The sequence below is a fragment of the Amphiura filiformis genome, chromosome 5 (genome assembly GCF_039555335.1).
Source record: "Amphiura filiformis chromosome 5, Afil_fr2py, whole genome shotgun sequence".
Classification (NCBI taxonomy): Eukaryota; Metazoa; Echinodermata; class Ophiuroidea; order Amphilepidida; family Amphiuridae; genus Amphiura; species Amphiura filiformis.
The window spans coordinates 12,575,279-12,853,816 of record NC_092632.1 but is presented as its reverse complement, the minus strand read 5'-3'; the positions used below and the strand labels follow the sequence as shown (position 1 = coordinate 12,853,816).

Below are 278,538 nucleotides of genomic sequence, written 5' to 3'. Positions count from 1 at the left end.
ACAAAAGTTATGTATATTATTGGGGCAAGAATCCAATTCCTACACTGAAATTTCAGTGACTCAAGACAAGCGGTTCAGCATATATGATAGGCAATGAGGTACATCCTAACGGTACCTTATTTCTTATCATAAATAGCGAACCGCTTGTCTTGGGTCACTGAAATTCCAGTGTAGTAATTGGATTCCTTGCCCCTATAATATACATAACTTTTGTTACCAGTGCAGTATTAGTTTTTGAGAAAATGCAAAAATAGACACACATTTATCGAAGGGTGTAGTACCCTTTAAAAAGTGTATGTAGGTGGGTTGAAAAGCCGACGATCAATTGAAAATTTTGACCTTTCGTATTGAAGATATGGATTTTTTTCCCAAAACACCAAAAAAAATTAGGTCTTTTTTGGGAAAAAATCCATATCTTCAATATGAAAGGTCAAAATTTTCAATTGACCGTCGGCTTTTCCTCCCTGCTACATACACTTTAAGAATATATCATTAGATTTATATAATTTACTTCGAGGACTGTTATATATCAAAAATTCGAAAAATATCAAATTTTATAATTTGTCATAAAATTTGTATTATATTGTGATTTTCAAAAATGAAAATTATTTGATATCAGAAAGACATGCTTCGTATTCAGAATACAATTCGATAGGTCTGAGGTGCTCTCATGTGCCACAAAAAATACTATCGAAACGCAATAAACGCTCATTTTAGATCCCGTAAGTTATTTTGTTGATCTTTTAAATCAATAATCTCCTCTTGTGATTGTTCTTCAGTGCCATGAATGTAGACTGGCCCCCAGTCTCGGTTCGGTTCTATCTCTGGATAATGTAACAATAAATAATTACATAATGCCCTATGAAATAAAAAATGCCAAAGTCCTCTACCCCCCCCCCTTATTTTGTTCAATGCCAAAAACCCATTCCTCTTCATCCACAAATCGACGCCACTAATTACACCCACCACAGTCAACCATGCAGCAATATAGAAATATACTCGTATTATAAGTGAACGCGAAAGTCCATTGAGCGCTGATTCTTCATCCACAAATCGACGCCACTAATTACACCCACCACAGTCAACCATGCAGCAATATAGAAATATACTCGTATTATAAGTGAACGCGAAAGTCCATTGAGCGCTGATTCCGAGACTGGTCCAATCTGTTAGAGATCTCACTTCCAAATATTCGTTCAACGAAGCACGGTGATTCCGATGTCAATTACGAAAGCCCCGCCCCAGTTTCAATTCAAATATGGTAGCACAAAGCTATGCCGCGGGATGTGACGCAAGATCGGATGGGACACTTGTCAACAACTGAGAGGTATTGAGCTCAAGTGGCACGCGTCTGATAGACCCATGGTACGCGCAATAATAAAAGGCAACCACTCGTCTCGGACTTAGGCCTATTGTCCATATTGCGTATATTATCGCGTGCGGTTTGCAAATGTTTGCACGTTATTTAGCTAGGGAAGCCTTTTCAAATATCCCCGCGCTGCCAAGCTGCGTTGATTGGTCGGATACAATATCGTTGTTTAGTCGCTTACACAAACGTTTATGTAGTGAAAACATGGACGTGGTATATAGAAAGATTGCGTGACTCCAAATCCGTAAAAGTGAACTCCCAGCATTTTGTGGGAACTGGAAGTCAAATTGCTTACAGACTGGGAGGGTCCATGTATTGGGTTGATTTTTAATGCTATGTAATCTACATTACCAGTCGTTCTCCATGGACCCGAGGGAGGGTCTACCATGAATGCTGTTTTTATAGTCTGGTGCAGCTGTTATATTATTTGTAAAATTGTTTATAATTGTTATGAAATTTAGTATATTAATTTTTAATGTTTTTCAATACCAGTGCAATATTTAGGCAATATTTTATGTGCAATGAGTTTTTGATGTCTTTTAAATTTCTTAATGTTTTCAATCTTTCTAATGTTTTAATATGTATATATGATCAAATTGTAATTTTACATGTAATTTGGCCATTTGGCCACGATATGTGATTAACAATACCGATAATAACACGGTAATAAGCATGGTAAGTGAACACCATTCCGGCAAAGGGTTGTAGACACAAAACAACATATCATAAGAAATCAATGCCCACATTATCATGAAAGCTGTCAATATTGTAGCTAGTTTCATATCAGGACCGCTCCTTACGTTACTTGGTTGGTTTTGATGCTATCACTGGTTTCTGAACGATACTTCAGCACTCGTTGCCTTGATTTCTTGATAAAGAGATAGGTACGAATGTAACATAACCCAGGTCACATGGGGGAAAATGGTAAATCACACATATTTAGCAGCATTTCTCCTCATTTTTCACAATTTTGCAGAATTCAGCAGGCTGTTTTAACAGATTTTGACGTTATTTTAGAAAATCTGGCCGTTTTTGTGTGATCTCGCATTTTCCCCCATGCGACATGGGGCCTCATAATGGTATGATGACCATCGGACCAGGCAATGGATTCGAAATCGGGACGGTATCCATAACTTGTCTAAGTAAAGAGGTCAAATTAAGATAGAGCAACGGCAGCTCCAATCATATTGCAAAGTACAATGAACGTTACTGGCGATGAATATAATGTTTCGGGTACGAGAAAAAGTAACATATCTTTCAAGTGATATTGAAGCAATTGACCATAGGGAACAAGGGCAAGTGATGTTCGCCAGAGCTCCAAGAACATCACTCAAATTCGAGAAACTGATGAAGAATGCGACATTGTTGAAAAGTCCAACTGCAACGAAAGGAATAGCGACAGCGGCTACAATCAGCAATGGCTAGGTTGACGGCAAACACATTGCTGATGACTTGAAGTTCTTTATTTAGAGCCACTGATGATAATGTTACCAAAATAATGTACCCATCAACGCCCCCAGAACGAGAAAAACGAAGTAAGAATTAGATGGCTTGGTAGGAAAAGTTGGTCCAAATCGGCTGATGTATCCGATTCATTCCCGCGTGTAGCGGGAGAAACTACCGCAGTTGAGGCTGTTTGTTAGATATCCATTTCTATAGAAGTGGATGATAATTATGATATGATTTTATTAACCTGTACTACATCGCGACCAAACGGCCGAATTGCATTATGCAACTGTACAAGAAACACAACAAATATTATGAAAGAAAACTATTACACATATAAAGCAAAAAAATTAAAAAAGGCAACTTGGCATGGGGACAGCAGAGAGATGCAAAAGGGCACAAAGGGAAGTCACCAGCACACAAGCTACTACTGCTTATTCAGCAGATTAATGTAGTAGGGAATGGAGCTTTCGGCAAATCTGCTTGTGCGCGCACGCAATTTGGAGATATGGGCTGCATTTCTCAGCTGTCTTTCATGGACTTCACTTCTACTAGGAGGGAGCAACATGTTGGTTCTGTCTGATTTAGCAAGCGATTGTGTGAACTTAAGTGAGTGTTGTTCCCTCCTGGCAGAGAGAGAGAGAGAGAGTCTAGCTTACATGCACTAACTGCATTATCATACGAAATATATAATTAGCACCCAAAATGATTCTGCAGGCCCTTTTTGGACATGCTCAAGTGCACTGGATTGTTTAACAGTGAGCGATGAATGCCAAATGGCATCAGAGTATTCCAAAATGGGACATATGTGACCAACGTAAACTGTGGTCAGCTCCGAAACGTTATAACCAAAACGTTTCAAAGAACGGAGCATGGAGAGGCGTTTGTTAACACACTTGCACATGTGATCCACCTGGGCATCCCATTTAAGATCTTGCTGTATGTAGATGTCCAGGACTTTGGCAGATGAAACAAAAGAAAGCAATGAATGGCCTATCTTCAGAATGGGATAAGAAGGTGGGTTTCTCATGAAACAGATTTGAATGGCTTGACATTTGTCAGGGTTGAGTTTTAGGTGGTTACTTACAAACCAGTCCAGAAAGTCATCAAGATATGACTGAAGGTTGCCTTTCTTACTACACGCACGGTTGTCAACGAATGTGGGATCGTCGACATATTTCCAGTAGTGAGAACTGCAACCTTGAGCAGCGTCGTTGATGACAGCCTGGAAAATGATGGGACCAGTTTGGACCTTGCCGGACACCAGCACACAAGGCGGCATAATCAGACATGGTTTGGTTATATCTCACACACTGAGTGTGATTATTGAGGAAACTGCAAACCCAAGGAGTGGTAGCCCCCAGACCCCCAAGTCTGTGAGGACTACCGTTCCTACATTGTTGTGTTTGTCTGAACCTTGGAAAAGTGTGTGCACAAGATTGATTAGGTAATGAGATGTTGATATACCACTGACATTCCCAAATTGATTAATATCTATATATGGTTCAATATCATACACAATCCATTTTGCCACAAACCCTTCAGCAACCTTTGCAAAAATATCAGTAAGTGATATAGGCCTCATTTTATCAATGCTGGGTGGATGTTGCTTTGGAATGGGGATTATTTCCACTGGTGTGGCACAATTCCCTCCTCAAAAGAACAATTCAACAGATCTGTTAAAGGGCACTCAGTTCATAAGCAAACTCCTTTATGATTTTGGGAGGAATTCCATCAGGGCCACTTGATTTTGAAGTTTTAACCTTCTTTTAAGAGCTTAAAAGCTCTCTATACACATCTCATGGACAAAGATAAAGGTTGGAAGCTCAGACTGATCCAAGGGATTAACATGGGAGGATACGCTCACAAACTTGGAATTAATGGCATTAGCCATTGCCTTGTGGTTAGCCCTATCCACTGACTTCTGGGAATGTGGAGTGATCACGGTTTTATCACTCTGATGGATTTTGAGTAGTTAAGTAGGAAAGTAAAGTTCCATACCCTTGTTTAACACAGAATACAGAGCATCCGTTTTATTTTTACTACCATTGCATTCGTGGGCCTCACTCCAACTCTGATCCTGAATCCATCTACCAAATGCTATGATATTATCATCACGAAGGCCGGGTAATCCTGGACTTAACTGTGTTCTTTACAGTGGTGTATGGATGTATCTACGATGCTGATGATCACCAAGTTATTAGTCCGATGTTGACTTCTGAAAAGCAAACGATTGGAACAAATATTGAAGATGAAACGCATAAAATGTGACACATCACGTAAATCTGCCGAACATGAATACCCACGATGTGGCGACTAAGCAGTTTTTTGCTGAAGCAATCGAATAGAGTGGTCTTGGAGGTCTGTTCATTTATACCATGCGAAGTCTAATTGAACGTTATTGCAAAGCCTTGTCAACTCAAATTTGAAAATAATCAATCATATCAATAATTCCACCAATATCGGTTGTTTTGGAGCATGTTTCTGTCGGGTTTAAGGGGGTTCGAAACGATGTTTCTGGAAAACAGAAACTGAATTTAGAACCATTTGAATAGATTGAATAAGTTAAGCTAAATACACTGAGCAAAATAGTTTTTGTTTGAAGGAAATCGGACATACGGTAGTCAAGATATACATGTTTTTAGTTTCTTTGTATTCTATTGTTTTTGCCAATATATTGATGAAGTTAATGAGGAAAATTGGCATAATGTGCTCATGAATATTCATGTTTGCCAATATTATACCATCAGCTTTGTAGCTCATGGTAGCTACTTATTTCACTTTCCATATTCTTAGGTCAAAGGTCAAGTCGTGATGGGCAAGTCCCAAAGCAAGCGATTCGAGTCCGATTCCAGTCAAATGACTCGATTCTACAACTCAGCTGATTATGTATGCCAATAAAAGGTATTTGAAATTTTCATTGAGTACGTATTTGGGTTCTTAACTGAAGACACCTGTCTATCTGTGAAGTTGCCTTTCTTGTCAACCACCAGAGCCACTCCCATGGAATATCTTGTGAAATATTATACTATAACTACGACGGAATTTTGTATTCATAACGCCATAGATGATGAAGTTGATTGAGCTGTTAGATAAACACAGTGCGACTGCAGTAAGTGAACACCATTCAGGCAAAGGCGTGTAGACAAAAAACAGACTATCGTAAGAAATCGGTGTCCACATTATCATGAAAGCTGTCAATATTGTAGCTACTGTCTTCAGGAATTTAACATCAGGACCGCTCCTTATTTGGTTAGTTTTTATGCTATCACTGGCTTTAGAACGATACTTCAGCACTCGTTGCCTTGATTTCTTGATAAAGAGATAGATACGAATGTAACATAATGGTATGATGATCATCGGGCCAGGCAATGATAAACAAAGTGCATAATAGCTGAAGAAGTGGTTTTCCTTGTTGACAATTGGGAAGCATCCACGAAATCGATAGAAGTATCCATAACTTATCCACGAAAAAAAGTACGGTAGAACAACAGCGGCTCCAATCAACCAATTACAAAGCACCATAAACGGTACTGAGCGATGATTATAAATTTTCGGGTACGAGAAAAAGTGACAAATATGGAAATATCTTTCAAGTGATATTGAAGCAATTGACCATAAGGAACAAGAGCATGTGATGGTCACCAAAGCTCCAAGAACATCACACAAATTCGGGAAATTGATGAAGAATGCGGCGTCGTTAAAAAGTCCAACTGCAACGAAAGGAATAATGACAGCGGTGACAATTAAATCAGCAATGGCTAGGTTGACGGCAAACACATTGCTGATGACTTGAAGTTCTTTATTTAGAGCCACTGACAACATGATGAGAATGTTACCAAAAGTACCCATTAACGCCACCAGAACGAGAAAAACGAAGTAAGGAATGAACTGGTTGGGTAGGAAAAGATGACGCCAATTGGCAGGTGTATCCGATTCATTCCCGTGTGTACTTAGAGGAACTACGGTTGTTGTGGCTGTCTGTAAAGCATCCATTCCTAGATACTAGATTATTAAAGACGAAAAGCATAAACTGGACAGTACATAAAACAGATGCATCTGCCGAAAATGAACAGATTCAATGCGGTGACTAGGCAGTTTTCTGATGAAGCAAATAAATAGAGTAGTCTTGGCGGTTTGTTAATTGGTCACATGCGACGTCTAATTATTGAAGCTGAATGAAAAGCTTTTAAAGCTTTTAAAAAAGCACCCAGCTTTCACGCTAATCAATCTGAAATATAATATCAATAATCCCGCCATCATCAATTTATAGCACGTTTCTTACGGTGACCTCCGCCAATTAGAATTGCAATAATTATGTAAATCGACTAAGATATTAGCCTACATATAACTCTGGGTGATTAGGATGCGCATCTAAATTATTAGTCCGAGGTTAGATTGGTGTGTATCGCGTTCCATTATGGATTTCATCCGGAAAAGTTGTTTTTATTAACCCTAGAATAAGGGAGAGGCGGGGCCTATTCACCTAATAAATCTCTGGCCAACTCATCACGCCCTCTACGGCGGTTCAAAAGGAAACAATTAGATGTGATGGTTGCTAGTCTGATGAAACCACTAGTGCAGTGTTGAAACGTCACTAAAATGTGAGTGTAACATTTTATTTTTTCTTGGAATTGTACAAAAAGAACTAGATTCACAGATACTAACGTTATGTCATCAATCAACACCAATAACATGCAACACAAGAGACTATAGCCTTTTGCAAAGATCCTTCGCAGTTTTTATCCCACCTCGTACGCTCGCGTAAATTCACACCTGCGTCACGCGATGGATCGGCGAATGATGTGTTGATGACGTACGTGTTCCAACTAGCCAATCAGAACCCGACTTCATGTTTATGCCATTTATTGTTTTTTTAATTTCCCACATTTTTCAAGCACTGCCCTCTTTTACAGAGCTAATAATAACCCTTGTTTCATATAAACTAGTAGTTTAATCTTAATGCAAGTGACCTTAGATTTTATACCAGAGACTTGAATGAGGACAGTTGTTTTATGTTATACTTCCATATACTTCATTATAAAGTAATAAACAGAAGATATGTTCCACATGTTCAATATGGGTCAAAAGCACTTTCAATTTTAATGTCATGGCAACAACTGAAGGAAAGCCCCTTACGACGACATGTAAATCGAAATCCTTAGATAAACCATCATGGGTAAACACACACCTGTACTATTGTTACACATAAACATTTAATAACAAGTCATTTTCTATAGTCATAAGTCAACTTACAAGTCGCAATTTGACGAGTCCCAAAACAAGTCACAAATTGCAATTCGAGTCAAATTCAAATTATTTGAATCTAGAACATGTAAACCGTGTAAACTCTAAAAAGTATATGATCAATTTTAGACATTAAAATCAAATATTGGCGTGGGTAGACAGATTCTTTAAGCAAGTGTCAGGGCTCACAACTGAAGAAACATATCTAACCCCACTGTTGCCACTTTCCGTGCCAGCCTCGCTTACATGTTTGCCCAAAAAGCACTTCCTACGGATTGTTTTGTGAAATATCATACTGTAGCTACGACGGATTTTTTGATTCCTGATACCATAAATGATGAAGTTAATTGAGCTGTTCGAAAAAAACAGCGCAGTTCCAGCAAGTGAACACCATTCCGGCATAGGGGCATAGTCTAAAAACAACAGATCATAAGAATGCGGCGCCGACATGATCATGAAAGCTATCAATATTGTAGCTACTGACTTAAGAAGTTTCATATCAAGACCTCTGCTTGTTTCTATGGTTTTGCGGCTACCACTGGTTTCCGAACGATACTTCAATACTCGTTGCCTTGATTTCTTGACAAAGAAATATATACGAATATAACTGAATTGTATAATAAACATCGGACCTAGCAGTGATAAACAAGCCCCATAAAACGTGTACGAGTAGTATCTGTCATTCAAAACTGGAAAGCATGCTCGAAATCGGTAGAAATATTCATACCAAAGTACCCAAGTAAAGAAGGCATAAGGCAAAGCAACAGCAGCTCCTATCAACCAGTTGCAAAGCACGATCAACGGTACTGAGCGATGATTGTAAATTTTCTGGTACAAGAAAAAGTGACAAATATGGAAATATCTTTCAAATGATATTGAAGCAATTGACCATAAGGAACAACAGAAAGCGATGGTCCCCAGAGTTCCAAGAACATCGCACAAATTCGGGAAACTAATGAAGATTGCTCCGTTGTTGAAAAGTCCAACTGCAACGAAAGGAATAATGACAGCGGCAACAATGAAATCAGCAATGGCTAGGTTGACCACAAACACATTGCTGATGACTTGAAGTTCTCTAGTTAGTGCCACTGACAAGATAATGAGAATATTACCAAATGTGCCCATTACCGACATCAGAACAAGAAAAATGAAGTAAGGAATTAAATGATTTGGTAGAAAAATGTGATCCAAATTGGCAGGTGTGTCATATTCATTCGCGTGTTCGCTTGAGGAGACTACTGATGCGGTGGCTGTTTGTAAGATATCCATTTTATATATACTTAATGAATTTATGATGTTGATGATAAAAGACACAATGAAGTATCTCTGAAGCTTCAGTCGTCGTTCAAAATTACTGGTGAAGCAAATGAATAATAAACTCAAATGCGGGGTTAGCAATCACACGTGAGTCCCATTGCTTGTAGATTAGCGCCAAGCCTCGTCAACCTCAAATTCAAAAATCATCATTCTCACTTTGTACTTCACCATTAGTATTATTTCATTACCATTGAACGAGGATGATAGAAGTACTCATCCTAGCAAAATATAACGGAAACGGAAGGCATTATGAAAAATTGTAATTTTGTAGAACCGTAATTAGCCTATGTAATTTCTGCCTTAATACATATGCAAGGAAATTGACAGTGGCATTGAAAGGGTGTAAGGGGATACTATGGACTTTCAGTATGTTCACTTCGCACCTCGGAGAAAAAGATGAGCAAAAATTAAGAAAGAGCCTTCCCATTCTTAATCTTCGTCGTCTTTCTTCTTCATTTGATGGTAAGAGTATATTATTGCACTTTGAATATCAATATGAGGCAAACAAAAGTGCTAACGACAATGGTGCAGAAAACCACGTATAGACTTAATATAATAAAGGTGATGAAGGATGACCAGATATATCAAATATTCTTGTCCGATCATATAAAGGTACCAGGTGATCAAGGTTGACCAAATTCGTAAAATCCTCGTTTTTGACCATGACGTTACGTGGACAGAGCTGTGAAAAAAAATTAAAATCACAGGTCATATATATTCGCCATCCAAGCCACGGTATCCACGGTACTTCGGATGGAGATCGCGTGCACGCTAAGATCTGTTAAACCGCCGAAATCCAACATAACTAGGAAGGAAAGGAATGCATTTTAATGAAAGGGCGAGTTCAAAGGGTGAACTCATTTAGAAATGAGTTCCAAATCCTACCCGCGGACACAGGAAAGGTAACTGTTATAATGGATACTCAAGAATATGAGGATAGAGTGAAGGATATGTTGAATGATGGCAAAACGTATGAAGTGTTGAAAAATAACCCCACCACTAAATACAAGAAAGAACTTATGTCTATTCTCACTAACCTACCAGATAAATCTAAGTGATTCCCAGATTGCCGTACGTCACGCCTAAGATCCACAAGCCCAATAATCCTCTAAGACCTATTGTAGACTTCACGGGAACCATATCTTTATGGTGTGGGCAAGAGCAACAAGCCATCCTCAATGCTCCTCTACAAACCCAGGCTATGGAAACGCTATGTGGATGACATTCTTGAAATTGTCAAAAAGACACGGCCGAAACGTTGACGGAACACTTAAATCAAGTCGATACCACCTCCAACATCAAATTCACTTAAGATGAAGAACAATACCACCAAATTCCATTTCTGGACACTCTTATAGTCCGTAAACCTGACAACTCCACCAAGCTCTTCTTTTCTGTTCATATGCAGGTGATCAAGGATGGCAAGATTCTTAAAAACTCTTGTTGACCATAAACAGATGATAAAGGATGCCCAGATTCATAGAAGCCCCTTTCCTGCCTAGCTGATCCTTGACCTACCTTGACCTATGGCGTTCACTCCAACTTGGGGTTGAGTGGTGCCATCTGCTTCATGATGTCCTGCCACTTCCTTCTGTCTTGAGCTACCCTGCTAGCTTCGACTAGCAGATGTTTACTTTGCTACAATCGGCTTTCAGGCAGTCACCCCATCTTTTTGGTGGTCTCCCTCTTGGGCGTTTGCCATGGATATGTGCCTCAAATGCTAATTTGGGAAAACGTGATGGTGGCATTCTCTGGATATGGCCGAAGTATCGGAGTCTTTTTGTTGATATTCTGTCCAGGATGGTAAACTCCATGTCAAGGGTTTTGCGAATGGTGGTGTTTCTGATCCTGTCGAGACGTGACACTCCCATTATTTTACGAAGGCACATCATTTCAAATGTTGAAAGTCTGTTGTCATCTTCTTTCTTGAGTCCACGTTTCCGCTCCATACAGCAGTATCGAGAGGATAAGTCCTTTGTATATCTCGATCTTAGTGCTTCTCTGTATGTCTTTGGCGCTCCATATCTTGTGGAGTTTCTGAACAGTCCCTATGGCTTTCCCAATGCGTAATTTTACGTCTTCGGTGCAGGATCCCGTTTGACACAGCTTCCCTCCTAAGTATGTGAACTCCTCAACCTGGACTAGTGGTGTTCCATTGATTTTTATATCTATCTTCGTGTACTTTTTGCGGAACTTTTTGGTGATTGCCTGTACTTCAGTTTTTCCTATGTTGATTTTCAGTCCCAGTGATGTGCTGCTTTTATGGAGGTCGTTTTCACTCCCAGAAACATTAGTGCAATGTCATCCGCGAAGCGTAGATTATTGATAAGCTGTCCCTGAATGTTTACTCCTATGTTTGTGTCGTTTAGGGCATATAACATGACCAGCTCAATAAGGATATTAAATAGCTGAGGTGAGATCACGCACCCTTGTCGCACTCCAACTATAGTAGTAAACCATTCTGTTAACTCTCCGTTCACTCTTACAGCGCTTTCAGATTTCCGGTAGAGTGCTTCAAGCAGCTTTATAATTTTGTTGGGGAAACCGAAGAATCCAAGTGCCTTCCACAGGCCCTCCTGCAACACAGAATCAAAGGCCTTTTCGAAGTCATTGTAGCAGCAGAAGAGTCCTTTGTCCTTTTCGCGGTGTTTTCCATAATTTGTCTCAGGGTGAACAGTTGATCAATTGTTGACCGGCCTGGTCTGAACCCCGCTTGCGCTTCTGAAAGGATTTCTTCAGCTCTTTTCATGATGCGTCTTTGAAGAATTAGGGTGAGAACATAAGTGACTAAGTAGGCTGATTCCTCTTTTTTTTTTATAAATGGGGGTGATAATTGCCTTTCCCCAGTCGCTGGGAAACTCCTCTTCGTCCCAAATTTTCTTGCACAATTTGTGTATAATATCAACTCCTATGTCTCCTGCTGCTTTGAGTTCTTCACCAGTAATGCTGTCATAGCCCGGGGCTTTTCCATCGGAAAGTGTCTTTATTGAGCTGACGATCTCATCACGTAGGATATCCGGTTCCTCAGCAGAGGTTGGCATTTGGGGATACTATTTGCGAGTTCTTTGTTAACTGGGTTCTGTTTGTTGTACAGATCTTGAAAGTTCTCTTTCCATCTTTCTTTGACTTCATTGGATTCAGAGAGCATTTCTCCCTTCTTGCTTTTCACTTTTTGCATTTGTGACACGATCTGGTCCATGGGGGCCAAAGGAGGCATTTTTGAAAATTGAGCTACTGCAATTATTACATTATACATACAATAGTCTATCATTTACTGAAAACACCAAAGGTCTAGCATACTTGGTTCTAAAGTTATGAAGCTTTTTTTTTATGTCTATATCCTTATATATTTTATTGTTTTTTACTCTATATTTTACCTTTATCTCATTTTCAAATTTGCCGCCTTTGGCCCCCACGGACCAGATCGTGTCACATTTTGGTGGTTGCTTTCTTTGTAATTTTCTTAATTGTGGAGTAGACTTCTTTGGATTTTGCAGCTTGATGTCCTTGATCTACCTTGATACAATAAGTCTTTAAGCCACTTGTCACGGCATCCCTTGGTTTTTCTCTTGATTTCATGATTTAAGAATTTATATCTGCTTCGTTTGGTTGGAGCGATAAGTTCTCTTGTTCGACTTCGCTCCTTTCCTTGGCAAGCTGTATAACTTCTTCACTGATCCAGGGTTTTTCCTTTTGGCTCTTTTTGTAACCAAGTATTTTCTTTGATGTTTCACTAAAAGCGTTTTTAATTTCTGTCCACATGCTCTCTGTGTCTTGATCATCTAGCTCCATTAGTGTAGCAAAGCGTCCTCCAATATCAATTGTCAAGTCTGAAGAGTGAAGATATCGTACTGTTTAGGATATCTGGCTTTCTTGATTGTGTGGAATTTCATGCGGATATTAGCTATTACAAGCTGATGGTCGGATCCGATGTCAGCGCTTGGGTAGCTTCTGGCATTTTGCACACAGTTTTTCCACTTGTTGCTTATCATGATATAGTCGAATATGTGCAGCATTGTGCAGCAGTTGTAGCATTGACCAGAGTACACTGACCAAGTGGGTGTTTGTTCCAGGTTTTCAAGTTGGCAGGTGAGGGTAGTGTGTCTTGGATTGAGTTGAGGTAAAATGTCAGCATCTCAGGTGACCAGGAGTAGAGGAGACTATTCCACCTTGTGTCCATGTGCATGGCTGTTTCCCATCCGAGGAAACGACCTTGTTTTGCCATTCCATATAAGGAGACAAGTAGGTGCTCTTCTGAGACATCTTTGGTAATAGATGATAGCGTGCTCCTATGCTCTTGCTTAGACATCTGCTCTTGCCGTTTCTGACCCTTGATAAAGCCCAGGCCCTGGCGACCATGTTGCCCTCTGCATAACTCGTTGATAAAAAGACGTCTTTCTCTTTCATGCAGCTCTTTTACACCATTCCACTGTTTCTTTCCTCGCTGTCTCTGCTCTATGTGACCATAGATTAATTGTGTCTGCTCGTTAATAGAGTATTTCATGATGTGGTACTTCACCAACTGCATATATTTGAAATGCGTTGTTAAATCTTTCAGTTGGAGGCCCTTGTTATCTCTCTTTCTGTAGAGAATAGAGGGGTTGGCGCATTTCGGCAGGCCTGCCCATCTCTTGAGGTAGCGTGTAGCCACAGCTTGAAGATTTTGGGCGAATGACACTGGGAAGCAGTAGATGATGAATTCCCAAGATATCCTGCTCACAATGTGGTTTTCATATATCCACATCTTAGCGATACTGTTGACTTGGTCATTGTTTACTCTCTCTAGGAGAATCTTCAGTTTGGACTCAACACCATATCGGACTTCTTTGTCGTTCAGATCCTTGAATATCTCTTGACCGAGAAATCGCATGGATGATTGGTGGATAAACGGGATGTCCTTCCCACTGATGTGAAGTTGTGGGTCATATGGTGCACAGGTTGTTGATGTCCTTCCATGTGTCCTGACAATGTTTGACTTCTTCATGGCCAGACTTCTGCATTTAGTAGGTTTAGCTTCCATCATTCTGGTCCACTTCAGGAAAGTTTCGACCAGGGTGAGAAGTTCTCTACATCCATCGACACTTCCTGCTATAATCGTCAGGTCATCTGGGTATGATTTCTGGGACTGTTTGAAGTCTGTGTTCTTCATCTGGTATATCCTTGATCTTGCTTGGTCTCCAATAGGAGGTTGAATACCATCAGGAAGAGCACCACGGAGAGTGGACATCCTTGGAATAATCCAATTTGGTACATAAACCAATCTGAGGTCCATTTCTGGGTTCTCACTCTTACAAACAGCTCGTCATAGTAGTTAAAGATTAGGTCACGAGTGCGGTAGATGGGACGTTATACCATTCCAGTACAAATTGGATCAGGTTATGAGCAACCGACCCATATGCATTAGCCAGGTCCACCCATGCTACAACAATCTCACGAGCATTCTGTTTAGCATCAAGGAGGGTCTCCATCAGGGCTTGAGTGTGTTCAACGAAACCTGCTATACCTGGTAGAAATCACTTCTAGATGGCTTGGTCTATATAGCCATTTTTTGTCATATAGGATAACGGGCGATTTGCAAGCACTTGGAAGAACATCTTCCCGCTAACATTTGTCAAGTCAAAGTTATGTTTCTAAACAGTTCTGGCCTTGATGTATCATCCTCTTTTGGTATCAGAACTGCTTCTCCAATTCTCCATGACAGGAGGATTTTGCCCTTCTTCCAAACTCTGAGGATACCATGCAATACTGAAAGAACTTTTGGACATTTCTTATACACCAGGTATGGGATGGCATTGGTTCCTGGAGCAGATTTATTCCTCTTTCTCAGTATTGCTTCCTCAAGTTCTGCCATGGATGACGGATCTTCCGACAGTTGGAGCTATAGGTTTTGGAATGCATCTCAAGGGATTGTATCGGTAATCTCGCTTTTTGTCTTGATAAGTTGTGCTGAAATACTTATTCGCTACATCTCTGGAGAAGCCTGGTGCTCCTTGCGCTGCTTTGGGGTCAAAGAGCTTCTTAGCGCTAGCGTTTATTAAACGCCTCCTGTGCATGTCGCTGACTTCTCTTTCCTTTCTCTTTGAGCTCCATTTTCCTGATCTTGTTATGAAGTCTCATTGCTTCACTTTCAGTATTTCATGGTCTGATTTGTTGTCTTTCATTGCTTTCCTGAGTTTCTTCTTAAGATCTTGTTTCATTTTGCGAAGTCTTTTCTGTTGGCGAGACTTTTGCACTTTCTTTTGGTCTTTTGCTTTGGGTGGTTGTTTGACACCGTATTTTTCTTCTAGGAAGTTAAATCCTCGTTTCTGGTCATATGGTGATTTAGAATTGTCGAGATACGTCAAATCCTCTTTCCTGAACATATACACACACACCCCGATAGAAACTGAACGAAGCTTGGATTGATATCAAAACATACTTTATACTGTAAGAATAGGTTAGACATAATTTGGAGGTCATAGTATTTACAGTACACATAAATATAATAAGATCTACACTTAATAAGGATAAGGTTGAATAAAACTGAAATGTTAATAACAATCGAAAGACAATTATGCACCAGTTGCTGTGTACGAGCTGGCATCAATCAATTCTGATTTCCTGCTTGATCACAATGTGCATGATAATTTCGTTTGCAAAAAAGTATATTACAAATTTAATAATTGTTTAACATTATGGCAGTTGATTTACAAATGAAATAATCGAACAAATAATGTGATTTATAAGCCAAAGATTACTCGGCAGTAAAACACATTAGACGGTGGAAGAATAACATTTTTTTTTAAAGCAATTCTTTCTTTTGTACATGAAATGACACCCCCACCCCTCACCTTACGGCAAAATGGCTCATTTTTTTGTTCTTTTCAGCCATTTTTGGACAATTCAGACCGATTGTGCCCCAAAACCCGAATTGACGCGAATGTGAAATGATATGCAAGTATTCTTCTAAATATCATTTTTGCAGTACTACCTTGGTACATGGTGCACAAGTATTGGGCCAAAAACAATTGTTTGGTTGTTCTCGACAACCCTGTTGAAGACAGGGTTAGTCGTAATATGAATGTCTCCTGTGCGTTATCTTGAATATTATGAGACGAATTTATTACGTTTATTATTACTAGTTAACGTACAGACAACCTCTATCACTATGTATAGAATGTAAAAACGCCTTAATCTTTGGTATAAGCATCACTATTTAATTCCATATAAAATATTCATCGCTAATTCTATCATACTTTGTGCATGGGCACGGTGGCGCAGCAGTACGGGCTCCACCTCGCAATCGGAGGGTTGCGAGTTCGAGCCCCGGCGGTGCCATCGTGTGTTTTGCACTTGGGTAGAGCGCTTTACATCACTTGCCTCTCTCTACCCAGGGGTGAAATGGTGAGCTGTTAGGAATATTGTCCATGGAGCGCCGCCCAAAGGTATGAGCATGCCTTGGGCATTATATGTCAGCTGACATATTCTAACGACAGCGGAATAAATGTAAAGCGCTTTGATATATGTGAAAGGCGCTGTTTTTTTAAATATAAATTGTTGTTGTTTTTAGAATTAAAAACATAAGAAAAATAAAATTCGATAAAATCATAAATAATAATTTTCGTTCGGTGAATTCTCTACTTCCTATTTCAAAGATCTAAATCAACATAAAAAATGTATTTAAAATCATCTGCAAGATTATTTTTCACATGTAAAAAATTAAAAAAAATGTAAGGTTAGGCCTATACTAAAATCCATGGTATCATGTACTGTTGGTGAACAAATTGTGCCTTATTCTATGATAAAGATTCCTCAGAATCTGTTTGTGGAATCAGTAGATTTCCTATTCACATCATGATATTAATGTTTTCTATTATGACTCTTTGGCACCATAATATTTCAATATTCTGTTAAAAGCTTTTCATATTAACTATTATTTTATAAGCAGTGTTTTTCAGCTGCTTGTCTATGAAGGGCTTCAAATTCAGCACGCGGTCAGTCCATTCTCACTTGATATCTCACCAGATGAGTTTGTGACCCGGTTTGTGATAATCAATTTTGATTCACGCAATTGAACCATTGGAATCGATGCCTATTACTTTCGTTTAGTTTGTACTGCCCTTATAACTTGCTTCATGCAGATTAGGTTAAATAATGAGTCACAACAGGGTTATGGTCAAATTTTCCAAGGCGTGAAAATTGGCAAACTTGCAAACTCATCTCACTGACCAGCTACCGGGACAAGTGCGGCTTCGATATTTTGCAATTGTAATATAAACAGGATCTTTGTATAACCAGTCCATCTGTATATTGTACATTAATAAATAATAAATTTCAAGTTTAAAACTTTTGATCCAAACACAAAGTTATTCCTACCTCTCAGATTTTTAAGATGATTACTCCATCAGGTGATTACCCCATTTGTCATAGCGTGACTGAGACTGCGATGATCATCACCACAGTCTCGCTGATGAAAGATGGAGTAACTAACAAGGAGTTACAAATTACAAAAATTGTTGTCATGCAATACGACTGATTTGAACCGAGATCATGTATTATATCATTACTCCAGATAATGTACTTATACCATTTCTAGTTTTACCATTGGATACAGTTCTCTTCAACATTCCACCGCAGAGAGATAAACATCTACCAAAAAGAAATAATGGCCATTGTTATTAAACGGTTAACTGTATGTCAAATATGGAATATGCAGTCCTAAGCAGAATTTATTTATGCGCATTATGACACCTCATTTGTTGCAATACAGTATAACCATTATTTAAAGGGGGTATAATTACTTTTTGGTACATGTTTAAATATGAGATATGTGGGAGGGAGACGGACATACAAGACAGCAGGGCGTACCGGGGCCACCGAGGCAAGGGGGGAATTTCCAAATTGTCCTGCTGATCCATAACTAAAATATGATTTTACTAGGCACGCGCAATTTTTGCTTGCAATTTTAACGCTAAAAATTGTCAAAATTAGGGACACTTGTGGCCTAAACCCAGGCCAAAGTAAGATGCCCATTACAAATTTGGTTAATATTGTCCCGGTATCAAGTCAGTGTGTAACTTGCCCCCTCCCCGTACGCCTCTGAAAGACAGGCAAAGAGGTATAAAGACTGAAAGGTATGGGTAAAAAGATTAGCACACAAATTCCAAAACCACAAGAAGAATGATATAGTTCTACAGGTACATTTCTGATAATTCGATCACAAAATTGATCGGAAATACATTTAAAAAAGTCATAGTAATCTTTAATATACCTGTATTAAAATGTTCATGACGTGATGTAATATATAAAAGAAAGGTATAATAACATCGCAGTGTTTTTCAAACTGACGGATTTTTAGCAATTTGGCGAACTATAATGCAAGGAAATAAACCATCGCTGAAGCCCTACAAAAATAACTGGTTTCTTTCTCTCTCTTAATCTGTATTATGAACATGATGAATGCGAATTAAATCGGAAGGGTTAACGGTTGAAAATAACAACGATGCTTTTTAAGAGTAGGGGAGACCGGGGCAAGTCCGCCCTCGGGGCAAGTCCGCCCACCCCATGTTTCTGATCTCGTGAGTGCTGGAAAAGTACAATGATGGTATAATAAGCTGGCACACGTCATAACTAATTACCCAAGAAAACAAGACAGTCCGACACATTTCGCCAGAGTAATTATCGTCAAAAAACGTTTTTGAGTCAAGGAAGTTTACATTTTAAAAATTAGTAATATTGTAATAATCTCAAGACCTTGCAGAGAGGGCTTTGGTCCTTATATTCATTTGGAAGATGAACGTTTTGCCCAACATATTATGCAATTAAAAGATCGACATAGTGTGTTTAGTAGGCATAACACAAGGTAAAGAAAAAAAGTACCGTTGGGGCAAGTCCGCCCTGTATGTGAAGGGGCAAGTCCGCCCTATGTTTTCCCCAGGCGGACTCCCGGGGGGATTCGCCCCATCGGCGTATTATGCAAAATATTGATAATAATACCTTTAAGAAGGGTAAAACTACATGCAAGCATATTTTTTAAAGTTAAGTGGTATCAGTATTACTCATACCACCGTTTATGCTCTAAAACCATAAATGTCGAAGTTGTAAATAAAGGTTTGCTCATTTTGGACCCCTACATTTATTCGCTTACATTATACCTCTCCATTAAATTTAGTAGACTCTTTGGAAGAGAGTGAGTGCCTAATATACCCTTTACTAAACGTTTGCATTAAATTTATATAATTGTTTTGCAATATTATAACCTTTTCTTTTTATCAGGGCGAACTTACCCCACCATAGGGGCGGACTTGCCCCAGCACGGGGCAAGTCCGCCCTGTCATCGTGATTTTTATTTTCCCTTCTCCTGCCGTTACTGAAAGCTCAATGTTCTTACAAATGTGGTAGTATTTAGCTATAGTATACAGCTTAAAAATGTAAAAACTATAGCCTTCTAACATGAGAATTGCCCTCTCTAGGCGAGATTGAAGAAAATAGGGCGGACACGCCCCGGTCTCCCCTATACACCTATCCGACTTCGCCATTACTGCGGTGTCCCCGATGTAAAACTGCGGTGTCCCGAGGTCGGGGGTTCCATCCATTATTTATTGTGTGCTATACAGAATTGTACCCGGGAATTGTACACAACAGTGATATTCAATACACAATCATGAGTATTGAATTACGAATTAAATCTCCCGCTCTGGTACATCTGTGTTGCCGTCAATAGAGGGCCAAATACAGTAAACGCTTCTCGGATTGGTGTATAAAACGAATTGTAAACCACTACGAAACTACTTATACGTCAACAGGGCTTCGTCGATTTTTGTTATCGTTGGTCCAAGGTTTTTATAATCAATATTATATTGGACCAAATTAAACTCATTCGTCAGACTGCTAAAAATATAACCCGATTGGTCAGTTTGACAAACACGCAATTGAATACTGTGTTAGTAACTATATATAAAACTATTAATTAAACATTATTTATTATCAAAATGTTTCTTTTGCCATAGTAGTCTCCTCCCAGTGCCATATGCATCAGAGGGAAAGTCCATACTATACCCTAATATTCTTGGGTTTGCGTTTTCGTAGAAGTCCACCACGGATTGATTGCGATTCTTCATAGATGATCTATTGAGATCAGACACGGAAGCACTGTTATTTAGCGGATTTGCTCTAGCAAAGTCTACGGTATACTCATCTCCCCGGTCAGAGTTCAGGTCACCTTGAGATGACGCTACTTGCGCAGATACTGTGAAAGGTGTAGGTTGACTCATTCGTATAGGAGAACTAGGCGGACTACTCCATGTGGTCATATCAAGTATTTGAATTTGACCGCTTTCATTGTTGGAGTCTTTACTATTGTCGTTATTTGTTTCGTCCACTGTTTCTGCCATACCGGAATCAACATCTTCCTCTGCTGCTATTCCTCCTTTGTAATCTTTGTCAAATCCTTCCAGGTTCTGAAACAAACAAACAAACAAACAAACAAACAAACATGAAGTGCGCATGGTTAGATGTGGCGTCGTCTATACGAAAACACCTATAGTTTTCTTGAATGACAACTTACGAACAGAACCCTCGACGTAAAATGTATACAGGTGTTTCGTATTGCAACGTATATCTTGTATGTTCCTCACATTGGAACAAGTATACTTTCCCGATCGCTCTGTATCTATATATGTAGTTACAATATCGAATTCGTACAAAAGTTTGGAAAGGTAGGCCCCTATAGTCGACTAATTGATTTGAGTTTCAATTTAACAAAGATGAATTTTGAATTAATACTATCAACCAAACATATGCTCCTCTAAAATACTCATCTAAATTGCATTATACTTTTGGTAACAACATGTTACCATAAAATATTCATCTACATTAAATAATAACTGTCTTCTCCAAATGTGGGTGGTTTTAGTATAGACAGTCGTCATGGTTGTCAAGTTACTTCAAGACTGTCATATGTCTTGTTGCAATCTTCTGTACTATGCTTCTTTGATCAAGCTAATACTTTTTATGTACGAATTGCCCTACCAACATTGATCACTCCATGTAGTGAAAATTCACTCTTTTGCAAGAGAGTGAGTTGCACTCATTGTTCACTCTTTCCAGAGTGAATTTCAGTCAATTGTTGACTTTGTCATTTCATTCCATTAGAGTGATCACTGTTATGCAAATGGAGGTGACATGATCTCTTTTTCACTCTTTTAAATTTAGAGAGTACGGAACAGCCTTTTTTAGAAACCGTTCGTCATCTTACCACGTCAATAGGGTTGAAATCGTCGTCTTTGCCAAAAGCTGCCAGAGGGTTGTGAGTTACTGTGCCTTGATCAGGTTTGGATTGCTTCCATAGCTCACGGTCAAGATCTTCATATGTGTCCGAAAATCCTTTATTTGTACTTCCCCTGCAAAGAAACAACAAATACCAGATAAAATACCACATTCCTTGCGTCGTACTGACATGTGCTCCTTGTACTGCACCTTGCCAATTCAAGAAACTGTACCTCGCGGAACTGGATCTGGGTCGCCAGTCGCATGAATACTGAAGAAGAGCAACAATAGGTTTTACCTTTCGTCAAATGTTTGACAATAATGGACAACTTGAAACAAAGAACGCGGTGTATACGAAGGCAATCCTGCGGTATCAGAATTATCAAATTGTAATGTGATTCAAAGTGAAAGTGAATGTAATAGTTGTAACATTACACAATATATTTTGCATATATCCGCATTAGAGCGCAATTAATGATTTCAGGATGTGTTCTGTACCCGTCCGTGTAGTAATCTCTAACTTCATATACCGATGCATTACAATTCATATCATAGTAACATTACATTTGATATTCTTTCTTAGGACATGAAAAATTCGGTTGCTGTGTAATATTAATGCGAGGGGTCTATTCCATTGACATTATAATTGTATTCAATAACACATTTCAAAACAAAACAATGCATACTTAAAACAATACATATTAAAACAAAACAAATACCAATTCTATAAGTTAACTCTACGAAGCAACGCAGCAGTTGAAAACTATAAAAAAAGGCATAACTGAAGAGGTATTTAATTAGCTATAAAAAAGGCAATTGTAAACATTAGTACTCAATAGAAAGACATTGCTTGCGATATGAAGTCGTTCATAATATGGTCACTGGTATTGATGCAGTACCAGTAAATTCAAACCAATACATTTTTACGCAATTTTAAATAATTAGCGTACTTCAGAATACTGAAAATGTTTAGAGAAGCAAGAACGCATAAAGCAATATTATTATATTAAGAGCCCGCTGTTGATTCAAGTATAGGTATTTTAGTTAGCATCTATAAGCGGGATCTACAGGAACAGCAAAAATATATCCGGGGAAAATAAAGCATTTCTGAAGATGAAACTAAAACTAAAAGCTTTTATCCTGCGAATCCTGAAAGACATCCAAATACATCTTCGATATTCTAGAATGTACAGGAATAACAACCCATCCATCCTTTCTCTCTCAAGATCAAGCACCTGGTAAGTCAGTACTAAACTATTCAAAACTAAAAGACGCTCGTCCTGAGAATCGGATTTAATAATGGAAATCATAAAGATGCAATCTAAGTAAAAAGCAATTTCTATATACGTTGAAATACAAATTATAAACATGACAAATAGCATAGACAACATGTAACAAACTGCTGCATTATAGAAAAGCCAACTCATATATATCAACACATGTACTACGCAGATTTCTTTCACCGCAATATATACCAGCACTAGTATTGTTCCCGGGGTACTGTTAGCACTAGTTGAATACAATTTATAGTTTGTTACCTTGGTGGATCTGGTAGAGGCTGGTCAATAAATGATCCGGTTAAAATCAATTCTGACATAGGATCTGATTTTGTTGCCATTCTATATTACAAAAAATATGATATAATTAATATATGTAAAAGCAATATGCATGTATGCTTAAAATAATGTTTATTTTACACAGACAACCCGGAGAGGATAAAAATTACACAAGTTGTGAACTCCTGTCAAAAGTGATGCCCATTTTATAAACAATTTTCCATCTTTTCTGATTTTTTGTACATTTTTTGCATGATTTGGCACAATGTGATATAACATTAATGTTACCTATTCATGTGTATACCATGTATACGGTCAAGAGATCCGGTCACATCAGCCTTCGATGTCATATCAGTTGATTTTGATTGCACCCTAGAACACATAAATGGCAAGTTTAAAGACTAATTCACTAGAATATTTTTAGTGGTAAAGTTTACTAAGAGCGTAGAATGAACCACATGGTCAGGATGGCACTGCCTCTGTTCTGCCAATTTTGGAGTTGGACGCGTCTCGGCAGAACACCTCGGGTAACGTCTATTGTCGGCATTTTGTCACTGGAATTTTCAATGCTCACTTCGGCATGCCTCTTGCTCCAATGACTCAGCGTCACTTGTCAGAAGCAGATGATATGTTCCCTGTACATTTCATTATACTATGGTATACTCTATGTTGACGCTGTTAAAACTAATAAATTGTTATTGTTTATTATTCGAATGCGATTGGTTAGTTATAAGCAATCTGAAAACAAAAGACAAGCAAATTAATTTATTCTTTATAAGAACGTGAAATATTGAGAGCATCTGCACAAATCTAAGAATTTCGTATGTTTGCGCTGCACAGATGTGATTATCCAATGCTGACGTGGTTGAGGCTAAATAACAACAGGCAATATATTTTTTGCTTTGAAAATATTCATGCACAAAATGTTATACGGCCGAAGTCAAATCATCGCCATTCCTTTACTTATACACTGTACGTCAATACGTGAATATAAACTCCTCAACAAAAGTTTGGAAAGTTTTTTCAAGCATCTAGGCCTATATCTCAGATTATTTGTGATATGTTCATGTCGTGTTGCATATCAAATTATGGATAGCTCCTTTATTCTTCTTTACAATGACACCACATTTGAAACAATCACCATTTTCACGCCAGAGTACAAGTCTTGTGAATGTAGTGGGGTGGCAAACTGAATGTGCCAAATTGGCCATTATTCAGTGCAGCAAGCTACAATCCCATATTTTCACAATCTTGGACATAATGCAATCCTCCAAGATGGCAACGCTCTCCCCCACAAAGCCAGGGTAGTCAACGACTACCTACAGAATATGGGAGTAGAGAGAATGGACTGGTCTGCCATCAGCACAGACCTCATCCCGATTGATCACTTGTGAGACCAGCTTGGTCGTGTTGTAGGTGCGAGTAACCAATGCAACCACATTGAATTACCTGCGACGATTCCTGGTTGAAGAATGGAATGGCATTCTACAGCAACGTGTGACCAGGTTGGTGAGCAGCATGCATGGTAGGTGCCTGGCTGTTGTGGCTGTGTATGGTTTTCCACTCGCAATTGAGGTTAGTGACTAGTGTTGTTTGAGCACAGCATAATGGTCAATTTGGCACATTCTGTTTGAGACTCCACTACATTCACAAGACGTGTACCCAACCGTGAAAAACGTGATTGTTTCAAATGTGGTGTCATTGTAAAGGGAAATATTGTAGCTACCTATTGATATGAAACACGATATTAACATGTTACAAATAATCTGAGATACAGATGTTTGAAAAAACTTTCCAAACTTTTGTTGAGGAGTTTATATATAGGCCTATATAATGTAGTACAGAAACATATTACCATATAGCAGTACAGGATCAAAGAAGTTCACTACCAGATTTCTATTGCTGCCGACCTCGGGAGGTATATTGTTGCCCAGATACTTTGTGGGTACTCTATACTCTAAATTTCAAGGATTTAAAATAAATCCTAAAGGATTGTGATAGAGACCAATGAAGTATTAGACACCGTATCTAATGGTGCGTGTGTGCTATTTGCGCATAGAAGATATTTAATGAACTAATGCAAAAATGTTTTACTGTTAATTTTGCCTGTTAACCCATAATTGCATAGGCTTATTCTACAAGAAAATTAGAACTCTATAATATATACCTAATAACAATCAAGTACAGCCTACAATGGACCACCTGTACAAAAATTAGCCGTTATATAGGTGCGCTTATAGCAGCCGCAACTAGAACTAACATTCTGTCTATATCTCAGAGATTGAAAACTACCTCCTTTGTGGCCTTGGCGATCTTGCCATTCTAACAGAACCTGAACGCTTCAGAAGTGTGCGTAGTTTTGGATCTTCCATTAGCTTCTTCCGTAATTCCTTCCTACAAATAACGAAATTATTATGAGTACACAAACGGGGAACATTAAAAATTGGCTATGAGTTTTTGATTATTAAAATTATTAAAAATAAAGGTCTTTATTCCAACGTTACTGACAATACAATCAGGGATAAATATACATTAAAACATTAATTATGTAATCGAAATAATTATTTTTCATTGTAACAAAACGTAAATTTGTTCTGCAAACTACATTTACCTCCGAAGTTGGTCAAGTGATCGCACTGAATGATGTGTGTAAGTTAATACTGAAGGCCTTTTCTTCTCCCTATATTATAAAAATTGCGAGGAAAATAGCATTACGTTTGAGCAACTGTTTCCACTTCATGTTAATATCCAATTAGTTTCCTGTTCCATACCATACCATAAAAATCGTTTATAAGCACATGTCCCTATTAACGAGTTGATCGGACAAGAACGAATTTTTACGGTAGTTTGCTAAACGTTTTTTCTTTTAATTTACAAATATCTGTAACACAGATTAAATTAAAAGAAACAAAAATGAAAAAGTTTAACAATTTCCCTCGTTCTTGTCCGAGCAACTCGTTAATAGGCACATATGCTTATTAACGAATTTTTACGGTACTTCCATAACTCATTATTAAAACTTCAATAATGACCCAAATTAATTTTGATACAAAACAAATCTTGAATAAATGGCATTCAGCTACAATTATTCGCAAACCTAGAATCTACACTACAAAAAATCTACACTCTACTCAAAACCATGCATCTTTTAGGCTACTCTTTGGTTTTTGTACATGCTAAATGCCTATAAGCCAATTATGAAAAACTAATGCAAACTATGTTATGCATATGTTCTGTACCTATAAGTTTATGATTATAACCTTTGAAACATATAACAAACATATATAGGCCTACACACGTATCTACAATGATTAACAAGATTGTATAAAATGACATCTGAAGCCAATCAAAATGTAAACAAAAGTATATGCTCTATACGTTTTGTTTTATAAAACAACATCAACAAGGAAAGTCATTCCCAAATGGAAGGTTTCAAACACGCACAGTTGACCATAGATTTTAAATCTATGAGTTGACACATATGAAACATTGCATTAAATGCATTATATTATATCCATATGACACAGAAGTTCAAGTAAGACAAAGACAATAAGTTAAAATACATTAGCTGCTGAAACTACTTTTGGTCTAAGTGCCCCATTCTGAATCCAATGGTTAATTTCGCCTATGTTATTATTACAGCTGGAATTATGAAACAACTGACATTAAACAACATTGAGTTTTTGTGGTTTTCTCATACTGACAAACACCAGATATCTATAAACCGTCCATTTCTATTATTATGCCAACTATATATGGCGCATTTGTCGATTTTTAACAGTACAAAGCCGTTTTTACCATGTAGTAATCTGTTTCCCAGTCTGTAATAAACTTGTTCAAGGCCTTCTAAGATTTCCTCCCTACTCAGAACTATTTTTGGGCTCGCGAAGTCAGTGAGGGCCACAGATTACGACTATTAATGACCGTGCGTATGCTGAAAAATCGAACTTGGGCTTAGCTTACGAACCGCCAATATCGCCCTATACGGGCTCGCAGGCTCAACCCGAGTTCGATATTCAACTTACGCATGATTATAAGAATCCGCAGTCTGTGGCCCTCATTATCATGGACTTGGCGAGCCCAAAAGTAGTGATAGGATTCAAGTGCTGGTCATGAGGGAGGAAACTTAGAAGGCCTTGAACAAGGCTAAGTCTGTAACAGAGACTAATGGGGACTGTTTATGGTAATATGGTGTTGGACGGTATGCGTAAATCACTGCGATTGTGCTGAAAGTACCTCCTTGGTTGGTTAAGTGAACCTGGCAATGACGTTGATTTGGTCATTGAAAAATTTGACCTGGACATCTGGGTATAAGCAGCTCTTAACTGCCTTTCATTTAGACTCGACCTAGAATAATCAGAATACTGCATATCATCTTTTATATATTTTATAAATCAACCACTCTATGGTAATTATGGTTATGGAGGTTTTCGTGGGTTAACCAACTTTAAAGCCTTGATCTCGAAAAACACAATTAAGGTATTACCTAAATGCCAATTGCAATCATCGGGCACTATTATAGTGAGCGCCCGATAGTTACACTTGGCATTGCTTTCATTTTGATTTGAACAGCCTTCATAATAAATGTACTTCTCTCCCATTTATTTGCCTAAATGTCACTTGCGCTTTTAAACTTATTTACTTTTCCTGCTATTCTGCAATGTTCTATACTTCTTTCCCAATATTTATCAATATATTAAAAAAAACACATCCATGAGTTGTTGTTGTGTGATATTATGTTTCAGTTACTGTTTACTGGTACATTTTGTCACTTTTATCCCTTGATAAGAAAAAACAAACAAATAAAAATACACACGCTGTATACGATGTTTGGTCCTACACGAATGTAGGAATTCGTTATACTCATTTACTTCACAAAAGTTCAGTACGTTTCGGTATAAAGCACTGCTGGCTTCCAGCTTCAGACAGTAATACTTTTGCGCCCGAATGACGTTATATGTCTACAATTTGATTTTTAAACCTGTTCACCTTTATAATATCGTATATAAAATTACCTGTGAAGTTTGTCAAATGATCCATATGGAAAATGCTCTGGAAATCCGGGTCTATGACCGTTCGATGCACTGGACACACTATAAATGGCGCACAGAATGAAAGCATAACATACGTTGGTTACTTTACTGCCTTCAACAAATTCGATTAAATGTTAAGCATTCCAGCATCCATCACCTGCTATACACATCCACAAAGTACCACAACCATGGTAAACCATAGATCCATGAATGATACAACTAAAAATGAATTGTCTCCCGAAATTGATATTTTTTGGGAGGTTAGATATGGACCCGGGGATATGGATTACGTAATACAGCCACATCAAAATGTTGGATTATTTGAACATAACAATTTACAACAGATACGTCGTTGTAACATATCACAATAAGAGTGACCATGCCCATGAAGTTGAACTAACTACAAAACTCTGGTTTACAAGACCTGTGCCATAAGAGAGCTTCTGCCAGCCCAGGAGAGTGCCAAATCAGTGCCAACATTGAGTATAAGTAAACCCTCTTATGACAAATAGCTGCATTGTGGGCTTACTGGGTTAATCTCATTATCTCCCCACGTGCTCAGTTACGCTGGTTTAGGAAATCAAAATGGTCAGCCAAATTCTGTACATTATTCAGTACATGCGTAAGTAGGCCCCTATCCTTTACTGTGGGAGCTAAATTTCCGGTTGCTGTAATTTCAAATGGAACCGGTCAATAATTTAAAGCTTTATCGAAATCCAAGAGTATGACCAAATTAGTAGTTTTAATATGGCGATCAAAAATATTGATAGAAATATGATTTCTTGATAGTTTCCCTTATTAAAGTACATACTATGTATACAGCCAAGGTCAAGAGTCTGTCTATATGTGGCGTTGTTCAGTATGACTGCGAAGGCATACTAAAAATTCGGCACTATAGCGGTTATTCAACTTGTTAGCTCTTGTTCATAAGTAAATATTTATTAAATGCGTTAATTTTCCTATTGCTATAAAGCGTTAATAATGTTATCCTCTAATATTCTGTGCTGTAACATATACCTGTTATAGGCCTATATAGAAGCTTATAGAAATGCCTGAATAATACGACTACGAGGTGTAAAAGTTACTTTCCCAAACGAAGTAACTGGAATTTCGAGAACAGTTGGTCGTCACCTTATATGTATTCCCCAGCCAAAAGTGTTCTCACCTTTCATAGATCATGACTGAATGCTTAATTTCAAGGTAGTACCCACGTTCCCTATAGCACAAAATGAATAGTCCGACTCATTTGACTTAAGAAGAACAATGAATGACCATGACGCACAATTATCTAGAACTATTTTTTGATAGCTGACTGACTAACTTTAATTGTTTTGCTCAATGACCCACGGTTGTTGCCAAATACTAGTCTACTGCTGCTCTATATAACTAAATGTGACCATCGGGCACATTGCTCACATCTGAGGCCATAAAATATATATATATAAAGTTTGATGATTATAAATGGGTCTAAGCATTCTATCAACAACATTAAACCAAAAGCAAAAGCATTTAAGCAAAGCAAAAGCATTTAAGCAAATCAAAAGCAATAATAATACTGTAGAGATACCTCCTCTTTAAACTAGGAAAAACCGGTTCAGGTCCTTTTTTCTTAACGGATCCATTGGATATGCTATCACTGAAACTTCTATAAATAAAGAAATTGGATCCCAAAGTTGTGTTAGTAGGTATGGAATACATGCCACGGTTAAATTCTTATGTTTTCCAAAGCAATTCAATATATAGGTCTGTATTGGTATGATAGATTTATGGATCCACCATCTTTCTATTTATCATTGTCTCCAATTAAAATTAACAGATATTCTCATTTGAAAAATCGTAAAAATCATCAAAATTATTTTTTGCACCTTTGTTAGTGTCATAGATGTGCTAACATAGCCTGCTAGTGCATGGTTAAGCCAAAAGCTGTGTATTCAAGATAAAATGGGACATTTTACGTGAAAATGAGCTACACGTATTTGACTTTGTCAATACTGCTATTTGCCTCATTATTTTGCAAAATTATTAATTTCAAAAATTCCTAATTGCATTGCCAACGAAATTCGTTCTATGATTATTTATGCTCATAACGGACATAACCCTACTAAACGAAGTGTTATATTTTTATATTAAAATACTTTTCAACAATTGTTTTACCTTCGTAGGTTGTCGAGTGATCCACGAACAAATTGATGGGTCATCAATGAAGATCTGTCTTTGACCCTATCCAGTAATGATAAACATGATCAGCAATAGTAGAACAAAATACACGTTGATGTTCGATGTAAGCAAGTGTATTCTCTGGCCTATGGTAATGTAATGCTTGATATGCTTTTAGCGTGATTGGCTCTGTTTTACCAATGACTATAGCATCTAGCAACGAGTGTCTCTGTACATTTGGTTACATCGAACAACTACTGTCAACATGGCGCTTAAATGTATAATTATAAAACATATTTACGATAGCTATACAACTATTTCAAGTTGATCTATTAACTATTCCCGTCTATGTCACTTTACGTACTACTGCATTTTCAACAACTATTAATTTCCTCAAATAAAACCAAACACACTATCTATATCCATGGCATACACCTATACTAAGTTAAGGCGCAGCAATGACAATACTATTAAAACATATGAAATAAAACATTGAAATATTCGTGTGTTTCTGGCGTTAAGACAAACATGCTGATAACTTGAAAGACGTTTTGAGTTTGTTAATAACTTAAAGTGATATAAAACACCCCACAACTACTCAGCAATGCACATTACATCAAAATAGCAATCATTTACAAAGATGCAAAACAATAAATTCAAAACAATCGTTAGAACACTTTGATAAAACATTTTGCAGTAATATCTGAGCGTACTGAGAAAAACAACAACAACAGGAACAACAACAACAACAACAACAGCAGCAGCAGCAGCAGCAGCAAAACAACAACAAATAATAAATGACAGCAAACTTTCATCAATAGGCCTAAGAACATAACATGATTTAAAACTTGAAACGAAAATAGGTTTAATAAACAAAATAAAAGGTTTGTTAATATTGACGAGCAAGCAATGGTTATGTCCCCCTAATGAGTAATAAGCATATCATTATTTACACCAACACCTGCAATTGAAAACAAAACCCATGTTTCCCATGCAGCCAAATTAATGATGTGATACATGCTAGTGATGCGTGATGGAATGCTAGTGCTACCTCGGCAAGTCCAATGATCCCGAATGCCTCCGTGACTTGTGACTTTTTTTCGTAGACTTAGCCGTAGGAGTCAGCGGTTTATTCCTAAAATGTAAAGATAGTTCTTACTTTGATCAATATTTAAATACTTGCTTAGTAATGTTTTATCTTAAAGCGCACAAACTTAGACTCAAACAAATGTATACCTACATTTTGCTACCAACCAACCACCTGCCGGCCCCACTCAACCATAATGAACACAAAATACACATCCACACCCCACCACCACCATCACACCCCATCCCGGGCACACACCAACCCTCACACCAACCTACCCATGAAAACATGCAGCAGTAATACATTTACACACACAAGCCATTAACATTTGAAAGAAATCACTGATATATAGAGTGACGTTGATTTGTAGAGATACAATTTCGATACAAGAGTAGTTTTTCCATGACACGGATGCACTCGCAAAACGTCTATTTTATACACATGATAAGCGTTCACCAAATTAGTTTATGCATCTTCGCAAAAGTAGGTAGGTATGACCTACACCCCACACATTTTAAGTCCGCATACTACACCCCCCCCCACCCCCTTAATCACACCCATGCATGTATTTTAAATCAAAATTTCCTTACAATGTTATTCAATATAAATTAAATATAGTAAATGTGTAAAAAAAACCCACAAAACTCACCATCCATTATTGGGTAGGAATACTCTGTCTGAATGGAAACTATTTCGCAGTGATGTAGATCTTATAATGGATCCTCTTCGTGATAATGATCCAGCCAATGATCCTGCTCTTGATCCTCTCCTAGATCCCGCCCTGGATCCGGCTCGAGAAGTTGCTCTACTACTATGGTAGATTTCTTCATCTGCATTTAAGTTAGGATCCCTGGTAGAGAAACAAATATTTTAAAACAAATAATAAATTTAGATTTGAATTCAAACTTTGTTAGGAATAAAATGCACAATAAGGTCAAAGGGACAGCGTCAAACCACGGATCACAAAAATAAAGTAGGCTACATTGCAACTTGTCCGGTATTCATATATCCCCTCCTTCCTTCCCCCAGTCATGCCAGTCGGTACAGCCTCTATACTTAGACTGTGAATGCAGAACCAGGTGCACAGATGCAAAATAAACTATAGTATTTGTACGATTTTGGATGTTAGAATAAACTATTTGTACGTTGTGTCATCATGATTATGATTTTTATCACATTTTGCAAAAATGACCCGATTGTCTGTAAATTCTCATGTTAAATCTATGTTTTTGCGATGGCTATGAAAAAATAACAAACAAACAATAAAAAGGACGAGTTTAATAACTTACCCCTTTTTATAATAATACAGCACAAATAACACGAATAGAATTAAAACCAATAAAAATAAAGCACCAATGGCAGCGGCTACGCCAATAATCAAAGTTGTATCATCACTATTATCCGAAGCATTCGGGTTTTCTGCATTGAAGAAAGAAAGAAATCAGCTGTTAAAGAGAATACTTATTTCGTAACGCTTGTGGGTGGATGTGGGGTAAGGGGTTGGGGTGAGTTGGGGTGTGTGTGGGGTTTGTAGGGGTGGGTGGTGTGTGTGATCAATGTGTGATAAGTTGCCTGTTATTTACTTTTATAATTATAACGATCATTCTGGGTTTTTTTGTCAAATATTTGATGTTTCTTTTCCTATGTAAACTTACCATTTCCAGATGGACCTGTTGGAATGACACCATCACCCGTCCCGGACATGATTTATCTGATGACACTTGTCCGCACCAACCAACCAATTAACGATATTACAATGTTATCTTATCTGCAAAATATACAACAATAAACAAATCCTTGAAAATAATTCATCAGGATTTTTATTTATTTTTTATTCAATAATATAAAATCCAAACTTACAATTGTTTTTATAACAATAACCTTCAGTGGTCTAATGGTCTTGAGCTTGACTGCATAATGCGTTTCACTACGTTCACTCACATATATTTTCCATAATTTCACAAATTTGGCTTCAGTGTCTGGTAAAATTTTCAGGATACTTATATGGAACAGGTATGATTTACTGTTTGAAATATGTTTTCTCTTTGGTCATAAACTGGCCATATATGTCACTTTGGTCCGTATGCACAAAAGAGTTAGACCGAGTCTAAAGTTAGACCTGGTTTAAGTGGAATTCGATTATATCAGGAATGGTGCTTTACTCTTATTTCCTTCCTAGCTAGCAAATTCTAAAGATTTAAATGCAAAGATCAAAAATAATACAAAATAACTTAAGCAATTGTAAAGGAAAATGTCCTTTGTCCTGGGACTAAATTCCACTTAAACCAGGTCTAACTTTTAGACCCAGTCTAACTCTTTTGTGCATACGGACCCAAAGGTCTAAATTGGACTTTTTTTGTCAATTTAGGCAAATTGTTGGTATTTTGCCGTTTGAAACTTGAAGCTTTTTGTAAAAGAAAACTTTCGGGGAAGATATAAATTGTATCTTATCTCATCTTACGACCTGGAACCCGTTTTTGTCTTTTAGTTTGCAAAAGTTATGGTCAGTTAATTACATATTGTTTTTACAAAACCAATATATTGTGGTGAATAGATGGTAATAACTGAGCTGGTGAGTTATTATACCATCTATTCACCACAATATATTGGTTTTGTAAAAACAATCTGTAATTATTTGAACAATAACAAACCTGATGAATCTCTACAGTTGTGGTCAGTGCTAACCGTTTTCTTTGTAGCTATAATGTAGTTTGTCTGTTTTTGGCGAACCAACCCTTTGGACATACAGGGTGATTCAAAAAGAAGTAAACTCATGTTTGTGGCGCTTTTGTGCCAAATTTTGAAGGACTCAGCTGTAAATTAGTGTTTAAAGAGGGAAATAAATATGAAATAAATCAAACTAGTCCTGCCATGCACATATCATACAAATGCACAGAATTAAAAAAAATATTTCAATATCATTGAAAACTCTACTTGCAATTCAAGGACACAATTTTAATACATAATACAGGCAAATATCTTTTTATTACAACTTTTTAATGATCTAGTTCGAGGCAGAATGAATAGCACGTCTGTCAAACTTTTTATATGCAAACCCGACCGGGCATGCAATCCGACTTTTATCCTATATGCAGTTGTTGTGAATAAATGTGTAGGCCTACTGACGTTATGACACATAGGAGTAAAATCAAACGCTTGACTTACATGTAGTTGACACCCCAGGTTTGACATTAAAATAAAGAATGGCACGATATAGTAATGGGAATTAAAACTAATGGGAATATAAAAATGAAATGCTATGATAACATAACTTAGCCTATAGTAGTTGGAGCTTATACATTGTTTATTTTGTATATGCTTGAATTGGATGTAGGATAAAGGTCTGTAATGTTTGGTCTATTCGAATGTAAACATTACTTATGTACAGACTAAAAGCACCCATTTATGACCCGTGCTCTGGTCAGTCATAAAGAACTTGTTGCATGTAAAGGCCTATATTTTAACTTAAGGCAACCTAATAGTCTATCTGAAGTGGCTCGGTACTATTTTGATGCATGTATGTAAACCTACTCTAACGCGATTGTGTTCTGTTACGTAACAAAAGTAGAAATCTAAAAAATCTGTACATTTCCAATGATATTTCAAATATCTATTTGACCTTGTATAAAATATATATTTGCGTTATCATAGCTATGACTGAATAATGGTTTAAGAGATTTTTGACGTTCATGGGTGTGGTTCCATTATTATAGGTCGTTCAGATTAATGTTGAGTAACATTACAAACATTTACCCATGGTAATACCAACGGTGATGACATACATTCTGAAGTTTCCTCTTATCACCATGGTTACACAACAGAAATGATGGAATAAACCATGGACTGTAGAAATTTTCTACAGTCCATGATTAAACCTCCTTGTAAACCGAATAATATTGTAATTATATATAGGCCTACATCTTACCCAAATTTCATTATATACTGCGTCAATAAAGTATCCTTACACTTGGAAAAATAATCAAAATTTCAAAACTGAACAATATCGGGGTAAATTTGTTTTTAAATAGATGCACTATCTAATCCTGCACATTATGACACCACATTGAATCCAATGTGACCTCAAGAAGTATAAGCAATTAAATAGACGAAGGTCCAGTTTTAAAAGTGACAAACTGGCCTATATACAACTTGGCGCAAAAAGATTCCAACAAGCGAAACAAAGAGACAACACGGTTTCTTAATTGAAGCGTTATTTAAAGCAGTTTTTATTTCAGTTTTTGCTTCTCTGTACTTTTTATAACTTTCACTTTATTTGTTAGTTCTTTTGTTTCAGTTTTCTTTCGTTCCTTTTGTTTTAAATTAAGGGATCTGGAATGAGCGTTTTGAGCGTTTCGAAAGTATTTTTGTGGGACATGAAAGCACATCAGACATATCGAATTGCATTCTGAATACGAAGAATGTCTTTCTGATATCAAATAATTTTCATTTTTGAAATTCACGATATAATACAAATTTTATGACAAATTATTAAAATTTGATATTTTTCACATTTTGATATATAACAGTCCTCGAAGTAAATTTCATAAATCTAATGATATATTCTTAAAGTGTATGTAGCTGGGAGGAAAAGCCGACGATCAATTGAAAATTTTGACCTTTCATATTGAAGATATGGATTTTTTTCCCCAAAAGACCTATTTTTTTTTAGTGTTTTGGGAAAAAAATCCATATCTTCAATACGAAAGGTCAAAATTTTCAATTGCTCATCGGCTTTTCATCCCACCTACATAAAGTATAAATCATCAGATTTATAAAGTTTACTGCGAGTACTGTTAAATATCAAAAATATCAATTTTTAATCATTTGCCATAAAATGTGTATTACATTGCGAATTTCAAAAAAATCAAAATTATTTGATATCAGAAGGACATTCTAATGTCCCACAATAAAATACTGTCCAAACGTTCATTATTATCATGTGCAATATTATGAACAATTTTAATGCAAATGTGTTCTCATCAATTTGTGGTACTTGTTTCAAATTTATGGAGTAATGGTCTAAGTGTGGGTGTGGGGGTGTGTGATCGGGTGAGTTTGGTGGGTGTGCGTTTAGTGTCGCGGGTGTATGTGGATTGGGGTGTTGGTGGGTGTGGGGGGGTGTAAAGGTTGTGTTTTGGGTGTGTGTGAAGATGAGCGTTGTGAATGTGTTAGGAGTCTGAGTCGTAGTAGTGGGGAGAGTTTACTGTTCGAAGCGTGAGTACACGAGTGTTGATAAAATGCTCTATTTTATGTCAATTTTAATGAATAATGTGTTAATAATATGTTTATTATATTTTGTAAATATGTGGCAATTCAGTTTTTACTGCGAGTGAATATTAATAAACCATTTATCTATCATCTATCTATCTATCTAATGTGTTACAATCTTACATCTGTCCTGTCTGTTATAAAAGTACCTCTCAGTGACTATATATTGATTGACAATATTGAAGTAACAAAATCAATGTTAATGGCAGCCTTAATGGTTTGTTAATACAGGGCATGCATGTATTAAGAAACAATAGCAGAAAATATGTCAATCTTCACGCGTTTATAAAAGATTTAAACAAGGAAAACTAACAAGATTGATACAAAGTGCCATGCATTAGGCGATTAGAATAGAGAAACAATGTGACGTTTTCTGTCCATCATTTCTTTATGCTAAGCAGTTTCGTTTGAACAATGCTTAGGCCTACAACATATTTCTAATGATATATTGGCCTATGTATATGAAAGAATAAGTTTGCATCAAATTATAACAATTAGAAGCAATGATTTATATTTTTGAATTCCCAAGATTAACTTTTTTGATTCTGGTTCATTTTATTATGTTAAAAACAATTAAATGGATTGGGTTACCAGAAAATATCAAGTCAATTACTTAGTGTAGTTAGAAAAAAAAGACCTTTTGTGTGTGTAAGGGGGAAAAGCTAAGTTTTTGTCCGCATTGTGTAAATTGACTGTCAATAATTAGTAATTTTAATGAGACTTTATACTTTGATTTGCTCTATACATGTGGGCTTAATAAGTGCATCAATTGTTTTCATTCGTTGTAATAATACCAGTATTAATATGTTTTTTTTCTATTTTAATTACAATTACAATGTGTCAGCTGGTGAATTTTCGGGCTTTCTCAAAATGGAGATAAAGTAACCAGCATAGATAGCCATAATAATACTGTGTCTTTTAATTCATGCATGACAATTGACTGAATATTTCGACGTACAAGTTATTGACTGCATGCATGCATAGAAAAGTATAACAATCCATACCTTGATCAGTAGCTGCATAGCACCTTTTAACTCGGTATCCAACTTGCTGACGGAGGTAATGTCACTTTGTCACTTGTTATTCCCCATTATTGTCCAAGAACGATTTTGATCAGTGAAATGTAATCAAAAGTCAAGTCGACGGTAAATCATATGCGTTAAACAAACTTGAAAGTGATTTCAATGTATGAGCATGAGGTGACGGGCAATGACGTGAAAAAAAAAAATAGGACAAATTATGTTATTGTCAATGGGCGTTGACTACAGCGAAACAGACTTTCAATGGATCCCACCGAATCTTTATTGAAACAACCTTGCTCTTTTGTTATGTATATTAGATTATTGTTGTTTGCTGGTTGCGTGTTGCCACATTTTTAAACATAGAGACTAGTGTTGCCTGTTTTAGCAATTAAATTAAAGAAAATTGAATATTTAATAGGCCAATGACGTAAGCAACTGAAATGGACATGAATGACTGAGAAGATTTTTCTTCTTTTATAAGTTTGAAATCTAAAAAAATGAACAGATGGATTTGTGAACTGATTGAAATGAAAGAAAGAAAAGAAAAAGAAAAAAAAGGAAGAAAGAAAGAAAGAAAGAAAGAAAGAAAGAAAGCAAGAAAGAAAGAAAGAAAGAAAGAAAGAAAGAAAGAAAGAAAGAAAGAAAGAAAGAAAGAAAGAAAGAAAGAAAGAAAGAAAGAAAGAAAGAAAGAAAGAAAGAAAGAAAGAAAGAAAGAAAGAAAGAAAGCCTAAAGAAAGAGACTAATTTTCAAAAAATTTCAAAATAAGTTAGAAATTCATTTGAACTTAATGGACACATGTGAATAAACTGAAAGATAGAAAGAAAGTAAAAAAAGAAACTGAAAAGAAAGACTGAGAAAGAAACTAAGAAAGAAACAATTAAACATAGAAGAACTTAGAAAGAAAGAAAGATACACGAAAGGAAGGAAGGCCAATGTAACAATGTAAAAGAAAGGAAGAATTATTTTGTGTCCAAGCATTTTCACCAATTATTTGATTAAAATGTACTTTGTGAGAGATATTTTTATAAAAAGTAGGGAGGCTATTGATGAACACAAATGGCCGTTTTGTTTTCTAAACTCTACCATAATTTAAAAAAAACCCAAGTAATTATAATATAATAAAGAACCGATCTGATCTCCAATTGAAAGCTATTGAAGTGATGAAGTCCAAAACAAAATGCGCCGATGACGCAAATATAATTTGCTATCTTACGTAGACGAACAAAATTTAACAGGTGTTTTACCAAAACACAACATGAACACTTGAACAGCGACACCGGAAACAATCAGTTGGTGTTTTTAATGCGGAAGTTGCTAATTGTCTGAGCATTTTATCCAGTGTTATCAACTTATCATCCAAAATAGACGTATCACTATGTCTGTGATATACTATTTGTAAAGAAAATACTATTTTGAAGTTAAGAAAATATATTTTGCTATGAAATTAAGTTTTTAGTAATAAACTTGATCGTCAGAAACTAGAAACAATATTTGCATCAATCGGCCTGACGGCCTCACACAGCTGATTTTTGATTGCAAGCTGGCTCGGCGAGTGCGGTGAATTCCTGGAAAAGAGGACAATTTGGACGTTTTCTTTAGTGAATGAGGTATTTTATCATGTCTTTTTAATTATTTTGAAGTAGTAATGAATCCATTAGTCGTAAATGTTAAGTATAGGTCGAGTAAAATGGAGCAAAATCATCATTTGTTTAGGGGAGTAGTACATGTACTATGTAGTATGCATTGTAAAAACAGATAAGCTTACAATAATTTGATAAAATACATTATATTATGTTGCTTGCGAAGTCTAGCCAAAAATTTGCTCACCGATAGCTTCAAATTTTAGGCTAGAGACTATTGCATTCAAAATCTAGTCGGATGCGCTGAAGCATGACACCGTGTAAAGCAATTATACCTGGTCTCCATGTACCCATACTGAGTGTATGGGTACATGGTATAACCATGCATTCAAACAGGCACGGATAGAGCTGTCAAAGAGTGTATGTTTCAAAACATGATAACTGCACCAGTTATAAAAATTCCCACTTTGAAAATGCACTCAAACTCAAAGTCCTTATTCCATATCTGAAAAATATGATCCCCAATTTGTACTTACTTTATTGATAAAGTCTAAATATCCACATGACAAATTCAGCTGTACATGTCCATTGTATATGTTCACAACATGACCCAAAATCATAACCTTTCAGACCTTAGACACATGCACAAGGCCTTGATAGCACTGCCATGTGCAGTCAATAGCCCAATTCATGTTGAACAAGAGACTGATTGAGAGTCCACATGTTCATTCACCTGCACATGTCAGCACATGCTTCAACTGCTGATGTGTCATTTAGCAATGTCATGATATCAACCTCATAGTCACAGTCTCTGTTCTGTGGGGTATTGGTAGAATAACACATGTCTTTATGAAAGGTAAAAAGTTAGGGATTGTTTTGTCAGACATTTTGAGAGCCAGATTTGATCAACACCATTTGAAGCATGGTGTACATGTAGCTTACAAGCAGGACACATAATTTCAGGATATTGAATACAAATTTGGACCAATAAATTTCCAGAGACATACAACCAAGGAAGCTTACTTCAAAGATGGTTAGGGCAACAGTGACATGGTAAGTGAAATAGTTAGGGAAGAATACCTTGGTGTACATTTGAAATGTAATTTCTGGTCTTTGTACATGGACTTCATGTCTCCCTATTCCACACATATATAAAGCAATGGAAGTTCAGACGTTAACATTAAACATAGCCAGAGGTACTCACTTCTCCGTACGAAGGTCTGAGACTCCTGAGCCTATCTGGTCCAGGGTACACATAAAATACCACTTTTTCTCATAAATACCACTTCCTACCATTCCTCACGTGAAGATGAGACTTAAGGCTAATGAAAGTCGATTCCCAGTTTCCCGTTACCCTACTCCGCTCAAAACCAATTGCTGGCCAAATATTTCATTATTTTGAATAAAATGTTGATTTCTAACAACTTTAAAGGGGGTAACCATATTTGTTTTGGATATGGATTGTCTTTAAAATTACATAATAATATCAAATATCGCCTCCTTTATGCTGCTTTGTGAAAAAACGAGAGCATTTTCAGCGTAAATGTGAATAAATAGCCAAATTTGCAATCCAATACCTTGGTATATGTGAATTGCATTCTGGGCAGGCAATGACGAATGCTGACATGCTGTACAATGCCGGCCCGTATTGAACGGAAAATGTTTTTTTTCGTGCCGTTTCAGAAAAAAAGGAAACAAAATATATTTCCCCTTGCAATATGTACATTTCAAATGAATATAAAAAAGTTTGGGTAAAATGGAGAGGAAAAAAAACCTTCCGAGACCGGGTTTTGAACCGGGTACCTCTCGGGTAAAAAACAAACGCGCTAGTCAATTGAGCTATTTAGCACACCACGCTCACTGTTGCCGTTTTCATAACTATATACGGCGCACCGTCTCCTCAGCAGTTAGTGTGGTTCGCTTTTTCACAGAATGTGTATGACGCGCAACCAAAGTAGCTGTTGCGGTGACTGATTTTCGTTCATAATTCCCTCCCAGAAATCCAAAGTATTTACCATTGTTTACAAACTGGTATACCTGTAAAACCGCTGTGATTCATGATTTCTCCGGAAATACATCGACTTGGGCGTCAAATTTCAGGATAGTAATGAGAAAAATAGTATCTATTATGTGATACCAAAACCTCATCAACAATGAAAAAAATCGGGGATGATGCTGTCGATCGGGTTACGGACCTTTAACATACAAATAAATAATTGTGGTTTTAAATATATCATAAATCTCTTTCTGTTGATTTTCAGGGATTTTCTTTACAGTAGGAGCATGGTATACATGTATGGTTAATAATGAATTAATAATGAATACCTACTCAATTCTCTGTCCTGCACTTTTTGATCTGCTCTGATCTCATTCCATAAAATATATTGTGAAACTTTTGATAATAGTTGTACAATGACCTTCATGTGGTTGTACTACATCTGTAAACTACAAACTGTGATTTATCACATGTGTATACATGGGTAGTTGACTTTCATTAGCCTAAAAGGGCATTTAAGTGATCCACAGCCTCATCCCCCACTTTTCTCTCAAAAAAAAGTTGAGATTTTTATATCACTGGAATACTCTGGCTACATAATGTTTATGTACAAAATATTTCTTGCAGATTAATTCGTTTAGCAAAGATATCATGAAATTTGAATTTCGTTCTGGTGCACCAGAATGAAATTACAACGTATTGTCTATGGAGCAGTGTAATACACATAATCATGCATAACTCGCAAACGCAAAATCGGAATCAACTGAAATTTTGGGAATACATGTATGCTTTTTTTCGTGGATATGTAGGGCCTACTGAAAAATGTCATAAAAAGAGGATGATAGGATCACGAAATACTCCTTTAAAAGCAAAACATATTTGGTGCATGTTCTTAAATTTTGAGCACATTTGAGGATGTAAACGACCAGACTTGCAATGACTTGTGACTGTTATCGTCGCTGTGTTTTGAATTTTTATAATGGTGCCCACTGTTTTGTTGGCAAAATAATTTACTGTGTGGGCTACTGGGTATTTTTGGGCAATGGGCAAGTTGTATTTACTGGGTGGGCAAACCGGATGGTGAATTCTCAAAATGGTCTGCCAAAAATTGCTTGCTCCCGCTTTGGGTGTGCCAAAATATTTACCCCCCCCCTTTCATCATGCCAAAAATCTTTGCCCCCCCCCCCCCCATTACACATTAGATTTTTGGGAAACCCAAATTTAGAACCTATATTGCCTAAGAAATCCTGAAATGTGAGCACCGCTAGCAGGAAAATTTGCATACTTGAATGTTTCCTGATATGTTTTTTACACCTTTTAATATTGAAATGGTGCCCAACCTATGTACCAAAAATTGTTTGCCTCACTCCCTTATCTCACCAGCCAAAAAGGGCTAGCTGCTCCCTTTTGGCCTGTCAAAACATCTTTTCCCTCCTATAATCCATCACCGGGGGTACACATAATTATTGCACCACCCCTAAGACAGGTAGAACACACTAAAATTCATGGCATATAACTACCGCAACCACCCGGATATATATAAGCCTACCTTTGGCTATAAGCCCACCCCCTATTTTTTAAACATTCTGGGAACAAGGGTGCACTCAGGTATAAGCCCAGTGCTAAATTTTGCAAATTTTAAAATCAAATCAGTGCTTTGCTCTCATAACAAAGAGCAAAAATAAAAAAATATCAGTTGATAATTAACATTCCACACTTATAATTTAAGAAATTGACATAGATGATAGAAATTACTGGTACATTGGGCATATACAAATGGGGGTGATTGTTCTAATTTTTAAATCCAAGCACTAGCCCTTCCCCAGTTATAAGCCCACCCCCATTTTTGAAGTGAAATCTGCCATCTAGGGGGTGGGCTTATATCCGAGTGGTTACGGTACATTTAATTCCAATACTCTGGGAGGGATTTTATTTGAGGAGTATTTGTGAAATAAGGTAATGATTAATTAATACATTTGATACTATTTTCTGCAGGTAGTGACAGATAGAAGAGCAACGTCATGTGGGACAACGGCCCTGTGTCTGTGTACTTTCGTTTCTACATTTATGCCATCCATGGCTACTTCACGGAAGTTATGTTTACTGCTGCCTGGGAATTTGTGGTCAATTTCAATTTGAAGTTTCCAGGGGTTACAAGTGTATGGTCACTTTTCATCTATGGAACATCATCATTGGTAATAGAAAAGCTGTATAGTCGACTGAAAGATAAATGTTCACTTCCATTTCGTGTAGCAATTTATATAGTGTGGATATACACCTGGGAATTCCTGACAGGGCTTATTTTACGTCAATTTGATGCCTGTCCGTGGGACTATTCCCCATTCGAATGGAACTTTTTGGACTGATAACATTGGAATATGCACCTGCATGGGCTATAGGGCACTTTTGACAGAAAAAGTTCTCATCAAGCATACACAAAGGCTACATTTCTATGACATTACACCACCACCTAAAAATCAAGTCGCCAATGGGCCATCAAAGAAGAAAAAGAAATGAACATTCTTCAAGCAGAGTTTTAGGATATATAATGATTTCTTGGTATTGTGAAATAATTATGGTAGCTTACATACCTTTAATTTAACCAGTTCAGGTTAGATTATTTTAACTTTGTGTGATGGAAATTTGACACTTTTTATACAATTGCTTTTTGGTGAGTTCTTCATACATTGTAATACCATCAATACAGTGATACCACCTTAATGTTAGAATTAGATCATTCATAGGTGTACAGGATGCATTGTAAATACTGTAAAATACAGGTATGCATGTGAAAATACTCCTGCCATGTATTGATAAGTGATGGTAACAAACATTTGAAATGAGTCTCTTTAGTGCAGATATTTAGATCAAGTAAAGTAGCTTTTATTTCAAATTTTCAAAAACATGGCAAGTAACTTCTCCTGCCTTCAGTCAGCTTGTTCAGTTTGTGATGAGTTATTAATGTAAATTATCTAGTTCTGAATATTATGGGATGGTAATCATCAAAGGCATAGAAAATGTGAAGTTTCCACCCCTTATTGCTTGCTGATCAATGGGGCAACCATCTTGTTGTCATAATAATTGGTTGATCAGACAATCAGCATGATTGTTTATCACTTCTGCATTTACGCTCTTATATGCTTTAAAATGCAAATTAAAAAGAATGGCAGGTGATTTCCAAATCAATCTTGTGAGGCTGTATTGAATAGCATATTCATATAAAGTGATTGCCCTTGCCCACCTTAACAGAACACTTTAACTTTAAAACCAAAATATACAATTTCAGTCAAGTTTTAATTTTGTTATTCTTTGCCATAAATTCTGAAACAATAGTAGTAAAAATTACTATACAGTCCAACCTCTTTTATCTGGCCATGTTGGGACCAAGCATTGTCCGGATAAGTGAAAAATCCGGATAAGTGAATTACATGTAATTCTGCATTGACTCTCCCAAACTTGAAATTGTGACAACAAAAGATTGTTTTAACATGGGGTAATAACACTAAAAATGGTTTTATGCAACATAGATATGTCATTCTAAGCATTCAGAGCATGGACTTAAGGTGCTAAATCATCAAAAACACGTTTTCCTGTGAAGAATTCACAGCCAGATAACAGAGAGATCCATATAAAAGAGGTCCGGATAAAAGAGGTTGGACTGTACTTACGGCTTGACTGTGGTGTTGTTTTATAGGAGATTTAATGTTGTAATTAAGACATTAATTCAAAACTGCTCTTTTGTCCTACATGGCAACAAGCACAACAAATTTGAGCCAGTCCAAGTAGGTGTAATTTGGGGCATGTGTAAACAGTGCAAATATACCGTATATTATGGCTTTACAAAGCCTGCTATTCAATCAAATACAATACAATTTACAAAGTTATTTGCCAAAACTTGATGTTTTTTTATTGGAATGTTCCTATGAACTCTTTCTATATCCAGTATACATTTTATACATGTAATGTATAAATTTGTACGTAATGTGATAAAAGGAAAGAGAACAAAGTTAATGTTAATGTTTAATAAAAATAATTCTTTTAACCAACTATCAACTTAAATATTAACTTGCCAGTAGTAGTACAGTCATACATACATGTACATTATTTGAAACCCTAGAACAATTGTGTGTGGGGTCAATGATTTGCTGTGACTCAGTTCATTGCTCACATCACTTCAAGCTGGGAAATAAGCAGGCTATTTAAAAGGGTCACATTTGGAGCCTATTGGTATAGGAATGAAGCTTCTTCAGGTCTGGCCAGTTAAATTTGTAAGGTGTGACAAAAAAACACCCAACTTTGCCAGCCCATACCAACAAATTAGTATCTGCTTGGATGATTTCATGTAAAATACCAAAACATATTGCTAATATTTTTGCTGAATTTTGATCAGCACTACTATAGAAAAAATATTTAATTTGTGTACCGGTACATCGTGGAACATACTCTTTGCGTGGCTGTGCGTAGTACGCTGTTGTACGCAGATAACCTCGCATATATGGACGCGCAGAGTAGCGTTGTACGCTCGTGTATTAGCATGATTAGTCGCGGAGTAACAAGCGTAGTCGAATGTTCCACGATGTACACAAATTTGTTAATTTTTCTATAGTACTTGTGCTAAAGTTTCCTTAAAATTGCTATTCTATTGTCTTTAATTGGGAAACATGTGAACTTGAGGATACATGTTCAAAGAATGTCTGGTACCGATCTACTTATTTCCCAGCATTCATCAGTGAAGTTGACAGTATTTGTGTACTTTGCCAGAACAATTTACTTTTTTACAATGCAATATTTGGTGTCAGTACTTCTATAGTGTGGTCCATCTAAAGAGATTCGACTTAAAGAGTCCGAACTCAGCCCAGTGTGTAATGCTATGGTAAATCCACCATGTTGGTTTGTTATGATTGACACCAAAATAGTGTACATCCCACACTGATTGATATTACAAAAAGGTTTGCGCATGTATTGCTTAGTGCACGACGCATGCTATCAGCACAACACATATCTAACAACATGCAGAATGCTAACAAGCATTCATGCACTCGGTCTCTCAAGCAAAGTTTGCCGGATGCATGGCAAAATAATCCAGAGACACTATTTTGCCCTGCATGAGTGACACACAAATTATAGCGGATCGGGACTCTTTAAGTCAATTAAATCTCTTTGGGCCCATCTCATAAACTCAGACAAATTGGTTTGTGCAATATTCACATTAGTTTTTTTTTTATCATGTTTTGTGTATTTTTTCTGCCATTGTTTTATTTTTCTGAAGTTTCTCCATAATACACAGTAACAGTATTTGCTTATGAACTTCTTATGGAAGCACATAGTATGTATTATACATTGGAGCAAGAATTGATGATCAATGAGAGGTTGAATTATTATGGTCATCATGGTCATGTTGGTATCCTGGAATTAAAGGGAATGTTATACAGTTACAATGTACAAAGAAATTTACAAAGTATTTGATAATCAAGAATTTTAAAGCATATTCTTAGTCAGTGGCTGTGGCTTTAGCGCTGAATTTCATTGGTTTCTGCTAGTGCCGTCGTCGGCACCGTTTTTTAATGTCGACATGTCGATATAATTCGTATACCGACGTCGACAGTGTGTCGACATAAAAAAAATCTTTAAAAAAATATTTTTTTATTTTTTTTTTAATTTTCAAAAAATATTTTTGGCCAGAAAAGCAAGTTATTGTGGATCCTAGTGATGATCCAGAGAAATACTGCTACTCAAAAAAAAAAATGCCAATTTTTTTTTACAAAGTTGGATACATTTTGTATATTTTAATTACTTTTGCTTCTATTGAACAGCTAGCAAAGCATACTAATTCAATGTGTCCCTGATTGTTCAATAGAAGCAAAGGTAATGAAAATAAACAAATTTATCCAACTTTGTAAAAAAAAATTGGCATTTTTTTTTTTAGTAGCAGTATTTCTCTGGTTTTCCAACCTTGAATAACAAGTAATTTTGGGCCTATAACTTGCTTTTCTGGCCAAAAATACTTTTTGAAAATTAAAAAAAAAAAAAAAAAATATATATATATATATATTTTTATATTTCGACGACGGCACTAGTTTCTGCATACCGTCTATCACATGGTACATGTAGAAGGCAGCAACCGCATAGTTGCGGAAGACATTTGTCGACGCTTGGTAAACAAGTTACGTTCATTTCAGAAAAAGGGTACGGTAGTTTTCATGACTGTAACTTAATTTTTGCAAAATAAAACTGCAGTGTTTAGTTATTAAAATAATATTTAACTAACTAAGAATGAGAATAAACGATAGGAATTTTTGTTTTTACTATCCCCTACCGTGTGATAGATGACAGGCAGGTCCAATATATTTATCGTAGTGGAAAACGGCTGCGCCGGCATCTGCTACTCAAAATATTATATCTAGGCAGTGTAACACCAACATTTTCAACCACAAACATTGTAAACATTCCAACATATATACTGGTCCAAGCAAATTGCAATGCATTTTTGTAAATATGGTTTGCAGCTTTTGTTTATTTTTGTTGTAATTTGTTTTGTTTTTGTCTCTGCAGAAAATACCTGTAACCCTAAATACCAAGCTTAATTGCTGTGTTACGTTAAGCTTACTTTTCAAATGGACTATTCCAGTTGAAATTCATACATCTCTTAGGCTGAGTTCACATAGGAGTATACTGTATATGGTATTTGCTATACGCTATTCGATCAGGCATGTATAGGTCATTTTGCCAATTTCAAAACTGAACCTTTGTCTAATTAAATGCTTGTAACTTTACTTCTTGAGGTCACATTGCATTCAATGAGGTGTCATAATGTGCAGTGCATCTATTAAAAAAATAGATTTACCTACTTATGGTTTAGTTTAAAAATTAGGATGGTACACGCTGCACTAAAATCGAACATGCACAATTCCCACTATACTATACTATACTATACTATGCGCAGGTATACGGCCTATTCGAATAATGACACAGTATTATAAAATTACCTTGTTCGACAGAGGTGTATGGATTTCAACTGGAATATTCCAATTCCAGTGTCTACCAACAAATGTTTTTTGTCTATTTCGTCCTCATGCCATATGGTCCACTGACTCCACTGCATGTTATTATTAGGGATATAGTGCAATATAGGTGGTTAAGGAAATGGATAATAATGATTAGCTTTAGGGTCTAAGGTACCATACATGTAGGGGTTAACATTAGGGTTAGTGTTCTGTTGTAGAGTACTGTAACTTGGTTTATAAAAGTACAAAAGATGGGTGGAGACAAGGTGCTTACTAGCAAACCAAACTGTGTTTGTAATACTTAAATTGAATGCTCATTTTTACGATGAAGTCATACATGAATCAATAAGGTAGAGGGTTTGACCAGATTGCTGGTGCCCCCACCCCGACTTACCTCATGGTTGATGAGATTTTGGTACTTATCATATGATAGATCCTATTTTCTCATTAGAATCCTGAAATTTCCAAAGAAATTGTGTACATCCATATCAAAACGATGCACTTGTCGGCTGCTACATGAGTCTCATTTCACATGATAGCTAGGAAAAAATATCAGACTCATCTCAAGTGGAGGTCACTTCCACTCATTCCTAAGTCACATGGTTAAGGAATGTTCTCTGTAGCAGCCGACAAGTGCATCGTTTTGATATGGATGTACACAATTGTGAAAAAACATAGTTTTGTGTTAACCACAATATCAATGTTTTCCACAAGCTTCCTGAAGTTACCCACACATGAAATTGGTATGCAAAAAAGTCTGTATCTATATTAAGTTATCTAGTATCAGCATTTTTTTAAATCGGCATCATTTAGTTACTGGCTGTCAACAGCCAGAAATTACAACATTAGCCTGTGAGCCACTGAAATATGTGCAATTGTGTATTTATTCGTAACTCGCAAATTTAATGACTGAATCGACTGACATTTTGCTGTGGATATCTATTGAACTATACCCTAAAAAGAGGATGCTGAAATCAGGAAATGTCCCTTTAAAGACCTTAGAACACTATGACTGTCCATACTGATATATTTTGGTGCATTTAGTGTGTTCAGTTTTCTGTAGCAAAATTGGTTGTTTAAATAATTATTAAGTTTACAAATTGGTAATAATTTCTTTCAAAATGTTGTATAGAAAGTCATTTCACAAAATGACAACCATGGGAAACTTGTTTATATTTGTTTATGTGTGTGAAAAGGGTATTTCACTTCAAATACATACATGTGTAGATTAAACATAGAAAATGTGAGTTATTGAATGCCAAGGTAATTGAAACAACCCAAATTTTGTATATTGTGCCATCTATGATTGTGCCATAACAACAGGGTTCGCAGGTTTTTGCCGCAGGTGGAAAAAACCGCGGTTTTAACCGCGGTTTTAACCACTTGGCAAAAACAGTTTTTGCCGGCAAAAATGGCAAAAACTAAAACAGTGATTTATAGTTCAGTTTTTTCATCTCAAAACAAATTATTAAGTTACAAAAATAAGTTCCCGAGTGTAACAAGGCCAGATTTTGTAACTATAAGCAATATATTAAGAAATTAAAGGCATGCGTTTTCATTGCTCAAGTGCATTTAACCGAAATGTGGCATGTATAAAATCCAAAACTTTTCCATTTCAATGACTTGATGAGACAAAAAAATATGTCGAATGATTCATTAAATGTTGTGTGTTACTGTTTATGAGCTTTCTGTGCCAGTTTTTAATATTTGAGTGAATATATGTGAGTTTTTGCCAGTTTTTGCCATTTTTGCCGGTTTAAACCAGGCAAAAACAGTTTTTGCCAGGTTTTTGACACTGCCGGCAAAAACCGAACCCTGGCCATAAACCTAAGAATCACAAAGAACTGTACTAGGTTTTATGAAAGTGAGGGATATAAAGAGGAATAGTTTGTGATTGGAACTATAATGAATAGATTTGAAGTGCGGTATTTTGAACATTTGTATATTAGTTGGCCGCAGTAAGAAATGGAGAAAAAAGGCAATTTTTTTCTTTTGTGTGGTTTGAGACCAATCTTTTTGCCAATATCGGTTATAAACCAGCCATTACCTGTATGTCTTGTTCGGTCTGTTTCAATATTGATTATCTGCTAATAATCCCTATATAAATTATAATAATAATATCACTTTAAAAATGTCATTTAATAGCTCAAAAATTAACCCATCATCAGTCAAGTATGTGTCGTAAGTAAACAATGAACATTGATTTTTAATTTGTTATTAATATACTTATTAGCTAGGTAAGTTATCAGCTTAAGGTAAAAAGATGATAGCATTACCATTATCAAAGTAATGTAAGTAAAGAATGCAATATTGTATGGTTTCATTGGTATGATATGAAATATTGGATTCAAAACATAATAATGATAAAATTGGAGGCTTTAAGCCCAATATTTATTAGTCTCGCTATGAGTTTTAAAATAAGTCCAATAAGACTCGTAGCTCGACCTATAAATATGAGCTCAATTGATCCAGTTTTATATCAATATGGGTTTCCACTGATGCCAAAATCTCCATTTGATGAAGGAAAAAGTGTGGACAATGTAGTAGGGATGAATGAAGTTGTTGATCAAACCATCCTCCTAAATAGTATGACTGAGACGATTAAAAGCAAGAATAAATTACTTTTGCCTGACTCTGTTACACTTTGTTTGATTGCATCACATACACAAAATGTACTTTTAATCAGTGAAATAGATGTGGGCATATCACTTCCCATTTCCTGTTGATTGCAGCTTGTTAAGTAGCTTCCAGTTAATTAATTCTTTCCTAGATTTTACTTCCAGTTATTGTTCTTGTTTCTCTGTATTTATATGCTATTTCAACCATAATATATGTAATTCTTACAATAATTTGAAATAATTATATTTACAAATGTATGTATATAGTTGGTTATTTCCATGTATGTAGTATTAATATATCTTCCATTGTTGTGCTAAGTGTGTTCATATCGGTATTACAAATGCTTTAAAAGCAGCTGAGAGTAAGGGGCCACAATGCTTTTTATAACATGTGAATATTATTGAATTGATTATTGATCAAGTGCATGTTTGATGATATGCAATTTAATTATTTGCATAGTTATTATTTATAATGAAATAATATGGATCTGTTAGTGACCACAGCAAACAATCATGACGTCCCATGGTGCATTAATCATACATAGAACCTTGCTATATCAAGCCCTTTTTTGGATGAAAAGTGGGCTTGTACAGACTTTTTGTTAAAAGTGGGCTTGCACAGACTTTTTGCTAAAAGTGGACCTGAACCCCCTACTGCTGCACCCCTTGCGTGCGGGCCTGCTGGGCTTCCTATACTTTGCTGAACAGGATGTTGCTATACTTTGCTAAATAGGGTGTTGCTATACTTTGCTAAACAGGGTGTTGCTATACTTTGCTAAACAGGGTGTTGCTATACTTTGCTAAACAGGGTGTTGCTATACTTTGCTAAACAGGGTGTTGCTATACTTTGCTAAATAGGGTGTTGCTATACTTTGCTAAATAGGGTGTTGCTATACTTTGCTAAACAAGGTGTTGTTATTACTTTGCTAAAGAGGATGTTGCTATACTTTGCTAAAGAGGGTGTTGCTATACTTTGCTAAACAGGGTGTTGCTATACTTTGCTAAATAGGGTGTTGCTATACTTTGCTAAATAGGGTGTTGCTATACTTTGCTAAACAAGGTGTTGTTATTACTTTGCTAAAGAGGATGTTGCTATACTTTGCTAAACAGGGTGTTGCTATACTTTGCTAAACAGGGTATTGCTATACTTTGCTAAACAGGGTGTTGCTATACTTTGCTAAACAGGGTGTTGCTATACTTTGCTAAACAGGGTGTTGCTATACTTTGCTTAAGTAGGATGTTGCTATACCTTGCTAAATAGGATGGTTATTGTTCATGGAAAGTCAAAGTCAATCATGCATATTGCAACCATTTATCTCAAACCCTGTGAAAGCAATAATATTGTATTAATTTAATTTTCTACATTTAAATGTTATGCGCTGGTGTAAAGCGGCATTGGAGTAAGGGGCTGTACAATAATTAGCTGCCCCAAGTGGACACATTTTAAAATGACCTGCTAAAAGTGCTTGCCTCCCCCTTTCATCATGCCAAAAAACCTGCCCCCCCCTGCCATGATCTGCATCTTTAGCTGCCAAAATTGCTTCCCCTACCCCCTTAATTTGCCTGGGGTAAGTTTTGCGCAGCTCCTAAGGCATGATGGGAAGTTATGATGGTCTGCGGTTAGTGACCACACATTGCTTATTGGAATAACTGAATGCTGTGAAAGCTGTGAATTAATTGTATGCTGTAAAGGTAGTGAATTGTGTGTGCTATTACACATACAATCTATGTGTTCAATTAAATATTGGACAAAAAGTTACTGTGTATGGTATATAATTGATTTTTGACAACATGGTTGTGTTTTTCAAATATCATGAAAGAAATGTCTTTATATATTGCTGGACTTGGCATGTTTTCCAGCTCAATAAGGCCAAAAAAAAATATTGTTGTGTTGCCCTCAAGTGGAAAAATGGGAAATTTGGGTAGGACGGTCGGATTTCTTTTTTTTTTTTTTTTTTAAACCTTCAGTTTTTTAAAATCCCCTCAAATATTAAATAATGCTTGTTCAATTAGGGACATTTGTCAATTTTGACTTCTGGATACCTGTTAGACAACAATTAAAGACTAGTCTTACAATAAAATATTAATTTTAAGTGAAAAACATTGAGTTTTTGAACAAATCTGTAAAAATCATCATTAAAAAAAAATAAAAAAATAAAAAATTGCGACCCTGATTTTTCAGGATTTAGGGTAGGACGGTTGAGGGCAACACAACAATATTTTTTTTTTTGGCCTAATTCTAAATTTGACTGTATGATCTATTCAGTTTTGTTCAATTTTTAATATAAGGTCTCTGAACCGCATACTCAAGTAGTTTGGGTAGGGATGTACTGCAGAGAATTTGAAAGTGGACCCATCACCCGGGGGGCACTCGACTTTGGAAGTGACGGGGATGTACCAAAAAACATTTGCCTCTCCTCTTGATGTGCCAAAAAACCTTTGCCCCCCTTTAAACATGCAAAATTTTGGGAACCCGAATTTAAAACCTTAAATTGTCTTATATCGTCTTATATCATATAATGTGAGTACAGTGAGCAGCAAATTTTGCATATTTGAATGTGTTTTCTTACACCTTTTTAGGGTGTAATATAGAATCGGTGCCCAAAATATCTGTGCCATAAATCTCTTTCCCCCCCTTTTGACCTGCCAAAATCACTTGGACCCCCCCTTTCAACCTGCCAAAAATGCTTGCTCCCCCTTTTGGCCTGCCAAAAATCTTTGACCCCCATAATTCATCACCCGGGTTACACATAATTATTGCACCACCCCTTAGGTTCGACACTGTAAATTCTATACTATACAAGTTGTTATTTTCACCTACAGTATTTTTCACAATTTCCTGCTAAGGGAACCTTTGTGCTTTGATAGTATTGATAGTTTCACAAAAGTCATGCCTTAACAATGTTATTAATACTAGGCTTACATGACAAACTTCGCATATTCCTGTGTGGTTATATTTATGACCTATTAACTTCTATTATTCACAAAATTTTCAAAAATAAAACCATCACACAAATTACCACTTCTAAAAACATGCACTAACTGCAGCAGCATTTATAGCTTCACAGATAGTTTTACTATTGGCGATGTATTAACAGTTCATTCATCCAGTGTGGCAATTTGACAGACACCTCACATCAATATTAAATGACTTGAGCATGTAAAGTGGAAATGGAGACTGATAAATGGGCTTCCTCTAAAAACATGCAAATTGATTGTTTGTGTTTGCACTCGCAGCCCGGTCACAAACATTGTTAAAATGGACATTTTCATTACATGGACCATTAATTTTTGTGCTTTTCATGCTCAACACAGCATACACAGTAGAGAGAACTACTGCCTTAGCTCTTGATCAGAGCCCTCGCAGTACCTTAGAAGATCCAGAGATCCCCAAGTAAAATAAACCCAAGCAAGTGACTAGTATTACTTTAGTAAAGAAAATGTATATAGGCCAATCCATTCTGTAAAAAATTAATACCACTCCCATGCATCACCCAGCAGTACATGTATTTGTACAGAGCTTGCCGAAGGCAAGCTTCACTATAGGCAAGTCACCAACATCAACAAGTAAAGTAGGACCACTATGCAGTAAAGATCACTGTCTACCTGAGATATTGGTCTACCCCACACACCAACCGCGAAAGTCCACTGACCGACGCGCACCTACAGCCGGTCTTTACTATAGTGTCAGAGGGCATATGGCATGGTTTTTTCATTTTTTCTTTCAATTGGATGGAAAATAGGTTGGCTTTGGAGCAAAGCTACTACTGCCTATGAACACGGCTACCTTGAATATAAAAATGTGTGAATTATGTTCTGTGTAGGTATGTACAAAAACTCCAAAATTGTGGATTTAAGAACAAGCGTAGCAGTTCAAATTGGCAAATCACAAATATTACACATGCAAAAATGATCACCTTTGCAGTACGTCTCTATAATAGTGGTGGTTTTGATTTTTAGATGTGGTTTGGGAGGCTAATGCGATTATGACAATCCTTCAAAATTAGTTGTTTGATGCTAAATGAGTTTGAGATATTAATGTTCAATATCCATTGTTTTATTGTTTTCTGCAATATTAATATTTCTTGAAATGCAAGTCCAATTTTGGTGAAATAATTTGGAATATTTGTGGTGTGTTTGATGGAGAATATATTTAATGATAAGACGAAAATTGACTTCTCAACATAATTTTGCGGATTTTCTATTTTTTCAAATCCCTAATTTAAAGGTCTCACATGTTATCAATTTTCACATATATGGGCATTAAACTATTAGTAGTGTTGTAGCAAGTTGACATCGAGTCACAAATCAAGTCAATGGGTCATCAAGTCACAACTCACAAGTGGCTTGTTTTGACTTGAGTCTATTACTGTCATATTGATTGAGTCCAGTCATAAAGGCCAATTCCAACTCAAGTCATTTTCAATCCTGACTCGAGAGTCAAGACAAGTCAAGTTGCCAGAAAATGTGACTCGAGATGACTTGAGTCAATGACATCACTGATTAATTTGATGTATCTTTATATTAGGAGAATAGGAGCTCTTTGTATCATTGTCAAAATGCAGTTTTCTTGAAAAGTAGAAGTTGATGTTTTTGTAATCAGTATTTTCTCATCTCCTTCCATCATGCTGTGCATGTCTTGTTGGATGCTATGGGAAAGTTTATGTAACTACATGTATATATACAGAATTTAAATGTATTTTAGAAATTACAACCTTAAGGGGGTACTACACCCCTGCCCAATTTTGTGCCTATTTTTGTATTTTTCTCAAAAATTATAGCGCATTGATGACAAGTAAGATATGTATATTATAGGGGCAAGGACTACAACTACTGCACTGAAAATTTTATTCCAGCACAGGCAACAGTTGTGGAGTTACAGTCAAAAATGATGGAAAACCACTATTTGATCAGTAAATCAATAACTACTTGCCTTGTGTTGCTGAATTTTCAGTGCAGTAGTTGTAGTCCTTGCCCCTATAATATACATATTTTACTTGTCACCAATGCGCTTTACTTTTTGAGAAAAATGCAAAAAATAGGCACAAAATTGGCCAGGGGTGTTGTACCCCCTTAAATATGTTTTTCATTCTTATACACTATACACTATGTGTAAGTGTTTTACTTCATCAAAAGTTGAAGACTGCCATTAATTATTTCATTTTTTCCTGCTTAGCTATTTAATATATAAAACCTCTGTCAGTATTGATTATGACGATTTCAAGGTTAAACATTCATAATTATTGGATATTATAGATTAATTAAAATGCAGTATTAACAAGCAAATGACAATTTGGTAACTTCCATTTGAAATACACACTCCAGTTGTGGAATTTGGGGGAGTATGGGCACCATACTAATTAGTCATCCCCAATTCCATTTTATAAACATACTCCCTCTGTGGAAGACTTCTAAAAATCTTCCATGTGGGTATGGCTGATTTTAAATGGAATGGGCCAATAGGTTGTGCATGTTTGTTTGTTTGTTTTTTGGTATACATTTATGTCAAAAATGGAAAGAAATTGACATGCCTACTACTAGGAAATGTGACTAAACTTGAACCATGCCTGGAGCATGCTGGATGGTCAACTCTTGTGTGAACTCATCCAAAGATTTCTTGTTAACTTTATCAAAATAAGATATTTTAAACACTTTCTTTGTAAAAAGCTTATTTATTAATATTATTGCATTATTCTTGTCAATGTTTTGTAAGTTAAAGTTAATGGTAGAATAAATTATAAACTTTCTATAAAATGAATACACAATGTTGATATGATTGTATTGTGTTTATGTGATTACAATTACATGTAGTTTTTCATATGACAGATGTAGAGATTTTTATACCACTGGAAACCTCTGGCTACAAAACATTTCTTGCAGATAAATTTATTTCGCAAAAATATCACCGCAATTGTGTACCAGAACGTAATTCAACACAGTGGCCTATGGAGTAGTATAATACACCTAATCATGCTTAACTCACAAATACAAAATCAGAATCAGCTGAAATTTTAGGAATATGCTTTTTTCGTGGATATCTATTGAAAAATGTCATAAAAAGAGGATGCTAGGATCACAAAATACTCCTTTAAAGGTTTTATCAGTATTTGATGTAAATTTACAGATATATTTCTGTTAAGTGTTTTATTCAACAAATGGGAGCAACCTCCACACTCCAGCCAACACATATATTTAATAGCATTTTATTTAGAAGGTCACACCGAAATGAGAAATCTGAGGAATTAATGGATGAACCAAAATATAATACACATACAGGTCATGGGACATAAAAACAGAAAATAACCTAACATTATTCAGATGATATATATGAAATTTATGATTTATAATTACAAAATTATTAATTTTATTGATCGGATTTTGCATACATATACAAGGCAACAGAGAGTTTGGACCAAAGAGATTAGACCCATAGAGTACCAACTCAAAATTGCTCCATGTGTAATGTAATGGCAAATCCATCATTTTGGTTTGTGTTCAGGGAGGGCAAATAGTGTATCTTTGGCGTTTATAGACAAGAGCCAGAAATCAAATGATAATTAGATTTGCGTCTAAGCGTAACAACAGTTTGCACATGCATGCATTTTTTGCATAACATGTTGCAAGCAAAATGCAATTAAGCACACACTTTGAATAAAAGATTACCAGGCACATAGCGAAATAATCTGAAGACAATATTTGACTACGAGTGACACACAAATATAGAGTCGGTACTCTTTGGTTTTACCTCATTGATAGGGACACATTGATGGAAAATAGCATTATTTATTAGGTGCCCCTTCATCCATGGTAATATAGTGGACCAATCGCAAATTTATGATTCATAATTAACAAATGATTAATATAATTGATGTAATTTTTTTATCACATCTTCAATTATTTATATAAAATAATTATTTATAGATTATAGTAAAATGTATGTTGATAAACTAGGTCCATATGCTGCCTGTGTTATTTTTACCAATCCAATGATTTTTGTAAAGATTTTTTCTTACAAATATTTTTACAAGCAATATGAAATCACTAAATATCCTATGAAAATCTATAATTTCCTTAAAACTATGAATGTTTACATCTAACCTACTCTGCAGTGATTTGACAATAACTATGAATTGAGCCATATGTTACCATACATCCTACTTGAAAAAAAAACCCCACAATTTGCATTTTTGGGTGTTTGGGCTACCTTCTTGAAGCAAACTTGTTTTTTTGTGCCTAAATACGGTAGTTTTATTCTATATTTTATTGTATCCACATTTCTTTTTTGATGGGATATCAATCAGCTTTCAATATATACCATATTTATACTACAAAGTAAAAAGAGCCGATTCTATATGAGAAACGACACTCTCATGCACACCCTGCTATATACAAGATATACAGCTGTATTTATGTAAAGCACAAGTTTGAGAGTGACAAATTTGTCTTCAGTTTATTAAATTTTACAAAAATAAATCAATGTTAAACAGGTGGCAACGTAGCATTTCCATTACCTAGAGTCACAACACATTTCTCTGGCACCGACCACTATCTATCAATATTTATGTAAAGCATGACAAATTACAATGTTAAATCTACACACGATCAAATATCACTTGTATACCACAAATTGCTTCACTTTTTCTGGCTCTAACTGGGTCAACTTAAATCCACATTAGATAACACTCTACCTGGGGAAAAGTGGGTTAATTCCCCAGGGTGTTTCAGATTGGTTGGATTCCAAAAATATACTCCCAACATATAATAAGTTTGACCACAAAAAAGAGACCCCAAAATATACAATTCTTGATTATCATTGTTTTGAATTTGCCTAATTCTGGGTTTTCCCCAAATTTTTTGAGGAAATAAAGCAAACTGAAAATTGAGACCCAAAGTTATACCAGAAAGCTTAAAAATGTACTGCAAATTTGCTGCACATCCTTGCCCACCTTTCTGCAAAGACCCCCACCCCACCGGGTTAATTCCCCATTTTTAGCATCACAAACTTTCTTGACTAAATCCAAGAACCACTAGACTGCATTTTTGCAATCATTTGATAATCTGCTCCCATCTGCCCCTGATGAATTTGATACCCATCATGACAAATTCAATGCAAAGAATCTTGTATTCAAATATCAGAATAAGTTGTATCCTGACAAATGTTTTCGAAACAATTTGCAATAGGTTAGATAAGATTACCAGAAAATTTGTTAATAACATAAAAATATGAGAAGTTGCTGCAAAATATTCTAACATATTAGTTTCTTGTTACTGAAGTGTTCACAAAACCTCCTGCAAAACTTGTTTGCAAAAAATATTTTACAATAACATTTTGTTGCAGTGTTTGTACCTATAAAACATTCAAACATTATCATGACCTTTATATAACCAAATCATTTAATGTCATTATACCATTTTTGACCAAAACCATATAAAAACATTGTTTAATGTTTTTTTGGTTAAAAAAGTTAAAAACCAAACGTTTTTGTGTTTGCTGGGATAGCAGTGTTTACTGTAATCTAAATGTGTGCGACTTGTGTGGTACAATTATCCAGAGGGAAATCACATAGCTGGTAATCTTTTCCTTGCTTTCATTTATCCATCCCTGTGAATATTTGGTACCTGTACAATGCAGATGATATTTACATTGAACAGATATGATACAACATGAAACATAAGTAGGTTAAAGAGGATTTTAATTTAATAAGAGGAAAAGAAAACATGGCGTCTATATAAGGAAACAAAATGGTTGTGTTGCCCTCCCGAGAAGTGCACATTTTGAAAATTGGCAAAGAATATTTTGGATTTTCAGGTTTTTTTTTTTACTTGTCAATGTGTAAATACAAATATTTAAATTGACAATTCTAAACAATTTGGAACATGAATGTCTGTCAAAATACCCATACCTACCTCTTTTTGTCCAGATTTTCACATAGATTGATGTGCATGGAAAAAGATCTGCAAGCCAACCTCTCCCATTGTACCCTTGATACCAAGCCAAATGTCTTAATAACTTGTACTATTGTGCTGAAGAGCTGTTTTTTGTTTGCTTGTAATATCAAATTTGTCACGATAATCTGAAATAATTTAAATGCTTTTAAGTTTAATAATTAGAATGTAAATATCTGCTATCTACTGAAGATAGCATATTAATTACAGTGGCTATGCATGTAAGGCTATGTACAAGACACGGTGAAGCCATACATTTATCTCACAGTCATTAGCTTATCCAGGGCAAAGAAGGCATAAATAAATAAATAAGTAAGCCCTAAGCAGTTAAGTGGTTAAGGATATGCAGCTGGCTGCTAGTGAAATTTTCATGGTGGTGCAAAGCTGTCAAGTTGCAAACAAATTTTTGAGTTAAATGTTTTTAGATAACTTGACATTATTAATTTATTAATTAATTGTCATTTCATCTTGCTTTAAAGTTCAACTGTGTCTATTTTATTCAGTTCGATAAAGTGCATATTCAAAAAAAGGTTCCACAATTGATGGTCATTATCGCAAGAAATTGTGAAATTACAGTAGCATCAGAGTGGTTTCTATCTGGCATATAAGGGGATTATATGCCAACCATCATGTGATGTAATTACAAATTAGGGGATATTGATTGGCGTAATTGTAATTGATTCATTCTGACTTGGTGCAGTCAGCTAGGGCAAGGCAAACACCAACCATGTGAACAGCTGTGCAATAACCCTCAGAGTGTTATTGACATATGTGGCAAAATTAACGAAAATTAGCTATATTATTTCACGCAAGCTCAATTCTTATTTTTGCAGGTCATTAACCTGACATTTTAAAAACTCAATTTTGCTGCTGAGGGAGCCCAATCTTTAGAATGCAGCCAATGCCGGGGGTTGAAAAGTTACCCTCAACCCGAGGGGTCACTTAACACAAGAGATCATACAGATAATACTACCCAGAATGACCTATTTTTGGAATGCACAGCTCTGAAAGACCCCTGAATTTTGCCAAACAGAATACTGAAAGGTGTTGATTTTTATAATTTCAGCTCCAAAACGACCCTTAATTTCTCATTCCTCTCATTTCTGGTTTTATTTCAAGGTGAAAGCCAAGTAAGAACCAAGTAAGAACCTTGATTTTGACAGTTGGCAACTCTAACCCCTTTTACCAATATGCCATCTGCTCCCAGGCCCACCATTTTTGCAGGGGGCATATACCCACCATAAGGCCCTTCGCACTTGATTATTAGTTTCCTGTTAAAGATTTTGAAAAAGGGACGAGGTGACTTTTAATTATTAATTATCTTTTATTTTCTTTATTTAGTTTGAACCATTACAAGCAACTATTGACTCGTTTTGACCAGGGCGGGCATTTAATTATTTCACAACAATATTTGATTTTATAAATAAGTGAAGGTGGAGTTGTACTCTTTGTTCATTCATCATTATTGTTGATATTATTAAAGTCAGAAAATGGCAAGTAGAAGTAGTTGAAAGTTATTTTAAAGGAGAAAATTAGAAATAAAAATAAAATAATTAATTATTTTGAGATTTTCAATTTTGGACGCGGGCGGTAAACAGGAAACTAATAATCAAGTGCGAAGGGCCTAAAATTATGATAATGATGTGATCTCAAGCCCTAAACAAGACATAAAAAATTGTGGAAATGAAGAATGGTCCATTTGTTGTCTGTTGTGAACCCCAAAGATGATAAAAGTGGTCAATTTTTTACCTTTTGTACAAAGAATCTGGATTTTTTTAAAGACTTTTCCAGTTTTATCCTAGTTTTTGCCATGTTATAGATCAAAATACTTTTTCCTATACACTTTTCATTTCAAGTTGTGATTTTGATACCCTATGATGTAGTCCCGGGTCTTTTTCATGTTTTTACTGCTATAAGTATGAGCATGAAAGGGCAATGAATCCTGGGTTGCATGCAATTATTTTAATATTGCTAAAAACAAAACAAAAATGTGAAGGAAATATTTCACTAATTTGGTTAATATTTTAAAATCAACTTTAACAACAGAAAATTATGCTAGGAAAATAAAACCCAGGTGTGAGAATTTGCTATCTTCATCTATGACAGTGACTGTCTGTTCAGTTACATAATTATCAATGCAATTCTGAGGGCATCGGTTATATTGGGCACATTATTGATAGAATGCAAGAATAGTGTAAGTGTCTTTGTATTTCATTGTCCCTTACATTGTTTTGAATGATATCCTGATGATTTACAAGTAATCAGAAATTGTCCAATCCTTTTTGGATCCAAAAATCTTTCAATACATCTATTGAAGGCTTAAAATATTTTTACCTTTAGGCCACGGTACATTTCTTCTTTTCTAATTTTTTTTAAAGAAATCTGGAAAGAAAATTCATGCTCAAAATGCAGCAGAAATGTATTTTTAACATATTTTGATTACACACAAAGCATTAAATCAATAACTTTGAAATCTACAGTTTCCTACAATGTGTATTTTCTCTCTAATCTGCTTTACAATATTTAACCATACATATTTTGGATTTTTCCTGACAAAGCAAAGGAAAACAACAACAACGACAACAAAAACAAAACTTGCCTCTTGCATCTTAGTTGAAGTATTTAGGACACCTACAGAAAACAAATATTTTTGTAGCATAACAAGTTCCCCCTAATACTTTTTTAACTAAGTCTAAAAATATTTTACAAAATGTAAAATGTAAAAAGGTATGTATAGCCCTATTTGTTTTACACATGTGGACCAATTTATATCGTCACACATCATTGCGTTCAGTCACAATGGTTAATTGTGTAACAAAAGAGGCCATTTTAAAAGTTGCACCTGAGTCCATAGCAGTCAAGTTTTCTTTTTATTACAAACACATGAATAGACCTGACCTACACATGTACTGTATTGTTTGAGAGTTGACTCCTACGGACGCAACTTTCAGCACTTTTAAAAATGGTCACTTTATTTTACATAATGAATCATTGTAACTGAGTGCAATGAAGTGTGATGCTATAATTTGGTCCATATGTGTAAAACAAATAAGGCTACCCATACCTTTTTACACATTTCCACTTCGTCAAATATTTTTTGATTTATTTTAGAAAGTATTTAGGGTGGCACTTTTAAGTTGTGGACCCTATAGTAGTAGTATGCAAAGTTATATGTGACCGTCCAGCACAAACGGAGTGTAAAGTCGGCCCTGGTCAAATTTTTTTTATTTCATATTTATAAAGTATATATTATAAGCTTTAAAATGATGCATCATTTGACTTCTTATGATATTCGGAAGCGGAGTTATGGTCAGTCGAACTTCACACATGCTGGGTCACAATTTTTCAAAATCTTGAAATGGGTAGGCCTAATATGCATGTTAAAAGTCACCCCCCTTTGCGCTTTAAGTGATGATTTTCTTGGAGATCAATTGCAAATAAAAGTTACAAAACGCCGTTACATGGCAGACACTGTCTGGCGAGTTCTTGCCGAAGCACTGAACTGCTGAAGTAAAGATTCCAGCGGTCTAAACTTGTGGGGGCACTGAACAGTAACCTTCCGCGACCGGAAGTGTAACGTCTGTATAGTACCTTAAAAACACAAAATTTAGGCCAAATATGCATATTTCCACCAAAATGTACGTATGACATCATTGTAGGGTGTTATGTTAAAGCTGACATGTTCTTGTTGCCCATGGATGCAAAAAAAAAATCACTTGAATTTTGTTTCGTGATGTGTAAGATATCCCACAATGCAATGCGTCGAGAACCCGATTTTGAGAGGTGAAACGCTTCAAAAATACGGGTTGAGTTAAAAAGTGAAATTAAATGAAAAACTGACACTGCAGTACCATGATTTGTAGCTAAAATAAGGATCACTTTTGTTCATCATACAGGTAATCCACAGGTGAGAGTTATCGAGTTGATATTGAGTAGTTTGAAAGCCGATTTTTGACAGGTTTCTGCTTGAACTCGTCACAGTGAGAAGTTCCATAGTGCCAAATTCGCAGCTTTGTCGTGGAGTTATGTACATGATAGCGTAAGCTTGAACTGCGTTGTGTCATACTAGGCAGTTGTAAACTATATGCACGATTGATAAAGCTGGTTTAGCTGAGTGGCATAGCTCTATACTCAGTTGTACTGAAAATGACAATTACTTGATGATCCTTACTACCTTAGCTTCCGACGAAGCATCATACCCCCACCCCTTACCCCCCAAAAAAAAAAAGAAGTGAAAATTTCATTAAAATTAATAGTTCGGACTCGAACTAAATCTTTATAAAAATAAGAACCAACATGAGTAAATGAGGCGAATTGCAATAAACACCATTTTGGTAATTCTGACCTGAAAAAAGGAAATGAGGCGCTTTGCGGCAAACGCCATTTTGATATATGTGACCGTCCACCACAAACGGAGTGTAAAGTCGGTCCTGATCAATTTTTTAAATTTCATATTTAGAAAGTAGGCCTATATGTCATAAGCTTTAAAATGATGTATCATTTGACTTCTTACGATATCCGGAAGCGGAGTTATGGTTAGTTGAACTTGACACACTTTAACATTTAAAAATGACTTTCATGAACATTTTGATTTGTAGGCCTAACTCAAAATCACATTTGCCGACTTTACGAGCGTTTCGAGAAGGACGGTCACATATATACACAAAGATACATGTATATTAAATCAGTTCTCAATTTAATTTTCTAAAAAGATTAAAACAATTTTATTATTCTTACATTTTTCTAAAGTGATTTTTTTAAAGATGCAATCAATTGTGGCAGGTATATCCGGAGTATTCGTCTTTTAGCAATAATGTGTGATTTGCTCACAGCAATGCCTTCAATTAAAAAAAAAATCTGCTTAAAAAAATTCAACTCAAGATAGGGGGGTCATAAAAAATTAACTCTGGTCACCCACATACAATTTATTACAGAAAACATTTGTTCAAGTCAAATGCAAACACATGTACCAGAAATACAATGTCATTCCTTTAAAAATTTTCAGTGTGGGAACAAACCAATTATATTATACCAAGTTAAATAGACCGTGACCACAGTGGACACTGACATTATATTAGACCAGTCAATATCACTTGCAAATTGTTACAATACACCAGACTGCTTCTCACATAATGTCAATAACAAAGTGATAAACAAAAACATAGACATTTTATTGTTTTCTATTTATAATTTTTCTTTGTGTAATCAAGTGAATTAGGTTGCAGAAATTGACTGTTAAAGAAAAGGGGCTGCATTGGATTTCATCAGTGGCATAGAGCGAATCTTCCAATTGAGGGCACAGGGACTGATTGAGGGGGTACTGGGTCTGATTGAGGGGGCACTGGGATTGCCGGGAGGGGCACTGCATTGGGTCTAATTGAATTACCATTTGTTGGTATTTTTTCCATGGAATTTGTCCAATTTTGACTCTGCGGATGGGGTGGGGGAATGTGTCCCTCATCCTGTATCAATACCAAGACCAAAAAAACAACAACTTTTGAATCGCATAACATAAAAAACAATTAGGATAGGCAGGTCAGGATTTGTCCTTTTTAAATAATTTTTTGGGTCAAAGAGTTCTACATCTAACATTTTTTCAAATACTAAAAGACAGTGATATGCGCAGGATATCATGAGATGGTTAGAAATTAAAATGCACATTTTCTTTATTCCTATTAAATTTCAACTTCAAATGGTCACAAACTACTTTGTTCCATTTTACATTTACTATTCATAATATTGATCAAATTTAAATGACATTCTTTTTCTTTTCCTTCTCAAATGAATATAAATATTCAGGATTAACAAGCTGGCAGTATATTTAGGGTATTTTGGTTACACATATCAATTTTTTAAGCCTTTTTTTGTGGAATTTGTCAAAATTTGACTACTGATTGTGTGATGTGCTCCATGATGATAAGCCACTTTGTTTCATCAAACTGTTTTCTACTGGCCCTCCAGGCCAGTGAGATTGTAAAGCTTTTTGCTCAGCAACAAATTTACAGGCCCAGCTTTCTCAATATTTTGTAAAGCAAATCAAGCTGATAATCGAGTAAATTCCATCTTCCATTTCAGGACAAATCCTTGCGATCTAGCATTTTAATGCTCAGTTATCATGCATGCTGTTGTTTTTACTTTTAGTCAATATAAGATTGGGGCCTACCTAAGAGAATATTTTTAATATTATTTATGTTGGGTTGCTCGGTGTAGTCAACACCTTAGAATAGGAAATTGGTCAACACAGATGATTTACTATTCCATAGGAGCAGCACAGCCATGAAATGGCCAGCGTGGCATGTTTGTAAATCCCATTTTCATGTGAATCGGCACTTTACAGGAAATACACATGGCCATCCAGCTGCACATGAAAGAGCTGGAAGTAAATTTGTTGTATACAACTTGCAATGTAAGAATAAGAATAGATTGACAAAAATGTCCAAATGGCCTTCACTAAAGATATAGTCTCGTCTCATCTAAAAAATCTACTGACTCACCGTGTCAGCATTGTTGAATATTTTAATACAGACCTGACACAAAATCTACTGGCATGGGGCCACCGCTTAAATCCGACCCTGGTAATAAACCCCTCTAATTAACACCCCATATTTTTTAAAGCAAAAGTGATCGAAATACAGAAATTGCTAAGCCATAAAACTGGCATTTGTTGGGTGTCATTATCCTGGGTCATTATTGCCAGTGGCGGACCCGGAAGTAATTGTGATAAAAATAGAACTTTCCCCTTAATAATAAAGAAAGTTATTGTGCTTGCCTGAGAGCTTTCATAATATATCACTATTCCTTGTTCATTCTGTTGATGGACAGGTGAATGATGCTTGTTACAGGTCAGACACCATAGGACTGTGATGAGAATCATATGTCTAGCACTAATGTAGTATGGAGTCCCTTTAATGCTTTACACTCAGTGGTCCGACTTGAAGAAATTGGGCGGCATGGCGCAAGCAGCAGTGGCGTAGCGTCATAGGGGCATGGGCATATACCCCCAATCGATGTGAACATTTTGACAAAATCCATTAAAAATTGTCGTAAAATGGCCAGTGCCCCTTCATTCAGATTCGGTGCCCTCCCAATCAGGCCCAGTGGTCCTAATCAGTTGATTCGAACTATGCCACTGACAGGAAGTTAGAAACCCCTGATCTCAGTTTTCACAATTGTAGACAAACTTCATTTTTAGTATATGCATGGGTTTTATGTACCGTACATATAACATACATTGTAGAAAAAAGTACACAGGACACAAAAAAGTTGTTCTTAAATTCATTTTATATTATTTTAGAAAATCTTTTCTTACATACATTCATTATAACTACATTAAACTTTTTAAATAATACTTGTTGGCAAAATAAACAAAATAACAGAAACAAAAAGTATACAAACTGATAACACGCCAACTCCAATATAAACAATGAACACATATATATCTCTACAACAATGAAAACAGAAATAAATACCTCAGAACTGGTATGTGAATTAAATCAAGGACCAAAAGCAACTTATCACCTGTTATGATTGCCAATACCTAAGCGCAAGTCTCTGAATACCTGACATATGAGATTCCTTTCATGTCGTTGTCTCACATGGGAATTCCCATGATAAAGTTGCTTTTGCTTTGTCAACATTTCTTATCCCATTTAGATAAATTACTGAACTAATCTTTCCAAATGTGTTTTTTTACCAACAGTTAATGTATCATGGTATATACAATTTTTCAGGAATAGTTAACTTGTTGAGGTCTAAGAGGTGGTGTTTCCCTAATCATTTTAAAACACACAAGCAGACTATGTTTTTGTGACCATGTATATGAAATCTTAACTTTTAATTTCATTCTCAGTTAGGTCCAGAAAGTTTGACTTTGACAAGGATTCTGCTATGACCAGAAGTTCAGACCATTAAAAACATGCTTTTGTTGTGTATAAGCAGTATAAACAGCTTGCTTTGTAACTTTAAAAAACAAATTAGTTTGGAAAATTACCTCTAGAATTAGCTCTATTAATTATCTAGAATTGGGAGTAGCACACTTCACAGAAGAAAGCTGTATTGCAGAGACTTGTTGTATGTAAACAATCTTTTACATTATGATTATAGGATACTGATATCATGTTTTATGATATCAAGGTCTCAGTGCAACAAAGCCTCATTTCCATTAGCTCCCTTGGGTAATGTTAATCATAACATGATTGCATGTATATGCCACATTACCCAGGGGAGCTAATGGAGTTAAGGCTTTGTTGCACTGAGCCCTCAACATGGGAACATTAATAAACTGGTGTCTACAGGAGGAGCAGACACATCAATGATGGTTAGGTTCCATGATGCACCAGGAGGTAGAGATAACACACATGGCTTGAGTGATGACTCGGATACAGATTCGGAGGAAGAAGGTGGGTGGAGTAAACATCTCGGGATCAGTGCAACAAAGCCTTATCTCCATTAGCTCCACAGGTAAAGTTATTCATAAGAAATATTGCATTTATACACAACATTACCCAGGAAAGCTAATGGAGATAAGGCTTTGTTGCACTAAGCCCTTGATATAGGCTAGATTCTTCACTGAGCAAAGTGCATTAGCCAAAATAACTGCACACACCTACAGGATTGTGCACTTCAATTGAACCATCAGCAATTTGCTGGGAATCTTAGAGATGTTCGACTAGGGAGTCCCGACTCCAAATAATTGTGTGTGATGTTAAATTGACCATATTGGATTGTCATGCACAGGGACAAAAATAGTGTATCTCTTGATATTGATTGGCAAATGCCTGAAATCAAATGATAATTGGCATCAATAAGCTTGAGCATTACAAAGGTTTGAACATGTAATGCTTAGTGGGTTTGTAGCACAAGATGCACCAACTTAAAAGCAAAGTTTGGCAGGTGCATGTCAAAACTACACTATTTTGCCCTCCGTGAGCAACACACAAACATGTTGGAGTCGGGAAACAAAACCTTTACAATAACAATAATTATTATTTTCCAAGCAAGTAAGGTAATAAAAATAAGATTCTGTCACCAGAACTGAAACAATTGGTACTCGCAACAAAAACTTACTTGTTTTTCTTAACAAAATTCTATACCATGGATATCTAGTTTGTCCAATATTTATTTATCTTCCTAATAAATAAAACACTATACATAGGCTATAGATTTTTGTAACCAGAACTGAAATAATTGGTACTCACAAACAGTTTTGAAAATAGTTTTGTCTGAAAAAATTTCCATACCATGGATTATATAATTAATACAACCGATGACAAAATCTTGTCACCTTTTGGGTTGCTAATTAATTTTTTATTATAGTTCATATATTAGAAAACATTTTGTATGAAATAGCAAAATAGAAATTTCAAGTTATGAAAACAGCTGCTACTGCCCAGCCTATCTTAATTAAAGATTTATTGTTTTGGCAGTATACACAACACATACAAAAATATCTCAAACTTTTTCTCTCTCGCAAAAACATTTTAAATATTATCTATATACACATTGACATCGCCTTTGTTAGTCGCACACAAAATAGAAACACCTTTAGTTCATACATACAAGAAAAAACATACAAAAAGTACAAAAAACAATTTATGAAGTGTAAGAAAATGGCAAATTTCTGCCATATTATATACATATTAGCACCTTTTCAATTTTGGAATGTGAGCTATATGGTCCACAAGTTATAAGTTCCCCCCTAATACTTTTTAGAATAAATCAAAAAATATTTTATGAAATGTAAAAATGTAAAAAGATACGTATATCCCTATTTATTTTGTATTTTCTCAAATATTTGTCGATTTATTTTAAAAAGTATTTTTGGGGAACTTATAAGTTGTGGACCCTATACATTTAAATACAGGGTATTCTATTTACAAATACTTCAGCATTTTATATCAATACAAGGGGTTTTACAAATTGGCCTGAGATAATTCTTAATTTCAATTCATTTCATTTTAACATTCAAGAATGGACATTCTATGACATAATGTCATAATAAATTTCATTATCAGTGCCATTTTTAGCCTGTGAGGTATACGTTACATATTTTAACTACAATATTTGAAGAGAGTGCCTATATGAGTCACCCTGGCAAGGTCATACATATAGGCACTCCTCTAAAGGGCCTATAGGCGATTCTCTTAATTGGCTAACTTCAGTCATAGATTGGGGTAAATAGCCTTGACATCAAGATTATAAAACCTAAATCTAAAGGATATCTTGTGACAAAGCATGCCAATTAGAAGAATTGTCTATATGCATCAACTAAAGACATTTTAAGACATCTTACAGTAATTGAAACAGGGAACTTTCAAACTAAGTTTTCAGCATATCCTGTGGTGTTTGAGTCAAGATAAAATTAGAACTGAAATTCATGGTTATAATTTTTTACTTATGACTCAAGAACCACAGGGCCAGCTAAATTGAAAGGTATATATAAATCATGTAAAGCCTGTACTTTCATCAGAATCTTAAACGGTGTTAAGAAAATTGCAATAAAGCTTGTAAGACATGGATAAAATGGTGGGCATTACTCCGAGGTATGACACTAGCACATCTTGTTAGTTAACCAAGAAAATACTATTGTTTTTAAATTATGCAAGATAAACTTACACGACCAGGCTCTCTATGGATACTACTCTACCAAAAGATTTCTTTACCTTATGTACATACTGTGTGAAAATGACCGGTACCCATCAGTTTCCAGAGATTATGGACAAGTTGACCAAATCAAAATGCAACATGAGATCCACCTGATTTGTAAATGGTCATACAACTACAACTGGTCATTTCAAGAGGATCCAATGTTGCATCCTGATGGGTACCAATTATTTTGATACAGTCTGCTTTCCCTTTTCAAATCTTCTTTCTATAACTTGGTAAAGAATAAACAGTTTCCTGTAGGCTAGCTGCATACATTTCATGTTTGGAGCAATTGTACTGCATTTGTTTTTTAATTTGAAAAATCCAGTAAAATCATTATTTTCAAGCAAGAAAAAATGGATCAACAAATATAAAATGAAACATGTAATGTTTGTAAAAATGAACCTATTTAATAATTGGGACTGGACCATTAATATGCGCATTTCACATTTTGGTTTTTATGCCACCTACAAGAAGCAATCTTCTTTTTTGGCTTATCCAATTTTTTTTTTTTGCACAAACCAGTAGCATACCTCTTCCCCTACTCAGGTCTACAAAATGCTTAAAGCTCCTTACAGAATAAATCAAGCTTCATAACATTACTTTCTCAAACACTTGGCATTGTCATTCATCTTTGGATTTGCATAGTATAATATAGTTTTTAAGTACATATTTCTTTATCTTTATGTATGGTAACAAATATTCAGTATTGTACCTTAGTCTTAGTTTTGGAAGATACCGCCTTCTGTCATTAATCATTTCTTTCACCAAATAGAAAGAAATGTTTCATAACAAGCTTAATGTTGAAATGCAATGTTCTGCTACTTCACCATCTTAATATATGGTACCACAACATTATATAGGGCTTTTTCTGTTGAAATCCATACACCCTCTATGGAAGACATGGCCCACACAGATGGTGTATTTCCTACACAGGGGGTGTAGGTTTCAAATAGAGTCATACATTCAGGTAACCCCATTTGAAATTCATACTCCCTGTGTGGACGATTAAGGTCATATCTTCCATAGGGCATGGATTTCAACTGGAATACCTCATTTCATTTTGTATGGTCCACGGTAAAAAACAACCACATAATGCTGCTATATTTGTTTAAAGAATACACATTCATGGAAGACCTTTGTTTTGTCTCATCAGAAATAAAACTATCAACATTTTTTGACTACCTCCAACAAAATCAGGAACATGTCTTCCTTGACTTGGACGTGTATTATAATCATGTAATAATCACACCATCACATGGGCTAGCATGTGACTAAACTTTGTTTGACTTACAATTGGCGAAAAAACGGAGACTCATAAAGCTGATGGGCGCAGCGCCTACACTATTTTGCACCAATGTTAATTTATGCGAAATTAAATTGGAACTTAACAGATAATTTTCGCCAATTATAAGCCAAGCAAATTATAATTATCCCTTGCGAATGTAGAAAAATATTTAATAGCATACCAATTGTCACACAAGATGTGAATGAAAATATCCTGAAATTTCATCAGACCTTTTATTCTTGATTTTGAAGCAGTGACATATTTGAGAACAACTCTGCATTGTATGAAACATTTTGTTATTCCATTTCATACAGATACACGAGTCAAACAAGTGTTCCACACTTTTTGTGTGAAAAAAAGTATCGGGAAAATCTCTCCAGTTTGAGACAATTAATAGCAAAAGGAAATACATGTGTGCAGCCATATCAAAATAATACTGTTGTTGGAAAAGACACTTTCGAAATATTTAAAGTAAGTCCTAAGAAAAATAAATAAATAAATTAGACTGTTTTTGTGATAAAACATGAATGCCTGATCCAATTACTACAATTTGGTATCATTTTTTAGAGTTAACAATATTATCAGAGACAAAATATCTTGTGTGTGGGGGTGGGGTGGGTAAGAGCACAACTGCATCATTTTGATGTGGCCGGACACATAATGTGAAACATTTAATTGTGCCGTCATACTTCCTTTGATTTGGCTTATGTCATCAAGAACTAAATTTTGCATACACTTGCAACCTGTTGAAAGTACCCAAACCTATCACAAGTCCTCAAATCCCAATTCAAGTTATGGCAGGTTCATGGACTTGTTTTATGATACAGTTGGATGCTTGCAAAAGGTCTTGTGTGAAAACTAGCATAATTGAATAAAGATTGTATGGAAGATTTTCTATCCATTGCAATGGAGAAATCACAACCAGAATGCGGTCAATAGATAGGCATCATGATTTCATCTCAAGATGTTTTCAGAAAATTATCAGTTTTGACCACATTCGACATCTTCTTGATATTTCCAATGCACAATGGTTGTTTCATCATGATGAAATTAGTAAGTTTTGGCTGTAGCTCTCCTCCGAGATCTATTTGTGATTTATAGATCACACAACAATGGTTTCTGTTAGCGTGTTGATTGGTTACAAGCCAATACCACATCATTTTTGACAACTTTCGACAATCTTCTTGATATTCTCAATACACAATGGTTGTTTCTTCATGATGACATTGGTCAGTTTTGGCTGTAGCTCTCCTTTGAGATCTACTTGTGATCTATATATCACTTTACAATGTTCTCCTGTTGGCGTGTTGATTGCTTCCAAGCCGATACCGCAGCACATTACCCTAGCTCTGACAACACCCTCTACATCTGGGCAGTTCCGGTGCTGCACTGAAGTGGTTGCTATGACATACTTGTTGAGCTGTTAAACCAAAACAAAACAAAATTGGCAAAGATTTAAAAACATATAATGTAATGCAATGACATAATAACGGTTGAGAGAAAATTATGTACATTTCCCATTAACCTGAAGAATTGAACTGAAGAATAGCTTGTACCAATTACCTTTTATCTACATATTATTGCAGTTTTGACAAATCATCCATATTCACGCATACCTTGACATCTCCCAAATTGCCATCACTACATTTCAGTAATAGCCAAATAAGTGAGTACAGTCTCACAACAGGGACACACCTGCATGATGAGAGATGCTTAATCAGCCAATGAGAGATGTCAATAACCTCACTTTCCATTGATTCACTCATACGGATGCAAACACAAATAACCTAGAATTTTAGAGCTGAAATTTAGAAATCAATCAAGCATGTCATTTTCACAGCAATGCTGATGGTTTCCTACCTGTTTGGCATCTTTGTATAAAACACATGCATCTCTCGATTTTTGCAAGTAGCATTTGTCTGTTGTGTACACAAGATGCAGGATCTTGAATCGGTTTGGTAAGTCTTCAAGAACTTGCACATCCTGAGAAAGGAGAGTAGAAAGTAAATGTAATAATCAGTTTCAGGTAAACTACCGTAAACGTTCGCCTAATGGCGCTATGGACTCCCTTGAAACAACTGGAATTTTAGACACAAACTAAAAGTGCCCTCCTATAAAAATCCCACTAGACAATCAGGGGACATACCCTTAATTCTTGTTGGGATTTTTAAAGGAGGGGGCAATTTATTTGTACATGAAATTTACCCCAAGGCAAAGGAGCCCAGGTGCGCCATTAGGCGAACGTTTACGGTATATGTTTCACTTTGCCTACATTCAAACATGGAGTCTTTTCTTTTTCCTTATAAGTGAATTGAGATTAGTTGAAACAAGAAACTTATTATAACTTCAGTTTGGATTCATATTATTTTGTACAGCAGAAAAAACTTGTTTGATACCAAACATTGATATATTGAAAGACCTTGATGCCTATACCCCACAAAGACTAATTCTAATGGATACTGCCCAGTGATATTCTCATATTCTCAAGTGGAAAACTTCATTTGCCGCTTTCAAATTGTGCGTGGATATGAGAGTATATGGTACCGTGGAATATTGCGTAATGAGATGTACGGAAACATAACTGCCATATCATGAAATCTTATTTCTAACAGTAAGCAATGATTGTTGTTCAGTTTTGGAATTGGAGATACTATTGTTATCAAAATTAGTTCAGATTTATGATACTAAAAAGAATCTTCAATGGCCAGAATGTTCACTGTATACTAGACGGCAACACCGGGGCAACAACAATTTTCACAGGCCTTACCTACATGTTCATATAGATCCACCATTGTAAGTTGTGATATGCATTTTGCCAGGTTTCAAGCCTCAATTTTCTTCATTTTGAGTCATGTTAGCATTAAAACTGCACATTTATGTGCGCTTTGCATACATGTGTCCCATGTTTCTTGTCCCATGTTACTTGTTTCTTAGTCATGTTAGTCAGATCATTTATGTAGCTGAATTATCTTTCTTACTTACTTGCAGATTTGAGTCAAATGACTTTAGATTGTTAACATCCCTGATCATACCAAATACAGTCCTGGCCGGTGCCTTGATTACACCAATTCCCATGAAACTGGAAGATAAAAACAATCACATTTTCTTATATTATTATATTGGATCCACTGATTGGTTAAACAATTTAATTAGGGCAATGCATTATCTAGCAGTAAAATAAACATTGAAAATGATAGCCAAAATGGTTGCAATGCTGATAGCAATTTATCATCACAAATGCTATCTACTGCTGATAGCAATTTATAATTACAAATGCTATCTACTGCTGATAGCAATTTATAATTACAAATGCTATCTACTGCTGATAGCAATTTATCATCTCAAATGCTATCTACTGCTGATAGCAATTTATAATTACAAATGCTATCTACTGCTGATAGCAATTTATAATTACAAATGCTATCTACTGCTTATAGCAATTTATAATTACAAATGGTATCTACTGCTGATAGCAATTTAAAATCACAAATGCTATCTACTACTGATAGCAATGAATAATTACAAATGCTATCTACTGCTGATAGCAATTTATAATTACAAATGCTACCTACTGCTGATAGCAATTTATAATAATTACAAATGCTATCTACTGCTAATAGCAATTTATAATTATAAATGCTATCTACTGCTGACAGCAATTTACAATAATTACAAATGCTATCTACTGCTGATAGCAATTTATAATTACAAATGCTATCTACTGCTGATAGCAATTTATAATTACAAATGCTATATACTGCTGATAGCAATTTAAAATCACAAATGCTATCTACTTCTGATAGCAATTTATAATTACAAATGCTATCTATTGCCGATAGCAATTTATAATCACAAATGCTATCTTCTGCTGATAGCAATTTACAATTGCAAATGCTATCTACTGCTGATAGCAATTTAAAATCACAAATGCTATCTACTACTGATAGCAATTCATAATTACAAATGCTATCTACTACTGATAGCAATTTATCATCACAAATGGTATCTACTGCTGATAGCAATTTATAATTACAAATGCTATCTACTGCTTATAGCAATTTATAATTACAAATGGTATCTACTGCTGATAGCAATTTAAAATCACAAATGCTATCTACTACTGATAGCAATGAATAATTACAAATGCTATCTACTGCTGATAGCAATTTATATAATTACAAATGCTACCTACTGCTGATAGCAATTTATAATAATTACAAATGCTATCTACTGCTAATAGCAATTTATAATTATAAATGCTATCTACTGCTGACAGCAATTTACAATAATTACAAATGCTATCTACTGCTGATAGCAATTTATAATTACAAATGCTATCTACTGCTGATAGCAATTTATAATTACAAATGCTATATACTGCTGATAGCAATTTAAAATCACAAATGCTATCTACTTCTGATAGCAATTTATAATTACAAATGCTATCTATTGCCGATAGCAATTTATAATCACAAATGCTATCTTCTGCTGATAGCAATTTACAATTGCAAATGCTATCTACTGCTGATAGCAATTTAAAATCACAAATGCTATCTACTACTGATAGCAATTCATAATTACAAATGCTATCTACTGATAGCAATTTATCATCACAAATGGTATCAACTGTTGATAGCAATTTATAATTACAAATGCTATCTTCTGCTGATAGTAATTAATAATTACAAATGCTAGCTACTGCTGACAGCAATTAATAATTACAAATGCTATCTACTGCTGATAGCAATTTATAATTACAAATGCTATCTACTGCTGATAGCAATTTATAATCAAAAATGCTATCTACTGTTGATAACAATTAATAATTACAAATGCTATCTACTGCTGATAGCAATTTATAATTACAAATGCGATCTACTGTTGATAGCAATTAATAATTACAAATGATATATACTGCTGATAGCAATTTATATTTACAAATGCTATCTACTGCTGATAGCAAGTAATAATTACAAATGCTATCTACTTCTGATAGCATATTTATAATTACAAATGCTATCTACTGCTGATAGCAAATTATAATTACAAATGCTATCTACTGCTGATAGCAATTTATAATTACAAATGCTATCTACTGCTGATAGCAATTAATAATCACAAATGCTATCTACTGCTGATAGCAATTTATAATTACAAATGCTATCAACTGCTGATATCAATTTATAATTACAAATGCTATCTACTGCTGATAGCAATTTATAATTACAAATGCTATCTACTGTAGATAGCATTACAAATACTATCTACTGCTGATAGCAATTTATAATCACAAATGCTATCTACAGCTGATAGCAATTTATACTTTACAAATGCTATCAACTGCTGATAGCAATTTATAATTACAAATGCTATCTACTGCTGATAGCAATTTATAATCACAAATGCTATCTACTGCTGATAGCAATTTATAATTACAAATGCTATCTACTGCTGATAGCAATTTATAATTACAAATGCTATTTACTGCTGATAGCAAAATGCTATCTACTACTGATTTACCGATTATTGTATTGCCTACTGTTGATACAAATTTAGCATTAATGCTTTCTACTGCTGTATAGTGCATTAATAAAATACTATCATCCATACCTTTTCATTGTTTTTTAAATCAAAACGTATATGTGACACGATCTGGTCCATGGGGCCAAAGGAGGCATTTTTGAAAATTGAGTTACTATAATTATTACATTATACATACAATAGGCTATCATTTATTGAAAACACCAAAGGCCTAGCATACTTGGTTCTACAGTTATGAAGTTTTTTTGATCTCTATTTTCTTATGTATTTTATTGTTTTTTTTACTCCATATTTTTACCTTTATCTCACTTTCAAATTTGCCACCTTTGGCCCCCATGGACCAAATCATGTCATATATGATATTTTTTGTGATGATGCCACACCCTACCTGTCTATATCTGTGTTTTCTTTGGTCCTCTGTAAAAGTAAAATACCATTTTCTTGGCCTTGTAACCTGAAATGAAACAAATAAGATGCATACAATTCACATTTATTTTCCTTCTACCAAATAATGTATATGCAAAGACTGGATTAAGTCAGAAAATAGCAGAAAAGATGTACAGGATTTCACATAATTTATGTATTGGGCACTTTTAATGCAAGGAGGTGCTAACTGCTAATCCTGACTGTGCAATGAAAATCAAATGGACATTTCCCATAACATAACAGTGGTCCAATTATGATACTAGAACTAAAAAAATCTATAAAGATCATGGTCACTGAAATTAACGCTTCATATAGTTTTTCTGTAATCTTATTTTTTGATGTTCTGTCAATTTACAAGAACTGAATATGTGTTAAATAATGTATTAGTTATAATGGTACTTTGTATTGTGTGTGTCAATAAAGCAATGGGCTTATTCTTTATTCTTTAGGCAACTCATCTATCACTTGATAGAATAATAATCTAGTCAAATATAGAAGTCCATTTTATTTGATTCTACTCTGCTGACTCCTCAACTCACCTCCATCCCCCGTATTCCTTTGGATGTTGAGTGTTGGTAGGGTTAAAACCACCAACCTGAATCATCTGCAACAGAATAAAATAATAAAATCTTGTTAACAATTCAAACTTTGATAGATGCTCTACCAGATTGATGAATAGTCTCAACTATGATAAAGGTTAGATGTAATTTTAGGTTACAGTTCTCAGAATAGTGAAATACCGTAGAAACCCGTCTATAAGGAATAGAAGCGACTGTGATGATAGCATATTTCACGCTAGCGCCCTCCACAATATTATATCATTATGGAATTTGAGCAAATCATTTACCGACACAAGCAGGTATATACAATGTATTATTTTATCTTTATTTAGCATCTCACGAGCATAGCTCACTTGGCAAGGCATAAGACTTTGGTTCTTTAGATCGGAAGATGGTGAGTTCGAGCCTCATCACGGTCACACAAACTTTTATAAACAAAATATTGTTCAAACTTTTCATTTATATTTTCTTGCATTTTCTAAAGACTCCTTTCGTGATCATTTTTTTTTTTCATATTTAGTTTAATTTATTCTATTGTTTTTCTTTTATTGTTTCTTTTCTTTGTCTTTTTTCTTGTTTAATTTTATTTTTTCTTTATTTTTCTTTGATTCATATAATATTGGCAGGATAAGGAGAGGAGGGAACTAAAGACCCATTCAGTGATTTGCTCATCCGGACGATCGTAAAAATCATCAAAATTCACCTTTGTCATTGTCATAGATGTGGTAACATAGCCTGCTAGTGGTTCAGCAGAAAACCGTGTGACACATAATATACATTTGGCTACATTTATTATTATACGATAAATACTGAATTTATTAAACATGGTAACAAATATTCTCTGGCAGATCGGTTATACGATGGAACTGGTAGGCATAGGCCTATTATAAATTCGGGATATTAAATATCTTCCTGACGAGACAGATCTGCGCATGTGGTCAAAGCGATTCCTTACTAGCCACAGACCGTCCGCTGGAATTAGTTGAACATGAACCATTCGCTATGGCTGTTGGTCGGACCTCTCATCTCTCCACATCGATTGTGGCCTATAATCCCGACATTGCCCTTATGAACTCACATCCTCCTGTTTTATTTCAATACGCTGGCGAGTTACGTAATAATCGGATTAACTACCATAGCAATAGGTGAAAACAATTTTTTTTTATTTTTCGTTATACACTGATACATTCAGGCGGTACCTCTTCATTGAACCATATCATGCTGCCCCTGGAAGATCTTTGAAAAGACCAGTCAGTATTGTATTCAATCTATGATTGCAGACATACACAGTACAGGTGATGAGTGTAACCTGCTTGTAGCGCGCAGCGATATGTTCAAAATTGTTTTCACCTATTGCTATGGTAATTAATCCGATTAATTCACATAACTTCACCAGCGTATAATGGCGAATAAATTCTGACCATCACTTGGCTTGTTGGATTCGTTTATACTACAATTACGCTGTTGAAGTGACGTAATAATCGCAATAACTACCATCAAGCAGATTGCACTAATCACCCGCGTATGTCACCAAACATAGATTGAATACCACTCTTTTCATAAATACTAATCTTACATCATGGCGAGTGATTAGCATTTCTTTGACAACTATGGTTTAATGCATAGGTGCCACGTGAACGATGAAGTGCAGGGCTATATATTCGAAATTGTATTCATCAATTGCTATGGTAGTTAATCCGATTAATTACGTCACATCGACAGCGAATAGCCTATAGTATGGGTTCAAGTGGAACAAAAAATAGTGTATGTCCATTGCTAGCTATGGTAATTAATCATGTTAGTGTTTACATCACTACTTCGGTGAAGACAAGAGAAGTGTGCCTTCTCTACCAACGCCTGTGATATAACAGGTGCAAGCGAAACAAAATTGAATGACCAGAATAGTTTCCTTTGTCAGATGAATTGATTGAAGTTTTTGAAGACACTCTATTCTTGATGGGACAATAGATTCAAATATGGAACAATTATTATTCCTCATCTATTTTTTTATTGAAAAACTGCAATTGTGGCAACAGAACAATATTTATTTTGATTTCATTTCAAGTAGAAACAAAATCGTGCTTAAGCCAAAAACGCACCCTACCTACCATTCCTCAAGAATTGGGATGGCACAAAGGTGCAACATAGGTTTTTATTGCAAAGACGAGGACAGACAAGTAGTTACAACACATCTGTCTAACCGTGGGTTTCGCTATTATTTAGAATAAATGCTTTTACTAGTTTCTATAAAACCACAAAATTACTAAAAAAACAATAAAAAAACTAAAAAACAAAAAAAACAAACACAAAAAACACACCTAAAATTAAAAGAAGAAAGGTAGATTAGAAGAAAGATAAAAAGAACATGTCAAAAAGTTAAAATTAAACGAGAATGAAAAAACGGAACGGTGCCCGGACCATGCTCTCTTCAGCATGTCTTCAGTTCCAAAGTCTGACGCTCTATCAATTGAGCTATACGCTCCTGATATACTGAAACAGTCGTTATTATGTCAATACAATTGATTGGTGTTACAACATACTTAGATGGAATGCATAGCCACCCAGTGCCAGTATATATTTGCTCAAACTCCAAATACAACAAGCAACCAATTTTATTGAGGGCGTTTCTTAGGTATATCCTTGTAGACGGGGTTTTACGGTATTTGTCCAAACAGTTCTCAGAATTTTGAAATACTTGTCCAAACTTGTTCGACTGAGAACCAGCTAAAAACATAACTGTAGTGAAATACTCTGGAATCTGATCATTCATTTTGACTTATGGGCTGTTTACTAGAATCAAATGTAATAACATAAATAAGATATATATGAGGCTTGTGGACCAGACTTAAATACTGGGCTAAAGGGATTTTTACATTAAAAAAAAGTAATACACTAGTGCTTTTTGTCAATTGCAACTTGGTGAACATGGCGGACAACAATGATTTGATTGAACACTTGTAATTTCAAGCTGTGCCTAATGATATTCACCCTCATGTCACTGTACTTGCCAAAAAGCACTGTTGTATTTAGAGTCTTAATGAAACTATTCATCAGAAAATGTGACTAATCTACAGAGTGCTTAAGGTATTATATGGTTCTATATCTACGCAATGATTAAGATCTGGGTTAGAGAGGGGGCCTGGTCATTGATCACGGGTATTACCATCATGTTAACAGATTCAACATTTCATTCATGGTTGACCAGCGCATTACAGGCTTATAAAACATGAATATTATAGAGAATTCAATGTGAACTTTGGGCTTGTATTTTCTGGGCATTTTTAAATTTTTGGAAAGTGCAATGTATAGTGTATAATTGCTGTTGGACTCTTTACAGACAAAAAATGTTCAATTAATTTTTTATTGACAGAATATATAACTGCTATTCCACATGATCCAATCAAGTCAAACCATTCAAACTGCATTGACTTTACTATTTCCCTGAAGCTCAAACAAATACTATCTTGCAATCCCTGTGTGTATCATGCTTTTCTTTGATGTTCAGCTCTGAATCTAAAGACATGATATTTAAATGTTGATATAATTTTCTCCAAATCAATGCATAATTTGATGCAGAAACATTATTATATTACATTACAGAGATGTTTAAAAATGTTGGCGGTCATCAATTGCACATGAAACATCCACTGGCTAATTGTATCCTTGGACAGTGCGATGTCAATCAGTTTTTTAATTCATACCAGTTTGAAGAGAATGACCATAATGACTTGATTAGATCATATTGATAACTAATCATTAAAAATACACAAGATGTTACACAACACATAATTATACAATACATATACAAAAGGTCAAGTAAAAATTATACCAGTTGATTGTCCCTGCCTGCTTCCATTTACAGGGATTCAAATTTTTTTCCTTAATTTTAGGCATAAATTTTTTGTAGAGATGTTTCATAAGTTAACATATTGGCAATAGATTAAGTTCTGTCCGATGAGCATTTTAAATCGGGTTTTAATTTAATCAAACCTTCAGAACCATTTCATAAAAAAAAGAGCCTCCTCCTCTTCAAGTTAATCTGATATCGTTAAAATGGTTGATTTTGCATTGAAAAATTAAAAATTAAAAACACCCTTGTCCTGCTCTTTTTGAAAAAAAAAACAGACAATGAACTGGTATTATTTAGTTGGCCTAATAATAAATATTTATACAGATCCAAGCTGATACAAACATGGTAATTACAAATGGGTAATTGTGCAAAATCCTCTGTACCATACATGCATACCATGAACTCTACTGTGATCTAATAATTATATTGTATTCATTGCACAATCAGTTCAAATGACATATATAGATTACACATAAGGTTTATATTAAAGGAACGCTCCTGCAATCACAACATTATGCCTTATATGTTAGAAAAACAATTACCAAGCACGAATCACATGGTTTTATTTAAAACAAACTCATATTGACCATCAAAACGAATAAAAACAGCCGGCTCTCAACATATGATATTCAAAATTCCTGCACCAAAATTGCCTGTCGCAATGACGTCATGGTTATTTGTGCTCAATTGTCATCAGCCTTCATTGTGTTACTGGGAATTCATTGTCACAAGCAATTTCGGTGCCCGGTAAATTTGAATATTGTGTGGTGAGAGCCGGCTGTTTTTATTAGTTTTTAAGGTCAATATAAAAATAAAAATAAAATAAAATAAAATAAAACCACATGATTTGTGTGTGATAATTGAAACCATGTGATAATGCTGATTGCCTTGTTTTGCCATGAAACATCTAAATCATAATCCTTTAAAAATAATATTTTTTTATACCAAAAAAATTGATGCTGTATTTTTCTGGAATAGGGAGTAAATATGATGACAGGCTTTGGTAATTTGTAAAAGTGTTCCACCAACATCATTCTATATTTAACAACTATGTGCAAAGTTTCATTACTGCTTTAGTGTTTCATACAAGTAACGATTAAAAAATGCAAAACAATTAGCCAAAAATTAAACAACGTGCAACCTTGTTTGGTTCCAGTGCTACTGAATTTGGTCTATCCGAGGAAAGTTAAAAGACAAATACAACAAAATACAAGAAATGTTAATTCATTCTCCATATTGGATTAATTTATAGCTCAATCGTAATTTACAGGCTTCTGCATTGCCCTTATTAAGTCTTTGGTTGAGCTGATTAGTATCTTACCAAGAAATATACAGCACCACAACATTAAATTAAATTGTTCACAGCTAATGACTGAATCACAAATTCAGATTTACACTGACAATTTGAAACAAAATGATTTTGAAAATGTGGCTATAAGATTTAAAAGAAATATGCACATGCTGCAGACATCCATTCTGTTTAACTTGAAACAAAAAACATCTTACTACTGTCAAAACATGGCATAATGCAACAGTGATATATCTGCTTTTACATTATAGTATGGGTGTTTAAAGGAAGCATACCCAACAGTCATAATGGGCTAATTCAGTTGAAATCCATATACCCTCTATGGACGACATGATCTTAATCTTCCACACAGGGAGTGCAAATTATAAATGTGGTTACCTGATTGGGTGACTCCATTGAAATCTACACTGTGTGAGAGATTAAGGCAATGTATTCCGTACTGGGAGGTGTATGAAGTTCAACTGGATTAGCCTTATATTGCAGACATGTTCAATTCATCGGTGGAATGCCAACATTATCAACTCCTTCAACTGTACACCTATGTTTCAGATGGACATTTTATTTTTGAAAAGACCATACATACAATACATCATAAAATATTTCGTATAGCTCGCTCTCTAAAACTAGTGCATTGCATACGTACTTGCTCAATTAGCATTTTGTGCAAATTTTATTACATAATTTGTTGCCGTTCTTTTTTTATGAACCTTTTCATTTTACATGTAAAGCCTATGGAGATTAATATTAGAGAAGGCAGGAAAATTTGCACAAAATGCTACTTCAGCAAGTACAAATATAATTTTACTTCTGGAGAGGGGGCTATAGCTAAAACAAAAAAGGTCCTATACCTAAGTGGTTATGAAACAAAGCTGTGTATTAAAGCTTACCTCCTTCTCTTTATGGTGTTTTATGTGTCAATACTGATTAAAGTTCCTAAGTTTTTTTCTCTATGGCCACAATAATCTTCAAGAACCAGGTTTCTAATATCACTGTTTAGCCATAGTTCTTATAGTATAAGCACTTTGTTATCAGTCTTACCCTAGCCTTGAATCTCACAAAACCCTAAGTAAGTAGACCTTAGCTAATGACAGCTATTGATTTTTGAGTCAAAAGAGATTCTCAAATGATTAATGTTGGCATTCCAAACACTACCATGTAGCATCCAACTTCCTTTGTATCAATGACAGCAACGCATTCATGCAGCTGTCCTCCTCATCTACGATATACACTACCTTTGTATGCATGTACAATCAGTTTGAAATCACATACTTGACTGAATCTTACAATGCCGATGACTTTAGGAAGGAACAGGCACTCTACATAGTACAATAATGGCAAAACTCACACAGAGCAGACACACAACAAAAGGATAGAGTGAAATTTACCTCTGTGAATAGTGTAGCAACAGCCTGTTCACCAGTATAGTCAATGTCACTATAAGAAGTATTGGCTACAGAAAGAAGATGATATCAAGGTTACATGCAAAGAAATCAAATGATATAGTCAGTTTAATATCAACACTTGAATGCAAGGAGGATGCTTACAATCCTTTGCCATTCAACTGAGGAGTATGTTGATTGATCAGCTTGAAGTATAAAATTATGCTGTTGTGTGGATTGTGGATACAAATGCTTTGATTGCATATTAAGCATGAACACAATAATTTGGTTGCACCTTAATGCAAAGATGCACACATTTGCAACATTTTCTGTAATTATACTTCAAGCTGAACAAAATGTGGTTGAAAATAGGCTGTCTTTATGGTACTAATTTTGTCACAACTACGTAAATGAGATTTGATCATAGTCTAGTTCTGACAGTGACATGTCAGTTACCACCCAATCTATACATGCATCCCATTTGTATCCTTGTGACATTCCAGGACAATCAACTTCCCATCATGCACTACCCCCTATTAGCATAGCTCATCTTTTTGTAATTATCCCTGGAATAGTGCATTATGGGAGCATGGAATATGGTCTATGATTTACAGGATTATCATTGTGACAGAAGGGACGGTGTTCATTATAAAAATACTAATTACAGCCCCGTTTTCTAAATTTAATCTCATTTTGTTTCGTTCTCTTATTCAAAATAAGAGAAAATAATAAATGAAATAAATATAAATGGCTATAACATTTAAAGGAATCATGCATGTTGCCATCAACTTTGGTCAATTATATTGGAATCAATGTCGGCATCATATTATCAGATTATGAAGTGGTCAATAACATAGAAACAAAATTAAATTGTTTAAATCATGTTTTTTAAGTAAACAAATTTCTTGTTTAACACTATGGCCATGAATACAGATGAACAGGCAACATATAGTGGGCACCGGAGGAGGAATATCCCCCATCAAAATGAGCAATTGAAAAGTTCCATTGACAATTTAAAAAAAGGCCAGTACCCCTCATTTCTCAATTGATATCAGTACCCCCCCATTAAGAAAATTGTGGTTTTGGTGTGGAAAGAATCAAGATTATTTAAGAGCATGAATTAAGTGATATGAAAGAAGTATATTTTATGATGGGAAATGAAAAAGATACATTTTGGCTCTTGAGTCACAACCATCTAACACAATTTGATGGTCTTTTACACTTCTTGCCATCACATTGTATTCTTACCTAGGGTCTCTTGAAGTGGTGCCAATTCTGGAGTCAATCTCTCAATACTCCTTGCCCTGCTTCTCCTCCTCCTCATCTGTGGACTGACTACAGGTGAGGAGTGGTTCTTATCAATTGAGCTTCTTCTTTCACTCAATGGTGAGGATGATGATGATGAATACCTCTTTGGAGATTCTTGACAATTTGGTGTAGATCTTCTGGAAGAGGCATTCTTCCTGCCTACATTAACTGGACTCATTCTGTTTGATGATGCTGATGAGTGCTTTCCTGGTGACTCTGGTAAAGGTACTGTTCTTGTGTTGTTGTTGAGCTGTTTATCATCATCAGGTTCTTGAGAATTTTGTGAGGGTATAGATCTGTTATTTGAGTCCTGCTTCCTGCCTACTGGACTGGTTTCTCTACTTGAGGATGCTGATGAACATATTCTTGATGATTCTAATGAAGGATTAGTTCTTGGGGTAATGGCTGGTTCTTTATCGCCATCAGTTCTTTGTGTGGTGGTTCTTGAGTGGGTTGGTGATGATGACACTGAAGATCCAGATGAGGAGCGTGGCTTTGTGGAACTATTCCTGAATTTGTTGTATGGGTACCTGTTATAAGCCCATTGAAGGGATATAGGTAGGGGTGTCGTGGCTGGTTCTGGCTGAGAAGAATCATGTGGAGGTTTGTGTCTTGGAGATGATTGTTGTGATGAGGCCTTTCCTTCTGTTGTTGATGTACTCTGAGATGGAACTGCTCCTTGTTTTGATCTGAAAGTATAAAACAAAACTTAGAGATTAAATTAGAAAAATCTTTATTATTGTGTCACATATAAAATTAACTCACATGACAAAGTTGTCAACTTTTGCAAAGCCAAAATCAATTGAGAAAAAGTATAACATAGTATTAGTAACAACTGTCAAGGAGGTTTTCTGATCATTTTAAACCAAAATAGTGAGTAAAATTAAGAAAACCACTTAGTCCCATAACTGTTGCGCTCTATGGGGGAAATTGGCGAATAAAACGGGGGGGGGGGGGGCCCCTGGTTTTTATTATAGAAACTCTAAATTTTACTGTAATTAAAGCACTTCAGGCTCAGTCTCTCCCATGATATTTTAGTGCACCATTGGGCATTACAATCATGCAAAAAAGTAGAAATTTAAGAAAAATTGAGGGTGTTGCTGTGGAGCAAACCACTTACCTTTCATAATTGGAGCCAGCAGACATAGGCAATCTCCTATTATTCTTGTCATTATCTCTTGACCTCCAGGCAACAGCATCTGCAGACTTTGATCTCTGAGTAGGTTCTTCCTCATAGCTGTTGTCAGCCAGGGAGCTTGATGATGAGCTCAGTGCTGCTGATGCAGCTCTCAGGCACTCTATCTCCCAATCTACAGCTTCCTAAAAATATTAAAACAAATGATAAAATGGAAAAACATTAAAGATCAACAACTATTATATGCAAAAATAACTATTTATACTAATGAAAAGGGCATTTCGTGATCCACAGCCTCATCCCCCCACTTTTCTCAAAAAAAGTTGAGATTTTTATATCACTGGAAACCTCTGGCTACATAATGTTTCTGTACCAAAAAGTTCTTACAGATTAATTTGTTTAACAAAAATATTGTCAAATTTGAATTTTGTTCTGGTATAATTACAACAGTGGCATATGGAGCGGTACCTTAAAGGCCAGACTCTTTCAAAAAGAGTAGGCAGTTATCCCCACAACCCATCCCAATTACAGGGTGCAGGATATTAAATGTGTTGTTAACTAAAATATCTGTGCATGTAACGTCTGTACAAAAATACTCATTAATATGAGGTACTGCACATATATAGGAAGAAGTAGTAGTTGAACAGTCTGTTGTACTAGATAGGCGGCTTGAGATGTGAACAAAAAATTACACAAATTGATCCTTTTTTGTATGAAATTTTTATTAAAATTATAAAGCCAACAAATTCTGGCATAACATAACATAAAAAAACTAACCTCTGTTTCATCATTCAGTCTCCTGGTCCCATTACTACAGTTGGCTGGTCTTGTATTCCCACTTTCAGCTGGAGCAGATTGTGACCTCACAGAGGAAGCCTCTTCCTTCTCATCACCACCACCCATTTCTCCAATACCATTATGTGATGCATGGTAGTTCAAATCCATCTTTGCTCTTGCAATTTCTGCTCTAGAATTTGCCCTCATCACCTGAGACTCTTCTAGTAGATTCTGAAGATCACTGTGACCTCCTGGTGGCTCTGGTGTTCCTGTAGCTACAATGATACCTTGGCGAAGGTTCTGTAAAAACTTACGATACTGACTTGGTGTGGGACGACTGGATGATGCAGCGGCCGGTTGAGTAGATGGAAGAACAGGTGCTAAGTCGAGGTCTGCTGATGTTTTGAAGACTCTTGGACTGACACTATGGCTATGTGTAGTCTCAGGTAATGTCATCTGCATGATCTGTTGGTTGCTTCTTGATTCCAATCTCTTCTGATGTGAAATATTTACTTTTCTGCTAACATGTGTTGTAACAACTTCTTGTTTCTTAACAACATTTGTCACAACAATACTCTTCTGTTGTTCTTGTATTGCACGTCTTGATTTGTACCATTCTTCCACAGGAAGATCGCTATCAAGGAATTTTAAAAGGCATCTGTTTCCCCCATTCCGTGCATCATCTGTGCTTCCATTAACTCAACGGACACATCTCGTCTGTCCATGGAATTACCAATCTTACTGTACACAAACTCTTTGTCATCACGCAGTGATTCCAACTCTGGACTTGTCCAAGACATTTCGGTTTCAATGCTCATATCATGTGTTGTTACACTGATAGGCTGTGATGCGACTGACTCCGTTTCTGCAACATCTGTCTGAGTATATACATTGCTTGGAGATAGGTGGGATACTCTACCATCAAGGCGTGAATCAGGAGCTTCTAGGATATATTTATAAGCATTATGGATATCGTTAAGGTCTTCATCATAGCTGCCACCTGTTGAGCCCAATGGATGTGAGTCTGTAAAGATTCCACTGCTGAGTGATAAAATTGGTTGATTATCATTTTGTTTCGTAACCTTTGACCTTTGCCTTTGTGGCCCATCATCATCATCATCATCAGATTCACCCATGAGCCATTTTGCTTTCACCGGTGACAAAGGTGACAGTTGAAGACGTAAATCATTCATATCTTCATCCTTGGAGTTATCTGGCTGGAATTTTTCTGATTGTGTTCCAATTGCCTTATACTTTGACAATGATATCTCAGCAGGTGCTGATATTGGTACATATCTTGGTGTAGGGGTTATATTACCCTTGCTATCATCACCATCATCATCAACTAATGCAAGAAGTTCAGGCTCAGTAGTATCAGGATAGTCGTCATCTTCCTCAAAGCTTGGAAACTCTTGCATCAATTTATCTATTCTTTCTCCAGATGCTTTCAGAGCTTGGAAATCCTCATCCTCTGCATAATCTGAATCAAAGCTACTAATATCTGAAAATGTCGGAAGACACTGTCTCTGTTTTGGTGATCCTTCACTGATAACTGGGAGTAACTTTGCATCGGTCTCTGGCATGGTTCTTGAGGTCTTTGCATTCAAAGAATTCACTGGCAAGGATGTCACATTGGAGGGATTCATTATGACAGGTTTATTAAGCTTTCGTTCAATCACAGTTACATCTGATATATCTGAAGTAGTTGGTGATACGTCCACATTACCAAAACTTGGTTTAGCCAGTTTCTTATGCATCAGATTGTCACTTAGAGATTCAACCCTACTTTCAAGTTTGGCTAATTTGTTAGTCAACTCTACAGTGCATTCTTCAGTTACTTTGAGTTCTTTATATACAATTTCTGTCACTGTTGGATGAAAAGGCTGTTCCTCATCACTACGAGACACCACTTCATTGGTATATTCACTGTCACTTTCATCAATATCACCTTCATTGACATCATCATTGTCACCAATGGAGCTATCAAGATTGCTTTCATCAGATGAAGATATACTCTCACTTTGGTTTCTTTCTCTAAACTGATTTGCATAATCTAGAGCCCTCCTTGCCGCCTCTTCAGTTGCTTGTTTCCTCTGTTGAAGCTTCTCCAGAAGGACTTGGTCATCTGCATCTAATTGAATGATCTCAGTCCTATCATCATCCTCGGTACTACACGTAGATGAATCACCATAATATCCTGGTTTCTTGATGTTTTGTACAAACACTGATGGATTACGCGTTGGTGATCTTGGTTTGGGACTGAAATCGGCTGGATGCATGTGTTCTAATTTGATTGGGGATGTACTCCTATCAACCATCAATTTCTCTTCAATAAAATCTGTGGTATCTTGATTTGAATCAACCTCATCATCATCCTCACTATCTTCCAGGATCAGACTACCATTAGTCTGAAACAAGATAGGTTCCATGACATCAAGCTCTTCCAATTCTGTTGTAGGAGTTACTTGAGTACTTGTACTTCTCATAGTCAAAGCTGAGTCCTCTTCAAAGACAAAATCATTATCACTGTGTAGATCAGATGGAATGGTCATGACTGCTGCATCATGCTTGAACTGACCTGTACTATGGAGAGGCGACAAAGTTTGAGGAGTTACTTTAGTACCGGTACTTTTCATCACCAAAGCTGAATCCTCTTCCAGGATAAAATCATTATCACTGTGTAGATCAGATGGTATGGTCATGACTGCTGCATCATGCTTGAACTGACCTGTGCTAAGGAGTGGCAACAAAGTTTGAGGGATTACTTGAGTACCAGTACTTTTCATCACCAAAGCTGAATCCTCTTCCATGATAAAATTATTATCACGATGTAGATCAGGTGGCATGGTCATGACAGCAGCATCACACTGAAACTGACCTGTCTGATGTAGTGGGGACAGATTTTGAGGAATCACTTGAGTACTAGTACTTCTCATTATCAAAGCTGAATCCTCTTCAAAGACAAAATTATTATCACTAAGTAGATCAGATGGTATGGTCATGACTGCTGCATCATGTTTGAACTGGCCTGTCTGATGTAGTGGGGACAGATTTTGGGGAATCACTTGAGTACTAGTACTTCTCATTATCAAAGCTGAATTCTCTTCCACAATAAAATCATTATCACCATGTAGATCAGATGGTATGGTCATGACAGCAGCATCGCACTTGAACTGACCTGTCTGATGCAGTGGTGACAAGATAGGTTCCATGGCATCAAGCTCTTCCAATTCTGCTGTAGGAGTTACTTGAGTACTAATACTTCTCATCATCAAAGCTGAATCCTTTTCAAAGACAAAATTATTATCACTGTGTTGATAAGATGGCATGGTCATGACAGCAGCATCGCGCTTAAACTGACCTGTTTGATGTAGCGGTGACAGAGTCTGTGGAGAGGTGTTGGTTCCAATATTCACCATGGTACCAATATGCTTCTCACTTGATAGAATATCTGTAATTTCATCATCTGTCTGTACATTTGCATCTTCATCTCCTGATGGCTCAGCATCCACAGTATCATCTCCTCCCCAATCTGGCCACTTGATCAGTGTTTCCTCCAACATCACTGCCGATCTATTAATAGGTGGCTCTATAGCAGGCCGGTCACTTAACCAAGTCTCAAATAACCCATCTGGTATGTTGGATGATTCAAGACTGCAATTTGGTTCATCTGGTAATGGTACAATTATTTCTTTGATTTTATGATTCAGAGTTGATGTCATGGTAACTAAGTCAATCTCAGGTTCTCCTGGATCTGGAAGTTCTGGCCATTTAATCAGAGTTTCTTCCAGCATCACAGCCTGCTTGGAGATCAATGGTTCATCTATATATGATGAAAGATGAATTGGTAATGAAACACAAAGTTCATTGACTACAAAGTCCTCAGAATCTGATGATAGTACTACCTCAGGACTTGTATCTCTTTTTGATGGTGTAGACTGCAATGGAGGTGACTCACCCTCAGATGAGGTATCATCTCCAGGTCTACCGGTGATGACTTGCAGCAACAGATTCATCTTAGCTTTGGTTGCTACAAAGTTTGTTCCCAAGAATGGTTTCAGTTCTTCTTTGACAACTACTGATTCAGCTTGCCACTGTTGGAAATCTGGTTGCTTTTCTGCTCTTGACTGTGGCATGGGTGCTCTAGGAATAAACAAGGAATTCTCATCATCTTCATAACTACCTTCATAATGTGCAAATTGATGTCTAGGTTTGGTCTGTTCTTCGTGATCATCATCAGATTCAGATCGACTGCCAGAGTCAATTACAATTGATATTCTTCCGGTAGAGTCAAGTGACTTCAACTTAGCTGAATCTGGTGATGTGATAGTAGCATGGGTATAGAATTCCTCAGGTATGGGTGATAGTTGAGCTGCTGCAACAGAGTGTGGGGAACCAAAGGTTAATTGCCCAGCCTGGTTACTGGTTTCAGATGGTGATATAGTGGTGGTGTTTGGTGATCCAGATTTAGTGGTTGGTAAGACATACTTGTGAATCATTGAAGACATCTGGTTGACATTAACTTGGAGTTGTTTCAATTCTGATGTTATTCTCTCATTTTCATCAATGAATTCTGGTTTCCTTTCAGGTAATTCCTCTTTTCCAGGATGTTCATCTTCTCCTACCTCAACCTCCGCATCTTCATCAATCTTCACATCTTCCGTAATAGAGTTGAATACATTTTTCAGATCTGGTAAATCCATTACAACTGTTTGACATTCAACTGGCATTTCTAAATTACTGTTTAACTTTGGTATTATTTCAATTTCATCACCATCATCTGAAACATCATCAGAATACTTTGGTAAATAGTTCACCATTTTATCTACTAGTTCAGGCTTTGATTCATCAAGAGATTTTACTGGAGTACTGTGAGCCTGAGCTTCAAATTCCAACTTCATCAAAGATACTGGGTATGATGAAACATTCATGGACTTGTCCTCATATGCAGTTTCATATAGAGTGACATCCTCTTCTGCACTATGGTAATCTAAAGATTCTTCAGACGATGTCATCTGAAGCTGGCTTGGAGGTGAAAGACTGTATGGTTGCACATCGTGTTCTTCAAAATTTGGACCCTGAAAACCTTTTTCATTCTCTAAATCATTATTTTTTGGTGAGATTATATCTATAGGTGCATCTTTGATAATACGAGTGGGAGATTCTGCAATGGAGTCGTCTAATTTCTTGTACAGTTGACGGAGATCATCTATAATTGTGTTTTCTTTATTGATTTCCTCCATATCTGAAGTTGCAATATCATTTTGAACAGTCATAGGATAAACTTGGAAATTTGGTCTTGGTTCAGATACTATGGCTCCATTGTCAGACCCATCTGGTATCATATTGCGTCTCAGTTCAGCTGCAAGTTTTTCAGGAGATTTAGGAACATCAGAATTGTCATCACTGAATTCACTAGGAAGAAAAGTTTCCTCTTCAAGGACCTCAAGAGGTTCTGGAAGTCCATCAATTCTTCTTACAGTGTAATCACCACAGCTATCACCAGAACCATCTGAACTTTCTGTATCAGACCATTCCTCTCCGCTTGAGGTCAACACTACGCCACTCTCACGGTTGGCATCTGGAGTAGACTTCGTGTGTCTCCTCAAAGGTACTTCAGCTTCATCAACTTGCTCATTCTTTGCTTCAAGACTTAAGTTTTCTTTAGGGTTTTCATCTGTAAGAGGTGGTAGCTCCAGAAGCTCATCCGATGAACTTTGACTGAATGTACCATCATCAACAGAACATTGGTCTTTACTTTCTGGGGGTTTAGAAATGCCTTTTCCTACATTTTCTGTTAATTCAGGCGAAGCTTCTTCAGGTCTTGACTTGATTTCTTTCACTTTTGTTATTGTCCATGAATCTGGAGATTCAATCTGTACTGTCAGCTGCATTTGGACACCTTCATCCACAGGTTTTGTATCTGTGTCTTCCTTTGGTCTTGATTTAATCTCTTGCACCTCAGATATAGTATATGAATCTGGAGATTCAATAGTTGCAGATAGAATCATTGTAGTCTGCTCTGGTTCAAGAATTGGACTTGCTTCAGCCTCTTTATTTGGAGTTAAGTCTGGCACAATAAGAGGATCTTTCTCCAATTCTGAATCTTGCATTGGTTTAGTTATGTTGCTACAGGGTACAGGATGGATAACAAGAGTTTCACACGGTTCAACAGAATGGTGTTCCAAGTACTGATCAATGATAGTTTGGTCAGGACCATCTGCGACTGGCTTTTCATCGACAGGATGGTGTTCTATGTACTGATCAATGATAGTTTGGTCAGGACCATCAACGACTGGTTTTTCATCGACAGGATGGTGTTCTATGCACTGGTCAATAATGGTTTGATCTGGGCCATCAATGCCTGGTTTTTCATCAACAGGATGGTGTTCCAAGTTATGATCAACGACAGTTAGGTCATGACCATCAACGACTGGTTTTTCATTGACAGGATGGTTTTCTAGGCACTGATCAACGACTGTTTGGTCAGGGCCATCAATGCCTGGTTTATCAACAGGATGGTGTTCCAAGTACTGATCAACGATGGTTTGGTCAGGACCATCAACGACTGGTTTTTCATCGAAAGGATGATGTTTTAGGTATTGATCAACAATGATTTGGTCAGGGTCATCAATGCCTGGTTTTTCATCAACAGGGTGGTGTTCCAAGTACTGATCAACAATGGTTTGGTCAGGACCATCAACAACTGGTTTTTCATTTACAGGATGATGTTCTAGGTACTGATCAATAACAGTTTGGTCAGGGTCATCAATAACTGGTTTTTCAACAACAGGATGGTGTTCTAAGTACTGATTGACAATGAATTGGTCTGGGCCATCTAATACTGGCTTTTCATCAACAGCAATAGGATGGTGTTCCAAGTACTGATCAACAATGCATTGGTCGGGGCCATCGATGATTGATTTTTGATCAGGAATACCATCATCATGGATCAAGTTGGTCTCTTTAGGTGATTCAAAAGTTGTATCAATATCAACATTGATTGATTCCAGCTCCAACGGAGCTTTCTCTAAAAATGTATTTTTTATGATTTGAATGGAATCTTGGTCTTTGTCGGTATCCGGCTCTTTTGGTGGTGAATCCTGATCTACAGTTTTGGTCTCAGGTTGAGCATCTGTTTTATTATCAGTATCCTCAGCAGGCAAATCGACATTCTCTGCATGGGCTTCTTCTGGTGCAGAACCACTTCCTTGTTCCAACTGCTGCTCTTCTGGTTCCTGGGGTTGCACTGGTTTATTTTCATCTTCCATAGCTTTTGGAAGGCTCTCTTCCAACTCAGATTGCACATAAGAGGGCATTAAATCAATTGTTCCCTCTACAGGGTCATTCATTTTAAATAAAGGATCGATTGCATCTGATGGGGGTGCACTTTGAATGGACGGATTAGGGGAATACACTACAGGTATTGCACTTTGTGTCTCTTTTGGACGTTTTGTAACTGGCTCTTCGTCTAAGCTATCAAGTTCAATATCGGAGCCAACAGAGCCATCTAAAGAATCTTCGTACACACCAGAAGACTCTGGAGATATTGAAGCATTCAATGTCTTTGCATTGGCCATGTCTTCCATTGATTTAGAACATCCTACAGCTGGTGGTCTTTCATCTGGAGGAACATTATCATCAGACCCTAAAGAATGTGTATTAGTTCTTGGTTTTGGTTTCTGATCATCAAAATCAGTCTCCTCGGTACCTTTTGACGGAAGTGTTCTGCTTCTTGGTCTAGAATCTACTGTAGGTAAAGCAGACTCCTCTGGATTTAAACCAACAAAGAAAGCTTCAGCATTATCAGTTTTCCTAGCAAAAAATAAGATATCCACTTTGGCAAAATCTGGCACTTTGGTTGGTCGTTCCCATTTCCTTCTAGTACTGGGAGAATTAGGGGCACTTGATGCTCTTGGCTTTGGGTCTTTTGATTTCTTTGATGGTTTTGTGGATATAGAAGGATCACTACTTTCCCTTTTTCCTCTTGGTCTACTCTTTCTTCCATCACCTCCTGGATTTGAATGTTTCCCAGGGTTACCACGTAAATGTGGTGGTGGGGATGAAATTGGCTCTCTTGGTTTGACTTTAGCAGAGTCCATATTGGCTTTGCCTGGGACGGAATGATTTGGTATCTCTGGTGTACGCTTTGGTGGCCCCCTTGGACTTCTACTCCTAGGCCTATGCTTTAAATCTGCCCTTGGGTACGCTGCTGTACCAGACACAGGTGGTTGAGGACTCCTACTAACCGGACGACGTATCAAATCAGCTTTTGGCATCTTGGCGTCCGCTGAAACATCAAAATCTCCTGAATATCCTTTTCTTCTCGGAGATGTTGCCCTAGAATCCCTCTTACTCTTTAGATTAATTGGTGGCAAGTTTTCAGTTCTTGATAAATCTCTTCTAATAAGTTCAGGAGGTTGGTCTTTTATTCTTTCCCTAGAACAGTCATAGTCCTCACCACCCGGAATTCTTTTGCTGCGGAGGTAGTCAAATTTTGGAGCTGCCTGTGTGTACAGTCTGGAAAACACACTCTTATTTGTTTGTTTTGTTGGAGAAGGGGATCTTGAGGCACTTTTTAAAGGTTTTCTGGGTGATGGGGATGCAACTCTTGGTGATGGTGAGGCAATTCTTGGTGATGGGGAGGCAGTCCTTAGTGATGGGGTGGCAACTCTTGACTTTGGTGGTGTATCAGTGCTCTTTGATCTCACTGGTGTTCTATCTACAGATCTACCAGTTCTATCTGTAGATCTACCAAATGCTATATTTTCTTTCTTTGGAGTAGTTCTGTTTTCTTGTTTGGAAGTTCTATTTCCTTGCCTGGAAGTTCTTGGCTCATTTACACCATTCTTTCTATTATCATTTCTACTAGTTTTTGAATCCTTTGGCACTGGCTGCTTTGGTTGCTGCTTTTTCCCATGAGTTTCTCTAGCGTTGCCAGATTTTCCATTGACAGCTCCATTACTACTCTTACTTTATGTACTTTCCTTACTGTTTTTACTTGATAAGCTTCCTTTACAACTGGAGCTATCAGAGTCACTTCTGCCCCCAATAGGGCTAACTCTGCCTAAGCCAATTACAGCTGCTCTTTCCCCATCGACTTCTGCATTGTCATTATCCTCACAAACAAACACATCATTATCATCTCCATTACTATCAAAACGATCCTCAAAATTTGGAATACTTTCAATCTCATGTAGCCTTTTCTCTTCCTGTTCAATGAGGCACTTTGCTGCTCGTTCTTGTCTGTCATAAGTAGCGATTCTTCTCTGCAATGCTGCCTCAGCTTTCTTCTCATTTTGCTTTTGCAGTAGTTCCAATTGAGCAAGTCGCTTACGATCTACATCCAGTTGTGAGATTCCAACAATGCTATCACTTCTGGTTCTAGCGACAACTTGAGGGAAGTTTGGTGAATCTTTTGCAGCCATTTCAGCTTTTTGATTTAGGTCTTCTCTCAGGTTCTTCAGTTCCTCTTCTAGTTGTCTGTTACCTGTATAAAAAAGAATATGAAAAAATAACACATTAGGGTTTGCTTATTTAGAGTATTATACTCGGATTTGCAATTAAATGAACAAAATGTGCCATTTAAAGCCACACATTGGGAATCATCGCTTCCCAGGAAAAAAATGAGACTAACATGAATAGGTGTCAATTTCACCTTGAGCACATGGAAAGTCTTACAATTAGGGTCTGAATTCCCCTAGATCACTAGGTGTATATAAACAAACCCTTTATGAATATATACAGTAAAACCCTTTACCTTAATTATGCTAATATTTTATTATACCAATAAGTTGTTTTTCAACTTCTGTCATTGAAATGGGTCCTCATCATCCTCCCCATTTCAAATCTCAAACCCATTTCTAACTTTTTTCAGTTAAGGATCTCTTCTAGATGTACATGAAACAAAACATTTTGGATATTCAAAATATTTTTTTTTTTTAAATCATAACAGACTATACTCCTCAAGTTTTTTAGGGCAGTTTGTAATATGTCAAAAATAGTTGTATTTCAAATTTTATTTCCAAATGGCTTCCCGCCTCTCAAAAACACCATATCATGGCTAATCAACTCTTCTAGATTGCACATCATCATCCATCGTATGTTTGATGAAGTCTAATGGTTTCGCACACAACATAGCAAATTCAGTCAAAAATTTATTTTTCTAATTAATATTTAATTTATATAATTCTAAAAGTTTTTGGAACTACTGGATGGAAAATCTACACCAATATATTAAGTTTTTTTTCTTGTTAACATAAACCCCTCCAACATGTCAGCATATCAGACCCTCGTATCTCACCTTGTTCCTTCTCTTCTTGGAGTTTACTTCTCATTTCTTCCAAATCTTTCTCAGCCTGCTTCTTAGCAACCTTGTGTTCTTTGATCAATTTAGCCAAGACATCTTTCTGTTCTTGGATCATCTTCTGATGCTCCTCATAAGCTTCCTTCATCTTCTTCTCCCTTTCTTCATGTGCCTCTTCTGCCTCACGATGCTTCTCCTGAAGCTCTTCCAGACGTTTTCTAAGAGCAAAACAAAATGGTTGGTGTAAATATGTATAAGACATAGAAACATTCATTGGTAAGAATGTTCATGTGGATATAAAATTGACATTGATTTGTAGACTGTGGCAAATTCAGTCTCTGAGAAGTGATCAAATAATTAATCATGCTTACATTTCATGAGGCTTTCAAATGAAAGGGTAATATAATGTCCCATACACTTTAATATCAGTCTGGCCCGTAGCCAGGAGGAGTAAATCCTCTCCTGTGTCTTGACAAAAAGTCCACTTTTCAAGCAAAAAATTAAAATGTACCCAAGAAGGTTGAACAAATAACAAAGGGACCATTTTTACAGGTGGATAGGTCTACTTTTTTGCATGTGGAGTAAACCTTGGTCAAGCCAGACAACCATCTACCATTGCAATTTGGCAATCAGCTATCAACTAATTGATTGATTGATATACTTAATAAATGCTGTCAAAGACTGCAATAATTTTGCAATAATTTGATGCCAGATCACAATCCCATTAAGTATGGACTGTTTTCTACCTGAACGGTCACTGAATGGTGTTGGATTTGGATTGCTAAACACTGAGTGAGATGAAGGAAGAAGGAAATGGGTTTTCCATCTGAAATCTGACACACCTCTGTCGAAGATTAAAGAAAAGTCTTCCAGAGAGGGAGTATGTTTTTCAAATGGAATTGGCTAGGGTTAATTATTTTGAGACCCATACTCCTCCTGTATATGGCTTTACCTATATCTTCCACAACCAGAGTGAGTATTTCAAATGAAAGTTACCTAATTGTCTATGTCTATTCTATTTGATACTCATATTCCCTCTGTGGAAAGCTTGAGCTAAATCTTTGACAGGGGGAGTGTGAATTTCAAATAGAGCAGCCCAATGTGTGTCGTATCATGCAGGACTAGCCATATTAATCACATGCATAGGGATGCATCTGGGTTAGTGTTAGTATTAATGTCTATCAGTATGGGTTTCCTATTCAGACAGCATTGATTGCTTCACATCTGAAATGGCACCATTTGTTTCACAGCCACTGATGAAAAGGACATTTTTAAATTTTAAGAATGCTTCCTCTCTTGAGAAGAATTTTTTTAATATACCTAAATAATGTATCTTCACACTATGCACAAAATATTGTACAGGCTTTTTAAAGCCTGTACAATATTAAAAGTACTTAAAAGTACTTTTAATCATATTTAAAATTAAGGTTTATATATTGAACCCTGTAATGTAGACTAACATGAGAAACATCCATAATACTTCATAAAGTCCCTCTGATGAAATGTCACTAAATGTTGTAATAAAAAATAAAATTTGAATGTAATGCACATAATGACAACAAACATACAAATGAATAAACACACAGTGAGACAAACAAAGAAACTAAATACACTACAAACAGACCTTAATTACAGAGTATCATCTAAACAACCGAATAGCATACATACACACAAAGGGCATGATGTGAGTACAGCAATACTACTAATGATTTGCTTTACATGCAATAAAGGAGTATTTTGTGATCCTAGTATCCTCTTTTTATGACATTATTCAGTAGATATTCACAAAAAAATCTTATTCCCAAAATTTCAGTTGATTCCGATTTTGTGTTTGCGAGTTATGCATGATTATGTGTATTTCACTGCTCCATAGACAATGTTTTGTAATTTCGTTCTGGTATACCAAAATGAAATTCAAATTTGACAATATTTTTGCTAAGCGAATTAATCTGCAAGAAATTTTGGTACATAAACATTATGTAGCCAGAGGTTTCCAGTGGTGTATAAAATCTCAACTTTTTTGAAAAAAAAGTGGGGGATGAGGCTGTGGATCACGAAATGCCCTTTTAATTATCTCACTCTCTCTCTCTCTCTCATCTGGCATCTATTACTTATCAACTCATCTATAACAACACTTTAAATACAACCAGCACTTTAATTTACTGTTTTTTCTTGTATTTTTGCTGTATCTTTCCTCCTCATCTCATCTCTGCTCTTCTTCCTTCTCCCTTTCTCTCCTCCCTCCCTCACTCTCCTCCCTCCCTCTCCTATCTCCCTCACTCTGTGCAGGTCTCTTCTCATCTACCATCTGTCATCTATTACTGATCTATTCATCTATAACAACACTAGCACTTTTATTCACTATATTTGCTTTAATTTTGATGTATTTTTTCTCCTCTCTCTCTCTCCATCTCCTTCCCTCTTTACCTCTCTCACTCTGTGCATGTCTCTTTTCATCCATAGGAATACCTAAAGCCACCCTTTCATTCCACAATAATCAAATTCTACTTACCTTGTATGGTCCAGCTTGTCTGCTTCTATCTTCTGTTGTCTTTCAAGTTCCAACCTGAAAGGATTTAATAAAGAAACCAAATAATTATTTACATAGAATTGCAATAGGCTAATTACTCCCAGCTACAGTATCAGATCAATATCATGCCAAATTATCACAATGTACTTTGTAAACAAAAGAAGCTGTCAAAGAAGATGATATTACTGCATGCTGTAGGGATAATTAATATTCACAATTGTAGCATGTCATATTTACCTTGACATATTAATTATAAATATTTACTACAATGCTAGTAACTGGCATCCTGAAGTTCTACATTATTTTGTTGACTTATGTTTATTGGTTTAGGAAATTAGGCATATGGTTATATCCAAGTCTGTGCTATTTAGCCAGTATGCTCCATGCAGGTAATATAAGAAAGAACGCATGAATGGTAATTTTATGGTTTCTATTTCTTTGAATTTTCCCTTTTCTTCCTTTCTTATTTTTCATATTTAAAGATTTATGTTTTCAGGGAAAAAGCAAACAAATAAACAAGCAAACCTTAGTAACAGATAACAAATCACACACATCCCCTCACATGTTCTACCTCTCAATAATGATATAAAAACCCATGAGATGTAATGATTAGCATTAATAATTCCAGTTTCAAAAACTGTTTACAGAATTACTTGACATTTACCTGCAGGTGTTCCCCCTTTTCTTTCACAAAATCATTCAAGAGGCTCTTTTTTTTACAAGAATTATTTCCAACTATTAGAAGATACCTGACATTGTTCAATTATTACAAGTCACATACATTTAGGTGTAAAACACTGTGGGCAAATTCTGTATCACACTTTAAAACTTGCAATCAAAATATTTTTTGTGTAGTTACACGATTGTCACTTTTCAAAATGTAAGATGCGAATAAGAACGTAACATACACTCTTAAAAATGTGTTTAGATATAATGAGCTTTTTTTCTCGCCATTTCCCTGTACACATTATTAAAGCCTAAACCAATCAACATCATATCCTTTTTTTTGTGCTAAGCCATTTTTCCCTAAAACAGTTTTCACAGTGTATGTGTATGTAAAGACAAGATTTCCAACATATTCTTCCTTCCTTTACACACATTATAAGATCACCATATTTTCCTTATGGTGAAAATAAATTGGTGGCAAGTCCAAACCACATGAGAATAGAGCACAAATTTCATTTCTACCATATGCCCTGAAGTGATTATCAAATAAAATGAGTTTATTTCTATAAATGATTTCCTAGACAAATATTTAAAGTTCAACACGATGTGTGTGTTGACACTGAACACCTACATAGAGAACAGTGATAATGTCAAAGCTGTTATCATATGGCGCTTATGTTTGGCAATATGCATAACAAAATCCAATTTTTCTAATCTAATAGGTCTGATCTAGTTATATATTCTAGTCATACATTACAAACCTGGGATTAAAGTGGCATATTAAAAAGATATTTTCAATATTTCATTTTGAAATAAGTACAATTTACTTCGGATTTCAAAGAATATAAATTAAAATTAATTTTCCTGTTCACAAATTTTGCAATTATAATATTGTCATCTTCTTGTTCAAATAGATGTACTTTGTAAACATGATTTCCAGGGCCTAGATTTCGACAAGAATCACAGCAGCAATTCTCGTAATGATTCTCATAAGATTCGGTTGTGAGAATCAACTTCTCTCATTGTATCATACAGTAAGTACAGTGACTTTGATGGATTTTGATTCTCGCAAACCAAGACGAAATCTAGAATCAAGCAGTAACAAAGTACAAAGAATACTGATTTTATTAGTCACAAAGTTGCCACTTAAGGGATCTAAAATGAGCGTTTATTGCGTTTCGACAGTATTTTTTGTGGGACATGAGAGCACCACAGACCCTATCGAATTGCATTCTGAATCTGAAGCATGTCTTTCTGATATCAAATAATTTTCATTTTTGAAAATCACAATATAATACAAATTTTATGACAAATTATAAAAATGTGATATTTTTCAAATTTTTGATATATAACAGTCCTCGAAGTAAATTATATAAATCTAATGATATATTCTTAAAGTGTATGTAGCAGGAAGGAAAAGCCGACGGTCAATTGAAAATTTTAACCTTTCATATTGAAGATATGGTTTTTTTCCCCAAAAGACCTAATTTTTTTGGGTGTTTTGGGGAAAAAAATCCACATCTTCAATACGAAAGGTCAAAATTTTCAATTGATCGTCGCATTTCATCCCACCTACATACGTTAAGTATAAATCATCAGATTTATAAAGTTTACTTCAAGTACTGTTAAATATCAAAAATATCAATTTTTAATGATTTGCCATAAAATGTGTATTAAATTGCTAATTTCAAAAAACAAAATTATTTGATATCAGAATGACATTCTTCGTATTCAGAATGCAATTCGATATGTCTGATGTGCTCTAATGTCCCAAAATAAATACTGTCCAAACGTTCATACCCCAGCCCTTAAGGCGATATAATACCCTGATTTTCATCAGTACCCATCTTCTTTTTTTGTTGCAAATTTATGAAGTATATAAGTATGTTCATCATCTCATGTCCTGAACTTATAAAATATCTCTACATACAAAGTGGTTTTAAACCATTTTAGAAAATCATTTTAGCCCTATATATTTTTTTGTTTACTGTATCCTGGTAACTGAGATGTGTGTTTCATAACAAACCATAATTTATTCTATTGAACATGTCCAAGTAGAATACATGAATAGAATACATTAAATCCTTTGTTATACTATCTATAGAAATGTACTCACTGATTATAACACTGAATAAATTAAATAGGCCTTATCTCTTCCACATAGACAATTTAATACTACACCATGTATGTATCTCCTATAATGTGTTGTTAGGAAAAGAGATTAAAAAGGCTATAAGGTCATCAAAGGTCAGGTTATAGGTCAATTGGTTCAGGTCAAATTCAGGCATCAATTTTGAATACATGTGATAGTATGTGATATCATACATGTCATAATGAGGCATCAATTTTGATATTTTGTCTGTTACTGGATATATAATGGAAATGTATGAGGTGGATATACTAAAATACCTTGGGATGTAAATGGTGAGTACAATTTAGATTGCCTAGTTGAGATGGATTGGGCAAATAAATATGAAATAGTTACCAAAATCACAAAAATGAAGCTTACGGAAAACTACCTAATATGGTGGTATAGGTGACAAAAAATACAATCTTTTTCAACATTGCTGTAGTGTGGTTGTGGTAACCTGTTACCTATGGCTTAATTAAGTTTCAGTGACATAGTGTCGCAAGTTCAAAATACAAAATATAGCTCAACATTGAAAATAGAAGCATTTTAACCAGTTCGTTTTTTGATAGTTGTGGAGCACCAAGTTCATGAAGTCATAAAAGAAATCAGGGACCACTTATTCCCATTTTACATATCAACATTATTTCCCTAATGTGTTAGCAACACATATCCAAAATTTTAACGAAATCCGTTGATAGTAAGCTTTCCAAAATGAAGTGAATTTAAAACATCAGTGATGTACCACTTTTGGCTTATACCATTAGAAGCATGTAAGCGTCATTGATACTGATGCCACCAATTGAGCGAGAAGATTTGCCCCTTCATTTTGCATACCACTTTGTCCAATTTCTTTTTCTCATTTCTTCACAAAATGCAAAAAAATGCAAAAAAAAAATGCAATGGGTGTAGTACCCCCTTAAAACCTATTAAATTATGGCTGTACAATGCATATTGCCTCCACATAATGGGGGGAAAAACAAATGGGCTATGCTTTTTAAAGTCCACACTCCTGAAGATTTTGGAAACATCTTTTACAGAGGGAGTATAAGTCAATAAACACATAAAGGCAGCTACCTTTGAATTTTATTTACCTTCTGAGAAAGATTCAACCGAATATCTTCCACAGAGGGGGAGGAGGAGTTTGGTTAATATATTATTTCCATTTAAAAATTCATACTCCCTGTGTGGAAGATAACTCTGTGGAAGATATTTCTAAAATCTTCAGGGGGAGTATGGACTTTAAATGGATTGTCCCCTCCCCAATACCAATAGGCAATGCCAAACCATATATTCATACAAGAGATGTTATACATCCATGTGATCCAGAAATTACAGAAGTTACCTCTTGAAAACTATATTGGGCTATGTAGTGCAGAAGTAATATGGTCCCACATTTTTGAAAAAAAGCAAATGCACCCCTAAATGCCAACAGGTACAGACCGCCCATCTATTCATATACCAACATGATAACAGAAGCTCCTCACAACATTGTTGAGGGGCAAAGAATCCTGTATGCATCTTATATGACCCTATCACATTCACATTGTGTACTTTGTAACTGTCGTCTATTTAGGTTTCATTTCAATTGCAAACATTTTGTGAAAATAAACACCCTGCAGATACAAGAGCTTATTCAGTAAATGTCTTTGACTTGAGAGTCGCAAACTGATCTTATTGTTGTATGTAATAATATTACATTGACATTCAACATGCTAGACAGATGCAGACTAACTGGATACTACAATTGAAATATAATATTGAGAGTGGGCTGGGCTGCAGAAATACAAATAAAAAACAAATAAAAATGCACATGGATTATGTCTAATAAATTAAAGGAAAATAAAATTTTCTATTATTACAAAAACTATACTATGCGTGGGTAACAGCAAGAGCAAAAGCCAAGGAGGGAGGGAAGGAAGGAAGGAAGGAAGGAAGGAAGGAAGGAAGGAAGGAAGGAAGGAAGGAAGGAAGGAAGAAGGAAGGAAGGAAGGAAGGAAGGAAGGAAGGAAGAAAGAAAGAAAGAAAGAAAGAAAGAAAGAAAGAAAGAAAGAAAGAAAGAAAGAAAGAAAGAAAGAAAGAAAGAAAGAAAGAAAGAAAGAAAGAAAGAAAGAAAAAGAAAGAAAGAAAGAAAGAAAGAAAGAAAGAAAGAAAGAAAGAAAGAAAGAAAGAAAGAAAGAAATGTTAGCAAGAAAGAAATAATAGCAAGCTAGAGGAACAAACACACAGAAAACAAATACTGACAGATTATAAACACCAGACAAGAAGAAACAAAAGCAAAGAAACAAAAGCAAAGAAACAAAAGCAAAGAAACAAATAAACAATACCACTAACTTACCCCGGATTAAACATCATAATGGGAGATACATCCAATGACAATGCTGAAAATGATGAGTTTCTTAGCTCCTCGTTAGTGGCATCGGCACCATCAGTATCAAGAAGTAAAGAGCCATTGCTGGATAGTGATAATGAGCACCGTCTTTTGACTTCATCAGACAGAGCCTGCAAGAGAAAATAATTGCGGAAACATGCTAATGGGATGTGCTTTGTATAATACATCATTCAGGGATATCATTTACAATTTATAAAATACATTTCATTGCATTTCAATCAGAGGTGGGTGTACTTCACAAAATGCTCTAATGCACTTGGAAGCTCCACATAATCCAAATGTTCCTTTTCTCTTCAATGTACTTGAATCAAAAAATGCTTACTTCTTTTAAATGTAATTTATTTCGATTGTATACTAGTGTATGGAAAACAGAGTAACAGAGTAAGAAAATATGTAATGTGATAGTATGGGAGAAAATTGCTATTACACATAGAATAAAGCTACCATCTAAACTTCTTAATGCTGCTAGCTGGGTATGTCAGAGTGTATTTGAAGAAAGATTTAACTCTGTTGCAATGGGACATGAGTAAGATATTCTACAAATTGATTTTGAGGGGTATACAGACAAAGCCAACATCCAGATTGTTTTGTTTCCTATTGTTTATAATAAACAAGATACTATTATACTGTTCTTACCCAGAAAGCTATTCAATTTACAATTTGTGAACAAAATGTTTAAAAAAAGAATTGGTCAAATATCAAAGTTTGACTGTTGTTGCCAGTTAGGTCTAAATGATTGATTGAGCTATGTTTTACTTCGCAAAAACAGGCTAATATTTTCTTAATCCCAAAACATTAGTGCCATATATTATTCTGGAATCAAGAGATAGTACTCGGCCCAGTTTTCCTGTCAAGGTTTGTGATTAAAGAAACATTCAGGGATTTTATTGTCAGTACAGACTCATACTTCCATCCAATAAATAGGAAAACAATGGAACAATCAATCATGTGTACTATTTTATACATAAACACTCTACATGTTCCTTTAAAGCAATAAATTACACATATTCAATATTATGTAAATTTTGGAACCCCAGACAGGTACATAGCATTTTATGACCTTTAAATCCCTGTTTTATCAACTTCATTAGCTTAGCCATTTTGGTTATATATAGCTACTTAATTTGTGAAATATAATCATATTCAAGCTGTCGCCTAACCAACTGTTATCACTTCATATGAATGCAATATTACAATATAGAGAGATACTTTAAAGGTAGACATATTCATGCTAAATTTACTTTCACACTTATTGTACTCAAAGTAGTTACTGTGAAAAATAATGTGCCAACAAACTCATAATGTATATTGGACTATGAAAGGAAGCTTCGATGAGAGCTTTGAATCCCAAAATTTAATCAATGAAACAGTTCCAAATCTGTGGTGCACAAAAATATAATCCTGTGAAAATATCCACTTTTACAGTACAATAAAAACAAAAACGATTTATATACTTGAAAATAAATGAAAAACAGAGTACAACAAATTGCTTGTAAGTGATAGAAAAGCACAAGATATAAAGGTGAACAGATGTAACTAAGGGAACAACCCAAAATGTCAATGACACCCTACAAACATAACTAGTTTTGTTTCACAGCTTACCCCCCCCCCTTCTTGTCTGTAACACAACTTTTAAAGAACATACAAGAAATGTATATCGACATTCTAAACCCCTTCTCTGCCTGATAAAACTAGTTTAGTTTATAGGATGTCATAAATTTTTGGGTTGTTTCATATTCTGATATTAAGCAAAATGAGTCTATGTTAAACTAACTCAAAATGTTTATGATCAGTACCACTGTCATCTTCATTATGGTCAATATCATTTTTCTATCACATGGAAATTGAAATGCTACAGTTTGATCAAAATTGTTGCAGTCAAAGAGATGCACTTATTTCAATGCTGTTTTCAAGAACTGAAAACAAAGCAGATTATTATTAATTTTGTATCGTAATTGTTTTCATGACCGATAACTCATTTTGCCATAATAAAAACACATTATAAAAAAACCAAAAACATTTTGTGTGCTTGTGCAATAATAAGAACTCAGTGCCATTTACATCATCAAAAAAAATTGTGATAAAACATAGTGATACAACATTACAATAGCCTCTCACTACAGACTCTACAGGCCTCTTTCCATCCAATTTGCCCATTCTTTCAACAGACAGCTGATGTCCCTTTCAAGTTCAAGTTGTATTATCTTTAACAAGCTCATCCAAAGGCAGTAGAAATGGAGACAAACCATTTGACCAATAAATGTATCATCATGAAGAGCCAAAATATTTAGAATATAGTATGAGTCTCTTCAATTCAGATTCATTTTGAACTGATGTATGGGGCGCTTCTAAAGTTAGATCACATTCATGGAAGCATGTGATAACAAGGCTTGAGTGTTGAGGAGAACATGTTATAGCTATTCTAAAGGACTGTCAGTATAAGCCAAAATGGTCTCACATCCCCTGGCACAGTCCATTAACCTCCATACAACTATCATACCTCAACATTTGACCTCAACTTGTGGAGAATGAGATTTTGTACCCAACACGCTCAAAGGTCATCTTATAATACAACATATATATTGGGAGTTAAAGAACTGTGTCCTGACAGATGTTGACCTTAGTGTTATCATTGGCTATGAGAATCGAACCTGGACCATAGTAATGGGAGGACAAAACAGATCCAACTAGTTCCATATCAATGTAGATCTATCTATGTCATGTGAACAGACGCAGCCTATATCAAATACAGATATGTTATATCAGGCACATAACACTCACTCCTCTCTTGTGAGTGAGGCGTCAAAACGTAAAAGACACATAAACGCCTGACGCACTTATGGGAATTCCGTGTATAAGATTCTAATTCCAATATTTTATACCCTAGAGGTAATATTGATATTTAAAACATACCAAATAATATCAGATTATATTGCATATTGTTAATAATATATTGGTAGAGATGTGCGAAACAGAAAGTAGTGGTGTTAGAAGCGGTAGACAGATTATACAAACATTGCAAAATAAAAATAAAGAACTCAAAGAATAATTTAAATAATAACATGGAATATTTGTGAATATAAAGTTTGTGAATAAAATAATTTCAAAATGTGTTAAGCTGTAAAAGTGTCTGATAGAACTGCCTTATTGAATCACACAAAAAGAAATCAATGCCAATGATAAACAAAGTAATTAACTCAAGTATATTTTCCCCCTCAAAACATCACCTCCTTTATTTATTTTTTTACTTTTAACAAAACAACATGATATTGTGTTCCATAAATCAACAAATAATGTGTGAACTTGAATAAATAAAATTGACAGTGAATCAATCAATTTGTTACATAATCCTCCCTTCTTACATAGCTGAAACCCTGAAATGATTCCCCATTTGACATGGATGGTTATGGAAGACGATGCAGCTTGCCTAGGCAACCATACCCTCATAAGCCTTAGGCTTAGACTGATGTTGTCTATGCCTCAAACATTGAGCTTGTGTTGCCTCTTTTACTGGGATGCAGCAAATAGGTTCTTGAGCCTACAGCTAAAATTATACTCAGTCACTGAGCAGGGGTTTACCTGCCAAAATTATATTATATGGCAATATGATCAAGTTGTCACATTGACCCACTCCCATAATGATTTTGTTGTAAATTCTAAAATGACCAAAATCAGATGGATTTTGATCTGTAACAGACCTGAATGTAGATGCAAATTTTGTTTAATTTCATCCCAATATTCCATGCCAGTTGCCCCCTTCCCCCTGGCAGTCTGTATGCCACTGTTGCTGAGTGAGGTGTTATTGATTTTGTACAGATGAGGTACATGTAGAGTATTATACTCTGTGAAAACCAATTGGTCAAAAATGATGATTGATGGCGTTACTCATTCATTGAATGTAAATTCATCTTGTGAGTGGGAAATCTTATCTTCAGTAAATCAAAAAAATGCACCCAATTATCAAAATTAAACATTTTCCTTAACTGGCTTAAAATTACTATTGAGAATCTGGCAATTAAGCATCACAGCCAATTTCAGAAGTAGCCCATTTGGGTGACAAACAACATGTTGTGGCAACTCTGTTAATTACCTGTGCCAATGCACCTTCCACTTGAACAATTCCTACATTTGAAGTCATTGCACTCACAAGGAAACTCATATGGAACAAAAACATCTCTCATTGGTATTCTATCACATGCTTGATTCAAATACATTTCTACTGTAAGAATTTACATCCGCGCTAAAATTTACGTCCTTTTTTAAACACAAATTTAAAATTCTTCATATTTGCTGGTCAAAATTTGGATACATGCATTAGTATAAAAACTGGTTTGCTTCTTTGCGCATCTCAACACACATTTAAAACATTTATTCTAACTGCAACATGGAAGTGTGTGAAAATAATGATGAGTAAAGATATATTTTTTTACAGAACTAGGGCTACACACTTGACCAAGTTTTCCTCGGAAATGAAGCAAGACATTTGATATGTTAAATATGATATCAAATATAGGATTTTCATTAAATCACATGATATAATTACCTGATTTTCCGGATTACTGCTTATATCTTCTCGCTCCAATTCCAAAATCTTGGAAAATTGGTGAATTTGGCACATTTGCTTGTGTTTAATGCAACATTTTACCTCAATTTTTACAGCAAAATCTAAATATTTCACTTCACCACCTCCGTTTTAGCTTTTGTTAAACATGAAATTAAAAATAGGATATTCTTAATCACAAGATATAATCTGTCTGTATAATGAAGAGCACAAGATCTTCTGCCTTTCCAGATTGATGTTTTCTCTCCACTCTCCAATTCCATATCTGGCAAAGTAGTGAATTAATTTGCTTGTTCAATTCAACATTCTTCCCCAATGATAATAAGATAAAAAATATTTTATTTCATCATCTCTATTTCAGCTCCAATTGTCTAGTTGTATTATTTATATATAGCAGAACATACAATTGTCATAGATTGATACCAGGGTAAGTTTCTTGTGTTTAATTCAACATTTTACCCTAACCATAGTTAAATTTAAATATTCATTTAATTGCCTCCATTTTTGCTCCATTGTATTATCTGTTTCCCATCAATGTAAAGCTAAATTCTAAATATTTCATATAATCATCTCTGTTTCAGATCCATTTGTCTATTTATAACATTCATACATTGATTTTTCATTAGAATGGCTTCCCACTCATGTAAAATATACATAAACAATAATGCGAGAGGCGGCAGGATGCTGCAAAGAGACCAAAGCTTGAGGATATTCTATTCTACAGGAACACTAATGGATGAGAGGAAAGAAATGGCCTACTCGACAAAACTGAATGTTTCATGAAGTAGTAGAAATACACTGCAGGATCCAAACTGATTTTTCCTTTTGAAAATGCATGTAGAGATGTAGACACAATGCATTATTTTACCAGTCTATCACAATTCTTTTCACAAAGCACATTAAGTGAAACGTGCAGCCAACTAGAAAATGCACTCTGTGGCTGAGACTTGTGGTGAAACAAAGAAAAAATATAGTAATGTTGTTCCATACTCAGAAATTGAGCACTGTAAAGTTGTTCAGTTCTACAACAATTTTGTACCATAGCATTGATAAGATAGGATTTTAAAAAAAAGATACTCTATACAATTCTGAGCCACCAGATGCAAATTTGATATTCAAATTAAAATCATAGCACTTGAACAAATTAAACTTTGCCAATTTGCCAAAAGTAGGTTATTTCACAGCATTAAAAAACTAATTACACTGATATTCTGACAATATTGCCCATCTAAGCCATAAAAGCTGATTATCAAGTGGCCCTTACATAATGTGCTTCCTCATTATGTGGTGATATTTGTCATTATGGGTCATTAGCATTTATTTACTCAGCTTTCTCGTTACCATTGATCTTACAATATGCTCAAAGCTGGTGTGATTTATTCCACACTGATTGGTGAGGAATTATTATCATCTCTACAATTTGTTATTATAAAGTAGTGCAAGTAAGACATAGTTCCATTGTTAGTTACAGTAAATATGATATAAATAAATCTATATATATTTTCATATGAAACAGAAATATGACTGAGCAATGAGCATGAGATTAGTAGTATGGAGCAGGGATAAAGAAGCCATATACCTGTATTGTACTTTTATTTATATATCTGTATTGATGAGCATGGGTTGTTTTACAAGCAAAATTATAAATTACGGCTCATATTGAAATACCCTACCACATTTTCACACAGAAAGAAGGCAGGATTCCCCTCGCTAAGCGCGCGCCTTAGGAAAGCTCGGTCAGGAAAGCGCGCTCCTAATTTAAGTCAGTGAAGTGGCTAATTGCAGTGTTATAATCACACAGGATTTTAACAAAAGGCTAGCACAGGAAAGCTGCAGGATGGCGCACACCTTCCTGTGTAAGGGAATTTCAAAAAGAGCCCTTAGTGCAAATGATCATGATTTTGGTAGGTATTTTAAAAAAGAACATCTAAAAATAAATAAATGATAAATTCAACAACAAAATTCGGGATTTTGTACGAGTGTGCCACACAGACTTTCGGATGCTGACTTTCTCTATACCTACTTTTTGCTGTTTTTGCCAATACCAATTTTCAAGAAAAAGCACCCAAAAAGCACCCAAATTTGCCATAATTGGGCGCTTTAATGGCATTTTTGCCCAAATGCGCCCAATTGGGCGCATTGGTATCCACTGAAAACCCACCCATCGATATACCAAAATCGCTGAAAAGGTACCCCAAAACCGTGGCACATCCCGTATACCTTCAACCAGGAAGAACCCCCCCCCCCCGGGACAAAATTGCATTATGGTTTGTGGGAAATGGGAAACATGGTAAAGAGATGATGAAATAGAAATGACAGAGAGAGAGAAAGAGAGATGTACATATAAACAGACAGACAGGGAGAGCACAAGAGGGCAAGATAAATGTCAGAAAGAAAGATCAGGTAAAAGAAAAGAAAAGAGAAACAAGAGACAAAGAAAACAGAAAGAAAATGGACAGGGATACAGATAGAAGAAAGGTTAAAATGAAATATGAAAAAAAGAAAAAAGAACAAGAAATGGAAGAATTACATATTTAAGGCAAATACTTTAAATACAGACATTTCCAGTATCACCCAACATATTGTCCTTCTTATTTTAATTTGATACAAAATGCATTAATAAATATGAATTACTTCTTTTGGTGATAAACACATTTTAGGTATAAACATACTTAATATGAAATGTTTATATTGAATACGAAATGTTTGCTTTAAATGTGTATATCACTCAAATAAAAATCCCTTGTAAATGTTACATGATACATGGCCATATCAATTGTGCTCGTAAAAGTGAGCAGAAAGCAAAATGTCAAATTAAGTTGATCTAAATGCTAACTGAATGTGACATAAATGCAGGGATCACACTTTCTACTATTAGGTGACAGTTTTGCACATTGTTTACTTCAAAATAATACAAAAGAGTGTGCTTCTGATTTTAAGTCTTCCTTTCGTTTAATTTTGTATATTATTGCTTCTTGCATAATTTGAACAGTGCATTATAATAGCCACCATTTATTTGTGACATATAATATATTTTTTGCAATATTGAACAATGCAGTTATATCAGAACACACATAAATCCACTTTTCTTTAAATTGACAATAACAAAATGACTGTAAGCGCTTCAGATTTTATGTCTTCCTTTCCTTTTGCCTTATGTTATTGTTTCATGAAACTATATTGTCTCCTTATCAAAATTTCAATGAAAAGGTCAAATGTTATTCAAGCAAATGTAATTATTATAATCTTAAAGAGAAAGAAAAAACCATAAGTTCATTTCCATCTATAGCTTCTCTGTTAGCATGCATTGTTGACTTACACTTTAGTACTATATTAAAAATGAAAATGAAGATGAATAAATGAATGAGTAAATGACAACAACCTGTAGCAGGTGGTTATGCATGAGGCATAGATTACTGTGAGTCCAAAATGAGCAACTTGTTGATAAAAATTTGTATCATATTATGATCAAAATAAGTACTTTTAAGTACTTATTTTACATTTTTTTGTTTTTATTGAGGTAAAATATATATCTTCAAGACAATATGAGCATTATTATCAAGCATTTTAGGATAGAGTTGCATACCCAGTAGCGAGTAAATATGATGCAAAATAACAACTGGTATTCTGTGACAAGTTACTGATTTAGTTAGTTGTGATACCTAAAGGTACGATAATATTATGATATTCATCAATGTATTGTTATGTAAATACTCTATAGGATGTACATCAATAATAGCAGTAAAGGATGCATAATTAGCCATATGTGTGTATGAGACTGGTTATAGCTCACAAGAAGAGAAGTATTAATTGTCACCACTTTATTTTTAGCATATCTATTGTATATACAGCCCTGACCTGTCATTTAATTAGTAATATAAATGGCACTTCTGACAGATGCTACTGAAAAGGTCTTGAACTTGAGGGAAGCAATGACATGGAGACTTGAATGAAGTGTGTGAAGACATCCACATAACTTTACTTGTTATGCTCGTTTCATACTTTCCTGCATATGATTTAAACTTATCTAACGAAAACACACACACCCGATTTCAATCGACACACCGTGGACCTACCCCACACACACCCAACAACTTCTTATCCAACCGTGATCTGTCCTGAACCCCCTCAACGTGGACCAATTATGTTACTTGCATTGTCCTGGTTATAGCCAGCAAACATGGACATCCACGGTTAGAAGGGTGTCCATGTTTGTGATGTGTGTATCCTAATGTAGGTCCACATTTGCAGGCAATTACAAATGCACCCCCTCCCACTAAGATACCACACACACCCACCAACCCACCCCTCCCACTAACAAACATGCATACAAACACACCCCATACACCTACCCACCAACACATACTAATAATGGGAACTGTTTCAGAAAAAGCCTTTTTTCACAATTTCCTAAATGTATCAAAAATCCACATATAAACCCAGCCAGGGATCTAAACGTCTTCCTGCATGGCAGGGTTCAGCTCTTCACTTCAAATGCTTTTTCAAATTTGACTTACAAATGTTACCAAAACATGGCTTCCTCAGGTAGCAACGCCAAAGTCATTAAGTCACAACAACACATTAGATAACTACTTCACACTGCTCTCCGCATCATCAATTCAAAACATATGACCCGTAGTCACCCAGTAAACATGTAAGCCATATTATTAAGTCCCGAGTCGTGTGTGTGTTGTACGCTACAGGCACTAGGCATGCACGTTACCATGGTTTAAGCGACACAAAGCACATTGTGTCAATACTATGCTTGTTTTATTCTTGCAATTTGTGCAATCATTTTGAAACATAGAACAAATCACTTAACAAAAATCTGACATGGATGAATAATTTACAATATATCTTCTGAGGTAAACTAACGAACTCTAATGTATTATCAATTCAATTATAATTTTTACAAAAAGATTGATTTTTTCCACCTGAAATTTCAATTCTTAAAATAGACTTGACTTTTTGAATAGTACTACAGTGAGAATGCTTCAGGTCAGTATCTGTGTATTATAATAGAGCAACCTTGAAGGAAAGATAGCAGCATTATCGGTCAAAATAAATGATTTTATAGTATTGTGGTTATACAAATGACCTGACCACTGGCAAAATTGTTTTAGTTCAAAGATAATTGACCAGTATTATATAGAATATATTAAGTAGGATGAAATTACTTTAGCAATGAAGATTGTAGCTGATGGGTGCCAGTAAATGTTTTATGTCTAAAGAAACCAACAAAATCGTAATAATTATATATTTATATTCAATTGGATATATTTATTGAATATAAAATAATATAATAAATTTTGGATTTATAAAGGGGATGTACATTGCATCACAGAGTACACCAAAACATGACTGAGAACCATTTCCACTGATCAACCAACAAAACATCCAAAATATGCATAAAAAGTAGTTCATTTCCTCTTCATGTTTGAGGAAACACCCATACATTAAATTGTAGTTGTTCTTTATGTTCTAAAAACCGTGTTTTTAAGGGAAATTCGTTATGACATAAGGACAGCTGACAAATCAATTTTAAAGTTATTACTATTTAAAAATATTTCATTCAACAAAACTTTTTTAATTCTTCAGGAAACATAATCAATAGGAAATTAAAGATTTGAATACCAGTAATGAACACAATGAGTGCAAAGTCTAAAAAGATGTGTTTACCCTGAGGATTTTCTTAATCAATACTCAATAGCAGATAAGTGCAATACTAAGAATACAACTGGACAAATGTGCAGTACAGGACAGGAGCACTGAATCAACAAAGTACATAGTAATGGTGAGCAAGACGTAATAAGGCACATATGAACTATGATGAGCTGTGCAGAAAAGTGAGAAGTTGATGTTACAATATGGCCTTTTTGAGGAATTCCATCTACCTAATATTTAAAGGCTGAAAAAGCTGTAAAATTTTTACCAAAGGATGCTCCATACCTTTTGATCAAGGAATTAATTTAACCTTTCTTTTTTTTCTCTCTCTTTTTTTAAAATGTTTTAAGCCGTGTTTAATCCATCAAAATAGCATTTTTTCTACAATGGAAAAACAAATTTGGCTAAAAGCCTCACTCCCTTGGTGCTTAATTTGTGCCATAGAGTACTAGTGATATATGCAGGACAGTGATGAGAGAAGTGAAGAAGTGAAATATCAATTACAACTATCTATTCATCTCACCATTCATTCATTCTCTTCAATTAATCAACCACTACCACTATTATAGTTACAGTACTTACGGTTACATTGTTAGGAACTCGCAGGGTGATGGTACTATTCCGTCTCCTAGGCTGTGTACAGACCAAGAGGGTAGTCCCAAATTAACATGCAAATCACATGCAAATGTATGCATACAAAATCACATCAGGTTAATAATTTCACAGCAATGTTAGTTTTGTAAGTAAGATTTGAGCAATGCATACACAGCAGACTACAAGCAAGCAGTTGTTTTGATGATATCCGAGCGGTGTGTGTTTGAGTGTGTGTACAGTGTGACAGGCATGGGCAATAAGATAAATGTATTGAGCATGGCTAGCTGTATACATGCAGCAGGCTAAATGGTGGATGAAAGCACAATGCCAATAGTAGCAAGTGTCTATTTGCAGCATGGTAAGAGGAGCAGGTGATGCAGCAGTTTTGTTATTATATGCATCTGTACTTGACTTTGGATGAAAGATATTGAGAATATGTCTGAAATGAATACAAATTGTCTTTTATGCTGAAACCATATTTGTAATGTAAAATAAAAAAACATATTGCAAAGCAATTTTAAATTATACATATGAAAGAATCATCACAACTTTCGGTTATATTTTTTGGCTCAGTAATGCTAAAGTTCCATTAATCATTGCCTTTTGGTTATATATTTTAGCTGTCAGTAAGGTTTATTTAAACATTAGTCTTCTTACTCCTAATAATAGTAGATTGTAGTTTGACTTGAATGTTTAGCTTCTATTCTTTGTCATGTTTGTAACATGTGGTTTGTAATGATCATAATCACAGATTCACAGCAAAACTTATGCATTATTTGTGTTTTGGTATCATCTCATTATGCCAACTAGTTTGTATCAACTAACAATTTATCATGAATATTCTTATTTCATGCCAAGTTATAATTCCTGAGTGAGAGGTCAGTATTATATTGAGTAAGTGTGGCTCTTTGCCATAAAAGTACTTTATGCTATTATTATGTTGCGTTGTCAAATAAATACAAAAATCCTAATATCTTAGCAGGGGACCAAACACTATGATACCTTTGGCACACAATCATACCACATGCATTGGTCTATTCTAGTTGAAATCCATACACATCATACAGAAGTCATGAACTTAATCTTCCACAAAGGGAGTGTGAATTTAATACAACGTTTATAAAATATTTGCAAATATTTATTTTTTAACCTAATTTTTTTTTCATATTTAATTAGACCTCTTTGGAACCAACTATAACTTTGCTGCATTGGTAGGAAAACATACCAATTTTGTATTAGGCCTATTATCGTAACTAGTAAGTCTCCCATAGAGCTCCACCTTTAAACGGTCAAGCTAGCATGTACTTTTTTTCTTTCACTTCACCTCATTATTGTGGCATACAATTGATAGAAAAATGATCATTAATATAATGTGACACAATCTGGTCCATGGAGGCCAAAGGAGGCATTTTTGACAATTGAGTTATTACCTTTTACAAACATTAAGCTATCATATACTGAAAACACCAAAGGTCTAGCATACTTGGTTGTAAAGTGTTGTGATGTGTATTTTCTTTTGTATTTTATTGTTTTTTTACTGCATATTTTTGCTGTTATCTCAATTTCAAATTTGCTGCCTTTGGCCCCATGGACTAGATCATGTCACATATTGTTCTATCATTTTGTGAAAGATTAACAAAAATATAGAAACAATTGCCAGAAATTGTATAGGCATATGGCTTTCATGGATGTAACTGGGGCAAAACTAATGGATGGATAGATTGATCCACATCAAAATAGATATTTTTTGACTGAAGAAAATAAATCAACAAAATCTTTATAAAAAAATTACTAACTGCATATCATTGCATCTCAAACAATAGCACACATTTCAAAGGCGTAACCTATATTGATTGAATTAATAGATATAGCAATGGAGGACGGCAAAATACATTACCATATTTGTCTTCTTGACATTTTATTTGCTCAACTAATTAGTGTCATATATAATACAAAAATGACTTCACTATTAAAGGAGAACATTTTGCTTAAAGGTGATTCATTTAAAGTCGCTATCAGTATTCATGTTAAAATGTTATACAGCATTATGTGAAAGGTTCACACAATTCTGATGAATTGTAGGGCTGATGATTTTCCCTCTTTTTTAGAGCAGGTCATGAGGAGGTAAGGTATTACCATAAAAAAAAAAGAATCAGGAATTTTGGGTGAAACAACATCATGAACCTCATTTGTTTTTCAAAAGTGTAATAGCATTGCTTGGTTTTTTCAAAATAAAATTTGACTCAAATGTGGCCGCAAAGGCAAACTGTCCCTACTACCCTTAATTCCTTTGTTATTCTGCTTGCTGTTATTTTTTCTTTCTTTTTTGTGTATGTCAATATCTTCCCCTCTCATGTGAGCATATTTGCAATGTTCAACAGTTAGTCAAACTGCACAGCTCAATTTGAAATTCATAATATAATACTTAATTAGAAGAACTGGACTATTCCATTTAAATCCATATACACCCCCTATGGAAGACATGACCTTAATCTCAAACAGGGGGTGTAGATTTAAAATGGAAGCACTCAATGTCATTGTTACGTTAATTCAGCCAAAGTCCATTCCAGAAAAATACAGAATTAATTTTTTTGGATAAAAAAAATATTATCCTGTTTTGCCAAATGAAACATAGCTAAATCCTAATCCTTTAATTAGTCCTAACTGGCAATGAAAGTAAAATTGTAATGTTTGTTCAATATTTGGAAATAAGGGCCAAAAACATGCATTTTTAGGGCATTTTTCGACCCTTTTCGTATTCTGTGACAATGAAGCCCAAAGACTTGACCAAAGGCTAATATCAAGTTATGCATTCTAATTTTTGGAAAACATATTTTCCAATCTTTTTCATAACCAATTAGCAAAAATAACATAAAATATTAAAATTATGAGCTAACTCTTAGCCTATACTCCAGATTTTGTATGCTTAGACTTGTGCCAAGTCTTACAATTTTGTGACTACAATTGTAAGGAAACATGTAAAATTGCATGTTTTTGGACCATTTTCCCTCAAATTGCAAAAATAATCAATTTGACTTTTATTGCCAGTTAGGACTAACCAAAGGATTAGGATTTAGCTATGTTTCATTTGGCAAAACATGATATTTTTTAATCCAAAAAAATTAGTTCTGTATTTTTCTGGAATGGGGAGTAGGTAATAGCATTTGAAATGCACACCCCCTGTGTGGAAGATTAAGGTCATGTCTTCCATGGGGCATATGGATTTCAACTGGAATAGCCCATTCCATTTTCATCATTTTAATACAAAATACAAATTGAACAATGTAACTAAAAGTTATCAAGATTGATAGCCTTCTAGAAAAAAAAAGAGTCATATACTTCTCCATAAATAGACTAATACTCATATCAGTCAGGATTAGTGAAATCTCCTATGCCTAACAGTTCTTTAAATTACTAATTTCAAATACTAAGAGTAAAACTGAAAGAAGGAATACATATATTTGCATAAAATAGGACAGATTCTCACACAAAGATAACAGCAAACATTGTATACACACACACATTACAATATGGAATTTCAACATGAATCCTTTCCCCATATTTTAAACTTTATCATGATATTGGCAACCCAAGTTAAAGAATTGGACATTCCTGACTCTTGGGCCCAATGGAGTAAAATGTCAATACTCCTGGTAACTTTCCCCTTCCTCTGTCTTGATTACAACACAATCCGAGTACAGTTGAATCAATCCACTTTCGTCCTTTTGGCTTCCTCCAAGCAGTGACCATCAGTACTTTGTTGCAGCTACTTTGTACTTGAACAGATGTACTGCTTATGATCACACCACTGATGTAGCTGCCTTGATGAACCCAATTGGACTATAAAACCGGAGTCCAACTTAAATGGAGTGTGAGACCCAGTAAAAAGAAACAGGCGCAAATCTGAGTCCATTGAATTCAAAGTCTAAATTAAGTCAATATAGTTGAGTTGACTCTGCATCAAAGTAACATGCCCTCGGAAAAAGAGTTTCAAGTTGTCTATTATAATTGAAGACCGAATTAAAAAGACTATTTTGCGTATGGCGTCCTGTCAACTAGACCAAAAATGCCGTACTGCGCACCTCAGCAACCAATCACGGCGCGCCTTTGCCCTGACATCAGACGTAAACTAATCTTTATAATTCGGTCTTCAATTATAAGATGATTGACTCATTAGTCAAGGTCCCTAACTTAGGTTGCCAGTCGTATGACTTGAGTTTTCAGTCTTGCCCAGACAGAAATAGCATATTCTATGTTAAATTCCACATTATAAATGACAAACAAGACAGGTGATTAATCATATCTCAACACTTACTTTCCTCTTTTTGGTGGCCTGTTCAAATGCAACATTAGGTCAAAACATGCAATTAGATTATGAATACTCTCAAGTGTAGTAAGTGTAAACACAGACATATACATCACCCACAGAGACACACACCCACAGTTTGATTTCAAAATTGATATTAGTTTTTAAAATTCAAATTGTCGTACAAACAACTACCGTTAAAGCAATTAAACCATGCCACATCATCATAGAAAGCTATATAAGTCTTCATTTGAAAGTAAACAGTGGCAAGGGCAGCACCAGAAAACTGGAGAGCATAAGAAAAAGTATTTTGAGCATGTGGTCCGGGCCCCCAAACCTAAGAAAATTATCCACATTGAACAAGAAGCTTGCGGATAATAGAATGAAATACCACGAAATATTTGTATGAAACCATCAACTGAGTTTCCTGATAATATGGTCAAAGATTTAGTTAGGCTTGGTTGCAGGTTAAAAAGTTACAAGAAATGAATTGTTAACTACACCCTATTTCAGACCTCTGGCACTTTTTTGCTAATGTTCCACGTGTAAGGTGGAAGTATGAAAGTGTGTCCTGATTTGTAAATTGATTATAGGTTAATACATGAGTATCACTTGTTGGAAGTGAAATTGTACAAAATAATGCACGCGTACTGAGATGTTGATGCGTCTAATGCACGAGCCCCAAAGGGGGGAGTGCATTAGACGCTTCAACATCTCAGTATAAGTGCATTATTTTGTACAATTTCTCGAGCAACAAGTGATATGCATTTATTAACCTATTTCATAAACGAGAAAAAATCCCGTGATTTTTGCTATTTTATAACAAAATTGTCACAAAAAATGTTGACAAATGCAACAAATATAAGTGCATCCACCCGCAAAAAAAAATGAACGCGTCCAAAAGCACTGCGCGTACTACACGGAGTAGGCACCCGTGAAATTATACAACATTTATGCATAGCTAGCAATTTACTAACGATTGCTCTGATTGGTTCTCACTATCTAGGAGTGTATGAAATCATATTATTCAATAATTAAAACTCATTCACTGGTCAAGCTGCATAGCATTGCATGACCCAGTTTTGACCTGGATCTTTCTGCTCTTTTATTCTTTAAACAGGGCACATGCATTGACAAATGTGAAAGGATCTTGATGAGTAGTATTGCTATGCCAACTTATTTGATAGATTTTACCCAAGTGTTCAACAACTAAAGTCCATTTGGCTTCCTGGATATATAGCATCCATGTGTTATACATGCGCGATTAAAGACGATGTATCTGTAAATCCCAGTCACTTCGCATCACATTGATCACTACAAATCCACCACTTTTGATCGTAAATGTACCACCTCAGACGCAACTGTCTCAAGAAGGCCAAATGGACTATAGGAAACCTGCTAATTGTTTTGAGAGAGAGTGCAATGTGATGGGACTGGCAATAAGCAGCTGGGTGATAAAAATGTGTAAAAAGAGGTAGAGACTTAAGAACAAAATTAATAACAATTTGTACTATATTTATTCTCTACTCAAATTGAGCTTGGTCTTAGAAGGTCATGCAAAATTGTTTTAGATAATACTTTTGTGCATCAAACTAGTTATTGTAATGGATTCCTGTTATAAATGCCTTTCTATTCATCTATACAATGAGTGATTATAACAAATGAAAAAAGTACAATTTTCTTTGATTAAGAGAACTTACTGGTCTAAAACATGAATGCTACTCTGGAAAACTTGTAACTTTCATTGGTTATAAAATAATTTTCCTCTTATATCTATCTCACTACAGCATTTTCATACTGTATCAAAATAAAAATTAATTACAAAAAATCCCTGTAAAAATTGGTAAAGGAAGTCATAGCCAATAAAAAAACTACATATTTTCTGGTATCCCTTGAACATTTCTATTCTGTTCAGTAAATAGCATAAGCTTAACAGCCTCCCTTTGTACTACCATGATAATGAGCAACATTCATGAAAGCATTTCTCACATATAAATAATGGATGGCTTGTGTATATGTCGCCATGGTTAATGGCCATTATGATTTGTAATGTATGGACTTAATTCATTTAAATGTAGTGTCATTATGGGCATTTGGAGAGTACTCTTATAATTATTTGATCAGTTACTACACTTTGGTCATTGCATGTATGTCAAAGGAGGTAGTGTAAAATACATGACTGTTTAAAATTAATTGTGAATACTCAGTGACCAAGGTGTGAAGGCCATAGCTGCACAGACTATAGTCTGTCTCATCTCAACTTGAGAGTAATGCCATGTTGGATTTCATGGTGACAGATTTAAATCAGGCGCGCTAACCTAATCCCGCTGGATGTGTACATACGTAGGGCAATTTGTTGGTATGCTGGGGATGCAACCACGTAAACGCATTGAATCAAATCTGCCACTGCGAAATTCAACATGGTGTTACTCTCAACTTGAGATGAAGACACACTATAGCCTGTCCCAGCCGGCTTGTGCTGCTTCATCACTATAATAACTGTCTGCGACAGCCTCAAAATAATTATTACTGATTGGTTTTGTATTTCTAATGATATATCTTTTTCTGCATATAAAAATGATTTCAAACAGCTGAATTATTTCCACTTTCACTCTCAAAAATACAGGTAACAAAATTTCTAATGATGTAACTCTTTCTGGATAACAAATGTTTCAATTGGTTGAATAATTTCCACTTTAAAACCTGCACATGACTCTCAAAAATACAGGCAGTAAGTTACATTCTATTTTTGAAGTTCTGCAGGTTCCTTCAAATAAGGGAATCAGACATCATACCCGAGTGTGTCGCTAGATGGGTTGTTTAGGAAACACAAGCCACCTGGGCCCGAGACTTAGTCATTCTTCAAAAGTTTAACAGTGAACAAAAACTTGCATCATTATGAGTAGGTAGAAAAAAAAACCACCAAAGTTGTGAAATAAATGACTCTTGAATTGAATTGAAGTGAATTTACATTGGTACAGTAAGCGTATCCATCCAAATGCCCTAAAGTTTCATTTCCCACTATATGTCATGTGTAACAAAACAATGAGGTGAGAAATGTTGGAAGTATTAAAGCTAACAACTACTCACTGTATGAGTATACTTCCTTTCAGGAGCAGATAACTGAAATATAACAATAATATTGCACTATTTTTTGAAAAAGTATGTGTCCTAATGTTTTTTCCGACTTCAAAATGTCCCAAAGAGATCACAGAAAATTTTAAGCACACAATGATGTCCAACTCCTCATTAGCTCCTAAACACATACTGTAGTCTACATTCTATTTTCCTGAGGTGACTTTTAACATAGTTTTGTGAATTGATTTGATCATTAATGTCATAAATAACATTCAACTTACTTGCATTTACAGAGGGACTATTAAAGCATTTACAGAGGGACTATTAAAGATTTAACAGAACTAAAAAAAGTATGAAAAGCATGGATACTCACAGCTCTTTTTTCCCTGAGTTTTGCTGCTTCAGCTGGATGATTAAATCTAAACATGTTGGTTTTACCTAAGAGTATCACAGCACCTGTAATACAAACACAAATCACAAACAGGTTAATGTGGATAAAAGATGAACATGTCATCAATAATAATAATAATCTTTAGTCCTGAACCCATCATAATTTGTCCATAGGATTTATGTTAGAGTTATGAATCTTTACAATGGTTCTCATGATGATTTAATTTAATTTAGATTTAATTCCAAAACTCTGTTCTTATGATGAGTTAAAGGACTTACAACTATTAGTGAAAATGACCCAGATGACATAAGTCTTTGGCACATATCTGCCCATTGTCAAATAAAGTGTTTAAACGCATTTTAATACAACATGACATGGTGCATTAGGCCTTTTGAAGTTTTCTTAAGACAGCCATTTGCTTATGATGACCCACTTCATAATCCTGGTCACCACATAGATGTTGGGCACAGCACTTACGCTAGTCGCCATAGTAAAGAAAAACATATTATTGGTCATTTAGTAAAGATGCACAGCATGTATATTCTACATCTTTTCATACAAAGATGTAGATATCAAATGTTACTGGTGTTAATCCATATGAGAGAAATATTTCTCTCAATGTTAAAAATGTCATGTTTTGTTCACAAGGCAAAGATGATTTGTTTGTCAACGATGTAATTATGATTGCTTTATATTAGCAAATTCAGATTATGGTAACCAACATTTAGTGCTGAGAACTCCATCAAAATGTTAAAAAAGATTACATTTCCACTTTGGAAAAAAAAGTGACTGTGATTGTTTGATTCGGTCGGGAAAGGGCAATCAAACCTTTTTTGATGGCCTCATTATATCAATATTCTTGTGTTTATTAGCTTACTATTACATCCACCAAATAGTACCTACTACCTAGTCATGTTTATAAGCACAATGAAGCACACGATTCTGTTGTTTATGTCTGATACTCAGTTTCATACTCAGACGACTCCAAGGTATATTGCACTTTCTTTTATTAATGGGAGCTATTGAAGGTCAAGGTCAGTAAGTCTCATAAAATGAAACGATATATCATATTACATTTACAAAGTGAAATGATACACATCATTAATTGCAACATTAATTCATAATCTCTTTTTCCATAAGCTAATCAACAAATATATATGATGCAGCCCATCAAAAGAGGGAATTTTGCAGGTGAAGTCCATTTTCTGCTTTGAAAGCATTTTGCAAGCTTTAAAATGACACCTCATTTGTTAAAATTGATCAAGGCATTCATATCTTGAAAAGCACTTTGCCACAAATTTTATTTTCTGTACCATATTTGACCAAATAAGAACCCCTCCCTAAACAAACATTTTATGACACATTTGTTTGCAAGTGCCAATGTGCAAAACTCAAGATATTTAATCACACAAAAATGTTTATTTATACCAAATTACAGTATAATATGTGTCAGAAATGTCAAGCTTGACTTCCAGCTGGCTTAATAATGAGCGACCTAATTACTAAATTAGCATCCAGGTCCTGAGAGCTCATTAGGTACCAATATCTCACCTTTGATGCAATAATTTGATTGGATTTATTTGGTTGTTTTTAAATACCCAAGAATACCACTTGTGAATTTCCGTTAGGGTCCATTTGAATACCAAGATGGGTTGGGATCAGTCGGGGATTAATACCCTACTCTTCTCGAAACTGACTGCAAGCTACATGTACAGGTATGGATCCTCTGTATAAGGGACCAATGGCTTAATGTCTGGGACCTCATGCACCAGAAGCGAGAATTCTAACCACTGAGCTGAGCCCCACACTCGCCACAGTATAATGTGGGAAAATGGGGGACAATAAAATATGGTCCTTCAATGTTGTAATAAGTTATGCTTTACTGATCACAAGGCTATTAATATCTACCTTTCAATTCATCCATGTCAAATATCAACTACATAGAAAGTAGAAGCCTAATTGTCTGAGACAAGGAAACCATTAATACACACAGTTTAATGTTAAATTACTTCCTAAATATAATTATGATGAGAAATGATAATCATCTGAAACAGGTTATCAGGATACATTATTTATTATATTCACCAGCCACCTAAGATATATGGGGTTAGGGTTAGGTTTAGGGTTAGGTTCATGGTTAAAGGTGGCAAACTACAGGTACTCCCTGAATTCGTAAGTTCATACAGTATCTTGAAAGAAATCAGAGTGAATTGGGTTTAGTTATTAGTTTGACTTGCAGATTTATGATTCTGGGCCTGCAGAGATTTTGAACCCAGGACCTTTTGCACCAAATACCTTAAGCAGTGTACTACACCTCTCACTATTCTGCTGCTGAGTGCTGACTAATAGATATATCAATGGGCTAAATCTATACATCCCTATTGAAGACATGACCTTAATCTTCCACACAGGGAGTGTACATACCTAAATGGGTGACTCCATTTGAAATCTACACCCTACGAGGGGTATCAAAAGTTTTAGAAATGCCCAGAAGTGAAAGAGCTATATCAATGAAATTTTGTCAGTGCCATCACTGGTCCTTATGTACACTATGGTGCAAAAATGGTCTCATTGGTATGTTTACTTTTTTTTACAGGAGCTAGATGTCACTACCTGCCTATGTAACCGCATAACCAGTAAAATGGAGAAAATTGAGGCATGCACCATGATTAAGTTCCATTTTAAGGGTTACAGTGCCCAGAAAATCTGTGATGAAATAAAAATTCCTTTTCCAAAAAGCGACAGTGACATATCACAATCACCACCGAAGATAACTTTCATTTCATCATCAATTTTCTAGGCACTGCAACCCTTCAAAAGCAGGATTTCAATAATGCTGCTTGCCTCAATTTTCTCAATCTTGCAGTTTATGCGCAGTAACTAGGGCAGCGGGTTATTGGCATCTAGTGCCACCTGTAAAAAAAGTGAACATACCTATGAGACCATTTTTGGACCATAATGTACATAAGGACAAACGATTGCACTGACAAAATTTCATTGATATAGCTCTTTCACTTCTGGGCGATTTCTAAAACTTTTTGATACCCCCTCGTACATGTGGGAGATTAAGGTCATGTCTTCCATGATGGTATGTAGATTTCAACTGGAATAGCCCAATGTCTGCTACACTATAATGAAAGACAGAGATAAAAAGACGGTAACCAAGGTCAAAAGGGTGGCAACCAATCACAGCGCGCCTTTGCCTTGACGTCAGATGCGATTTATGCTGGTTTCATACTACCCTGCCGCTAGCCGCTGAGCGGCGTGGCGCACGCGTATTGCAGACAAACGGACACAATCAAGGCTTGTCATTGGTTGAAACGCCCTGCCGCTTGCCGCAGCGGCAGGAAAGTATGCTGGAGGCTTTAGTCTTTTTATCTCTGTCTTTCATTATATACATATGTCTTCAATAATGTTGATATCAATCTCGACTACACATTGCATTTGCTATTAAGATAGCAATGCCTTACACACTATACACCTAATTCATCTTGCTAAAACCCATTGCTTAACACTGACCTGACAGTTTTGTCAGTGATAATCATTATCCCCTGGTGTGGCAGCACTTACTCAATATTGTCTTGCCAATGGTCTCTGATATAGAATTGAACTACTTTATATTAATTTTAATGTCTACTGAACTGAATATGGCAATTTCACTACAAAGAACCGTTGCTATCTACTGAAGATAACAATGTGCTACAGCAATGTTTAATACATCATATAGTACCCTTGCTGTCTACTGAAGATAGCAATGTGTACTACACAATACTTTTGCTGTCAACTAAATGAAGATAGCCAGTTCTACATAGCACCCTTGCATATATCTACCTAGTACTCTAGCTGTCTACTGAAGATAACAATTTTTACTACATAGTATTTAAATAACTTTTTTTATTTTAGAAATTTAATGAAATACTACATTCATCAGTATTCTTGGTGTGGCTACTATAGATACTTGATACAAAGTGTTTCTGTCAACTGTAGATGGCTCACTTGCTGTTTACTGAAGACATCAATGTTTACTACATAATTTTCTTGCTGTCTACTGAAGATAACAAATCTCTACATAGGACTCTTCCTACCTACTGAAGATGGCAATGTTTACTACATATTACTCTTGCTATCTACTGAAAGATAGCAATACCTCTACATAGTACCCACTAGCCTTGTTGTCAACTGAAGACAGTATTTCCAACATGTTACTGAGAAATATGATAATATCATACCAATTCTGCAGTGATTACATTGGTTATTTTCAATTTTCAATACAATTCAAGTGGAAATGTCAAACCTACTGTTGATGATCTTTTTCTAGTGGTGCACCAGTACTATGGTACTCTTTGCCATTCAACTTTAGAAACTCACAAAATGTACATTCTTAAGAAAATACTGAAGGCTCATTTGTTCTCAAATGCATATTCTGAGCACCACTGAGTAATAACTTGTTATGGATACTGGCATTTTATACAAATTTTACAATTGTATTGTATTGTATTGTATTGTATTGTATTGTATTGTATTGTATTGTATTGAATACTCTTGCTGTCTACAGAAGATAGCAATATATCTACAAACTGCTTTGGATGTCTAAATATAGCCAGTTATAACGGCATAGTGTTCTTGTTATGTCTACTGAAGATAGCACTATTTACAATATAACACTCTAACTGTCTACTGAAGATAGGAAAGTTTACTACATAGTACTCTTGCTGTCTACTTGAGAAAGCAATATATCTACAAACTGCTTTTGATGTCTAAAGATAACGATGTTTTACAGAGCACTATGCATTAAAATGCATAGTGCTCTTGCAATGTCTACTGAAGATAGCAATATTTACTACATAGCACTCTTGCTGTCTACTGAAGATAGCAATGTTTCTACCTACTGTGTATGATGTATAAAGATAACAATGTTAATGCATAGTGCTCTTGCAATGTCTACTGAAGATAGCACTACTTACAACATAGCACTCTTGCTGTCTACTGAAGATAGCAATGTTTCTACCTACTGTGTTTGATGTCTAAAGATAACAATGTTAATGCATAGTTCTCTTGCAATGTCTACTGAAGATAGCACTACTTACAACATAGCACTATTGCTGTCTACTGAAGATAGCAATGTTTCTACCTACTGTGTTTGATGTCTAAAGATAACAATGTTAATGCATAGTGCTCTTGCAATGTCTACTAAAGATAGCAATATTTACTACATAGCACTCTTACTGTCTAGTGGGGATACTGGAGTTTACTTCATAGTACTCTAATGTCTAATGAATGTATTTGTCATGTTGTTTACTGAAGATAGCAATGTTTACTACATAGTAACCTTGTTATTTGAAGAGCAATGTTTATTACAAAATACTCTTGCTGTCTACTGAAGATACTAATATTAACTACATATATAGTACTCTTACTGTCTACTGAAGATATCAAAGTTTACAACATAGTATTCTTGCGGTCTACTGAATTATTAGTCATGCTGTCTACTGAAGATAACAATGCTTACTACACGGTACTCTTATTGTTTACTGAAGAGCAATGTTTATTACAAAATACTCTTACTGTGTACTGTAGATCCTAATATTAACTACATGTGACACGATCAAGGGAAATGAACCGGATGTCTCTAATATTGATTTTGAGATATTGGCAAAGAAAGTGTTAAAATTCTTATGTTTTATATTGTTTTCAGCGATTGATAAATTGACGTAACTTTGCAAAGAAAAGCCCTATCAACATGGGGTATTCAGTTTCTGAAAGCTCTAAATGTCCACTTTAGAAACAAATGTAAATCTCATTTTCGACCAGGGTCGACATGTGACTCATTCCCCTTGATAATGTCACATATATAGAACTCTTGCTGTCTACTGAAGATATCAAAGTTTACAACATCGTATTCTTGCTGTCTATTGAATTATTAGTCATGCTGTCTACTGAAGATAACAATGCTTACTACACGGTACTCTTATTGTTTACTGAAGAGCAATGTTTATTACAAAATATTCTTACTATATAGTACTCTTGCTGTCTATTGAAGATAACAAGGTTTGCTACATAGAACGTTTGCTGTCTACTGAAGATAGCATAGCAACTTTATAGTATTCTTGCTATCTACATCCATACAGATAACTCATTTATATAACTTACCCTGAGTTATTGGTGTTGATTCCTGAATGTCCATACCATTGACAGCACACAGAGCACCATTGATGGGTGATAATGTCACATTACCAAACCGATTCTCAACTAAAGCATGCTGCTGCTCTATCCCTGGACCAAAGAGAACTACCAAAACAAATTGGATAAATAGTGATAATCAATATGAGATATAATGAATGAAAGAAGTCATAGGGCATAGTTTTCTATTTTTTTGGTTGAATTCACTAGTTAATAATACCATCATGCCCTTAGCTTATGGGCTGAAATTAAAATTGGTTTACTCAATTATGCGTTTAGTAGCATCCTCATCCACTGCCTCTCATACCTTTGTCATATAATTTAAAACATTCCGCACTACTCTGTCAAAAGAAATTATTATTCTGTATTATGTTTACATGTATAAATGAATGGATGAAATAAAACTGAAACTGAACTGAACTGAACTAATATTCTCATTTCCCCACTTTACCCCATCAAAATGTAGATTTCGATATGAAAGCACCTATTTTTCTCATGATCCTGGTGATATTTCAGTCCTGAAATATGTTCCATTTCGGCAGTATGGACATGTAAAGTTGGTCATGTACCACATCATAAGTTATATACTATTCTATGGTCACTGTGATACACATTTTTTGCTTCTAGAAACCAAACTGCAGTAGCAATTTGTGACTGTGTTTGTAAGATAAAATGCAAAATTGCTTATTTTTGGACCTATTTCCAAAAATTAGCCAAATGATATAATTTGCCTTTTATATTTCCAGTTAGTTCCAACTTGAGTGTAATGATTCAGCAACATTTCATTTGGCAAAACAGGGTAATACTTTTTAATCTCCGAAAATGAGTGCTGTATATCAGGAATAGGTTATTCAGCATGTATCATCCTTGCAAATACTAGAATTTGAGGTTCTCAGCTTGCACAGTTCTCGACGCAATACCACATATCCAAAGAAAGATCACATAATTATAGAATAAAAGCATTGTTTTGATACCCAGCTGTGTCTGATATAACACAGGTGATAGCATTATTTTAATTGGAACAACAAGGCGGCACATAGAGTTGCTCCACACAAACGATACACACAACCACCCGGTTCAAATCACACCCTGCTGGACTCTATTGTCTCACATATATAACACCAGCAAGAACCAATGAAATTAAAGGAAAATGACAATTGTTTAAGAAAATAGTTTTAAAATTGCTCAAGTACATTCCAAATCGAAGATGCTTTTTAATGAAACATAAAATGAAACTTGAAATAAATTCTTGAATTTGTAGATTCGATATCAATGCCAAAATGAAATTAAGGTATGTACGTAGCTACAACACGGTTTTGACCTGCTATAAAATCAGATTTTATCTGAAGTCATAGCTGTGTGTATCTGGATCCTTTAATTGTAATGTTTAAATTAAACATGTTTGACAACTAGACTGCTGTCCTCATTTGGTCAATGTTCAGGCTGAGGACTGAAACACATGTGTTAAAAATTGTCTGTCCTAATTTGGGGAACTGAGACTGCACAGTTGTATCCAAATTGACATTTTGATCACATTTATTTTTGATCACAAAATTTTAGAAAACCAGAGTGCAATCTATCACAATGGCACAGTAAGACACAGGCGCAGATAGGAAGTTGCGCTGTGGCACACAACAAAGTCGCATGAGAATGAATCTGACACTATACAATCGCAACATTTTTCAGTCGTCACTGAACAAGCATCTCACAATAAACATGCAGTTGGTAAATGATGAAGGATTCATTCTATTTGAACAATGTACACTGATACCTACCTATATCTTGTTCATTCTCCGCATCACTTCTCCCTATTTTGGTTTCACCTTCCTGCAAAGATAAGACAATACAAAATCCTGAATAAAGTATGTTTTGACAAGCTTGTAATAGATAGATTCTGAAGAAGAAGTTACTATCTCATTACTTTCTGAAGATCACACTGAATATGACTTGAAAACCAGCATATCATATTTTCTTAGGATTCATTTCCATGTAACATAAGTAGGGGCTGGCACCTAAAATGCATTCTAAAATCAACCAATCAGGACTGTAGACAGAGACATAATGTTGCCCAAGGTTAGTGCTGCTTACAATTTCTACTGTAAGAAGAAAATTCAATTTTCTGCATCTATTTAGTACACAAACCCATGGGGGCAGCATACTGGTTTTAGATCTTTTGCTAGGTATAGTCATCATTACAAAGGCTGCTGTGTACTGGAGTCTTCATTCTTGCAAGCCAAGTTTAAGTTACATATATATAGGCAAGGTTTGGTAGGTGAAAAAGAATTATAACCAACAGTAACTATTAATGAATTTGACATTAACTAAAGGGACTACTAACCTTGATATGATATAGAATGATACCAGTACTGAGTAAATCATCATCCATACCAATGAGATGAGGTAGTTCAGATTCTACTATCACGCCAACACTCTCTCGACGGATGCCTACATTGCATTCCTACATGAATATGACAGGTGAAAAGGTTAAACATAATTGTATAATAGTTGTTGACTGCTATCAAGAGCTTTCAATTTAGTGTTTGATTTATAGTTTCATAACAAAGTGTTTCCTTTGACAGCAACTGATAGAAAAGACAATAATGGAAAAATCTGAAGAAAAAATAATTGACAACATCCCGGGTGCACATCATAAATTTTTGTTTGGTATGCTCCCGAATTTTGAGGTAGTGGGCCTTGGGAGCTGACTGGTAAAAGGGGGTCTTTTGGAGCAGCAAACAGTCAAAATCAAGGGTGGCTTTCTGGTTGAAAATCACCAAAAAAACAGAAATGTTACTAATGTTATGCGGAGGTCCACTGTTGTTTATTAGTAACCACTCATCGTGTTCGCGTTTTGACAAATAAATAAGTTTGTTTGGGTCTTGCACCCAAGAGGTTATGAATAACTGTTTACTAACCCTCATAATAGTTGCTGCTTCCTTCCACTTGTCAACCCAAGCCTCTGTCAATTGATCAATTCTTTGTTCATTTTCCTGCAGCATTTTACTGATAGCGCCATCATGGACGAGGGAATTCTGGGAACTACTCTGTAAATGACAAACACAAACATGGTTAGAATCAGTGATGATTTTGACATTAATATGAACAAGATATGAATTGTGGCAATTTTCACTAGTCAGATATTGAATGGATAATTTGGCTGTAAATTGAATAAACTTGGATGTAGCGTGCAAAAATATACAATTGCACATACATTTTTGTACATACATTTTTACAAGCACGGCACATGTGTATCATTTTGATTCCTTTCCATTTTTAGAACTAACAAAAGTGTTAAGATTTAGCTATTCCTGTTGAAATCCATACATCCCTTATAGAAGACACAACCTTCATCCACCCAGGGAGTGTAGATTTCAAATGGAGCATACATTCAGGTAATCACATTTGAAATTCACACTCCCTGTGTGGAAGATTAAGGTTGTGTCTTCCATAGGTGATGTATGGATTTCAACTGGAATAGCCCATTCTTGACCTAATACAGTATATGACATGGAAAACATGTAATACCAGAGTAGATTTATAGCAACAAACATGATTTGTGATCAGGGTATCACACCATCACAAATTAGTGCTTGACAGTAATACTCAATAATAATGTCAAATTTAGATTTACTGATTTACTATATACATCATCACTTTGGAAATACTCACTGGCATATTTTGTATCTCAATGACAAAAATGAAGTTGAAATTTTCAATATATTTCCTGGAATATTTCCTGGAAACTAAATTCCGCCAACATGACCCTAGTTTTTAAAACTCAGTCAACTGATTCAATTCATTTTTTCAATCTACTTCTTTATGTCCAAACCTATAGCAACCCTTCCCAAAGGGTGATCATCATTGACACAATAATCATCACATTCTAAACTGATATGCCAAACTGATCAAAATGTCTGACAATGTATGACTTGCAATCACTTTTAGTTATTGTTCTGTACTTAAGTTACACACCAAACCAGCACAGATGGGTGATTGTTTCATCAAGCCGCTAGCTCTTATTAGGCTGATCATAGCATGATCACCATGCTCTAGTTCATGAGCCAGACCATACTCAAATTTCTGAAGATTTATGACTTGTATAGCATTACAGTGGATCTTATCTCAGTTACTACCAAACTAGTTGAGTAATTATTTCAGCCTAAGCCTACTGTTAGGCTGAACATATCACAATGCTCATGCTCTAGTTGATATGCCAGGTTATACTCAAATTTCAGATTTATGACTTGGTTATTATTATATATCATATGTTGACTCTCCACATGAATTACTTACCAGACTAGCACAACTGAGTAATTGTCTCAGTCTGTCAATCTCTAATCTCAATTCACGAATCAATCTCACATTGGGATCCTGAAATCAAATCATATAAAAGAATATAATTACCATCAATTTTACCTCTTTAACTTAATTTGAAACTTAATTAATATATTGTCCTGCATTTATTGTTTTAAAAAATTAAATAGACAATTTTCTGGTTTGTTCCTCTAAAAAGGTTCCCTATTTGACAGTTAAAGCACCAAGTTAACTGTTACCTACATTGTTTTATCCTAAAGAAAAGATTTCTTTACCCAAGATATATTTGCAAAACCTCAGAAATGAGATGTTATATGGCACACTCATTTCTGTCCACATGGCATAATGATCCAGCACACTCACAATACATTAATTTCATTAACATACATTCATAATATAAAAGGCTAATGTGCATAAGCCATTATCCTCATAGCGTAAGCTCTAATCAATCATTCAAGTGTTTCATACTTTGCCTTATTAGATACATGTCACATGCAATTAGATTAAATGCAACAAAATGGCAAAAATTACTCCCATTTCCAATTAGCAATACTTGACAGTAAGTAAATTGACAGCCTAGAAATTGTTTGTCAAAACCCAACCAATTCTGATATGTGTCACTTTTATGTCACAAAATTTCCACTCTAGAATTTTGTCCTGACAATTTTTTTTTTTTTTTTTTTTTTTTTTTTTTTTTTTTTTTATTCCTGTGCTTGGAACTGATGGAGGGAGAAAAGACATACAAAATGAGCCATCAGTTCCCAACGATCATGAACAATAATTACATAATCAAAATATTCTTTTTGAGCAACAGGTCTGACAATGATTTAGACTGTGACCAACATCCCAAACCAGATTCCTTCACTAAAAAGGGTGATAGCCTTATCATGAATCAATCATTGACATTATTTACCACATGATTAGAGCTCATTCGCATGTTACATACCTCATTGATTATTGCATTATTTATGATACGTTTGGCTCTTCTTGCATAGCGTAGTGTACTCATGGACTCATTGAAATTTGTACTGGCGGGTGAAATAGCTGAAAAATATAAAATGATAAACAAAATGGTGTTGTTTAATGTACAATAATGGCTGACAACAAAATATTTCACTTTCAAACTTATTCCACAAGGCTTTTCAGGTGAGTACATGATTCATAGCGAAGATGTGAAATTGAAACAAATTATAAATCAGTGAAATCAAATTAATCAACCTGCAGTTTGTACTCTAAAAGATGGGAGTACACTTTTTGAACATTATTCCTACTTGTAGTAAATAGGTTTGCCAAACAAATCGGAACTACATCATTGAACTACATCATTGTCACTGCGCACATTCCACTGGTCGAGCATGCACATTAAATAATGTGATGACGTAGGTTTTTTTGTTGTGGATTTTGTGACTTACCAAAATGGTCTATTGTGTGTTACTTATGAGGTGAATTTGGTTGAACTATTTTTATCCCATGGCAGAATGTGGTTGGTTACGGTAAGCAAGATACAAAAAATGTGTGAATAAAAAGAACCCACAGGTAACCAGAAATTTGACACATTGGGGTAGCTAATAGCACATCCCTTAGAACCCACACAGGAATAGTACACATCCCCATGTGACATAAGCTACAGGTTGTTCGTGGATACGCACTGACAGGGTAATGGCAGCTTGCATAGCTGTAGAACTGCTGAAGTCTGATGTCATATCCCAATTTTTTATTAATCCCTGCTAATACCATGTGGACTTCATATAAGATGTAACACCTCAGGAGTAAAGAAACAAATACAACAACAACAAAATCCAAAAAAGCGCAGTGATTTATAGTGTGCTACGCACATGCATAAACCCATAAGCCTCAGCACAATTTACAAGAATTTGCTAACCACTGTGGCCAAGACATACCATATAGACCATTAAGCAGCAATCAAAACATACTCTTGAAATACATCAGAGGTACACTATGGGACAATTTCTAATATGCAAGCTTATCATGCTTATAACCATAGAGGAATCTGGTTGTGTTGTTAGGATTGAAATTTCTCGGATAAAATCTTGTAAAACTGCACTACCAATTGATTCATGTTTATTTAGTTGAACCTTATAGGATTTGATTAGGTTACATTAATGCTTGATTTATTTTGACTTCCAATTATTATTTCATATTCTCTAAAAAGTAATGAGGAGGAAAGTATGTGTTCACCTGCTGATCCAGTAAGATTTGATATCAGGTCACATAAGACCATGGTGAATCTATGATGTAATGCATGTATAGTAAAAAAAAAATCATGTCAACTTTCAGAGTAATTCAGTTCTATGAACTTCTATCCATAATATTATCCATAATATTGATTGACAATTTGTCCCAATTTGATTGATCCTTTCCTAGCCCTCATCTTAATCCTAAACATGGTAAAAGCATATTTAGGTAGATTCTTTATGTAATTATTTCGTGTAAGCTAATCCTAACCCTAATCCCAACCCTAAACTAACCCTAAACTTAACCCTAACCCTAATTTTGTGTAAAATTACATGAAGGAATAACCCATATTTAACAGCTTTTGATTGGTTGATTTTTTTCTTGGCCTGGTGTGTTGACACTATTGTAGCATTTTTCCAGTTATGAAAACCTAATCACAAAATAAATACAAGTAGGCTATGAAGACATAGAGTAGGTGTACTTACTTGCAATCATAATTGTCTTTGCATTGCCCCCTAGACTGTCCCTAAGGAGCCATGTCAACAGTGAATTCCTGTATGGAATAAAGGCACTTTTCTTGGTAGTAGCGGTGGTTGCATTGCGAGGACTTGGACTTGCGTCTCCGTCATCGCTAACAAGGCTTTCAACACTATTGGAAGATGTAAGGCGCATAGAGTTTTCAGCTGCAAAATGAAATCATCAAAACTGGTATTAGTGTTTAGCAATTCTTTCACAGATACTCCTAATGTTGATTGTTTGCTAAACTTTATTAATATTTTTTTTCAAAATCATAAATATTAGGCTCAATTCAGGTTACATAACAGGTTTGAAGCTGAAATAAAAGAATTTAAAATAGTGGTAAATGCACATCAAACCAAAACAATGATAAAGTTCTAAGAGGTTAAAAAAAAAACAAAAATATCACATATTTGTAGTAGATTTAAGTTTACATCCTTCCTTCAGAATTTAGCAGTTAAATTAAATCAACCTGCAAATAAAAAGAAACTTGATAGATACAACCACAGACGAAAGAGGTAACAGACCACTTGCAATCAGTCAAAGTCTCAGCATCACCCGATAATGAGGGCCGATTGCTCCATGAAATGTGACAGACGAGACTGCTACACAATTACCGCATATTTTCATGGTCTATCGTGTAATCACAAAAGCACGCAACGCTCTATGCGAAGGCATACAACGCTGGCATGATTGTTAGACACAATCAAACAATTGGCCCTCATGAATATGCGAGAACTCACATCATACAATGCACGGGGACTTTGACTGATTGTACGCGGTCTGTTGCTCTTTCGTCTGTGGATACAACATACTGGAAAGATTGGCCTAGTGGTGCACATGGGCTCCTTTGCCTTTTGCTATTTCACATACATATAGAGAAAATCGCAACAAAAATTAAGGGTCTGTACTCTTATTTTAGTTTCAATTCCAGTTATGGCAAGTTAACCCATATGCACCATTAGACAAGTCCTTATGGTATATCAACAAAACAAAAACAAGAACTAGCAAAATTATCTTAAGACTGGCTAACAGTTAGTAGAAACCCCAACATGTTTTGCTCTAAACCAGTCATTTTCAATAAAGAAAAAATATAAACCAATTAAATTTTAACCACATGATTGCTACCAATTTCCAAAGACTATGCTTGTATGTTCCAAGCAAAACACAAATACCTCCCAAAAATGTTCTCTACGTTTGGACAAAGAGTTCAAATTCTCCTTATCTATTTCTGTGTTTGCTACAGTTGATATAAATAATGGCTGTTCGCATTATACATGGTTATACAACAAAAAGAAAAATAATATACACAGTATAGAGGACATTTCTTTCAGGACATGTCACACAGAAAGGAGTTTAAACTTAAACTTTCGACATATTATTATTATCATATCTATAATAGTCCATTTGGCTTCCTCGAAACAGAGTACTTTATCAGCTTTTGTCGCAGTTACTTTGTACAGATGCACCACCTTTGAAAGCACTTGTTCAACTCATACCATTTAACACACCCACTGAAGCACACACTGAAGTCACTGTCTCATGGAAGCCATATGGACTGTAGAAATAACATAAAATTATTCGTAACAAGAAGACAAAGATTTGAATAAAGATAATAAAAATTTCATCACATCATTCATTTCAACCATAAGTTTAAATATGGATTATTGATTTGTTACGATGGGTTACAAGAAAGAATTATGATTATGTGTGGTGGTCAAAGAGGTTAGACAAAAAGAGACCTGACTTCACCATGCTTGATACTCCTGCAGATTTTTCACCATTTGTCTGGCAAACTTAAATTTCCAGCACATGTTTTTTTGTGTGATCTGCATGTCATGTGTTATCCTGATTACGAATTTTAAGCACCACATGCGCAAACCTTTCGCAACAAAAATGCCAAAGGTATTTTGGTCCGTATGTGTGACAATCCAATACAGCTCATTTCCCATATCATTAGGCACAGGTCTGTATGGAGTCTGTCTCTCCTTATCTAACCTCTTTGCTAGAAGCAGGTAACAATACATACAAGAATGTTACAAGAGGTCTTACCACTGTACTGATCACCTACTGTGTGTGCAAGCATATGCGGACAGTAGAACATAGCAAGAACATTACAAACATATTACCTTACCATTATTTGCCCTGATGTGGCAGTGATGTCAATGCGTTGGGGCAGCAGTTTTCGTGTGTGTATGAGGCATCTTTAATCGTGTGTGTATGCCAGTGCCTTGAATGAACGCTAGAGATTTGAAGCTGCGCCCAATGAAATGTGCACTGCGCAATGCCACATCAGAGTGAAAAATCAATGGTACAAATGTGTGCATTCAACATACAAAATCAAACTAGTTACAAAATGTCTGAAAAATGTTATGCATAACATGCCATGATGCAAATGTGCACAATTGACAGCATCATTGCATTGATTCTCAACGCAAATGAAATATTAGCAACCTTTATTTAGCGTGCGGAGTGGATGATGTATGTGGATGGTGTCTCCCGCTATAGTCTAAAGTACTTGATAGACAGCAGGACAATAGCCCAATACATCATTCCCCATGCTACTTAAATGCCGTAACTGATTTATGTGTCTCTCATTTGATGCAATCAGTTTGTCTCTCTATGAAACATTTCAAATGAATGCCCTACAAGGCAACCAAAGATCGTTTCAAATTGTTTGTGTGGGTCTGGCCGAGTTGGTATTATTTGGCTAATACCAAGATCGGGGTGGAAAAAAAATCTTCCCCCACAAGGCACAGGGCATTATTTCAAATGAAACCAAGTCTGCAATTATAGAGGGAATTCCAATTGAACGAACACAGTTTTCAATAGCGCGACCATTTATTGTGTACACTATGTGATGTACGCCAGCGTGTACGCCTGTGCTTGCGTAATGCGGAAGTGAATACAACCATGCCAATGCACTCGTGATTGGTTAGCATTGTATCCAAGGTTGTGCATTCGCGTTGTAGTTTGAAATACGCGATATACGATCGCGGTTAGATCGAGTACAGCTGTTGAAAGCTGCATTCATTAAATTGGAATTCATACTATAGTTTTGAATGCATTCTGATCAAATACAAAAACAATCCTCCATGCCTGAACAAAGATGGCATTGAGTCCATATTTTCTGTTTATTTCTGTGTTGCCCATCCATCCTTCCTGTATAGAGGCCGGAAGTTGCTTGAATCTTGTTTGCACATAACTATGTTGTATGTACATCTATCATCAAATATTCTCATAAAAGAAACAATTTTGAAGTAGGAAGCAACATATTTTTGTATTTCTTGAAGAAGGAAACAACATGAACTAATGTTTTGACATTTGTATTCACAAAATCTAAATATCTGCAGCTGCTTTTTTATTGAAGCATTTGTTATTATTAGTTTGTGGTAAAGCAGTCAATAGAACATGATCTAAAATTATTGACTTTTTTTTAATAAACACTTCATTCAGGAAGAACAGTGAGCTGTAAAAAGGCTAAATTACAATGGCCAATGGATGCTGCTACAATTATCCTTCTACAAATATTATTTGATTGAAATAATAGAACTGTGTGAATGTTTAGAAGGACACAAGACCTTTTCACTGATACCTTTATGTAGTGATGACTGCATGCAATGCCCTGGGATGGGACAAAGTTTCATAACAAATTCAATAGACATCACCAGGTCTAAAAAACCATTAACCACTCAAACTCATTTTAGTTTTATGTGAGATCTGCAGCGATTGCCTGTGCGGTGTGTCTTTGTGAAATTAGCACTGATCAAGCAATTTAATGATATACTGCTACCAAGGCCATCACATTTCTTTGATGTATTTTGCCATTTTGCACACAAGTGTACAAATACAGAGGTGAGATCTTGATTGGTCAATTGACCATTTGGGGATTTCCCAAAATTCTTTGCAAAAGAAACCAAATCTATGTCATCATCACCAGAGGGCATGTACAATGCCACTGTATGTCTTAACACTGAGTGAGAATGCACACTGGAATTGATGATGTAATTAGTTTGATGGTTTGTTTTTTTGCAAATGCATATTTTTGTGAAATACAGAAATGGTCAATGAAGTAATCTAGTGGTGAAACATGAAATGGATCATGAAGCACATCCCACTGATATCAACATTAATACACAGACTAGCCCACTTGTAATTGAAAGAGAGATGGCCACTCTGGGATACACTGATGTGTTGCCACCAGATTTACCTTTACCAAAGATGCAACGATAAAGCTATTCATTCCTGTCGTTCAAATGTAACGCTTACCTTTGTCATAATAACAAGATTAAGCTAACAGGTGGATACGGGTGCAGAGCCTGACTGCAAATGGGAGCAAGTGAGTATGAAGTCCACTACAGCAACTGCACTCTGTGTATAACAAATGTCTGCACCCGCATCCACCTCATAATCATTGTTATACTATTTAAGTATTCTACTGTACAGAATTATAATGTCACTTGCAACAATAGCCGATGATCAACTCGGCACCAAATATTGGTGAATTTGTGACATCATCTTACCTAATGCTGAGATGCAGTTGCCAAGGGTGACTAAGGATTTGTTGATGTTGGCTCCCTCTTGTAAGCGGTCCTTGCTGAAATTATATTTGGCTCGCTCACTGTAAAAAAACACAAAAGTAGATTCAAAAGAAATGTACAAAATTATTATTTTATGAATGATGGTTGAAATATGAAACCTTGCCTACTATAAGGAAGAATACATAAAAATAATCATTCAGATCTTAACCAGTATCTTAAGATTCTTTCCAAAACAAACAATATAAAACATGAGCTGCAATTTACTCTAGCTTAAAAGAAACACTCTATTACCCTCACACCCCATTAATAAAAATTAAGCGATGCGATTTGACAAAATGCACCATATGAAAGCACTATATTTGAAATATTGTGCTCCGATTAATTGCATATGGAACGCATTCTACGCAAAGCAATGTGTAAGGTTACAAATTTAACATGATATGCACCGCTACTTGCTCGCATACATGCTTTACCTTGATGTAAACAACTTTAAGGTAGTATGAACGGCTAATCAAGCTTGCAGCAAAATAGCCACAATAGCAAATTGGAATTGTGTATTAATTTAAAACTTAGAACAAACTAAAGATAAGTCATCACTCCACCTATTTTTAGAGTTTCATAAAAATGTTACCATTTCTTATGTATTTCTTTATTTTTTGAAAATTACCTAAATTTTTCCACATTATAATTTTTTTGCCAACATGGAGTGTGCTATGCTTTCCAAACTTTCAGGGATGGTGTATAAGCTTAATATCTAAATTCTCTCGCCAGCTTTTTTGGATAAAGTGTTTAATGTTTTAGAAAATTTTATTTTTGAAATTTTGATTTTAGGGAAATTTACAAACACCTATAACTTAAAATAGAAACACTTAATTAAAAAAAGCTGGCGAGAGAATTTTCTAAATTTGATTACCTTTCATATGACACCTTGTTTGTTGAAATTGGACCTACAGTTAGCTCCAAAAAAATTCTAGAATTTAGGTAATTTAGTGTTTCTAGAAAAAGTCAAGAAAATTGAAAAAAGTACTAACATTACCATTTTATATCTCCTTTGTTAAGGCCAATATCTTGGAAAAAATTTGTCCTTTATTAAGTAGCATTTTTGCAATAAAATAAATTAAAAATCCGATTTATGCAGTGGGTATAAAGGAGAGAAAATCACATTTAAACCAATTACTTGTTTTCAAAAATTGAGCTGATTTGAAGAACTTGGCAACATGCCAAAAACATGCCGTGTGTAAAGTCTATGGGGTTTTCCAATCACAAAAAATTACGTAAGTCAAAAACGCTCTTTTGGAAAAAATTAAAAATTGGCAGGTGAGTTTTTCTCACCCATCTCCACATTCAGTATCATTTTAAAGCAAATCTGAGCATGACACCATAGCCGTTCATACTACCTTAAATGGGCATATAAGTGATATTTACTCTTTAAATCACACTATTTTTGCGGCAAAGAATCAAAAATAAAGGATGCTACCTTTATCCTTTACACCCAAATAATGTGTCCTCGGTAGTAAAAACATTAAAAACTATTTACATTTTTACGGCCTCAGACACATAAATTGGGTGTAAAGGATACAGTATTACCCTTTATTTCTTTAGATTTCAAACTTTTATACGGAAAATAAAGAGTTCATACAGCCAATTATGCTATGGGAAAAACAGCATATTAAATTGCTGCAAATGGGAGAAATCCAAGAAATGGTATACCTCCTGCATTTTCTGGCAAAAGGTCAAAATTGTAGAAGAGAGTGTTTGTGCATATAGCCCTTGGTGTTTAATTGGCAAAGTTGCATTATATGCAGATTGTACATAAGCAACAACTAAAAACATGTTTTGTTAGATGTGTGATAAGCTGGAGGTACACTACAGGGTCTCTGTGAAAGAACTGTATGATTGAAAAGTATTTTATTGCCTGAACCAAAGAGAACTAAATAGGCGATGTTGGTGAGGAAAAAACAAATCCTTTTTGAATTTTGACAACTGCCTGCTCTTTTCTTGAATTATAACAACTTGAAAATCATACTTCTTTTGAATAATAATAATCTATTCCGATGAGTCAAATATAAACTATATATCAGTGAACAATCATGACAATTATAGATGCCTCATTCTCAATACTTGGTACTCCAGATACAGATCATTGATTGATATTTGAATCTGTGAAATGGATTTAAAATGGGGTATTTTGAAAAATTCTTATAAATATTTCAAAAACGAAACTGTAAATAAGCCCAATCGCCATTGTAACTTCCGGCTTTTGAGAGCAGTTTTGGGACACTTTGACCTCTGACATATTGGGGAAATTGCTGTTATTATTATTTATTAATTATTTAAGAAATCTGTAAGAATGCATACAAGATCCTTGCATAGATGATAAAATGGTGCTGCGTTCTGCTTTTCACGTACTTTCTTCAAGAAACAGGTCTTGTTCCTTACTATTCCACTTACTCTTTGGGAATTATCACCTGTGCAAGGATCTTGTAATCAATCTCACAGATTTCTTGTGCTGGGTGCCAATTATTGGGCTGTGAATGTGGTTCAGGAAGCTATTCCATGTCAGTGCATTTTGCTTTTGTGTCAGTTGGATAACTGCTTGGTTACTGACATGTGTTTAGAGTAGAGCTTTGAAGTAAACCTGTGCGTAATTTTGGATCATTTTGATGAACAGGATTTTTAGCCCCAAAAGTGCCAATTTTTGCCCGCTTCGAGCACATTTATTCCACTTTTGCATTATATTTCACCAATTTAGTTTCAATATGGTAAAATTTGTACAAAAACATTCTTCTGTCGCAAAAAGATGATGGATTCACTATTCTTCAAGAAATTTTTCCCGACCCCATCCCCCTAGGCCCCCAATGTCAAAAAGAAATCTACTTCACTGTACAAATACATCAATTATTTAGTCATGTTTGATTCCAGCAGTAATATACCAAATAATCAAAGTTTCTGATGGAACAGTTCTTTCAGGGACACCCTGTATATTCCACTCCAAGGGTGCAGTGTCTATCCTGTTTAATTCATTGTGAGGTAAAACACACCACAATCTCATGTCAATGTTCTGGATGTGACCCAAACTGTCATTTGAAGATTTGATGGAGGTTACTACTACCTTGTGTAGCCTAAAAGGTATTGTCTCAGATTAGGTATCACCATCCACATAGATAACACTAACCCTTCATGAACATTTTACCTATTATAAATATTACCTCCCTTCATATCTCTTGATAAATATATATATGTCATACACCCACAGGCACTAGTCCATCTAAATCATTTAACAACATCTCCTATCTTTTCATCATTGATCTTGTCAGGCACTTGCCTGGGGAAATTTTCCACACTACGTACAGTAATTCATTTGCTGATTAATTAATAAATTCATTAAAATGTTATTAGTGTATTGGAATGTTTATTCTTTGTTATCATACAGTAGAAATGTATTGATATCAAGCCAGTAATATAACATGTACAATTTAAACCAGAAACCCTTATTTTTTCTCCTTCACTCAATTCAGCTGCTTATCATCTAAACACTTAAAAACAGGTTATCATATCTAAGCTCTCAGGTGTAAATCAATTCTAAGTGAAATCGAATACTCTCTAACAGTTATTGTAGTGCAGCAATAAACGTTGAGTATATGGAAAGCTATAGGGTTTACATACTGATCATGTTCTCTTCCAATTAACTTTACATATTTATCTTCATAATTTTATTGATTTAATGCTAACCAAAAAAGAATTCATCAGCAAATTGCCTTAATGTCATCAACAAAATTAAACACCCTTTTTTTTAGACTACAGAAATTAATGGATTTGTACCAGTTTATGGATTATTCCCGCATTTTTTTTTTACTGTGGGCAAAGTTAGGTTTCCATTCTTCAGGTGCGCAATGACCCTACATCCCAACTGCTGTCATTGTTTATAATGCTTTTAAAAGCTTTGTAAGTCTCAAAATAAATTGTAACTTACAGTGCATCGTAAAACCCATTTCACTAAAATGACTTAAAAGGGTATTCGTAACTTACAGATAGTTACTTGAGTTAAAAGTTTAGTGAAATGGACCCAGGAATCGCAGACTTCCTCCATTTCTGTGAGTTCACAGTTACACAGAGATTTCTAATGTGTGTTTCCTTGTTAGCCAGTGTTTGGAAAAGCAACACATAACCACACACCATAATAACATCCTCCCTGGATAAAAACTTACCTCCCAGCCAGATCCACAAGGTTGATTTTGCTTACAATTTCACTGGGCATTCCATTTTCTAATTTGGCCTGCAAAAATATCAATAAGATTTACACATTAAAATTTGTATACAAAGCAATAAACCTGTAAAAGATATAAGCACATGTGAATGCTAGTAAGTTGTTATCTCTATTTGTCTCAGTAACATCCTTTTACATGTAAACAACATGCAATGGCTGAGTGTTCTGGTGAAACATAAACCATGTCCAACTACCCTACTTTCAGGCTTATTGACTTTCACAGATTTCTATCATGTGACAAGTCCGTGCCTAGCCTGGCTGGCCTAGATTGCAGCTTCAGGCTTGTCTCTTTTGTATGCTGCACACATTCACATTCATTTTTGCATCTTATTTAATTTCTGCAACTATTGGAAATCTTAGCATATACACAACATCATGAAATATCTGCATCTTTTCAATTTCAAAATCACATGATATTGATAGAACAGACAAATGATAAAGCTTCTTTCCAAATTCACAAAATGTAAAAGCTGCAGAAACTATGTAAACATGTTGTCTATTGTACATGGCATAGCTTTTATATCATCTAAACAAGTTGTGTTTTGTATGGCCTGCCTTTCTTATATGACATAGCTGTAGAGAAATTCTGACATGTTGTTTCTGTCAACACAGTGTAGTGTGTTGTCAGAATACATGTAGTCACAATTATAGGTGACTTGTCATTGTGGTCCACTTTCAGGTGACAATTATCTCAATGCCAATGGCACAGTTTATGAACCTGTAAGTAATGGAGTATGAGGTTTTGTACCCAACACTATGTCCACACATGTTAGGGTTATACAACTTTGTCCTTAGAGATGAGCTTGTTTGATATCCTATAGTGTGTCTCGTGTCAGGTTGAGAGCAATGTTGCATTTTGCTGTGGCAGATTCAAATCAGTGCGTATACGCCGCCAGCATACAGACAATTCTGATTAGGTAAGTGTGCATGATTCAAATTTGCCACTGAGAAATCTAACATAGCATTATTCTCAACTTCAGTAGAGACGGATTACAGTGAAAGATGGTCGCCCTGTCTCTCACTATGATAAAAATGCTACTTGGGTCAGGATGCTGTATTCAAGTACAAAATTGCAATTGAGTGGACTTGAAATGTGGGGTTCAGATTTGATCAAAGGGTAAAGTTAGGATTAGAGTTAGGAATATTGTAACTAAAACAACTTAATTTTGCAGGATTCGGTTGGGTTTATGAATCAGAAATGGCTGGTATTTTTGTAGCAATTAATTTCCTGAGATTCATCATTTATTTTTGAGTTTATCAAACATACAACAAGTCAAACCCAGATGAATTTACAGAGACTGGATTTTGCAAAACTGATCTTACAAAATTCATGAAATGAAGTTGTTTTACTGTAAAGTATATAGAAATTATATTCTAGATTTATTTTTAAATGGCCACATAAAATATATTTTTCACATTAAATATTATTAGTATTAGCAAATGTGTGATTTAAGTGATCAGAAATTAATTGTCATCAAATATAACATATGTGAAGCTCAATATTTTCCTTAAGCAACATTTTTTGATTCTGAAAGCACATGCAATGTTTGCTGCTGTAAAATTGACTACCTTCAAGGCATAAATACTAAATAGGCCTAGTAAAAACATATAGATGAGCACAAAAATGTATTGGAACTCCCCCAATTTGAAACATTTTGATGCACATAAGAATTTCTTAATTTACATTAAAATGTCTATGAACCTAAGAGCTTACATCCTTTTTTTTTTCCACGTTTCACCAAATTGTTTTTGAAATGTCAAAATATGCCATAGCACGTCATTTAGCTATCAATCATATCCAATCTATAGGCACTCTTGTACAGAATATAATTTCATTAGTATCACCTGTAACTCATTTTATTCATTACTTATTGTTCTACATTTCAATAAATGATGAATGTATCATTGAACGTCAAATGCATGGTCACGTAATTGGCAGTTTCGGACAACGGATGCTGTTGATCTGATCAATAATTAACACATTAGTTACTGTTGGTACAAATATTTGAAAATAACAAGTTGGATGTAGGACTGTAGGACACATCTTTGGCAGGTCATAATAGAATTATATAACTGCGGTTTTGTGAGTGTGGACATGAATGTGAATACACAAGTTGGGTGTGTGGATGGATGTGTGTCTTCTATTAAGTGTGTGCATGGGTTGTATGTGTGGATGTTTGCTAGTCTTTAATGAGAAATCTGCCAATATATTAACCTATTTTTATGCCTACTCTCCCCCTGATTGTCATCCACACCTGAAAATAAAGGCTTGCAAGCTGTAACAGGTTCTTGAAATCTCTCAAGCAATTTGTCTGTTCATCATCAAATTAGGATATCATTATATTTCCCTGTGGAAAAACTATTTAGACAATCAAACTCATACTCCCAGACAGACAAATAACAATTTACCTGAATAAAATTGAGAGTGAATATTGCATGGGATCTGCTACTAGCGTCGTGCATATGTGTAGCGGCGGTGGTCCTGTTAATATTGCCTTTATTAAGCAGCATGGTAACCATTGCATAGTCGGTGACAAAATGTCGGCTGAGATCTGAAAGATAGGAAAGCAAAACAAAGATTTGGTTTGAATTATTCATACTTCAGGAAACATAGCCAACATGAGAATTGACAAAGTACAAGAGGAGGAAAAAGTTAGCCAGGTCTTCTGGCAAATTCTCTTACAGCACTGACTCTCTATTACAAACATAATAGAGGGAATCTATGTTTAGAGTGAGTGAGGATTGCATATATTGGTGCCTGAAAAAGACAGCAGGTCTGATAGCAAATCTTCAAAACCTAATAAAATGATCTCATTTACTGTTTGGTGTAAAGGTGGTACTACACCCCCTGATAAATTTTGTGACTAATTTTGCATTTTTCTCAACAAATTATTACACACTGGTAACAAAAGTTATGTATATTATAGGGGCAAGGAATCCAATTACTTCACTGAAATTTCAGTGATTCAAGACAAGTGGTTCATTATATATGTTAAGAAATAAGGTACATTCTAGCGGTACCTCTTTTCTTATCATAAATAACATACCGCTTGTTTTGAGTCACTGAAATTTCAGTGTAGTAACTGGATTCCTAGCTTGCCCCTATAATATACATAACTTTTGTTTGAGAAAAATGCAAAAATAGTCACAAATTTATCAAGGGTGTAGTACCACCTTAAACTACTGCAGTGGTACAGTACCATTGGTACTTCTGAAGTCATAGGTACTCCATGGCTGCATCACATGTATCTATCAAAACATGGATACGATCCCACATCTAAGGAACATTGCTGTGTACTCAACAAGCTCAAGTCTTACTCAATTATTCACTCTTTTCAGTTAGCATGGGTATTTGTCCCATTTTACCCTGTAACATGACCATATAGGTATACAATCTCCAACCAGCTCATACATTCCAATTCAAGTCTAGTACATTACATTCAATTATACCTCCATCACAATTCCAAAACCACCATGTTTTATTCAAGTCTTCCTCCTGTCAATTCACATCATTCTCCCATTACTTTCCCTTCCTCATCTTACCGCTCAATACAGACATCTGATAGTCAGAATATTCCTTACACGTTCCTGTAATCGTAGAACACTAAATGACCCAAACCTTCCCATCTCACCCAATTATATGTGCTCTAATTTCCAGTCCTCTTCTCCTCATACAAATGTTGATTGAAGAGGGGTAGGTGTACACACTATACACTGAAAATATTTGTGCTATTTCAGAATCATTCCAGTTCCTAACTGCATTTTAAAGTATACTTTTTAACAGGCTAAAATTAACCAACATTAGTGCAAATTACAAGGAGGTAAATATAATATTGCAACACAAGATTATAATTATTTTAAAGCTACAATAAGGAAGTTGACAAGAACTATACAGTGTTTAAATTTAGGGAAAATGAAGGTTGCCCGGGGAAATGTTTTTGGTTGCCTGTCATATTTTTGTTGGTTGCCAACAAATTTCAGCACACTTTTGTTTTTACTGCAATTCCTTTAATAACCACTCAGCAAAATGACTAGACAAAAGCCCAATAGTCACTGAGCACTAAATTAATGGGTGGCCCAATAAAACATGCATTCCCATGAATCTCTTTTTTTTTACCATTTCATTTTGGTGAGTTTCTGGCAGTCCTGTAATTTTTGGTTGTCCATTTTTGGTCGTCTGCAAACGGTTTTAGTTGTCTCAGGTGATTGAACATAAAGCCACTTTTCCAACGCTAGATATACAGCAAACATACATTGTGAGGTAGGTTTAAGCTTACCTTGTACATAAGGCCCCTCTTTTGGATGTTCCCTGACTTTGAGTGTATATTTGACATCATCGGGAGCTGCCAGCAGATCCCGTACACGCTCATTATAAATCTCCAGGTAGCTGTAATCAAACAAACCAATACAATATGATAATTAGTGATAATAACTGAAATTACTCAAATTGGGCAACAACAGCTTAACAAATGTTACCAAAATGTTTTAATAATAGTGGCAAAATGTTATATTTAACGAATTTTTGCACATAATTTTGGAAGAAAATGTTTTGCTACGATTTAAATAAAAGAGTATGTAACTAAGGTTTTGATGTACATTGTAATCTTTTTGAAAATGTTATGAAAATGCTTTGTAACAATTATAGAACATGACAAATAAATGTTTTCTGGCAAACTTTGATTGTGCATTCATTTAACTTTATGTAATGAATGGTATGTGTTTGTTGGGAAGATTGCATTTTCATTTTTCATACAATTTGAAATTGCAACATTGTTGTTAACACTAGTTTAATAGGGTTAAAAATCCTGAGAAAGCAATGTGATCTGGCAACCCAATCAAATAGATGATGGAAGGAAGAAATAGAAACAATATTCAAAAGGTGAAAACTACACTTTCAATTTTCCACATTTTGATTGATAGCATGATTGTAGTTTCCCAACCAATACCCATCCAATATGATGATGAGGTAATGTTGTTTTACATGTAGGCTTCAAACTATAGACGCCTAATAATTAGACTAATAAATCAGTGCTGGGAAGGTAATTAGATTTCTAATGTCTTGCTTGTAGCCTATCATATTGCAAACTATATTCAATATTTCCTTCCAAATTGATCCAAGACACCACACGGGCTGAAGTATCATTACATGATTTAATCAAACCAAAATGAGTTTTTGTATAAAAAAAAATGGATATTGTCATGGTTGGTAAACATTTTCATCATCGGTAATGGGATATCAGATTGAGAGGGTCTGGTGGGTGTTCATTTGAGTTAGTAACAGCATATCATTTCAATACCTAGATTCATCATAATGAATATATTGTATCTTGGATCAAATGCTGTTTAAATAACAAACTAGAACTTTTTCACATCAAGACTTTACTTCACTAAATTTTAACATGACATTTGGTACATGGAGGTCTGTGCTTGGATCAAGAACAACCTTCTTATTGGCTAAAGGCTTAACAGAATCAAATTGTCCACTTGATGGCTGGAGTGGAATTCTGATCCTTCTGGTGAAAAGGCTATGAAAAGAATCTTGCTCAAGCAAATTATCATTGCATGGTACAATATACTAGCAGAACAAGTGTTCTAAATAAAAACAAAGATCATATGAACTAAACCTTTTGAAAAACCTAAAACAAGATCAAAATTGTTTCTTAAATCTTATTTAAGTTTTTTCAATGGCTTAGGCAAAATATTGTACACTTTGAAAATAGATTTGATATCTTTTCAAATCCAGTCAGTTTCACACACGAACCACAAGTGCTATGTAAGTTTGTTTTTGTCTTTAAGATGTTAAAAATAACCACTGTCAACAGTAGGTGTGGTAAGGTAGCTCCGTCTTTGAATACTTATTGCACTTACGTACACACTGTTTAACTTTAAGGATTTGCATGGAAAATCATTCAATAGAAGCTAAAATGTCATGTTCAGAACCACTTGACAGAAGTCTTGCAAACAGTGTGTTATATACTATTACCAGGCAACTGGAGACAGATTCTGGTACTCAAAACGTAGTCAAGTGTTTACATTTCAACAGTCAGTTAGAAATCAAAATGAACATTCATATGTAACATAAACAGTCAAAACTTTATTGCTCTGTATTTGGAAGAGAGATGAAAATCATTCAGGGTCCCTTTGTTAAAGACTCTCAAGCAGGCATCAAAAACAAAACTGCTCTAAATCACCAAAACTCCAAGAGATCTGTTATCAAAATAATGTTGGAAGTTGGAACACTCCGTTTGCCAACATCATGGTTAATATTCATCCCTTCAAACCTTTCAGACAAAGCCACCCACACTGACTGACAAAGATGGGTATATATAAAGGTATGGGAGGCAATATTAGAAGCACCTGTTTGTCCAATATTCTTTAATACATTGGATACTCACAGACTTGTTATAATGTTATAATATTAATAATGCAAACATTGTGGTACCAACACAGATATTGATGAAGGTAAATGGAGACTTGCAGCCATCTTTGTTCAGGCATGGAGGAAAGTTTGGTGGGGTATTTGTATCATTTTAGGTGTATTTTAGTTCAATACACTGATTGGTGGCTTGATGAATGACATCAGCACTTATTTAGCATAAGATTTGATGCCCAATGCTTGAGAAGAAACACAGAAGTGTTTTCTTTGTTTTTCGCATGCTGTCAGCAAGGACCCAATTACCCCCATATTTTCAACCATGGCTGACGGGGCATTTTACATGGTGGTATAGGTCATTTGTATTCTCTTGTATCAATTTCCGTGGGTACCACCAAAAAGTAGCATACAAGTGTTCAACATCAATCCAAAATTATAGCTGCATCATACCCACCAAATCTGTGTAATTTTTGAATTTATGAACTCAAACATTCCAATGTCTCAGGACACAGTTCTTCAACCCTAATATGTATGCACACACACAGTATGACCTTTGATTGAGTTGAATACAAAAACTCATCTCCACAACTTGAGGTCAACATTTGAGCTATGATTGTTCAACTAAGGTCACTGAACTGTGTCACTGGAGATGATACAATGCGACCCTTACCTGACTTCAATCTTGAAAGTAACCCCATCTTCAAAGTCATCTACCCTGCTGCACAGACCTTCACAAATCCGAGGAATCACCCCAAGTTCATGCTGTAATTGAATAAGGAGAGAGAGTCAGTAAATGTCAATGAATAGATACTTATAATATACGCTTTGGTATTTATTCTTTCAAGTTTGTAGGAAGAAATATAGTTTATATAATTTCATTTGAAAGAACACAGCAAAACGTGATTGTATTTTAAAGGATAAAATGCGGGCGGGCGAAAAATACTGATCAAACCAGATCAAAGCAATCAAAAGACATTATCCGAAATACCAGCCAATCAGATTGAGTTGGATTCACTTCTGAGGGCATATGTGATGCAATCAAGCAAAATGAGTCTGATGTCGATCAAAATCAAAATTCAGTTTTCAATCTCATTATATGAGCTATTCCCAGAGCTTTATTTTGCTGAAAACCCCATCATAATAGTCCCAAACAAAAATGTTTGGTAGACTCATAACCGGTGCGATCTTACCTTTCCGATGTTGATTAAGATACTTCTTGCATCGATCCCGAGATGCGGAAAAAACCAATAGTCATTTTGTCCCACATAAATGAATAAATAACAAAAACCCCGATCCCCGAGTGGACTCACCCATCCGGTGACGTCACACACGATAATCATCCCTTATCCGACTTGGGCAGCCCTACTCGGCCAAACTTGTAGGGCGGCGGGGTCGAGATAATCAACATCGGAAAGGTAAGATCGCGACCGGTTATGAGTCTACCAAACATTTTTGTTTGGGACTAGACTCAGTACACCGGTCGATCTTACCGTTTCCGATGTTGATTAAGATACTTCTTGCATCAACATCTGAAAGATCGATCTAGCAAGTAACCGACGGATGGAGGTACAAGATTGGCCAGCATCTGATAAGGATCGGGAGTGGGTAGCATGGTAATCGCGAGGTCAAACTATTTCCCCCCCTCACGGCCGGGAAACAGAAAGACTACGTGAACAGACAAAAACCCCTGAACTGAAAGTGCAGTGGTTAAGAATAGAAACACTGGTTCTTACCATGTTGGAATTCTGATTGTCCATAAAACACCTGATACCCAACCACCATGTTATCTCCCCAGAACAGCCCTGGTGAACTTATCGCCTGGTCGTTGGTTTACGTTTTTGTAGTAAACCGTGGAAAAGGACGACGGGTTCTTCCTGGACACAGCCTGACAAATCTCTTCAATGGGGACCCCCTATGGTAGGCCCACGATGATGAGATAGATCTGGTTGAGTGGGCCTTGGGGCGAAGCGTCTTTTGCGCCCCGAGTCCCTAACACCTGGACCAGCCACCGTGCCAGAGTCTGCTTAGCGGCTGGACCGTGCGGTTCTGCGTGGGTGATAAATAAGCGGTCATGAGCCCCTCTTAAGGTTTGTGTTCGCCAAGGTAGTGCTGTAGCGCCCTCACGGGCACCACAACCTGTCTTCGGCTATTGACGAACCCTGCCCAATACTGGGTAGGAAAGGGCGAGTGTCGGAATGTACTTCGCTCATTTTTGCAAGGAAATCCGGGCGAAGAAACAGCGTCGCTCCGTTGTTAGTAAATCACGGAGGCTGACTTTGAGACTGCGTGCAACTCCGAGCAGCGCCGTCCGAAGCCAACGCCAGAAGAAAGGCCGCCTTAAGAGTGGCGTATTTAAGGGTCGCTTTTGACAGGGGCTCAAAGGGGACCCTTAATATACTCCAAGACTGTGTTGAGGTCCCATGGAGGACCACCTTCCTTTCGGCGGGCGCTCGTTGAACATACCGTCGAGAAGAAGACTTAGGGACCCATCTGAATTGATAGTCGACCCGTCTTCAAATCCCGATGAATCGAGAGAATGGCTGACTTATAGTTGGCTATCGTTGCCTGCTGAAGTCCTGACCTGAACTTTTCTGTCAGAAAATCTGCCACTAGAGGCACAGGGGCTCTAGTGGGAGATGTATTTCTCATCGCACCATGCGTAGTAGGGAGCCAAACGCTGACTATACGTACGGAGGGTAGACTCCGGTCTACCCCCGGCCATGAGAGAAGAAACTTCTGATGAAAAGCCTCCCTCCGCCGACGTTCCTGATAAGGGCCATGCAGCTAACTGCAGGTGCTCTAGTGGTAGACTTGGTACCTCTCCTCCGGGCATCCGGAGTAGATTTGGTAACTCGGGGAGTACTCGCGGCTGTGCCGCTAGTAGATCCACCATCGGTCGAAACCACAGGTGTTTCGCCAGAACGGTGCTATCAGAATGACGTTGCAATCCTCCTCCCAATCTTGGTCACCACCCTTGCGAGCAGTGAGATCGGGGAAAGCGTAAGCAGTCATTCCTCCCAGTCTCACGGACAGAGCGTCCACGGCGAATGCCTGTGGGTCTGCGACCCTCGAGCAGTACACCGGCAGCTGATGATTTCGATGAGATGCGAACAAATCTATCGAGGGGTGGTACATCACCTCGAAGATCGTCTGGGCGACCTGCGGAGCAAGGGACCATTCTGTAGGTCCCGACACCTTTCCTCGTGACAGATCGTCCGCACGCTTTCGCTCTCAACGTAATCTGCCTGGCCTTGCACCACCCTATCAGGCGTAGTGCGTGCAGGCACAACTGTGGTGACCTGGTGCCCCCTCGTCTGTTGAGGTAGGCCACCACGGTTGTGTTGTCTGTTTGGACAACGATATGAGATCCCACGATCACCTTCTCGAAATGCTGGAGAGTTCTCTCCACTGCCCAAAGTTCGAGAAGGTTGATATGGAACTCCGTCTCCGTGGCCGACCATAGGCCCGAGACTGAGTCCCGTGGATGTGGCCCCCAGCCCAGCTTTGACGCGTCGGTCGTCACTACGTGGCGCACCGCTGGTGCAGGAAACCTGACACCTTGAGTCAAATTGGGCTGATGGGTCCACCACCAGAGTTCCTCTCGCGCGATCTCCGACATCGGAACCGCGAGGGATATTGGGTGACGACTGGGCCTGTAAAAGGCTAGAAGGTGTAGTTGTATAGGCCTCATGTGAAAGCGGCAGGACGGTACGAGGTCTACCATACTGGCCATAAGGCCCAAAACCTTCATCCATGCCACAGCGGGTGCTCCCTCTGACTCGGCCAAGAGTCGGGCACACCTCGCCATGTTCGTCACCCTCTCGGGTGAGGGCGCCGCGATCCCCTCCTTGAGGTTGATCTGGGCCCCTAAGAATAGTGGTGTCTGCGTCGGGACCAAATTGGATTTCTTGACGTTGATCAGAAATCCCAGGTCCGCACCGCACGGACTACTAACTCCACGAGACACTGTGTCTCCAGTGGGGTGTGTCCGTAAATGAACCAATCGTCCAGGTAGCAACACATGTTGACTCCCCTGCGCTTCAGGTACGCTGCCACCGCCCTGACCAGGAGTGTAAACACTCTGGGGGAGGTGGACAAGCCGAATGGCAGGCATCGAAACTGGTAAGTTTGACCCTGTACCTTGAAACGTAGAAACCTCTGATCTTGAGGTGCGATCGGAACATGCAGATATGCGTCCGAGAGATCTAGCGATGCCGCCCACATACCCTTGATGGGGCAGGCTAGCACCAAGCGAGAGTCTCCATTCTGAACCTCTTGGGCCTGATGAACTCGTTCAACGGCTTGAGGTTCAGAATGGGCCTCAGTCGCCGGTCTTCTTTGGAGCCAGAAAAAAGTGCTCCAAAACCCCTTGGTGAAAGGGGGTAGACCGGGACAATCGCTTGCTTCGTGAGAAGCTGAATGACCTCTGACAGTAGTGCCCGACGCTGGGGGCCGTCTGGCGGCACTACCGTGGACCTCTGAATCGTGCAGGCGCACGAGGGGTGGCTGGTAAATTCCAGCCTGTAACCCCACTGACCACTGACAATACCCAGGCGCCCGGTGAGATGGCATGCCATCTCTGGGCGTAATGCACAGCATGCCGCCCACAGGGGAATCCTGTGGAAGTCAAACCTGCCGGCATGGACTGTCGACCGCCGTGCCCTCAGGACCGATCTGGTTTGCCACCCTTAGAAGAACGGCTCTTCTTGGGGGCTTGCCATACGATCCAGCACTACTCTTGCGCTTCCCAGTTTTTTGGGAGGTGCTGGAGTAGCCTCGGCTCGGGTGTAGTCTGTGGTGCTGGCGTCCTGCTGAAGCGGAGCTGGCGCTGAAGAACGCTTAGAAGACTTCTTCTTCTTGTGCTTCTTCTTCGCCTTACTGCCCTTCCCCTTGGTCAGGGCAGCCTCTGACTTCTTCAGAGTGCTCTCATTGGTGGCCTTCTTTGCCCGGTCCTCTACCGTAGCGCAAAAGGCCTGTCCAAAGAGTAGCCCCTGTCCCACCGAGTCTGACTTCTTCATTGCTTCAGCAAAGTCGGAGCCGTAAGTTGACTGGAGGGACAGACAGGCATTCTCCCGGCGGCGAGATGACATCCTATGGGCTAGGCCCATAGAACTCTCGTTGAGGTTAGCTGTTAGCACCGCTAACAGATTAACCTCGCGGAAGAGTTCCGACGTTGCCGTGGTCGTTCGCTACCTTCCTACCGAGGTGCTCGGCAAGCGTGGTAGCGACGCTAGAGACTCTGATAAGCGAGCGTGCTCGCTTATCGATGAGCTTAAGCTCCTCCTCCCACTGGGGGAGAAGCGACCCGTGCGCCTTGGCGCTAGCGGCAGGCGCTGGCAACGCGTCTGGATCCATGTCAGGGACCCTGAGGTAGGTTTCGTAGTCCTCCTGCGAAACACGCAGTGGAAGCGTGCAAGCACGCGGCGTCGAAGCTCCAGCGAGCCTGACAGCCCTGCGTTACCGACCCTTGGGGTCCGGCGGGCATGCAAGTGCGGGCGCCCCTCGTGTGGACGCGCTAGCTGGGCATCCTACTGAAAAGATGCGCTGGTCCTCCTGAACGGACTCCTCCTGAGAGAAAGCCAGGCCCAAACCTTGGGCCACACGGCTCATCACCTCAGCGGTGTCCGCAGGCAGACCATTGCTAGCGAGTTCCTCACGGGAAGCGGGGAAGGATACCTGAAGCTACCTGCACAGCCTCATCAGACTGTGAGTCGCTACTGGTTTCATCTTCCGACTCCTTTCCCTCGCCTTCAGACTCTGACTCACTCTCTGATGAGGAAGAGATCTGACGACGGGCATCTGAAGGTGGACAGGGAGGTGTCGCCACCGTGTGGCTAGCCAACTGAACACCAGCAGAAGAGGGAGTACTCCGCCAGACCCCGAGATGCTAGCCATAGCACCCGGGATCCATGCGCTCTCGCTGCTGTCGCCTAGCCATAGCAGCGTGCGGCCTACCCTGAGCTGTATCAGGGTTAGCCACTCGCCGCCCAGCCTGGGTAACAGCTGGTGGTACTGCTTGCCCATCGCTAGGCGGCACTTGCCACGGTGCTGACCGTGGAAGAAACCACCCTGCGGCGGATACCACGGGCATACCCTGTCGGTAGCTGACCCTGAAAGGATCCGCCACCAGGGAAACCCCATGGAGCGGCAGTACCAGTACCGCCTCCCCTGTTGCCCAGAGACTGTGGCAACCAGGACGAGTACTGCGGTACCTGCGTGGTTGTAGCGTAGGTGCCCGGTAGGGCTCCCGGCTGCGTACCCCTGTACCCATGCCTCACAGCGTTCCCCGCTAGAGGATCAAGCCGTGTGTATGGGTTACCCCGCGCTACTGGCTGTCCCTTGGCTAAAAGGAGCTTGCCTAGTATCACGGGTAGCTGGCGTGTATACCCTCGATCAGTCACCTCGCTACATGAATAGGCAGTATCAATCAATGGAGCCATGCTCCGCTGAATAGATAGTGATCGATCATAATAGGGTAATCGACCCATTGACTGTAATGGATCACCCACGCTCTGCTGGCTCGAGGACATAAGTGGGTTGTTGATCAGCCAGGCTGTTCAAACTACCTACCTAACCTCTTGAGCCTCGCCCAAAGGTCGCTGTGTGTGGCGGACCACTCACGGCAGCTATGGGCGCGTGCATAGTGGCTACCACTGAAGTCGAGCCGTAGCTCGTCTCGGTAGCTGCCACCGTTTGCACTTGGGTCGCTGTCCCGTGAGAGACTGCGAGCCCAACCCCGGTATAGCCGCTAGCCAGTCCCGGAGGACAGCCGGCAGCCATTCCAAGGCCCAGGGCATCACTCGGCGGTCCCGCCATGGAACGCTGCCGTCTGACAACCCCAGGTGGTTCTGCTACGACTACACCCGAAGCGTGAGCCCCGGTATCGTCTCTGCTAAACCCATGCGTTTTCATTCGACCCTTGCGGGGCGAAAGGCGTGCTGCGTGTCGATGGATCAACCCAGGCAAGCCCGGGTTCCACTGGCACGCTGCGTGCTACAGACCGGCCGAGGCAAGCCCGGAGGTCCGTTCGCACGCTGTATGCTAGATTCAACCCAGGCAAGCCCGGGTACCCTTGGCATACTGTCCGTCGCCGGCTACTCCCGCGGGTGCTAGACCCGCTCGTTCGCCAGCAATAGACGGGTGTCCACCTGCAAGAAACTCGCTAGAGATCTCACTGGTAGACTGGTACTCGCCTGTTAGGGCAAGTACCGCCCTGCTGCCTGCTACTAGCTTAGACGTTAAGTCAGTGCTTTCGCTGGCTGCTAGGCCTTCGGGCTCGCTAGCAGTCCCGGAGGGTCCGCCTGCTTGCCGGGACCGGAGCCCCAGAGGTTACCTTAGCGTGGCCCTTGCCGTCGCGCTAGTACCTACCATATCAATCTTACCTGTAGGCTTCTGTTTCTTGGTCTTCGTTTTCTGTCTGTGTCGAAGACCCAAACGAAGCGCTACTTTCTAAATCCTCAAGTGGATGTCCGATAAGCCTATGCAAAAGGAAGCACACTTATTTGATTTAGAGCAATCCCTGTGGGTGTAGCAGAGTGGATGCGGGTCCCACTCTGCCACAAGGGAAGGGCATGATTGACAAGGCCTGGACATTGTAGTAATCGGGAGCGTATAGCACTACCCCCGAACACAAGCTCAAGCCCAATAAACAGACCCACACGCACAGTGGCTGACGCTGATGTAGTGGTATGATATAAAAATATATGTACAAAGGGATGAAAAACTGAAAACCTTTTGGTATAGATTTGTCAGGCTGGTCCTTGAAACCCACGAACTCTTAGCAGTAACTCGTCATCAGACGCGTGCACTGAAAGATATAACGATAGAGCACACCATAAACATAGCGATAATCACTCACCATACATGTATACACAGTACTGTACAAACATCTATTGTAACTTACTAGTCTGCTATAGTTGTTTTACGTGAGAACAAAAATAAAATGGCGTCCTAAGGGCGGCCATTTTGAAAACGTGTGTCCCGTATATGAACGGAAACACTCATACAAGCTAAGTTTTTGGATCGTTTTGTCACTTTTCTAGCGAAAAATGTCGTCAAAACTATCTCCCTAGCGTACTATACTGGTTGGTTTGTACCTCAGGTGTAACAAACAAACTGTATATCGCGTCCTTTGGGTACGTAATGATACTTAGCGTTGGTAAAGAAAAATCCACACGTCTATCTCATCTAGAAACCAAGGAGGATAAGGATGATTATCGTGTGTGACGTCACCGGATGGGTGAGTCCACTCGGGGATCGGGGTTTTTGTTATTTATTCATTTATGTGGGACAAAATGACTATTGGTTTTTTCCGCATCTCGGGATCGATGCAAGAAGTATCTTAATCAACATCGGAAACGGTAAGATCGACCGGTGTACTGAGTCTTAGACTTATGGTTCCAGAGATATGGTCATTTTAGTGTTGCTCAGAACAATAAAATACAAAAGAAGTTGCATAATATTATTGATTATATCTCAAAATCAATATTCCCGACATCCGACTCATTTTGCTTGATCGCATCACATATACGCATGTGTTGGTCACTCAGTGTAGGTGAGCGATCATCACGTTATGTTCATTCAAATGAAATTTTTACTTGCACTTTTTTTAAATTTTGTAATTTTGTAAACTGTATTGTGGGTATAAATAAAACAACTTGAACAATATAGTGAATTATAATTTACAAATTCTAAACAATTTATCAATATTCATTGGCACATCTTGTAATTCCTGAGTTCTTATTTCAAAATATAGACAATTTCCTCTCTAAATGCCTCTCAATACGTTTTCTAGATCTCTCACTAAAGGCTGACATATTTACATTATATACTTACAGGGTTCCCCATCATTGTATAGGTCTTGCCTGAGCCTGTCTGGCCATAGGCAAACAGACTCACGTTATATCCATCAAATGAGGAATTCAATACCTCCGTTCCCAAATCTTGGAATATCTATAGAACAGACAAATAGAGACAAAATGCAGAAGTTAAGGTTATACTAAACTTTGCAATGATCGATCCAGAATGAGACTGCATGTAGCCCCCTTTAAAATTATCTATTTCTGGAAATAAATATCGAGAGAGAAAAGCATAAACTACGTCTAAAAGCTGAAAGTGTAAGGGTTATTATTATGCTTGAATTTTCCACTTGGCTCAAAAAGAAATGTACTTTTCAAACATTTCAATTTTTTTTTATTATTTGTTGCATCAAGATTTTTGGGAACACGGCCATAATTTCTCAGTGGAAGTGGCGATTTTGTTGGGAACTACGACGCACATTACAAACAAGTCTATAAAAGAATGTGCATATTCATTCTTGATATTGCTTGTCTCGATTTGTTTTAGTAAGCTTACATGTTTGCCGAATTTGAAGTAAAATGGCCTCCACTTGTATGTCGTTTTGTAACCAGTAATAACAATTCCGTGCACGATTTTATAGACAAAATTCTGACCTACATTATTTCTATAAACCCTCTTCTATATGCAGGTGCTATTTAAATTTTTATTTCGATAGCAGAAAATTGAGATATTTGCTATTTTTCCGACTCGCTGCTGTCAAATTGTCTAGTTTAGCGATAAAAGATACAGCGAAATCAATTTTTTTAGAACCATTTCACCTCGTTTGCTTGTGCTTTGAAGTACAAACTTCAAAATTGATATAGTGATTCTATATTTCAAGCTGCGTCATACTGTGTTTTTCTTACCTCTGATTGTCGCTGCTCAAGGCCAAAATTCGAAATTTTTTGGACAAAAGTGACACTCTCATTTTTTTAAACACGCTGTTTACGTATCTGACGGGCTCTATTTGCCCGATAAAGTGGTGTTGCGAGTTTGGATTTTAAAATATTTAGGTATTTTCTAGCTTAAAATCTAGCGCCAATGAACCTGGTGCATGGGAGGGAAAATGTTGGGGGGTAGTTAGGGCGAAAAAAATGTGCACATTTTCATGCTTGCTGCGCTTGCAACAGGTAGATATTTAGAAATCCATTTAAGGTATGGGTATGAAAATTGGGGATCCCAAAAATTGGCATATAGGCCTAGGCCTATGCAAAGGGGGTGGGCACAGTTTTGGCAGGCCAAGGGGGAGGGGCGCCCAAAATTTGGCAGTCCAGGGGGGTGCGGACAAGTGATTTTTGGCTGGCCGAGACGGGAGGCAAGCGATTTTTAGCGAGTCGCTTGGAAATTTTGGCTTATAATTAGTAGGCTAATACCGGTACTGATTGCACAGCCTTTCGATTTCGAGAACATAATTTTTGGCAAGCGGGGCGGGAGGGAATAAATTTTGGCATGTCGAAGGGAGGAAGATTACCTAGCACACATTAAAGGGGCATTTCGTGATCCACAACCTCATACAACCCCATAGGCCTCGTCCTTTCTCACAAGTTAAGATTTTTATACCACTCATCCCCCTCTGGCCACATGTTTAGGAATTTTCACGCAGATCAATTCGATATTAGTTAAGCAATGGAAAATATTGCCAAATTTGAATTTCGTTTTAAAAGCCTACTCCCCATTAAAAAAAAAAAACACTAATTTTGGGGGATTAAAAAAAAGTTCTGTAAAATGAAACAAAAGGCTGCCTCAATCTTAATTATTCATTTAAGGCCAGGCCTTCATTTCTGAAAATAGCGGGAGCTCAGTTAGTCCCTGTACTCAGGAGCTTGACAAGGAGCTCAATTACCCGGTATATAATATCAATATTAAACCATAGGAGCAGCTCAATAAATGCCATTGGTAAAATTATTAGGCCTACGATATTTTATTTGACTGTGATCCGTTTTAATAGGCTATATACACTGTATTAACCTACCTTTAAAATTTCTAAAATTGGTGGAATTGAACAAGCTCTAAATTTCTCATCGTCCAGCATAACCAAGGGCAACTGGGGTGGGTGGGAAAGCCCCTAGCTATGGCCATATCCGTAGTGGCGGAACCAGAATTTTTTTCGCGGGGCATGGGGGGAAGTGAATATGAGACTGGGGCACTTGGAAATCATTGCACGAAAATGCCGAAAAAAGTGGAAAATTACATAATTGTGGGGATTTTGCCTAAAAACTGGGTGGGAAAGAAAAAATATTGGGGGAAATACTGCCCCCCCCCCCTAGCGGCGCCACTTCATGCTAGAATGACGGAAGTTCTGGCGCTGAAATCCAATTTCAATATCACGAGTTTTTATCAGGGATTTTACCAAGGGAAGGCGATAGGTGTAGGATTTTGCTGATATACCAGGCAACCCGAGAAAGGAACTGAGGTGTGGCTAAATAAGGGAGTGTTCATTATAAATATTTGCCATTATCATACTTTCGCCGCCGAGAGCATAATTATTTGAAGCGTAGCCTACATCGTGTCAGTCACATGGTCACATATTTTCTGTTGAAAAGAAAGCGCACATGTCTCTGATTAGCTCGGGGATTTAGCTACTGCAGCTGCTAGGCCTGCGTGCTGGCCTGTTGTTGTCCCGGGTTGTTGTCGAGTGGAAATGGAAAATTTATGAATGAACTTCCGCAACTTTGCAACATCATCACGCAGCGGCGTAGCTGGGATTTTTTTCCAGGAGGGGCAAGACTGTAGGCCCTATGGGGCGGGGCCCAAATCCACCAAATTTCCCACTGGGGCGGGGCCCAAATAGACAATTTTGCCAGGCTTATTGATAATAATCGTATATGGTAGGCCTATTGAGCTGTATTGCATATCGTTTGGATTCCCCATCTCTGCCCCTCCTCTCCCCTCTCTTTTTTTCTCTTCCCCCCCTCTTTCCCTCTTTTTTCCTTGCACTAGGGGCGGGGGCCCAAATAGGCAATTTTGCAATTGCCCCCGGCAGCTACGCTACTGTCATCACGGTAGACATACGCGGTAGCCTACAACTACAAGAAAGGTTTACAGACAAATATAGGTCTAGAGCTGTCTAGTATAGGCCTATCAAAATGTTATATTTTTATATTTTCTGGTGGACTCGCGGAGAATATCATGTCATGGAGGTCCCGGCGCTGGGTTGGGGGGGGTCTCAAGGCATTTTGGTATGCCTACCCATGCTTGATTCCGGGAGATTTTTTAGCAGGCCCGACCATTTTTTTATAAAAACACCTCGGCGTGGTCTCTTCAAAACATTTGTACCATGGGATCAAAGTCACCCACATTTGGCCTAATTTGGCGCTTTTTTATTGGGCACTTTTGCCAAAATGCGCCCAAAAGTTGGTCTTCGCTGTAAACCCACCCATCATAGTCGTTGAAAAGGTAGGCCTACCCAAAACTGTGGCACATCCACGAACCCGAGGGAGAGACCTCGGGGTAAAAACACACCTCTAAGCGGGACCAGATTTATAATTTAGAATAGGCCTACATTTTGGAAGCCAGTCATCACGAAAAAACGGGCCATGGTAGTGTTAATGGTATTAACACTTTGATTTTAGGCTTAAATGATGAGTGTAGGCCTATAAATTGAAAATTTGCACACACCCCGGGGGAACCTTCTCAAGTTGGTTTGGGTAAGGATGTGAGGATGTGACTCCGAAAAACTACGGTACGATTTTAAACCAAATTTGAATAAAACAGACCCAAAATTGTATCAACTTTTGGACTGAAAGTTTTCATAAATTTTACTTTTTCGAGAAAATCATTGAAAAATACCCTTCTTAAACCTAATTTTCAAGACACTGAGGGTCAATAAAATCATGGCTAAAAATACAACAGAGTCTAAACTAAATGGCTGAAAATGCACCCCAAATCTGCCGCACATCCCCACGACACCGTATTTCACCTTATAGATTTTAAAAATTGTCGCAATAAAATAGGCCCGAACTTATCCCAAATTATCCCCCAAAAAAATATTTTTTGCAGGTGAGGTTGGAGTCTTATTATTTTTATTCTCAGAGAGGATAGGGGTTGATATTTTTAGCAGGGTACAGTTTGTCTTGTTTTTGTTTTGTTTTTTGGCGTTGAAGTTCCAGATTCTTTTTTTCATATATTATTATTCATTTATTATTTATACCCTGTGCGTGGGGAAAAAGACACACGACAGCTACAGAGAAGCCACGAAATAACTCCTGTGAAGTGCATGAAATTGCCCCGAAAATGTGCCAACCGAAACACCCGAACAGGAAGATAAAATAAAAAAACAAAACCAAAAACCCAGGAAATTTCCGAAATAAGTTCAAATTCTTTGTCCCCACTAAAATATATTATGAACACTCCCTTATGAAGTCTGCCCTCTTCCGGCTATTCTGGTAGTAGGCGTTGACAATTACCTTACGCGATTACCATATTTTTGAAGCATGTTTGAACCCAATTTGTTCTCTATTCACATTTTTAACGTTGCAAGTAACATTTCAAGACCTCTATTTGTGACAGGTATTTAATTATCTTGCTAGAGATGTGCCTAAAGTTGAAATTCAATATTTCGGATCGCAAAGATCGAGAGATATAAAGTTGCTGAATATCAGTTTAACACCATGGATATGAACGATTATGATAGCTAAGCAAAATGGCTGGGATACAGGTTGTATAAATACTACATGAATATTCATGAACTATACAGATTCCATTCTTCTCTAATAATAAAGATGTCAATCACTCTCCTAGACGACAGTTGCTTGGCGCTTGTAAACAAATCGAATAATAGTGCTTGACAAGAACTAAAAAAATAGGCTAAAAACACATTTTCACACATTTTTTTCCGGATTTTTTTATTTCACATGATAAGTAGACATATTTTCTTACGTATAAGGTAATAATATATTTTTTCTGGAGGTAAAGCCCTTCAACACTTCGTTTAACCTTAAGTTATTAGCTCAATAAAATATGTACTTATTTTTGTCATGAACACAAATTTCATAAGAATATGAAATGAACAAAATGGTCATTTAATTAACTTATCATTGCTGTACTCTAGGTATTTAAAAACCTTATTGTATAAATTTCACATACCAAGAAAAATCTTCAAATATTTTATTTTTAGATATTAACAGGCCAAGAAAAAATGTGTATACGTGCAATCAATTAAATCCATAGATTCCTAAATTAGCAATTAAGATTAAAATAGTGTATTAATATAACTATAGCAACAATAACAATACAGCCGAATCAATGTGGTTGTGTCATTGTATGGGAATGGGAAATAGTTGGATGGAAGAACAGGGCATGTCCATTTGGACTAGTATAAGCTATGACTACTACTGGGTTTTCTCGTAATACATCCCCGATTTCTAGATATCTTCCAACTCTATATTAACCTTACTCAAATTAATGTAGGAAATATACATTATAATAGTTCTCTGTGTGAACAGGAAAACCTTAGAAGAATAGTAAGAATTATATCCTTCATTAATATATTCTCGTTCATTAATTGGTTAAACGACTGTCATGTGACCAAAATAGTTTTGCTATTTTGTAAAGCAGTGGAAAAGCCGATTGATGAGGGAATGAGGTACTATTCAAAGTACTATTTCCGGGAAATAGTTTTACTATCTCCTCTGAGTAGCAGTATGACCTCATAGCAGCGTCGCAGTTCCTAGTGGTCGGTGCAACTCGCCACATACAGCGGGATATCGCTACCGGTTTAATGTGTAGCAAGTCATGTTGTCTTGTGAAGCACACAAGCAGCTACAACTAGTAGGCCTACAATCAGCACAGAAGTGCAGCTAAAATACTGGCGGTTTCATGGCATAGGCTAATCTAAGTTACATCAGGATCAATATCTTATAATATTGACCGTGAAATAACAGAGAACATGCATAGAGGTTTACAACATTTACACGGTAAGCTTTATAGCCACTCAACTGGGTGCGTGCTTTGTGCATGTAGGCCTATGTGCATGCATTCAATCAAAACAAAGCAAGGCCAGCCTAGCCTTGACTCGGGCCTAGCTTAGATTTATGCATAGGCCTATGTATGATAAAGCCGGCCTTTCTAATATTTTAACCAATTAATGAACAAAGAATATATTAATGAAGGATATAAAACAAATATTTACTGCTCTAAATTCGGGATCTGGTGGAATCTATTGGTCCCCTCGGTGAACTGGAAACCGTGAGCCTACTATTTCCCTCGACCTGGCGGTCTCGGGAAATAGTAGGCTCACGGTCTCCAGTTCACCTCGGGGACCAATAGATTCCACCAGATCCCTCATGAGCAGTAAATATTTGTATACTGTCTTGTTGAATTAAAAATCAGCAATTCCATGGTAAACAATGTCAATGGGACATTGCCAATAAATGAAAGGAAACTATGTCCAAGTGTCATTGATATGTTTTATTATTTTGACTCATCGAAAACGAACATCAAATACTTGATATTGATATTTCGTGACATAATCATGAGAATCAATTGAAGGCTACTGTTCACAATTACATTACAATGTATGTACCACCAAGAGGTCCAAATGGATATTGATTTATTCACATTTTAATTGATGGACTCCACTATTAAATCCCATTCGCATAATGAGGAGCGTGCAGCTACTATACATCATGTAGTGAAAGAAAACCTTAGTCTTTAATTTTCACATACTCATACTTGAATAATTTTAATTAAAACACATAAAACACTAAAACAATCAAAATTGAATTAGTTGTTTTTGAAATATGAATATGCATAAGTGTTCCTCAACAAACAAACAAACAAGCACACAAAACACACATAAAATGTTCTAAATATAGAGGCCGTCGGCCTTTTCCGCAGGATTCGCCATCTTGTGGGTACTGGCGTTCTGCATGTCATGCGTTAGACATTACGCCCCCGATTACGCAGAAGTTGCAGCACATGACGCACCTCGTCAGTCTGGCGTCAACGCGGTGATCTTAGCAACAAGGCACTCCGTGTGGCGTTGACGTCACAATGACTACCTCTATATTGGCCTTATTTGACTTATTTGACTTGATCACATGATGCAAGAGCACAGGGCTTTCCAGTTCTGGGGATATGTCTAAGTTTGACAAGATCATGAGTCTTGCAGTATAATAACATGACTACCAAAATGATTCACTTTCATAACCATCAATCAAAATATTTTTCTCTACTATCACAGTTTGCTAACCAATAATCATTATCTGATTGGCTGAATGATATTACTATCTTATCTATTATAAACTATAATAGGAGGAACATGTAATGATGTCAATGATGTTTGAATTATAATAAGCTGAACAAATTTTGTGATATGATTGTTCCGATATATGTATAATTAAAATCATGATCATTGTTAAATTTTAATTTAGTAAAATCTTACACATAATCGCAAAGCAACCATACATCTTGCAGATGTTGAAGTCCAAATTTATGATTCTTTATCTAGAACATCATACTACTCAAATATCTTGCAAGACACAAATCCAATAACTCCTAAGAGTACTGGGCCACAAGAGGATATTGAGACATTTTTTAAAGCAGCAGCAATGAAATAGGGGACAAGCACTATAGGGAAAACATCAACCTGCAGACAATTATACACATAATTTCTAAGTGAAATTTGTCAGGGTAATGAATCTCTACCTTACAGTAAAATTTTATGCTCATTTGACATCAATATTTTGCTGTGTGAGAAATTTATTTGAATCAAATTTTAAAAGTAATGGCTACTGGCTAGACCGTCCTTAGTACCCACTCATATTGTAGACAAAGAGTAGTTCCCTTTTTATTTTGTGTTTGTTTTGTTTTTCATAATCTAAGTACTTGAAGAACTCTAATGTTGGTTTTGCGAATGTGCCAATAAAGGCAAGAAATCCGAGTCATTGTTAATGTTTGAATTTTCTTTTACTTTCATTCACCTGGCTGCAGTATACATACATCCATGTACACCCCTTCATACAGCACTTATTCACTGATTTAAGCACCTATAGTGATATTTGACAACACAGTACATTTGGCAGTTTGTGGTGAACATTTTGGGGAATACCTGTAATTTGTACTAAAAATCCAAATTTACAGAAAAGCTAGTAAGGTATTTTATACATCCAAAAGTTTCTTCAATTATACCTTCTGTTACAGACCACCAAAATCATTTGTAAAATTGCTTGGCCCATGTTGAAGCATGTATATTCTTATTCCATACTGGTCGATTCCAGTATTATGGCCAAAGTACAAAACATTTAAGTATGAGTATAAAGAAATATAACATGAGCTTGGTTATTTCCCCAGTGATGCTCTCAACATGTATGTTGAAATTGGAAGTTTGAGTGACAGGCATTTATATGAACAAGAATGTTTTGAACTTTAAAGAAACAACTCTTTTGTTTGTACAGAAGAGGGATTCTGACAGGTATATTTCAATAAAGGAGAGGGGGAAATTGGGTATGTGATGAGAACATGCCCTAGAACATGAAAGCAGTTTCACCAGGAGTGTTAGGACGTTCCAATCCAGATCCAGAGCAATATGCTGTAGAAGTGGATAAGTTCACACACACTTTTATTTATCATCTTCACAGAACACATATTTTGGACTGCTTTCCTTGTTTTTAAATAAGCAATTTTAAGCCTCCTAATACATAGGATTGTTAATTGTTAATTTCTCGATATCTGCATGGCACCTGCATCACTGTGCATTGCGATAACTGAACATTAATTTAATGCAGAAAAAGACAATTTACCAAGTATTTTGTAATTGGTTATGCACTGGAGATATAGGTATGGTTGGATGAAAAATTACATCTAGCAAAAGATAGAAATTGAGACAGACAGGGAATCTTCGATTAAGGAAACATCAGCAAGCATCAGAAATTGGAACATGCAACCCCGCGGTGAATAACATAATTATAATAGCATACATTGTATGAGTAAAATATCAAGAATCTATGGCAATCTCATTATGTTGATGTGCTGGGGGTAAAGATGAGGTTTGTGAACTTTTTGCAACTTCACTGACTATATTGAGCATATTTCAATTTGGACAGGCACTGCTGTGAAATACTTCCATACCAAAACAAACTTGACCAATTTACTGTTGAACTTGTGCCATTCATGGTCATTCAGGCTGGGTGGGGGATCAGCTGGGAATTCAGAGGATGTATCTGTACTTTTCTTCATATGTCATTGACTGCCAGACTATGTAGTGCCATTGAAATTATTGCAAACTTTATTGAGATCAGTGGCGTAGCCAGGATTTTTATATTGGGGGGCAAGTTTTTGACACAAACCGACAAGTAATATTGACAATTCGAGCGTAGCGAGCGAAGCGAGAGGAGCGAGGAACGGGTGGGGTCCAGGGGCCTGCCTTAGGGCCCCTGGTGGGGTCCAGGGGGCGAAGGCCCCGGAAGCTCTGAGGTTTTAGCGTTGTGGAGGGCCATTTTTGATGCATGTTTTTACCTTTATATATAGTATTTTGTTAAGTTAAAATTGAGTGAAAATCACTAGAGAAGGTAAGGAAATAATGTTTTAACCCCGGTTTTAACATGTTTTAAAGAGAAAGGTTGCTATTTAATATAGTGTTTGAAAGTTTGAAATAATTTACGTAGGTTACACAGTGCGCCGGTGTGCCTAAATACCATACAAATAAGTAATGTTGAATCAAATTTTCACATTACTGACACTTTTAGTCGGACCCAAGTTCACATGACCGACGATGCAGATGCGTGATTTGCCGACCGGCCCTCCGGGCCGGCACTTAGTAGACCACTCAAAATGAACCGACGGTCCCGTCTGAACCAACGGAATGGCATATTGGGGGGGCAATTGTCCCCCCCTCTAAGCTATGCCACTGATTGAGATGAATTACTGTGATAATAATTTGACTAAACTACATGTTCAGTTTTTGACATGTAAACCATGACAAGTTTTTGGGAATGAGTTTCAGCACAAATGAATGGTGTCAGCCTTTTAAAGCTTTTTGTGCTACAAATTGAGACATCAATGGTCAAGGCCTGCTTTGGACATACCATGTAATCAGGCACCTGACTCAACCATTTGACAGATTGAAGTTCAACATTTGACTTGCACTTCATTACACTCTTTGCACCTGTCCACATCTAGTTCAATATCAAAAGCATACATTCTTCACAATGTGATGTTGCTATCTGTCATAGCAGGTATGACCTACTTTATCGAATGTATTTTTATCATGAACATGGTGTGGCTATCGATGTATTGTGGTTTTGAATCCTGTTTAATTTGGCCTTTTTAGAGAAGATGTGCCAAATGATACCCATCATCAAACTTTAAATATGTAACAGTGTACCACTACCAACCACAGGAGCAATCAGGGATGCAACCAGTAAGCAACCTTCCTATCTCTGGTGGTTCACAATTCCAGGACAAATTAATCTAAAATATGTGGCACGCCAAGGATGCAGATCAAAACTGGATTCAAAACATGATGTGAGAAAACTCTGCACATAGAATTGAATACTGCATGCTGGTAAATAATGGTCTTTGTGCAAAATAGGGCAAAATATAAACATGCATTTATTTTTTGCCTATGGAATTTTTACCTTTTCCTCAAAGTAAAGACTAAATTGGTGTCACTAAAAATTGTTCAGTCCCTATGGTAAACAAAGTCTAGATATGCTTGAGATGAATATGGTGAGTTGTAATATAAGGTCATTTGATTTAACATGATGTTTGTGTGAATAAGGTCAGGAATACAGACAAAGATGTTGATAATGGAAGTTCATAGAGTCACAAGTTTGCTGGTAATGGTCAATTTGAGTTTAGACCTCCTGTGATTGCCTCCATCACAACTTGGAATCTTAACAACTTAGGAGCCAGCAAGAAAATGTTTTATGGGTCTTTACCAGCAACACTGATTTACTATTTTGAAACAGTTACCCTTCATTTAAGTATGAATTTGACCCATGCATGAACTGTACGCTGCATAGGACCTGGATATGTGAACATTGCATTGGTATCATTTTCTTTATAAAATCTCTTTTCAGGATTTTCTGGCAGCTCCTGGCCCCTGGAAATATTAAACTGGATATAATTAGAAGGTATGTCACCAGATAATCTTCATCAAAGCTAGGATTGAAACTTATTTTAGGAGTAACCATGGTGCTACAGTCCCAGCACAGAAAATGCTGATCCAGATCAGGCTGACACAAAATGGCTCAGTTGGTCCTGATAGGTTGCTTCTTGGGAGATATTGGTTCAAATATCTGACTATAAACCTTTTTCACAAACACCACCAATCAATCGATATGGGCATTGATAGCAAATTATTGTGGGGACAAACCCAGATCACACACCACAACCCCAAGTAATTTCTCCAGCTTACCCAATTGGTACAACTACTATAGTAATCTGAAAGTCCCAAGTTCAAGTCCTGGCTAATGTAATATGATGATCTTAAGATTGGCTCATTATGCAAACAAAATGTTAATTTCATTGGCTCAAAAAATCATAGCTATGCTCAAATCAAGTTGCTATACATGTTAATTTAGGAAGTGATTTTGATTTGTCTATTCTAATAAAATAGTTAATAACTTATTAGTATGACCTTCATGGATTTCTAGATTCCAAAGGCAATATTCAATAGTTAAATGGATGAGTTAGTCAAATAATAGTAAGCTATCAACAGCTCTGACCTAGGAGTGAACTTCACATTGCAAGCTTCACCAATAAAGCTTAATGAGTTGAATAACACAGAATTAAATCAAAGTATACAAGGTTAATTAATAGAGAGATCCATGCGTATCAATTGAATTCAATAGAGCACTCACTGCAGGAGAACATTTTGATAAGTTAGATGTCAAATTTGTTTTTATTTATATTGTAATGTCATGTTCCTTTTTATCCATTGTGCTTATTGTCAAGTGCTGTCAGTTAGTTACGTCAAAGCGAATTTCATTGTGTGCACCTTCAAACTGCGATCATTTACTCAAAGCACTGAACATGTGCATATTTTAAAATGCTGGCCCAGTGATCCATCTAAGACTGTTTGTTGTGCGATTGGCACAGGTTTTTCTAGAATTAGTGCAAAACTTTCCAGGAAGGAAAAGGAAAAATAGGTTTTCAGTACAATTTGACAATAAGTGAGATTTTTGCCCTAAGACTTGCCCATCAGCACTGGACTGGTTATACCCTTAGTACCAGGGAGGGTCTCTCACATCAGCAAAAAAGTATTGTAAAAATGTTACAATGGTACAGAACATTACAACACACCTTTGGGAATAAAAGGGACAACTATTTCTAACATTTTCTTTATTTGTACACATGATGTTTTGGTACTCTGGAGGATAACAGTAACAATTGTACTTCATAATAAGTTTGGCAATAATCCAATAATTTCTCTCTACCAAACTGCCCTTTTGATCCATTAATGATGTTAATTGTAACAGTTGGTATGAATGACAACCATGAAACTACCATTTTGGAGTTGAACCAATGATTATTATGAAATAAACTTGTAGGAGTCAATTGAAATTTCTCTTTAAAATTAAATATTCAACACAATCATTTTGTCTTTTGCTCTGCTATAAAAGGAAATTGAAAAACAAGACCAAAAATTTAATATTGATGTATAAAACAGAACATTGTTTCGAGAATATTTCTCCAGAAAAAGAGAAAAAAGGTATTTAAGTAAAATAATATAACAACCCGGACTGGTTCCCTTTAAGTTTCCTATATTCAAGCCTCACAAGTCAATCCAGAGCTTACTTGATACCATTAACAAGAATCAATACATTGTGCATAGAGTTGGTAGTAAGTTGTCAGTGGTCCCACTTGAAAGCATCATGTAACTATGGTAATGCTAGGCAGCCGTTCACCCTTGGGCACATAATAGTAGTGGCACGTGTTGGGTAGCCAACCAAGTTGTTTACTGACAACCTAACCGACATCAAGCGGAACATTAACACTTTGTATTTACAAGACTGTAACAGGTTATGTCTGAAAACAGTCTGGGCTTTGAATAATATTAACATACTTTTGAATCTCTCTGGACTTAGCTGTTAGATTCTGTTTCACTACATTTTGTATGTAAGCAGTGTTCATACTGAACACATTTTGCTATAATACAGTCATGTTCAAACAACACCCAGACTAGATACAATCTACACCTATTGTCACAATTCTACTTCATACTGTGATCATGGTGATGAACACTGCTTAAATTTCTCAGTCTTAGGTGCTTCATTTTATAACTCACTTTATAACATCACATCCCCTAGACACTCTGCCCTAGACATAAAAAAAAAAACCTTCAAACTAGTACAAGCTGGCTGATTGATTAACTACAGATTTTTTTTCTAATTCTAACTGTAAAAGTGCATCAAGATGCATGTATTGTTATAGTGGTAACCTGGCCTTTGTTTTGGGTCTATGATCCTGAAGTTCAAATTCATTGTCTGGACAGATATAGCTTCCTTGCTTGAATAAATGGGATAATTTTGTTGTACAATAGTGCATGTAGCCTATGCCTTATGTTATGAGGCAAAGCAAATTAAACAAGTTCAAATTATATTTATAGTGATCGGTACTAATTTTTTATAAGCTATAGTGTGTTGAAACTCACCTTTAATATTATTTATTCATGGATTTTGACATAAGAATAAAACTATATATTGCATTGTTATATCTCATCCTGAGTTCTGCCTGAATTCACCAATCCATACTATTTGGGCTGATATACTTCTGTGATATTGAATTTCTTCTAAATGTCAATGTATAATGATTTGGGAAATATACTCAAAGTGGAATTGATTTTGGGAACTCAGCCTTAATTCCTTTCAATTTTGGAAAAGGGCTACATGTGGGTGCAATGTTATCAATAAAGCATGCAGTTGAGAAAAAATGTATCAAATAAATGAGTAGCATTGAAGTTTAATTTGAAATTATTCTCAATTTATTACTACTATGTATGAATCTGCAATTCTGGTTTTTTTTATCAAGTGTTTTGTGTAATTATTTACCAGTGCTGTAGTCAATAGGGAAGGGATGGGGCAGCAATATCAACAATCATGACCTTGTCAAATCATATTTTCTGGCAAAATTTGGACAAAAAGATGAGCATATATCAGTAAATCAGACCATTTACTGACCCATATTATCTGACTGGGATCATTTTTACCATAAAACAAGGTAACTTGCATATTTGGTATGGCAAGGCTTAACTGGGTAAAAGATCAAGATTGAGGTTAGGGTTGAGATTACTATAATCGAAGTAATGAAATCATTCCCATTCCTACCCACTTTCAAAGTGAAGAAATCTTGTTCAACTCATCAACAGAGTAAATATCATTAAAATCATATCCATCAAAGTCTGTAAAAATAGGATCTCTTTTAGCTTTATGACCATATAATTATACCGATCTTCAGTTCTTATCCCACACTGACTTATAAATCACATTATGAATAAAATCACCTGCATGCCGCAATACCTTGCCAATATTCATATCCTTTGATATTAACCCTACCTTTATGTCCTTTTCTGCTTCTATGATTTTGCTAATTTCCCCAAATGAATGTTAATGTTTACAAACACAGCTATATGAGCGTCATATATAATGTAAGGCTTTGCTACATCAGACATATTAAAAGACGACTTTACCTTGTGAACATCTGAACTGGGCATGTTTGTGCATTTTTATGTAGGCATAAATTTCAAATTATAAACAACTGGAAAATTCTGAAAGTTCTGAATAATGTTTGGTTTGTATTCTTCCCATCTACTGTACTTCACAAAAGGGTTAACATCGTCTTGCAATCAGCGCCTACTAGACATTTAGCAGTCCTACATAATACATAGGTAGATGACAAGATACGTATAGGATATATTACGGTACATTATACCTGGAGCTTATAATGAAAGAATTAATTTACGGCTCCAACAAACAGCACATTTTTTCAATTGGAAGTATTTCTGGCTCAATATAATTTTGTACATGATGCAGGCTTCTTAGTTGTAGAAGACATACATGTACTGATGCAAGATGGTCAGAAATTGAGATTTTGCGAATCTTACAACTGGTTGCTCAAATCACAAGTCATTTTATGCTATACATGTATGTATTCGTATGTTTTCTTTATCGTATATAAAGCCAAACTAAATAATGAGGTAATGCTTGAACCACAAATTTTGCTTGATATGCCTACACTTCATCTCCTCTCACTGAAAGGATGCTTAATAATAGTACACATGAGCACAAAATTTAATCAAATTGGGTTCAAACTAGTTATGTTTTATATACGTAATGCACACACCAGAAATAGAATGGATACTAAGACTTAGAGGATTCACAGCTTATTCTTCAGAAAATAGAAGAAATGAAAATAGGCTGATAAGGCTTAGTCTCAGATTTCGGTGCTCCTCTGTAAAAGATAAGTTTGATCTGAAGTAGACTATCATTTCATATTCTCCCTGTCTGATGAGCTCTTGGTATCACGTTGCAATTTTAATTAAACAACTTAAGTTGGATAAACACCAACATCTATTAAATGAAATTAACAGAGATGCACACCACGAGAGGCAAGGATGATCTGGATTGTATAATACAATACATAACATTCCATGTAATGATGGAAATGGCACGCTGCGTCTCCAACACATCTGCCGAAACTTCAGGCAGTGTTGCCGAAACTTCAGGCAGTGTTGCCGAAACTTCAGGCAGTGTTGCTGAAGCTTCTGCCAGTGTTGCCAGAGCCTACTATGACCTGCCCTTAAGTGGGATTTTGGATAACACTACAAAACTAAACTTTGGTTTACTTCAATTCGGTAGACGTAGGTGCATATTTCGCTGGACAGTATAAAGTCACACATAAGTTAATTGCGCAGAGCATACACACTCATGTACAAGGTTGGTGTGTCAGCATGCTTGCAGTGCAACCGCGAAAAAAAACATTGAAGTGGGCATTGAAGTCACTTCCGAAGGTGAAACAAACAGGGAACTTGCAAAGTCATCCTACCATTCTGCTTTGAAATGACTTCAGCAGGACAAATGAGTGTGGAGCACTTGTAGTCTATAAATGTACATTAGTTTGAGCTATAAATTGAATTTATTTGAGTTTAGGTCTGCAAAAGGGTGCATACGAAGATACACACTGAACATTTTGGTTAAATCTGCTCATTTCAAATTCTATCAAAAGACTGCCTTTGATTTTGTTTCATAGTAATCAATGATCAACACAAAATTGGGCTTGTTTTCCTCGTCCGATATTATGACTGGGTGCACAACTGTGCATAGATCCTGCGACTTCTCAGTGATGCATCAGGCGCCTGATGTTAATAGAGCAACTACACTTCCTTGCTGCTGTTTGTCACACTGTTCACAGCAACTGCCCATTGCATAGACAGGTATGTCACACTAGGTGACCAGAGAGAGATAGCTTGACAAGATGACCAGTAGAAGAAGTACATCAGGTCATTGAGGATGCATGGACTTCCATCAGATACATGACAGGATGTTGACCTTATTACCCAGCATGCATATGGCATCCCATGGCTGCCATGTTGGTTACTGTATCATCAATCCTTCTATTAATATTCTGACTTTAGAAATAGTTAATTGCATTTCATGAAGATGGGTAAAACACAAAATGTGTTGTATATGAGCAGTGAACACTAAATAATTTTGTAGTTGTTCAAAGCATGTTCAAAGACTACCTTTGTATACAGATAGGAGCAATGCAAACAAAAATGTAAAAAGACATTGTATGGATTTAATAGATCAAACATTGCTATCAGTACTAAAAAATCCATCTTTCTAGATTCTCGCTGGATATTTTCCTGGTAAGACACCATTACGCAGTCACCCACCATTAGCACTGTATACAAAGGTAAGGGATCTACAAAGATCCACTTCTCCATTTGGAGGAGGGAAAATAGGAGAAAAACAAGTATAGAGTCATTTCTAATTACTATTTTTAAGGCTTTGTATCAGTTCCGCAATCTTTTTCCTTTGATGAACAGTCCAAAGAATTCAGTTGCAATAAATGTCAGTGATACAATAATTCATCTGAATATTAAATATAAAAATGCACATTGGTTATTTTTCAATTGACTTGAAGAAGGTACTAGGTAGGATCGACTCTATGCAGCCTCCCATAATTTACCCTAAAAGATAACTAACATAAGGGTTAAGGTCCTGGTTGAGGTATCCTTTCCTCCCCTAAATCATTTAGCTTTATTGATTAGGAATGCCAAAAGAGGTGCTATACAGCACTCCACCTCTCCCATCTGACATCTTGTGCTGCAATTCCCTGCATCATTTACAGCAACATTTGCAACATCCAGGAGAAATAAATATCTGGTTGACATCCTGGATTGGAGACCCTGTGAATGCTAATGGACAGCATGTGAGAGCATTGTAACCATTTTAACTATGTCCCTAGTATGTTTCCCATCGCACCATAAATCATGGGGTTACATCACCAGTATGAGCGATATTGGTCTCATTCCTTGTGGCACAGTTCAATAAACTCTGTTCAACAAATAGCTCAAATGTTGTGGAGTATGAGTTTTTTGCTCATCCAAAGGTCATCCTACGAGTGTACAAACCTATTGGTTAAAGAACTGTGGCCGGACAGATTAGAATATTTGAGATCCTGGTGCAGAGTTCAACTTTGCTTACCGCAGTATCCAGGCCTTCCAGTCTCATTTGATATTTAACATTATCAAGATGGCTGAAGGAGGAAATCAAAGGCATCACTCACACATGTAAATCCATCAGAAACATAAGTATTAAAATGTAGGTTAACTATTTATTGCTACATAAATAACAAGAACTAGACCAGCAGAATATATGGGTTTTCATAAAAGTATCAAGTTGTGGTTGGTAGCCTGTTGGTCTATGATGTACAGTACATGTATCCATTGGGCAAATCTCATCATTGCTCAAAGGCCCTAACAGGGGTTCTCAATATTATATAGGCAGCCAAATTGTGGTTGGCCCTTCAACAGTTCTGAAATGTACAGATATAGCAAAAGAAAGTGTATTTTAGTCCTCAAACACATCTTTAATGTAAGTTTGATCGTAGCTCCTGGCCTCCATGGCCCACAAGTAAATATAATTAAGAACCACTTCACCATTTATGATTTGATGAACAGACTCAACTGGAGCACTATTATGTAGGAGTAAACACCTTAAGCCCAGAACAGAAAACTTTGAATGTGTGAAGATATAATGTTATTGTGAAAAATTGCATATCTTTTCAAAACCTTAATTGCCAAAGGTTCTCTTTAACACAGGGTTATCACTTGATTCAATAATTATTATAATATCAAGTGTGATTTGTGGTCCTAAATCAAAACCGGGCATTTAAATTTTGGCTAAACATGTTTTGCAATTTGCACTATTCAATCATATTTTCATTATTTTGGTCACCTATCTACCAGGTATCCTGAAGCAGAACAAAGTGCAAGGCCACTGGTCCAGATGGATGACATATTTGAAGATGATTTGCTATGGCTATCCTGTCTTGGGGCATAAACATAGCATGGTGATGGTGTTTACAGTACAAACCTATCAAATCAAGCAATAATGGGCAATGCTGATGGAATTTATATACACATACTCATCACCCCTCTAGTAATGATTTCTAACACTGATCAGCTCCTTACACACTTAAAACTACGGGGTCAAAAAATGACCCAAACGGGGTCATTTTTGACCCCAGCATAGTTATCAACTAAACACCATACCACTAACGGGTCATTTTGACCCCATTGGTCGGGTCATTGCAATGACTACGTATTTGGGTCAAATAGTAACCCCATTGGGGTCAAAATATTACCACATTTAGGGGTCAAATGAAATGACCCTTCAAAAGGTTGCCTTATTGGGTTACTTAATGACCTCATTTTGGGGTCAAATGAAATGACACATTTGAAAGGGTTGTTTTATAGGGTTACTCAATAACCACATTTAGGGGTTGTTTGGATTTTTTAGTAGGCCTATGGTCATGCTGGTCCCACCAGGACATAAGTGTGTTTCTGCACAGAGAAAGCATTACATAAACAGCAAACTGCAAAATGCATCTGTGTATCACACTCACACACAGTCAGTCATCGCCTATGACAGTTCACGTATTATAAGCTTACATGATATAAGCTTAACAACTGCAGCCAAGACACCAGCCACGACAGCATGAAATTGGAATGAATCTGCGTGCATAGACAAGGGTCTATGCATCCTTGCAGTCTCACTTTTCAACTAACTTTTCATATTCCATCATGCAGACAAGCACACACGACAATCCGCTGAGCTGCACAATCAGAACAAATATGGCGCTGATGTGACCACGTGAGCCGATGCACACCGCAGACTTGTACCCGAGTCCAGCTTGTCCGAGTCCGAGCCGAGTCGAGTCCATTTGTATCCGAGTCCGAGCCAAGTCCGAGTCCTTTTGTGTCCGAGTCCGGACTCGAGTCCAAGTCCAGGGGTGCCGAGTCCGAGCCAAGTCCTAGTCCAACAAAAAATAAGACCGAGTCGGACTCGAGTCCGGCTCGAGTCGGACTCGAGTCCGGCTCGAGTCCGGACTCGGGGTGAGAGTCCATGCACGGTGGCGGTGGTGGGGGGGGGGTTCATTCAACCTTAATGTGACAGGTATCTACCTATTGGCATTGCTTAGTTTGGGTATAACAAAATGAAAAAGGGGTAATTGGGTATAAAATTTGAAAGAAGGGGTCATTTGGTACATTTTGAAAAAATGGGTCATTATTTGAAAAAATGGAGCAAAATTTTATATTTTATTTCTTATTTGAAAAATTTACAATACAAATTTGCTGAAAAAGGTCAATTTTAAAGTTTCCAGATAATTTTATGGCATTTTGATGATAAAATTGTAGAAATGTGATGAGAAGGTCACTCACTGCACCACACCACACACCACTCTACCAAACCCCACCCAACACTGTTGACTCAACCAACCAACCATACACATGGTACACACTTTCTTCAAAAGCCATGTCCATGAACAGGTTACTCCTGAAGGTAAAAACTACATGTATCAGACCACCTAGTACCTGTATCAGACAGTAGGCATGTGGGGGTATTTGTGTGTGTGTGTGTAGCACACTACATGTAAACTCACAGTTAACTTAATTGCACCAGGGACAAGGCTGTAGGTATGCCAGGTGAATTCAAATTTGCCATCAAACTGCATCGTTTTAAGCTGTTTTATATATCAAATTAAAGCCCTTGAGTAAAGAAAGTCAAAACTGAAAACCGTTTTGTCATAGCACTTTCCGTAGCAAAGTTACATCTTGTCAAAGATTGACTTTCATCAAAAAGATTCAGCTAACAAAACAGCATTTCGGTGGTGTTTCTAGATCTTAGTCTCATGATGATAGCAGCTTTTCTATGTGGAAGTGCTATCAAAATCCGGGTCAAAATCCCTCTAATTCCATGTGCGAATGCTCATCACCATAACAAAATCATATATTTGGGTCAAGTGAAGTATAGACAACATATTTATGTAAGTTTCCTTGACCTGCCTAGCCAATAAATTTCTATGTAAATATGTATTGTGTTATTGGCGAATTTGGCTGATCGACTAGCAGATAGGTTTGCCTGGCATACCTGTAGGCTGTGTGCAGTATTACATGTAAATGAATTGCAATATATTCAAATACATTATAGAAAATTAACATCATCATTATAATAATAATAATAATACTAACAGAAATTCACCTTTATAATTCTAGACATATTTTCAAAATTGGCCCACACAAATGTCATGTGCACTTACTTACTGAGCACATGCAAACTATAGCCCTACTGAGTGGGAGCTCCAGTGTGCATGTTTGCATTGTAGAAATTTTTATATAGTACAAATATTTTTTAAATTATGCATTTGATTAATTATCAATTATTTCATTTTAAATGATAACAAAAATATGATTCTGCTAAGTGACAGATAAATCTAAATAATTTGGTGGATATGTAGGATAATAACAGGTCACAGATTTGACAGCCCCAATTAATTTGGAAAATGGCCAAATAAGTAAAGTCAATTAATTTGAGATCTATTTTTACATTTTTAGATAATCATTTCACATTTTACATAGATTTGGACATTGGACTGGACTCGGACCGGACTCGCCGAGTCCGAGTCCTTTTTGTGTCCGAGTCCGAGCCGAGCCGAGAGTCTTTTTGTGTCCGAGTCCGAGCCAAGTCCGAGTCCAACAAAAGTGGACTCGAGTCGGACTCGAGTCCGAGTCCGGACTCGAACGATACATCTCTGGCACACCGTGTGTGCAAATAGTTCCGAAATGCAAGTCATTATAAAGTTGACAAATTGGGTAACTTCGGTCAAAAAATGAGTTTTATTTATTAATCAACAAACATTAATTGCAGCTCATGTTTAAACTCATTTATGAATTGAGATTTTCAAAGCGGAAGATTGAAACTGATATCAATGCGCGACGGTATCGGCAAAATGACCACTAAGTTTTTGACCACGCTCGTCGTGGCTAAAATGACCTCGTGAATGTGGTCAAATTAAAACAGTACAACCCCTTGAAGGGTCAAAACAACCCCAAACGTGCTCAATTCAAAATGACCACGGAAAATATAACCCCGTAGTTTTTAGTGTGTATCATCTACCTAAAGTGTGAAATAAAATAATTGGATTATGGCTAACTTTGTGAAGATGGTTTGATAAAAACAAGACAAGATAACAAGATTCACGATGTGTATTGTATGCCTCAAAAATAACCGTCATAGTGCTCTTTAATTGATAGAAAACAGAGAAGACACTGCCTTTACGTTGTACAGTGAAGGTGGGTATTTTTGAGTCTAACCTACAAAGTACATGTATGAAGTGTCTGTTCCCATTTACATGATTAGTAAACAACAAAGCAGATATATTTTATGGAACACTATTTTACAATGTGTCTACATGCACAGAGGGAGTATGTGTAAACAACAGCCATGGGAAATCTTAATTATTAGGAATTTTAGAAACACCAAACAACAAGAAAACAACCCAGGACCTCTGGAATACTAGAGAGCTGTTCTACTAACTGAGCCAATGGGTCAAAAAGAGCGCAAGTTTGACTTTTCTTTAGGTCTGTTTTGCAGTTTAAGAACCTCTGCCCATCTTAGTAAAGAGCCTCTGCACTATCCACAAGCAATCAACAGTCTATGCTGAGGTGGTAGGCAGATAGCTCCTACCTTCGGTCTTGATGTTGGCACTATGCGCCTCTTCTCAGTATCAGCGCTATGCGTCTCTGCTTGTGCTAACAAGCTCGCAGTTTGGATCCGGGTTTGGATCCAAGGGAACTGATCAAGTTCTACCCATCTTAAACCTTTTGGTAATCCACAATACCAAACACAATTTTGAGGCACAATCCATATTTACATCTTCAACCATAAAAGTTACGTCTTCAACCATAAAAGCACCAATGAAATATTGTCTAAGGAAGTAACTATTACTTCATCTGCTGAAGTAAACCAATCGCATAAATCTATCGAGACTAGGGAATTATACAGTTATGTCCATAATCACATCTGGTAAGACTTCCTAATCATTTTGAATTTCATTCTCAAATAATATTAAATGATATACGATACACCAAAGGCCGATCATCTTCATAATCAACTCTGAGGCAAAGATTCAAAAGTGTATTTTTCATTCAAGAGTGCTTTGCTTCTTGGACTAGAGATGTCACTGTGGTTCTCGCCACGACCAACTTCAATAATGCTTTAGATGTACTATCACTAAGAATTCTCAGTCTAAAAATCTTCCAACTATCCCAACCAGCTAATGATGTATCATGAAAGGCATCCGAAGTTCACATCATGTCAATTGGTACCTTGATCCTGATGGTTCCATGTTCATGAAAAGCTTCCTTTTGATCGGCATATAAAATACATAATAAACACATCGTTGGTTCCGGTAAATTTGCATCCTGATGCTATATTTATCTTTAGGAAGGAACTGAAGCTAGGGATGATGGGGAGTCTGATGGATAGGGCAAAGGAGGTTAGCATCCAGTAGGCCTGCAGTGAAGAGGTCAGTGCCCTGTCATCTCATCTAACATCATCATCAATGTCACCATAGATTTCGCATCTGTTGGTCTGTTTGATTCCATCAGAAATAATTACCTAATATTGCAATCAATGCTTCGCTGTAATTATGTTTTTACAGGCCTAGATGGTTATGGTGTTGATTAATAATTTGTTAGTGATGATGATATTCACTGTCCTGCATCACTGTATATAAAGCAAAATTCCTATTTAAGTACAAATGAAGATGTAGCCCTACCTAGCATGGGTTCAGATGGACGAAGTGTGCAGAATATTACACTAGGTTTAGATCTACACCTGTACCTCCCAAGTTAATCAAAATCTGTGTTTATTTTCAAACCATCAAGAAACCCCTGATTTCCCAGCTTGTAGCCCTTAATTCCATGGATGAAAATAATTGCTGATCACTCTGGGTTTGGACCTGGCTCCCTCACTCTTCAGTAAAATACCTTACTATATTAAACTTACTCTGGTATAAAATGCAAGTTGAATCATACTCTCTACTGATGGTTGAATTAGATGGCAAAACAAACAGAAAATAAGAGAACTCTCAACTTTTCTTATTGTATCTTCATCATAAGTATCAAAATGTCATTTTATTTGACCCTTGATTTCCTTTCTTTCAAATGTTAAAAACATTCCAAGAAGTCCCTTTATTATGTGTTACATTTTCACAACTTCAACCTTACAAAAAATACAATGGCTTCACTTACAGTATATAAATTTCATATAAACCTCTGTAAAAAACTTTGTGCTTAAATAATTGAAAATTATGCTAGTTGCTATTTATAGCAATGACAGCTTACCAGTACAGGCTTCTTTCTTATATACAGGGAATTAAACCCCTCAACATGAAATGAGCGGCTTTTTACTTCTAATGGGAGTTTTAATCATGCAACCAGATGTTATTTCATTGTGTACATAATATTACACATATAAAATTGATGAAGAAATTTCCCAATATTTCACCACAAGAACACCCTGAGGCAAATTATGACAAATTTTACTCCATCCCAATTACTAATCCATTAGAGAACTCAACTAACCCTAACAAAATACCAATACAACAAAAAATATTGGATCTCTATGAGACTCAAAAACAAATTCGGATCAAGTCACTCAAGCGTTCATCAGCTGACGAAGTGGTCATGATCAAGAGTAGCATCCATGTCCCTCTGGTATCCCTTATCTTAAGATGAATGATGAGAGTCCTCCTGATGATGTAATGCACTCTTGCACACAATCTCTGTCGGCAATTGGCCAAATATCGCTGAATGAATCTTAAAGCAGAATGTGTGAAATTTGATATGATCCCGGCACATGTGGATGAGATGATGCCTTGCGATTAATAAAGCGCATCTGTCCCTTCTGGATTCAGGAGCTTAGACGACATAAAGGGAACAAGCACAATTAACCAGTCATGAATAGCTGCTATGAGTGACATTTACAGCTATGAGTATATTATCCCTGCATACTTATTCATTGTATGTACAGTTGTTAGTCTGTGACAGATTTCAAGCACAGGTGAATTGGGTAGGGTTTTGATCTCCAAAATGCCGTGCTTAGATCAGGCAATTTGCACAGATTAAAATATTTGTCCAAGATTAAACATTTTTGTTTCACTACTCACTGAAAATGCATTTGTCATAAGGCAGCAATTCTGTTTTATTCTTAAAGCAGCAGACAAGGCACCATTAGATTTATATCCCCTGTCTTGCTTTCGGTTTTAAAAATAGGTCCTTATTTATGAGGAGTAAAGCTACAGCATGAAACTGGAGACAAAGATTTGGTAGTAATCGCATCTCAACCTTCATGAGACAAAAAGATCAATAAGAACATAATAGACTTGTGTCCTAAAGATAACCTTTAGGTTCTGGTTGCATAAACTTGTTTTTTAGTAATATACCATGCATGTATATAGAATGCTTCCAAATTGCTTTACCATCAGTTCAATTTAAAGGAGAGTTTTTAAGTCTGCTCATGGAAGTACTAGTACTTCCATGGTCTGCTGGAATCATCAGAAAAGAATCCAGGGCAGGATCCAGGGTTAGTAATTAGTGAGCTGGCAAATTGGTTATTTCTTGTTGTTACATGTATGCTGGTTCTTTACTACACAAGAAAGTAGGGGTAGTGTGTGTGGGTTTCAGGCTCATGTGTGTGCAGGGGCAGTGCAGAGGGGGTGAGATGCTAAATTGGCTCAAATCTAGGCTGATGATAGGAATCTAGGAATGATAAGCTTGTTCAACGTAAAGTATCCATAGCAAAATGTCTACAGGCTGCAATAATGCAGTTTCCTCAATCCAATCCCCTGACATGACCTGCATTCCCCATCTGATAAAACAAAACAAAACATGATGGATATCCTCTAAAAGTGACATTAACAAGCAGCTCATACTACTGAATTACTCTGTACAGGAAGCACTTTAGCCATTACTTGAACATCTTAAGATGCACACATTTCTAGTATGAATTTTATTATTATTTTATACGCCTAAAAACTACAAAACATTGTTCCAAAACTTGGAGATGATATCCATTTCCTAACTACCTTTAGATGGCACTTCCAATATGAATTATTAATATCTCAAATGTCTCAAAAAGTACAAAACATTATTCAACAACTACAACCAAGATGTCCATTTATAACTATCCTCTCTCTCTGACAATGATCAAACATAGAAAACCCCATACAAGGCATGAGAAACTCAATCTCATGATGAAATAATCCAGAGCTATTTGAAAAATTACCCAACTGGATGATCATACGATGAGGAGGCAAGCAATCACGAAATTGAGTAAGCGTGCTGGACCCTTTGCAGCCCATTTTAATCCTACCCCTGCTAGCATCATCTTGTCTCATTGTTTATAAACAGAGTAATTTGAAACCCCGGAGCATGGTGCATCCATATGATTTGCTTTGCTTGAATGTCCTAATATGGGAGTCATCGTGTGGGCACAATGATACTTAGGGCTACTTTTCCACATGGATAAATTCATTTGGTGATACTCTAGAGAAAGAAAGCTAAAGGCATTTCCACATTTGTTACTTGGAATGTTCTTTAATACTTATGAATTATAGACGCTGCTTAGTTAAATGAAGACAGATTAATTTTGAATTTGAGAATTGAGCTTTCGCATTGTAAACACTATTTTAGGAAACAAACCAAAATTTTGATGTCCTATACACAAAAGTTGGTTCATAAGTTTAATGTTTGGACTTAATTTGAGTGACACCCAAATACAGCCAGACAGACAGACAGACAGACAGACAGACATACTCACGCAGGTATACTTGTGTGTCTGTAAGACTTGTGTGACTTTTCTTGTGAGCTCTTGTGTGTCTTTTTGACCCGACGGACACGTGACGGACGCATGACTGACCTCGTGTGTGTCTTTTTTTCCCATCTTGTGTGTCTTTTTTGTTGTTGTCACTGGTTGTTGCTTGTGTGCCTTTTTCAAAACCTTTAAAAATGACCTCTGCACCCCCTCTATACCCCCCTGCAAGATCTTACTTCTGTGCCTAGACACACAAGAAAAAAAATTGACACACAAGCTAGTTTTGTACACACAAACAGACAGACAGACAGACAGGGAGAGAAGAGAGTGAAAGAGACATTAAAAAGATCAGGAACCAGGGCCCGGAAACCAGGGTCAGGCAGACAGACAGAAAAACAGGCAGACAAGAGTATTCTGAATTATACCCATCAATTGTGATTATATAGGTATTGGATGAAAGAATGCTGTGAAAAGTTGGTAAACCAGTTTCTTTCTTGGGGATGTTAACACTCCAAATCCAATAATCCAAACACAAGGTGCAAGCTACAGCTGATGCCATTTAGTGGATGGTCACAAATCCTACATGCAACAAACCAGTTAACACAATCAGTAGGGTCAGTGAAAATTGATTCCTTGGGAAAGAAATTGTTTTCAAGCTTATGGTTGTATTCATGGTTAGCCCTACTAGTATTGGGCCTTTTGACTGTGGTGATCCAAAACCATGCTATATCATTAAAAAAATGGCTATATCCAGAGAACTGCTAAACCGGGTGGAGCGGTTAGTGGGTTTTAGCGGTTCTCAGATATAGTGGGGCTATTCATGGTAGGCCTATTGGGAAAGTGGTAAAATGGCTGTATATTGACAAAAAAGAAAATGTTTACATACCCATGCCCCTCTTGCAAACATTTTGGAACTGCTTTACACAAATATTGACAGTCACATTCAATATGAATTTTGAATATTTAATATGAATTCATCAAGAATTAGACCCCATCACATCCCTGTTTAAATCAAGCCTAAGACCATTATCCAAAATTGTAAAATGAACCCCTGGTTGCTTACTGGCCATGTTAATTTATAAACCATTTATGATATTTTGTATAAAAATTTCACATGAACAAGTCAGGCAGAATGTTTTACACTAATTCTAAGCAGTAAATGTAAAAAATATCTGTGGGGAGCAATGTAAATGTATCATGTACTAGGATGGTAGAAATCGAAAGGGTGTACATTTTGTTAGGAAGATTGATGACTGCCAGTAACATGTTTGATAAAAATGAAATAGTTTATGAACAAAATTGACATTTAACAAATAGCGTGTATAGTGCTCCCGCCCATATCATTATAGACTGATGTGAATGTCAATTTAGAATGAAAATACTAGTAGTAGTAGTGGATAAAATAGGTGTAACGTTTTTGTTTTTTGTTTTTTGCAATATATCATCTAAATTGTATCTATCACTTATTTTGGAGATGAATTTGTCCTATTCCTCGTCATTATGATAGCAATAAATAAGACCATGATTCATCACAATAAAGACATGAATAGTCTCAAGTTCACAGACAGCCTAATGTAATGACTACCCCTCATAATTTACCTACCATCTCACTTATCCATAAGGTGCAAGTGATTTATGGGTTGTTAATCTTTCAACCCAGACAAGAACAAGATAATGGCCCCATCCAACATGTCCTGCAGTAATTATATCGTCGGACGCATCACATACTGGTCTATCTCGAAAAACACACATTTCGAGAAAATCGCAATTGAAAAACTTCGTATTAAGTTAACCTTTCTATAATTTAATTAGACTATGGATTTTAATGAAGGTGGTTTTAAATTAAAGTATATACTTAACAAATTTATTTAAGTGGAATCTTGAATTATATTTACCTTTGCAATATTGCTTAAAACTACACTAAAGTTGTAGTTCTGTATGTGAAATAGTTAATTTCCCGATATCGTATTTAAAGTGCATTTCATACTGGTCTATCTTGGGGGCTATCTCGAGTTCGCGAACAATGACGTGACTTTAGACGCATCACATACTGGTCTATCTCGAGATAGACCAGTATGTAATGCACTTTCAATACTATATCGGGAAATTAACGTTTTCACATACAGAACTACAACTTAAGTGTGGTTTTAAGCAATATTACATACGTAAATATAATTAAACATTCCACTTAAATAAATCTGTTAAGTATATGCTTTAATTTAAAACCACCTTCATAAAAACTCATAGTCTAATTAAATTATAGAAAGGTAAACTTAATACGAAGATTTTCAATTGCGAATTTCTAGCAATGCGTGTTTTTTTCGAGATAGATCAGTATGTGAAATACGTATTTTGAAAAAATCAGAGATAGTTTAAATTTAACATTTTATTACTAATTATCTAGGAAAAATTGAGGTCTGTAATTTGTTGTATTGGAAGAGCTTCATAAAAAAGAACTACGAGGGGGTATCCAAAAGTTTTTGACATCGCCCAGAAGGAAAAGAGCTATATTGATGAAATTTTGCCAGTGTAATCACTGGTCCTTATGTACATTATGGTCCAAAAATGGTCTCATTAGTATGTTTACTTTCTTTACAGGTGGCGCTAGATGGGAAATAGGCGCATAACCTGTTCATGATAAGATCCTTCACTTTCTTGAGTTTTTTCACTGTGGCCACATCATCCGTAAGTGATGGACGTCCACTTCTTGGCTTATCTGTGAGGGTCATGTGGCCAGTTTGGAAATTCCTTTTTCAAAAGCAACAGTGCCATATGATGGGCAATCATCACCGTGAGATAGCTTTCATTTCATCATAGATTTTCTGAGCATTGTAGGCCTAACCCTTCAAATGCAGGAACTTAATCATGATGCATGCCTCAATTTTCACCATCTTGTAGGTTTTGCGCCTACTGCCCATCTAGCGCCACCTGTAAAGAAAGTAAACATACTAATGAGACCATTTTTGGACCATAATGTACATAAGGACCAGTGATTACACTGACAAAATTTATTCAATATAGCTCTTTTCCTTCTGGGAGATGTCAAAAACTTTTGGATACCCCCTCGTATATACCAATTTTCTCAAAAAAGTCAAAAATTCAAGATAGACCAGTATGTGACAGAGGATGTTTAAAGACATTCCCACAACCCAATGGGGTTTCTGACCTTGTATGTCTGGCTTTTGTACACATATGGTACAGTTGATCATGCCTTGCATTAGAAATGTGTGCAAATATCTGGTGTTTTCATCCTATTATTTAACATTCATAACATCGAGACTTAGGAATAAAACTAATGCAGTGGGACAATATGAATGTTTCCTGTAAGAAAATCAAATATCAGTCCTAAGTCTCAACTATTAGCTCGTTGGCTGCAGTTTTAAAATGACCATTTTGTGTGTGTGGCAATGGGGACTTTGCCTTTAAAATTAGGTTATATTGATCAAATTTCCCAATCATAGTGCATTGTAGGAATGCCTTTAAGCCTCCTCTGAGTATGTGATGCACCCGACGATATGCACAGCAGGAATAATGTTCAGTAATCATGGGTCTAATTTATAAACAAAACATTTTGACGCCATGTTGTGTCTGCTATGTGGCAATTATGGAGTTCTCTTTTCAGATATTTAAAGTAATCTTTCCAGCATTATAAGGGCAACCTCTGATATGTTTGAGCCCAGAATGATTGAACTCATTTGAATGCCATTCACATAATTATTTAGAAATTCTAATGTAATTAAGCAAAACAAATTATTTGTTGTATGTTAAATGCAAACAGGTTGAAACAAAGAGAGAAAGAAGCATTTTAATACATGCATACCCTATCCTACTGAATTGTGCTATCTTCAGTAGATAGCAGTAAGTTATTCTTGTCCACGATCCCATCTTCAGTAGATAGCAGAAAGATTATTCTTACTTAGTGCTATTTTCAGAAGATAGCAGTAAACTTATTCTTGCTTAGTGATATCTTCAGTAAATAGCAGTAAGCTTTTTCTTGCTGATATCTTCAGTAGATAGCAGTAAGCTTATTCTTGCCCAGTGCTATATTCAGTAGATAGCAATAAACTTATTCTTGCTTAGTGATATCTTCAGTAGATAGCAGTAAGCTTATTCTTACTTAGTGCTATCTTCAGTAGATAGCAGTAAGCTTATTCTTGACCAGTGTTATAATCAGTAGATAACAGTAAGCTTATTCTTGCTTAGTGTTATATTCAGTAGCTCGCAGTAAGCTTATTTTTGCTCAATGCTATCTTCGGTAGACAGCAGTAAGCTTATTCTTGCACAGCACTATCTTCAGTAGATACCGGTAAGCTTATTCTTGTTTAGTGCTATATTCAATAGCTAGCAGTAAGCTTATTTTTGCCCAATGCTATCTTCAAAATAACAGTAAGCTTATTCTTGCTTAGTGCTATCTTCAGTAGATAGCATTAAGCTTATTCTTACCCATAGCTATATTCAGTAGATAGCAGTAATCTTATTCTTCTTGCACAGCACTATCTTCAGTAGATAGCAGTAAGCTTATTCTTGCTTAGTGCTATATTCAGTAAAAGCATTTTAATTTATTCCCCTATTTGCTAATCATAGCAGAAAGCTTATTCTTGCTTAGTACTATCTTCAGTAGATAGCAGTAAGCTTATTTTTGCCCAATGCTATCTTCAGTAGATAGCAGTAAGCTTATTCTTGCGCAGTGCTATCTTCAGTAGATAGCAGTGAGCTTTTATTTGCTTAGTGTTATATTCAGTAGATAGCAGTAAGCTAATTCTTGCCATGCACTATATTCAGTAGATAGCAGTAAGCTTACTCTTGCTTAGTGCTATATTCATAAGATAGCAGTAAGCTTACTCTTGCTTAGTGCTATATTCATAAGATAGCAGTAAGCTTACTCTTGCTTAGTGCTATCTTCAGTAGATAGCAGCAAGTTTATTTTTGCCCACAATGCTATCTTCAGGAGATAGCAGTAACCTTATTCTTGCTTAGTGCTATCTTCTTTAATAGATAGCATTAAAGCTTATTCTTGAATTCTTGCTTAGTGCTATCTACTTCAGTAGATAGCAGTAAGCTTAAGCAATAAGCAACATATATGCTACAATATGTTGCAAACTCCATCGAAAATTGGACTTCAATTTCCTCACACATCGTAGAGAATAATTTTATTAATTCCTCACATCATATAGAATTATTATGCTAATTATACTAAATATTAGAAAAGAAGTTCAAGCCTTCTTCTTGCTATATTTCGAAACACAAATATAGTGATAGTGATGAATGACTTTTATGACATTATAATGCAAAGTACTGACATTTTACAAAATTGTTGAAAAACACTTTTTCAAACTTTTAGTGTGCTCATTGAATGCATTAAGATGATATGTGATGCATTAACCATCTGTGTGTATGTGCGTGACACTCAGATATCAACTACTACAATGGCCTATAGTTCACAGCCACTGAACAGTGACGGTTTCTGAGTGACGAAAAATAAACTGCATAAAGAATCGTGTGAAGCAAATGAAAATTTGACGAGGCATGACAAGTGCAATTAATAACATATATGTCGGTGTCGTAAGAAGTCAAGAAAATGTGCGACTATGATTTAGTATGCATGTTTATTGTTCTCAAGTCAAGATGATTTATGATGTTTGAGAAAATTAATGATTACCAGTTGTAAGATTTACTGGTAAAGTTTAACAAGTTTTTAATTAAAACACTTTCAGAGTCAGGAACATGACATACTTTGATGACAGTGATACCTTCAGTTTTAAAATGTTACATAATGCTTCAATTTTCTTGAAACTGGTATCAATCCTATCCTATGCGCATTGCTGTGGAACCAACTAGTGCTCTTTACATTGTATGTGCTATAGCTTCCTTGGCACAGATTAGTGCAGTGCTGTACTGGACATACTGGATGAATAGATCTATCATGGGTACCAGACAGTATAATCTTTATCGTATTTATGGGGGTTAGGTTGGCCAACTCAGATTAATGAAAATATGCCCCTGATGCTGTCAAATGAAGCTCCAACCCCTCAAATGCTATTGTTCTTTAATTTGTCGAAAAAGCTACAGAACAGTTGCTGTTGATTTTCTCCTTCAATATAGAAAAAAAATAAGAAAATTCAAAAAACTTTGCAACACCTCTCTCTGATGATCATTGTCAAGGATAGATATGAACACTATGGATATGAAGAAGATGGTCATACCTTGACCTCACCTGAGGTCATGATAGCATAACACTTTACCACACAGACAGTCAGATAACTTGATACTACTCCCTATCAACTGATATCAGCACCCTACCTTCAGGGGACCATTACCCAATTAACAAGATTAAACTATGTATGTCATCAACAACAACTGGCTTCATCTCTAGGACATCTTCAACAATACGTTCTCAATAAAGGTAAAACAGATGGCAAAAATGACAACTTTTCACAATTTGAAGAGAGTAAAAATTGGCAAAAAGATCAATAAAATATGACCCAACAGACATTTGAAGAGTGTAACTTGATGTTTAATGTTCTAAATATTCTGGTTTAATTGAATCTTTTGATTTCTTATTGAGGCATGAATTCATAACATTTTCTTGAGCTCCTTGGATTTATTTATTTGGAAAGAATAAAACACGCAAACATGTATGAGATTGATTCAACCGCTTCTTGATTTCAAGCCATGAGCCAGTTTTATCGAGTTAAAGAAAGTATACATTTCCTTTCATGGTATCAATTCCCCCAAAAAAAAATATTTTACTAGATGCATTTCTCCTCCTGTGTTTTTTTCTTCAATTATGCATAAAAAATGTACATCAATTATCCATATAACAGGAGTTAGTATGTTTTAATAAAAATAATAATACTACACAGCTAGATATTGCAAGTATTTCCGATCACAATATATCACAACGATCCTTATCATTGAAAAAAGACAGTAAAGATTCTTAAACTTTTCTGAGGAAATATTTACATTACAGAAAAGAGTCGCGTGTGGCGGCTAAGTGTTGAATTCCTTTGATTCGCCGCCTTCGTAACTACCTTCTTTGCAGAATCGGTGTTTAGAAACCTAAGGTCATTTAAAGTGGAACTACTATGATTAAAACACCCTGAATGAGCTACCACCTCAAGGCGTAGGATTTTACAAGCCGATAAAGCTCTCACAATTATTTTAATATGATTTCCCATTTCATTACCAAAAGCTTGCCACAAGGGCTCACAAAAAATATGAAATATGAAAAGCGGCATGCTCTATCTCTATAGTAATGTGGTCATGCACAGTGACAGATAGACAACTCTCTTTTCAAGCCAACACTAAAGCCAATATCTTCTTCAAACAAAAATGTGCTGCAATTTCTCCACACTCATTCATTGTGACCCGCTGGAGCTTATGAAAACATAGTGTTGTCTGAATATTGAAGTTTAATTTTGATGTGATGTAATTTGATCAAATTCATGACAGTTATGATTAAACTTAACATTTGTCAAGTAGAAAATGATGATAGGTTTATGATGATGAATCCAAAAAGTGTGGAATTATTAATCTAGTCTTAATTAATCAAAAACAGACTAAGTCTGACAAGATTCAGGTGATTTTTGCTTCAAAATTAATCACCTTGAACAAGAAAGTTATAAAATATTATTCTTTAATGAAAGAAATGTATAGACAGTATACTTACAAATGTAGCTTTACTGAACCAATAATGTCTTATTTTAAACATGTTTGAAGTGGCAATTCTATGTGAAAGCATGAAAATATTTGAAATGTGTCTAGAATTCTCATTCTATTTTTAATTTCAAATGAAACCTTGACAAAAAAGGAAGAACATAGCTGTGCTAAAAAATGAAGCCACAGTTCAAGTGTGTGTAGCTGTAGTGCTGTAGCATAATTGTACTTTATAAAGACTGTACAAAATGTTTGTGAAGTTCATCACAGATCATTTCCATTTTTTGGATTTTTGGATTCAAAAAATCACTTTACAATGGAATGGGAAAATAATTAGAACTAGCCTGTTCACACATTTGTGACCCCTCCCCCCTTGGATTGGGATATCTTATATCAATTTATCATCATACAGGGAGTCCTAGGAAAAGTTAATTTCATAATGTACAAAAAAACCATTAAATTCTTTAAAAATTTTGACAATTATTTAAGTTCAAGGAATGAAACTTTTATTACTTTCTACTGGTAAGACAAAATCTACTTTCCAGAATAGATACACCAGATAATTTCACCAACTTTCAACAAAATGATCTAAGGGGTAGACAAATTAAAATCATGTTACAGCTCATTGGAACTATAATGTACATAAAAAATAAAACCCCAAACATGTGTAAAACAGATATAAAGCAACAAGGCCATAAAGGACAAACACAACAAAATATCATCAGATGACTCATGAACATATTGAAATATCAAGTTTTGTGGGCCAAATTATTAAAAGACAATTTTTACGACCTTCTCCCATCCATGATCCCACAACGAAGATGCACAACTAATCATCCATGTTAGTTCATCAAGCACTTGGACAGCTCATAATTCACATTACTCAACACATACCCCGAGGACATTTGGTAAAAATATTGTAATTTACTTAAAATCTTGATCCAGGTGGCCATTATTTTGCCCTGAAATTTTGAGCCATTTCTCACACACCTTTCTGCATCAATGCTCCAATAATCACATTACATCTGTTATTAATCCGATGATTCTTCCAATCGTTTCATTAAGATTATGATTAATTTCAAATCTTGCAATTTTACAATATTATTTCTCTTTCGTTTCTGTTTCATCATCTCCTTGGTCACTTAAATTGGTACAGTTTTTCACTCTTGATGGTTTTTAAAGCTATTTCCTGCTGGTGAATCCTTGATCCCGAAGGTATTCTCTGAGCCGGAGAGATAAGAGCAATGAGCCAAAAGATGCCCAACTGTCTATGAAATATGTGGGCATCTGATGCACTCAAGAAGCAAAAGCTAAGTGTGCAAACTATTCTGTTAGTGTAAAAGGATAATAGCATTAATTAATGGGTGATCCAAGATGAGTCCTATGAAAAACAAACCAATATTAAGAGAGGTGCTAATCCTGCCACTATTCACCAGCTATAATGCACAGACATGATACAAAAGGTGTGTTATGTTTTGATGCAGAGGTTCTATGGAACCCAAAACCTGAATTCGCAGATCAACATTTTGTGCAGTTCTTGAGATATTGGGTCATTGGATCAAAATCTAATTTTTTTTAAATCATAATTTTTATCTTTTTAACTGAAGATTCATACATTGGTTTACATTCACCAGATTATTTTCCTTAAGATTTAAACAAAAATATGATGAACATGCAAACATCCGAGAGAAAAAAACTGGGATGTAATAATCATGGTCTGTGAGGAAACTGAATTGAACAGAATTTTTATCAAAATAAAACCACTTTTAAATTATGACACTCAATTTCAAAGATGTATTTTAAAAACTGTATAGTTGCCCCCCCCCCCCCATCGTTTTTCACACCAAACAATATACTGTGAAGCTATTTAATTTCGCTAGTGCTTAATTTCGCTAAATGCCAATGACCACCCTTTTCGTGGGTATTTAATTTGCTAATCCAGCAATTCATGTCTAATAATTTAATGTAAAACTGCCAAATTTGCAGGTATTTAATTTAGGGAATTAATGATTCTAGTGAAATTAGCAAAATTAAATCCCTAGCAAAATTAAGTGGTTTTACAGTATTACCTGGTCATTGTCAATTACTAATTCTTGCCGAGCTTGCTCCCTTTGTTTCAAGAAAATTACAAATTAAATAGATGTAGCACAGTTACATAACACACATTCTTAGAAAACTGAGTTCATCCTCAGTTTAAATGCATCCCTGAAGCCATCTATTTACCCAATAGTGTACTGCTCGCTATCTTATTATTAATTACTACGCTACACTGTTGTGCGTCCTTCCAAATATTGTGAATGAACGAACAAATGAATGAATGGATGGATGGAGGGTGTGACTGAGTCAAGTATGACTGGATAACCTTCATCCCTGTTACTATAGCAATTTAAACATTCATAGTATTCCAGTCATACAGGTTTGTATACTTATAAATTTTTATGTAACAGTAGATGATATTCTATAAAAGACATTGTTTGTGACAAAATTGTGGAAGAAGGACTTCTAAGCCACTTACAAACAGCAATTAACAATATACGTAAATAGGAATTTTAAATGCTTGAATGCTTTAAATGAAAAATGAAGCTATTGATACACATAGAGGGTGTTTATAGTGAGCCAGATTATCCGGTATTTAGCTGGACTGCCACTCAGTCTACATTTGTTTATGTTTTACTAACCATTGCAAATCTAGACTACGTGGCAGTTTAGCTAAATAACAGAAAGATTGTCTCACTATAAACACACTCTTTCGCTCAAGGTTCACTTGTAAGAAATTATAATTATTGTCTGGAGGATAGGGTAATATGGAGACCTACATAATTACAATATAGCCTACATGTTTACCTATATTAATATCTTCTCCAGAGTAATTTGACTAGAAAAAAAATCCAGAAAATTAAAAATCCCAGATTGTTAGTAAATTTCTGCCAATGTCGTGTGATTTTTTTCTTACCTGGGATAGTGAAAAGTGTAAATTATGTTTTTTTTGGTTTGTTTGGTTTTTCTTTTTTGTATTCCAATTTATCATTTTCAGATCCCTTTGAATTCAGATTGTTTATTTAGCCGTAGTTTCAAAATGCTCAAAACACGAATAAGCCATTTTATTGCACTAAGCTGAGCTATGAGAATCATAACAAAATGTATCCACACATTTTATCCTGAAACCTTTAAAATGAATATGACTTCCAATACACTGATGGTCAGTATTGCATGGGCGTGATTACAAACTGAAATATATTTCCAATTGATGTATTTAATAACCTCAATAATTTATCACCAAGGCAACAGTATCAATATATTGTATGGTATCACCGCCTTTTTACTCTCCTCACTTATTGTGCATCTCAGCCAATTGATGATTTGCATGCTTGGTACTTGTTGGCCATGACCGTACTGACAAGTGTCAAAATAAAGGGAAGCGGTATTCATTATTTTCTTTTATTGCAATTGTTAAATACTACATATATTTTCCTACACCTTGAATATTTAGTAGGCGAGACCAAACAAGCTGTTACAGATCCACCCAAGTATTACTAATCTAAAAAACAAAAGGAATACTTTGCTACAGATGGATGATCCCTAAACAAATTTACAATGACACTCAAGGTGTTATTATCAGGTCAAGACCACTGTGAATCTTAAGGCACTGCCCATGGCCACTGCTTGGCCTGATTCATAATTGTATTCTCAGATACTGAACTTCTTGCTGTAATAGACCTTAAGTTGAACCATTACAGCCTCTGAAATAATAAAAAACAAAACACAATAAATATACCCTCAAAAACTGATTTTACTACTTCAGACACAGCATTGACCCAGCAAACCTTTCACAAATGTTTAATTTTGGGTGAAAACAACACTTAGCAAGGGGTATGTTGAGTACCTGTATGTACGATCTTGGCCAATTTGGTGGCAAAAAAATCCAATTCTGGGAATTTGGAGCATGAATTAGGCTTTAGTTGCATCACCAGATGGTTGCAAAGAGATATGTTCATGAATGGCATTTAGTCATCTTCCTTCTCACCTTTATCAAAGATGACAACAAGGTGTGATCACTGGGTTGAGACTAGACCTCCAGCCATTGCTCAGTCAGCTATATTGGACATCTGGTCAGTCAGCAGATGGGACCAGGCCTAATTACAACTGGTGATTATTGATAGGCTATTGCTTGGTCTTTGACTGGTCAGCAATCATGCATAGTGAAGCCGAAGTCCTTTCCGGTCATTGAAATATTACCGCCAGCCCAACCAATCTATCTTGCAAGAATTTTGAAGCAAAGTTCAAAAGTGTATAGAGATCCAAGTAGGCCTAATTCTTTCTTCTCCAGGTACGGTTATTCTTAAATTCATACAGCAAAATAATTAAAATTTTTCTGTTAAAAGTATCATTATTTCATGTAAAACTACACATTTTTGTACATATTTAAGACCTTGTGATGTTATCACTGCTTTTAGCTATCAAAAATATGACCAAACCTATACTAATTGCATCTAAGTGCTCATTAAAAACGTGCACATTCTAAAGGTCTAAAAAATTGCAAACAAAGTTAACAAACCATAATACAGGTAAATGTGATTTTTCTAATATAATTGGTAAAACATTTGAATACTTCCAGGAGCGTAATCAAAAAATTCAAAGTTCTAATTACTAGCATGCATCATCTTAGATTGGTTCTACCTGCAATTCAATACTTCACTCATTTAATAACATCCCATTTATCTCTAATCCTGTACACAATTTTGTTCAATATATCCCATTTCACTTAAGGGATCTGGAATGAGCGTTTATTGCGTTTCGACAGTATTTTTTGTGGGACATGAGAGCACCTCAGACCTATCGAATTGCATTCTGAATACGAAGCATGTCTTTCTGATATCAAATAATTTTAATTTTTGAAAATCACAATATATAATACAAATTTTATGACAAATTTGATATTTTGCAAATTTTTGATATAATACAGTCCTCGAAGTAAATTATATAAATCTAATGACATATTCTTAAAGTGTATGTAGCAGGGAGGAAAAGCAGACGGTCAATTGAAAATTTTGACCTTTCATATTGAAGATATGGATTTTTTTCCCAAAAAGACCTAATTTTTTTTTTGTGTTTTGGGAAAAAATCCATATCTTCAATCTGAAAGGTCAAAATTTTCAACTGATCGTCGGCTTTTCATCCCACCTACATACACTTTAAGTATAAATCATCAGATTTATAAAGTTTACTTCAAGTACTTTTAAATATCAAAGATATCAATTTTTAATGATTTGCCATAAAATGTGTATTAAATTGCTAATTTCAAAAATCAAAATTATTTGATATCAGAATGACATTCTTCGTATTCAGAATGCAATTCGATATGTCTGATGTGCTCTAATGTCCCACAATAAATACTGTCCAAACGCTCATACCCCAGCCCTTAATAAACGAATTCTGTTGTTAATTTTCTACATACTCAACTCAAATACAAACACACAACTAGTACACAAGCAGCTAGCTGCACACTCAGAAAATCCATCTCAAAGTTGAATATGTCCCCTCAAATTTAGGTCATCGCTGGTGAAGACGCTACCTGTGATTAAACTCCCTATGTTCATGATGTTCAATACTGCAAACAGAAAAGCACTAAAGCAATTCTATACCCTCCACACTTCAGGCAATATACAAGGTCCGTTATTCGCTCTACTTTGCGACCTGAGGATGATGGGAAATTTGGGAGTACTCTTCGCATTCCTACTCTGTGGTGGATTTGTATTGTAAATATTATTTTAGTATCTTCTGTAGGCCGCTAGAGGGTTGATAATTCACTGGATTGGTCTAATCAGGCAAGAAACCAAACATTATATACAACATCTCCCTTCCTATATATCCCGAGGCTCCAGAACAGAGTTCACCATGTTCACCTTACAGTCTCTGTACTTTTAATTTTCTTAATTGATGGGGTTTTTGAAATCACATTTGCTAGCAATCTGTATCAAGGATTCAACCTTAACAAAAGCAACACCATTAGGTCAGTTCTTCTTTAAGTATCCCTAAATATTTTGAAAACATACATGTAGATAGGACTGATCTATGGGGAAAACTGAATCCCCCTGGCAAAATTTTAGCCCCCCCCCCCCCTGCAAAGCCACAACACACTTGTTATTTTTGATTCAGCATTTTAATGTTTCCATTTGAAATTTGTCCTCAAAATAATAATATTCAAAAAGGCAGGGACAAATTTTCCAAAAAACAACAACTCCAATTTACTGCCTATCTGACTTTCTCCTGGCCAGAGACTGTCAACCATTCCCAGAATGCTGTACCCCCCTGTCCCTTTCCAATTTTGTTATAAAACCCTGCACCAGGAATATTTGCCTTACATCCCTGACTGTACATTACCTAGCCCTTTGGCTCTAGCTGACCATTGCTCCATGCTAAACTTGCAGCACTTGTTATTAGCAGCATTCTGCATTTCTGCATGTTTCAAGCTAATCCGCTTTATGATATTGAATAGGTCCTCAAAAGCGAATTGAAAAAGCTTGAAGAGGCCCAAGGTATGGTCATGACCAAGCTTCACTGATGTTTTACAAATGTACAAACAAAAGTTGTCTGTATTTGGATGGCATTTGCATAGTTTTCAATGAACCTCACAATAGTATAAATAAAATTGATGTTGAAGAAGCGTTTAGTTCAATCAGGCCAAGTAGTTCTTTAAATTTGTTTAAGAACAACTTGTATTCTTGTGCAATTCAGATTTTTGAATTTTGCAAGGTCTTGATTTGTGATGTGCCCGATAAAAATGTAATGAAAATTGGACTTAAATAATTTCACCATTTAATACCTGAATAGGGCTTTTCACCACACAAGAGACAATTGAGATAAAATTGAACATATCAAATAAGTCAAAATGTGACAAAAACATCATTTTGGGTTATCTTTTTTTGTCAGAGCTACTTCAGAAAGCCCTAATGTATAGAATACTTTTAGAGAAAATATTCTTTTAATTCCCTGACACATTTATATTTTACTCTAAAAGCCAGTCTCTTGTTTATAGAAAACAAGCTAGAAAATCTCCCACCCACTGCACTCTTCCATTTCACATCAGCACACCTTTACACGCTTTTAAAATATTTGCATCCGTCAACATCACCTGAATTCACTTATATTTTTCAATTACTCTAAGTTTATTCATAACCTATTTGGGATTGTTGCAGTACAGCAGATAAAGCAAGCTCTATCACATCTTCACCCATGTCTATTTTTGGAGTAGATGCACCTGAGGGGATGATTTGAGAACGCTATTTGATAGCTGCATTAACTAACACACAGTCGGTCGTGTGGAGATCTTCAAGCTACAGCATCGGCAACCTATAGTATGTACCTCATTTAAAAATCGGCATTTAAGTATTCATGTTACAGGCCACACATACATGATTTGAAAATCAGAAACAGTAGCGACTGTTGAATAACATGTGGAATGGTTTAAGAATAAAAACACAGATTTTCACATAATAATCAAGTATGTACCTCATTTGAAAATCGGTATTAAGTATTCATGTTTCAGGCCACGACATGCCTCATTTGAATCCATTGCTTAACCATCATTTATGCAAATCTGAGCTCCTCAATCAACCTCATATGCACCTCATTTATAAATCAATCAGCATTTTAATATTCATGTATCATGGCGCAACATACATCATACCAAATCATAAGCAGATCTGTCAAATACGGATATACCTAAATGTACCATGCAGAATATTTTCAAGAGATAGATGAGTATAATATACCAGTTCCTCATTTTATGCATCAGATTGGATCACATCAAATTGAAAATTTATCTGTGTTAACATGTTAAAGTGTTTACCATGCATCCTTAATCCTGATGCAACTATAGTGTGTCTTGTCTCAAGTTGAGAGTAATGCCCAGCGTTCGAAATTTTGGTTGTCCGGTTGCCCGGGACAACTAAAAAAGTCGCCGGACAACAAAAAATACTGATTCGGTTGTCCGCCGGACAACCATAAATCTGGCCAAAAGTCACATTTGTAGGCCTACAGACAACCAAAAACTTAGACGGACAACCAGAAATTGTAATCTGGTTGTCCGTGGGACAACCATTTATTTTTCCTAAATTCGAACACTGGTAATGCCATGTTAGATATCACAATGGCAGTTTCGAATCACATATGCTAACCTATTCTGGTAGGACGTATTTAAATGAAAGCATTCGCTCGAAACGCTGGCATTAACACGCACACATTTAAATATGCCGCATAGAAATGCGCGCATAGCAGCTGCCTCATCGCATTGACATCCCTGTCTCGCTACGACAAAAAATAAGCATGGCTTGAAAATCAGTGTTTGGTGCTCTATCCTACCAAGTAAAAATATAGTATATGGTTATGTAAATTACACAGATATTGCTTTTTGACTTGTGAAACAGGTGTTTATTAATCAGTCTGCCCTCAGAGTAATAAGCAGTATCTACAAGTAAATAACATAGCAGATACACCATTGTTGCTTGTGAGACTGTGTAGTCAGGTAACATTGTCTTATCAGAAGCTTTCATAATAATCTGTCTCCTTCAATATGAATGAATACCAGTGTATAAAATGTTAGTAACATTGAAAGAATACCTCAATAGCACCCTTTTAAACCAAATCTGATAGTACAAAACAAAGAAATGCAACTGAATGTTCACCTGCATGTTCTTGTACAATTTGAATTGCATTAACCAAAAACAATGACAGCAGTTACAAAGCACGTACCATTTAAAAGCTTACTTCATGCACTTTTGCATTACACAAACCTAACATGTTACAAGAAACCTTTTTAATGATTGATTGTATATAAATCCCAGTTTGATGACATAATTTTAAATCCACCTTTTTAGGTAAATCACTGCAAATTCTTTCCTAGCCCAAACTAACACATTTACTCATAAGACAATAAGTAATTGTTTCATAAAAAGTGTCAACCTTTTTCAACATAATTAAGCACAATACCCTGCAGATTTCATTAAAATTAAAACACACTCACTCCATAGAGGTTTAACGAGGCAGAATAATTATCATCATTATTTTAGTATAGCCTGCCTCCATCTCCCAACCTATAACAGAGAATAATGTTTATAATGGAGCAGGTTGCGAAAACACTAAACGCTGGTGCCTGCTGCACTGTGCATAATATTTTTACAGGCTGTGCAATTTTGACAGATCGTAAGCAACATTTTTTGCACTGTTGGTTAAATTGAAACTGACATAGGTGTCAATGATGAAACAGAGAAAATACTGTAGAAGTGCTAGGTGCTTGGACTCATTTCACATTTAATTAGTTGGACTACGAAAACTGAAAAAAATACTTACAGACAATTTGCGTAAACATAATGATATCCAAATATAATGTCAGTACAAGGTACAATCCAAAAAGAACAAGATTTTAAGTCACCGATAAAGATGAATATTCTTTGACATTTTTTCTAGATTTTACTTCATCCTGTCTTTTTATGTCTGTGGTTTGGCTATTTATCTTACATTATTTGTATGTGACCATCTCCTCATCCTTTCTTACATTTTATCCCTGCCTCATCTCTTTTCTTTAAAATGATTCTCTCCCTCTCTTTCATCTCTCTTTTACTATTATTTATCCCATCTCTCTTATTTTTTGTCATCATGTCTCTTCCTCTACCTGTCTCGCTAGCTTTTTATTATCACTCATCCCATTTTTCTTTTTCCTTAAGTCTATCTCTCTCATGCTCTCTCCCTCTCTTTCTTTCTTTCTGTGTCCCCAGTTTTCTTTCATCACTCAGTATCGTTCAATTTCTTTATCACTCCATCTCTAAAACCCTTTCATCAAGATCTTCTTAAGATATCACTCAACCCCTTTCTCCTTCTTAAACTCCATAAAGTATGCCGAATGTTAAAACAGAAACATAATTTATTTTTCTTGTAAATTTATGTATAACATTGTGTTATGTTCTGCCATTTTAGTTGTTCATCCTCATTCCTATGCAATGCGGGGCATAGGTGAAATAACGTAAATACAAGACTCCTTTCTCGTCAGAGATGACATCACCGTAAATTGCACACATAGGACACAGATAGAGGCGATTCCATCCATTACCTAATTTACCGGCTACAGAGCAATTTTGATACCAAATGCCATCCGTAAAAAACACAGGTGCAACACTAGCCAAGAGCAATTCATGGTACAAATACTCCACAACGCACCTTCATTATATATATGCCAATCATAGTGTGCCTTCTACTCCTATAGTATGTTAATGTGCAAATGGTGAAAATGAATTTCAAATTCCCTTGGAATTTCTGTCAAAATATTATTTTACCCTTCATTTAATTGGTAATTCTAAAAAATGCATTTCGACAAGCCTTAGAATGAATGGAGTCAGGTACATACATATATATGTACCAGGGATATGTACAGTTCAAATTAAAGAGAGAGAGAGAGAGGAGAAATTAATCATAATTATGATGGCAAAAAATAATGACAGCAATTTTTTTCTAATATCACACATGTTGAAGTGCTATTAAGTATATTCCTATTTCCTCGATAATCTACTTGAAGCTTCAAATCAAATAAAAAGCTGCAATACAATTTACTCCAAGATACAATGACAATTTGATCAATTTATCAAAACCAGATTACAAGATATGTGTACGCTTGTGTGCATACAAATCAACACCATCACAGAACAGAAACTGACAAAACCTGATTAAGCCAACGATAATTATTTAGATCTGAAATGAAAACAAATTTAGAAACGTGTGCCACATTAATTAGTGATTAGATTAGTTAACGACCTTTATCCAAATGAAGTCAAAGATAGCGTGCATTTAGAAATCACTTGTGTTCAGTAAAGCTTATGAATGAAATGAATTGATAAACTCTAGTTCCCACTGATTTGCTAATGGCAACTGAGTTCAATTAATGAAAGTCATCTACACAATGTATGTGTAGGGGTGTGTGGTGGGGGCCCGGGAGTGGGGGGAGATTGTGCTTGCCTATGTAATTACATGTAAACATGGACTACATTAGTATACACACAGTAAGACTGTGAACACACCGCAGTTGCCGGCTATAAGGCCAAGAAAAAAAAATAGTTTGCTTGCCCTCAATTGAATTTTAACAATTGGGTCGGTCGGTCGGGATTTCTTTTTTTTTAATTACTAACAAACTCTACTGTTTGTAATTAATTAAGGCTCAAAATATGAAAAATCAGACATTTTTGGTGTCAAAATGAATCAACTAACATTACAAAACCACTAAAATGTTGAACAAAAACTCTAAAATACATTTTTTTTTTACATCTTCAGAATGCAAAAATTAAAAAAAAAAAAAAAAACTTTTTCAGGAATTTCCAAAATTAGGGTCGGTATTCTTTTGTACAGTAAATAGAATTTTTTTTTTTTTTCTGATTTCCAAAATTAGGGTCGGTCGGTTGAGGGCAAGCAAACATCTTTTTTTTGTTGGCCTAACCAGGATAATGCAAAAATGCATAATTTTCAAAGTGGTCCGCTTTTGGGGGTTCAGGACGGTTGGATAGAAAGTTGCCATGTGTGTGTGTGGGGGGTAGGTCCATGGTGTGTCGATTGAAATTGGGTGTGTGTGTCCTCGGTTACAACGTAGATAGGATTAAATCATGCAGAATGAGGTCCTCATTTGCAGTTATTTACAAGCAGGGGTGTGTGTGTATGGTGGGTTGGGGTAAAGTGGAGTGTGCTCTTCCTGTAAAATAATGCATATAATTTAGGCCTGAACATACTTTTTTGTATTTTGAAAAAATTACCCCTGTAATTTAACTTTCGGGGGCTAACCATTTAACCATTCCTCCCCCACCATTGTCCCACCACTGTATACTATATGGTGTAGGGATTAATCCTTGATTTCACTGCCTGTGTAATTTCCAAGGGTCCATGTTTGTGGGTGAATATGAGTAGGGTATGATGTGTAATGTGTCAATTTAATGGCTATGTCATGAAAGTGCAGCTTTGCACTTACCTTTATAGAACATCTTCATTCTATATAAATATCATGCTGAAATTTAATATTAAAAAATTCAGGAGTACCATATTTAGGAATCTACATAATCATGTTGGGTTGAAATGCATCACCAGTAACCTACTTCCAGTCAATATGTTTAAGTCTCCAGAAGTGAGAGTTTGTAGTTAAAAATTAAAATGGCTTTAATAGTTTGTTTGTTTTTACAGACAGGGCAAACTAGTGAAACTGCTCATACAAAGCATAGTTATGTGCAAAGTAACCAGAGATGATCTCTCTTCAAATTTCAATTTATAGCTCAAAATGCTGCATGATTAGTGTATGCTTGACCAGAGCAAGTAATGTCCCACTTTAAAAACCATGTCAGGGTTTCCCAATCAATATCTAATACTGCGCAGCAAGACATTTCTAACTTATATCTTTTAAAAGCCTGCTCATGAAATATTCATTAACCCACCTAACTGTACCCAGATCAATATTGAACACAATGAAATATAGAAACTATGATATGAAATAGCTAAACAATGACTGGCACTACTATTCAATGCATACCTATTATTTAAAATATGTTTGAATAACGATGGGGGTAATGTGCATACATCTTACGCAATGTGCGTAAAATATTAGTTTTTCTAAGAATGTCCTGTACTACAAAATGTAGAGGGTGGGGCATGCGATAAACTCCAGTTAAATTACTCATGGAATACAAATCCACACATTCAACATGGTTAACACCAGAATTGATCTCCGCTATAAAAGATATTTTTTTAGAAAATAACTGTAACTGCTACTGCATTCACAAGCTCTTTCCCATGCTTTCTTCAATATGCTATTTAAGAGCAAGGTTCTTTTTTCATCCTTGTCTCTTTCTTTTTCTCTCTTCTTTTCACCTTACGCATTCAGTTCACATTTGTGTGTCAAAGCTAAGTAGACCAAGATTGATGGTAGTAAGAACTGCTTAGGAAATGCTGTAATAGACCTGTACAATTTTGCCCTGAATCCTCAAGCATTTTCTGCCATGGCTAAAATAGGAACACAGGAGCACTCACGGCAGAGAACTGGCAGTTCAATTTAGAAAAAGAAAAATGATACAACTGGCACTGTACCTGTGTTGAGGTTTGAAATACATAGCAAGCACAATGGAGCTGAAATTAACTAGTTTGTAACTCAATTCAGGATACCTACATTTAAAATCATTTTTCACTGAAACTAAATTTATTTGAAGTTTGCAAGATCTACAAAGATGTTTACTTTCAGAGGCCAACTATATAAATTAATTTTGCTTTCCGAATAATTTACCAAGAGTTTAGGTTTAAACATTTGCAGTAAATTCTGTACTAAACATAGCACCATATATGCATATAAAATTTATTATTTAAAAAAAGATGCATTTTACTCTTTACTTATAGCATGAGATTCAGGGATGAAGTGATGCAATGGGCGGCAATTTTAAGTTAGATTTGAAGGATATTTAAAACATGTAGTAGAAATTATTCCCTAAACTGATTCTGTTTTTTATATCTTGGTACTTAATTAATTAATTGAGAGCAAAATGAATATCAAGTCCAAATGTCTCTAGATATCTGGGTCAACAAAATCCTTTAACACTGCAGACAGTTATCTTAATGATGGTCATCTGTACACTAATGATGATTACAATTCCTTCTACCATGCTACAAAAGTACCTTTGACACTTCAACTAAGCTTTACCATCAAAGTTTCTTCAGCTCCTAGAATACCTTTGACACCTAGGTAAGCTTACCTCTGCATGAAAGACGGAATCTATCATCACATATCTCAATCGCAAACTTATGTTTCAAAGTCTGAACTTTACTTTATCTGTTTACCAGTATTGGTATGGAATACTAGTGTCCTCGGGACTTGAAGTGTATTCTTGATCAACATTTCTTATACTGAAACTTTCATTTTCAGTCTTATTATCTCTGTCTTACTGAATACTTTATAAATAACACCCTCCATATTATATTTGTTTATTGTGTTATTTGTTTGTGTCAGTTAAAACTTACAAACAACAATATAATTATCGTCTAGGCAAAAAGCAGAGCTCTACAAAAATCAAAATGTTACATGATTTTGCAAAAGCAAAAGGAATGAAGAGAAAAAGAAAATTAGACCAATCAGTATCTTTATTTCCTCATCTGCCAAGTATAGTGCCAATACCCAAAGACAACATTTTTTCCAATGGTATATTGTCGGGCTGTCTACTGAACCTACAGTTGGAAGTTCTCCTCATCATCGACCTGTCTATATCATGTATACATGTTTAAAGTTAACAGTCTCGTCACAGATATGATCCAATGTCTGTGGTTATGAATGTATTGATGTAAAAGGAGATGGTCAATAAACATTAGTGCTGTCATTGAAATGTATCCACAATATATACGGTGACCCAAAATACATTATGTTGACTTTCTTCTCAGTGTCATACACATACTGTCCAATAGATAAAGTACATACTTCACTACAATTTATTTCACCACAATCACAGCAATAACATTACATAACCCTGAGGCAAAGTGCATCAAACTCACAAGAGATGTTCATTAACATTCAGTAATTAGGCTAATGACTAATTATCCAATCACAAATTAGGCCAAACACATCTGAATCAATTTTAGTTCAATGTTCTTTTAATTTCCCCTAAAGACCCATTTATATAGTCCAGATAGTGGTAGATGACACTGTGGCGATAAATGAGGCAATTAGATCAGCAGAGGGTACCAAAACAGTCACATCTCGTTACTGGTAACACCTTGTATATGTTCGTTAAGTTTGAATTTATATGCTCTGGACTTGTTGGCTATAAATGCTTGATGCATATTACAACAAACAACTACATTGTAGTATTACTGTCGTTTGTAAGCCATGTCAGAAGGCGCTTTTACCAAAGATAAAAGTCTGGTCATTATGTACTAATATGTTAGCAAGGATGCGAGCAGCAAGGGCCATGACCATCTTAATGACGTTTTATACTTTTAAAATGACCATACCATTCAACCATGCTGATAACCCAGTACATGTAATTATAAAGGGCAATTATTAATATTACATGGTATAATGCAATTGATGTCCAAAACATGATGAACTGGTGCGGAAACTGGTGCATCTTCAAAGGCCTCAGTGGTTATAATTCCAACAACAACATATTGCGAAGTGATTATGAGAAGGTTTGATTACCAACACACTTTTATTTATAACTGCTCATGTTCAATATGCCCGGTACATTTGATCCCTGCTAGATAAACCCAAGCCTAAATTAAATATCCATCATGCAGTGGTGAAGCAGTAAACATGGGTAGACCCATAAATCTTATCCTGTCAGTAGCCTAGCACTACTACACATTTAACATACAGAATTTTGAAATCTGTCAGCAGTATTCAATTTTTTTAATGTTATACCCAGCATTACTGGTAATACAGATGATGATTATTAATATTACTAGTGATCCATGCAACATTAACTTGGTTTAGGTAACATATATAAGATAGATTACAGTTGGTTTTCTACTGATTCCCCATAACAGACAAGTTTTAAATGAACAGGTACCTTGCATGCATAAATAGGCAGAAATTTCAATCTTCAACAAAATGCTTGAGTGGTATAATTTCACAGGAACAGGTATCAAATGCTGTCAAAATTAAGATTCTGTTTAAAAAATAACTCTGACTGAGGAACTAAGTCTTTTCATGACAGTTCAAGTTCACCTTATAATGACTGACATCATAGGATTCATTTTATATGCAAGAAATGAAATATCCACTGAAGAAAGATGGAATTATGTTAGGCACCGGAGTTTTGCGCGATTTAAAACAGCAAAATGCGCTGGCCACTTTTCAAAATGCGCGAAAATGCGCCAAAAAATAGGTCAAAATGCGCTAAAATGCGTGATCCCCATGCAAAACACGAAAAAACATCGGTAAAACGATGGCATGTCAATCAATTACGACCGACTTCCGGTTCATTTCCGGGTTCATTTCCAGTTTCTGGAAAAAATAAAAATAAAGATGGCGACCATCACAAATCGTCGATCGAAATGTCGAAAGCAAGGGTAAATTTCCCCACATTATGCTTGGTTTAATGATCGTTATTTGTATTTTGATGTACATAAGTGAAGTTAGAACCAATATTGCGTGAATTTTCTTGTAAATGCTGCCGATTTGGGGCATAAAATCGTAAGTTTTAACTTTAAGCTTATCGATGGGTCAAAATCGTGAACATTCTTGATGGAACCCAAAATGCGCGAAAATGTGCGCTTTTGCGCGGACCGCGCAAAAAAGCTCCGGTGCCTAAATTATGTCTACAAATTCTGAGATACGGATACATTACATGATTGGATTTTTTTACTGTACATCAACACTACTCAAAATATTTTAAGGGTTAGAATCAGACAATTCTGATTTGCATTTTTTCTTGTCTGTTCTCAAGGTGCCCACAAAAGTGTTTTTCAGTGTTTATGTGACTTTAATACTCTGCAGTGCAAGTGTTCTGTTGTCTGAACATAATTATAATTGCTGAATGAAATGACACTCATCTGATTTACAATGTTAATAATACTGTTTTTGAAAAAATCATAATAAATAAGTGTGATCCTTTAATTTAAGTCAGGCATAGCAAGTTGAGTATCAGTATCCATGGTATCAGGTCAACATTTCATTATAAACTTAATATACTTGATTGTAGCCTACTGTGCACAATATCTTCATATGACCTAGACTATTCCAGCTTCCTACACTCACAGGAACATCAACACATTATAATTTCAAAAGTTGCTCTAGAGCAAATTCTATGCATTGAGTCAAAATGCCTAAAACCTAGTACAAGAGATGTTGCTGAGCAGTCTCAAGTACTTGTCATATACATGTACACTGCTGTCTACTGTAGATGACACAAATATCAAATGGAACAAGTTGTAGTTGAAATCAGGAAATTAAAAGGTAAATGATTTCAACTTGGAGGTACCTTTTCCTCCATTAAGAGCTTAATTACATTTTTAACTTGTTCACTGTTTTACGAGGAAATAAACTGGTCATCACTGATGCATCCAAAAAACATATTTGATACAAAATAAATGACAAAAACAAACAAATACACACAAATACATGTTTTGTATGCTGAAGGCTAATTCATTCTCAACTTTGCCTCATTGCCTTGACTGACTGTGTTTCTAATTTAAGCCCATCCAATCCCAACCAACATTCAAACAACATCACTACTTTAAACCATAAGGCAGTCATCCTCATCAGCGGCTTTGATAATCCCTAATATCTTACCAGCTCTTGTGGTGCATAATTAGGCTGTGTCTTGTCCACCGAGTAGTAGCAATGGTCAAAGTTAAAATACTTCACCCTCTCTCTGTGTTTATCACCCACTGATTCAGGGCCATTAACCTGAAGAAAAATGGAAGAAAATATTAAGATTAAAATAAACTAGAGCGGTTCTCGGGTTGCGCGGTTTTCGGCATTCGCGGTTCGTGTGTAAGGTTCTTGGTTCTTGGGTGATGGTAGTGGGTGAAACGTTGCGTGGTTGTGTTAGATGTTTGTTTCTTTTTAGAACCCTGTATAGGCGTAGCTAGGATGGTGGTTGGGGAGTGCGGAGTGGGTTTATTTTATTATTTTGTAACGTTGGTATCTCGAGGTTAGGCTTCAAGTAGGGGTACACTATGATGTATACACTAATACTGTGTAACAATAAGAAGGCGGAACTGTGGGTTTACTGTTGCGTTATTTTGTAAATTTATTAGGGGATATTTTACATAGACTGGTGGACTATGGGAAATGTTTTATGTACTTGTTCGAAGTGAGTAGGCGTATACCACTTATCTGGTGCGTATCCTTCTTGTGTTAAGTTTTTTTTATGATTAGCCTAATAGGTATTTTGGTAATGGTTCTTTTGTTCGAGGGTCTTGATATTCGCCTGTCTCCGGAGCTAGAATTAGACTGTGCTGAGTTGCAAAACGTGGATGCATTTCACAAGCGCAGAATGATGTACTCATTATCCCAAAGTACCAGATACATTGCTTTTGTGATTGGTCTATTGGGTGTAGTATTTTTCCGGTAGTTTGTAATAATAAGCATGCACAGGTCATGTTCTTGGGAGTTGACATAGGATCATAAGTTAAGTAATATTGACCCTTAGATGCATTGTAGTTAATTTGACCGTGCATCATATTCTGCTGTATGCCTAACATCGGGTTTTGTTCATGTTTTCCAAAAAAATTAAAACAGTTTAATGTCAATTAGAAGACTGTACTGGGTATGTATATATAGCAGTTGTCTATGCATGGTTAAAGAAAAATATTAACGTGCCACTGTATGCACGATGGGAAAGTCATGAGAAAACAAAGTCGGAACATCTTGCAGGCTTATTCTTTTGTAGACCTAAATAGTTAACTAAATACCGCCAGAAGACATAGCATGTGTAGCAGTTAGATGAAGATGCTTCTGAAGGTATTTAGTTATCTATTTAGCTCTATTGGTGCAAAAGAATAAGCCTACAAGACGGGTTCCTGACTTCGTTTTTCTCCGACTTTCGCATGATGCATGCACATTTAAAAAAAATTATATAGGCCTACAAGATGGTTTCCGAAATAATTTTATCCTGACTTGTGGATTTTCATGCACATTAATATTTTTTATTAAGTATCTGACTGCTACACATGCTATGTCTTCTGAAGGTGTTTAGCAACTATTTAGCTCTATTGGCCAAAAGAATTAAGACTACAAGATGGTTGGTTTCCGACCTCCTTTTACTTCCAACTTTCGCATACGATGCATGCCCATTAAAGAAATATTTTATAGGTCTACAAGATGGTGGGTCGGTACAATTTGTGACCCTACTTCTCATACCCGACTTTTCATACCCCATCTGACCCAACTTTTTTCAGTTTGATGAGATATTCTCAGCGTATTCAGTAGGTAATTAAATATTGAACAAATGCCATACACGTTTCCTTTATTATCGATTAAAATAACAGCATTTTCAAGCATTTTTTATCGCAAATTTCAAAGCCTCGTTCAGCTATATACAATTAGCATTGATGAGTTTTGAGCCCTGTGCAATACAAATCGCCCGGACTATTTGCTCAAGCCAATCAATAAGTGTTTGCTTATTGAGGAGAAAAGTCAATAACTGGTTATACCTTTATCTGCTAACTTAGTTGAACCTGGTGGTGTGGTACGTTGAAGTCAATGTTCAATAAATTCCAAATGTTGCTAGCAGTAAAAGAGCTAAATAGCATGCAATGACAATAAAAAAAAGTTTATGATGTCGTCATGCTTAGATCTTAAGGTGGTATTTGAGGCATATTCTAGAAATTAGTAAATGGCTTTGTGACTTTCAGCAGATTTTAAGGTATGTAATTTGAACATAAATCGTTTGAGTTTGATTTGTTTGACTAGACCTAATGAAGAAATATTTTCATTCAAGTGCAAATGTTCTAAGTAGTCTTACTTTAAAAGTTGCCCTGTCGACTTCTAAATAGTAAACGAAAACTAAAGAAGTAATGTTTTCATACAGTGCAGACAAAGTAGCGCAGCCAGCGGGAGGGATGGGAAAGGGGAAAGAGTGTCTCCTTGACAAAAACTTAAAGAGGAAAATGCCCCTTGACAAAAAGAGATAACCGAGAAGGCAAAGGAAATGAAAAGGGGAAAAGAGCCCGGTTTTTACCAAAATTCATCCCGATCATGGACCACATTAAAAATTAATGTCTCAATAAAGCCCTTTTTTGAAAGCTCGAACTTAACATGTAGACTACAGCCTTCAGTCATGACAGTCTCTTTTAAAAATAACGGTATAGGCCTATTTATATGTCCCAGGTCAAAATGATGCAACCGGGATTTTTTTGGTCCCCAACACCTGAAATCCCCTCCCCCTCGACTAAGAAAGCTGGATATTCTCCCGATAGCACTATAGTGCCAGTATGTTTGGTAACGAACCGGAGCGACATTGACACGTAAAACAAATGAAAAAAATTGTAACATCAACCTTCTTTTGTGATGACTTTTAGAACCTTCTTTTGGAATGGGATGGGGCATCTTTTGTGATGAGTTTCGAACGGAACTGTCTTTTCAATTGGGCGAACCACCGCACTAATCAACCTTCTTTTGATCTTCTTCTGTTATGACTTTGAACATTTTATTCTGTCATTTTTTAACATTTGAATTCATAGTATGGCCGCCACATCTCTAGTAAGATTGTTTGTTTTGTTTTGTTTTTTTTTTTTTGTTTTTTTTCTTTTCAACAATAAAGAAGAAGGAATGTTTTTTTTTTTATCTTGGCCTATAGGTGCAAATATTTTCGTTTTAACGCATAACCAGAGCGACATTGAGATGTAAAACACTATGTGGGCCTATATACATGACATTATCATGATTATGGGGGCATATGCGCATTATTGGCATTCAGCGAAAACTAATGAAATGCTCTCAATTTAACATGTTTAAGTGCACATGTTACCCTGCCAGCTTTTAAATAGAAAAACTTTTCAACACCTAAAGACATTAAATATGCAATTTTCTAATTGCCACCTATTGAAAGTTCATGCTACTTTTATTTTGCAGATTTTTGCCTTCAAAGTGTTTCTAATATGTTCTTATGTATTATATAGTAGCCGCCCTCTAATTTGCATATGTGCATAATTAATTAGCTAATTTGCAGAATTAGCTAATTAACTATGCAAAGTAGGGCAACTAAGTAATTAATTATCTGGAAGTCATTAGGAACACTTTGACCAAGTTTGAAACCAGTATTCTATTATTGAATAAAAATGTTATTACATATTCATGAGCACTTTCGAGTCATATTGGTTCATTGATAATTGATAAAAATAACACAATACAAAAAAATTTAAAATGTGTGAATTATAAAAACAGTATGTCCGATTAGCTTAAAACATAAGGCGTATTGATCAGTGTTCTTTGCCCTACTCAATTAGTCTATATTTTTAAAACATGCTTAGAGCACTTCCACAATGCCTCAAATACCACCTTAATGCGACAGACATATAAACGAGGCAAAACACAACACAGCGTTTCCAAAAAGCAAGACAAAAGCAAACAAAAAATACACCCATCCCGCTATTGACCGCACAAAATCACAGACCATTTACGAAATGAACGACCTTAATCAGGTGCGGCAATTCCCCAATAGCTCACAATGGTGCATAGGCCTATGATACTACACGTATTCTTGGAAGCTTCTTGGTCGTGCATTTGACGGACTTAGGTGTTTTAATTTTTGTTAAACATCTCCTCTCCTGAAGACATATTATTATAGAAAATCTATCTACTTCTTCATTCGCATACATACTATATACCCTGCAACTTTCAATCTACACAGTGGCTAGATAACCCGTTAAACGTGCGAACAAATATTGCAAAACAAAATTAAAGTATGGCTGTACGCCTATACAAAAAACTCTTACTAACATTGTCATTGAAATAAACACTAACATACATACAGGCAGGAATTGCTTTCTATCTTATGATAATTAAAACTTTATTGTAACGATTTCCAAAATTGTATTTCTTTTCCACACAATGTTAGTACGTATGTACAGTGTCATGAACATTGCATACACATTCAACTGGCATTTCAATCATGATGATTGAACGATGTACTCTGTCGTTTTATTCAAAATCTCGGATTTTGTCACAACTAACAGCACCTAAAGCCTTGATCTTTGCAGGGTAAACAATCGTGTAGTAATCAGAATTTTGAAAAAAACAGCCTAAGTGAGGTGTATCACAAGGATTTTACAAGGGTTTTAATTCCTGCAATTTATCAAAGTTCATGAAATCAACCTTGATTCATGCAACTTTATTTGTGGGAATGTTTGTGAGAACTGATTCACAGATTCTTACTGAAATTCCAACCTTGGAGGTTTAAGTTTATGCTGAATTTTGTTTATTCTTTTTTTTAACCTTTCCTGAATCTCAATGTAAGAGATGCAAAAACCTGATTTAAATAAATGTGATACAAAAACAAGATAATGTGTAGTCCTACAATGTATATCTTTTTATGTAACTTTCGTAAGGGAAACATAATATGTGTGCATATATGCATGTTTCAAAAAAGTTGCAACAAAATCCATCTTGCTTTCAAGAAGCAGACAGTCAGCATACTCAGACAGCATTTGACAAAAGATGGTACTTCTGGTAAGGCTAATTATAACTCATGGATGAAATAGGCCTCACATGATGACAAACTAGTCTAGTAAAGGTCTACCATGGATTCCAAATGAAATATGTATTACCACTCCTACATGTACACTTGCATGTTTTCTACAATGGTTCAATTTTTATACACAACTTAATTTTGCATTTTCAACAAAATAATGTTTTAATGACCAGTAGTTTTGTTGGGGGGAGATGGTCACTTCTCAACTGGAATAAACAGAGTAAAAGAAAAATGACGACGAAGTAATAAGCGTAAATATTAAGATGCTGCCCAAAATGATCTGGATGACAATAGGGTTTAGGCCTAAATTTAATGAAGTGTCCAAGAGAAGTGGTTGAAGCTGGAATCAATGGGATGAGGAGAAATAAATAGGATTTAAATAAGTTATGAAGTATGTGAACATGTAAACCAGGGATTTATTTATCAATCAATTATTGTAAAGTTAACCAGTCAAGCACTCAAGCTTCGCTGTATTGTTATTCAAATAAATTGTGAAGCCATGTCAAGACTGTGGAGTTCAGTGAATAAGTGGACTTGAAACAAAAAATATCATGAAACAAAGACTAGAGAAGATTCTTATCCTCTCTGCTAAGTTTTGGAAGGAGCTGGAAGGAGGAACTACATTTTAAGTATGTTCACTGGATGTAACCATGGTAACTACTTGTAAACTGTATGAAGCATGTACATGTTTCATATCCCTGCATGAATACAGTAGGGGAAATAAGGTTTATGGAGTAATTTTATAGAAAACTTGAAACAGATGGCAATTTCCCTTGCCTGTCCTACTGACTCAATGTAGCATTTTTAATGGAATTTGGTGGCAACATTATTAAAAATTTATGTTTATCCAGAGGGGAAATAAAAGTTGCTGAATATCACTTCAAAAGAATGCACAGGGGCTATACATACAATCTCTATATGGATGTGGGGTGTATGGGGGGGTGTACAGAGGATTATGTGTTTTTTTATTATACAAAAGACATGCACACTCATTTCTCAATATCACAGCCGTATTATGTCATGTTAGGAGTTTTCCTACACTAAATAAATGTTCTGGTATTTGTTTGTTTTTATTAGGTTTTTTATATTTGTAGCAGAGTTGGTCAAAGAAATTGAAAAACAAAGCAATTTGTCCTTGGTTGTTTACATCACCGACCACCAAGCACATCATGTGTATCAATTCACCCAGAATAGAAGAAATAAATTATAAATTATGAAACAAGGGATGAATTACTTAGATGAACTTGAACTAACATTAAATGACAATTCCTGATGTGAGCTACATTTGGATTGAACTGGATTGAACACATTACACATGGGCATGGAAGGTAATTCAACTTTATGACATTTATCATTCATATAAAATGCACAACATGAATCTGAGAAGACTGATTCTGAGATGTATTTGGATTCAATATTTCCAAGACAAGTTTTTGATTTCCAATACATTCTTTTCTTTATTTCTGGAATGTCCACATGTAAACATTTATTTTACATTTATAAACAATTATAAAAGAATGTTTTTTAAAACACAGTTTTTGTTTAATTAATTCAAGCCAACACTTAATAAATGATATCACAACAAGGGGAACAAACAAACAACAAAATGACACATAAAACAAAAAAAAGAACTTAGGTCTTTATCACTACAAAGATATACCTGCAGGTATAAAATATATATAATAAAGCCACTAGCATAAAACAAACTCCTAGCTCTTAATTGAGATTAAAACAGGCTATCACATTATATCCACCTGAATTCACCTCCAATAGATTACCGGTATTTGATAATTGATGCCTCATTACTTTCAAACGACCAAACACCGTCACAATTTAAAACTAGAATGCTTGTGACAGAAACTGTACATAGACATCACACAGCAACATCATTTTAATTTCTTTTATTTTAGTTTTAGATTTAAAATATTAGTCGCAAAAAAAGAGTACACACATCTTTTTATCAAACTATGTGCAACTTTTTAACTTTGTCTTCTGAAGAATCCCAACTAGAAAATAAACTTGAAAATGATGTCAAGGGAACTAGATCAATATGGGGTGTGGTCATGTTAAGGTATATATACTTTTGGATTGTTATTTTTTAATGAAAAGAGGAATGGAGAAATGAATCAGAATGGGATTAATAGCGCTGATGTTTACTAAATTGGTTTGCTCACATTTTCCCCCTCTATTTTCCAGTGAAGGGCCAGTATTGCTATTAAAACGTATGCATCAAAATATTGTGATGTAATGTTATATAATTGATTTTGATTTAAAATTTGATTTGATTTTTGACCTTTATTGAGCATTTGTTTTATTGAGCATTTGTTTTTTCTTGCATAAACTAATTCTAGAATGATCACTTCTTTTCGAAGTACTGAATACCGGTGGTAGGTTTGTTTCATACATCGTACTTTGTCTCAAAGATAAAAATATGAAAATACTGGAAAAAAAGAAACAAATGCAAAACAGCTATAGATGCATACAAGACAAAATAAACAATGAAAACCAGTTAAAACAAAACAACACAAAGAAAAAGAATTTTGGAAATGGTATACAATGTCATCATAAAACTTTTAGGTATAATAGTGTATCATCAATGATAAACTTACCTTGATGTTCTTAATACTCAATCCATTATCTCCTTTTATTTCCACTATATTGGTGGCATTACTCTCCTCTTCCCTGAAATTGGACAAGATCATATTCAAAAATACACAATTTTTATTATTCATAGCAAAATCTTATGAAGTTTTGAGGGAGGCAGAAACAATTTATTTATTGTCCCTAAGGTCTATAGGAATCTTACCCCCTCCCATGTGGGATGCTGACCACTGGAATATTTTAGACCTTGACAATTATTAGTCACATAGGCCTATTCACATCCCCCTGACAGTCACCTTGTCACCCTCCCTCCCTGGGCTCCCTCCCTCTGATAGTGATAACAATCCTGGCTGTACTATGTATCACTGAGGCAAAGTGCCTTGCCCAAGGGCGCAACACGGTGGCGGGAAGGGGACTCAAACCCACATATGTCGAGCAAGCTCTCAGATTATGAGTCCAAGGCCAAAACCACTGAGCCACCGTGCCCACCAAGGGGCTGTGCAATAATTATGTGTGTACCCACGGGGACGGGTAGTGAATTTTCAAAATGGTCTGCCAAAATTGCTTGCCCCCCCCCCTTTGGCCGTGCCAAAAAATCTTTGCCCCCCCTTTGACATGCCAAAAACTGTTGCCCCCTTTGACGCGTGCCAAAAACTGTTGCCCCCTTTTGACGTGCCAAAAATTCTTATACACATGCAAGATTTTTGGGAAACCGAATTTAAAACCTTAAATTGACTTATCATATACTGCGAGCACATCTTTTAAGGGCATATTAAATATAGAAACTGGTGCCCAAAATATCTGTGCCAAAAATCGCTTGCCCCCACCTTTCGACCTGCCAAAAATCGATTGACCCCCCCCCTTTTGTCCTGCCAAAAAATGCTTGCCCCCCCTAGTGCCAAAAAATCTTTTCCCCCCTATAATTCACCAGACCGGGGGGAACCATAATTATTGCACCACCCCTAAATAATATATTGATATAGCCCATCTGAGCCAAATAAATGTAACTAGCTGCAAGGAGGTTGAGGTAGGTGCCTGAGAAATCATGCAAAGATCTTGAGAATTAATGTCTTGATTGAATTTGAAAAAAAATGCTATTGTGGAAAAATAAATTAGGCCTGCCCTAGCTATGTAACACCCGATGTAACGGTATCACAGTAGCTGGTATGTAAACCTGTTCTAGAGTTTGGTACCGAAATATAGGCTTTATAAAACCAATTGATTTCATTGGTAAAATGGGGGGGGGGGGTCATACATGGTCAACCATACCAACTCCTGCATTGGATCATTTATCATTGATTCATTCATCATGATCATCATCATATTCATAGTACAAGAGACTGTAAGTGAAGCTGGGACTAGCATGTCTGCCCAGCATTCTTTAACAAAGAATAATAATAACTTTTCACTACACAGTACACATGTACAATGACATTTATTTGACACAAGGCCAGGGTCCCATAGATGGGTAATGCAAATTATGTCTGCCGATCGATAATACACTGTGAGCCCCGGTGAATCCCCGTGTAACTTTCTTACTTTCAGTGCACAAGCTAAATTGTAATAAATTCACTTACTTTTTACTTAGCGGCCGCACTCTGACGGCCACCTTTACGTTCGCCATGTCTGCTGTACATATATTCCAAAAGGCGTCATTTTATCAAACAAAATATGATCAAATTCTGCAACGACATTACAATAATAATCCACGAGTGCATCAGTTGATGAATCAATTTCAACTTCCATGCGGATTTGTGTACATGCATCATGTGTACGTTGTGCAGCAGCTGTTATGGTAGTGAAGGTATCCCCTGCAGTTGCTATTCATCGATATGAAGGTGTTGTTTCGACGAGGCTTATTGGAAACCAGCCACTTTGATAGGCGGAGCGTAGTAAAAGCAGTTGAAAAGAGTTGTCAAATCACAAAGAAATGGAAAGTCTTTGGACAATTCATTTCATTCACAAAAGTGACCCCAGGACTGACAGAAGAAGGAGAGGGAGAAAGGAGGGGTGTGGGGAGACGGGGACAAAGGTTGACCAATGTGATTTTTGAATTTTGATATCGGAATGGAAAAGTCAGTCCGAACTTTTAAAGGCCTAGTCTTACTATACTCCGGGCTGCCATAGAAAATGAACTTTTAAATGTATCATTGTTTAACCCGGAGGGGGGGGGGGCACTGGTCATTGACAAGGGGGTATCATGCGTGGCCACGAAGTTTCAAATAGCACCCTAAACAAGTATTTACGAGGTCTGAAAATGCACCCCTAAACAAGTAGGCCCTATGACAAGTGCAATTTCATACACTAAATAAGTATTGACATTATTTTTGCCCCCATTTATAGAAGCAAGTAAATTCAGTCATATTTTGACTCTAAAATCCTTCATGATAGGCCTAACTGAGAAAACACAAATTCAAAAGTTCATAACTTTTAACCTTTAGGCTATTAGGCCTAGGCCTACATACTAAATTTGTCTCAAAGGACCCTAAACACTGATTTATTGTACAAGGTATACCCTTTTTCTCAAATTTCCTTGTTTTAGATACCCTATAATGTATTCACGATAGGGCCTACTTAAAGGGGCATTTCGTGATCCACCGCCTCATCCCCCACTTTTCTCAAAAAAGTTGAGATTTTTATATCACTGAAACCTCTGGCTACATAATGTTTATGTACAAAATATTTCTTGCAGATTAATTCGTTTTGCAAAGATATCGTGAAATTTGAATTTCGTTCTGGTGCACCAGAACGAAATTACAACGCATTGTCTATGGAGCAGTGTAATACACATAAGGCCGTATAAAATTAATGTTTTGGTTCTCGTCCAGAGGATTTTCATGAATTGATGAGGGAGGAGGTGTTTTTTTTTTTTTTTTTTCAATGTAAAATTAGCATTGTCAGTAGTTTTCGGTCTTCTCCAACAGTGCTCGAGGAAACGATGAGGCCCTTTTTTTTTTTCAAATGTGAGATTCTGAGGATAAACCCCTAGAGTACCACAAAAAGACTTGGAAGTGATGCTTGTTCTCTAATAAACTTATTTATATGTATGAAGATTTCATAAATCATTCCAAAGTCTAAAAAATTGAAAAATCTAAAAATAAAAAAAATCTGACAAATCCCAGAAATTGAGGAGGGAGGGACGAGAACCAAAATATTAATTTTACACGGCCTAATCATGCATAACTCGCAAACGCAAAATCGGAATCAACTGAAATTTTGGGAATAGGCTTTTTCGTGGATATGTACTGAAAATGTCATAAAAAGAGGATGCTAGGATCACGAAATCCTCCTTTAAGTACAGTGCAGTGCCTGATCATGAAAAAAGAACCTTTTTACTTGAATCTTTGGCCACGCATGATACCCCCTGGTCGCCGGTCAATGACCAGTGGCCCCCCTGGGTTGTTTAATCATCATGGAAGTAGGACCCTAGGCTAATTCTCTTTTGGATACAATTTGTTTAGATATTCTCTCATGGTTTCTTTTTTCTTTTTTTTTTTCTTTCTTTTTTTTTTTCGCTTTTTAATTTTATTGAAATGCGAAATGCGGGCAGTTAAGTTTACAAGTCAAGTGAGTTGAGTTGAATTTCATTCCTTTAAAATCAGTAAGATTATTTTAATGGAACAAACAACTAGCAAATAAAAACGCACAATATGAATATTTTACAGTTTAATACCCGGTGTTCAATATTCCATCGAGATGATTGGGTTGTTCATGGGGTGCGAGGCCCTTGTAAGTGCTTTTTCCAGCTGGCACTCTCTGATGCTCTTTATCAGGGAACAACATAGCGCCTCCACACATTTTACAATGAACTTCATGCATATTTGAGCAAATCGTGAAATCAGTCTGGACAGGAGTGACTTTGAAAATTTTACTCTTCGCTCAAACAATTTAAACTGGGTTACTGGGTGCCGATGGGCAACGTTTGGCAGTTGTGTGATTGCACTTGCCAAAAAAAAAGAAAAAAAAACAATTTCCTGACAATCTTGCAAAACTTTAAGGCATATACTCAATACTCATAGGCCTATATAAATGGGCATAGGCCCTATTAGTGGAATCAATGTTTTCAGTTTTATAGGTAAATTGTTGGCCTATATGAAGGTTGTTGTTGGTTTTATTTGTGTGTGGGGGGTGGGGGGTGTTTTACGTAATTAAATCGACTCCGATGAGGGGCCTACTTGATAATGTCGTCACGTGTCTAAATGTAGACATCATAGACGCCCGTAGGCAGTGGCGTATAGCCGAGACTTCAGTTCAATGAGGGGAAGGACCAGGGGGGGAAGCAACTCAAGGCAAGTCCAAATTTAACGAAAATGGGCTAAAAGGTACAAAGAATGCATAAAATCTCAAATCAGGGAGAGCCGCATCCGACAGGGAGGCAAGGCAAGTATGGTAGGCCTACTCAAGGGGGAAGCTGCCCCAGCTTCAAATATCTTGAAAATTAAAAACACACGTTCCAGACCTTTTCTATAAGGCCTAATTGGAATGCGTAAATTAGCAAATATTGTAATTGGATAGGCCTACATGTTTCCCCAAGTATTTATTTATAAAATAAAGTCTCACTTTGCAACTTGTGTAAAAAGTTCAGAAGATGGCGCTGTTATACAGATGGCTGATAGGCAGGCTGATAGGCTTCAGATAGGCTTCTAAGAGAATCTCTAAATCAGGCACATCTAACATGGTAGTTATGCATCCTGTTGCCAAATTGAGAAGAAACCTTGCGATCCCAAACACTGAGCAGGCCCAGAATAATTACAAGCGGAACTACATGTAGGAGCTTTTCAATACTATAGAGCAGGCTTCCTCAAATAGATTTGTTGAAGCAAAGTCTATGGGGTTTTCCAATCACAAAAAATTGCGTAAGTCAAAAACGCTCTTTTGGAAAAAATTAAAAATTGGCAGGTGAGTTTTTCTCACCCATCCCCACATTCTGTTTTTTTAATTTCTCATATTGAACAGTCCTCTAAGTAAAATGTATAAATCTAATGATATGTACTTAAAGGAGGATTTCGTGATCCTAGCATCCTCTTTTTATGACATTTTTCAGTAGATATCCACGAAAAAGCTTATTTCCAAAATTTCAGTTGATTCCGATTTTGCGTTTGCGAGTTATGCATGATTATGTGTATTACACTGCTCCATAGACAAATTCAAATTTGGCGATATTTTTGCTAAACGAATTAATCTGCAAGAAATATTTGGTACATAAACATTATGTAGCCAGAGGTATCCAGTGGTGTAAAAATCTCAACTTTTTTTGGGAAAAGTGGGGGGATGAGGCTATGGATCACGAAATGCCCCTTTAAAGTATGTAGCTGGGAGGAAAAGACGACGATCAGTTGAAAATTGTGACTTTCGTATCGAAGATAGACATTTTTTGCCTAAATTTGTTAGGTCTTTTTGGGAAAAAAAATGTACAAAATTTTCAAATGACCATCAGCTTTTCCACCCAGATACATATACTTTAAGTAAATATCATTAGATTTATAAATTTTATTTCGAGGACTGTTAAATGTCAAAAATAATCATTTGCCATAAAATTTGTATTATTTCTCAAATTTCAAAAAATCAAAATTATTTGATATCATCAGGACATTCTTCATATTCAGAATGCAATTTGATGCCTGATGGTGTGCTCTCAAAAAATAATGTGCAAAGGTGAGTGACCGACCCCTTAATGCCTTACATAATACAATTTTCAAATAATTTCATAATGACCTGTGTTGGGGCCACTCTAAATAGTTGTATCATCATGATCATGGCTTGTTTCTTTAAACCACGCATACACTTATCAAATAGTTTCAATTAACTTTTTTTTTTTAATACTTAGTATCAAAATGTTTTTCATATGATCACTGAACATCTCTGCAACATGCTATACGCTACTGATGAATCCCTGCATGTTCGATAAGCACATCTTTTTTTTCATGTTTTTGATGATGGGGCACATATTGCTTGAAACCACTTTTACAATTTACATGTACCACAATTTTGGGTGCTTTTAGTTAAGTCATGTAGTTAATTATGTCAGTTAATTATGTAGTTAAAGTCATATAGTTAATTATGTAAGTGAGGCCTTTTGAAGGAGATTGCTGAAGAATTATTGGAGTCTATAGAATTTGATGCCCAGATTGTTTTTCTGTGATTTAATTGAGTTAATTGGGCAAGATAAACATAGCACTACTTTCGGTCTCTGTTGCTATTAGTATACTATCCAGAGAGGTTGCGTCAGCAATATTAGTATACTATCCAGAGAGGTTGCGTCGCGCTGACGCGCTCGATGTAGCCGGGAGGAAAAGCCGACCATCATGTGAAAATTTTAATTTTTGCACATGAAGTTTCATAAAAGCAAAAGCATACTACACGCATGTGTTTATTGCCATGCTTGTGGCAAAACTGCAAAAAAAGTTACCACGTCACGACCAAACTTGAGGTTAACCAAAGTATATTTAGTGAATTAATCTGCAAAAGTAGGATTTGTTTCAAAGGTAAATACTTACTTTAATAGCCTCAGTACCTCAAAGTCAAATGGCAAAAATAATAATAATAATAATATACATACACTTTCAAATATGCAGGCAATTAAATTTTTAAAGGGTTAATGAACGACAATAAAATGCACAATAGACAAGTAAGATATCACTAGTCTGGTGAATCATTTATTACATAATTTCAAGCTTTCTTCAGATAACTAATTAACAGGGGACTGTCAAATTAAATATTAATAGGATGAACACTTGCCAGTAAATGGAGACTATATAGGACCTCCAACATGCTCATCTATCAGGCCAAAGTTGTTTAACCCCCATATAATTGTACATTCACAGAATGACCCATAAATGTGTTGGGTACAAAAATTCTTGTTCCACAATTTGAGGTCACATTTGGAGCTATACTTGTTATAAAGAGGTTACGGAACTGTGGTGTCGGGATTGAGACTGTTTTGGCTGATAGTGAGTGATACTTTGAACGGTCACTTGTGATGTGTTAAAACTGGTCACTTAATATATGACTATCTATGCATGATTATGGTTAAGTGAACAAAAATAAACTTATCTTTGCCATGACCATTGCTCCATAAATTCAAACAATAAACATTAGGTCATTATGTAATAGGGTGAACACCCAGCCATGAATGCAGTGTCCATTGTCTTAATAGAACAGATACGAAACATGTTAACTTTATTAAGAATTGATTATGAATCAAATACTGCCATTCACGCAAAATAGCCTTGTCAGGAGCCTGGTGGGATATAGGAGTAGATGTAAAAATAGAGCAGAAAGTTAATTATGGTGATTTTCAATTGGACTGCTCTCTCGGCACAATTGTATTTATCTGTAACCTTTCCCAGACCACTGTAAGGCAACAACTTTCATCATTTGACATTTTGAGAGTAAGGACAAAATATATCTACATTAAAATACTGGGTTCAATATCACTGATACAATAAAACAAAGTTGTACACATAAATTTGTTTTTGTCTAAATTATCTTATAAACACTAATTTAATTTAGATTCAAATAAATCAATACTGTTGACATGAATTCCGTCATAACCTGTGTTCCAGTTTAATATGACAGCTAGCTCACATAATTAAATTTGACATAATTTAATTAAGAATATTGGCACTTGTTAATATTGCAACCCATCCAATAATGGAATGCAATGTTTGTGTTGCAAATTTTCAACTTCTATATCATATGGCAAATGCTCAAAATGTGTGTCTCTCTACATAACCTCTATGATAGGAGACCCCCAAATACTAACCAAATGTAGCGCCTCAACATAGAGTCATATAAAGTACATGTACAAGACATTTTGTCAATTCTAAATTGAAGTGTAACAAGTTGAACATATAAAAATGGCCACCTTTACAATCTATTTCAAGTGGTAAGCCTGTATTTACAAAAAGGCTAACTAAAGTCATCAGCTATAATGGATTATTCAAAATTCTTTAATTACATTTTAATGTAAAATCTTTTTTTGTCTTTGCATGTAAAATCTTAATGGAACTGTTATATCCTTATTCAACTCAAGAAAATGAGACTCCACAGGAAATGCATTTTGCTTGATCCATCACATGTCACATGCATACAATGCGTGATCAATATTATTTATTAAAATCCGACTCCAACATTGACGGTCATAATACCATAGAAACTGATCATTTTCAGCTATTAATGTAAAGTTTAATATTTTTTTGACCTACTTTGAGACTGTCTAGCAAACTTACAGATATTATGATTGCCATTTACGTCATTAGGTGAAACCAGTGAGGTGTGCAATTTATAGGGAGGTCTGTCTGTCTATATCATTACCACAGCTGAATATAAGAAGGTTGTATGTGTTTTGTTATTGCTCTGCACTTACAAGCTTCTTGCATTTAAATGACAAATAATTTAGAATTTGTTTTGTTTTTGCCAATTTGTTCCCAAAATAATGTAAATAATTACCAAATATGTCATCTTTGAGGATCAAAATTATTTTGTTAACATCAAATAATAATGAGGAAACTTTTCTGGTATTTTTGGGTTTGAGCTTTCTTCAATCACATACTACCTAAAACAAGAGCTTCTGTGGAAAGAAAACATTTATGAGCTTCTGGATAAAACAATTGCCCATTTTGATAAGGAAAAAAAACATTTGCAAATAAGTTATTTGCTATGCTTTTTTATCTTTTTAGAAAAACAAGCAAACTGTCAAGTGGGGTTTTTTTTGTGTGTGTGGGTTTTTACTCCACTTGTTCTTGTTTTTTTGTTGCTACACAGCCACTTTTATTCTTTTTTAAATTAAAAAAGGCTGTAAAAGAGGCCCAGCAGATAGGGATATGTGCTATGATGGCTAGTACATACTTTAATATGCATGCAGGTTGGAGAGACAAACCTTCTTTTTTGGCCTTATGTTCCCATCCACATCTTTTGTGGTATTTATACCGTGACCAATTCTACCCAACACTGCACATATTCCATGAAAATGATCCTGTTAAATGCCATTTTTACAAGTATACAAGTTTTCATTGTGACATTTGACCATATGTTTTAACAACTGTATAAATACTGCTTTATACATCAAAGTTAAAAATATCTTACTTATAACTTTTTTTGTTAGTTTTTGACAAAAGAAATCTGTTTTTATTCAAAAAATTCATCTCCAGGGTTGTTTTGGTTGTAAATCTTACCTTTTGTTGACACAAATATTGACCTCATCAATTATAGATTGACTTGAATTCACATTGACAGGAAGATATTGATAGGCATATCTCTGGACCTATATGATATGAATGGATCAAACGTGATATAATAAATTGGCAACTTTCATTGTTACCTGTTTGTCAACAGGCTTATGTTAAAATTGGCAAATACATAATAGACAATATTTGTCTTTTTGTGAAATTCAGTCACCAGATATCAAGATATGATTCAACACGCACAGTGGCGAAAATCCATCTTGAAACATGGAAGGGCAGGGGGGCATTTGGCCTGAATGGCCAAGAAGTGGCTGATAACAACAATGTGTAATCCACATGTCAGGCTCCAAAAGTATACAACAAATTTCAAAGGCTTATGTCAAGGCTATTTCAGTTGATATACAGACACCCCTATGGAACACATACAGGGCATGTGAATTTTAAATGGGGTTACCTGAATGGGCGATTCAATTTGTAATCTACACCCCCTGTGTGGGAGACTTAAGTCATGTCTTCCATGGGGGGGGGGGGTATGAATTTCAACCAGAATAGCCTGTTTGTACTGATGCAAAGTAAGACAGTCAATTCCATGTGGTGTTAAAATTGAGCTGGGCCAAACCAGTTTTACGAACAATCCTATGTCACGTAAGTTCTCAGATGTTTGCAGCACAACATACTTTTTCTATTACATATCTCTGCAGTGAATTTTTAATTACCCTTGATCAAAGCCTCAACAACTTCCTTAACTATTCTTCATGGCCCTAATGAGTTCCTGCAGGAAATCTGAACAGCTTTTCTGCAATACCTAAATACATTCAGAATTGACATGTGACATGATCTGATCGAACCAGGCAAATGGAAATAATAATGAAAATCATCATCATCAACTTGCCCAATATGTGTACTTGAATCATTAAAATTTAAATCCCTTGTACTTTATGGGAAGTTATTCTAAGCTTTTATGCCATTTTTCTGATGTCTTTACTCCCTATTTTTACATGTATCTCAATTTCGAGGGTTGAAAACCAGAAAGCCTTTAACTCGCAAAGGCTTCCTTTATGAGTTACAGCTTTCTGGTTCCCAACCCTCGATTGGGGTATTCCAGTTGAAATGCATGCACCCCCTACTGAAGGCATGACCTTAGTCATCCACACATGGAGTGCGAATTTCAAATGGAGTTATTATAATACCGGAATGGATGATTCCATTTTAAATGTATGTTCCCTATGTGGGAGATTGAGGATATCTGTCTGATAAGGGGGTGTACGGATTTCAACTGGAATAGCCCATTGTCACCTTTGACCTGGTTGGATCACATCACATACATGTATCATGAGCTCTACTCTCACATCCCTTGTCCACCCTAGCAGTATCTGTCAGCAAATTACAATATTTACTGCTTTCAGAATCAATTCTTTTGGAGCTGTAGCTACAGGTTGACCGGCCCAATGTTTCACAGAGCTGAATTTACAGGTTGAATTGTTAATATAACTTAATGAGTGATTGATCACTTATACCATTTAAAATTAATAATTTCGTAGTGATTAATCAGTGACCAATAAAACTGATCACTTCCAAATAAAATTGAACATTGTATTCTGTGGGGAGAGTGCAATCAACTTGGCGCATATTGTCCAAAAAGCAATTTTTCAAACCTCTATATAATTACTAGGCCTATCATATCGGTCTCAAATAAACAGGAAAGGATGCACAATTTTATGGGGTTTTCTAAAGGTGGGTTAGTTGAATAGTCTAGTCTGGACAAAATAAAAATAGTCACAACTACATGTACGAGCATCATTGGAAGGACCCCTGAAGCTATAAAAAGCTAATTGTTAGAGTAAAACTGAGCTATTGTGTCAAAATGGTTTGTTTTTTTTCATCCTTTCAAAATTATAGGGGAAACACCTTGCCTCCCCCACTCCCTGCCCTTGTAATTAACATCACCAACTCTTGTCTATTTTGATGCTGATCACAGAAAAGCACTGAAAATAAATTATGCCTTAAAGTTCACAATAAAACTCTTTTAATTAGAAGTCAGTCCCTGGTCTTACAATTTCCTATATTTAAAAAGTTAAAATAAGTAACTGCATGTTATTGACCCTTGGTGATCTCCAATCAAAGCATAGTGCTGCCCCAAGTAAACATGCAGTATCTGTAACTAAATTACATTGTAGATACTGTCTTATTATCTGGCATCGAGACAGGTGTTATATAATCAGCCTACCCTCAAAGCAATATGCTGCATCTACTGGTATGACTAAATAACATAGCAGATATGGCCTTTTGATTTGGAGGCACATACTTTGTAAGTATTCTTTGGTTACCTCAAGTTCGGTACTGACGAACATGCATATTTCGCTGGTCATCGCACGCATAAGGGTTATCACACAGATCATATACAGATTTTTTATAGGCACACTTGCAAGGGTGGTTTGTCGGCATGCTTGTGGTGCAACCATGAAAAAGCATTGACGTCACTATTAAACTTGAAGCAAACCAAAGTATAGTTTGTTCGCAGAGTAAAAGGCAGTATAAACCAAGTAGATACTGTGTATTTACTTGGGAGCTAGAGTACCTCATCCAGTTGACAAAGGTCTAGCGCCATGCGGCCAGTAAGTCCCTATAGGTGAGCAAAATCAAATTAGAGCCACAGAAATAATCAAGTTAACCATGCTAGAATATTGTTTGTAGAAAGCCATTAAAAACAAGATACAAACAGATCCTGTATCATCTTTAAATAACAGAAGATCCCAAATTTTCAATAAGTAAAAATAGACAAAATGTTCTAATTAAAAAGAGATCTGAAAATTGAAAGTTCTCCAATGTAACATTCTACATTGTAAATGAGCAATTCTTTTAGCGAAAACCAAGGAAGAAAAACCAATAATTGTGATTAAAAATTTTAGAAGAAATTATGATAAAAATGTAAAAACCAGAAATAGCTGTGTCATAAAATAGTTGAATGGACTACATCAACCCATATCAAAATGATGTGGTTAGATTTGTTCACAGGAAAATATGCAAAACAGATCATGAAAGGACTTGTCAATATTTATGCAGGTAGGGGAAGGGGAATTATTTTTTGTACAAAATATGTCACATTCCTCCCCCACATTCATCTAAAACAATAATGTTCCTCCTGTTTCCCATAAAATGTCTGTACTTCAAATCCTGTGTTCCCTCCTTTTTTAATGATTTTGGGTTCCCTATTTTTTTCATGCAAAAGTTCCACTCCCCCCTTACAATCACCCTGCATACATATTGATTGATCCTTCACACAATAAAATGATTTTTAATACAAATTATAGGAAGCAAAGTATTTGTTTCATGTTCAAACATGAAAAACCATTGGTTATGTGCTATTTCCATTAAAATCCATGCATCTCCTATGGACGAAATAATAACCTTAATCGTTCACACACAAGAGTGTGAATTTCAAATGGGGTTACCTGAATGGATAACTCCATCTGAAATCTACACTCCCTGTGTGAAAGATTAAGGTTGTGTCTTCCATAGGGGGTGTATGGATTTCAACTGGAATAGCACAATACCATTGAGTGTCAAACATTAAATAATTGATGACAGCATGAATAACTCCATGTTGTATCATTCAAAACTCAGTGGTCTATGACATCATGTTGCATGCTCAGGTTCTCACCGCATGTGAATAATTAGCGAATGTAGGTCTAGACATGCCAGACTGTGTGTTGTCCATGTAGTAGGCATTGATTATGGTATGAATGATTGTCTGGACCTACATGTATAACTGGTGAGGTATGAAGTATCATGGATGTTATTCTATTCATGTAATGCCTACTGTAATTCACAGAGTGCCACATGCCTTCAACTTTGACCTTGCATGTCATTTGCAGCCAAAATGGAAGTTCTAATGCTGGTTTTTATATCATGATGCTTGTTGCACTGATGATGATTTTCACTTCGCTACACAATCAGTCCAGCAATGCCAGCAGTGACCTACACCAAGCTAATATAATCACTCCACCGTTTTGCCCAAAGCAGCAAATTGACTTCAAGTCAACTTGGAATTAGTGTTTGTCACTTGAGACATGTGGCACAAGATACAATTTTTTAACCAATGTGCAAAAGGCAGCAAAACTGTTTTACAGAGTCATGCAACTGCTGCTGAATGGCATGCCACTTGGTGAGTGCTGCTTGCAGAGAATGGCAAGTCCCTTCTAGTGGCCTTCACCAAGCAGTATGCCACTCATTAGCAGTAGCAGGACACTACAAGATTTAGCATAACACTATTGCCTCAATTTCAATTCATACTTCAGAATGGACAAAGTATAATGAAGTCATTGACATCCCATCATGCACCATTCCAGGAGAAATTGTAAGGTACACACCCTATTTCACAGCTGTCACATTGTTCCATACAATAAACCTGCATGGTTTCAAGGCGTTTTCTGAATACCCTGGATAAGTGCACGAGGTAATTTGCATAGGACAACATATTTTATATCATGTTCAGCCTGAAATATGAAGTGAAATTTGGATACAGAATTATTACATGTTTCAAGGGCCACAAATTCATATGCAAGGCCACACAATTACCAAAAGTAATTGTAACAGAAGTTGATACATGCTGCCATCAGATATTTAAAAAAAGTTAAATTATTATTTGTTAAAATTTATAACAATTATTCATTTTGTTTTTGTTTTTTTATACAAATTGGATAATTGGACGGTACATATCACATGACTTTTCATTCAGGCTTACTTACTATCATGCAGATCATGATCGTGTCATGTCAATTTTTATACACAGAGTAACACAGAGACAATACATTAAAGTACCAGTTGTATTGTACAAACAATAATTATACTGTAATTCTCAGCATATAAGCTGCTGATAGTACAGTATTTAATACTACAAATTGGTTTGGCTATCTACACAGTGCAATTGTTTCTGGGGGACATGTGTATCAATGTGTTTGCATCTATGTAGTTTGGGGGCCAATTTTAAAGCGGCATATAATTTTATGCAGTATTCATAACCAGAGACTTTATTCACAAGGATTTGCATACACTGTCTTAATTCTTGCATCTTATTATGCCAATGTAGTGTATGAATGTAATAATACAGAAAAGGGGTCTTGATCAACTTATTAAAGTACCAACATCTGTGTCCATTTTGTGCCATATTTCCATATCACAGAACACAAATCAGCTAGTGCAAAAGTTTTGAGACAGACAACCTTAGGAAAAAGAAGAAATCTAAGGACAGGTTTGCATACTTGATATGGACATGAAGATATAAGATGAACATGGCCATACCAACATCTACGAGCACTGTGTAGATAGCCAGAATATAATAATATACACTGGGTGGCATTTTCAAAGAGCAACATGCTTGGATCAGTGAATGCAAACTGCAAATCATGATTGCAATGATCAAGTTTTTGTTTATAAAGAATTCTTTCAAACATTTTGGAAATGATTTCAAATTTTGGTATCATAAATATAGATATAATTTAGTTCAACAAATATTTGTCTACATATAATTACATCATATTGTGTAAAACCAACTCCAGCCTAAAACTTTGGCTTTTACCTTGCACAAGATTTATTTGGCACTGTGTTTGCAGCATTTAAGGCTTAGTTTTCTTGCAGAATGTTTGTGGATGACAATTTTAACAAATATCGCACAAGAGTATTCAAGCAGCAATGTTGTTGGTCTTATAGCCATACTAGCGTTTTTGCTGATGCTTTTTGCACCTGTATTATGGTCTTTGTATCATGAACAGGTTTAACCAGTCTAGCAGTTGCTGACATACTGGGTATCACCATAACAAGCAGTTGGCGTCAAGACATTTCTGAAAGCAAGTCACTTGCAAGTTTGGTCAATTGCTGAACCATATGATTGAACAATCACTACCATCAGCATCTGATAATCCAGCGATTTATCTCTAAATCACTGCAATCGTTAGTATGACATATAGCTTTATATGACCAGGGGTCCATTTCACTAAACGTTTAATCCTTCGTAACTCAAGTAACCGTTCATAAAGTTACGAATATCCAATACAAGACATAACTTTACGAAGGGTCCCTGTAGTAAATCTCTATTACCTACGACGGGTACGTTCGTAAGTAAGTTTAGCGAAATGGAACTTACAACTCAACTCGTTGTAAGTTACAAATGATTTCGAGACTTACAAAGCTTCATAAAGTTTAGTGAAATGGAACCCAGAACAAGTACATGCTTTTGAAATGCTTTGTAACCAACTACAAATGCAAAATGTACTTCTTCTGTCATTGGCTAAAAAATATAAATTTGGAAACGGAATTTGCTCAGCTTGTTGATCCATAAACATTCTGCTTTACTTTGTCACAGGCCTTACATACATGATCATGTGCAGATCATAACATCAAAGCACACATATTATTTTTTTAAATATGTCTTTGCACATTATTTGTGTCAGAACACAATGAATTTGCAATTTTCTGCAACACATCCTTCCATATTGAAATCAGGACCATCTTCAAGATGATTATCATCCTTGTCTTCAAACTGTATCAATCAACCAATACATCCTGTTGGTTGAACAATGTATTACAGTCAGTAAATAAGTATTACAGCACTGACTATTGCCACATACAAGTCCGACCTGTTTAGGGGATCGGATGCGACCGGGCTAGCATCTTCACTCAAAGAAGTCCATTTGAAGGTAAAGTCTATATACAACAAGTTCCTGCAGGTTTAAGAGTCTCTATCTCTTTCTGCTAAGGTGTTTTCAACTTCTGGTAATTTTGAATCTTGAGTAGTAACTGTTGAATGAATTCCTGCAAAGAGAAAATGTGTTACAAATGTTACTTTTCTTGATTTTACCAACTCACCTACAAGAGGCAGCATTTACAGTGTACATTTGGCAATATTCTACTAACCCAGTTAACTCCTTCTATAAGGTAAACATAATACCACTATTCAAAACCCTGTTTTTCAGTTTGACCTGTTAGTGGTGAAAATGATACCCACACTCACCCACCACACAAACACCAATGCCACCATACACATCATACCCACACACCCCACCCCACAACACAACACAACACGCACAAACCCTACTTGTAAAGTAAACTTTCAAATGAGGACCTACAACTTTTTCCTATCTAACCGTGGACCTTGCACACTTGAAGCTAAGCTCCTAACTGTGGACCCATCAGACTTTTTACTATCCAACCGGCACCTGACCTTTCAGCGACAAACGAGATATGGTCTTACATGCATTTTTACATTATTTGCAATACGCTGATAGATAGAGGGAACCATGGATATCCTCGGTTGCAGTATGTCCTCTGTTGCTCTGCTACTTTCAGGTGTGCATCCTCACTTGTACTCAGGTCTTTGCTTTTATACAAACACACATGCACACAAAGTACACATAAAATATGTAACTTCAAGTCAGTACTACAAATTAATTGATTACAGAAATATCTTCAGGATGTGAATATTTAATTATGATGTAATTCAAGGAAACTGATTTCATGACAAGGCCAAAAACAAACAGTCAAGTTTTGTTTTCCATTGTAAACACAACACTAAAGCCAAAGGGTTTAAATATTTATATCTCAGTGACAAATGATGTAATTTCAATGGATGTTTTCAGTAAAAATAATAGTAAATATTCAATTCACATTTCCTATTGCTTAATCACATGACATACTTACATGGCAAGATAGAAACCACAACTATTTTTTACTCAAAATGAGGTTAATTTTATCTGTAACTAGGTTAACTCTATGTATGTTAGATGATTAAGTCAATACAATTAGCATCACATTGCCAGCCGACAAAAAGCGTTTTAATCATGACAAATTCCATCTTATCTAATCTCGTCATGGGTGCTTTTGCCCTGAAGTAAACTTTGACCTTATTAATATTCCTTTTATATCCCATTCATGTGTTAATATCCCATACCGAATACTATTTAGTTATTGGGTGAAACAGAGTTATGGTATGGGAAATACCATGCGCTAAGTGTCATACTAGGAAAAGCCGAAGGCTGAGCCTAGTATGACACTGAGCGCACAGTATTTCCATCATTGCCACAAGAAAGAAAGGCCAATGGGGCTAAAACAATGGCAAACTAGAGCGGTTCTCGGCTTTCGCGGTTCTCGGCATTCGCGGTTCTCGGTAGTGTGGGTTGGTCCGTATGTGACGTTTCTGTTCAGAACCTTGTGTGACCCTTCCCCCAGAAAAAAATCATCCGCCACCACTGGTTATAACAAGGGCCTTGTAAATGCAACTGGTGAGACAGAGCCTCGAATGAGCGTTTGTGTTTTCAGTCTGATTTCAGTTCCCTAACAGGTACAAAGTTTACGATTATCATTAGGCCTACCAAGTATTGTATGTCCTATAATCTCTTATGTATGACATGGATCTTTACCATGATTGTGCAAGCCAAAAAATATCATTTCAATACCCCAAACATGCGTTAAAAAAAGACCATGTTTTACACATGCAACCTCAAGTTTAGACATATAATTTAATTTTCCCTAAACCCTCATGCACGGAAAAATCATGCCGCCACCATTGGTTATGACAAGGGCCTTTTAGGGTGCACACCAGTAAATAACCCCACTGACTTTCTATACAGACAGGGGCCGGAAAACAACTCAGTTCTTCAAAACTTCCCTTTCTGCAAGCAGAAGGTCAGATGACGACATCCATTGTAAAAATTAATATATGGATTTCAGGATTTTTTTTCCAGAAATATTGTAAAAAGTTCAACCTATAACCCATACAGCTAACGCCACCTCACAAACAGCTTGGTGTTTCTGAAATGTAACACATTTTGAAAGTCGTCATAAAAAAGTCGGATCCTGCTAAATTTACACAGACAATCTAATTTACAGGCCTAAATGATGATTAAATATGAATCAGGGCCTAATAGTTGCCTTTTAAGCCTTTTCTAATGTATTACATTAAGTCATATTGCACATTTCCTCGTTTCAAATACTGTTTTTTTCTCTTTCAGGGTGTAGCTAGACTTCTCCGTACTCCACTTGCCAATTGTGCTTCTGGCTATTGCATTTAAGCTTAAAACTCTGATTATTATTTGTGCACAATTGATAGATTTTCACATCTAATCTTTTCAGTCACCGTGACGCCCTCTGTTTGTTAGCTTCCCAAGTGGACTACTGACTTTGGATTGCGGATAACTTTTTAACACGGGATTCTATGGAGAGTTAGGCCAATTTCTGGCCTAACTAAAATTGGTCATGATGTAATGCATCTTTAAATGAATCTGGCTTGTGATTGGTCCCCAGATATCGTTATTGATTGAACAAATTCATCAGGATCGGTAGAGTAAACTAGTAAACCAGAGTTCGTAGTATCTGATCCAAGAAAATGCACTTACTGTGTATGCGTTTCAACAACCACTGTTGTCTTTGTCAACACTTGATGAGGAGTGACTGCAATCTACTGACAACCAACGCTAGAGGGATATGTAAAATTTTTAGCCATTAAGCCCCCCCCCCGCATAAATCTGAAAGCCCCTCTGAGCCCCCCTCCTTGAGACGCTATTGCAAAATCAATGGAGAGAAACTATACTACCTTGTTTCTTAATAAAATGTAACGGGGAACATCAGGCAACTATGAGAGCCAAAAAGGCCTCAAGTTGAGCAAAGAAAGACATTAATTTTCACGTGCATTTCAACCAAGACGCTTCATTAGTGGTGTTCGCCCTTAATGTCATATTATCATGACCGTTTTATTTTGTTTTATGTTAAGGGCTGGGGTATGAACATTTGGACAGTATTTATTGTGGGACAATAGAGCACATCAGACATATCGAATTGCATTCTGAATACTAAGAATGTCCTGATATCAAATAATTTTGATTTTTTGAAATTCGCAATGTAATACACATTTTATGACAAATCATTAAAATTGATATTTTTTGATATATAACAGTCCTCGAAGTAAATTTTATAAATTTAATGATACATTTTTGAAGTATATGTAGGCCTAGCTGGGAGGAAAGGCCGACGATCACTGAAAATTTTGACCTTTCAGTATTGAAGATATGGATTCCCCCAAAAAAAAATAGGTCTTTTTGGGAAATAAAATCCATATCTTCAATATGAAAGGTCAAAATTTTCAATTGATCGTCGGCTTTTCCTCCCAGCTACATACACTTTAAGAATATGTCATTAGATTTATAAAATTTATCGAGGACTGTTATATATCAAAAATTTGAAAAATATCAAATTTTAATAATTTGTCATAAAATTTGCATTATATCGTGAATTTCAAAAAATGAAAATTATTTGATATGAGAAAGACATTCTTCGTATTCAGAATGCAATTCGATGTGTCTGATGTGCTCTCATTTCCCACAAAAAATACTGTCGAAACGCTCAAAACGCTCATTCCAGATGTTTCTGTGAATATCATCCGAAAAGTAGGCCTCCTGCACATTATGATTTTGCCTTGCTTTATTTAACTCTTTACTGGGGTGCATGCTCTCTGCTGGTTTTTTTCATGTTCCTCTTATCATTATTGACAAGATAGCACCTGCTGCACGCTGTTTATTTATTTCGCCTCTAACTTATTTCTTTACTTGTGTTTTTAGATTTTGTTGTTTTTATCATGAGGCCACCCGCGATATCTTCACTCCAACCCTGCGTTTTCTTTTTGAAAACAGTTCTTGTTTCAAATCCTGGTCCGCAATGTCAACATTCAGTTCGTTCATAAAATATGGCTATTTATTTATGTCGCGTGTTAAGTAGTTCTTTATTTTTTTGCTCGAAGTGTATAAATATCATCAGACACCTGTCACATTTTTATGTATGATTGTTCATTATCTAATCTTAAAATATATAATTCTTTAAACTTATTTTTTTTTTCTGTTTCAGTGAATATCATCCGAAAAGTAGGCCTCTACACATTATGATTTTCCTTGTTTTATTTAAACTCTTTATTGAGGTACATGCTCCTCTTATCGTTATTGACAAGTCATCACATGCTGTACGCTGTTTATTTATTTCGCCCTCATTTTCTTTACTTTTGTTTTTAGATCTTTAGTTCTTTATTTTTGTTTCTGTGAATATCATCCGAAAAGTAGGCCTTCTGCACATTATGATTTTTCCTTGCTTTATTTAACTCTTTACTGGGGTGCATGCTCTCTGCTGGTTTTTTTCATGTTCCTCTTATCATTATTGACAAGATAGCACCTGCTGTACGCTGTTTATTTATTTCACCTAAATTATTTCTTTACTTTTGTTTTTAGATTTTGAAGTTGATATCATGATATCACACGCTATGTTTTATACCAACCGCATTGTCTGGTTAAAGACAGTTCTTGTTTTAAATCCTGAATACAATGTCAACATTCAGTTCGTTCACCTCACAATGCGGTGCGATGTTATATAACTGTATATATTGCAGGGTTGCCAAACCCGCGATGTAATAGGCCTAGGTCAATAGGATGAGTTTTGAAGATTTTCCTCGCGACAATTTCCTGTCCTATAGACACCAATTGATGGTTAAGAAAAATATTGCATGACTTCTCAACATTGGCTTACGCGACTTCTGGTAGTTTTTTATCTCATAGAAACCAACGGTTGATAAAAAAAAATATTGGGCGACTTTTCAATGATTTGACCAGCGGTTTGCCCTCATTTGTTTGGCAACCGTGGTCTGTGTTAAGTGAATATATTTCGTAAGAAAATAATTATCATAGACCATGTAGACAGAACGGACAATAGTCATAGGCGCTCTCCTCCATTTTGAGAAATATACTTTTACACACACACTACATTTATAATTAAAATGATCAGCCTTAAAGTTTTACCTTTTAGTGGGTTAAGCCAAACCTAAGTGGATGAAATATAAATCAACACTTCTGGCACTGATTGGTTTCCGTAGTTGTTATATGGAATACGAGCTGTCTGTAGCTACAAAATTGTCTGCAAATCGGCTTTTGCCGGGCCTCTCTTTTTCGGCTATTTTCTCATTAAATTAGAGTCCCGTTCAAATAAAAAATAAACTGGTGTCTAGATGTAATCACAGTTAACACACCAGGAAAATTATAGAATATACAACAACCTAGTTACACCTGTAGACTGCGAACAAACATGCACCTGGCCAGACCTGGCCGTAAAACAAAGTGTTCTCCCTACGGATACCCTTAAGGGTCACACAAAAACTCTCTTCTACAAGGGGACAGACATTTCAAGTAGGGTCATCGTTCAGGCATTTTATTTGAGGGTTGCAAATGTCTGAAATTACCCTAAAAATCACCAAATTCTGTAACTAAATGCATATATATTCTTTTCACTCACTTTTCTTAAGTTTTTTCTGTCAAAAAACTTTTGACAATTAATAGTAAAAGAAGTTTTTGTCCCCTTATTTTTTGAGATTGGGATATTTAATGACAACTTGAACTTCTACACAGTACAATTGCATTTGCTTAGAAGTTGCAGATGGTGTTGGTAATCACTTCTTACTGACCTCTGTTGGTTGTGTTGCATCTACAAGTGTCTCTTGTATTGAGGTGTATCGCTCTGCTTCACTCAGTTCAATTAATTCATCTATGTCTATTTCTACTGGATATTCTTCATCTTCCTGTAATGACAAAAAAAAGAATAAAAGTGAAATGTAGTTAGTTTCTTGTTTTCTTTAGAGCAACTTATGCAAGGTACTGCATGATTGGATGATTCAATTGGGTTATTCTAGAAGTCAGATATCCAGGCTTGATTATCCCTTTCCCACTATGATGTGCGGGCCATGCGTACAAAGATGCACACATAATAACCATATATACTGCACATGCGTACATGGAGTTTTTTGTTGAAGTTTTCCCTTTGAGACATCAGCCCGACTGAGAGAATAATGCCACTTTAGCATGTTTAGTCACTGTTTTTATAAAACCCTGATGTGGACGTGATGCAGCACCAATTTATTTAGGAAGTCCACATCCAGATGGCAGATGCTCAAGTTTCACACTAGCCATGATTAGGAATTGATAGTGAGGATGTGAATTTTGAGTAAAAACAAGAACAAATATTTTTCCACATTTTTAGCCTTGATTCAACAGTATCAAATCCATTCAGAAATGATTTTAGAATATTGCAAAAAGCTTTGATGGAAAAAGGGGGTCACACTGCAGCTTCATCTAAAAGCAGCTGTAACTGTAAATGGATCTTTCTTTATAGGTCACAGATGTGTTAGCATGAACCATTGAGAATGCGCTATTGACAGATGATTCAAATGTCATTGAAAATTGAAAGATCGTTGATGAGGTAGTTTGTCGTCAGGTCACGTCCTAGTCGTGAGAACATTACATCAGTTAACCTGATGAGGCAGTCCAACTGCAGACCTAAATTTCCAGTAGCCTTGCCTACATCACAGTCTGTGCCTACATACATTGCCTATGATATGATGTGAAAGAAGTAAACATGGTGGTTGGACTACTGACATCATGAAGTTTTACTGATGAAATGGAAATGTTCATGTTTTATTTAAATTCTTCGTTATTGCTTTGTCACTTAATTTATTCAAGACTACTAGTATTCGAAGTGAAAAACAAAAACAAGTCATGTGACAGTTACACCTATTGATTAAATGGCTATATAGTCATTTATTATGAATTTTACTAAAAATAAATCTACAAAATTGATACAACAACATTGCATCATCCCACAAGCAAAGATAAACTGACTGCAAATATTGAAGAAGTTCAACACCAGACAACAACATCATGTTTTCCATTTATTTATATCTTGGAAGGCCATGGGTTCAAGCTATTGCCCAACCTTTCTTTACATAAGGAAATACAAACAAATCTTGACTATTTACAGATGGTACTGTCTTCTGTATGTAGCTTCTTGTCTGAATACTGTATCATCATGGCATGGTATCCTCATGGTATCAAGATGGTATTTTGACATCATCTTGCTGGGCCCAAGGCATTGTGTGTCTTCCCATATAAGGCCATTTGGGGCTTATTTGAGCATAGTGGCAAAGGACATGTTGACAGGACAGGGAGGGGAACATAACAACTGTCAAATAAAGTGGACCATTTTGTCAAAACCCATACTACTGTAAAACTTAATTTTTGTGTTACATTTATTTTGTTGTAGCTAACTGCTACGAAATTAAAAATATGTACATTAATTCTTTTTGTGCAAAGGTCAATATAAGGAAGCGTAGAATGATAAATTTAAAAACAATACAACACTTCAAAACTTGGCAAAGTGTGACAAATTAATCCCATGAAAGTGTTCATATGATCAGGAGATGCAAATTGACAAGAAACTCTCAATTATTGGCTGTTCCAACACCTTTCCTATTGTTGAGGGCTATGTTCTAAATGTAGCAGCGCTATATAAATATTTATAATGTATTAGAAGAAGTTATGAGCTCTGAAGTTCGTATGAACAAAAACAATATGGAAATACAATTTCATGGTTATGATCAAATTACAATTAACAAACATAATGAATGGTAACATATGTGTATATCAATGGCAAGGCCGGACAAATATTGATTTATATCTTGTGAATAACAATATTCACAATATTAAAATCAAAGTTACAAAATAGACTGGTTTGCAATATGACAATCCAGCTGGTTAAAAACATGAAATATTGATACATCCCTATAGTCTGCTAATCAATTAACAAAAAGTGCTTAATTCTTTCAAAATCAATGATTCTATCTAGATGGACAATGCAAACATTTGCCAAATGCTTCCGGCCTCCTGCTGTTTACTCCTCAATTTTAACACATTTGAATCAATTTTTATTTATGTATAATAAAAATCTTTGGTTTGTTTCATTTTAGTAACATATTTTACATCACATATAAAGTGCAAAAAAGTGCACTTAGCATGCTTAGAAGAATGAAAGCCACAATCGGGCTATTCCAGTTGAAATCCATACACCCCCTATGGAAGACATGACCTTATAATCTTCCACACATGGGTGTGAATTTCAAATGGAGTCAGCTATTCAGGTAGCCTCATTTGAAACTCTGTGTGGTCGTGTGGAAGAATAAGATCATGTCTTGCATAGAAAAAAAAAGGTTTCAAATATAATCATGGCCCACTGGACTGGTCCAGTCAGAAGAAATGCTCTTGTGCTTTTGAGACTTGAAGACCGGTATCAGAGGTGTCATCATCTTGCAACATAGGCTGCGCCATGTTTGGTCAGCAGAGTGCATGAAGCTCCAGTCCAAAGAGTATGTCCGAGTGTCTGGGATGGTCCACTACCACAACCACCACACCCACCATCACTACTACCACCAAAATCAACACCATACAAACCACCCTGGCAACCACCATCATCATTATCAATACCATCATCATCAAATGGTTTCTGTTAGTTAGCAATCAGTATGGTCAAGTTCATCAACAGATGCGCTTTATCATCGTGACGGTCAACATGGTCAATGACCACAGATTAATAATTAACCAAAATTATTTGATGACGCTTGGTCAGTTTCAATTTTTGTGTACACTTCAGGTTAATGAATTAACACCGACATATATTTTTTGAATTTGCATCATTGATATTATACTACTGAACTGAAATATACAATTTGCTGCATATTTTCTGTTGCGAAGTGTTTTGTTTACGTATTGATGTGTTGGCTACGTGGATGTGTGGGTGGGGGTGTGTGGGGTGTGTGTGTGTGTGCGTTGTATGTGAGTTGTGGGATGGATGCACATGGAATAGCCTGCAAAATTCCTAGGCCATTTGTTTAGCTGCATGTAACCTGTCTCATAGAAAACCCTAATGACATCGATTTACTTAGAATATTTTAAAAGTTTTAATTTTTGTTGATTTTACCAAAACTTAATCTTTTTTTATAAAAAGTTTTAATGTAAAATCAACAACATAAAGCCTCTATAAAATTATGTCTATGGTATTTGGTTATTGCAAAATTTGTTAGTAGCAATTGCTGCAACATTTTGGCGCACTCACTGGCACCTTGAATCCCAGGCCGGAATAGCCATCACGGTCACCAGGGATCAATGGATGGGTAGTTCTTGGATCCTTGCTAAATAAATCCTTAATGTTTTTAAATGTTAAAAACTATCAAATTTATAGAAACAAGCAACAACATGATCATCAGGATGGGTTTTAAAATTGCATGTACTTGTGCATCTCTCTGAGTGACTCCCAAAACCGTTTTTTACTATGACCACATCTTGTTTATTTGCAATCAAAATGAAATGTGTGTTATATTGATTAATCAAATATGGAAAATATCACAAAATAATACTCTAATGACCATTATCAAGATAATTGTTGTTGACACTATACTTATTATCATATATTGTGAAAAGCAGTAAATAAGGCATGGTTTAAATAAGCATCAAAGGTCACTGCCGATTAATCTTCAAAATAAGGACCTGTTTTAGCCTGTTGAAATGAATGAGTTGGATGTAAGCCATTGCTGAATCTTACAATTTATCATTTCAGTCAGGTAGCATTTCATTCTACCCTGACAATGAGTAGGTTCTTTCTATCCAGCGCGGTGAAGTCATTCTTTCTTGCCTTATGTAATAAATATACAACTTATGACTACTTCTTTCCTATGTTGTCATCCAGAACACTCTGACAGTACAAATGACCATACAGTAATGTGCCGTAAATAATGGCCTCCTTTTTCTAGGTCAAATTTGGTTAAAAAAATAATACCCCAATTTCACCTAACTGGAGTCAAAATTTTCAACAACAAAAAATTATAAACATTTCACAAAATTTGGTTAAATTTAGCCAAAATTCTAAGCCTTAGTTATAAAATGGTAAAATTTGTATAAATATGGTCATCCATTTTCATATTCTCAGAGGTATGTCCCTACCCAAACCAAAGTTGAGTACCCCCTGGACATGCATTTTCACATGGATAAAAGTAGGCCTATTATTAATTGCCTTCATCTCTTAAAAAAAAAAAAAAAAAATATGTTGTGTTGCCCTCCGCGGCCGGGTAAAAATAGAAAAAATCTGGGCCCGGGTTTTTTTCTTCTTTTTTTTTTTTTCAAAAATTTTTTTTAACAAATGTTTTTTTAATATCATACATGTACCCCCAAGCCTATTCCCGGATCCCTGGCGTTCACTAAAAAGATTGTGCCCCAAGCCAGCACTATAATTGGATAGTAGGACTTACTCATTGAATCCCAACAACATGGATGTTAGGCCCTTCACAATTGATTTTGAGTTTCCTATTTCCCGACCGCATCAAAAATTGAGAATTGCGCAAAATATTTAATTATTTGATTTTTATCTGTCATTTTCTCTGTTAAATGACATTTTTGTTACATTAATTTGCTACTTTCTTACTTTGATCATGAATCCTGAACAAACAAATAACACATATTATTATCAATGTATAAAATCAACCATAATTGCAATATGATCTGCAGTGCCAAAATGTACCATGCAAGATGTTGATATTGGGCTGTGACCACTTGTTTCAAAATGAAGAAAATAATAAGTAATAAATAACTAATAATTAAGTTACCTCATGCCTTTTTTTTAAATCTTTAAATAGTAAACTAAGAATTAATTGTGAAGGGTCTTAATATTAATATTTACTTTAATAAAATATTCAACATTGGGTAGAAAATACAGCCAATATTATGCATATGCCTCTCTTCACTCATGTTACTGTGAAATAGTAGGTATCAAAGAGTTGAGTTGGTAAAAAAAAAAAAAAATCCGGCCGGCTGTACTACCAGATTTTAGGCTTGGGAGGGCAACACAACAATTTTTTGTTGGCCTAATCAGGTTTCCTGACATGTTCCAGGTTTTGTGCACACAGTTCATAATTATATTCATATTTTTAATTCAACAATACATGTTCACAAATGTGCATGTGCAAAAAATCAAACTTATATTAATAAGGTCACACTTATTACCCTCAACTAATTCATTTTAATCAATTACGCAATTGAATTTCCTTTATTTTCCCTCATGAATCATTATAATACAGCATTTAAATTAAATAACAATTATACCCTGACATTTGTCAATAATCAATAATATTATATCTGTAACACCTGATATAATGTATGTTATTTAAAATGGCATATTAATCAATACTACAATGGGTATACTATTTTCTCGATTGAATTGCACTGTACCATTACTAGGGGAAAGGGTCTCAACTTCGGTTTGGGTGGGGGAATGATGTGTGGCTGGGACTCCGAAAAACTAACTGACTTTAAACCAAATTAGACAAAAAACCAACCCTAGCTGTACCCTCATTTTCACTAAGACCCCCCTTACGACATCAGCAGGTATGATATAGGCCTATCATCTGTTTACTTATGTTACAAGTTATATTCATTGAATAAATTTGGAATCGGACTCAAAAACCTCCATGTGACACAGGAGGAAACATGACTGTTACCCTGCTCAAACCCAGGACAATCAGTTTACAGGACATGTGCTTTTTAACTTGACAGCAGTCAAGTTAGCCCACTCGATAAGGCGTTCGACTATGGTGCGAGAGGTTGCGGGTTCGAACCCTGGTGGTGCCTAGTATATATGCTCTCGTGAAAGAATTTGAGTTAACTTGAAATTCCCCTGGACAAGGAACTCGCTGCTAATTTGTCTCGTTGTAACCCGTACGAAACTCGGGGAGCTGATCCTGGTTGCGATGGTTATTTGTGGAAAGTCTAGGGTGTGCGCTCTTGAAGCAGCAAAGTCCCTGAATTGTTGTTAAATGGTTTATGGAATGATGTGGGGCCATAGTGGTCAGCGACAACCTGTAAAGTGTGCTGAGGCTTGTGGATCAACGTCTAGGCGTTGTGCCTGTGCGTAGCGCACTATAAATCACTGCGCTTCTGCGCTTCTTATTACTTGACCAGGGAGCTTCATCATACAGGACAACATCTCTGTAGACTGCAGAGTAGTTAGGAGTTATGGGCTTGTTTGAAACCCTTTTTTCTTTTTCCCTCAAATTTTCCAAGAAACAAATAAACAAAATAACATAAAATGATTAGAAATAAAGTTGAAGTGACAATGCTATGAAAACAGCTCACTCCATTGAAAAATTCATTAAACAGACCAATCATATGACCATCAGCTGTGTTGTTTATGTACCAGCAAGTAAAATGGCAAATCATATATAGTAATTTTCTGTCCATCAATTTATTATTTGTATTCCTAAAAATTCCTGATTCAAGCTACACTCTTAAACATCCTGCACATGTTTATAGCACTTTATCAGTTTCACCGGCTGTGACATACACTCCTAGGCCAATATAATGATAATAATAACAACAATAAAAATAATGCTGAACATCTCTACCAATTTAATGGTGCTCAAGGCGTGATATAAACATTTCCTTACACTACAAAATAAAATTCACTTACATTACAACATAGTCGATACATAAACAACAACAAGCATCAACAATCAAATATGGTGATATAATATACATCAGGAAAATGTAAAAATAATAATACAGGGTGTCATGCTACATATTGATGACCCTCCTTTTTCAGACTTCAAAGCTGCTTCCAAGACCCATCATTTCAGCTTGCTTCAGTTCCTACAGTACACAGAGTTGGAAAACAAAATACCCTCTCCTCCCATCAGGTTTAAGAAAATTTAGCACATAAATGCCTATGCAGTTGACACATTATAATTGGTGTCTGCCTGCTATGTCAAAAGATTTGCTATGTCGAAAATATGGTTGCTGTATTATGTTGAATATGAAATAAGGTTTGCTATGTCGAATATGAAATAAGGCAAGCTAGGGTTAGAGCACAGATCCTGAGCTAGGGTTGGGGTATAAACATGGTTACAGTTAAGGTTAGGGTGAGTTTCGCCAGAGAGAATCTAATTTCATATCCAACATAGTGAACCATTTTCGACATAGTGAGCCTTTGATATAGCAAACTTCAACATAGCCAGACCCAGAATACTTTTTGTTACATATTACATTGTTTTTCTGACATGCTGTAGCATCAATGTTACTAGTATCATTGTAATTTTTCAGATATCATCATGGCCTTATATACCACACAACCTTATGAAAGTACAAACATAACAATATTAAATTCCAAAATAAGCATTAAGTACTATCAGTGACACAAAAATATCAATGGATTTAGACACAACATGTGGTAGATACATGCAGAACTGAATATTTCACTTCTTTAATAATAAACAAGCTGAACTGAAAGTAGAAATGAAACCGGAAATTATAACAAAAAGACACCGTTGCCATGGTAGCAGCATCATTATTTTATGAGAAAATAATGGGCTTGTAAAGGATAAGTAGGCTTATAGAATACTCCCACTAGTCACACTATTCAGCAGTGACTTCATTACCTAGTTTTTTGTTTTTATTCACATGTATCCTTATAACCCATATCACACTTCGGTTATCTTTCCCCTCTGGCTATGACCAAAAAAATTCCCCGCATGTCACTTTGATACCTCACTGATTTACACCACACGTAACTTTTCCTCATTTATTTCGGTCAGGATGGATTATTATCATGATGATTATCGTTACCTGGGAGTTAGCTTGAAAGTTATACTGGTAATTGGGAGAAGAATTGAGAAGAATGACCTCTTGAAAATACAACTCTACAGGCTCCTTATAAATATTGCTCCAAGCTACGTAAGGAATAATGTTATTTTGTTTTTTCTCCGAAAGTATAACAGCTATAGGGTGAACGCAGGAGGGGAGCTCATGAGCTGTCTGTTACTACATGTATGACAGTGAATGTTGCATATGAAGGGTCTCTCATATATCAAGGATCAACCCATGAATAATACTCTTATAGAAGCTACAGAGAAGGCATACAAATAAATTTGCAACCTTTCTAAATTTTGTATTCATCGCAATGAATGTCTACAAAAGAAAAATTACAGCAAGTTTTCACTATCTGCTGCAAGATTCCCTTGATCGAAATAATGAGGCCCCCAGATTTAAGGCTTTCACTCATATCAGGGTATGGTGTGTTGTGTGAAAGTTCGAATTTTGAGAAAACTAAAGGAATCAAGATAAGTTTGAGCAAATCTTACAATAGGGCTTTATCTCATTGTATACATCCACAGCTTGTAATACCCAGGAAATCATAAATTCAGACAAAATAAGGAAAAATTGGACCAAATGGGATTGGACTATGTGGGAATAAACCTATCATATAGGCCTATAGAACAATATGCGGATATGAGATCTTCACAAACTATTGGCTCTCTCATTACACCAACTGCTGAACCATATGCAACATGGGCAGGGCAGAATTATCTGAATATCAATTCATAACATGTCAAAATATACAATGTACCCTGATTAGCCTGAATTTCAAGATAATTTCTTGTAATTATATTCTACTCTATTGTAGAATTCCCACGGTCAAGTTTTGAATTCTCTATCTGTAAAAGGCCTTCGGAAATTATTACTAATTCTCTATGGAGAAAATTAACATAGTTGCCAGGATATTGCCCTAATGAAGATAGTGTTTTCCTCAAACTGAAATGCACCCATTCACAATTATTACAAAAAGCTTATAGCATATTAAAACCAAAAACTGGCTACCATCCAAGCTCATAAATGATCACACTCTGATAGTTTATACCAAAATATGATGACCTATATGTGTGTCTTAATAACAATTGAACAGTGAATACTTGGAATGTGTGTTATTTTTATTATGGTTTAATTTCAAATAATTATGGTATTAAGAACATATAATTCTGAAATTAAAACGTTTTTAATGCTTTGTAAAGTTTCTGGAATCTGGACATCACCCTCTGACACAGAAAGGGTTAAACCTTAGGGATACCAAACTGACACACTACAGGGTGTCCCAGAAAAAATTACCGGGCGAATGAATTTGGACGTAAGTCGAGAAGTAGACATCAGAATCCAAATATCTAAACATCAGCGTGTAGCCCATCTTATTCTGCATTATATACGTCAATTTTACTGGAATCGGTTGACTGATTGCGAAGAAATGAGCGATTACATAACGCATGCCTCAATTTACTTCATTCCAAGTTTGAAAGAAAGATAATTCAGCACAATGCGCACTATAGTGGTTACCTGTCAATGGGCTTCATATTTTGTTCTGTGAAATCCTTTTCGTTCTTTTTAAACAATCTGTTTCTTGCAAAACATTTAATTAGGTTTTGTTCAAATTTGAAAACCTGCACGATATTGAAAAAGCTTGCATATTAGATGATGCTCGGTACTTGTAAAAATATTTTTTTCGTTGATGTTGATATAAATGTTACATAAAGAATTATCGCATAAAAAGAATTCCAGCTGGCTTAAACAATTTCTCACACACATTTAAGTTTTTGGAATATTTCGTAGAAATTGTAATGCAAAGTTTAAATCTTTTAAAACTTCAACATTAATGTTGCACGGTATCAAAAATCGCATGTCACGTAAACTGTAAGCACTTGATCATTGTCATTCTTGGCTCAAATGTTCTTTGGAAAGTTAATAAACTATAACATTATTTACACAACCTAAATAATTATAGTTGGAAAGCTCTAATTACAGAAATCAAAGTTTTCTCGGACAAATTGTTATTCATCTTCAGTGAAAGCATGAATAAGATAACACCATCGGATTATATAATTGATAATGTGTACTAAATTTAATGAGATACACAAACTTTAGGAAGCAGTGAGTGAGTATGAAAAAGCGCCTGTTGATCAAACTTGGAATGAACTGCATTGATGCGCACATTATGTAATCGTTAATTTCTTCGCAACCAGTCAACCGAATCAAACAAAATTTTCGTACGTGATGCACATTGAAATAGGCTAAGCGCTACATTTTAAATTTTCTGATTCTAATGTCTGCTTCTCGACTTACGTTTAATTTTATTCACTCGGTAATTTTTTCTGGGACACCCTGTATAGTGGTCCAACCAGCAATGTTTTCAAGAATGTTCACCATCTGAAAAGCTTGTGGCATTCTGTGATCATTATGACAAATTATGTGTGTGAATGACTTTTGAGTCTGTTGAATGTTGCTGCATGATTTTGTCTGCATGGGAAATCAATTTTTGGTTTGCTACATTCATGACATTAGAAACCTGGAGTGAAACCAATTCAATAATGGTTGTCCCAATATAGGCATACATTAATATACCAAATGTTTTTATCCAGCGGCATACCCAAGCCACTAAAAGGGGGCCAAAATTTCCAAATGGAGCCACTGATCGGCTACTAAAATGACTTTTCTGGGAAATGCACCTGAAGCACATGAAAAGTTGCAATTTTAACACTGGGTCAAACAACCGGGCCAAAGGAACACGCACATTACAACTTTGGTTCCTTTTGTCTCAGTATTTTGAGCTGGGTGTGTGTGTGTGTGGGGGGGGGGGGGTGCCTTGCTCTCTTGGTCAGTACACCTCTGTTTTTATCCATATATCAATGGTCTGACAATAAAGATCATCCAAAATTGTCCTAAAACAATCAAATTTGAAAGTCGACTGATTCACACTCATAGGTTCAATAAGTTCAAATATTCCTATAACATGGCATTCTTTTATGAACTTGATCCATTCTGATTTCTGAGTTCAATAAAGCTTTTTCAACAGCTATGATTATAATTCAGCATCTTCCAGGATCAAACTGTCTGTCCAATTGATTGACAGAAGGGTGGCTGGTTAGAGATTGATTATCTGCACTGGAGTAAAATTTACTTTACTGGTCAGTTGTTTGCACCCCTATAGTCACGTTTTGTCACATTGTATTTATTTTGATTAATTTTTTTGATAAGTCCACCATGAAATTGACACTTTATTCACAGGAATCAATTGCTTATTGTAATTTGGTAATGGTAACATAGATTATTTATTGAGAAGGTCAAGCATATGATTTTCAATTGTGAATTTTGCTGTAAGGTATTTATGTTAAACTTGACTGTGGGCAGTCCTTGACTGAGCTTATATTTACTTTACTCATTCATTCAACCTGTACAAAAATTGCACACCAATTATGCGCTTGATTACGTATCTTATGAATGAATGGGGAAGTCAAATTTTGTTAACCACATCCGAATATCCCATGCAAGCCAATATAACTTTTGTATTTTTTTATTGCTTCCTTTTCAAGATCTAAACTCTACAATGGGGACACCAGTCATAGTTTTCTTAATGAAAGGATTACATAGTTTCATAATAATTCATACAATTTTTATACCATAAAGATTTGCCAAATGGTGCACATTGTCTCCTTTAAATTTCACGTACAAATAGAGAGCTCCCTCCTCTGCAAATGCCAACAAGAATTAAAGGTCTAGGCCTATACCTTTGGTGGTGGGATTTTTACTGGAGGGCACTTTTAGTTTGTGCCTAAAGTTCCAGTTATGTCGATGTCGATGGTACCCATATACACGTTATTAGGAATTATGATTCAGGTGAATCGCAATGAAATTAACCCTAACCCAACTAGGACTCACTAAAGCTCACTATTAAAACCACTCTGCGTGCATGCATTCCACAGGACTTGATGACTTAATCAGACCAAGTCATATATACCCAGGGAATCGTTGCGGGCCAGCGTCACCTGTGTAGCTACATGCTGGGGATCTTCTGCGTGGCATGCGAGGGGTCCGAGGTTCGAATCCCGGGGGTGCCAAGTGACTTTCTCCTTCATCTTCTCTCCTTTTTCATTCCTTCTTCCCTTCCGATAGCACAAAAACCACGGGTAGGGTTAGGGTTAAGCTATATGCATGTTTTTCCTATATGCCTCCTTAACCCTAACCCAACTAGGACTCACTAAAGCTCACTATTAAAACCACTCTGCGTGCATGCATTCCATGGGACTTGATGACGCAATCAGACCAAGTCATATATACCCATGGAATCGTTGGCCGGGCCAACGTCACCTGTGTAGCTACATGCTGGGGAAGTTCTGCGTGGCATGCGAGGGGTCCGAGGTTCGAATCCGGGGGTGCCAAGTGACTTTCTCCTTCATCTTCTCTCCTTTTTCGTTCCTTCTTTCCCTTCCGATAGCACAAAAACCACAGGTAGGGTTAGGGTTAAGGCAGATTAGATGTAAGTATGACCTAGTGGTGTCGGAGACAAATATAACTCACACACAAGGAAGGCGATCCCAAGGCTTGATAAAGAGGTGTGTATGGTTGGCTAAGCAGGTCATTACGTGTATTGATACGTGTATTCGAAATTTCGAATACGCGTAATAGAATAGGCCAATCAGCGTTTAGATTCGAGAACGTGGGTTACAATTTCGACCTCGTGAGACTGCCCGCATGTGATATCAAAGCAATTGGCACTTGTCCTCGTGCACTAATAACAAACTTCACTTAATAATCAAAAGGCTTATAATTATTACAAGAATAAGAAGCGGGAGAAGAATGTGAATGAAGATTATTTTGAAACGGACCCGATATACCGTAGCATTCATTTCTACATACTTACAAAGTATGATGTTTTGCATAACTTTTATTTTGCATAAAGAAACACCGTGATGTGAGTTGTAAGGGTGCAAACTACCAAATTACTGTTTCTCATCATTTATTAGACATTCGGATAATCATCCCTAAAAACCGAAACATACAGTCATGCAGCGTACACTTTTAAAAAATGTGTTTGAACCTGAGGTAGGCATAATACTAGTTCCAGGTTTGAACATAAACACTAACTTATGCAGGATACACCCCATGCAGCCTAGCCTATACGGTAGGTATATATGACCAAACACGGAGGAGCTGAAGGTCACTCTGTATATTTATCTTCTACCTGACCAGCATGCAAATGCCTCAGAATATAGACAACCGCAGGTCAAGGCTGTGTATGTGTTGTTCGGTATCGGCCGCTTTAGGGCATACGGTCACTGTTCTAATATTCTCTACTTTCAAAGAATAATTCATATTATAATTTATATGTAGCCTAGCCTAATACTTTAGGATTCAATGTGGAGACAGATATATACAGATATTGCTAATTCATTTGTTACATACACTATCCGCTGTTTAAAATGTTTTTATTCCAGGACGGAATAAATGTAGGCCCTATTCCACATAGAATAAAGTTGGTACTAAGAGTGGAGTGTATCCTATCTATTTTTTGCTACATCAGAAAATATTTCAACACGGAATAAATGCATTTTAATTTCCCCCAGAGAATTTTTGAAAAAGCATGTTGTATAAAGGAAGCCGATAGGCCTACCTTTAACCCTCAGTTCTCCCCTTAAAAGGTATGAAAACACCAAAAACTACTTTATTCTCTGATCTTTTAGCATGTTCTGTTCATTCCCGTCATTTCTTACAAAAAACGGCGTGATGTAGCACGGTGAGGATTAAATTATCTCCGAATATTTATCTGCAGTGAACGAGGTTGTTTACGTGCCTCGATTTAAATACACGGGCTTTAAAATTTCCCTCCCACGTTCTCGAAACTCAACACTGATTGGTCTGTTCCATTGCGCGTATTCGAAATTTCGAATACACGTATTAATGAACGTTATGATCTGTTTAGCCAACCATAGGTGTGTCATTTCTACCCCATGTGTATGATTTTTCTCGAGATGGAGGAAAATGGCTAAAACTTTAATTCTGATATATTATTAGCCTAACTCAAGAACTGCATGACCTATGGAAATATGTACACGCAGTTTCTTGGTTAATAGATGGCTTGATGAGCTGGACAAGTATGGCTCCTGCCATCCCCCTCAGTTAACCATCTTGACTGACCATGCTGACTGTCTATGGTTAAAACAATAGAAAGAAGGTTTAAATAAACAATGGCACTGAATTCTTGACCTTGCTATTAAGTTACACTGATCAAAGTTACATCTGATACTTGTATGCATAATTAATTAACATGGTTGCTCCAATGCTTAATTCACTATATGTGACCATCCAACACAACTGAGCCCGGATGTCGCCAGTGCCACTATTGAGATATGCTCCATTGAACTTAACAATAAACAATAGGAAGCAAAGGATTTATTGGCTGTTTTATTGATTTTTCACTACTTAAATGTCAAGTACTATAGACATGATATACATCATTTTAAAGCTAATTTCAGGCAGAATATTTTGGTTGAATATCTCAAAAATGATGATTCGCGACTTCAGGGCTCAGTTGTGCTGGATGGTCACATATTAGATTTTTCCTCTGAATTATTGTTTAATCTTCATACAGTTGGTAGACCAGCCTTGGTCAGTGGTGATGCATGTTGCAGATGTTCTTATGTACCAATTGTTGTCAAGTGTTTGAAAATTGTCTGAGTCATTTGAGGGTGATATTATTATATTAAAATGCTCATTGTTCATTCATGTTTACTATGAATATGAAATCCTTGAATCACTGAACTCATAATCCTAAAGCTATCACCATTAATGTGGTTTAAAACCCTGTTCATAATGATTAAAACCATTAAAATACCTGTAATTGTATCATTTGTGTTTTGAGGATTTTTCATACTTCCTTGAAAAATATTATAGCTGGGGCTATATCTGGTTCTATTTTCTTTCTAAATTTGCTTCAAATGGTGTATGAATAGGGCAAATTTGTTCAGTCATTCAGGTGTTGCTGGTTGGTTTGTTCATTCCTTCCTTCCTTTGTTAATCTGTCCATTTGTCTGTTCATTCATTCTTTCATATTCATTCTTTCAATTCAATGCAAAAATTGATGGGAATACATGTAGTCCAAGAAAGTGAATTTGTATGTATGCGATGGAACAATCAGGGGTATATATTGTGCTCCTTCACTTGGTACCAATTGCATCCCCTCCAAAGGATGGAGGACTATCATGGAACATTTACCTATTACTTGCCATAAAGGAATTATTTTACCAAAAAGTACAACACTTTGTTGACTGGTATAAAGGTTTCATGCCATTTCATGTTGTGGTGAATGACCTGCAACAATTGAGGATCCAATCATAACAATAACCAGTGGTGCATTAGTACCAATGTCATTAATGGTCCATCTTGAAACAATGCATCATTATAAAAAAAAACATGAAAGAATACAAGCTAATATTGATTACAAATGTTCATTGATAAGGAACCAGTCTTGATGACGTATGACACAAGTGTGAAAGACCTTTGGATCGGAGATGGTGGTGTTGTTGACGTTGGCAGTGATGCGGAGGGGTTAGCTTATATGCCTACAACAACTTACACATACCCTCTGCAGTGTCTGCACATTAACACTAAACCCTAACCCTAAATCATTAATCATATAACCCTGCAAAACCATAATGTAACTCTAAACCCTTTTCACACATAGGAGTTGTTTTAGGTTTAGAATTTAAAAATCCTAAACCCTTTAAACAAATCCTATGAATCCAAAATCTTAAACCTAAACCTCCAGGGTAAGGAAGGCATTTTGTAGTTATGATGCACACAGAAATAGCAGATTCTCACAATCATTTTACATTTTGTGCTATCTTCAGTAGATAGGCTTTAGCTTATCTATTGAAGATAGGTAAGCTTTTACTTATGCTCAAAATGAAATACTTCTACCATTCTTGGTTGTGTATTTAACATGTGAATATGCTATGTTTTAATTGTTTTTTATTCCTATTTTTGATTCTTTATCACATTCAAAATGCTCTACAATAATAATTTCAGATTATATCACATTTGTACTTGACCTCATGTAAAGTCCACTTCTACTCTTTACACCACCACCCAAAATTGAGACTTTGGCAAAGGCTAGCTTGCTATGCTGGGTAAAGCATAGATAGTGGCAAGAAAAGACCATACCAGGTGAACACATTTCCTATAACAACATCCTTTACCATGCAGCCATACTTGTGTTTCCATGGCAACCAGAAGCATCAGGTTGTGATCTCAAGCATTGTGTACAAATTAAATTCTGTGTCTACTTATCTTTGAAAATATGAAGTTTCATACACATGTATCTTTAATTAAGCATATTTATATAAACAAGTATTTTGGAAGTGGATTTTTCATTTTGTAACCTACTTACTAAGATGCTGGTATAAGAAAACACAAACAGTTGAATTTGCGTAATTTAATTACTAGTATTAGTGTACAATGTATGTATACATATAATTAAAATTCAATATAAACCATTCAGATATTCTAAGACCCACTCAATCTACAATTTCTTGGATGTGCTTTCAGATGTTCTGAAAATCAATTTTATAACACAGATCCGTTAATCTGATTTTATTGTTGCATCTCGTATGTGACATACATTTGTGTTTTAATTTCAACTTGCCCTGCTTTCCGCAAACAATGTCAATTACTTGCATTATAACATACTGATAACACATGGCATCAAATTTTCAAATTATAATTGTTACAAATGTGTGAAAATGTGTTAAAAAATATGCAAATAGTTTGTTCATATTGTATCATTATGTGAATTGGCTGCAAACTTGGAACAGGTGTTGTGCATTCTATACAGGATGGTACTGAATCAATGGATAATGTATGCGCATTATATCAATAACACCTATAGTTAGATCACAACTAAAAAAGACACCAAATAATTTCGATTGCTCATGTCTCAAATTAGTTTTACTTCAAAATTTCTGTAAGCACACACTCATAAGTGTGGTGCTATACTGTGTCTCGACTCAAGTTGAAAATAACGCCATGTTGGATTTCGTAGTGGCAGATTCAAATCGTGCGTGCTAACATAGGGCATATAGTATACACACGCGTAGAACAGCGTTTTGTCCATATGCTGGCAACGCACTGATTCGAGTCTGCCACTACAAACTCCAACATGGCGTTACACTCAGATGAGGCACAGTATAATTATTTGTAATTGTCCAGCATAATCTGTATTTATATTGATTTTATTTTGATGCACATTTGGAACTGATCGCACTATTAATATACAACCTACACATTTCATAACCCTATTGAATTAGTGTATATGATGCCACAGATGAGCTAGTGCACTGTACTTGTTGCATGGTGTGAAGTAGGCATTTGACAAAAGAAATTGATAATCGTTATTAAAATGAAAAAAATTCAATACACTTGTATTTTGCCACTTATCTACCGGTAACCCAATTAATAATAATATTAACGAAATATATGAAATCATCCTGTTTCATCAGCTTCATTGATCATGTACAATTAAGTATTGAATATGGTTTAATATATTACCATTATTATTAGTACTGTTTTGTAGCATATATCAAGGTCTTGATAATTGTAATATTTTACAACTGATGTTTTTTCACAAATTTATAGTTTTAATGGGTTTGTGTGTTTCTTTTCAGGCGGAAACATGCTAGAGGTCCTGATGGAACAAGACTCAAGCAAAAGCATGCTGGCCTGTGTGACGAGAAAAGAAAGAAACAGAATTTTTAAAAGCACAGAAAGGGCACTCCCAAAAAATCAATTGCACAATTTTGCTCTTAGCACTTTGGTCACAAAAGAGACTTTGGAGATACTCACCATTCATATGCCTTCTAGAGTATGGCAGAAATGATCTTTTGTGGGAGACCAACCAAGTTAAAGAACCAAAGCATACTGACTTGAGAGTATGACAGGGAGACACAAACTGGGGATCTTGATTGCTGCACATATCAGCGAGTGTCTAACTTAGAGTCTGAAGTTTACCGTTTTCTAAAATCCATTTTCCGTGTTGTAATCCGTGTTGTAAAATTTGTAAATCCGTCTCATGAATAAAGCTTAAAATGTATAAACAATGATATTAATGTTACAATAAAGTGTTCAGTATCGCGATCAACATGCTCTAATTGGAATATTCTCACAATAATAGGCCGACTATTACTATGTTTGGAGGGATATAGGGGGTTCATGCCTTGGAAATATACCTTTATTTCGGTATTATTAAACAGTATTTTATCAAATATCATTTTACGTGTTGTACCCCCGATTCCGTGATTTTCTTCCGTTTTCCGTAAAACGGAAAACTTCGGACTCTAGTCTATCTCTGGGTTTTACTCATTACATCAAAGTATGAAACATTAGGAAAACCTTTGACTTGAACCTCTGGATCTAACTTTTTCCTGGATTGGTGACATGCACAACATTTTCCATTGTACCGTAATTGTCAGTCAATCTGTCATCTCAATCCATAACCAAATAACATTGGAATAATCATAACTTTTAAGGTGAATACATTTTGTAAAGATGTTTAACCAGACTTGCAGGTCTACAAGCCAATTGCCTGGTAATGTCAACACATTCACCATCATAACAAATGTATTATGCTTTAAATACTGAGATCCTTGAGGAAAGGGATTACATAAGAAGTTAAATACTGGACAGTTCAAAATGGTTGATGATATTTGTTTAAACCTCAGTATAATGTACTGCTAATATTGAATGGATATAAATAGAACTAGAAGTGGTCTTACAAGATAATTTTTAAAATTTGTAACCTTCTCACCAAAAGATCAGTGTTTTTTTTTTTTCCTTTTGAATTTTGTTCAATCTTTGATAAAACAAACATGCAGAAAACCCAAATTTTTCTCCATCACCCACTTTCAGTATGTTATAAAATACTGTATAAAGTCCGATTCAGATTACACAATGCAATGCTGTGATGCTTTTACATTACAGCATCGTGCGATGAGATAAAAATGTACTTTTTAATTTCAGCGCGCGATGCTGCTATGTTTTAAAACTATGTGGGGGTCTGCATTTCCTTTTATGGTCATTCTGCCAACATTGATTTTCCAGCAGCCAATCACAGGCGTGCAAGCCGTGATATCACAGCATGATGCGAAGAAAGTTGAACAGTTGAAGAGGAGAGTGGGGCTGCAAAATCAACCAATTTTGCAAAAAGTGCAACATTTTGAGACATGCAAATGAGCTCATTAGTATTCATTAATTCATTTGTAGGTCAAATGTAACATCATACAGCACCAGAACCCATCAAACTTGAATGGGTTAATTTTATTTGGAATCCAACTCCCCAAAAAAACGTTGTCAGTGCAGATTTTAGATGTTGGATTTAAACATGGGCAATTCTGTGCATCCACCCTCTCACCCAGCATTATTGGAAAAGCGGGCTATACCACAGTGCAGTGACACTACCCCTTGAACAAAAAAGTTACCACAGTTATATCACACATATGCGGTCCATCCTTTGTGACTCATTACGTATTTGATGGTTTTTGGTTTGTTCTTCAATGTTGTATATATATGCCGACCTATGAAGCCGCTGCCAGCTGATACATCTTTCAACCCTGGTACATGACCCAGATCACTGGGCCACATCATTGTTTCCACATGATATGAATGATGAGCACATGCATGATGTTGTCAGTTCTCTCTAGACCTGGTAGTACGATGACATCCATCTACGGGGTCCATTTACTAATCTTCAGCATCTTCTTTATTGCATTCCCAGAGGAATAATGCAATATCATTTGATTACCAGAGTTCAATTTCAAAAGGCAAAAGCTTTTACAATAATATGTTTCAGAAATATTAAATATCAAAGTATTAAAACCTTAAAAGATCACCTTAAAACCTTGAATAATGAAAATCAATCAAAGAAATTTATCCAAGGGAATTGGTCAAATCAGACTATTTATAATGTCTGTGACTCTTAGCAATATATACTGTGGTTACTACTGATATTGGGAGTGCAATATGGCCAGATTGGACACATGCAATCACAAACCCTAAACAAAAAGAGTTTCTAGGGTCTGTGATGCAATTAAATTAACTTCTGGTCATTACAGTGAAATCAAAAAACAGATAATTTATTCAAATTTCTTACTTTTAAAACAAATAAGCTTTTCTGAAAAACACAAAATCACCATTTTTAATTTTGGAGATTTCCAGACAAAAATTCTTAAGAATTAAAAAATTTTCCAAATGAAAATAAACTAAAACTTGTGCATTTATTTGATTCCCATTTTCAGGTTATGACTCATAGCTCCCCTGTGCATCTATGTTTCCCTGTTCTTTTGATCTCTCTGTAGGCTCTCTGTTCTTCGTTCGTTCTGATATAGACACCTAAACCATATACACCTTTCTTTAACAGTTGGAGTTTAACCACTATTTGTACTATACAAGTCATAGCAAACATACTCATCTACCAGGACACACAGTTCCTTAACCCTAACAAGTATGTACATTCATAGAATGACCTTTTAAGGTGTTGAGGTACAAAACTCATACCCCACACCTTAAAGTCAAATTTGGAGCTATGGTCCTCAAATAGACGCTAATGAACTGTGGCATCAGAAATGAGTTCATGATGCCTCATAGTGATATTGAGACCTTAATTAAACCACAGATGGTACCACAATTAATATTTTACAACTGAAGATATACCTACCATTTATTTCAAAGCCATGCTTTCAATAGAGTGACTCGGTCATATTGCTTGAAAATGATCTAAATTGAGAGCACGGTTTCACATGGACCTAATTACGATGAGAAAAATGAATGACAAGTAGCATAACATGGTATCACTGATCACTCACTCCTTCATCAGTTGAATTGTCTTAAATGTTAATACAAAATGATAATGACTGCAAGACAGTGCAGCTCATTTAGTCAGAAGTTATTGATAATTTTTTTATCTTTGTTGATCAATTCTATGAGAATATTTGTTAGAAATTGTATGCAGATCCTGCAATTATGCCAGATTATGCTACCTGACATATACTGAAAGGTCTAGTGGGTCTTTCAGGATGTAAAATTCAATAAATAGATAAAACTCAATTTAAAATTTAACATATTTCATAAATGAGGCATGCTGAACATACATGAAGTAGTATACATAGCAAAATTTGATCAAAATTGGTGAAGCGGTCAGTGTCATCTTAAAGCTGAAATATTCTGTTTATTATTAATGGTAAGCAAAATATCCAATTAAAACAAGATTAATAATCAACATTGACATGGGTTGAACTCAGCTGTACTTTTCAAGCTTTAAATGATACCTGCAAAAACATTACTACAAAATGAATAAATATATGACAAAACAAATCATTATTAATCTGCTCTGTGCAACTGTAGACACTCCAAAATCAAAATGCCTTCATATGTTCTCAACACAATTGAACAACTAAATTTCATGGGCATTTTTAACTGAGTAGAATGTAATAGCATGCATTGAGAAAAAAAAACCCAAAAAAGATACAGAATTGTAAATTGTAAATTAAGGAAGCAGGGGCAAACCTGGAGTGAAAAGGTGGTTGTTTTTTATATGGCATGTATCTCATTAACTGTGGGTGATATACACCTTGAAATACAAGTCCTCCCTGGAAATCAGCAGTATCCAATAAGCTGAGGGGTTTAAAATCTGGACCCTTTCTACACCACAGACAGTTTAGACACAGTTGTATTAACTGCTAGTTCAGGCTAGGTGCATGGAAGCAGGGGGACTGATTGAGGTCCCGACTACTAAAGCTCCCAGTCCCCCCTTATATCAGGGATATGAGACATAGCACTTGAAGATGAAGACTCAATTTGAAGATGAAGACTCAATTTTCATCTTGTGTCTTCCTACATAGACACTGAATCACATGAATATTTTAGTATTATGCTCTAACTTGGAATGTGCTTAATTAAGCAATCTAATAATTACATTTCATAATGCTCATGGTTTAGCATGCTGAATGAGTGAGTGAGCTAGATAAAACAATATAGACTTATCATGATTATTTGAAATGTACTATATGTGAGGTCATGACTTCCATAAATTTTGCTTAATGTTTACTAAACATATCATGTGATGATATGTATGTATCCAATCATGGCATATGATATAAATATTTAAATATTCTACTGTTGTATGAAAGATTTATTGTATCTATAGGTGTCAAGATGGCCTGGCATATCCCTTTTTTCATAAGCCAGGTCCAGTCACATACTCAACCACAAGAGCTGCAGCTGCACTTGCCTTCCTTGGCTTGAAATATCATGCCCAGACAATATTTTAAAACATTCATTTTGCATCTTCCTCATAAATCAAAATTAAAAAAAAAGGTTGAAAGGTTGATGAACCATTTGAATTATTTTTGCCATGTTCCATGCACATACACCAAGGTTAAAGCAATTGCATTTATTGTCCATGATCTGCAGCTGGTAATCTAAATGTACTAAATCATTCAGCACAAATCATCTCCAAATCATCAATTTGATAGGATTACCAAGTTCAATCATATTACTACTTCTTTTACCTCCCCCCCAACCCAACCCACACACAAACCACTGGAGGGTCACATCATGAGCCCGGTTCATGAAACTCGATCATGAACTTACGACAGTTGTATGTTATACATGAATAGACTATTAATCTTATATATTAAAAAGTACATCACACAATGTGTCCATTCCATTGTCAGAGTTTTGAGTACCGGGGACTGGATCCCTAATACAATGTGATTACCCCCTCCACCACCCTGGAAAGTGAGGGGGTTGTGGAGAAAATTTAGTCAAAATTAGCATATTGATATTGATGTGCACCACCATGATCATCTGTGAACTGAAAGAAATCTTTTGAAAATCTCATTTGATGTGATGCTATACAATGGATCTTGCAAAAGGAAATGACATCTAACATATTACCAGGGAAGTACCTGCTGCTGCACTCATCAATAGGATCACAAACAAACTCAACTGTCATGGCACAGTTCTTGAACCTCAATACGCTTGTACATTCACAAAATGACCTGATACTCCACATCTTGGGGAACACATTTTGAGCCATAATGGTTAAGGGTTATTGAATGAACTACGCCATTGCCATTGTATAGCAATTGCGCATTGCAGTATAAAGCACACTGTCCTGTACCATTTATCTAATTGAAGAAATGAAATAAATAGCTTGACGTAATCAATCCTCTTTCTGGCTAGCCGATGGAAGAATCCTCATATATACAATCAGTCTGTCAGCACTAAATCATTTTCTTGCAATATCGCTCATTGGACATGTACAAGAACAAATGCATGTCCATTAAGCAGCTGTAGAAATGGACCTGGAAGCTGCAAGTGATTATGCAGAGACAAAATTACATCCACTGTCCATCACAGGATTAAGAGTTCATAAGGTTCCAACTTGTGGTGATGCCTTTTGATGGGTATGCATTTGTAGTATATGGTTCACACAGCATTGCAAACTTTTCAGAGTTGCTTGGCAGTGAGATATGATTGAACAGGAGCATACCGGGACAGAAATATTGTCAATGATTTTTTCCGCCTGGATGCTATAGAGAATGTAATAAGGGTGGGGGGGGGGGCACAAACATTTTCTCAGATTATATTTTGACCAAGTGTGAAATTTTAATACTATGGCATGTGATATTACTATATGTACCTCGGTGTGGGATTTTACTACCGTGGCGTGAAGGTGTGACAGTGTGAGAAAGTGCCCAAATGCATAAGACTCACTATGAATGTGTGAATGTTGGCAACCCTGGTTCACAGCATTACATTAACTTTTCAATCAACTTGACCGTTGGACCAGCTGCTGTGGCCAGTCCTGGATGTGGCTGATTCTCCACGCAGATTCATGAGCATCATGCTTTGAGGAACTGAACCAGTTTTACTGTGGGTCAAAACTGGCCCAATCAACATTACAAATAGCCTGCTCATATCATTTAATCAATATCTTGGCTAAGAAATTAACGAGAAAGTTATTTCCATGATCTTTTTAATTTGGTCAACATCTGGAAATGTTGGTTTAAGAACCAATCAGTCTTAGATGGGAGGATCATAGACTGGTCAGGAGGGTAGGGGAAGATCACAGGTTAGGGATTGAAGAACCAATCAGTCTTAGATGGGAGGATCATAGACTGGTCAGGAGGGTAGGGGAAGATCACAGGTTAGGGATTGAAGAACCAATCAGTCTTGGATGGGAGGATCATAGACTGGTCAGGAGGGTAGGGGAAGATCACAGGTTAGGGATTGAAGAACCAATCAGTCTTGGATGGGAGGATCATAGACTGGTCAGGAGGGTAGGGGAAGATCACAGGTTAGGGATTGAAGAACCAATCAGTCTTGGATGGGAGGATCTCAGACTGGTCAGGAGGGTAGGGGAAAATCACAGGTTAGGGATTGAAGAACCAATCAGTCTTGGATGGGAGGATCTCAGACTGGTCAGGAGAGTACAGGTTAGGGATTGGGATAAGGAGGTAGACATGACTTCATTTGGAATCCTTATGAACCATATTTGCCAAGAGCAATAACAACTGTGGGACATATCCTGTGTGAAGCTCAAAATTAGTTTGTTAAGTTTCTAAATTTGTTTCGGTTTACACAAAGTGACTTATATTTACTTTGGTCAAAAGTCACATTTAACCAAGTCATACATAACATGTTTCCTTTTCTTTTGTTTATTTGTCCTCAGGTGAAGTCTATGAAGTCTGAACATTACAATGGACATTTTCTTACAGGCAACTGAATACAAAAACATTGTGACTTCAAAGTTGGACCCGCCTCATGTTTGCTTTTCTTTTTCAACTTTGCACCTCTATTCATAAATGTTGTTGCATTTTTGTGACTTTACACATGTTAATATAACAAAAAAGTGCAGGTTACATGGACAATTACACTGACATACAAATATAGCATTACATCATACTTTCTCTAATAAAAGCTCTGGGAGTTCATTTTCGAAAAGGGAGGTATTTATTAAGTTTAATTTTCAACGAAAAAATGACAAAAAAATTGCTAGGTAAGCTTAAAAATCACACCAAAATGATGAACTATGAACTTAAAATCTATAAACTTCTGGTTCACTTCTGGGTTTGTGATGTCACCTTCAGTAATTACCTATCATTAAGTTTAGTGTACACATGAGATCGCATGAAATTTTCAGGATTTTTTGTTATATATTTTAATTTTTTATAGGGGTTTATTTTAGGGGTTTTTTTATTAAAAAATACATGGTACTCTTCAAAACAACAAAATTTTACCAACTAACATCAATGTGTGACAATTGTAAATCTTATAACCATCTTTAACATCTTTCTTTTTATGGGCAACTTTTAAATTTCATACATGTATGTTGTTACTCAATCGCCAATAGCAGACAACAATGAAGACACTTTTCAGTCAAAAAGATACTCTTTTGACATACAAATTACATAAAACCTGAACAATGGCTCCCCCTGGATCCCCAAACACTGACAGTGTAAGGGATAGCCTTTCTCTTGAATTTCTGATATAAATTTTAATTAGATACTATGGCTTCATCAAATATATATAGTGTGTAGATTCTCATGGGATCTCCCACACACTTCTCAAGCATGATATATGGGCATATATAAATTGATGGCTTCTAAATCCTGCAATATGACTCCTGTGATTCTGATAGAGGCATGCAAGGGTCACAAAGACATTTTTGCTATCTACTCAAGATGATTTATACAGACAATGCATTGGGTGGTATTATTACTATGGAGTATCCTCAGGATTCAACATAGAGAGATACTTTACTGAAGGGTCCTAGCAGGAGTATTGAGTAACTAGAAAATGGAAAAGAGCATTTTTAAGTTGTGAAGTTTTTGTTTTATTTTTGGAAAGCAGGAAAAGCTTATAATTTAGTTTACCATCATAATATTGCACATGAGACATACATGTATAATGTGTGGTACATTTAGAATTGGGTAAACATGGTAAATGAACCAAGTGAGAACACAAGATCCTGTGTGCTGTGAGTATCATAGTCAGCGTCAAGAAGAGTAGGGTGTAAGCATGTCCCAAACAGTGGCATAGATTTCTTTTTGACATGGGGGAGGTGTGGTTGGAAAAAAATCTTCAAGTATAGTGAATCAAGCACCTTTTGGTGACAGAATAAAAAGTTTATGGTACAAATGCGTGAGAATCGCACAAAATATTTTGCCATGTATTAAAGCTAAAATTGTGAAATATGGTGCAAAAATGGCAAAATATGAGGTTAATTTGGTCAGAAACCCACATACAGACCTCAACATTGGGGAGGATGAAATTGTATGGACCACCCCCCTTATCAAAATTTCTTTTTGAATATCCCCCTGAGATTTGGTTTTAGATACTACTCTGGTTGAGTCCAATAGATCATACATAGATCCAGAAACTGTCAAGGTACCATTTTGTTTTCAATGTTTTCAATTCGGGGCTGCTAAAATATGTGTCCTGACTTGATGTAAAGAATGTGATGTTGCAGATATGGGGTGGCAGAGATATTGGTTGAAGGTCAATTAAAATCTGTCTTTATGCAAGTTTCTGTGTCATAAGATTGAGAGAATAGGCCACCGTTGTTTATTAACCCTAACCCGCCTGAATACTACAAAATACTACTTGATATATGCGCTGTTCGTGCATGCATCCCACGTGGTGTCATGACGCAATCGCCCTACAGTGCTATGGGCCCGGTTTCGCTGGCCAGCGAAGCCCAAGACCGTGGCAAAGTGTCGCCGACCGAGTGCTTGGCATGCGAGGGTCTCGGTTCGAATCCTACCCAGAGCAAACAACTTCTTTCCTTCTTTTCTCTCTTTATTCTTTCCTTCTTTCCCTTCCCGTCGCGAAAGCCCTTAGGGGGTTAGGGTTAGGTTACCACTATCGAAACTCGGTATAGGCTTCCTTAACCCTAACCCGCCTGAATACTACAAAATACTACTTGATATATGCGCTGTTCAGTGCATGCATCCCACGTGGTGTGATGACGCTTAATCGCCCTAAGTGATATATAGGCACGGTTTCGCTGGCCAGCGAAGCCCAAGACCCGTGGCAAAGTGTCGCCGACCGAGTGCTTGGCATGCGAGGGTCTCGGGTTCGAATCACACCCAGAGCAAACAACTTCTTTCCTTCTTTTCTCTCTTTATTCTTTCCTTCTTTCCCTTCCCGTCGCCGAAAAGCCCTTAGGGGGTTAGGGTTAAACAATCTCATGACACATTCATGTTATTGTACATGTAAACTTGCACTGCTATAAGGTGCACATGAAAACCATATTGCCCAATTGCTTTGTTCCAAAAATGAAACTTTTTCTTGCACATTCACATTGCTCGCTTTGTAGTAACAAAATTAACCTCAGAATTAAATCACAACTATGTGCCTGGATTTACTAGGGCTTAATTTCAGCTGTTTTATTTAGTAAATATCTACCAGCTATGTCTGTCAATACTATCAACTGACTTATAACATGGTACTCCATGCCTCATGATCCAAAATGGTCTCCTTCCTATCGACACAGCTCATAATCCCATTCAACAATGATAGCTCAAAATTTGACCTCAAGTTGAGGAGTATGAGTTTTTGTACCTAACATATTCAAAGGTCATTCAATAACTATACAAACAAGGTAGGATTAAGAACTTTGTCCTGACAGATGAGGATATTGGAGATTCTAGCAATGGTTAATACTTTATCAATCATCAATATAAAAGGTACAAAGTTCACCCAATGTTATACAAACTATAGCAGCTCAGGCAGTCAAGTTCACCAAGGGATATCAATCAATGGGTTACAATCATGTGATAAAAGTTGTACTCGGTGGGTTGTTCAGAGAGAGGCAACTTTCAAGGGGCAAAATGTGACAAAAATGGTCAAAAATGGGTTTTAAAGTACAAAAAATGTGCAGTCCCAAAGACCGTCCATTTATTCCTGTTTGCTACCCAAAGACCCCACCAAAGACTCCATATGACCCCTTTCCCCCAAAGATGCCATATACGCTCGTATTTCTTGTCCTCCGGCTCATATTTGCTCCCAAGAACCAATTTTTATGAACTGTACTCGACAGGCCTCCATTTAATATAGCATCTTCCCCATTTTGGCCCCAAATGTTTAAGGCTAGGGGCCCCAGAGGCCCAAATGTTAAAACAAAGGGCCGGTCGTTTCCCCTGAGAGAACATTTTTAGAAACTTCCCACAAAAGACCCCCATTTTTAGCATTTTCACAGACCCCTGTTTTCACACAATTTCCTCCTAAAACCCCCCAAGTTGGGACAGCACATGCTTGTCATTTTACTATTGGAGTGCCCATTCTCCCAGCCCCACCCCCCCCCCCCTGGTAAAATTCCTAAAAAAGATTGGGAACTACTGGTTCCTCTGATTTACCATATGTGCATTTTAAGAACCACTAGAACCAAATCTAAGCTCACCCACAGACTTCATAGCCCTAGATCTACATACTTCAAAGATATGGAAGCAAATAATGTAACAAAATACAAATGTCAGCAATTGCAGAAAGGCCGTTTTTGCACTAACCAACACAGGAACAAACATTGATAGTTTCAAGATCTATTTGCTTCCAAGGAGAAACAGATATGTTGCACGTATCTGGAGAGTGTGTTATTATTGCCTATCTTGATATTTAATACTAGGAGTTAAATCAACAATAAAGGGTGTACGTTTCACAAGTTTGATACAAGCATATGTAAATCTATGCATTTTTGTTGCCACACATACATATTTATGTGTGAATCTTACAGAACTGGAGTAGGATTTTGCATGTATTTTGAAGGAATTAATTTTCAGTGCATGGCAAATAATGTATTTGTATAAAGTCTTTGCCTTGAAAAATAGCTCTCAATACGTGGAAATTAAATCCACTTGAATCACAAATGCAGTTGATGAGCAATAGACAGGGAGGTAGCACCACTGGCTTTGCACCCCACCAGGAATAACCTAAACCAACTTTTTAGGTTCCTTAGATGATCCCAAAACACATGAAATGTTCCCAATATTAACAAGAAATGTCTTTAAAAAAGACAATGCAGTGATTGAAGGGAAAGGGCTTGATTGGACATTTATTGGGAATAACTTTAAAAAGAGGCGTTACAAACTGCACTGTAAAAAGGAAAAAGGAAGGAGATAAAGTTTGTATTATGCTTGTTGTGATTTGTTGGTTGCACTTATATATAGGGGAGACGGGGGCGTGTTCGCCTTTTTTTTCAATCTCGCTTAGAGAGGGCAATTTTCTAAAAAGTTGCCCAAAGCACATGGGATTCTGAAAGGTTTAGTTTGACCTATCTGTAACATATCATTCTTGAGTTATAAGCAAAAGCTGGAGGTGGTCAATTTTTCTAGCCAAAAATGGTTTTTTTTAACAAGATTCCAGCAAGTTTAAAATTTGACCCCTGTGTTGACCTTTGATTAACCCCTTGCACTTAGGGTCACTTTTTAATGAACGGGGACTCTGCGCAACAATATCTTAATTTTAATTAACTCCAATTTTGGCAAAAATGAGATTTTGGTATGAAAATGTAGCTAGCAACACTGTCCATTTGACAGCCAAATCTTAACTCCACCATTGTATATATTCATTGTGTATATTACACAATTGAAAATTATGCTTCACTGAATGTGTCAGAGCACTAGGGTCTGTAGTGAGAGCAACAACATCTTAACTCCAGTGGAGTTCCATAGAGTTTGTATTGGCTCTGCTGGTGGTCTTTTGCACTCGGCACCACAAAATCTTATCTCTACAGAGTTATGATGATGTGGTTTTGTCCTGGTGTTTGTGGTTTTTCTCTAACTGGCTATTTTGAGTTAAAATACTCTTGCCCTGAGCCCTCGTAATGTGTTTTAGGAACATCTATGGAACCTAAAAAAATTGGTTTGGATTAATTAGTCCCGGGTTAGTCCCACAGTGGGTTCATCCTGGGCAGACCCGTAACCAGAATTTTGTTTGGGGGGCTGATTTTGAAAAAGTGAACTTTTTTTTCAAAGTTTGGCCCTTTTTGGACTGGGGGCAGATTTTGAAAAAGTGGATTTTTTTTTCAAAATTTTGACTTTCTTTGAACAAAAAGGCATAAAAAAAACTGTATTTTTTGCTCACTACGCTCGCAAATGGGACTTTTTGGGCCTTTGGAGATTTGGGGGGGTCTTCCCCCAGCCCCCCTGGTTACGGGCCTGATCCTGTGGTTGTAAAACCAGTGGTGCTACCTACCCATCTAAGCCTATAGAGTCTTTTGGAAGTGGCTACCCAATTCTGATCAATATTACTTGCACTATAGTATTTTGGTATGGTCTCTTGGTAAAGTAGTAACCCGGGGTAGTAACGGTTCAGCTTGTGCCCACATAAGAGAAGTCATTGCACACTTTTTTATTCACTATTTTTTGGGTATGGAAATGCTGAAAACCGTTACCCTTCACATTTCCATGGAGAGCAAAAATTGAGTGTTTTCTTCAATACACAGCTTTTTACTGAAGACCAGCAAGTCTGGCAAGCTAAAAGTTTCCTGTGACACGCAAAGCAAAGCATATAGTGAGGACATGCCGGTAGATGGAAAGTTGTTACCTGGCTTGTTTTATACGGCATGATCCACCTCAGCCACGGCATGGTATATGCTATGCTTCGGGAATGGTGCTCTGTAAACATGCAGGTTGATTCCAAACTGCATGCAATTGGGAACCAAACATGTCTAATCACCTATGGTACCTGCTTGCTGGCCTAAATCATTTAACAACATGCATACATTCACACAAATCATTAAACATGTCAAATAGAGCATGATTGCCCGCTGCATGAATGACTGCATTAAGTAAATACTGAACATATTCAGGACTAAAGATCTAAATATAAAATCACCATGTCTGAATGAATAGATTTAACATGGAAAACATTACCGTATGAAGAGTATTTATATAAGGCTGTGTTGTGTGTATTGACCCACCTGGAAAGTACTTTGCCACACTTTGAAAAGTTCCAGGACAACACAGTGGTTTGGTTCATTAGTAAGTTATAATGAATCGACTCCGTATGTGTCTAACAGTTATAAAGGTAAGGCCCCATGGAAGTTGAATATATTGCTTGCATACATGTTGGTTCTCTTAGAAACGGGACGTGGGTGAATGAAAAGAAAAAATCTTTATCTACCAGGAAAGAAAAGATGAAACATGATGATGTGGATTAAGAAGAATATGTGATTGCATGTTCTTCGCATTTTCTACTTAATTTTTCTACATGTCAAAATGTTACCAACTGGGTCTAAAGGTAGCATCTCTATATAATTAATTTGTCTTTGATCAGAGCTTCTCTTCTCCCAATTTTTAAATCTATGGATCTTATACATATCAATCACCAAAACTGGCCATCAAAATGGCAGTAAAAAACTAGAATGTGTCCACTATTGATATTCGCACATGACAAATCATCAGACTGCATTAGAATTATTTACTGATGCATTGGAATTACTATGGGTGTCAAACCAATTACCAACTACATGGCAATGAACACACAGACACACGCACCACAAACAAGCACGTACCCCGTCACACACCACAGACCCTAAAAAAGATTTTTTTAGGGTCTGTGAGCACACATGATTGGCTATCACAGAGAAACAAGGGAAGCATCGTTCACTGGAACATTTACACTCAAACATTACAAACTAGTATACAATGATCAAATTTAGATGCTTAAGGGGGTACTACACCCCTGGCCAATTTTGTGCCTATTTTTGCATTTTTCTCAAAAATTATAGCGCATTGGTGACAATTAAGATATGCATGTTGTAGGGGCAAGGACTACAACTATTGGTCTGAAAATTCAGCAACTCAAGGCAAGTAGTTATTGATTTATTGATCAAATACTGGTTTTCCCTCATTTTTGACTGCAACTCCACAACTGCTGTCTGTGCCGAAATAAAATTTCCAGTGCAGTAGTTGTAGTCCTTGCCCTTATAATATACATATCTTACTTGTCACCAATGCGCTATAATTTTTGACAAAATTGGACAGGGGTGTAGTACCCCCTTAACCGCAATTCTAATATCAATATAGGCCTACAGCGGAAAGAAGAACCACATAAAATTACAACGAAACATAATATGCATCTATCTAACATCTAGGCATATAAGCCAGATAAAAAATCTTTGATATAGGTTGTATCATTCCAATCGCTCATGAAGGTTTTAAAACATGTATCATGCCATTTCAATGAAATATTGCAAGTTTTGTATACATCCCACTTCAGTGAAATATATAGGCCTACTGCAATGGCATACCAGCAGAGAATTTGGAAATATTATGTTTATTTTAATTATTTACATTTGCTCAGAGCTACATTGATGTAACCTGTTCAATTTATAACAATTTGAAATACTAATAGTTACCAAATCCTGCTCGCGTTGATTGTTGCTATTTGTTTCAAAAATCTATTACAGTATGCTTAGTTCGTGCACAATATTGGACATTGACCCCATTTGCAAAAAAGTATATAGCCCGAGTTTACGTCAAATGACTGGTGAAGTGCAGTTTCATGCAATGTGAGGTGTACAAATTCCATTAGAAAACAAACATTGTTAACGTGGTGTTGAGCATGTATCAGGAATGTTCCATATATATATATGTAATTGTGTACTCATTTATAATGCAGAAACTTGTATCTTCAGAGTCTTCAGATTTGTACAAATTCTCCTGCAAATTCTATGTGATTCAAATTATCATTTTCTTATTGTTGGAAACATACTGGAAAAATGTGAATTGAATAATTAGTCACATATTACTGGAAGGAGATCTCTTTTCAAGCCATGTGTTTTTGAACGCCTATGTGTGATGAAGTTAACCTTTACAAGAAATTATAAAAAACACATTTTTTGATGAAAAAAATTACATATTGTGTTACTATCAAACAATTCAACCTTATTGCATTGTTTATTGGATACTTTGTGTTTCAATACTCACTCATGCTTTAGGTAAATTGAAATTTAAGGGCACTTTGCCCAATTGGGTGCAATGGTCTCCACTGAAAAAAAATCCACCCATTGATAATTGATATATATACAAAAATTGATTTAAAAGTACTGGTACCCCAAAACGTGGAACATCGCCGTATACCTTCAACCAGAACAGCTCAGCACCCCCCTCCCCTGTGTTGGAGTCCTGTTTGCAGGGCTATATGGTTATCTTGGGATGATGGTCAAGGATCATTCAATAGGAAAGAATGTTCATCATTTTTAAAGCTACAATATACCAATTTATTAGGCACTTCAAAACATGCTTCAGATATCTATTCCATATTAAGCCTCTGTGGGCAAACCCCATCCCACCCCACTGGGGCAATGAAAGGGGCAGTTCCTCAAGGGGGGTTGCACCGCCAAGCATGTTTACATCACTGGGTGATGTCTACTTGAACAGTGGCATGCATTTTAGATTATTTCAGGTATATCAAATGAGGCGTAAAGTGCTCTAAACATGTTTTAAACAGATTAATTGAGTAGAGCAAAGTACACTGATCAATATACCTTTTGTTTGGAGTCAATCGGACATACGGTTTTCAAAATATATCAATTTATATTTTCTTTGTATCTTATTGTTTTTATCAATAATCAATCAAGTTAATGAGCTAAAATGACTGGAGAAGTTTCATTTATAATTTTGCCAATATTTTGCTAAAAATCCATGCATAAATGTTCAGGGTACTTTTATTTTGCATAATTTTGGCCTGAAACTTGGTCAAAGTGTTTCTAATATGTTCTAATGTATTATATAGTGAAGCCGCTTCTAATTTGCATATTTGCATAATTAATTAGCATTTATGCAAATTAGCTCATTAATTATGCAAATATGCAAATTAGAGGGCGGCTTCACTATATAATACATTAGAACATATTAGAAACACTTTGACCAAGTTTCAGGGCAAAAGTATGCAAAATAAAAGTACCCTGAACATTTATGCATTGATTTTAGCAAAATATTGGCAAAATTACATATTAATGAGCCTTTCCAGTCCTTTTAGCTCATTAACTATATTGATTATTGACAAAACAATAGGATACAAAGAAAATATAAATTGATGTATTTAGGAAACCGATGTTCGATTTGTTCAAACAAAAGGCATATTGATCAGTGTACTTTATCCTACTCAATTAATCTGTTTAAAATAGCTCAAAGCATTTTCTAATTTCTAGAAAATGCATCCAATACCACCTTAATCATTACCTATACAAATATTAAAAGGGCATTTTGTGATCCACATGCAGCCTCATCACCCCACTTTTCTCAAAAAAGTTGCGATTTTTATACCACTGGAAACCAGTGTTTACTCTCTTGACAAAAACAATAGGATACAAAGAAAATATAAATTGATGTATTTAGGAAACCGTATGTTCGATTTGCTCCAAACAAAAGGCATATTGATCAGTGTACTTTATCCTACTCAATTAATCTGTTTAAAACAAGCTCAAAGCATTTTCTAATTTCTAGAAAATGCATCCAATACCACCTTAATCATTACCTATACAAATATTAAAAGGGCATTTTGTGATCCACATGCAGCCTCATCACCCCACTTTTCTCAAAAAAGTTGCGATTTTTATACCACTGGAAACCAGTGTTTACTCTCTCTGGAAATTGGGTGCGCCAAATGAAGCATTTTCTCCCCAAATTGGCCCAATTTTGGCTCAGTAATTCCTGAAATTGACTAATTATAATACAACATTGTAAATTTGAGTGAGCCAAATATAATTTTCCCTGGGCCAAATTTGCCATACAGCCTCTGAGTAAACACTGCATGGAAACATCTGGCTACATAATGTTTATGTACCGGGTACCAAACATTTCTTGCAGATTAATTCGTTTAGCAAAAAATATCGCCAAATTTGAATTTCTGAAATTACAACAGTGGCCTATGGAGCAGTGTAATACACAAAATCATGCCTTTAGAACTCGCAAACGCAAAATCGGAATCAACTGAAATTTTGGAAATAAGCTTTTTTCGTGGATATCTACTGAAAAATGTCATAAAAAGAGGATGCTAGGATCACAAAACAAAATACTCCTTTAAGTTATCAAATCTTACAAATACCAAAGGTCTGGTATACTTGCTGGCTGCCTTCTAATATGAAGTTTTGTGAAGTCTATTTTCGATTTTCTGAATATGTATTTAATTTTTATTGTTTTTTTACTCCGCATATTTATTTGTCATTTGACTTTCATATTTGCCGCCTTTGGCCTCCATGGACCAGATTGGGTCACATATTCAATATATTGGCCATCGGAATAGCTGGCATGACATCCGTGAATATATTACAGGGATACACTGTCTCAGTAGGCCTACTACCACTACAGTAGCACTTACCTCGCATTCATACAGATCTCGGAGTTGTCGATCCATCCACTCTTCAACCTGTAACCTCATTCGCATTTCTTTCCGATTATATTTGGCAGTTCTGTTTATGTACCTCTTTTTCTCATACTTTATCTGGCGACACTGCATCCGAACCCGTAAAACTAACCCTATTACTTGATGTGGCCGATGCCATTTTGCTGTTTTTACAAATGAAAGATCACTGTGAACTATTTATGTACACATGCACAATTACCAATACCACATCCACATACATGCACAGCAAAGTCGATTTATGGATAACGATCGCCAAGGAGTTTCCCTTTGCTGGTTTTGATATGGGTTGCCGGTCTGTTTTCAAGCGGCGCCATAGTGGTAGTGCGCGGCACCAGCACCATTCTGGAGTATCTCGGGGAAATAGAGGTTTTAATATTATGCAAATTATGATTTTGGCAGTTCCTTGGTTTTGATGCATCAATAGGGATTTATGCCATTTAGGCCTATATATATTTTTTAAAATCAGGTTTAAAATTAAATTAAATATGCACTCAACTAGCTTCAACTGACGGGTATGTCAGCGCGGCCTACCAGCGTTCCGAAGTAGGTCCGACCTATTAGTAGGGGGGCCTACAAAACGTTGTTTAAAAACAAGGGGGGGGGGTCATTGAGTAAACAAAATGAAAAAGGGGATCAGTGGGAAT

The 278,538-nt window shown here is 36.1% G+C and overlaps 4 protein-coding genes across 10 annotated transcripts; all 4 read right to left on the bottom strand.

Moving 5' to 3' along the window:
• Positions 1-13,367: 13,367 nt before the first annotated feature.
• LOC140152011 (uncharacterized) lies at positions 13,368-14,606 on the bottom strand. Its single transcript, XM_072174311.1, has one exon. It carries the CDS (start codon positions 14,604-14,606, stop codon positions 13,368-13,370), a length of 1,239 nt encoding a protein of 412 aa, XP_072030412.1.
• Positions 14,607-15,804: 1,198 nt separating this feature from the next.
• On the bottom strand, positions 15,805-38,013 carry LOC140152648 (uncharacterized). Of its 7 annotated transcripts, XM_072175076.1 has the most exons (15): positions 37,731-38,013; positions 33,114-33,226; positions 32,748-32,877; positions 32,108-32,308; positions 31,423-31,506; positions 30,369-30,434; positions 29,782-29,859; positions 28,197-28,274; positions 27,418-27,528; positions 25,793-25,861; positions 25,474-25,575; positions 23,470-23,553; positions 23,164-23,244; positions 21,615-21,759; positions 15,805-20,817 (listed from the first exon to the last, which is right to left on the bottom strand). In XM_072175076.1, exons 2-15 carry the CDS (start codon positions 33,160-33,162, stop codon positions 20,335-20,337), a joined length of 1,761 nt encoding a protein of 586 aa, XP_072031177.1. In that variant the 5' UTR covers positions 33,163-33,226; positions 37,731-38,013; the 3' UTR covers positions 15,805-20,334. The 7 variants fall into 7 exon arrangements, with proteins under 7 accessions (XP_072031177.1, XP_072031178.1, XP_072031179.1 ...); XM_072175077.1 differs by lacking the exon at positions 29,782-29,859 and having other exon boundaries at positions 37,731-38,012; XM_072175078.1 differs by lacking the exon at positions 31,423-31,506 and having other exon boundaries at positions 37,731-38,012.
• A 29,143-nt stretch (positions 38,014-67,156) lies between these two features.
• On the bottom strand, positions 67,157-222,485 carry LOC140152647 (uncharacterized). Its single transcript, XM_072175075.1, is given in 31 exon segments — positions 67,157-73,245; positions 73,686-73,808; positions 74,808-74,904; positions 77,755-77,820; positions 78,332-78,396; positions 84,897-84,961; positions 86,139-86,887; positions 87,319-87,518; positions 88,111-88,760; positions 88,763-97,600; positions 98,414-98,634; positions 100,929-100,982; positions 106,079-106,242; positions 116,940-116,990; positions 124,709-124,791; positions 130,877-131,014; positions 132,682-132,733; positions 133,245-133,364; positions 133,822-133,950; positions 135,200-135,277; positions 136,167-136,264; positions 137,902-138,099; positions 142,456-142,553; positions 146,682-146,749; positions 149,150-149,292; positions 151,018-151,127; positions 153,784-153,875; positions 161,949-162,065; positions 213,228-213,344; positions 220,743-220,815; positions 222,312-222,485. Coding segments are annotated over 31 exon segments (13,368 nt in total). The 5' UTR covers positions 222,359-222,485; the 3' UTR covers positions 67,157-72,981.
• A 4,883-nt stretch (positions 222,486-227,368) lies between these two features.
• LOC140152645 (protein phosphatase 1 regulatory subunit 14C-like) lies at positions 227,369-278,136 on the bottom strand. The gene is made up of 3 exons (XM_072175074.1): positions 277,850-278,136; positions 242,407-242,520; positions 227,369-236,729 (listed from the first exon to the last, which is right to left on the bottom strand). The coding sequence occupies exons 1-3, from the start codon at positions 277,985-277,987 to the stop codon at positions 236,670-236,672; spliced, it is 312 nt and encodes a 103-aa protein (XP_072031175.1). The 5' UTR covers positions 277,988-278,136; the 3' UTR covers positions 227,369-236,669.
• Between the last annotated feature and the right edge of the window lie 402 nt (positions 278,137-278,538).

Coding starts and splice junctions, on each gene's coding strand:
- LOC140152648 (XM_072175076.1), bottom strand. CDS start 33,162: ATGTCCGGGACGGGTGATGGTGTCATTCCAACAGGTCCATCTGGAAAT. Junction 25,862..27,417: donor TCACTTAACCAACCAAGGAG/GTACTTTCAGCA, acceptor TTTATAATATAG/GGAGAAGAAAAGGCCTTCAG. Junction 21,760..23,163: donor CCTCTACCAGATCCACCAAG/GTAACAAACTAT, acceptor GTTTCTTTGCAG/GGGAAGTACAAATAAAGGAT.
- LOC140152011 (XM_072174311.1), bottom strand. CDS start 14,606: ATGTCCACTCTCCGTGGTGCTCTTCCTGATGGTATTCAACCTCCTATT.
- LOC140152645 (XM_072175074.1), bottom strand. CDS start 277,987: ATGCAGTGTCGCCAGATAAAGTATGAGAAAAAGAGGTACATAAACAGA. Junction 242,521..277,849: donor GAGATCTGTATGAATGCGAG/GTAAGTGCTACT, acceptor TTGTCATTACAG/GAAGATGAAGAATATCCAGT. Junction 236,730..242,406: donor ATGCAACACAACCAACAGAG/GTCAGTAAGAAG, acceptor TTCTCTTTGCAG/GAATTCATTCAACAGTTACT.